General features: G+C 39.6%; 3 protein-coding genes across 8 annotated transcripts; 1 reads left to right on the forward strand and 2 right to left on the reverse strand.

Moving 5' to 3' along the window:
- Positions 1-3,077: 3,077 nt before the first annotated feature.
- On the reverse strand, positions 3,078-148,277 carry SLC41A2 (solute carrier family 41 member 2). 6 transcript variants are annotated; one of them, XM_019961224.2, is made up of 13 exons: positions 148,033-148,172; positions 129,797-129,866; positions 122,290-122,364; positions 118,324-119,048; positions 88,487-88,594; positions 68,619-68,690; positions 63,388-63,532; positions 60,628-60,774; positions 46,368-46,515; positions 43,799-43,878; positions 32,623-32,754; positions 31,090-31,238; positions 3,078-6,271 (listed from the first exon to the last, which is right to left on the reverse strand). In XM_019961224.2, exons 4-13 carry the CDS (start codon positions 118,876-118,878, stop codon positions 6,086-6,088), a joined length of 1,722 nt encoding a protein of 573 aa, XP_019816783.1. In that variant the 5' UTR covers positions 118,879-119,048; positions 122,290-122,364; positions 129,797-129,866; positions 148,033-148,172; the 3' UTR covers positions 3,078-6,085. The 6 variants fall into 6 exon arrangements, with proteins under 6 accessions (XP_019816783.1, XP_019816782.1, XP_019816781.1 ...); XM_019961223.2 differs by lacking the exon at positions 122,290-122,364 and adding an exon at positions 126,433-126,645; XM_019961222.2 differs by lacking the exons at positions 122,290-122,364; positions 148,033-148,172 and adding an exon at positions 148,179-148,277.
- Positions 148,278-171,922: 23,645 nt separating this feature from the next.
- NOPCHAP1 (NOP protein chaperone 1) lies at positions 171,923-181,542 on the forward strand. Its single transcript, XM_019961229.2, has 4 exons — positions 171,923-172,304; positions 174,412-174,498; positions 176,969-177,105; positions 179,797-181,542. The coding sequence occupies exons 1-4, from the start codon at positions 172,190-172,192 to the stop codon at positions 180,034-180,036; spliced, it is 579 nt and encodes a 192-aa protein (XP_019816788.2). The 5' UTR covers positions 171,923-172,189; the 3' UTR covers positions 180,037-181,542.
- A 7,342-nt stretch (positions 181,543-188,884) lies between these two features.
- Positions 188,885-247,292, reverse strand: ALDH1L2 (aldehyde dehydrogenase 1 family member L2). The gene is made up of 23 exons (XM_019961230.2): positions 247,137-247,292; positions 233,309-233,453; positions 231,876-232,110; positions 229,727-229,892; positions 225,238-225,339; positions 224,947-225,036; positions 222,435-222,569; positions 220,888-221,013; positions 220,026-220,117; positions 217,241-217,388; positions 212,666-212,785; positions 211,922-212,049; positions 210,018-210,168; positions 206,351-206,421; positions 206,164-206,269; positions 202,063-202,150; positions 201,439-201,532; positions 200,179-200,278; positions 199,474-199,572; positions 197,116-197,281; positions 195,149-195,254; positions 192,241-192,440; positions 188,885-189,389 (listed from the first exon to the last, which is right to left on the reverse strand). Exons 1-23 carry the CDS (start codon positions 247,182-247,184, stop codon positions 189,334-189,336), a joined length of 2,772 nt encoding a protein of 923 aa, XP_019816789.2. The 5' UTR covers positions 247,185-247,292; the 3' UTR covers positions 188,885-189,333.
- Positions 247,293-273,040: the final 25,748 nt, after the last annotated feature.

Here is a 273,040-nt window from a genome sequence, read left to right on the forward strand (position 1 = left end):
CTGTGCTGCTGTGCTTAGTCACTCAGTCGAGTCTGACTCTTTGCAACCCCAGGGACTGCAGCCCTCCAGGCTCCTCTGTCCATGGGGATTCTCCAGGCAAGAACACTGGCATGTGTTAACAATTCTGATACCCCAACACATGTGTATTGGAACTGAACAATTAATACATAGCAGATGGTGAGCCAGGCTTCTCATTGTTGGAATTTATGGATAAGCAAGAGGAAGAGGCTAGAATAATCCTTGCAATAACAGAGTTGGAGACATCAGTATGAGCTCATGTTTAATATATAGATGGCTACATATAGAAATATTTACATGTATATGTAGATGCATAGGTTAGCATGCACACGTTTCCTTGCTCTCTTAGCTGAGAGGGCCTGGAAGCAACCACTTCCGAGTACCCAGTAGCAATGAATACATCTAGTGCCCAGAGAGTGGTTTCTAATACTATTTTCCAATAAAAGGAATGAGGGCTCCTTGGAGAAATTGCTAATTCTAAGACTGGGCAGGAAATGAACAAGATGAGCCTTAAAAGTTCTAGTCATCAGGAGAAAAAAATTGTAATTAAATGTGGGTACAGATAGTAACTAGACTTATTGGGGTGATCATTTTTGTAATATATACATATATGGAATTATTGTGCTGTATAACAACCAGAAACTAATAGAATGTCATGTTAAATATATCTCAATAAAAGTTTAAAATTTAGATTAAAAAATAAAATAGGCAATTTCTCCAATATTTGCTAAGCTCATATCTCATAGAAAATTTATATATGAAGAACTACTACTCAAAAGACAGCCCCATGATTTGAAGATGTTTGTGCTATAGTACTCTTAGGAAACATGATGTAGCTTTGGGACTAGGAAGACATTCTAACATCTCTTATGACACACAAAATCAATGTGTTTATTCCATCACAGCAAAATGCTTCTTTGCTAAGACCAAGATGAAATAATATGATGTTTCTTCTATGCCCACCTTCTGGCAAGTCTTTATCATAAATGGGTGTTGAATTTTGTCAAAAGCTTTTCCTCCATCTATTGAGATGATGATGATTTCTATTCTTCAGTTTGTTAATGTGGCATATCACATTGATTTGCAGGTATTGAAGCATCCTTTCATCCCTGGGATGAATCCCTCTTGCTCATTGTGTGTGATCCTTTTAATGTATTGTTAGATTCAGTCTGCTCTATTTCATTGAAGATTTTTTGCGTCTATGTTCATCAGTGATACTGGCCTATTTTTTTTTTTTTTGGTGGTATCTTTGTCTGATTTTGTTATCAGGGTGATGGTGGCCTCATTCATTGAGTTTGGGAGTGTTCCTTCCTCTGCAATTTTTTGGAGACGATAGGTATTTCAGAAGTTTCAGAAGGACAGGTGTTAACTTTTCTCTAAATGTTTTAGAGAAGCCGTCAAGTCCTAGACTTTTGTTTGTTGGTAGTTTTCAATTTCAGTTCTTCTGATTGATCTGTTCATATTTTCTATTTCTTCCTGGTTCAGTCTTGAGCAATTGTATCTTTCTAAGTAAGTATTTGTCTATTTCTTCTAGGTTGTCCATTTTATTGGCATATAGTTGCTTGTAATAGTCTCTCAGGATCCTTTGTATTTCTGTGGTATCCATGGTAACTTCTCCTTATTCATTTTTATTGAGTCCTTTCCTTTTTTTTCTTGACGAGTCTCTGCCTAAGGGTTTATCAATCTTGTTTGAACCAGCTTTTAGTTTCATTGATCATTTTCATTATTTTCTTCATCTCTATTTATTCTGCTCTGATCTTTATGATTTCCTTCTTTCTACGAACTTTCGATTTTGTTTGTTCTTCTTTCTTTACTTTGCTTTGTGTTTGGTGAGGTGGTTTACCTGAGATTTTTCTTGTATCCTGAGGTAAGACTGTATTGCTATAAACTTTCCTCTTAGAGCTGCTTTTGCTACATCCAATAGGTTTTGGATTGTGATGTTTTAATTTTCATTTGTCTGTAGGCATTTTTAAAATTTCTTTAGGAATAAGAGGTACAGATGTCATTTGAAACAATCAGATGAGGTCACCTAGGGATAAAAAATAGAGAAATGGTAATAAAAACTGAGTTGCAGGGCATTCCAACGCTTAGAGGTTAAGAGGTGGAGGAACTACCAGCAAGATGAAGACGAGGCTTCCAGCAATGCAGAAAGGAAAGCAAAAGCAGATTTTTTTTTTTTTAGTAAGTGAAGAAAGTATTTCAAGGAAGGAGGAGACTCTGTCAAATACCTTTAGAAACTAAGATGAGGATAAGGAAATCAACTCTGAATATTCCCTGGAAGGACTGATGGTGAAGCTGAAGCTCCGATAATTTGGCCACCTGATATGAAGAACCAACTCATTGGAAAAGACCTTGATGCTGGGAAAGATCGAAGGCAACAGGAGAAGGGGGTGGCAGAGGATGAGATGGTTAGATAGCATTACCAACTCAATGGACGTTGAGTTTCAGCAAGCTCTGGGAGATAGTGAAGGACAGGGGAGCCTGATGATAGGGTCAGTCCACAGGGTCACAAAGAGTCAGACACGACTTAACGACTGAACAACAAGATGAGGATTCTTACTGAGAACTAAGCACTAAATTTGCAACATGGAGATCATTGGTGACCTCAACAGGTATACTTTCAGTAGAGTGGTAGGGACAAAAGCCTGATCTCTCAAAGAGTGAAGTGGTTAGAGAAATAGAGGAGGCTGCTGGACCGCTGAGGGTTAGCTTGATGTCCGAGGTTATGAATTTACAGATTTGTCGTGTGTTCTTCATGACCATGCTCAGCTGTTCAAGTGTAGGCAAAGCATCGGCAGAGAGCTGTATTTAACCAGAGCTGTCCAACAGGAATGAAGGAGATAGTTGAGGATATACAAATTGATGGGCCAAGAAATGTAAACTGAATAGTGAAAACAGTACTTAAGAGTGAAAAAGTGGTAAAGCAGTAAAGTGGAGGTCTACGTATGGTCAGAGCCCAATTTATTATGCTCATAAACAACATATATACATTCTCTTCTGGGTGAGTTCCACAAGGCTTAATGTTCATCTAGTTTATCAAGAAGTAAGTACAACAAGGCTGGGTAAATATCTTAAATTTTATTATTTGAGTTTACAACAATTCAAAGATGGCAGATGCCCATTATAAATGGGTATGCTATACAAGAGCTGTATTAAAAGGCAAGGAAACCCAATTACTGAAAGACCCCTAAAAACGTACTTCATTTGGCTACATCATTGATAGTCTATGCCATAGAATTTTCAGTGTCTCCCAGAAGATACATTACTAACAGTTTCTATTTTATTAGGTTGTAAGAAACTTTATTTCTTAAAGAATAAAAAGCAATTGGTGGGCAAAAATAAAGTCTTTGAAAAGATTATCCATGTTTAAATAAAGTGCCTGATAAATTAGTGAGGGGAGGAAGTTCAGAAAGCAAACTTACGTGGTGTAAAAATAAACTTTGTTGATTTGCTTTACATACAACTGATAATAAATGCATTTTGTGGGCAGGCAAAGTTATCTTATTCATTCTATACTTATGTAAAGGCTTTCAAAAAACAGTAAAAAAAATTTTTAAAGAATTTAAATCTGTTTTATAAATTAATTCAGCTAATTGGTGACTGATTTTTCCAAGTCTTTATTTTTTTCCCCGTTACATGTCTTTTAGACATTTTGTTGCTGTAACAAAGATTGGGTAGCAAAAAAGAAAGAGGACAGAACTCAAATCAGTCATTCTAGTTATTTATTAGCATCTATGGAAAATCGGCTAGATTTGTGAAGGCAATTAAATATTCTATGAAATAAGGCATTGTTCTTTCTTCTAAAGTTTTCATTTATCTTTGATTTCCTTGGTCTTAGGAACATGAATAATTTTAGAGTTAGCTATATTTACCAGTAAGACACATTAAATGAAGATTTCCCTGTCTGAAGTTGGAAAGACGTAGCAATACTCTATTCTACTTTAGAAGATCTTGTTTCTGTGGTTGATTTCCTCATAGTTGACAAGTTGTATACACTTGGTACATTTGGAGGGTCACAGAAAAAGAACTGGCTTAGGAGATTGATGATCTAGACTAGATCACAATTTGGGGCCCTTTGTAGCTGTGCAACATTAAAAATGCAACTTGGCTGATTTTCGTTTCCTTCTGCTGTAAAATAGAGATAGGAATATCTATCTGACCTATTTCACATGTACTGTTGTGAAAACTAAATAACATGATGTATTTGAATGTGCTTTGGAATATGTAATGAACTAAAGTTGTTGGTAAATACTTTAAAAATGTGATTTGCTGTGCATTTTATAGGTAAAAAAATGAAAACAGAAATCGTTGGGAAGTATAAATGCTTATGAATTATACAGCCCAAATATAAATAATTTACAAGTGCTTTACAACAAAATCAAAGAAATTATTTACGGACTTTTTAAATAAAAAATTTTGCAGAATGTTCACTACATGATATTATAACTCTCCAAAGGAGAAATCCTATAATTAGTTCAGTTCTCTGCCTTACAATTTCATTATAAGGCAGAAGAATGGAATAATTAATGTTTTAAAATAAGCAAAATATATAGCTCTAAACCACAGTCCCTTTATTTTAAAGAGCTTAATAGGAACACTTCCCTCAATATATATACAAACAACCTACTGTTTATATAATGTTAACACTAACTCACAATTTAAACCATGATGATCAAAGTCAGTGTGCATTTCTTCTTCCCTCTATCAGTTAGATTATTAAATATCTGACAATCTTGAGAGATTCCACTGTATTTTTCAAAATGTATGTAATATAAAAAATGCTTACCTATTGAATAACTAAGATGTTGGTCAAGTGTTTGGAATACAGATCAGAGTTTTAGAAAAATATTTGAGAAACACAGCAGTGTACCTGATAGTGTTCCATGCAGACGTGAGCCTGTGCAGAGACGATGTGCACAGGCAGGAGCAGCACTGAAGCAACCCACCAACTCCTCCCTTAAAATGGTAAGCCTGCAAGTTTCAACAGACCTCTTAAGAAGAACAAATGAACCGTTTGCTCATTCTAAATCTGATGATATCTTGATTATATTAAATGGTACCTTTTTAAAAAAATTATGAAGGAAGTATTTATTATAATGTAGCTAACAAATACTATATTCTGGGCAAGAGGAAAATTTTTACACCACATGACAAAAGCTTGTCAATAAAATGTGCTAAAAGAATAACTACAGAATGCTAATATCCCACTATGATCTTTTCTATCAACAAGCCAAGATTCAGCACTCCATCAACAGTTTCTGTCTCTCTCTTTCACACAGTGCACACACACACACACTTTCTCACACCCTCTTGATCTACAAATGCAGCGCAGGTCATCTCATTTTGGACTAGTAAGTCTTCTGAAAAAGATCAACCTTCTTTCAATAAATCAATCATCAAAAATGACCCATTGCTTTCACTAAAGGCAGTTCTGTGTTTAAAGGGTAGCCTGCAGAATACTTGCAGGGTTGAAATAAAATTAGCATTGGCACAGAGAAATTCATACAAGCAGATAAAAGTGAGTTTATCTCATACTCAGTAGAACATATTGAGGTCAGGTTAGGAGCAAACAAATTGGTAAATGGATCCTCAGCTGGCAGAGAGGTGGGCATAATTAAAACAAGCTTGCTTGGGCCCCTTTCATTTTAAAGTCTGCTTTGCAGAACAAACACATCTGTGAGACAAGAAAGATGAAACCAGAACTCTTGGCATTATAAGTTAAACAGTAAGACAGTACATTTTTGCTATGTCTGTGGTTCTAAAATTATTCATTGTAAACATCTTATATTCCTTTCTAGTTAATCAATTTCAGAGCTTGAGCTTGTGTCTATGTCTATGTCAAATTATCATTTATTCTATGAAAAGCAGCACAAATACTGTTCATTCTCATTTCAACACAAATTCCTTAAAAAAAAAAAAAGTGTTAAGGCCATTTAATGGAATCAGGGCCAACTGAAGATTACCCTGGCAGAAGTCAAACTACCGAATTAAAAATTGTGAAAGAGAGTCATAAGTGGTTATTTTGTATTTTCCTTCTTGGTTACTTGAGAGTAGCTTGTAGGATTTATTAGTCTCCAACATCTCCATCTCGATCTCCAATAAGCCAGAGAAAATGAAAACTTAAGGCCAACAAGGCTGTCCCAAGCAGATCACCCAGCGCCGTCAGATAGGGGATGGAGAAGCTATCCGGGTCCTTTCCTTTCCTCCAGAAATGATGCACCATCCAGTCAGCGATCCACAGCAAGGTAAACACCTAAAAAAGAACATCAAAGATTATTCCTGTCGCCTGGACAGTCCCAGGCCAGTAAATACGGCCATTAGCCTAGGTCACGGCTCTCTGAAAGAAACAATATGTGTCTAGGAGAGAGAGTTAATTGACAAGGTTTTCTTTTCACCAGGAAAAAATACTATATGTCTCTGCAATCAGTGAAGTTTTTCGGGCTTCCCTGGTGGTTCAGTGGTAAAGAATCTGCCTACCAATGCAAGAGACATGAGTTCAATCCCTGGTCCAGGAAGATCCCACATGCTGCAGGGCAAATAAGCCTAGGCACCACAACTATTGAGCCTGTTCTAGAGCCCAGGAGCCACAAATAGTGAGCCCAGCAGCTGCGACTACTGAAGCCCACACACCTAGAGCCTGTGCTCTGCAACAAGAAAAGCCACTAATATGAGAAGCCCGTGCACTGCAACTAGAGAAAACCCCATGCACAAGGAGACCCAGAACAGCCAAAAAAACAAATGAATAAATTTGAGCTTTTCTTCAACTTGTCACATGTATCTTCTCATTTTCTCTAGCCTCCCGCAAACTACCATGAGCCTTAACTTTAGCAGTACTGTACATTTTGCCAAACCACTATCGTTTCAACTCACTGCATCACTGCTGTAAAGGTCAAAAATTGGAAATAACCTAAAATGTTTAATGCCTCAAGAATGGCTAAATTAATACTTAGGTCATACAACCGAAGGGCTTCCCAGGTGGCACTAGTGGTAAAGAACCTGCCTGCCAATGCAGGGGACTTAAGAAAGTGGGTTTGATCCCTGGGTCAGGAAGATCTCCTGGAGGAGGGAATGGCAACCCACTCCGGTATTCTTGCCTGGAGAATCGCATGGACAGAGGGGCCTGGCGGGCTATAGTCCATAGGGTTGGAAAGAGTCGGACATGACTGAAGCAACTTAGCATGCATGCACAGTTAACAGTGGGATTCCTTCAGACCTTCATTTTGTTCCAAGGGACAGGCAGAAGTCTAACTCCCCAGAGAGGAGGTTAGATGTTCAGAATTGGAGGGCTGCCCTGAAATGGCCAATCACCCATGCCCCAATCCTCCAATAGTAAAGTGCCCAGTCAACCACCCTCTCCCGCCGCCAAGCTACTTAGCCTCTCCATGCCTCAGTTGCCTTTCTGTAAAATACAGAAAACAATCCCTCTCTCACAGAGATGATAACATGAGCATTAAATAAGGCAGAGCACTTAGAACAGTGCTGGACACACAGAAAGAACATAACAACTGTTCGCTATGATTTAAAAGAAACGAGGTCACAGATGACGGAGAAGGCAATGGCAACCCATTCTAGTACTCTTGCCTGGAAAATCCCATGGATGCAGGAGCCTGGTAGGCTGCAGTCCTTGGGGTCGTGAAGAGTTGGACACGACTGAGCAACTTCACTTTCACTTTTCACTTTCATGCATTGGAGAAGGAAATGGCAACCCACTCCAGTGTTCTTGCCTAGAGAATCCCAGGGATAGGGGAGCCTGGTGGGCTGCCGTCTATGGGGTCGTACAGAGTCGGACACGACTGAGGTGACTTAGCAGCTTAGCAGCAGCAGGTCATATATGACGGAGAAGGCAATGGCAACCCACTCCAGTACTCTTGCCTGGAAAATCCCATGGACGGAGGAGCCTGGTGGGCTACAGTCCATGGGGTCGTGAAGAGTTGGACACAACTGAGCGACTTCACTTTCACTTTTCACTTTCATGCACTGGAGAAGGGAATGGCAACCCACTCCAGTGTTCTTCCTGGAGAATCCCAGTGACGGCGGAGCCTAGTGGGCTGCCGTCTATGGGGTCGCACAGAGTCAGACACGACTGAAGTGACTTAGCAGCAGCAGCAGCAGCAGGTCATATATGAAGAAACAAGAATCTGACTTTTCAACAACTGCAGTAGGAAAAAAGCTAGTGATACCTTCAAAATCCTGAGAGAATATTTCTGACTGTAAACCTGAACCCAATTTATCGACCAAGGGTTGAGGGTAAACTAGAGGTATCGTAAGACATGCTGGCACTCAGGAAAATTCTCCCCTGTTCTCTTTGGAACTTTCTTGAAAATGTGTTGATGCAAAATGAGGGAGAGAACCAAGAAAGAGAAAGACCCGAGGGGCTTCCCTGGAGGTCCAGTGGCTGAGACTCCATGCTCTCAGGGCAGGGGGCCTGGGCTTGGTACCTCGTCAGGGAACCAGATGTCACATGCCACACTAAAGATCCTGTATGCTGCGAATAAGACCTGGAGCAGCCAAATAAGTAAATATATATATTTTTTAATAGAGAGAAAAACCTGAGAGCCAAATAATAGCAGTGCCAACCTAAGAGAGAGTGAGGGAAAGCTCCAGAGAGAGACAGACACAGTAGGCTGGGAACAGAGTCCAGACAGAGCTTAAGGTTTGGAGGCCTCTGGAAGTGAAGTCTCCAGGAAAAAGGCAAGCTGGTAAATTATCTGATATAACAGAGTTTTGGGGAAGGGACTAATTATAGGTGGAACATTTGGGAAAAAATTAAAGGTAGGTATACAGAAAGCTGAGGAGGGCATGGCAACCTACTCTAGTATTCTTGCCTGGAGAATCCCTTGGACAGAGGAGCCTGGTGGGCTGTGGTCCACAGGGTTGCACAGTTGTACATGACTGAAGCAACCGAGCAAACACGCACACAGAAAGCTATGAAAGTGAAAAAACAGGGCAATTATCTCCAGAAAAAATTAAAGAGAGATAAAAAGAAAGGAAATTTATTGTAATACACAATGTGGCTTTGTGATCAATGATATTTACAGCCATAGAATATAAATAGCATTTATTATATAAAAATAAAAATTGGGCATTACTGCATTAGGAGGTTGAAAGTTGGGGAAATAAAGCATGGAGTTAGAGAGCTAATTCCTCACTACCATAAGTGCGGGTCCATAAATACTTTTTTAAATTGATAGAGCAAAATTAGCAATGCAAGTACAATACAGAGATAAATAACAGAAGAAACAGCTACATGAGCTCTGGAGGACAATCAGTATTGAGCACTTTATCCCCCTTAACACATAAAATATCTTTTGTTAATATACATAAAATATCCTGTTTCAATAGGTAATGCATGCATGGGCTATGAAGCAAATTTAATGTAACTGGTCTTAAGACAGTAAATAGAATAAAATGAATATAATGAAATAGAATAGAAAGTATCAGCATGTAAAAAAAAAGTACTAGCATGTACAGCACACAGTAAGGATATTTCATAAAACTTTAATTTCAGTTATGAAATTATATGTTTAAAAAACATATAAATATGTGTGTGTGCATGCTCAGTCGCTTCAGTCATGTCCAACTCACTGCGACACCATGGACCATAGCCCTTCAGGCTCCTCTGCCCACGGGATTCTCCAGGCAAGAATACTGGAGTGGGTTGCCATACCCTCCTCCAGGATAAATATGTGTGCATTTATTGAAATACAAACATATTTCTTACTGAGGTCAAAAACATTTGAAAGCTACTGATCTAATACGTACCCCTTGCTGTTACATTCCAGGGGTCTAATATGTAACTCCCCAGAAGGGGAAAACCACATCTTCTTTCTATTTGATCTCTAAGCGTTTGCTTGTACATGATAAGCCTGAAACCAATGGCTGGTGTTGAAGAAGCTCTACCACTGAGTAACTGTGTTGCTATCAACAAGTGAAAAAGCCTCTAAGTATTAGTTTCCTCTCTCTAAAACGAGACTCCCAGGCTAGTTGCAGAAATTAAGTGAGATGTAAAGGGTTAAGCAAATGTTTGGTACATAATGAGCACTCAATAAATATTAATGCCATCATCATTGATCGTGAATTGTTACACTGTCTCAGAATTTACCACCTTTATTTAAAAGGTAATTTGGCATAGAAGCACGACTTCTCACCTTTCTAAGCCTTAGTTTGGACTCCTTTAAAATGAGTGAATTGATGTCTCCATGGTCTGTTTTAGTTCTAAAGTACAAAGGTAAGAAATCTGTGGTCATAAACCACATACTGATCACTCTCCTTACCTTAGCATTTCTTCCTCCGCCTCTCCCACATTCTTAGTCTCATAATTTAAGTTCTTTTCCCATGCAATTTCTTTTTTTTTCAATGCATAAGTTTTTTGATATTTATTTATTGGTTTGTTCGTTAACAAATATTTACTGAGCATCTACTATGGGTCAGGTACTACATACAAATAAACAAATATTCTTGCCCTTTCACAGCTAACATTGCAGTGGGAAGAAACAAATAAAAAAATTTAAAATACAAATAAATAACATAGTATATTAAAAGATGATAGATACCATGGGAAAAATAGAGCACAGTAACGGAGATGGCAATGGAGAGAAGGAATGAAATTTTAAAATTTCTGTATTTTAACTAAAAGTTATTACAAATGAAGCTGAAGTCTCTGTTTAAAAAAGAAAAAAAGTATTGTTTCACATTAAGTTACTTTCTCTGAGAACGTACTCTCTACCATGCCTAATTTTATTAATGCTCTGCTGAAGCTGGAGACAAATTTCCTTCTAAAGCAAATAAATAATTAATAATTAAGGTAAATAAAAATCAATACCACATAATTGAATACCTAAAGGAACTATTATTAAATAATGGTAACAGTGCTCCATAAAGTTTCTTTTAAAAGGTATTGTGATGACTTAAAGTTCAAGCAGGTTTAAATTTATTGTTTTTGGCAAGTTAACAAAGGATATCAGTGTTTCTTAGAAGAAATGTGTATAAATGAATCGTTAAAATCACGGTAAGCATCAGATACTTCTTAATGCAACATGTTTTATTTTCAAACTAAATGATAAGGAATGTATGCTTTTTTACTGGGAAAACACATCAAAAACCTAACCAAGCGTTGACTGTATTTTTACATGGTCTGTTTGTTTTTATGAAATGTGCATAACTTCTTTGGGTAAATATACCTCCTGAAAAGGCAAATCTGTAGCTCCAGCTAGTTATGCATGTTCTAGGTGTATTATTTGGAATCTAAATAAATATCTAAAGCACAAGACTATATATTTGCTTTGGACAATTGATTTCCTTGGCCAGTTTCTTTTCTGAGCTAGAATCAACATTCTCATCCATGAGCATCCCCTCAATGCCCCATTGCCAGTAACAGCCTTGTGTAAAATGTGAAGAAAGATGATTTCTTTGGGAGAGGAATGCTTAGAAATATTATATAAATAAACACAAGGAACAGCAAATTAGTATATTTCTTCCTAAGCCTTAACTTACAAAGGCAGAATTCATTTTCCCTATAAAAGTGTGCTTCCTTAATCCAGTTCCAGACTGGAAATGCTACTCATTAAAATATAATATTTTAATGTCTGCTAAGATTAATTTAGGATTATTAGTCAACAGGAATTCAATCTACTCCTGATATACAGATAAAAGCATCTTTTCTTTGGCCTAAATTATTTTTGTGAGATGGGAGGTGAGGGAAGGCAGGAAATGAAGGAAACTTATTTTAAGAAGGAGGGCATAATTGTCACCAAACTTCTCAAGAAGTCCATAGCACAAAAATGGTTAAGATCTTCTTAGAATGGAAGGACCTTTCTTCTATCCAAAAGAAACCCTTAGAATGTGTTCAGGAGACAAGTTAACAATATTCACAGCCTTGATTTTTAATAGCAAAAAATTACAATCTAAGGCTTCCCAGGTGGCTCAGTGGTAAAGAATCTGCTTGCTAATGCAAGAGGCACGGGTTTGATCCAACTAAAATAAGTGAATAATAGGTACACATATGAATGAATCTCAAATACAATGCTGAGCAAAAGAAGAAAATCATTTAGCACAAATTCACTATGATTCTATTTTTTACAAGTTTCAAAACCATGTAAAACTAAAAACATGTATTTTTAGGTTTTCAAATAAATGCATTAAATCATAGGGAAGAGCAAACACTCATTAGCTATGCAATTCTGAATGAAGAGTTTGCTTTGAAGAGGAGGAAGGAACACAGAGGTAGCTTTAAAAGGTGTAGGTACTAGGTTACTGGTAGTTCCTAATTCTTAAGCTGACTAGTAAGTGTCCTGCTGGTCACTGTATTATTATTTTTTATATCATGTGCATGTCATTGTTGTTTATCTATTCAATAATTAATACACAGTTGAACTTTTTTTTTAAAATACAGTAATTTTTGCTGAAGCATCAGGCTTCCCTGGTGGCTCAGATGGTAAAGAATTCGCCTGCAATGCAGAGACCTGGGCTCGATCCATGGCAACCCACTCCAGTATTCTTGTCTGGAGAATCCCCATGAACAGAGGAGCTGGGTGGGCTACATGGGATCCATGGGGTTGCAAAGAGTCGGACATGACTGAGTGACTAAACACAGCACACAGCACATTAACCCTAGCCCAGTGAGTCTTGCCACTGGTCATGTGACCATGTTATTCTGTTCCAATCATGCAAAGACCAGTGATAGCCAAGGTCACTTAATATTATGAAATGATAACCTGAAAATCCAGCAGAAATTCGAACTAAATAAGATGTTTCTTAGTTTAATAATAATAATAATAAAAGATAGAAATAAAACATACAAACTGCTAGAGGAAATTAACAGTTATTGACTGCCTACTACATGCTTCCTCCTGAGAAACCTGTATGCAGGTCAAGAAGCAACAGTCAGAACCCGACATGGAACAATGGATGGGTTCCAAATTGGGAAAAGAGTACGTCAAGGCTGTATATTGTCACTCTGCTTATTTAACTTCTATGCAGAGTACATCATGTGAAATGCCGGGCTGGATGAGTTGCAAGCCGGAATCAAGATTGCCGGGAAAAACATCAACAGCCTCAGATATGCAGACAATAGCACCATTGTAATGGGAGAAAGCAGAGAGACACTAAAGAGCCTCTTGATGAGGGTAAGAGAGGTGAGTGACAAAGTTGGCTTAAAACTCAACATTCAAAAATCTAAGATCATGGCATCCAGTTCCATCACTTCATGGCAAATAGATGAGTAAACAATGGAAACTGACAGAATTTATTTTCCTGGCCTCCAAAATCACTGTAGATGGTGACTACAGCCACAAAATTAAGACGCTTCCTCCTTGGGAGAAAAGCAATAACAAACCTAGACAGTATATTAAAAAGCAGAGACATCACTTTGCCAACAAAGGTCTGTATAGTCAAAGCTCTGTTTTTTCTAGTAGTCAGGTATGGATGTAACAGTTGGACCATAAAGAAGTCTAAATGCTGAAGAATTGATACTTTTGAACTGTGGTGCTAGAGAAGATTCTTTGAGAGTCCCTTGGACAGCAAGGAGATCCAACCAGTCCATCCTAAAGGAAATCAACCTAGAATATTCATTGGAAGGACTGACACTGAAGCTCTAATACTTTGGCCACCTGATGCAAAAAGCTGACTCATTGGAAAAGATGCTGATGTCAGGAATAATTGAAGGCAGGAAGAGAAGGGGACGGCAGAGGATGAGATGGTTGGATGGCATCATCGACTCAATGGACATGAACTTCAGCAAACTCCGGGAGATGGTGAGGGAGAAGGAAGCCTGGCATGCTGCAGTCCATGGGGTCGCAGACTCAGACACAACTCAGCGACTAAACTGAACTGAACTACATGCTAAATAAAATTATTTTAAAAGTGCTAATATCCATAGAATATTAGGAAAATATGCAATCAGCAGAGATTAAGTCCTGAACACCTCAAGTGTTCCTTCCTCACCCTCTGCCTGTAGCCTGAAGATGGCTCTGCTTCTATACCTTCCCTTTTCAAATAGGAAGACTTTGTTGCCCACAGAAACATTTCAGTGGAAAAAAGAATATTCAATCACTTAAAACTATTAATATTTACTGAATGCCTTTCTAATACATTACTCAAGTCTGGGAAATAATTTTTTAAAATAGCACACCAAAATATTTATGGTGGTGATCTAAGAGTATGGGGATTTTGGACTGTCAGACTCCCCGAGTCCAAACTATACGACAAAGACACAGTAATCAAAACATTATGGCACTGGCACAAAAACAGACATATAGATCAATGAAACAGGACAGAGAGCCCAGAAACAAACCTATGTACCCATGCTCACTTAATCTACAGCACAGAAGGCAAGAATATACAATGGAAACAAGACAGTCTTTCCAATAAAGTGGTGCTGTGAAAAGTGGACAGCTACATGTAAAAGAATGAACAGTCTGCAGCACCATACACAAAGACAAACTGAAAATGGATTTAAGACCTAAATATAAGACCAAATATAAATCTCCTAGAGGAAAACACAGGCAGAACACTCTTTGATATGAATTGCAGCAATATTTTTTGTATCTGTCTCCTACAGTAATGGAAATAAAAACAAAAATATACAAATGGGACCTAATTAAATGTTTTTGCACAGCAAAGGAAATGATAAACAAAATGAAAAGACAACCCATGGAATGGAAGAAAATACTTGCAAATGATGCAACTGACAAGGGGGTAATCTCCACAATATACAAACAGCTTATACACCTCAAAAAAAAAAAAAAAAATGGACAAAAGATCTAAATAGACATTTCTCCAAAGAGGACATACAGATGACCAAGAAACACCTGAAAGATGCACAACACTGCTAATTATTAGAGAAATGCAAATCAAAACTACAATGAGGTTTCACCTTATACCAGTCAGAATGGTCATCATCAACAAATATAGAAACAATAAATGCTGGAGAGGATCTGTGAAAAGGAAACCCTCCCACACTGTTGGTGGGAATGTAAACTGGTATAACCACAATGGAGAACAGTATGGAGACTCCTTAAAAACAAAAAAATAGAGCTACTATATGACCTTGCAACCCCATTCCTGGACATGTATCTGTAGAAAAGCATAACTGAACAGATTACATGCACCCCAATATTCACATCAGCACTATTTACAATAGCCAAGACATGAGAGCAACCTAAATGTCCACTGACAGATGAACAGATAAAGAAGATGTAGTACCTATAAACGATGGAATACTACTCAGCCATAAAAATAATGAAATAATGCCATTTGCAGCAACATGGATACAACTAGAGATTATCATACTAAGTGAAGTAAGTCAGAGAAAGACAAATATATCACTTATATGTGGAATCAAAAAGATGATACAAATGAACTTATTTACAAAACAGAAACAGACTCACAGAATTAGAAAACAAACATCATACCAAAGGGGAAGAGGGGGGAGGGGATAAATTAGGAGGTTGGGATTAACATATACACACTGCTATATATAAAAAAGATAACAAACAAGGACCTACTGTATACCACAGCAAACTCAACTCAGTACTCTAATAACCTATATGAGAAAAGAATCTGAAAAAGAATAGATATATGTATAACTGAATCACTTTGCTGTACACCAGAAACTAACATAATATTGTAAATCAACTATACTCCAATGTAAAATAAAATTTAAAAATCCATTAAAAGCAATAAAGTTTAGCATTCTATTTAAGTGGTTAAGCTATTTCCAAAAAACCTAGTTATAACACTTAAGCAGTCAATTACAGAATATTTTATTTGTATTTGTTAAACATTTAATACTTCTTTTAAAAAAGCATCATCTTCAAATAATTTTATGTATATATTTCACCACTCCAACGGATTTATTCTCTCTTTTAGATGAGGAATCTTGTCAAGTATTTGCCTTATTACCCAAATAAAGTACACTCAATACATCCTGAATCCAATTTAACAAATATTTATCTATCTCTAACACAGAAAACACTGTGATGAGCTTTCTGGAGCAGCAGGAGAAGAATAAGACATGGTTATTGCTTTCAGTGAGATCAGACTCTAAATGAAGAAACATAACTGAAATGCCAAAAATAATCCAAGAATAATATAAAGCTGAATATTCATTTGATAAATATTTACTGTACCAGGCAGGGACGGGATGCTGAGTCTATGATGATGAATAATACATAATCTCTGAATGAGCCTGAACTAGCAACATACTCTTCTGTTCTCGGGGGGGAAAAATGGAATAGACCTTTACACAGAGCTGGAAAGTAACACTATAGGGAACCTCAACTGAAGTTCTCCAGAGCACTTCCCGAAGCAGATGATTCACAGAGGCTGATTATTAACTCAAGATTCTCAGAGCAAAGAGATGAGCAGACAGAGTATACAGCTTCCAACCAAGTCCAGCAAAGTAACAGCTATTGTTACAGATAAAAGAACGGTGTTGGACTTTCTTTTGGCCAAGCAGATTGATGGCTGACACTTCATACTATACCCAAATTAATGTTACAGGTGAAATCAAACAATCTGTATCTGAGCTAAAAGAAAAGGTGGTCTGGAGACCAAGGAAATCACTGGGACGTGTTTTCTTGGTCAGGTCTGAAACATCTCAGGTTGCGGTAGTGAAATACATTCTAGTTCCTTCTTGTTGTGTAGTTGCTAAGTCAAGTCTGACTCTTTTGTGACCCCATGGATTATAACCCGCCAGGCTCTTCTGTCCATGGAGTTTTCCAGGCAAGAATACTGGAGCAGCTTGCCATTTCCTTCTCCAGGGGATCTTTCCAACTTACAGGACCTTTCCGAAATATGGGACCGAACCCGTATCTCCTGCGTCTCTGCACTGGCAGGTGGATTCTTTACCACTGATTCACCAGGGAAGTTCCTTCTAATTAGTCTTGTTTATCTCATATATAATGTTTATTATCCAGTGTCTGAAATGGTTCAACCTAGCCACCATCCCATCAGATGTTTCAATAAATAATTCAAAGACCCCTCCTCCCATACTGACAGAGTCAAATTGAAAATCAGATATGCTACTTTCAGGAAGAATTGACAACAAAAGTGAAGTTCTGGATAATCCTTAATGATACCCTGCAGCTTTGACTGAGTGAGGAACAAAGTGGAGACTGAGAAAGCACAAAGTTCCCACACTCCCAGGAAAAGACTGTTCGTTGGCTATGGTAACAAGAAGCCACCAGAACTGGTTTCATGTTCATTCAATCAATAAACAACTTGCCTTATTGAAAGCATTTAGAAGGAAGTCAATCAATGATAGTCCTTGCTCCTGAAGTAGGCAATTAGGAATACATTGGGTCCAATAAATACACCTCTGAGGACCAACTAACAATAGTAGTCACACCCAAGTATCCAGACCTTGACAGAGGACATCCGTCTACTCAAGCTTCTGGACATCTGCCCATCCCTGGACTCCATGCATCCCTGAAACCCTAAAAAAGACCAGTAGTTGCTCTGCTTGCAGAGGTTTTGCCTCCTCCCAGCTTAGCTTCTTCACAATGATAAGCAATAAAATCAATTTTGTCTTTTTACTTCAAATACTGAATGACAGTCTCATCATTTTTTGAATTCCTTTAAACACCCCTTCTAAAAAATGCAAAAATCTTTACTTTCTGCTTTTACATATTTCCCTACATGGTACAAAAATCACAAGTTTCATTAGCTTTGTTATGCAGAACTAACACAGACACTTCTTTTTAAGATAAAAAACAAGAAGAGTGCTAAACATCTATTTTTTTAAATAGGAAAAAAATTTTAATGATTGAATCACTCAGGTCAATATTGTCTGGCTGAATATCCTAGGGTCACAACCAACCAAGATTTTATTCTCACAAATTTCTTGAAAGATAGTTTTTATGCTTTTCAAGTCAGTGCTTTCACATAGCTGTGTTATAAGATTTTTTTTTTAAGCAGATGTTGTGAAAATTCCTCTAAGTCATGTCTGCAATTGCAGCAGAACTCAGAGCACAGGAGTAATATCCTTAACCAGAACACTAGAAAAAGAAGGCTCAGCTTCTCTGGTCCTAACAGCGTCAGGCTTGACAGGATGGAAAAGAGCTCTCTTTCTGAATGTCTTGCTCCACGGGGCTCTGGCATGCCATGCCTCTGATGAGGCAGGCCGTTGTTTCACCTTCTTTGTTTACTGGCCTGGAGCCCAATTATACCTCTCCAGAGAATGAATCATAAATATGGATTTACGAAAGTGTCTCAATTTTAAGATTCTGTAATCTAAGCTGTGAAGAAAGCTGAGTGCCGAAGAATTGATGCTTTTGAACTGTGGTGTTGGAGAAGACTCTTGAGACTTCCTTGGACTGCAAGGAGATCCAACCAGTCCATTCTAAAGGAGATCAGCCCTGGGTGTTCTTTGGAAGGAATGATGCTAAAGCTGAAACTCCAGTACTTTGCCACCTCACGCGAAGACTTGACTCATTGGAAAAGATTCTGATGCTTAGGGATTGGGGGCAGGAGGAAAAGGGGACGACAGAGGGTGAGATGGCTGGATGGCATCACCGACTCGATGGACATGAGTTTGAGTGAACTCCGGGAGATGGTGATGGACAGGGAGGCCTGGCGTATTGCGATTCATGGGGTCACAAAGAGTAGGACATGACTGAGCGACTGAACTGAACTGAACCTGAGCTATAATAGCATAATATAGTATTGTATCACAAAAAAGGTAATCCCAGGACTAAAGTCCCAGGTTTGATCCCTGGGTCAGGAAGATCCCCTGGAGTAGGCAATGGTAACCCACTCCAATATTCTTGCCTGGAAAATTCCACAGAGAGAGGAGCCTAGAGGGATACAGTTCATGGGGTTGGTCACAAAGAGTCAGACACTACTGAGTGACTGAGCACACAGGGCTAAAAAGGAATCTCAAAAAATACTTGTTTCAACTTCCTTCTTTCACTATATTAATCAACTCCTAAAGTTAAACTAGATTTTTACAACTAGAAAAAAAAACTCCATGGAACTATAGGTCTCCCTTTATACTTCCTTTATCATTCTCTTCACAGTTTCCACTCAACCCAAGCTGATAGACAGAAACCCACAAACAGACAGGGGCAGAAGAGTCATACAGAAAGAATTCAGGGATCCTTACTTCCCAGTCGGAACTTGGTGGATTTAAATCCTGATAAAGGAGGAAAAATGTGCGTGAAATCAGACAATCTGTTAAAATCTCTTCATTGCTTAGCTCTTTCCTTTGAGATGACATCTGGGAATAGGATTTCACTTAATGTCATAATTAAAGGCTTCCCTGATAGCTCAGTTGGTAAAGAATCCACCTGCAATGCAGGAGACCCTGGTATGATTCCTGGGTCAGGAAGATCCCCTGGAGAAGGGATAGGCTACCCACTCCAGTATTCTTGGGCTTCCCTTGTGGCTCAGCCAATAAAGAATCCACCTGCAATGCAGGAGATCTGGGTTTGATCCCGGGGTTGGGAAAAATCCCATGGAAAAGGGAAAGGCTTCCCATTCCAGTATTCTGGCCTAGAGAATTCCAAGGACTATACACTACATGGGGTTGCAGAGAGTCGGACACAACTGAGCGACTTTCACTTTCATAATTAAAAAAAGACATAACTGCACCATATAATAGGGGCCTACTATGTGCCAGGTATTTAAACATTATAACTACTGTGAAAAGAAGAAACATTACCCTCATTTTACAGGCAAGAACAATAAGACTCCCCCAAGGAATTACTTAAGTAACTTGCTCAAGGCTAAGTCAATTAACTTGCTCAGCTATTTAGAGTCCCTTGGACTGCAAGGAGATCCAACCAGTCCATCCTAAAGCAGATCAGTCCTGGGTGTTCATTAGAAGGACTGATATTGAAGCTGAAACTGCAATACTTTGGCCACCTGATGTGAAGAGTTTGAAAGACCCTCATTTGAAAAGACTCTGATGCTGGGAAAGATTGAGGCAGGAGGAGAAGGGGATGACAGAGGATGAGATGGTTGGATGGCATCACCAACTCAGTGGACATGAGTTTGGGTGGACTCTGGGAATTGGTGATGGACAGGGAGGCCTGGCATGCTGCGGTTCATGAGGCCGCAAAGAGTCGGACACGACTGAGCCACTGAACTGAACTGACTGGGTGGTCTTGGGATTTCAATTATGGCCACATTGTCACCATATGGCTACATTGTCCTTACTTAGAAGAATCAGTGCAAGGAATGAGTTGGGTATTAGAATCATGAAAGAGATTCAGCACTAGATTCCACCAAGTTCGGATCTTCTCATTGATAACCTGATACTTACTGTCCCAGTAGTCTACAGCCATAAGAGATGATGATATTATAAAAATAAGACACTACTGGGGACAGGGAAGGGTAGAGGTCTATCCTTAGCCTCTTTTTACAGATGAGAAAACAGATGAGAAATTACCTTGATCAACCTAATACAGGCAATGAGTGGGGAAACCAAAGCTCAAGCCCTTCCACATTATATGATGCTGCATCTGAGGAATGTATGAGATCTCTCAAGTTTGTTGGGAATGGGAAAAATGTTGAAAATCTTCATTCTGTAGAACAAACTGAACTCTTAAGTCTGGACTTCAAGACCCTTTTATGATCTTATCAAAGTCTGAAATTGTCAACCTTATTTTCTATTAATTCCCATCCATAAACTCTTTGCTCCAGAAACATTCTTACTTTTTCTGTAAATTTTCTTACTATTTCTGACAACTATTACTATCACCTAATCCTGAGTTTTCTCATTTATTCAGTGAAGGACAGGGAAGCCTAGCAAACTGCAGTCCATGCAGTTGCAAAGAGTTGGATACAATTTAGCGACTGAAAATAACAACTCCCTTTTGCTGAAATGGCATTTTCTGTGGATTGCAAGAAACAAAATTTTATCCATTATAAAACTTCCCTGGAACTTCCATAGCAGTCCAGCGGTTAACACTTGGAGTTTCCAACACAGGGGTTATGGGTTTGGTCTCTGGTTGGGGAACTAAGACCACATATGACTCATGGCGTGGCAAAAAAAAAAAAAGAATTAAAAATAAAATAAAGGTTCCCTCCCCATCTAGAAAAATAACCTCCCAGTACTGAAATTCCATAGCACTGAGTCCTTCTCTTGGGATATATTTATGTCCTGGCCTGGATTCCTACTTAACTTCAGTAGGCACAGATCCTAAGTAAACTCTGTGGAATGAATGCCCTTTAGAGGCAGAGCACCAGACTGGAAGAAGTATGAAGAGCTAACAAAACCAGAGAGAAGAGGCAGCTGTAAATCTTCAAAAACTGCATCCTAAAAACTACGGCCCTCACTAACAGCAAAACAGTGTCAAACGTATTCTTGTAAAATACAGCGGTTAGCAGTGTTCACTGGATCCAGACTCCATCTTGCTGTGTGGACTTGGACCAGTCGCTCAAATTCTCCACATCAACTGCCTCATCTGTAAACGGAAACTAGTTACAACTTACCTCACTGGGTTGTGGTGAGTATTCAGTGAGCTCATGTACCTGAAGTGCCTCATAGAGTGCATGGCTCAGAATATATGTTATATAAGTATTTGCTATTACCATTTTGTAAACATATATATATATATATATATATATATATATATAAAGTAGCTAGAGCACCAAACCTCATGAAGGGAATTGTCAGAGAAGGAAAATTTTCAGAATGAACAACTTAGGTGATAAGGAGATACGCGGGCTTATATACAAGAGAATCGGTACTCTTTTCCTCTCCAAAGTCACAGATCAGGAGGAGATAAAGCTGAACAGTGTAAAATAACAAGTCACACCGTGGCAGAAATAGGTAAATACAGACTTTTAGGTAAAATACAGAGATATTAGAATACAGAATGCACCTGGGAACCTGAAGGAGGTTGTTTTAGGCTGAACAAATGCAAAAACAGATACTTTCTAACATAAAAACAGACTAATTCAAAATTAGCTATTTGGACTTAGAACACAATTTTTTTTAGGAAAATAAAACTTTATGTGTTGCCTGGGTTCTCTGGCTAACCCATAAAAGCCAACTGAACTTAATATTACCTTAGCAGCAATTATGGACGTTAATATCAAATACTGTCTTAGTTGCCAGAGAATTTTAATATTAGCATATACATTACTAACTATGTACAACAGTGCTTTGTAACAAACCATCTTTATTGGAGGAGTGGGAATTCACAAAATCAACTACTGGAAATGCAAGAAGGGATCTGAGTGATCACTGCAGCCACTCTACTTCTGGTTTGCCCAGGACAGTCAGGGATTATGCTTGTCTCTCTAATCATAATTTGGATTGGAAATGGCAACCTGCTCCAGCATTCTTGCCTGGAAAATTCTATGGACAGAGGAGCCTGGTGGGCTACAATCCACAGGGCTGCAAAGAGTCGGACACGACTGAACGCGCGCTAATCCTACCAAGCACTGTATACTATTAGCTTAGTCCTCCTTACTATCCTTTGAGGGAGGGAAAAAAATAAGGCCAGAGATGTTATGGAACTTGACTAAAGTCACGAAATAAGCAGCAGAGCAGAAGTTCAGACTCTGCTCTGACAATGAAGAGCTCTGTGATGTTTCTATAATGTTCTGCACATTGATCTTATCTTCCCTTTTCTTCCTCTGTCCTTTGTATGTGACATAGTGACATATGTGGTGATTTACAAGGTTTATAAATACTTTCCTTCTGTGAAAACATTTATTCATTTATCTTTGTAGTTAAAAATAATGACAATGAATCATGTGAATGTGACTTCAGAACTAAGACACTGCCAATTAAGATGTTGTTTCTGTTAGGATGTCCATGGACCATATTTCTGCCCCAAGCATGTTTTACTAGATGAAAAATGGAAGATGTTTACTCTTAATCTGCATTTGTGCTGTGACCACGTTCATGTTACCAACACAGATCTCAAAACAAATGAACTATTATTTATGAAACAGAAACACTTCTTAGGAAATTCATTATTCAATATTCAGATTATTAAATTTATTATGAGAGTCATTCATTTGCTCATGTAAGTTGGGCTTGGGCTTTGTTGAGAATATTTTTTCTTGAAAACATGAACATGTTTCTAGAAAACATGAACATCCTTGGAAATGTAAGATGGTGCAATTGGCATGTAAGTATAAAATGGCTTTCCTGGTGGAAATCTGCCGTCAATGTGGGAGACCCAGGTTTGATCCCTGGGTTGGGAAGACTCCCTGGAGAAGGGAATGGCTACCCACTCCAGTATTCTTGCCTGGAGGATTACATTGACAAAGGAGCCTGGCAGACCACGGTCCATGGGGTCACAAAGAGTTGGACACTACTGCGTGGCTTTCACTTTTACTTTTCACTTTCATAAAATGAAAAGACAAAACGAAATACTGCCTACTGAAAAGGCAGCAATAAAAACTAAAGAGACTTCTGCTTTCAAATTATATTAATAAGAAGTATATGGGACTTCCCTGGTGGTCCAGTGGCTAACACTCTGTGCTCCCAATGCAGGGTGGGACCTGGGTTTGATCCCTGGTCAGGGAACTAGATCCCAAATGCTGCAACTAAGACCTGGTGCAGCCAAATAAATAAATATTTTTAAAGAAACAAGTGTAAGTACTACTGTTTTGCTAAGGGAAGTTTCAAACTTACTGATATTAATTCAAGCTTCTCATCAGATATAGTGTATACTCTGATCTTCCCTTTTAAACCACCCCACCACCCCAAACCTACTAAAGCACTTTTAAAGAATGAAATCACGCATGAGTGTAAAGTTTGATTCTGAAGGTACATGGGAAGATGCTTATAACTTACTATTATAAGGAGGTTAAGTCCTCAGCTCCTCTCTAATTATTTCATGCATTTAAATCTCATTTCCCGCAGCTAAGAGAAGCCTGTGCAGGGCAGGGACAACATCTTCTATTTCTTTTGTACAGTGACTAGCACCATGCTTGGAAGATTATGAGCATTATACAGTGGGTAAAATCCTGATATTTATATTTTCACCTTTACGAGTTGAGAATTCATCATTCCACCACTGAAGGGAAACATTTTGCCTCTCCCACATTAAAGAACAGACACAGTCAGGTTTTCCACAAATGTTCACAAGAATTTCCCATGGTATTTGGTACTGCTAGGAGTTTAGAAACGTTCTTAGCAAACTAATTTTGAATATGAAACAATCAGTGCCTAAAAGAGGGAATTAAAACTTTTCATTTAGAAATGGTTTTGCTTCATTCTTTCTGAATTATATTAACAAACACTTTGTTGGAATTTAATAGGCCTCTCGGGCTAGAAAAGTCTCATTTTTCTTTCCCACTGAACTATTTTATAGCAGAACAAATATTAATATACTCCATATGGGCCTATCTTTTTGCCTTTTGTAGGTTATGTCATCCAAAGTTTAAGCTTTTATCTCTTCACAGACAAAGGAAGCATATTTAGGATTTCAAACACTAAAGTGAACTAGTAGAGGTTTTAAATTAAATAGGGAAATGAGCTGCAATGAATGCTGTTCTTTCTTTGATGAAGAGATCATCAGTCTGCTTATTTGTTTGATAGTTATCTTTGTACCTTCTTGGGTTTATTATGCTGTCCAGGTACTACATCCTTGAAAAGGACTGCAGGGAATGAGGCAAATAAGTGAATTAGAAAACCCTGAGGAGGTATCAAAATTCCCTTTTGCACATCTTAGAAGGAAGGCCAACAAGGTCTGTCATAGCTTGGAATACTGTATTATGCCTTTGATTTAACAAATTAACAGGTTCTGAGCAGTCAATGGATCATTTGAATAAATAAGATGTGAAGGCAGAGGAAATGACTGCTTGGTGAGAAAGAATTCAATCATCTCTAAGTCTGCAGAAGAAAGTATATACTCTGGTTCTACGAAATCAAAGTTGTGGGTTCCATGAGCTAATTCGATGCAGATAAAAATTCTCGTTTAAAGCCAGCAACTGTACTCTTAGCCATCGCCAGCAGTCTCATAAATGCTGACTGATGGCATAAAAGGTAGAATGGGTGATCAGCATGGTCAGCTTGGTGCTGATCCATTCTTAATGTTGAGAAAACAAAAAAACCCTCAAAATGCATTGTTGCTGGTGGTGAACTAAACTGAATGCCTTCAGCACATTACTCCAGCCTTGACATATTCCAATTACTCTGGCTGCTCCTGGGCTCTGGGCAGGAACAAGAGTAAGAGCACAATCCATCATACCTACTGACTCTATGCGGACTAAACACCACATCACAAAAGCCATTAGGGTCCTTCTAATTTCAAGACACAGGATAAATACCTAAACAAGGAAATTTGTGACAAGTATGTAGATTTTTAAATTTAAAAAACAGTTTCAAAAAATGGACAATGTGCACCTGGGGCAAAAAAAGACACGAACTCAATCATTCTAAGTCCCAAACAATTTCAAGTTTACTTTTTACTTTAAGAAATAATCAGCTATAGAACCAAAATTACTAAGGCAATATGCTCTGAAAAACCTTAAGTTTAAAAACTCCTTACTGGACTTCCTGGTGATCCAGTGGCTAAGAATCCATCAGGAGACACAGGTTCGATCCCTAGTCTAGGAAGATCCCATATGCTGAGTGGCAACTAAGCCCATGAACCTTAAGTACTAAAGCCTCAGCGCCCTAGAGCTTGTGCTCTGCAACAAGAGAAGCCACCGCGATGAGACCACGCACCACAACTAGGGAAAGACTGCATGCAGTAATGAAGGCCCAGCACAGCCAAAAACAAGTAAATAAATAACATTTTAAAACTCCTTACTATGTAAAAATTCAAACATATACAAAAGTAGAATACAAACTGTCCCCACATCACTCTCATGTCCTATTCCCTCAGTTGCATCCATTTTCAACAATCATTTCCAATTCTGCTTTATCTGAAGTCAACCTTGCACATTCCCTTAAAGTGAAAGTGCACTATATTTCATCTCTAAGCATTTAAGTTATTTCATCTCTAAACATTTCAGTAAATCCTTACAATTCTAACTGAGTGCCAACAGAATTTGTGGTATTTTGTGTTTTATTTTTCATTGCCTTTTATTTTAAATACTTAGGTCAGCGAAAGAGGAAATTTGGAGCAAGGAGAAAATTTAGATTTCTCAGTTTTTCTGGAATTTCTGGTACCTAAATACAGTTGTAAACTTTTCTCTTCCCGAAGAGGGAAACAGAGCTAGCAAGATATAGTCATTTAGTTTAACAAACATTAATTGAGCACTTGAGATGGGGCAAGGTGCCAGAGACAAAAAAAAAAAGAGTAAAACAAAGACCCTTTCTGTAGAATGGGTGAGACAGACACACGAACAGACAATGTCAATATAATGTGGAAAAGCTAGGGTAATGGTATTCACAGGGTACCATGGGAACAGAGAATAAAGGCACTTAGACCAAATTAGGTATTCAAGAAAGACTTCCAGGAAGATGACATCTGAGTAAGTGCAAAAATACTGCAAAGAACTGTCACTATGTCATTATAATAAGTTCGATATCAAGTTTCTTTCAAGTGGATTTACTTCATTTTGTTGGGTGAGGAATTAGGTGGTGGGGGGAAGTTTCCTTAAAGAATACTAGTCTGAGAAGAGAGTGAAATATCAAGAATTGAATTGAGAGAGTAACAGGGACATATATACACTACCATGCGCAAAACAAGTAGCTAGTGGGAAACTGTTCGAGCACAGGGAGCTCAGCCGGGTGCTGTGATGACCTGGAGGGGTGGGGTGGCGCTGAGGATATATGTTATAGCTCGTTCACTTTGTTGTACAGCAGAAATTAACACAACACTGTAAAGCAATTATACCCCCCCAAAACAAAACAAAACCATTCTATCATGTCTTGAGAGAATACCAAAAGGCTTGGTCTCTACCCTCAAGGAGGTAGGAATCTATATAGAGAAAAATTAAGCCTGCATTAGAAAATTTTACTATGGAATAGGTAATCAAAATACAGATTTTAGTGATGGGAAGACAGGTACAGACTGAAATATTTAAGTAAGAGCTGGGACTTCAACCAAGATTTTGAATGTAAGTTTCAGTTCAGTTCAGTTCAGTCGCTCAGTCGTGTCTGACTCTTTGCGACCCCATGAATCGCTTAAACCTAGATCAAAAAAGGAAGCCAGCTGAGTAAAGAATATTAAAATATATGTCTTAAGTGGTAAAGAATTCTTCATCTTTAAAAAGTTTTTATTTATTCTTCCATATTTGGATTAAGTGAAGTAGGCAGGGAAAGGTCAAGATTTTTAATCTAAACCTCAAGCCTCCACAGAGATATGTGAACGTGTGTGCTCATGTATGTGTTAGATATGTTAGTGCTGGAGCATGAAGATTTGAATTGAGAATTTACAAGCAGATTCTAAACTATTCCATTGGAATAATACAATGTCAGGTACAAAAACAAAGATCTTCTCTGGAAGGTATCTAATTCTTGGGGAGGAATAAAAACACAAACTCATAAAAATGAAAGTTGTAAAAGACACAGAAAATTCAATCAATATTACAAGATTAAAAAAAATTTCAATTGTCACTCAGAGATTAATGATTCACCATTTATAATTCTATGTTTAATAACCGTAACAATAACAACAGCATCAGTCAACATTCATATAGCATGTACTATGAAGCCAAGTAATTAAATCATTTAATCCTCCAAAGTGCCTATGAGGCAGGTACTACTACAGATCTTCCTTACCTTATGATAAGGTTATATCCAAAAAAGCCATGGTAAGTTGAAAACACTGTAAATGCATTTAATACAACTATCCTACTGAACATCATAGCTTAGCCTAGCCTGCCTTAAATGTGCTCAGAACACTAACATTATTCTACAGCTGGGCAAAATCATCTAACACAAAGCCTATTTTACACTAAAGTACTGAATAGCTGATATAATTCATTCACTACTGTACTGAAAGCGAAAAACAGAATGGTTGTCTGGGTACAGAATGGTCTTAAGTGGATCGGTTTATTGGTTGGTTGCCCTCATGATCGTACAGCCGACTGGGAACTGTGGCTCGCTGTCACTGCCCGCGTCTTAAGACAGGATTATACTGAGTATCACTAGCCTGGGAAATGATCAAAATTCAAACACTGAAGTATGGTTTCCACTGAATGCATTATTGCTTTTGCACATCATAAAGTTGAAAAATCATTTAAGGTGGACTATCTATATCCCTCCCACTTTACAGAGGAGGTTTGAGGACACAGTGAGATTAGTAATTACTCTTTCCTTAACTCTAGTTTTTCAAACTTTATTCATCAGAATTTGGGCTTTCCAGATGGTTCAGTGGTAAAAAACCCATCCGCCAATCCCGGAGGTAGGGGGTCGATCCCTGGGTCAGGAAAATCCCCAGGAGAAGGAAATGGCAACCCACTCAAGTATTCAAGCCTGGAGAATTTCATGGACAGAGGAGCCTGGAGGGCCCCAGTCCCTGGGGTCACAGAGTCGGACATGACTGAGCATGTACCCACAATCAGAATTTACATCAGAGGCTAACAAAAGACATATAGGTGTACTGTGAGAATAAGGTTGAAATCTAATATTTGTATAAATTCAGATAAATGTCTTATATCCTTCATCAACTTAAGTGAAATGGTGCATGACACTATCTTGGCAAAGAACCATAAAGATAAATGTCAAATCCATCCATGAGGTAAAGAGGTAAAGTTACAAATAGGAACTTACTCTAAAAATGGTGTGTTTAATAGACCAAAGAATGGTCTCTTAAACATTTCCCATCAGATTGAGGAAAGCATCTTTTTCATAATACTTACATACATGGAAAAAATAAATTACAATAAATGACCATAGCATATACAGCAATAAAGATAGCCAGTAGTAAAAAACGCATTTGAAATAACTTCTGTCTCTACTGAACAGTAGAAAAATATTACCCCCCAGATAGGATTAGTTGCTTTTTTTTCCAACCTCTGACAGCAAATTATGCATAGCTATTTCCAGCCTTTATTTATATTACGTGACATTATAATACAGTTGTTTGTTCAGTAGTCTTCTCTTCAGGCTGTGAGTCTTTGAGTATAGGGCCTGAATTTATGCATTCTGGGATTTAAAGCCCATACCTTCATCTAGTATCATGAATAGAATGAACGCTTACTGAAGGAATAAATGAATGAATGATTTGACAGGTGACATCTAATAAAATCTCGAGCACTATAAATCATTATAGAAAAGTTAAAACATCAATAAGGTCACAAGGGTTTTGTTACTTTATGAGTAGATTCTTGTCTCCCTTGTTGAGCATTTAAGGCCTTTTTACATTGGCCCTAATCTATCCTTTTAATCTTTTCTCATCTTCTCTTCTTTTAGTTAGATCCACTGTATGAATTACTTTCATTTTCTGGCTTGAGTTCTGTGCTCTATCATCTCTATACTTTTACTCAGTAATCTCCAAAAGTTTTAGCTTATGCAGTCCTTCAGTATAAATAAGTACACTTTACTTAACACTGTGATAATATGCTTATTGTAAAGCAATCATAAAAACAGAAGAAATATTTTAAACAAATGAGGTTAAATACATAAACAGAAGTTTTAATCTTTCCTTTAATAAAGGAAAGATTTATGTTTATTATCTTTAATAAACATACATACATAAACAGAAGTTTTAATCTTTCCTTTGTGTAAACAATGCATTGTTTTGCATGTACTTCACTTTTAAAATCAATGATTTATATCAGAAAAACAAATCCCATAGAATACTTGTGAGAATAAAATGAGTCTCTACATGTAAAGCACTTAGAACACCACTGGTCATATAGGTAACGTAGTAGATGTCAGTTAATTTGGTTAACATTATTACTGTCAGTGCAGTTTCTTTTGACTGAAAAATTAATAATTCCACATACTTATCCTCCAGTCCCACTCCTACAAACCCCTTGAAGGCCAAAGTCATATGATATTTTTTCAAAGAATTGTTTGAATGCATCTCTTAAGTTAGGATTTCTCAAAGTAGGAGGTACTAAATCCTACAGAGCTTAGCAAGAAGTCACGGCTAAAAAGCCAAAATAAAGATGGAACAGTTGGAAAAAATTAAGGATGGGTTTCTAGAAAATGAGGCAAATGAAAAAAGAAGTGATTATTAACCCTAAGAAAAATAACATACACAAAAAAGAAACACAGTACATTATCTGGCTCTGTAGTAAATAACGCTTGTGTGTGTTAGTCGCTTGGTCATGTCCGACTCTTTGCAACCCCATGGACTGTAGCTAGCCAGGCTCCTCTATCCATGGGGACTCTCCAGGCAAGAACACTGGAGATCACGATAGGGTTGCCATGCCTTTCTCCAGGGGATCTTCCCAACTCAGTAATCTCCCAGGTCTTCTGCACTGCAGGCAGATTCTTTACCATCTGAGCCACCAAGGAAGCCCAAACGATGTTTAGATAGACCCAATGACAGAAACACTGACTACTAATTTAACCCCAAACTGTGATATAACCATATGGGAAAGATACAGCATTATGCCAGCCCTCAAATCCTCAACTTTTGTTAGCAAAAGTCTAAAGGGAATTAAACATGAACTAGAAACTTAGGTATATTACTTTAAAACTCATAGATAAATACCAGAAGAAATTTAAAAACAACAAGGAAAAGGAAAAGATTTTCTTTCTAGAAACTTCTAGAAAGATAAAAGTAGTTTTGTACCACGAGATCAGCAGTGAGAATGGCATCTGTTCTTCTTTTCAGTAGTAACAGAAGTTAAAAAGCAAGGAAGCTTTCTCCTTGCTTTCAAAATTTTAAAAGAAAAATTAAAAGAAACAGAATTTTATATCCAGTCAACCTATTCAAAGCATTTTACAACATGCAAAGACTCAAAATTTTTTCTCCTATGCAGTACTCTTCCTCAGGAATTTATCTGCCAAGACACATTCATAGTAAAGAAGAGAATAAAAAAAAAAGAGGAGAGAGGGAGGACACAGAATCCAGAAAATAGGAAATCCAATAGGTCTATTGATCAAATCATATTAAAAGTTATTGGTTTTAAGATCAATATGAAGGCATTCAGCTGAGTTTTAAAATGTTAAAATATTTCTTGTGCTTTTAGACTTAGTTATACGTTAACATTAATCTGAACATAAAAGAAATTACAAGAGGTTTTCTCTCTTACCTGTAACACAGCAGCAAATAAGTATACTACTACAAAGATCACAGTTAAAGAAGTGTGACCACTTTTCATCAAATGAATAGTGTAGAGGAAAATTAAATGTCCAGGTATCACTAAAAGCAGTAGAACTTGAGCAGACTTATTATTTACTCCTGTAATATAAAATATAAAAGTTGTTAAAACAAAATCATGTATTGGTGAATAATAGATCATAGTTATTAAAATTTGAGAATTACTTCTAGTTATTACTACTATAGTGCACAGAATCACATAAAATTCAATTGCTAAAAATAAATTTTAACTATTTATAATTTGCTTAATTTTTAGAAATTTTCCCTATATGTTATATATTAATTAAATGAAAGGTGGTTGATGAAAGCTTGCTGTGAAGAACACTGATCAAACTATAACATTATAAAAACAGAGGGAAGACAAAAGAAAAAATATGAAGTTCTTAAAGTACTGGAACATATTTTTTTCCTACATCATTTAATTCCTTATTATTGATCATTTTAATAACTAAATGATACCTAATCATCTTCTAATAGAGGTTTTTTGGTCATTAGATGTTTTAATTTTATTTTTCCTTTAGAAGTCTTTCACTGCTATTAAAAGACTGGGTATTTCTGAACCTCATTCAAAAGTTACACTTATTACAATACATTTATTTTCATCAGAAAAAAAAAGTTTTCAAGAATTGTGAGGTTTAAAATTGCGGTTTAGAGGCTTCCCTGGTGGTCCAGTGGTTAAGACTGGGCTTCCACGGCAGGGACACAGGTTTGATCCCTGGTTGCATAAGTTCTGCATGCCCGCCACACAGTGCAGTCAAAAATAAAATAAAATGGTGGTTTAGTTTTTTGGATATCATATGCCTGGTACATAACAATGTCCTTGTAACTGAGGTTATCCCCTCTCATTCTGCTTGTTGGGGATCAAATGCCTACATTTAGAAAGGTCAAAAGATTAATGTACGAAAGAGTGTGTGCTATGTGGTTAGCTGCTCAGTTGTGTCCGACTTTTTGCAACCTGAAGGACTGTAGCCCGCCAGGCATCTCTGTCCACGGGGATTGTCCAGGCAACAGTACTGGAGTGGGTTGCCATGCCCTTCTCCAGGGGATCTTCCCAACCCAGGCTTGAACCCAGGTCTCCTGCATTGCAGGCAGATTCTTTATCAGCTGAGCCACTGGGGAAGCCCATGAAAGAGTATGCTTCCCTAAATCACCTAACAATGTTTTCTTATATGCACAAGGTTCTTCTTTCCTAACTTATAAACAAGATATCCAAGAGAAAGATAAAAAAGAAAAACTATACAAAGTTCTTTAACAATTGCAAAACTGATCCACAGTCTTTCGTTGTTGCTGTTCACTGAGATTTAGTGAACAAAATCTACTCTATTTAAAATCTATCTGGCTCTCAGAAACAGAAAATTGGGCAACATTCATAAACAAAATATGTATTCAACAAATGTTGCCTGCCTGTACTCACAGAGAGGAAGAGTTCCAGGAATAAAATATGCAAAAATCCACAAGCACCTACCTGGACCAAAAAAAGTTCTAAAAGGGTGGTAACAACCTTTGGGTTCATCAGGCAGTTCTCCTGGAATGCTGTGTAAATGAAGGTAGGTAGAAATCCGACTGGCCTGAATGGCCACCAAATTACCACCAATACCTGAAACAGAAGAAAAAACAAATAAGATAGCTTCGCATTTTCAATAATGTGCACAAATTCAACTGAATTTATGTCTCTATGTCACCCTCTGGGCCAATAAAACAGAACAAAGAGTTCTTCTGAAGTGTTGATTTATTTGATGTTGATGTAGATATTCCAAAGGCATAAAATTCCTGCTATGAAAGACTCATTCATTGTTTTTTCAAATCTAACTCACTGTTTGGTCTGAAAGCAGAGTAAGTAATTTTTAAAAATTATTATCACAATCAAGATATAAAACTAGGTAACAATATGTTTCACATTTATCATCTTAATACACTTATTCAAGTAGATAAGGCTTGATACATGTCTTCTCAGATTTTGTTGGGGTCCTTTAATGGACTGGGACCTGGTGGTCCGGAGTCGACGATAAGAAAGTGAAAGAGAGAAAGAGGCTGATATTCCCTGGTTTATGCAGAGAACCAATAAAGCCCTTGACACAGGGCTTGCATCGCTCATGAAGGCACAGGGAGCCCTCTCGAGGGGATGAAGGCACAGGGCGCCTTCTTGAGGGGGTCTTGGAAGCCCAGACAGGAGAGTGAGCATGACGGGTTTCTACGCTCCAGAGAATTAGCCGGGGGAAGAGAGAGAGAGAGAAACAAAAAAGACATGGGGACCTAAGCTCTGATGGAGCAAAGGTACTTTAATGATCTTTCTGTGAGTATATTTGGCTGTTGTACAAGAAATTTCTTTCAACAATAATAAAGATCAGAAAACCAAATGTACAGCAACCGTTACCAAGGGAACAAGGGATTAATAATGGTCACAAGGTCAGGAGACAATCCATATCTCAAGAAAGAGGATCAAGACTAAGCAGTTTTGTCATAAGGAGAATGTTTACTGAGGGAGACCCAAGCCTGTCTCATACAGTGACCTCAGTCCTGGGAACAGCTTGCTGCTCCACTTGATAAGGAGCAGAGGATTTATGAGAAACAGCACGTAGGAATCCTCCTGTTAAACATTCCTTGACAAGATTACTAAAGAAATTGGTATAAGACAGTAAAAAAAAATACTCAAGAAAGTGATCTTTTAACCTAGATTATCCTCTCATGTACTCTGAGGAAGAGGAGTTAAGGCCAAGAAGCAAAATTAATTCCAAAGGGTGGTAAATACCCCCAGGGTGAATTAGGACACCCAAACTCTTTCTACTTTGACAGATTATGAGAGAAGGAGATAGTAGCCATAAAAAGAAGTAGGAAGAAAAAACAACTGAAAATTTCAAATTGTTGAATGCTGAGCATGAGCTAAAATAATCATTAAGAATATCTGTGAGCCCTGGACACAAGGGGAGTCTACACCCGCTGTCAACTGTTTCTGCAAGCATGCTGTGAGTGCTTGTGAGATAGACTCAGGCAGGACAGAACACTTGAGAGAGCCAACTTTGGTGGCACACAGCAAGGAATCATATCCAGGACTTCCCTGGTGGTCCAGTGGTTAAGAATCTGCCTGCCAATGCAGGGAGAACAGGTTCCACTCCTGGTCTGAGAAGATCCCACATGTCACAGAGCAACTAAAGCCTGTGAGTCACAACTACAGAGCCCTCGTGCTCTAGAGCCCATGCTCTACAAGAGAAGCCACTGCAACTGGAAGCCTGCACACTGCAATTAGAGAGTAGCTTCCGCTCACCACAACTAGAGAAAGCCTGCACCCAGCAACGAACACCCAGCATAGCCAAAAATTAAATGCATAAATAAATAAGTTTTTAAAAAAGAGAAAGAAACTGCATCCATTTCTGACTCCCTCTCTCATATGAGGGCTTCCCTGGTGGCTCAGATGGTAAAGAATCTGCCTGCGATGCAGGGGACCTGGGTTGGCAAGATCCCCTGGAGAAGGAAATGGCAACCCACCCCAATATTCTTGCCTGAATCCCCATGGACAGAGGAGCCTCGCAGGCTGTAGTCCATAGGGTCGCGGAGAGTTGGACAACAACAACAATAAAATTGGGATCATCTAAACTGAGTCCAGCCAGCTGATTCTAAATATAAAAGTTTTCACTATAAAAAATAAAAGCCTGTGAATGAATGGAGTAAGCAAATGTCTGCAATCTCTCATCATTCTTAAAACTGTTCTGCTCAAGAGGGAGAATAAAGGAATGTTTTCTGTAGAAACTGAACAAGAGAGACTCAGGCCTCAAGGATACCAGACACTATGTGGTACTGATGGAAAATAAGGATGAACTGGAAATCTGCATAATTAACAGTGGGATTCCTTCAGACCTTCATTTTGTTCCACGGGGCAGGCAGGAGTCTAACATCCCAGAGCGGAAGTTCGATGTTCCAAACTTGGAGGGCTCCCCATGATATGGCCAACCAACCCCACCCCAATCTTCCAATAGTAAAGTGCCCAGTCAACCACCCTCTCCCACCTTCAAGCTACTTAGCTTCTCAAAGCCTCAGCTGCCTTCCTGTAAAACAGAGAAAACAATCCCTGTCTCATAGAGATGATGACATGAGCAAGTTTGTGTTTAAACTTGGCGACTTTACCACTCTTTTCTCATCAACTGATAGACCACACTGATAAAAAATCAGAACTATGAAGAAGTTTTTTAACAATATTATCAATCAACTTGATCTAAAGGACATTTATAGGACACATCACCCAACAATAGCAGAATACATAATTTTTACAAGTATACACATGGGAACATTCACACAGATGGACCACACTGTGAGCCATAAAAGTTTCAATAAATTTGAAATAATTGCAACATATAAAGTATGTTTTCTGGCCACAAGGGAAAAGATAGATATCTGAGAATTCCCCCAAATGCTGGAAAGTAAACAATACCCTTCCAAATAACCCACAAATCAAAGAAAAAAAATCACATAGGAAATTTTAAAATATTCTGGATTTAATGAAAATGAAAACACAACATATTGAGATTTGTGGGAGGTACCTAGAGTAGTACTTATAAATTCACAGCATTAAATCTTACATTAGAAGAGAAGAGTACTAGTCTATATAAAATAACTAATAAGAAACTGCTGTATAGCACAGGGAATTCTGCTCAGTACTCTCTAATGGCCTATTTGGGAAAAGACTCTAGAATGTTAAAAAAAAAAAGAGTGGATGTATGTGTAACTGATTCACTTTGCTGTACACCTGAAACTAACACAACATTGTAAATCAACTATACTCCAATAAGACATTTTTAAAAACTCACATAATGAGACTAGCATAACTCTGCATTCAAAATCCAACAATGACAATATAAAAAAGGAAAATTATAAGCCAATCTTGTGAATCAAAATAAATGTAAAAAGATATCAATCTGCTGACAAACCAAATCCAGCAAAATGTGTAAAATACATCACCAAAAATCAGATTTATCTTAGAAATATAAGGCTGACTTAATAATTGAAAATAATACATATAGCACATTAACAAATAAATGAAGGAAAAAGATGATTATATTATATGAATAAACAGAAAAGTTGATAAAATTCAGCATTTTATTATTTATTATTAAAAACGCTTAGCAAACCAGGAATTGAGGGGGACTTCTTTAAACTGATACCACATACACTCACCCCCACACACACATCCACACACATGAAATGTGTCATATACAAAAGAGGTACTGCAGATCAATAAAGACTGATATATATTTTTCAATAAATAGTGTTTTTTAATTGCATATTTTTAATTCAAAAATTAATATTAAATGGAAGTCTTATAATTACTCTATCGTAAAAGCTCTAAGTAAAACAGTTCATTTTAACTCAGGTAAACGGTTTTCATGGCAGCCACAGCATTACACTTCATATATGTTGTTCTCCTGTCATGTAACATCCAACAGGTAAGGTACCAAGAGCTCAGAACAGTTACTAATTGTTTGCTCTTTACATTCTGTAACATAAATAGCCACTATCTCAATCAAGCTACAGGCATCATGATAACAGAGGGAATTTGTCTTACTGCTAGCTGTACATAGCAGACACTGATCTAATTTGTTGGATAGCTATTTCATATTTTAAAATATAATTTTAATTAATTTATTTATTATAATTGGAGACTAATTACTTTTCAATATTGTGGTGGTTTTTGCCATACATTGACATGAATCAGCCACAGGTGTATAAGATAGTTATTAAACAACAAAAAAATACCAGTGGGGGTGTAATGGAATTGTGAATTAGTAAAGATTCCCTGGTGCTTCAGACGGTAAAGTGTCTGCCCGCGATGCGGGAGACCCGGGTTTGATCCCTGGGTTGGGAAGATCCCCTGGAGAAGGAAATGGCAACCCACTCCAGTACTCTTGCCTAGAAAATTCCATGGATGGAGGAGCCTAGTGGGCTACAGTCTATGCGGTCCAAAGAGTCGGACACGACTGAGAAACTTGACTTCAAAGGTGAAGTGGCCAGTCTTAGATGAAAGAGTCCACTCTTCTTCTGGGATACAAGTAGAAAAGGTTAAGAGTAGAAGTTAAGGTTAAGACGTTAAGAAGAGGGGTAAAAGAAGAGGAAGGAGAAGGAAGCTGGGAGGTACGGGCCTAAAGCCTCTGTCTTCTCTGCACAGCTGCCCTACAGCAAACATTAAAGGAACTTCTGGCAGGTGGAAAACAAAGCTAGATGGAAATCTCAATCTACAGAAAGTAAAGAAGAGTGCTGAAAATGTTAAATATATCAGATCAGATCAGTCGCTCAGTCGTGTCTGACTCTTTGCGACTCCATGAATCGCAGCACGCCAGGCCTCCCTGTCCATCACCAACTCCTGGAGTTCACCCAGACTCACGTCCATCGAGTCAGTGATGCCATCCAGCCATCTCATCCTCTGTCGTCCCCTTGTCCTCTTGCCCCCAATCCCTCCCAGCATCAGAGTCTTTTCCAATGAGTCAACTCTTTGCATGAGGTGGCCAAAGTACTGGAGTTTCAGCTTTAGCATCATTCCTTCCAAAGAAATCCCAGGGCTGATCTCCTTCAGAATGGACTGGTTGGATCTCCTTGCAGTCCAAGGGACTCTCAAGAGTCTTCTCTAACACCACAGTTCAAAAGCATCAATTCTTCGGCACTCAGCCTTCTTCACAGTCCAACTCTCATATCCATACATGACCACTGGAATAACCATAGCCTTGACTAGATGAACCTTTGTTGGCAAAGTAATGTCTCTGCTTTTGAATATGCTATCCAGGTTGGTCATAACTTTCCTTCCAAGGAGTAAGCGTCTTTTAATTTCATGGCTGCAGTCACCATCTGCAGTGATTTTGGAGCCCAGAAAAATAAAGTCTGACACTGTTTCCACTCTTTCCCCATCTATTTCCCATGAAGTGATGGGACTGGATGCCATGATCTTCGTTTTCTGAATGTTGAGTTTTAAGCCAACTTTTTCACTCTCCACTTTCACTTTCATCAAGAGGCTTTTGAGTTCCTCTTCACTTTCTGCCATAAGGGTGGTGTCATCTGCGTATCTGAGGTTATTGGTATTTCTCCTGGCAATCTTGATTCCAGCTTGTGCTTCTTCCAGTCCAGCATTTCTCATGATGTACTCTGTATATAAGTTAAATAAACAGGGTGACAATATACAGCCTTGACGTACTCCTTTTCCTATTTGGAACCAGTCTGTTGTTCCATGTCCAGTTCTAACTGTTGCTTCCTGACCTGCATACAAATTTCTCAAGAGGCAGGTCAGGTGGTCTGGTATTCCCATCTCTTTCAGAATTTTCCACAGTTTATTGTGATCTCACACAGTCAAAGGCTTTGGCATAGTCGATAAAACAGAAATAGATGTTTTTCTGGAACTCTCTTGCTTTTTCCATGATCCAGCGGATGTTGGCAATTTGATCTCTGGTTCCTCTGCCTTTTCTAAAACCAGCTTGAACATCAGGAAGTTCACGGTTCACATATTGCTGAAGCCTGGCTTGGAGAATTTTGAGCATTACTTTACCAGCGTGTGAGATGAGTACAATTGTGCAGTAGTTTGAGCATTCTTTGGCATTGCCTTTCTTTGGGATTGGAATGAAAACTGACCTTTTCCAGTCCTGTGGCTACTGCTGAGTTTTCCAAATTTGCTGGCATACTGAGTGCAGCACTTTCACAGCATCGTCTTTCAGGATTTGAAATAGCTCAACTGGAATTCTATCACCTCCACTAGCTTTGTTCATAGTGATGCTTTCTAAGGCCCACTTGACTTCACATTCCAGGATGTCTGGCTCTAGGTCAGTGATCACACCATCGTGATTATTTTGGTCGTGAAGATCTTTTTTGTACAGTTCTTCTGTGTATTCTTGCCATCTCTTCTTACTATCTTCTGCTTCTGTTAGGTCCATACCATTTCTGTCCTTTATCGAGCCCATCTTTGCATGAAATGTTCCTTTGGTATCTCTGATTTTCTTGAAGAGATCTCTAGTCTTTCCCATTCTGTTGTTTTCCTCTATTTCTTTGCATTGATGGCTGAAGAAGGCTTTCTTATGTCTTCTTACTATTCTTTGGAACTCTGCATTCAGATGTTTATATCTTTCCTTTTCTCCTTTGCTTTTCGCTTCTCTTCTTTTCACAGATATTTGTAAGGCCTCTCCAGACAGCCATTTTGCTTTTTTGCATTTCTTTTCTATGGGGATGGTCTTGATCCCTGTCTCCTGTACAATGTCACGAACCTCATTCCATAGTTCATCAGGCACTCTATCTATCAGATCTAAGCCCTTAAATCTATTTCTCACTTCCACTGTATAATCATAAGGGATTTGATTTAGGTCATACCTGAATGGTCTAGTGGTTTTCCCTACTTTCTTCAATTTAAGTCTGAATTTGGCAATAAGGAGTTCATGGTCTGAGCCACAGTCAGCTCCTGGTTTTGTTTTTGCTGACTGTATAGAGCTTCTCCATCTTTGGCTGCAAAGAATATAATCAATCTGATTTCAGTGTTGACCATCTGGTGATGTCCATGTATAGAGTCTTCTCTTGTGTTGTTGGAAGAGGGTGTTTGTTATGACCAGTACATTTTCTTGGCAAAACTCTATTAGTCTTTGCCCTGCTTCATTCTGTATTCCAAGGACAAATTTGCCTGTTACTCCAGGTGTTTCTTGACTTCCTACTTTTGCATTCCAGTCCCCTATAATGAAAAGGACATCTTTTTTGGGTGTTAGTTCTAAAAGGTCTTATAGGTCTTCATAGAACCATTCAACTTCAGCTTCTTCAGTGTTACTGGTTGGGGCATAGACTTGGATTACTGTGATATTGAATGGTTTGCCTTGGAAGTGAACAGAGATCATTCTGTCATTTTTGAGATTGCATCCAAGTACTGCATTTCAGACTCTTTTGTTGACCATGATGGCTACTCCATTTCTTCTGAGGGATTCCTGCCCACAATAGTAGATATAATGGTCATCTGAGTTAAATTCATCCATTCCAGTCCATTTCAGTTCGCTGATTCCTAAAATGTTGACATTCACTCTTGCCATCTCTTGTTTGACCACTTCCAATTTGCCTTGATTCATGGACCTGACATTCCAGGTTCCTATGCAATATTGCTCTTTACAGCATTGGACCTTGCTTCTATCACCAGTCACATCCACAGCTGGGTATTCTTTTTGCTTTGGCTCCATCCCTTCATTCTTTCTGGAGTTATTTCTCCTCTGATCTCCAGTAGCATATTGGGCACCTATTGACCTGGGGAGTTTCTCTTTCAGTATCCTATCATTTTGCCTTTTCATACTGTTCATGGGGTTCTCAAGGCAAGAATACTGAAGTGGTTTGCCATTCCCTTCTCCAGTGGACCACATCCTGTCAGATCTCTCTACCATGACCCGCCCATCTTGGGTTGCCCCACGGGCATAGCTTAGTTTTATTGAGTTAGACAAGGCTGTGGTCCTAGTGTGATTAGATTGACTAGTTTTCTGTGAGTATGGTTTCAGTGTGTCTGCCCTCTGATGCCCTCTTGCAACACCTACCGTCTTACTTGGGTTTCTCTTACCTTGGTCTTGGTTAAATATATAGGGAAATATAAAAAGATATCAACCCCTCAGTTTTAATCTTTTAAAAAAATAACTGTGGAAAGCAAAAATGTTACAGGGTTTATAACAAAGTAGAATGTATGACAAAAAGAGCTCATAAGAAAGAGTGAAATTGCAAAAGGATAAGACATAAGGTTCTTATACATAAAGGATAAGAGATAAGGTTTTTATCCTTTATGTAAAGTAGTATATTGCTGTTTGAAAGAGACTGTGATAAAGATATAATAAGCCCTAGATTAGTAGTTCTCAAAGTATGGTCTGGAAAGAAGGTTAGAAGGAAGGTTAGATTCAGAAATTCTAACTCCTGGACAACATATGTACCAGAAGGGGAGGTTCACATCATATATTAGCATGGAAAAAACTTTATGAAATTCTGTGGAAAAGAAATATTTTTAACCCAATGTTTTCCAAACTTAGCTGACCACAGAACTCACTTTTCAAATTATACTTATTAACATGTCGAGAACTATTGTTACAGGAAATATATTTTAGAAAACGTTACTGGTTCTGAGAGTTGTTAATAAAATTTAAAAGATACCCTAGATATGACTCCTTATCTTTATTTGAGGATTAAATAGTATGCATAGAAGACCTAAAAGTCATTTGCCACATAGTAGGGGCTTACTAAATAGCAAATGATGATGATGATAATGATATGATAAAGACTATGACAAAACAGGGATCTTTTAAATAGTACATGCCTTAGCACATTTTAAATGAAATTCAATTCTCAGAAGTTCCACTTTCTCTGAGGAATGTGGAATGACTCTTCTCTATCAATGGTTTTAATGAACAGCATTTAACACTAGAAAGAGTTTACAGTGATACCCAACTAAGAGGTTTACTTACTGAGATAAAGAAAAAGATTTACCACCATGCCAGACCATACACAGACTTCCAAAGACAGCACTTCAGCAAACTGTTTCTTATGGAAGGTGAAATCACAGAGAAACTAAAATCTTACTACTAAAGGGGTTGTAATTTAAGTTAAATTTCTCATTAAAATGCTGGGCAGCATGGTTCTAGCTGGGCAACACAGTTCTAACAGTCATTGTTGGATAATATTTATCCTAGTAAACTCATCAAATAATAGTCATTGAAAAGGATTTGAACAGGGGGAAAGAAAGTAGTAGCTATTCGAGGCAGTGAAAATTACATCTCAGTACGGCCACAATACAAGAATCAAATCATGATGAAGGATATAGTTGTATGCATATAGGGAGTCTTAATAGCTAGGGAGAAAAATTCTAATTTGATTGGACAGGCAGGAGAAAATCACTGTTAAATCCCATTATCTTAAAACTAATGTAATAAAAACAATGCTTAAGGTAGACCAGTCTTCTAGTGACATTCAATTTGTATTGAATAGGGAGTGAGTCAAGAAGGCTACTTTATTACTTGACTGATGGCTGGACTGAGATATTAGTGGACTAAAGTGGTAAGACATACTTGTTATATAAATAAATAAACAAATAAATTATGTTAATGTACAAATAGACAAGTTTTGGTCATTATCTATTCAAAGAGGATGAAGAACCAGGTAGAATCAAATAGTTTTGTGATTTTACGGGCAGGGAGAATGTTGGTATCAGGAAAATTGGAAGGGGCATCTCTGTTGCTGCTGCTGCTAAGTGGCTTCAGTCGTGTCCGACTCTGTGCGACCCCAGAGACGGCAGCCCACCAGGCTCCCCCGTCCCTGGGATTCTCCAAGCAAGAACACTGGAGTGGGTTGCCATTTCCTTCTCCAATGCATGAAAGTGAAAACGCTCCTCCATCCATGGGATTTTCTAGGCAAGAGTACTGGAGTGGGGTGCCATTGCTTTCTTTGCAATTTATTCATTTACTGAAAAATTAAAATGTTAAGTAAAAATTTTAGATATGGGGACTTCTCTAGTGGCTGAGCAGTTAAGAATCCATCTTGCAATTCAGGGGACATGGGTTCCATCCCTGGTTGGGGAACTAAGATTCCACATGATTCAGAGCAACTAAGAACCCACACAACTAGAGAACTGGTGTGTGGCAATGGAGACCTCATGTGCCACAACTAAGGCTGGATACAGGAAAATAAATAATTTTTTAAAAAAATTTTAGATATAAAATTATATTTTAGAGAATTTGCCTCTGTAGAACATACTTTCTTATCTATAAATATATAAAGTGATTTATAGTAAATGTTATATCCTCTGATATAGTTTCCTCCAGGAAGAATTATTTTAAATTATATTGGCTTAGGTTATCATGAAATCTAGTTTAATGACAGCCAGCCCTAAAGCCAGTGGGACTGGATTAAAATTATCTTTTTAAAATGGTATTTTAAATGGAATTTATTAAAAAATCCCTGTGAATTTAACTATTATAATTCCCATTTTATAGATAAGAAAAAACATAAAGCAGATCTGAAAAGGATCAGCAGAGGAATGATAGATTTTAATGGGCTGAATTGACTTCAGCAATGCTTAAATCTAGCTAAATCTAATTTAGCCACAAAGATTGACGAGGGCAGCAACAAAACAATGTAAGACAGCATATAAGATAAGCCCAAAGTAAATAATAATAGACTACGGAAATATCCTATGTGGCTCAGATGGTAAAGAATCTGCCTGCAGTGCAGGAGACCCAGGTTCAATCCCTGGATCGGGAGATCCCCTGGAAAAGGGAGTGGCTACCGGCTCCAATATTCTTGGCTAGAGAATTCCATAGACAGAGGAGCTACAGTCCATGGGGTCACAGAGTCAAACATAAGTGAGTGACTAACACTTTTTTTTTTCATTCTGCACAGTAACTTTAAAAATCAAGTATGTTTGACTCTTAAATTAATATCTAGAGATAAGATTAAGTAAGAGTTTTTTTCAAAAACACGTTCTGTATACTGAGAACATGGAATGTAATTTCTACCACAAGCAAAAACCTGGTACTGAAAACAAAATAGATACAACATTTATTTATTTACTAAATGGATAGAAATAAAATGAAAGAGAGACCTCTGAATTCAAAGACTCCTGTTCATACCTAAGAATACCAAGAGATACCACATCGTTATGAAACAGTAATTCTTACCATTAATAACTGGTGTGTAAACAACAATCCCAACCAAGTTTGGATCAGATACAGTTGTGTCCAGAATAAGGCCCCCAATGCTGAAAGATATAAAATCATGTAATTTAGGGAAGAGGAAAGGACATGGACTAATTTTAAATTGTTTTTTTATATATAAACACTTCTAGTTTTAAAAATAAATATTTAGCTATTTTAAAAATTGAATAAAAAGAAAAGATATTAACAGTAAAAATCAATGTCAAAAGTAAAATGTTGATAATAAAACATGGCATAAGATGTAGCCCCACATTTCAGGGCTCTCCTTCTGGTCTGTGTATTTACATATGCTATTTGTAAAAAGAAAAAAAAAAAACATACTTTCAGTGCACTAAAATGTCTGGAAGAGCATATAAGAAATTACTAACAATGTCTATCCCTAGGGCTGAGACTGACAGGAGACTCATGGTTACTTAATATCCTTCTGTGCTTATTCGTTTTTTTTTAAAAATCATGTGCATTTTATTATCTTTATAATTTAAAAAATTTTTAAAGAGTATTTTTTTACATTTGAAGTAAGCAAGCCACTAAGGGATGACTTTTATTCTGTTCACATTAGATATAGTACATGACAGCATCTTATCATTGCTAAGTTAAAGTAATGAGTTGTAGCCAGAGGAGGAGCTGACCTGGAGAACAGAGGTCCAGAAAAGTAACATACTTTTTTCTTTTTATATAGTGGCAAGACATACTATCAATATCTCAATGGAGCTTGGAGATTTTTGTTGTTGTTTCCAAGACCATTATCAATTGGTTAACTTCAGTCTGTTGGTCTACCTAGTATTATATAAAACAGTGTTGGTCCCAGTATTTCATGGGATCCTGTTGTTTAAATCCACATTACAGAAAAATGAACCATATGTTGTCACGGAACAGGGTTGATGGTCAAAGTATCAGATCCAATGTACTTACCACCACCAGATAATACTAGGAAATTATTTTTAAAAATTCATTATTAGATCTTTATTATTTTAGTTCTTGAATAATTCAAAGGCTTAATATGCTTATTCTTCTAGGAGTTCCCATAAAACAGTATACTATAAAGTCTAAAAATAGTTATCCTTAGAAATATTTTACTATTTTATGCCCTAATTTAAAAAAATACATATTTCCTAGAATAAAGTAGTTAAGTGTCAAAGAATAAATCTCCCTGCCAAAACACATAGATAATGCTGTGCAGAAAAAAGGAACACTTGCTAAAATACATTTTTAAATAGTTGTATTACCCAGGCAATAAAACTTATAGAAAAGATAGAAAATACAAACAAAAAGAATAAAATAAAAATCAACCATAGTTACATCATTCAGAGTTATACTGTTACCATGTTGATATACAGACTTCGAAACATTTTTAAACATGTATTTTTTAAAAAATAAAAACTCAAATTGTAAAAGTGCTTCTGCTGCTACTGCTAGGTCACTTCAGTCGTGTCCGACTCTGTGCGACTCCGTAGACGGCAGCCTACCAGGCTCCCCCGTCCCTGGGATTCTCCAGGCAAGAACACTGGAGTGGGTTGCCATTTCCCTCTCCAATGCATGAAAGTGAAAAGTGAAAGTGCAGTCACTCAGTCGTGTCCGACTCTTCGCAACCCCATGACTGCAGCCTACCAGGCTCCTCCGTCCATGGGATTTTCCAGGCAAGAGTGCTTCACTTTTATTAAATTGTATTTTTATCAAACAAACATATATGCATCATTTAAAAGGTGAAAGTACCACAAAGCATATAACATAGTCCCTAGCCCTAACCCCACGTCCTGCTCTCCACTAGCAATTCTTTTTAACTTCTTTAACTGTTTCTTCTGACATTTACTCCTCTATTTCTAAACAGTATGTTTATACTGCTATTCCTTGATTTTTCATTTCAGACATTTACCTAATGACGTCCAACAATGGGATGAGCATTTAGTCTCTCTTTCTCTTCTCTCCCCGCTGAAGTCCCTTCATAATTCCCTTCCTTGCCCTCTCCTGCCAATCTGGTGATAGCATTCCAACTTTTGGTGAAATATTTAGGTTTCACTTTATTAAAACAGTGAAATCAGTATTCACAATTATTCTCCTTCTCTTTTTGTTATTAAAAATTCCACTGTGATGAATATTCTTACAATTAAATCATTTGCATATATCCATAAGTATATCTTTTAAGTCCTGTCAGAGTCCTAGAAGTGGAGTAATCCAACAGTATGTACATTTCTAAGGTTTTCTGATATTTACTTGAGCAACTTAGTGTTCAAAATAAGCAATGTCCTTGTCAGGTTAAAACTCACACAAAGATAAAAACACCACTGGATTTTAATCATCAGTCTCGTTAGGATTTGGTTGGGGAAAGGTATGAAACTGCTAGCACATGAGGTTCTATGCATATACTGATTTCAGTAATCCTTGTCACTTATATCTCAATCACCTGGGATAATAAAGAGCTGGCTACACAAAATGACAGACCTGAGAAATAAAAATAGGCAATTGGTTTGCTTTAATATATACACAGGTATATGCATATATAATAACCCACAAACACACACACTTTAATACTAACCTACTTATAACCATAGCAGTTATGACAGGCTCCCAGCCTGAGTGGAGAACTGTCCTTGTGGCTGGATGTTTGGCAGCTATTATAATCCAGATAGGAGTTAGAGCCAAGAAAACGACACCAACTAACGGAGGAATGTAGTAGTATGTCTCTAAAATTAGAAAAGACAACATTTCAATCTCTCTTCTAACCATGTAGCACATGTAAATATTAAAAGTTTGCCAGAAGATATATTATCAAACATACTCATGCTATATATATACTTTATATAAATTTCAATCAAACTGAAAACTATAGATAAGGTAAAAATGTTACATAATGTAACTGAAAACTAATATACTAATTCAACATTTATTGAAATAGTTACATGACCTAGAAGTGAACAAGAAGAAGAAAAACAACAGTTAAAAGACTTACTTGGCTCCTACCATTTACCAAGTACTGTGCTAAAAGCTCTGTGCTCATTATCTCACTTAATTTGTCCTTAAACGTATGAGGTAGAAACTCATTCCTACCTTATAAAGAAATGAGGCTTAGGAGTTTAAGAGTACATGCGTGTGTGTGTGCTCAGTTGCTTAGTCATGTCCAACTCTTTTCAACTCCCTGGACTGTAGCCCACCAGGCTCCTCAGTCCATGGAATTTCCCAGGCAAGAATACTGGCATGGGTTACCAGTCCCTTCTCCAGGGGATCTTCCTGACCCAGGGATTGAACCCTCATCTCCTGTATCTCCTGTACTGGCAGGTGGATTCTTAACCAATAAGCCACCTGGGAAGCCCCAAGAAATAGCAAAAATTGGGAGAAAAGGACATCTGTTTGACACCAAAGTTAGCGCTCTAATCGCCAAACTATACAGACCAACAGGATATTGTTTTTACCCATCAGCAACTTACAGCATATGCATTCCATAGAACACTGGCCAATCAATTGATAACAGATATCCTCCCCATCCTGAATAGTGTTACAAGCTCCAAAATAAAAATGAAATACTAGGTCTAATAAAGATAAATGCATTTCTTCACTGCAAAATTCCTCAGAACCTTCATTATGTCAAGACAGAATATAGTATACTATATTAACCACAGTTTGACCAGACTTCCTCATTTCATATCTGGATGTTACAACTTAACTTTGACAAGAAATTTAACTTCTATACACTTCTATTTCCTTATCTATAAAATGGCAAAATTTATAACTATTTCATGAGGTTATTATAAGTCTTAAGAGAATTAACTCACGTAATTGAACTACAATAGTGCCCTGGCACATAGCTAACATTTACTGAACACTTACTACCATCATAATCATCACTGCCATTAACATACTTTTATTTGTGACATACTTAGGTAACAGACTACCATGATTTTTTTAATACCTCTCGTGGTAGCCTGTCTTACTTGATCACAATTATCCTCTCCTCATTCTTGTTATGCTTTCCTAGAGAGTTCAGCAAAGCTTACTGACTTTGGCTTGGCTTGGCTTGCTTCGTATATGCTATCTCTGAGCAAAATCTAAAACGTGTTTTCAGAAATCACTGTAAGATTTACATATATATAGATAGATAATAAGCTGCTTTCAGGACACTGATGACTATTATTACAGTTCTGTGATCCCTGAGACAGGGGAAAGAAATGAGATAAGCCCTACAATAGCCTGAAGCACTGTACTGTGAAGTAGTGAACTGTCGCTCAGTTATGTCTGACTCTTTTGCGACCCCATGGACTGTCGCCTGCCAGGCTCCTCTGTCCACGGGATTTTCCAGGCAAGAATACCGGAGTGGGTTGTCATTTCCTTCTCCAAGGAATCTTCCTGACCCAGAGATTGAACCTACATCTCCTGCATTGCAGGTGGATTCTGTACTGTTGAGCCACTTTCTAACTAAAGACACATTTCAGACCACAGCTCAGAAAGAGAGAATTCTCTAGCAGAGTGGGTCTAAAGCAGCAGGAATTCACAGGGCAGAACACAGGAGAAGAGGAAGCTACTGGAGAAAGAGCTTGCAAACTGAACACCAAGCCATGCACGCATAGGGCGAACTCCACAAGGCTAGACTAAGAATAACGGGAGAGCTGTAAACTGAAAAATTCCCGAGTTTAAAAAGGGGTAGAAGTCATTTGAGATCTAACCCCTAGAGAAGAGAGCCTATTTGAACCCTGAAAACATTTAGTGAAGACCAGAGAAGGTCACTTCTTAGCAGTAGCACTAGTAGCACTAAAGAGTGAAGTCGCTCAGTCGTGTCCAGCTCTTTGCGACCCCATGGACTGTAGCCTACCAGGCTCCTCCGTCCATGGGATTTTCCAGGCAAGAGTACTGGAGTGCGCTGCAACTTCCTTCTCCAGGGGATCTTCCCAACCCAGGGATCAAACCTAGGTCTCCCGCACTGCAGGCAGACGCTTTACCTTCTGAGCCACCAGGGAAGCCCATTTGTTTATTTTTGTTTTTATTTCATTACACAATAGTGTAACGGCTATTATAAATCTATTCCAATGAAGCTTAAAGCCAAGCCTTGTAAGGCTCAAACTAATCCACAAATAGTTGCCTATAAGAACAAAGTCCATTAAAACTATAAGATGCTGATGAAAGAAATTGAAGGCAACATAGAACAGATGAAAAGATACACTGTGTTCTTGGACTGGAAGAACCAATATTGTTAAAAGGACCATACTACCCAAGGCAATCTATAGATTCAAAGTAATCCCTATCAAATTACCAATAGCATTTTCCACAAAACTAGAACAAAAAAATTTTATTTGTATGGAAACACAAAAGACCTCGAATAGCCAAAGCAATCCTGATAGCAGAACAAAGCTGAAAGAATCACACTCCCAGACTTCAGACTATACCACAATGTTACAGTAATCAAAAAAGTATGTTACTGGCACAAAAACAGACATATAGATCAATAGAACAGAATAGAAAGCCCAGAAATAAGCTCACGCATTTATGGCCAATTAATTTACAAGAAAGGAGGCAAGAATAAATAATGGAGAACAGTCTCTCCAATAAAGTGGTGCTTGGAAAACTGGACAGCTACATGTAAAAGAATGAAATTAGAACATTCTCTAACATCAGGCACAAAAACAAACTCAAAATGAATAAAGACCTAAATGGAAGACTGGATACTATAAAACTCCTAGAAGAAAACAGGCAGAACACTCTTTGACATATATTGCAGCAATATTTTTTTGGATCTGTCTCCCAGAGTAATGAAATAAAAACAAAAATAAACAAATGGGCCCTATTATAAACTTAAAAGCTTTTACACAACAAAGGAAATCATAAAGAAAATGAAAAGACAATCTTCAGAATGGAAGAAAATATTTGAAACTGATGCAACTGACAAGGGATTAATTTCTAAAATATACAAACAGCTCATACAGCTTAATATCCAAAACACACACAATGTAATCAAAAAATGGACAAAAGACCTAATAGACATTTCTTCAAAGAGATGACATACAGATGCTGCTGCTGCTGCTACTGCTAAGTCACTTCAGTAGTGTCTGACTCTGTGCGACCCCATGGACCGCAGCCCAACAGGCTCCTCTGTCCATGGGATTCTCCAGGCAAGAGTGCTGGAGTGGGTTGCCATTGCCTTCTCTGACATACATATGACCACATACTAATTATTAGAGAAATGCAAATCAAAACTGCAATGAGGTATCACCTCATACCAATCAGAATGGCCATTATCAAAAAAAATTATAAACAATTAATGCTGGAGAGAATGTGGAGAAAAAGGAACTTTTCTACACTGGTGGTAATGTTAAATTGGTATGGCCACTATGCAGAACTGTATGGTGTTTCCTTAAAAAAACTAGAAATAGAACTACCATATGATCCTGCAATTCCACACCTAGACATATACCCAGAGAAAATTCTAATTAAAAAAGATACATGCAACCCAGTGTTCACAGCAGCACTATTTATAACAGACAAGACATGGAAGCAACCTAAATGTCCATCAACAGATGAATGGATAAAGAAGATGTGATACATATATACAATGGACTATTGTATGGACTCAGCCATAAAAAGAATGAAATGATGTCATTTGCAGCAACATGGATGGATGTAGAGATTATCATATTAAGTTGAGATACAGAAAGACAAATGTCACATGATTTCACTTATATGTGGAATCCAAAGAAATGACACAAATGAACTTATTTACAGAAACAGACTGACACACATATGAAACAAACATGTTTACCAAAGAGAGGGGACGGGGGATACAGGAGAGAGATAAATTAGGAGCTTGATATCAATATACACACACTGCTGCTGCTGCTACTGCTGCTAAGTTGCTTCGGTTGTGTCCGACTCTGTGCAGCCCCGTGAACAGCAGCCCACTAGGCTCCTCTGTCCACGGGATTCTCTAGGCAAGAATACTGGAGTGGGTTGCCATTTCCTTCTCCCATACACATACTGCTGTGCATAAAACAGGAAAACAACAAAGACCTACTATATAGCACAGGGAACTATATTCAGCATCTTGTAATAACCTCTAATGGAGAAGAATCTGAAAAAGAACATCTGTATACATATATATGTATAACTGAATCACTTTGCTGTACACTTGAAACTAACATAACATTGTAAATTAACTACAGTTTTTATTAAAGCAAAAAAAAAAAGAACAAAGTCTAATACTTGGTAGGAAAAAGTCAAGCACTTAACATTACATTAATAATGTCTAACATCCAACCAAAGATTATTTTTAAGAGTTTGAAATTATATTTGGTTACATTTACAAACTTAGTCAAATACCCTGAGATATTCTACTTAGGCATTTCATTTATCTCACACAGGATTCCTAGTACTTAAAGTAATCTTGCTAAATCGAACAAATGTATAAATATGCTGAGTCTTATGTTTCCATAAATATTCATACAATGTATATAAACTTGGTAAGATTTCTATTTGACAATTATAAGGATAAATTAATAACATAATTATAAATTTTAAAATGGAATCAAAAGACTGACATGTTACTGTAATGGCTTAAGAAACAAGTATATTTAAAAATAAGTACTGCTTTGTTTGGAGAAGGAAATGGCAACCCACTCCAGTGTTCTTGCTTGGAGAATCCCAGGGACGGGGGAGCCTGGTGGGCTGCCGTCTATGGGGTCACACAGAATCGGACACGACTGAAGTGACTTAGCAGCAGCAGCAACTGCTTTGTTAGCATAAAATCATTCATACCATAATTTTGATTCTCAAATATTTTTAAACTGAGTTCTAAATCTCCTTAGGGTTAAAAGTTTGCCTACCCATTCTTGAAACAGTTGCATCATCTCAAGACATTTTTGGTAATATCATTCTAGCTGATAAAGCTTTTATTATTATCAGAGATTTTAGCTAAGACATTCCTGGATTTTTCTCAAGGATTCTAATACTTATTTTGTATAGTAGAGACTTCATAACTTAAAGACAGAGCTGATCTCATGGTCAAGGCAATGGCACCCCACTCCAGTACTCTTGCCTGGAAAATCCCATGGATGGAGGAGCCTGGTAGGCTGTAGTCCATGGGGTCGCTAAGAGTTGGACATGACTGAGTGACTTCCCTTTCACTTTTCACTTTCATTGGAGAAGGAAATGGCAACCCACTCCAGTGTTGTTGCCTGGAGAATCCCAGGGATGGGGGAGCCTGGTGGGCTTCCGTCAATGGGGTCGCACAGAGTCGGACACGACTGAAGCGACCTAGCAGCAGCAGCAGCCCTTTTCTGGCATTCTTCAACTGTTATTCATACACTTATCTTGGATTAAATCTTATATTTTATCATCTTCTTAAGATATTTAAAGATCTCCTCACCTATGATTAAGTGTTTGAATTAGAAATTCACTTTTTTCCAATCAGGTAGGAACAATTACTATAAATATTAAAGTAAAGCCCAAACAAATTTTATACCCATGGTTTTAGCTGGATTTGCCATCACATCTTCAAAATAATTATGCTAACAAAATTCATTAAATATTAAATATTTTCTTCCACTTGAAAGGATATGACTAATGCTACATATAGAGCAATTTTCTCCATAGTTTTTTAAAAGATGAAAACCTTTATTGGATGCATTCCCAGTTCTCCTTGCTAAGCCATTAGAAGAGATAAATAACATTCTAATTAAGAAGCATTGTTACTTCCTAAAACAACTAAGGTTGCCAACAATCTCTTTATAGACTTAAACAGAAAACTAAAAGCATTAAAACCCACTAACTACAAATGAAAAGAACTATCCTGCTAGGTCAGATCATCTTTGTATTTCATTTTCAGGTCAAGAGAGGAGCACCATGCCAGGCTTTCAATTTATTCTCAATAACAGATCTCTGGAAGGACATCTGAAGTTGAAAAAAACACTCACCATCCTAACTCCAGAATCACTGCCCTGAATTTTCAAAGAGGGGAAAGAATTTTTCAGGAAAGAAATAAAAAATGAGTGAGCAGTTTCTCAAAAAGTTAAAGACCTATCATATGACCTAGAACTTCCACTCCTAGGTATATACCAATAGAACAGCAAACATATGTTCACACAAAAATGTGTACAACAATGTTCAAAGTAGCATTATGCATAATAGCCAAAAAGTGGATGCAGCCCAGATGTTCATCTAATGGTAAATGGATAAACAAAATGTGATATATCCATACAATGGAGTATTATTCAGCCATATTACTAGTCCATATAATGAAATGTTATCTAGTACTACTTGGTATTCAGTACTGCTTCATGATAAAGCATGAACCTTAGAAACATACTAACAGAAGGAAATAGAATATAAAAGGTCACATATTGTATGATTCCATTTTTTGAAATGTCTAGAATAGGCAAATCCATAGAGACTGAAACTATATTAGTGGTTGCCAGTGCTGGGGACGGGTGGGGTGGAATAGGAAGTGACTGCTAAAGGTATTTTTTGGGGGAGGGTGATGAAAATGTTCCAGAATGAGATAATAGGTTTCATAATCTTATAAATATGACAAAAACTACTGAATTGTATACTTTTAAAGATGAATTGTATGATATGATTGAATTATATCTCAAGTTTTTAAAATTCCAACAATGAAAAAAAAAAGCAGGTGAAGGCTATATTCTTTAAAAATGTCAATGTTATAAAAGACAAAGAACATACACATAGTCATAGAGGAAGATGGACAGAATAAAAGATAAAGTAACATAGCTAAAGTAGTCCAAATTGCTATAATTCCACTTAACTGTCACACATAACTGCCATCTTTTTTTTTCTGGCCATGTCACAGGACATGTGGAATCTTAGTTCCCCAACCAGGGATCAAACCCGTGCCCCTACAGTGGAAGCTCAGAGTCTCAACCATTGCACTACCAAGGAAGCCCCAAAATTGCCATGTTTTTTATTCACAGCTTTACTGTTTCTAGAGATTAGCATGTGGATGTCTTTGAGGACAATCATTATTCAGCCTACCATACTACCCATTTATGATATACCCAGAAATCAAGGCAAAATATTATTTTTGAGCAGGATCATTTAGATGTATTTGATTTTGAAAGCTAGACACTTTTAGATTTTGATATTAATGCAGAAGTTCCTGTTTGGCTCTTAATCAGTTTCTCTTGCTGCTTGTGTCATTAGTGAAGTCTCTAAGTCGTGTCTGACTCTTTGCGACCCCATAGACTGTAGCCTACCAGGCTCCTCTGTCCATGGGATTTTCCAGGCAATAGTACTGGAGAGGATTGCCATTTCCTTCTCCAGGGGATCTTCCGAACCCAGGGCTCGAACCTGGGTCTCCCGCATTGTAGACAGATGCTTTACCGTCTCAGCCACCAGTAATTCTTTAATATTATGACATTTGTAAAACACCAAATAAATCTGGATGTCATAATATTAAAGAATTATATTTAGAATAAGGCAAAGGGGGCTCTGCAGATGTGACTAAATCAAGCATTTTGAAATAGGGAGCCCTAATGTAATCACAGGTGTCCTTTAAGGCAGGAAGTAGAGAGGAATTTGACTACAGAAGACACAATGTGACCACAGAAGTAGAGATCAGTAACATGGCTGCAAGCCAAGGAATGTTAGTAGCTACCAGAAGATGGAATATTTCCCTTTGAAACTTTCAGAAGGAACAAGCCCTGCTGATGCCTTGATTTTAGCCCTGAAAAACAAGTATCTTGAACTTTGGCCACCAGAGCAGTAAGAAAATTAATTTCTATTGTTTTAAGCCACAGGTTGTGGTAATGTGTTACAGCAACAATGGAACTGAACACGGGCCTATAGAAAAAATGTGAAATTTTAAGCCTAAAAAGTATTTGTATACATTAATACTGATCCCATGATAAACTACAGAAAGGTAATGATTAACATAGCTAAAGTAGTCCAAATTGCTATAATTCCATTTAACTGTCACACATAACTGCCATCTTTTTTTTTTTTTTTTTTTTCTGGCCATGTCACATGACATGTGGGATCTTAGTTCCCCAACCAGGGATCAAACCTGTGCCCCCTACAGTGGAAGTTCAGAGTCTCAACCATTGCACCACCAAGGAACCCCTAAAATTGCCATCTTTTTTATTCACAGCTTTCATGTTTTATTAGATTGTTGGTAGTGTTTGCTGGGAGAAATATCAATAACCTCAGATATGCAGATGACACCACCCTTATGGCAGAAAGTGTAGAAGAACTAAAGAGCCTCTTGATGAAAGTGAAAGAGGAGAGTGAAAAAGTTGGCTTAAAACTCAACATTCAGAAAACTAAGATCATGGCATCTGGTCCCATCACTTTATGGCAAATAGATGGGGAAACAGTGGAAACAGTGACAGACTTTATTTTCTTGGGCTCCAAAATCACTGCAGATGGTGACTGCAGCCATGAAATTAAAAGACACTTACTCCTTGGAAGAAAAGTTAAGATCAACCTAGACAGCAATTTAAAAAGCAGAAACTTGCCAACAAAGGTCCGTCTAGTCAAAGCTATGGTTCTTCCAGCAGTCATGTATGGATGTGAGAGTTGGATTATAAGGAAAGCTGAGCACTGAAGAATTGATGCTTTTGAACTGTGGTGTTGGAGAAGACTTTTGAGAGTCCCTTGGACTGCAAGGAGATCCAACCATTCAATCCTAAAGGAAATCAGTCCTGAATATTCATTGGAAGGACTGATGCTGAAGCTGAAACTCCAATACATTGGCCACCTGATGCGAAGAATTGACTCATTTGAAAAGACCCTGATGCTGGGAAAGATTGAAGGCAGGAGGAGAAGGGGACAACAGAGGATGAGATGGTTGGATGGCATTACCGACTCAATGGACATGAGTTTGGGTAAACTCTGGGAGTTGGTGATGGACAGGGATACCTGGCGTGCTGCAGTCCATGGGGTCGCAAAGAGTTGGACACGACTGAGTGACTGAACTGAACTGGTGGTGTTTTGCAACTATTATTACATAGTTTCATTAATGAAATGAAGTTAAATTTACTCAGTCATGTCTGACTCTGCAACCCCATGGACAATACAGTCCATGGAATTCTCCAGGCCAAAATACCGAGTGGGTAACCTTTCCCTTCTCCAGGGGATCTTTCCAACCCAGGGATCGAACCCAGGTCTCTTGCATTACAGGCGGATTCTTTACCAGCAGAGCCACAAGGGAAGCCCAGTTTCATTAACAGCACTCCTTATTTTCACCCTAAATCCTTCCTAAATATGTAGCTGCTATGAGTGACATTTTTATATGTTAGCTGTTTGTGTGTGAATAACAAATAAATGGGCATGGAAAGTTGGAAATAATTTTTAAAATGCCCTTTATAATAGTCATCAGAATTTTCTCACTAAACGGCCCTTATAGGAGTCACTCTAAACTGGGGATGTTCAGGACTAAAGAACTCTGTATAAGAGTGACATGCACAATGATATTAGATTCTACTCACACCACATCAAGGCAGTGATACTCTAGAATGTTTTGTAAATACATTACAGGTGGCCTCCCCATTAGTCTCCACAGGACCCAAGTAACAACCTGAGGCTATTACTGTTCTTAGAGCTTATTTCTTCTTAAGCCATCTTTCTAAAGTTAAAATGAGCCAACATTTTGCTGCTCAGATCTTGCCTGAAAAGAGAAAAGCTGATAATTTTTCCAATCAGTATACACATTGTGCATACAAGAATTATATAACCACATAGTTTGGAGAAGGAAATGGCAACCCACTCCAGTGTTCTTGCCTGGAGAATCCCAGGGATGGGTGAGCCTGCTGGGCTGCCGTCTCTGGGGTCACACAGAGTCGGACACGACTGAAGTGACTTAGCAGCAGTAGCAGAAAAAAAGAGTGTTTAAAATCCTTTAAAAATTATGCAGTCAAGAAAAAGAAAAGGCAACAATCATTGTGAACAGCTATTTCTGTTACTGGCCCAACTTTAGACGCTTTTAATAGCTTTTTAAAGGATGAAGTGACTTAGCACACAATAGCTTTTAAAGACTGCTACATATTTTTATACACACTAAAAAGTATTAGCTTCTCAATCATGTCCGACTCTGTGACCCCATGGATTATAGCCTGCCAGGCTCCTCTGTCCATGGGATTCTCCAGGCAAGAATACTGCAGTGGTTTGCCATCCCCTTCTCCAGGGGATCTTTCCAACCCAGGGATCAAACCCATGTCTCTTACATCTCCTGCACTGGCAGACAGGTTCTTTACACTAAGTGCCACCTGGGAAGCCCCTGATATATACACTACCAGGTGTAAAATAGATAGCTAGTGGGAAGCTGCTGTATAGCAGAGGGAGCTCAGCTCAGTGCTCTCTGATGACCTAGAGGAATGGGATGGGGGCTCAAGAGGGACAGGATATACGTTTGTTAGTTGCTCAGTCATGTCCGACTCTTTGCGACCCCATGGAGTGTAGCCCACCAGACTCCTCTGTCCATAGAATTCTCCAGGCAAAATACTTGTATACATAGCCATTCTCTTCTCTAGGAGATCTTCCCAACCCAGGGATTGAACCCATGTCTCCTGCATTGCGGGCAGATTCTTTCCCCTCTGAGTTAAGAGGGAAGACCTGCTATATATACATACAGACACATATAGCTGATCCACTTTGTTGTACAGCACAAACTAACACAACTTTGTAAAGCAATTATATCCCAATAAAAAAGGTTACTATGTTTAAACATTACTGTATGAATAAATAAATGCCTTTATATTTTCTCTGCAAGTCAAATCTAAGCATATCATAATCTAGAGCTTAGATTACACTGTACTTTCTGCTAAGGCAGTATACCCTTCCAATAACTTCCGTATACTATGTCTTCTCTAAAAGGATCATTTTTTTTTTCATTACAATCTATTATGTTATTGGGTAGGTACTGTGGCAAAGTCATTCAGAGGGATATCTGTCCTCCGTTTTCCATATATAACACCACTTCCTTAATAATTTCTACACACATTAACTGGATAGCTTTCAAAAAGAATAAAGCATGTGATGAAGTGCTATTTATTTAACACTCATTATGTATACAATATATGGGGTCTACAAAACAAATACATAAAATAAAGACAGTTTTGTCCTTCCTTTATACCTTTATAAGGGAAGACACATTTACTTTAAAAGCTATAATGACTGGCCAAGTGTAAAGAATGTCTTAAGAGAAATGTCAATAACATGCTATAGGAATTCAGGGGAGAAAAGTTTACCTAAGATTAGGGAAATCTATTAATTTAGTACTGCAAAATGACGATTCTGATTGACCTTCAGGGAGAGGAGGGGGATAACATAAGAAAGAAACGACAAAAAACACCAGCATGTATGAGAATCAGTAAATGTTGGAGTTTGGCTGGAATATAAGAAAGGGAGGGGCGGCTGGGAGCTTGAGAAGGTTAAGTCTCCAAGAGGCCTGAACACCAGGCTTAAACTCCAACTCTGTTCACTAAGCAATGGAGGCTTCCCCAGGGCTGTGACAAAATAAACTCAGGAAGAGTAAACAAAGCTTAGTTTCTTTTGTCTTGTTTGTTTTGGAGGACTGGATAGGCGGGAAGGGGGGAAATTTCATATTTACTTCAGGCATCAGAAATCAGCACATTTTATTGGGAGCGAAAGAAAGGTAGCGCATTGAATGACTGTGGAGTGAGTCTTCGTACACATGCCAAAGCCCACAGACCACCAGGGGAGCTAGTCAAAGTCATTTCCGAATATCCAAAACTCTTAAGTGGGGAGTCAAGTGAGACTTCTCGGTGTTCGGTTCTTTCATAGCCACACAATTCACGGCCTCTATTTACAACCAAAGCCTATGGTTGCCATGAAACCCTCTTTTTATCTCTAAAGACTGCTAAGTGTTTCCAATATATAATAGTTCAGGAATTAAACCTTTGTTTCCTAGAGGTAGGCATCCCACTCGGCAACATGAGGGGATCTTGGAATTTTTTAAAATTAATTTATTTTAATTGGATGCTAATCACTTTACAATATTGTGGTGGTTTTTGCCATACACTGACATGAATCAGCCACGGGTGTACATGTGTCCCCACTGTCTGTGCCCATTTCTAACCTCTGTTCAGAACACCCTCAGTACTAGGATTCCAACTGCTGGTGCTACGAGGCCCCCTAGTGCTCATAATGCAAACAGTGACTTCAGAAACACCTTCAAATTAACCGGAATCAATCAGCAGCCCATTAAAACCATATCATTTTAAGGAATCAAAATGATACTGACGAAGCATAAAAGATTCTGTTTTAATGAATTCATCTTGAATAATGATGCGTCAACTTTCAGAACACAGGCCTAGAAAAGTCTAAGCAATATTTGATAATAAAACTATTTTTCAAAATTATGATCTATACTATTATCATTATATTTCACTTTTTATTTCCTGACTTAAACACTATTGTATCATCTATAACACTCAAGATACTAAAATTTTTAGAGAATAACACACTTTTATTAAGTATTTTGTAAGGAGAGTTTACCACTTGTATAATTTTTAGAAATAAATTTAAAAAGTGAGATTTTCCTCATATGAAATATCATAATATTTAGTCTGTCTCATTATAATAACTGTCACAGTTATAGTAACATTCTTCAATGGCTTTAACTGGGGAGACACCCTGGTATTTAGCAGGCAGCTGAGAAATGTGTTACAAATTACTTCACAGTAATTTGAATACTCAAGGGTACAAATACTATACCTTTATCTGTTATGGGAACAAGATCTTATATTTGGGTCCTTGATCATTTATTGTCTTCTACCTTACAACACGTAGACACATCTTATCTTCCAAAAGAGAATTTTCCTTGAATATATACATCGTCTTAATGAGTACTGCTTTTTATATCACTCATTATATAATGTAAGGTAATTTTATATACTAAATGAAGCTTCTCTTGATATCCCCAAAGGTAGCAGAAAATCACTGCCTTGGTTAGGTTAAAGCTCTTTCTTTAGTTCAAAAACATTTATCTGAGATTCTGACTTCTTCAAACCAAATGTACTTTTAGACTTATTCTAAAGTATACCATAAATCTGTCTAGAATCCATGAAAATATATGAGGATATGTGAATATATGTTTGCTTCTGGTTTGGCTGATAAACTACCTTTCTCTCTTTTTGTATTACTGTGGTTTTATATTTTCTTTAAATTTTTTTAAAAATTTGGCATCTAAAAAAATGAAACTACAATCAACTTTTAGGACTAAATGTATGTTCACAAATCATATACATTTACATTGACAATAGTTCCGGAGTATAAATTTGCATTAAAACAATTCATTAGATTCTATAAATACCCAATAACTATTATCAGGAATTGCATATATAACTTCAAATACCCACAACACTCAGGCTAATTTTCATGGTGATTTTTCAGCTGCTATTATTAATTGCCACACTGGTTTCTGATATGGGGGAAAATCACTAAATTTCAAGCACAACCTTATGCTCTGAGACAACAGTGCAACATGTTTCAGAATCCTGTGGGTTGATGCCTCAGCGCTACACATTCAGAGGAGAGAATTCAAAGACTATGATAGACTTGCATTCAACCTTCACATAACCTCTATGACCCTCAGTTTTCTCATCTGAAATCAGAGATGATATTCCTTATCTTTTAGAGTGTTAAGATTCTTTATGAAGGAAGAAGTATGTGATAACCTCAACATATAGTAAGTGTACAGCAAGTAGCAGTGATTGTTCTAATCAGCCTCAACCACAGTTCCAACACAGATGAAGGCCACTGTGAGTCATGATATTGCTGCAACAATATTTATTTAAAGAGACTCTGAATAACGCATTATATTTAATTTCAGGTCAACTTACCAAGACAGGAGTACAAACCCTGACTTATCCAAGCTAATATGGCAAGAGTTATAAGGTCACCAAAACTAGCAGCAATGGGTGTAGCAACATTATCAGGGTTTATACCAGTCTTCTTTGAGCCAACGATAACCCCAACCATTATTATTCCTAGGGGAAAAAAAAAGTTAATTACTTTTTGTGCTATGGTTTAAAGAAAATCCATTCCCCTAAACACTGAAGTACACACACTAGACAAACAGCGCATCAGTTCCCGTTAGGCTGCTTAGATAAGCTGACTAAAGCAAACAAAACATTTTACTTGAATGTTTTGGTAAAGTGTCTTTCAACAAATTCCAAGTAGGGATCACAAAAGATGTGAGAAGTTCAGTGTTGCATTTAGAGACCTGAAAGGCTACTGTAAAATAACATTAAAGTTTCCAATTTAGTAACATGCATGTCTTGGATGTAATGTATTCATGTGTACAAAGCCAAAGATTTTATTTTAACCCTCAAATAAAGTATGAAAATGTCAAAGAAAGGTGAGTTATATTTACACATATAGCAACTGAGAAGGAGGCCAACAAAACCAGATTTGTTTACACAGAGGTAGCCAGAAATGCTTGCCCCATTTTTTATTAAAAAGTGTTGAAGTATTAGGAAGAGAAGAGTAATTAAATTTTGAACACTGGAGGTCAGAATACAAGAAGCAGTGTTTGTACAGGATATTCTTAAACCCCAAAGTTTCTGTCTATAAACCTACAACAACAGAAGATGAAAATGTGACTGGGTTCTTGTACATTTAAATCCTCATATTCTCGAATATAGAAATGGGAGAAAAATGGTAACATCATATCTACACCATACTGGACAGATTTTCTCATGCCAACATTTTAAGAGGATGCAGTACAGAGAAAATTTAAGATTAGTTAATTTACATGCTAAGCATAAATTAAATCCTTGCTTAAGGTCACACAGCTTGTAACAGTGTTTTTCCTACTACCCATAAGGCCGAAATTATTAAAAGTATAAATTTTGTCTTGGTTCAATGCCTCACATCTTATATTCTGGAGGCTTTTTCAATCTATGGACCTACCTTTCCCATAATATCATTGTAAATAGGAAAAAAAAAACATAGCAGGAAAACATTTAAATGTATATTACAATAATTATTCAAGATGTAATCATATAATTTTTTTTTCAAAATTAGTACATTTAAAAATCAATGTGGAAAGTTCTCCTATGACAGAATGCTATTTAACTTTTCAGCTGAAAACAAGTTATTTTGCCATCATGGACCAGTGAAAAGAGTTGGGAGTCAAGAAACAGGTTTTAAATCTGATTTTTATGTTCATAAGCTTATGAAATTATATAAGCCTACTTACCTAAGTCAGTTTTCTCACCTACAAAAGGTGGTTCAATACCATCTGCTCTACATATATAAAGGTCAAGTTACTAAAAAATTGGAATATACATTATTCAAAATAAAGGTGTAGACATATATTTTTTAAATCTGAATTTTAAAGTTTTAAAAATCCCAGGCAATACAGATACTTGTTAGTCTGAAATTTTTCAAACAATTCTTTCTAAATGAAACTAGAGAGAAAACAGAAGCAATTGAGTCTAAAGTAATAGTGTTAATGCTTTAACACTTTTTCTTACTGGAAATCAATTTTCCAATAGCATAACTTCACTCTGCTTTACCCGTGTTAACATCAGTCAATTCCAGTAATTCTATATAAAGACAAGATACTACCCTTGGTATAATTTGAGTACTAAAACAAAATGCTTGAAAATATTTTTGTAGTCAGGTCTTAATTTTAATAAGAGCTTCTAAATTATTAGAAAAGAAAGAAAGTGAAGTCGCTCAGTTGTGTCTGACTCTTTCCAACCCCATGGACTGTAGCCTGCCAGGCTCCTCCACCCACAGTATTTTCTAGGCAAGAATACTGCAGAGGGTTGCCATTTCCTTCTCCAGGGGAATCTTCCCAACCCAGGGATCGAACCCGGGTCTCCTGCATTGCAGGCAGACTCTTTACAGTCTGAGCCACCAAATTATCAGAATCTAGCCCCAAAAGTTACCTTCATTGTATGAGATCACCTGATATGAGAGTATTCCATTTTTAACCTTGCTGGTGATATAAAATGAGAAGATGGCAATTATAAATAAAAATTAACAAGTCTTTATGATTATGATTCCATAATCTAGTTCTCTAGTGTGAAGTTCATATAAATAAATCAATATAAAAATGGTGTCCCAACTAAAAAACCTTCTGGCTATTTAACATTCTATAGCCAACAATATGCTATGTTAAGCATATGGTTATACTTCTACTGCCACAGACAGTAAAGGAATTTTTTCTGAAATCTGAAACTTCAAAAAATTTTAACAGAGGGACAGCTTTTGAAATCTAGAATTCCTGGAATACTTGTTACTCAAATGACAAGCTAGCAAATCTTCTGCATGATTTCCAGAAAGGAGCGTCTCAATTAATTTAACTTACAGAGACAAATAAAATCTCTAGGCTATTTTCCTGGTCTTGTTTGGGAGCTGTACCAGGGGACCTAAAGCCTGGACACAACCTTATGAAGCTTGCTCTGTATGCTAAGGTTTACATGTGATACATATAAATATATCTGAAATAAGCTATTTGAAAAGTTGTAGATAACTTTTCTCTGTTTTTTTAAAATAATGAAAAAATATCAGTTAAGTAAAAATAGCTAACATGGAAAATGAATAATTAGAAAGTAGAGATTGCAGAGTAGACACTGAAATTTACTTACCCTGCAGGAGCGATGCAATGAAGGCAGTTGCTACACTGCTAGAGCACAGAAGTATGGAATGATCAAGATAGTATTTTCCCTCTGGAATCCAGCCCAATATAATTGCTGCCACAGCTGCTAGGAAGCCAACTACTGTTGCTTGAACCTTAAAAAAATATTTAATAAAACCCAACTGAATTATTCATTGAGAAAACACATTTTTTTAATTTGATGATGTCGATAGGCATATAAGGAGTCAAAAGAAAGTATTATATATGGTAACTGAGCTGCCTTACCTTTTGAAGAAGGTACTACATTTTAGTTTTACTATTCCCTAAGCTAGTGGGTTCTCAAAATGCCCTGATCTGGTAGCAGTAGGTATGGAATGGGGTTTAGGAATGTATTTTTAACAAGCATCTTAAGTGACTTTGGTGGTGAAATCCATAGATCATCTAAGAAAATACCAACCTTAAGACTGAAAAGTACCCAATCCACGTAGCTTAAGTCTGACTCTTGAGGCAGTATTGGCAGGAGACTGAATTCTATAATCAAATGATAAGGGTTTCATTCCTAGCTATACACTTAATCTGTGGTAAGTTATTCAACAAGCATTAATTTAGGGTCTACTATATACAGGTGCTCTGCCTGGTGTTAGGCTACAGCAGTGGTCAAAACAAATTTATTCCCTGCTCTCATAGAGCTCCTGGTCAATGGGAGAGGCAGACATTAAAAAATAACCTCACAAACAGCTATTAAAAACTTCAGCTCCGAATCTGAAAAATGGTAATATTGAACATGGAAGGGTTATTTTGTATTTAAATGAATTACATGAATATATAAAGTACTTTCCACAGTGAAAGTGGAAAGCACAAAGCAACCCTCAAAAAAAAAAAAAAAAAAGCAACTAAAAAAAGTCACACTGTGAACTCTTAGAATCACATTAGACGAATGCTAGAACCAAAAGAAACCCTAAAGGCACCTCTAGTTCACTTATTCTTTTTGTGTTTGTGTCATGGACTCCTTTGACAATCTGGTGAAAGTTTTATAGATTCTTCTCTTCATGAAAACACCATGCAGTCAAAATTTTGAGCAGAATTTCTGTGTGCTCAGAGACTCTCTGAAGCTAATCCATGTACTGAAATCAGGGCTCCAGATGAAAAACCCAAGTATTCTGATTTTGTCATAGAGTAAATTAATGGAAAAGCCAGGCTAGCAAGTTCAGATAGTCTGGATTCTAGCCCCAGATCTTTCATTGCAGCAGATTTAGTGCTGAGCTGCAAGCATCACTATGCTAGTACCAGTTGTTAAGATACTTCAGCATTCTGATCCTGGTTCAGTTCAGTTCAGTTGCTCAGTCATATTCGACTCTTTGTGACCCCATGAACTGCAGCACAGCAGGCCTCCCCGTCCATCTCCAACTCCCAGAGTCCACCCAAACCCATGTCCATTGAGTCAGTGATGCCATCCAATCATCTTATCCTCTGTCGTCCCCTTCTCCTGCCCTCAATCTTTCCCAGCATTAGGGTCTTTTCAAATGAGTCAGTTCTTCCCATCAGGTGGCCAAAGTATTGGAGTTTCAGCTCCAACATCAGTCCATCCAATGAACACTCAGGACTGATCTGCTTTAGGATGGACTGGCTGGATCTCCGTGCAGTCAAAGGGACTCTCAAGAGTCTTCTCCAACACCACAGTTCAAAAGCATCAATTCTTTGGCGCTCAGCTTTCTTTTTAGTCCAACCCTCACATCTATACATGACTACTGAAAAAACCATAGCCTTGACTAGACAGACCTTTGTGGACAAAGTAATGTCTGATCCTGGTTCAGTTCAGTTCAGTTCAGTTCAGTTGCTCAGTCGTGTCCGACTCTTTGCGACCCCATGAATCACAGCACGCCAGGCCTCCCTGTCCATCACCAACTCCTGGAGTTCACTCAGATTCACGTCCATCGAGTCAGTGATGCCATCCAGCCATCTCATTCTCTGTTGTCCCCTTCTCTTCCTGCCCCCAATCCCTCCCAGCATCAGAGTCTTCTCCAATGAGTCAACTCTTCTCATGAGGTGGCCAAAGTACTGGAGTTTCAGCTTTAGCTGAAACTAAAGTTTCATTCCTTCCAAAGAAATCCCAGGGCTGATCTCCTTCAGAATGGACTGGTTGGATCTCCTTGCAGTCCAAGGGACTCTCAAGAGTCTTCTCTAACACCACAGTTCAAAAGCATCAATTCTTCGGCACTCAGCCTTCTTCACAGTCCAACTCTCACATCCATACATGACCACAGGAAAAACCATAGCCTTGACTAGACGGACCTTTGTTGGCAAAGTAATGTCTCTGCTTTTGAATATGCTATCTAGGTTGGTCATAACTTTCCTTCCAAGGAGTAAGCGTCTTTTAATTTCATGGCTGCAGTCACCATCTGCAGTGATTTTGGAGCCCAGAAAAATAAAGTCTGACACTGTTTCCACTCTTTCCCCATCTATTTCCCATGAAGTGATGGGACCGGATGCCATGATCTTGGTTTTCTGAATGTTGAGCTTTACGCCAACTTTTTCACTCTCCACTTTCACTTTCATCAAGAGGCTTTTTAGTTCCTCTTCACTTTCTGCCATAAGGGTGGTGTCATCTGCATATCTGAGGTTATTGATATTTCTCCTGGCAATCTTGATTCCAGCTTGTGTTTCTTCCAGTCCAGCGTTTTTCATGATGTATTCTGCATATAAGTTAAATAACCAGGGTGACAATATGCAGCCTTGACATAATCCTTTTCCTATTTGGAACCAGTCTGTTGTTCCATGTCCAGTTCTAACTGTTGCTTCCTGACCTGCATTCCTGATCCTGGTTAGTAAATAATATATGTAAAAGTGATAAAATTAATAATTTAAATTCTAATATTGTGACTCCAAGGTTTTTCTTAGAAATAAAATGCAGAGTTTTTGTTTCTTAGAAATGAAATACAGAACTAGGGAGCCTATGGAAGACATTGTAACACACACACAGCTGAAATAAAGAAGTCCTAGTGTATAAACCTGCAAAGGAAAGACCCAATTGTACCCAAGAGAAGAGCAAACTCCAGGTTAAGGAGGAGCTGTAGAGGTTAACAGGAGGCATGGGCCTAAATAGACGTGAACACAGGATACATCTATCCTGGCGAGGGAATGACTCTTCAATGAGATTGGGAACTCTGGGGTTCCCCCCCCAAAAATAAATAAATACCTACTTATTTGACAATTTATGGACAGGTTGAGATGGCCACTGTGTACAACTGTGAAGAAATTCTGTGATGGTCATCTGCTTGGGATCCCATTTAATAGTCAGAAGAACACGCACGCCAGCTAATGCCAGCACGAGGTGCCTCTGTCCTTCTCATCCCTCCCCACCCATCCCGTCCACAGCCAGCCTCAAGTCAGAGGAGCTCTGCCAGCTCCCCCTACTCCCCCAGCCAGCCGTCTACTCCCTCACAAGCTGGAGCAGATAAAGCTTCAGAGACGGCACCACTGTCACCCCCACCTGACCTTATTTTCTTCTCCCCTCTACTTTTGTCTACAGGTAACTAGACTCCAACCAGTTGCTGCCTCACTGGCTTATACCAGCTGGGTCCTGATGAGCCCGTGTGGGGTTCCCCGTTTCTCATGCATCCTTGGTGGAGTGAGACACAGACGCAGACTTCAGGCTGTGGCACCTATTATGATAGGATCAGTGAAACTGCAGCCATCTCTAGCTCTCATCCTGACCAACAGTTATGGAAAGAGAGGATGGCAAGGGAAGGGCGGAGACTAAGAGTGAAAGGAAAAGTTAAAAGCGAGATGGGGACTTCCCTGGTGGTCCAGTGGTTAAGAATCCGCCTGCCAATGCAGGGGACAGGGGCTCCATCCCTGGTCTGGGAAGATCCCACATGCTGACGAGCGACTAAGCCCATGAATCACGACTACTGACGTCTGCACACCTAGAGCCTGTGCTCTGCAACAAGAGAAGCCACTGCAATGCAAAGCCCGCGTTCCGCAACTAGAGAGGAGCCCCCACTTGCTGTAAATAAAGAAAGCCCACACAGCAATGAGGACCCAGCACAGCCATAAATAAATAAAAATCTTTTAAAAAGGATGAGCGCTTCTTAAGAAAATAAAACAAAAGCAGAGGTGGAAAATTATTAGAATAATTTATAGTCTAACTCATATTACTCAGTAAGAGTTTACGGTATTTAAAGAATAAAATAGGATATATTTTCAATTTTTCATTTATTAGTTTATAAGTAGCCTACTGGTTGTTGGATATACTGCTTATTACTCCAGCATAGATTCCTACAGTTTCAAGCTGAAAAGGATCTTGGGTATCCCTAGTGCAACACTATGGAAATGAAGAGGAAAATGAAACATAGAAGAAAGGCTAAATTAACAAACATTATATAGCTGGTGATTGCTAGAGCTGAGACTAGATTTCAAATTTTCTTGTTTCTAAGCCTGTGATCTTAGAAACACAGATACCTTTTAAAAGCCTATATCCCAAAATTGCCTTTCTTTCTTTGTCTTTGAACATAACATGAAATTTCTTTTCTGCAACCACGTTCTCAACATTACGTCTGAGTTGACCTAACATTAAAATTAGTTGAGCCAGACTTCTCCAATGGTCTAGTGGTTAAAACTCTGTACTTCCAATGCAGGGGGCACAGGTTTGATCCCTAGCAGGGGAACTAAGAACCCACATGCTGCACAGCGCAGCCAAATTAAAAAAAAAAATTTTTTTTTAATTAGTGAGCACTTCATAAACTCAGATTTGCTAAAGAGGTGCTGGGAGCTGCAGTCTTGTGTCTTGGGGATAGCAGCAGGTAGTGGGAGAGGAAGAGAGATTCCCCTGAGATTAGAAAGACCTGTGGATGATCTATATATAATTGACAATTTAATGTGCTCATTTGTATTAACACTGATAATATTAACAAATTAAGGAAAATTCAGCTTACACATCCTATCATATAAAAATGAGCGAAGTTTAATTAGAAGATTTACTTTTAAAAAGTCAAAGAAAAATAGCATCTAAGCAATGAAGTGCTACATATTTATTTGTACACATATTAACTCAAATTCTGGCTCTATTACATATGGGAGAAAATATTTTTTATATTTACTCTATACTTTGTATGTTATACATTTTCCATATTTAGAAAAATGTGATGTTTCTAGAAAAAGAAAACTTTCAGAAGTTATCCATTTATTCTATCATTTGTTCATAAATATATGTGTGTGTATACCCATATACATATCACTTACCTGTTTTAAAGCCAAGTTGCCAATTATTAGGTTCCACTTTTCAATGGGTGAATCCATCTTCCCAATGTTTACCTGTTAAAATGAATATTTTCATGTATCACTGAGTAAGCTATATGCCCTCTATTCTGCTTAAATAGCATATTAAGTATTAAAGCCAAAAACAATCCTTTAGTATATTTGATGAGCTTATACTGCATATTAACTATAATTCTAAATTCACTACAAGTCTTGCATCTCATATTTAGCTTGCCTGAGATGTTTAGAAAAAAAATTTTTTTAACTTAATTACTAGCTCAAAAGAACCAGTGGACTAGTTAGTATTGTCCACCTGCCCTCCGTTATTTTACAACTAACATCAAGCATCATCCTAATATGTTAAATTTTGTCTACTGAGACCCAACATAAATAATTACATAATTTTGAGATGCTAGCATTTAATTCCACATCATAAAACTTATGCACTGACCGAAAAACCAGATGTAAATAAATAATTCATATTACATAATTTATATCTGAGTCATAACTAAGTCAAAATTATCAATAAAAAATTTATATTGTTCACATATGAATGTTGATAATGTATCTCACTATTAAAATGTATATATCTGTTGGCTAAATGGAAGAATATTCTTCAAAAATTAATATTTTATTCACACATTCAACTGCTCTGTAAGCTAAATCATACTTTTCAACAACTTAGGATTCAAAAAACATATATCCAAACCTGATAATTTTTCTAATGCAGTCATTTGGAAAGCAATAAGCAATCATTACTAAAATTCACTGAGCCAAGTTTCAATTATTCATTATATGGTTGGTTATTGAAGACAGATGAATGGGTAAAGTAACAGATACATAAGGGTAATTATTTATGGGTAGTTAACCATGGACAAACCATAGGTTAGCTCACTGGTTTCAAACCAACAGGTTAAGTGCCACATCAACATTCCCTGTTTCAATCTGGAAAACAGATTCTGTTCTCTAACTTCACTCTTGACTGTTGTCTCACAGTATCAAGCAAATGCACATATTAAGATTTTTCAGTGTTTTAGAATAATTATTCTTGCTCTCTTTACTTGTATTATTTGCTTCCTAAGCCCAGAAGTCTGAATTATTCATAAAACTTGTGTTTGTAGCTCTGAGTCTCTGCTCTAGTGAATAAAGTATAAGTGAAGTGAAAGTGAAGTCGCTCCGTCATGTCCGACTCTTTGCGACCCCATGGACTGTAGCCCACCAGATTCCTCTGTCCATGGGATTTTCCAGGCAAGAGTACTGGAGTGGGTTGCCATTGCCTTCTCCTTTATAAAGTATAAGCCATGTTTAAAGAGTGGCTTATACTTTAAACACTAAACCTATGTTTAAACACTAAACCTAGCTCAGGTTTAGTGTTTAAGAAACAGGTATAAGGGAAACTCATGTTATTTGTAATAACTTTTAGAAAGATGTCTACAGGCATAGGAATCAATCTAAAATGATTCCATGAAAAAGTACAAGATGTCAAGACTTCAGAACCCCTTGATGATCAATGGAGACACATTCATTACAGTCTAGGAAAACAAAATAAGTAAACAAATAAGAAAAACTGGTTTGAGAAGCTTCATTTGTATTCTTTGCTTCCCCTCAATGGGTCTTACAGATACTAACAAGAGTATTAGAGTAATCAATGTTAACAAAAAACTTGTAAGGAAAGTCTAGCTATTACTTTCTACAAGGTAAATTTTAAAAGGAGTTAAGAAATATTTAGATGGTTATTTAAAATGGGAGAAATAAAATGGATATTTATGTGATGAAAACAAGATTTGATATTATTACACTGTGCTGTGCTGTGCTCAGTCCCTTCAGTCATATATGACTCTTGGTGATCCTATGGATTGTAGCCCACCAGGCTCCTCTGTCCATGGGACTTTTCAGGCCAGAATACTGGAGTGGATGGCCATGCTCTGCTCCAGGGGATCTTCCCAACCCAGGGATCGAACCCACATCTTCCTGCATCTCCTGCATTGCAGGTAGATTCTTTACTGCTGAGCCACTGGAGAAGCCCCTTATTATACTACCCTCAGGTTAAATGGGCCAAAAGGGACCCCTCCTTCTAATATTAAAAGCCAAACAAGTCTTTTCTATACCCCAGTTTTAAAATATATATATTTAAGGGGCTAGAAAAATTTACCCTGAGATATATGACTAGCAATTATTTGCGGCAACAGTTAGGCCAAAGAGCGTGACCTCCTTGGCTTAACCCCACTCTGGGGATTCCAGAACTCTTAAGTAGGTAAAATGGACAAGAAACAAAAGAAAAACTTTTAAACTCCTCCTCTAAGATCAAAGATTGTTGACTGGATCCCAGTGAAAACTAAAGTTAAGGGTGGACTTCCCAGGTGGCGATAGTGATATAATCCACTTGCCAATACAGTAAGAGACTTGATCCTTGGGATGGGAAGATACTCTGGAGTAGGAAATGGCACCCCACTCCAGTATTCTTCCATACACAGAGGAGCCTGGTGGGCTACAGTCCATGTAGCTGCTAAGACATGACTGAGCAACTGAGCACAGGAAAAGATCGGGAGGTGAGAGTTCTCACACTGGTCAGAATGGCCATCACTAAAAAGTCAACCAATAACAAATGCTGGAGAGGGTGTGGAGAAAAGGGAACCCTCTTACACTGTTGGTAAGAATGTAAGTTGGTACAGTCACTATGGAGAATAGGATGGAGGTACCTCAAAAAACTAAATATGATTACCATATGATCTAGCAATCCCATTCCTGAGCATATATCCAGGAAAAATTATAATTTGAAAAGATACATGCACCATTATGTTTATAGCAGCACTATTTACAATAGCCAAGACAGGAAAACAATCTAAATATATGTCTATTGACAGTTGAATGGATAAAGAAGATCTAACCGAACACTACTTAGCCATGAAAAAGAATGAACTAATGCCATCTGCAGCAACATGGATGCAACTAGAGATTATCCTACTAAGTGAAGTAAGTCAGACAGAGATAGATAAATACTATAATATCACTTATATGTTGAATCTAAAATATAATAGAAATGAACATATCTACGAAACAGAGACTCATAGACCTAGAAAACAGACTTGCAGTTGCCAAGGGGAAAGGAGTACAGGGTGGGGGATGGATTTGGAGATTGGAACTAATAGGTACAAACTATTCCATACAGAATGGATAAACAACAAGAGAACTATATTCTATATCCTATAATAAGCCATAATGGAAAAGAATATGAATAAACAATGAGAAAAATTATGATTCTATTTATATGAAATTCTAAAAAAGTAACTGAAAGAGCAGAGATTACTTGAGGTCAGAGGGATTACCTGGCAGCTGAATTAACAGCAAAAGCGCATCAGGGTGAGAAAAATGTTCTGTACCTTGTTGATGGTGATAGATACACATTTAATATATTTGTCAAACTCATCAAATTATACAGTTAATATGTACATATATTATTAAATGTAAACTATACTTCAATGAATTTAACTTTTATAAAGATAATTTCATACAACAGGAATTGCTTTTATGCTCTTCAATAACATTTATATTCCCACTACCTGGTTTGGTCAAGTATTAAAACTTTTACCATATGTAGTATACGAATATATCACACATATGTTTAACAAAAAAGATCTTAATGACTCAGATAACCACGATGGTGTGATCACTCACCTAGAGTCAGACATCCTAGAACGTGAAGTCAAGTGGGCATTAGGAAGCATCACTATGAGCAAAGCTACTGGAGGTGATGGAATTCCAGCTGAGTTATTTCAAATCCTAAAAGATGATGCTGTGAAAGTGTTGCGCTCAATATACCAGCAAATTTGGAAAACTCAGCAGTGGCCACAGGACTGGAAAAGGTCAGCTTTCATTCCAATCCCAAAGAAAGGCAATGCCAAAGAATGTTCAAACCACACAACTGCACTCATTTCACGCGCTAGCAAAGTAATGCTCAAAATTCTCCAAGCCAGGATTCAATAGTAGGTGAACCAAGAACTGCCAGATATTCAAGCTGGATTTAGAAAAGGCACAGGAACCAGAGCTCAAATTGCCAACATCTGTTGGATCATGGAAATAGCAAGAGAATTCCAGAAAAATAGTGACTTCTGCCTCATTGACTACACTAAAGCCTTTGACCATGTGGAGCACAAACTGTGGAAAACTGTGGAAAATTCTTAGAGGCAGGAATACCAGACCATCTCACCTGCCTCCTGAGAAACCTGCATTCAGGTCAAGAAGGAACAATTAGAAATTGACATGAAACAATGGACTGCTTCCAAACTGGGAAAGGAGTATATCAAGGCTGTATATTGTCACCCTGCTTAATTAACTTATATGGAGAATACATTATGCGGAATGCCAGGCTGGATGAAGCACAAGCTGGAACCAAGATTGCTGGGAGAAATATCAATAACCTCAGATATGCTGAAGACCCCATCCTAATGGCAGAAAGCAAAGAGGAACTAAAGAGCCTCTTGATGAAGGTGAAAGAGGAGAGTGAAAAAGCTGGTTTGAAACTCAACATTCCAAAAAACAAAGATCATGGCATCTGGTCTCATCATTCCATGGCAAATAGATGGGGAAAAAATGAAAACAGTGACAGATTTTATTTCTTGGGCTCCAAAATCACTGCAGATGGTGACTGCAGCCATGAAATTAAAAGACGCTTGCTCCTTGGAAGAAAAGCTATGACAAACCTAGACAGCATATTAAAAAGCAGGGATATTACTTTGCCAAGAAAGGTCTGTCTAGTCAAAGCTATGGTTTTCCCAGTAGTCATGTATGGATGTGAGTTGCATCACAAAGAAGGCTGAGCACCAAAGAATTGATGCTTCTGAACTGTGGTGTTAGAGAAGACTCTTGAGAATCCTGTGGACTGTAAGATCAAACCAGTCAATCCTAAAGGAAATCAACTTTGAATATTCATTGGAAGGACTGATGCTGAAGCTGAAACTCCAATACTTTGGCCACCTGATGCAAAGAACTGACTCACTGGAAAAGACCCTGATGCTGGGAAGGATTGAAGGCGGGAGGAGAAGGGGATGACAGAGGACGAGATGGATGGATGGCCTCATCGACTTAAGGGACATGAGTTTGAGCAAGCTCTGGGAGATGGTGAAGGACAGTGAAGCCTGGCATGCTTCAGTTCACGGGGTCGCAAAGAGTCAGACATGACTGAGCAACTGAACAACAACGACAACAACAATGTTCAACATCATTATACAGTCAGATATCCAAGACTCAATTTATGATGTCTTCAACCTTTTCCTCTTATTTTTTCCGATTGAATAATTTCTACTGATTTATCTTCAAGTTCATGAATTCTTTCTTCTGCTCTCACCAATCTGATACATTCACTCATTAAGACACATTTGTTTAATTCTTTGAACATTTTTTCCTTTACTTCTTTGAACACATTTATATTAGCTGCTTTGGAAGATTTTGTTAAACTCGACATCTGGGCCCACTTTGAGTCACTTCCTGTTGACTGAATATGAATCACACTTTTGGGTTTGGTTTCTTTCCACTAGTGATTTCAGTCAAAAACTAGACATTATAATAATGTGTTATAATAACTCTGGATAATGTTACGTTCTGCTGAGGATAACTGGATTTTCCTTCTAATAGGCAGTTAATTGGTCTAGACTCAAACTGCAAACCACTGTCTCTCCCACAAGGTGCAGCAGTTCATATCTCTGCTTGGTTCTTCCAGCTACCAAATACTGCTTTTCAGCTCAGCTTTTGGGGAGGATCTCTCCTCACCTATGTAGTTTAATGGTCAGCCAAAGATTTGGACAGAATTAATGCTCAGATTTTGGGGCTTATCCTCTTTGCAGTTCTCTTGCTGCTGGGATTTCCCCATAAATTTCTACCTGCTCTGTCAGCTTCAAGCTCTGTTATCTGATAATTCATGCCACCAAAACTTCAATTTTCTGCCACTATGGGTATGCATAATAACAGAAGGCACTTAGTCAAAAAATGCAAAAACTCAAATTTTGCCAGTGTATTTGTCTTTCAAGTATAGGATGCTTCACATTTTTGCCTACTTTTGTTCTTTTTTTTCTTTTGCCAGACTCCTTGAACTTTGTCACCTCAAGTTGGGAAGACTATGGGTTTTCTACCACATGAGACTGGGGAATTCCATCAAGAAAAAGAAGCCACAGATTTTGCCATTCTTACCCACTGCAGTTATGGTCTCTTAAGGGAGATACCAAGGGAACATTTCATGCAAAGATGGGCTCAATAAATGACAGAAATGGTAGGGACCTAACAGAAGCAGAAGATATTAAGAAGAGGTGGCAAGAATACACAGAATGTACAAAAAAGATCTTCATGACCCAGATAATCACAAAGGTGTGATCACTCACACTTACCTAGAGCCAGACATCCTGGAATGTGAAGTCAAGTGGGCCTTAGGAAGCATCACTACGAACAAAGCTAGTGGAAGTGATGAAATTCCAGTTGAGCTATTTCAAATTCTAAAAGATGATGCTGTGAAAGTGCTGCACTCAATATGTCAGCAAATTTGGAAAACTCAGCAGTGGCCACAGGACTGGAAAAGGTCAGTTTTCATTCCAATACCAAAGAAAGGCAATGCCAAAGAATGCTCAAACTACTGCACAACTGCACTCATCTCACATGCTAGTAAAGTAATGCTCAAAGTTCTCCAAGCCAGGCTTCAGCAATATGTGAACCATGAACTTCCAGATGTTCAAGCTAGTTTTAGAAAAGGCAGAGGAATCAGAGATCAAATTGCCAACATCCGCTGGATCATTGAAAGAGCAAGAGAGTTCCAGAAAAACATCTATTTCTGCTTTATTGACTATGCCAAAGCCTTTGACTGTGTGGATCACAATAAACTGTGGAAAATTCTAAAAGAGATCAGAATACCAGACCACCCAACCTGCCTCTTGAGAAACCTGTGTGCAGGTCAGGAAGCAACAGTTAGAACTGGATATGGAACAACAGATTGGTTCCAAATAGGAAAAGGAGTACATCAAGGCTGCATATTGTCATCCTGCTTATTTAACTTATATGCAGAGTACATCATGAGAAGCTCTGGGCTGGAGGAAGCACAAGCTAGAATCAAAATTGCCAGGAGAAATATCAATAACCTCAGATATGCAGATGACACCATCCTTATGGCAGAAAGTAAAGAACTAAAGAGCCTCTTAATGAAAGTGAAAGAAGAGAGTGAAAAAGTCAGCTTAAAGCTCAACATTTAGAAAATGAAGATCACGGCATCCAGTCCCATCACTTCATGGCAAATAGATGGGGAAACAGTGGAATGGTGGCTGACTTTATTTTTATGGGCTCCAAAATCACTGCAGATGGTGACTGCAGCCATGAAATTAAAAGACGGTTGCTCCTTGGAAGGAAAGTTATGACCAACCTAGACAGCATATTAAAAAGCAGAGACATTACTTTGCTAACAAAGGTCCGTCTAGTCAAGGCTATGGTTTTTCCAGTAGTCATGTATGGATGTGAGAGTTGGACTATAAAGAAAGCTGAGTGCCGAAGAATTGATGCTTTTGAACTGTGGTGTTGGAGAAGACTCTTGAGAGTCCCTTGGACTGCAAGGAGATCCAACCAGTCCTGGGTGTTCATTGGAGGGACTGATGTTGAAGCTGAAACTCCGATACTTTGGCCATCTGATGCAGAGAGCTGACTCATTTGAAAAGACCCTGATGCCGGGAAAGATTGAGGGCAGGAGGAGAAGAGGACGGCAGAGGATAAGATCATTGGATGGCATCACCGACACAATGGACATGGGTTTGGGTGGACTCCAGGAGTTGGTGTTGGACAGGGAGGCCTGGAGTGCTGTGGTTCATGAGGTTGCAAAGAGTCGGACACGACTGAGCGACTGAACTGAAGGGTAAATTCTAGTTTCTAGTTGGTTTTGTAGGCTTTCAGTAATCTACAAATAATCTATTATCCTTGATTTTATAACTGTTATTCTCTGAGAAGGTTCACAACTGAATTGGGAACACTATTACAATGTTACATGCTTGAAATATTTGATAATAAAACTTAATATGCTAAAATACACACACACCCTAATATCTTTCTGAATTGTCAGGGGTGAAGCATATGCTTATAATCCTGATTGTGATGATGGTTTCACAGGTACATACTATGTATTGAAACTCATCAAACTGAAGACTGAATTTGTCTGGTTTCTTGTAGATTGATTATACCTCAAAAAAGCTATAAAGAAGAGGAGAGAGCTTAAAAATCTAGTTGATTAAAACAGTTCTTGATTAAACTTAAGCAGTTCCACTCCACAAAATTATGACTATGGGTTAGTAGTTATAACTTAAGAAACATATCTTAAAATTAAGATTAATAATAGGAATTTGCACTCTTAATTGTATCTAACAGTGAGGGTATGACAATAACACATAAAATTTAGAATTATGCCAAATTTAGGAAAAAATACTGAGACTGTAACAGTACCTACATTATGTCAGAGTTATTAATGTCATTATTGGGGACTTTCTTTTTTTAATTTAGAAGTTTTACAGTTTGAATGGAAAGTCTAATGTAAAATTATTATGGAAAGAGATTTTTTCCAACTTCATATGCCTCCACTGGAATGTAAGCTCAAAGAAGGCAGGAACATTTTCCAGTTTGCTTATTACAGATTCCCTAGCACACGGACCACCATTTGGCATATAGTAAAGGCTCAAAAATATTTTTTCAATTAATGAATTTAAAAGGTAGAATTTTTCAACATAACTTCAGAGAACCAAGGTTTGAGGCAACAAAAATAGCAATTTGCTCCCAGAAAATAGTTTTAAAAGCTTAAAAAAAAAAAAAAATCCTACTATCATTGCTGCTGCTAAGTCACTTCAGTCGTATCTGACTCTGTGCAACCCCAGAGACAGCAGCCCCGTCCCTGGGATTCTCCAGGCAAAAACACTGGAGTGGGTTGCCATTGCCTTCTCCAATGCATGAAAGTGAAAAGTAAAAGTGAAGTCGCTCAGTCGTGTCCAACTCCTAGCGACCCCATGGACTGCAGCCCACCAGGCTCCTCCGTCCATGGGATTTGCCAGGCAAGAGTACTGCAGTGGGTTGCCATTGCCTTCTCCGCCTACTATCATTAGGACAGTGAATATCATTCCTGACTCTTCAGCATTCAGAAGCAGAAAATTTTAGACCTCAGATAACAGAACTTAAACTCAGCAATTTATAGAACCACTGTATTTGGTTTATTTTTCAATTATAGACTACTGCTATATATTTATAAGAATATCTACTCTAACATATATCTACTGTTGAAAAGATAAAAATCTAGGAAAAATTTTTCTAGTTAATTATTATACCTTTAGAGATAAATTTTGACTAAAGTAAAGAGGGTGAGATAAAGTCAATTTGGATTCACTGTTATGAAATCTCCCTTGTTGAAACAGGAAATCTATTTTATTGGAATATCTTTTTTATCTGTGAACATTGAATCTTTAGCTTTATAAAACAACAAATTTTATATACAACTGACCTTTGACAGATGGGGTGAGCAGGCTGTATCTGATATCTTGTGTTTTAAATTCTCTATCTTTATAGGCCTTTCTTAAAATCCTATAAGTTCATTTAACCTATTTCTATTGTAGACAATCATAAAAATGAGAAAAGACTATTTCATGGGGCAAAAGATTAAAGTAATCATGGACTAGCCTTCTACAGTTATAATGATTTTTACTCCTACTTTCACAAATGAAAATAAATAGATCATCGAAAAATTAGAAAATGTATAGAAGAATTATACTTTGACCATAGATGGAAGAGGTGACTTTCAAATAGTGCTTGTTTAAAGTTAAAAAAAATTATATTCGTCCAACCTTCTTCCTGGAACCAGGGAGTACAGTCAGCAGTCTGCTACAGCATCCCAATTATAAACAGGCAACCAAATTAAGGTGGTGGCAGGTCGGGCATAAGAGAAAATGATGAGGATTTCATAGGTGGAACTGACAGACTAGTCAATAACTAGATAGAGGGAGGGTAAGTGATTGTAACGAAAATAAACTGACAAGGCAGACAGAAAGCTGTCTTACTTGTTAGAGTAAGAGAAGATGATGAGTTTAGCCTTGAAACTACACTGCAGTGAGTGGTGCAGATAGTTGAAAATTTCAGCTGGGGAGTCAGCAGAGACTGGAGATGCAAATCTGAGAATCAGTAATGTGTTAGCGGTGGTGGACTACAATTATTGATGGAGAACATGGAAGACAAGGTACTGAAACTTCAAGAAAATCTCACATGCAGAGAACAAGCAAAGAAGAAGTAAGAAGCGGTGAAAGAGGTGAGAGGGTAGAACAGTGTGGGGTCTCAAAGTCAAGAGTAATAAAAATTTCAGGTAGGCTGTTTCAGAACAGTCAGTGAAGAGTCTCTAGAAGGTGAGGCTTTGGGGGTTTTGTTGTTAAGAAGTGATTAACTTAGAATTGCTTTAACAGCAAATAGGGCTTCCCTGGTGGCTCAGATGGTAAAACAATCCGCCTGCAATGCAGGAGACCCAGGTTTGATCCCTGGGTTGGGAAGATCCCCTGGAGAAGGCGGTGGTAACCCACTCCAGTATTCTTGCCTGAGGAATTCCATGGACAGAGGAGCCTGGTGGGCTATAGTCCATGGGGTCACAAAGAGTCAGACACAACTGAGGAACTAACACACACACACAGAGCTTTGGAGCTGGACTACAAGTTGATAAAGATTCTCCAGTACTCTACCAGAATGGCAGTATTCTACCTGGAAAACCTGAAGTCAGATTCTCTAAGCAATTAAAATATCACAAGCAGATGAATATCTTCTAGTCATGTCAGCCATGTCATCTAAGCTTGATGCCACAAGTGACTACTTTTCCCTCTTCTAACTTGGCTATTCTTACCCCTCTCAAATTTAGAGAATATTTCAAGTCTTTAATTTAGCTAATCCATCAGCCAATTCTGTCAACTCCCCCTAGAAAATGAGTTTTGGACTCCAACTATGTCTCACTACATCCTCTGCTTGCACCCACCCTGATCCAAGCCAACCTCATTTTAGTCTACAGTATTATTGCAATGGACTCTCAACTTGTCTCCCTGCTTTAATTCTTGGCTTCCTACTGCTCTGTTGCAACACAACAGTCAAAATAATCTGTTAAAAATACCTGTCAGATCACACCACTCAACTGCTCAAAATCTTCCAAAGGCTTCCCATTCACACAATAGCCAAAGTCCCCACAGTGACCCACCAGGTGGTCTCGCATCCTGTGATTTCCCCCTTCTCTCACTTGGTCCCAACCCTATCGGCCTCCACGCCATTCATTTAACAGGGTGGTTCTCAAACTCCGATGTGTATCAGAATCATCTGGAAAGACTGTTCAAATACAGATGGTAAGCCACACCCCAGAATTTCTGACTCAGTAGCTTTGGAGTGGGGCTGAGAACTTGCTATTCTAACAAGATGCTAACACTAATGTTCTGAAGACCGCATTTTGAGAACTACTGATCCAACAGTGGCCCTGTCTCGGGCCCTGGGACATGTCATCTTACCTCTAATAGCCTCAAAAATAAAACTAAACAAATTAGTAGATGGAAAAGTAGTAATTCATGACATCAAGCTTTAATAACATGGTTTATTCATCTCTTTATGCTATTTTAATTGCTTAGAGAACTGAATAATTTCTTTAGTTTATGACTCAGATATCTTATAATCAGTGACACAATTCTTGACCTGTGGAAGACAGCAACTCCACCCTAATCTTCCCAATGAAAGGCCCAGCTAAATGACCCTGCAGTAACGACCTTGTGCTGAGCTTCTATTCAGCTTTGGAGTTCTCCTGTCTTAAATATGAACAGAAAAATAAATATAACTAGACATATGATAAAACATTCTAATATAAAATATAGTCACAACAAATAAAGTTCAAATAAAAAGACGAAATTCAGCTTTAATGGTAATGGGTGTATGTGTGCTAAGTCGCTTCACTTAGTCGTGTCCGACTCTTTGTGACACCATGGGCTGCAGCCTGCCAGGCTCCTCTGTCCATGGGACTCTCCAGGCAAGAATACTGGAGTGGGTTGCCATGCCCTCCTTCAGGGGATCTTCCTCACCCAGGCATCAAACCCACGTCTCTTATGTCTCGTACATTGGCAGGTGGGTTCTTTACCACTAGCACCACCTGGGAAGCCCCTTAATGGTAATACATGATCAAATTAAACAATTTAACTTGCAGCATATTCTTTTTTAATCAGATTCCCTACAGCATGGCCTATTTTAAAGTGGATTGGTATGTTTAATCTATTATTTGAATCTAAACAAATGCTGGGTAATGCTCAATAATGTCACTTTTAGAAATATATTTTTTGTGGTAAGTTAGTCAAAATTTCAATTTTCCTGGCAAACTTATCAAGCTGCTTAAATGTTTGTATGCCTAACTATATTCATCAGAACGAAGTTCATTTTCTAGCAAAATGAAAGTAAAACCATCTTTTAACTCTCATTCTAATAACTTTCTTTTCCCTTAAATGTTGACACTCTTGTTTTTCAAGAACTCTTCTTTATTCACATCTCCTGCCAAAAACCCTTTTGGAATGAGTTCTATCTAGGTAACCTACCAGCTCTTAAGACAGTTACAAGTGTGGATCACTGGGAAAAGATGGAAGATTAAACACATGTAATTTCACTAACTCGGAAAACTACATAACTAGTAAAACTACATAAACATACTGTTGTTTTTTAAGACAAAAGTTCAAGATATAGTAGCTTTTAAACACATGCCACACATTCCAGTTGGATGCCAAATGTTAAAAAACAATATTCAGCTGACAGCAATGTCACCATTACACGATGAACTTCTGGAATATTAGAACAAATGTGAAATTTAATGAAATTTTAAAAATCTTATTGCTGCTGTTGTTGTTTAGTCACTCAGCTGTGTCCTACTCTTTTGCACCCCATGGACTGTAGCCCATCAGACTCCTCTGTCCATGGGATTTTCCAGGCAAGAATACTGGAGTGGGTTGCCATTTCCTTCTCCAGAGGATCTTCCCAGCCCAGAGACTGAACCTGTGTCTCTTACACTGCAGGCAGATTCTTTACCACTGAGCCACCAACTGGGGAGCCCAAAAATCTTATTTTATTTCTAAATTTTTTAGAAATAATTTCTTAGCACTGAGGGCTGCTAGACTGATCTTGTGGCCATTATACTTCATAGCTGTAATACTATGCAGATGCCCACTTTCAAATGAAGTCATTAGAGAATCAAGATTGTTTTTGGCTAGTTTTGCCAGTCTAGATACTGCTGAGAATGATGGTGTTATCAAATTATTAGGCTTTCTCTCCTAAACAGGAAAAGAAATATAATTGATAAAGGACTTCTATACTCTTTAATTTCCAGGTTTGATGTTTTGGTTAATAGTAATGATGCATTTTCATTGAAATAATTCCATAAACTGAAATTTTGTATATTGCTTCATGATGATGCTTTCTAAATATTTTCAGAGTCAAAGGAATGTTGCCTTAACACATTTTTAAATTTTAATATTTTACACATACTTACTGCTTCACATGATCACTTGAGAAAAATCTGCGTTTAAATTTTGGATCTTTTCAAAGTGTAACAATGGAGTGATGTGTCTGGCTTCCAAGACATCAAAAAAGTAATGAAATTTCATTGGTATCTCAGCTTTTATTGAATTCATGACACTTTTAGTCCCTTCTCAAGAGCAGGATAGTAGGATAGAGATCATGTAAGAATAATTTGTATACTCAAGGTGCATCCATTTGGGTACTTAAGATGTTTCCAATAAAAGAACTGCTTTTCTGTAAGCAATCACTGATTATTAGTAAGTCCTGAGACTGTTGCCTTCAGTGTGTACTAGTAAGGCTATTTTATCCAAGCAATCCTTCTTAATATATAACTTTCCCCCCTTGTTTTTATATCTTACTGAAGTACATCACAAGGCAGCTTTGAAATCCCTTCTATGTCATGTAATTTTCCTTAGGCCAGAAGTTTTGAATCTGTAAGAGGGACTCCAGCTTTGAGAACCATAGCTTAGAAGGCCCCACTTTGGTCCTCCATTAGCCGTGCCCCTTTCAACAGGGTGAAGAGTGCATGGGACCCAAGCAGTGTGCCCACTCAACACCTGTGCCTCATCCCATTCTAAGCCACACTTCAGATACCTAGGACAGTAGAAGTCCATGACCAAACGGCCTTGAGTCCAATTCCAGGGCCTCTTCCTGAAGCCAATCCTCCTGAAGACAGGCCATGCCACCTCTGGTGCATGCCTAAACCCAGGAGTGCTCAGAGGCTGGCTGGCTGTTGAGGGTGTAGATGGATGTGAGGTCTGAGGGATGTGTGAGGTCTCCCACAGTGCAGACCATAGAGCCAAGGGTGGGGAATGAAGTGGGGCAGGGCTCAGACCAGGAACTGGCTCCTTCCACAACACTGTGTTCCAAAACAGAACCCAAGGAGTCCAAGAAGTATAAATTTGATGCTGGACTTTCAGATTGTCAGAGGAAACATTTGTAAAGGTGGAAAGATGGAGTTTTTTTTAATGTGTAAGCTTGTTGTATAATTTTAAACTAAGTGCACATATGGCTACATGGGCCTCTGTTTTTATTCCTGCCCCAGGCTCAACTGTGAAAGTCAATCTGTACAGAATGCCTTTAAACATCTGATACTATTACACTGACATCATTATACTGATCAGATACAATAGTAAACTGGAATGGTCTTTTCCCAGATTTTGATATGCCTGACTCACTTTTATCATTCAGGTTCCTTGGTAGCTCAGCTGGTAAAGAATCCACCTGCAATGCAGGAGACCCCAGTTCGATTCCTGGGTCGGGAAGATCCCTGGAGAAGGGATTGACTACCCACTCCAGTATTCTTGGGCTTCCCTGGTGGCTCAACTGGTAAAGAATCCACCCACAATGTGTGAGACCTGTATTTGATCCTGGGGTGGGAAGATCCCCACCCAGTGGGGAAGACTACCCACATCAGTATTCTGGCCTGGAGAATTCCATGGACTGTATAGTCCATTGGGTCACAAAGAGTCAGACACGACCGAGAGACTTTCACTTTCCATTTTCCAGCTTACACACCACCTGAGAGAATTTGTCCCTAACCACCTAATATAAAACAGCTCTTGTGAATCACCCTTCATCACATTACCCTGTTTTATGTTCTTTAATGCCTCTACCAATATCTGAAATTATTTATGTAAATTCTACCATAGCAGAGACCATGCCTGCCTTGTTATTCATCTGCAAACTCATGGATTCTTATCTAGTGCTATGAGTTATAATTTGGAAATATCATTATTTATTTTGTTGCTCAAATTGTCCCAGATCTGGTTTGTACATTACCCTTTCATCATTACCTATCATTCTTTGTTTGTTTCTTCTAGCATTTCTTTACTTTATGGCACAAGATGTTTCAGGGTCATTCTGAACTTTTATGTTCAAATCTAAGGAACTCCAGCTTCTATTATTCTCCAGTTCTTTTACTACTCAATAATGTAAAATTAAAGACTAGACTAAAGTGAATTTACAAAGTAATTCTATGTGGTTTGGTTCCAACTGATACCTCTGTATATTAACTTCAACTAACTACAGAGATAAGCCACAGGGTTATATTTACAAATAATATTTTTTAATATAAAAAGTTAAGTTTTAAAACATACATACCCCAGATATAGTATAGTGGTACTAAGACCAAGACCATAGGAGAGCATTTTTACAATGTAGAGGAGGAGATCATTCAGTTCAGTTAAGTTCAGTTGCTCAGTCGTGTCCGACTCTTTGCGACCCCATGAATGGCAGCACACCAGGCCTCCCTGTCCATCACCAACTCCCGGAGTCCACCCAAACCCATGTCCATCGAGTTGGTGATGCCATCCAACCATCTCATCCTCTGTCGTCCCTTCTCCTCCTGCCCTCAATCTTTGCCAGCATCAGGGTCTTTTCAAATGAGTCAGCTCTTCCCATCAGGTGGCCAAAGTATTGGAGTTTCAGCTTCAACATCATTCCTTCCAATGAACACCCAGGACTGATCTGCTTTAGGATGGACTACTGATCTCCTTGCAGTCCAAGGGACTCTCAAGAGTCTTCTCCAACACCACAGTTCAACAGCATCAATTCTTTGGCACTCAGCTTTCTTTTTAGTCCAACTCTCACATCCATACATGACTACTGGAAAAACCATAGCCTTGACTAGACGCCAGTACTTTGGCCACCTCATGTGAAGAGTTGACTCATTGGAAAAGACTCTGATGCTGGGAGGGATTGGGGGCAAGAGGAGAAGGGGACGACAGAGGATGAGATGGCTGGATGGCATCACTGACTCGATGGACGTGAGTCTCAGTGAACTCTGGGAGTTGGTGATGGACAGGGAGGCCTGGTGTGCTGCGATTCATGGGGTCGCAAAGAGTCAGACACGACTGAGCAACTGATCTGATCTGATCTGACTAGATGGACCTTTGTTGGCAAAGTAATGTCTCTGCTTTTTAATATGCTGTCTAGGTTGGTCATAACTTTCCTTCCAAGGAGTAAGCATCTTTTAATTTCATGGCTGCAATCACCATCTGCAGTGATTTTTGGAGCCCATAAAAATAAAGTCAGCCATTGTTTCCACTGTTTCCCCATCTATTTGCCATGAAGTGATGGGACCAGATGCCATGATCTTAGTTTTCTGAATGTTGAACTTTAAGCCAACTTTTTCACTCTCCTCTTTCGCTTTCATCAAGAGGCTCTTTAGTTCTTCTTCACTTTCTGCCATAAGGGTGGTGTCATCTGCATATCTGAGGTTATTGATATTTCTCCCAGCAATCTTGATTCCAGCTTGTGTTTCCTCCAGCCCAGAGCGTCTCATGATGTACTCTGCATATAAGTTAAATAAGCAGGGTGACAATATGCAGCCTTGACATACTCCTTTTCCTATTTGGAACCAGTCTGTTGTTCCATGTCCAGTTCTAACTGTTGCTTCCTGACCTGAATACAGGTTTCTCAAGAGGCAGGTCAGGTGGTCTGGTATTCCCATCTCTTTTAGAATTTTCCACAGTTTATTGTGATCCACACAGTCAAAGGCTTTGGCATAGTCAATAAAGCTGAAATAGATGTTTTTCTGGTGTGGCTGAGAAGAGCTACCCCAGGCCCGAGGCCAGGGGCAGCGGCTGACAGGAGCTACCCCAGGCCTAAGGTAAGGAGCAGCAGCTGAGCTTTGCTGGAGCAGCCGTTAAGAGATACCCCACATCCAAGGTAAGAGAAACCCAAGTAAGATGGTAGGCACTGAGAGAGGGCATCAGAGGGCAGACACACTGAAACCACAATCACAGACAACAGGCCAATCTGATCACACGGACCACAGTCTTGTCTAACTCAATGAAACTAAGCCATGCCATGTGGAGCCACTCAAGACGGACGAGTCATGGTGGAGAGGTCTGACAAAATGTGGTCCACTGGAGAAGGAGATTATTAGGGTTTTGCTATTGTGTTTATTTACTGGTTTTATAAACTCAGACACAGTTATCCTGTACAAGTAAAAGGAAAAGTTCTGGAATATGACTTATTTCACCACATACTACCTCTGTGTCTTCAGGAAAGTTACTCAATTGTTCAAAGCCTCAGTTCCTCCTCTGTAAAACAGGAATAGTGTTTATCTCATAGGGTTTGTTATAAGACATCCTAAAGCAGTTAGCACAGTGCTGGCACATTATGCGTACGTGTTAAGTCCCTTTAGTCATGCCGACTCTTTCCAACTCTATAAGCCTGCCAGGCTCCTCAGTCCATGGGGTTCTCTAGGCAAGAATATTGGACTGGGTTGCCACTTTCTTCTCCAGGGGATCTTTCCGACCCAGGGATCGAACTCATATCTCCTGTCTCCTGCACTGTCAGGTGGGTTCTTTATCACTAGTGCCACCTGGGAAACCCGGCACATTATGAGAACTCACTAATACTCAGCACTTCATTATTGCCTGGATGGAGTATGGCTATATGACCTTTTATATACAAGCAAACGGCTTAGAAGTTTCCATTGGGTATATGTAGCAGTTCTTGAAAAAGCAAATAATAATGTTAATAAAACATTACTTAATGCATTTCCTTTCCAAGCATCTGTTTCACTCAAGAAAACTTAGGGACCTCAGAGCTGCCTGGAGAAAAATGAGGAGAGGGGAGAAGGAGGAAAAGGGGGCTTCTAGCTAAACACAGTTGTTCAGCTTCCACATCTTCATTACCCTTAGATACACAAATGTTTTTTCCTAGTTCACAGACAGATTCATAGGCTGCATCTTCTTTAAAGGAAAAAACAAACCTCATATACTAACAGCACTGCAATCAGTAATGACAGCTTAGTTAATTTGGGGCTAACATTCAATGTGGTGCTGGAAAAGACTCTTGAGAGTCCCTTGGACTGCATGGAGATCAAACCAGTCAATCCTAAAGGAAATCAACCCTGAATATTCACTGGAAGGACTGATGCTGAAGCTGAAGCTCCAATACTTTGGCCACCTGATGCAAAGAGCCAACTCATTAGAAAAGACCCTGATGCTACGGAAAGACTGAAGGCAAAGGAGAAGAGGGTGGCAGAGGATGAGATGGTTAGACAGCATCACCAACTCAATGGACATGTATTTTAGCAAACTCCATGATACAGGGGAGGACAGAGGAGCCCGGGGTGCTACAGTCTACAGGGTCACAAAGAGTTAGACATGACTTAGCAACTGAACAACAACAGTAACGTTCAATGGGCTGATGGTTCACTGAAGTGAGCCTCACTAGCTACATGGACTAATGATAATTTGGTTCCACGATGGTGGAACCCCCAAAGAATATTATAGTAAGAAAACAAAATCCTTTTTGTCTACTAAAAAAAAAAAACTCAGAACCCTGCTAGTGGCAGTATTTTTAAAAGTGTTTAATGTTTCTGGATGACTGTTTTCTAGTATGTGGCTAAAGCCATAAGAGTATGCTTTTTTCCTCCCCTGAACAATAATTTCATCTTAGAATTTGCCCAAAAGAAATTAGAGTATATAACTGTATATACAAGAATAGTCATAACAGTAAACATTAAAAAGACCCTACATATTCAATAACAGATTAAATCCCAGTAGAGCTATACAACAGAAAAACACACAGCCAATAAAAATGGCATAGGTCCACATTTCTTGATATGGAAAGATGATCATGATGTCTCTTCAAATGGATATCAAAGATTATAAATGAGAATATGTATGATTCCTGTTTTTTTTTTTTAAGAATATAGTGTGTGTGTGTGTGTGTATCACATTATGCCAAACCTATGTGTAAGTAGAGTTATCCAAGTATAGAAGGATCTATAACAAAATAGTAATAGAGATTGTGTCTAGGTAAAGAATTGAGGGTAGTTTTAAATTTTCTTCTTTATACGTTTTCCCTTTCCTTCAGTTTTTACAATAAGCATGTATTACTTTTACAATCACAGAAAATCTAAATGCCAATCAACCAACCATCAAACCATAAAGAATCTCAGTGTCTGACTTGTCCATGTCTTAAGCACTGATGATGACTGCCAGAATCCCCTGAAGTGAAAGGAGGCAAGAATGTTACTTCTTCTCAGGGTAAAGGAGGGTCTGTAATTCCCAAATCAGACAGCCCAGGGAACTTTCAGGACATGATAACAGGCATAACTACTTAGCATAGCCCTGAGGTTCAGAAACTTATCAGTAGAGAGAGGAGAAAATTTTTTTTCCTCATAAAAGTTCTCCTCAATAGAGAGGAACAGCATATGTGATATATATACACACAAAGAGACACAGACACACACACACACATATATATCCGTGTGTGTGTGCACATGTGTAGAAAATATACATACTTAGAGGTAGGAATGAACTTACTGCAGTGGATAATCTGGATGCCAGTGTCATTTCCAAGTTCCCTTTGAGACCAAGAAGTGCAGGAACTAAAATGAAAACTTCTGTTACTTTTTTGAACACCTCCCAGTGCTGCAAGGAAAAAAAAAATAATTTTCAACACGCTTTAAAAACACTTTAGAATAAAGATTTCCAAAATTTTCAGCTTTTTTCCCCCAATGTTGCATCTACGTTTTAAGTAACTACATAGGTCATTTAATCATTGAACATTCAGCTTAACCCATTCCCATAGATAGGGGAAAAGTGGAAACAGTGACAGATTTTGCTTTCTTGGGTTCCAAAATCACTACAAATGGTGACTGCAGCCATGAAATAAAAAGATGCTTGCTCCTTGGAAGAAAAGCTATGACAAACCTAGATGGCATATTAAAAAGCAGATATTACTTTGCTGACAAAAGGTCTGTATAGTCAAAACTATGGTTTTTCCAGTAGTTATGTATGGATGTGAGAGTTGGATCATAAAGAGGGCTGAGTGCCAAAGAACTGATGCTTTCAAACTGTGGTACTAGAGAAGACTCTTGAGAGTCCCTTGGACTGCAAGGAGATCCAGCCAGTCAATCCTAAGGGAAGTCAATCCTGAATATTCACTGGAAGGACTGATGCTAAAGCTGACGCTACAATAGTTTGGCCACCTGATGCAAAGAGCAGACTCACTGGAAAAGACCCTGATGCTGGGAAAGATTAAGGGCAAGAAAAGAAGAGGGCGATAGAGGACGAGATGGCTGGATGGCATCATAGACTCAGGACATGAGTTTGAGCAAACACCAGGATGTAGGGAAGGACAGGGAAGCTTGGCATGCTGCAGTCCATGGGGTTGCAAACAGTTAAACACGACTTAGCGACTGAACAACAACTTCCAGAGTTCTGAAGCCTTGAGTTACTTTAGAAGACTCAGTTACAGTTGGGAATAATAGTTGATAAAGTCATTGTATCTCATAGTATATCTAGCTTGTTACACAATCTTTTTTTTTTTTGGCTGCCCTAGGTCTTCGTTGTGGCACACAGACTTTCTCTAACTCTGGTATATGAGCTTAATTGCCCAGCATCATGTGGGATGTTAGTTCCTGCATCAGGGATTGAATTCCACATTTCTGTAAAGCAGATTCTTAACCATTGGACCACCAAGTTAAGTCCAACTCTGTTACTCTTAAAGTCTACTTTATCTCTTAATGATGCCAAGTCAGTGTAACTAGTGATTAGGAGCACAGATTCAAGAACCAGATAAACTGTATTTGAATCTTGGTTCCAACACTGATTATAACCAACCTACAGAAAAATTACAGTAATATTATTAGCTAGCTTCACAAATGAAGAAATAGAGATTCAGATAAAGTGATTTTCCCAAGACCAAAAGATGGGACCTAAAATTGACCCCAGAAGTTCTGAGTTGTCCCACGTTCTCCCTCCCCACTTTAGGATGTGAGGCAAGAGGCTGTAAAGCACAGGATCATAAAGAGCACGAAACTGGAAATCAAGGCATGGATCTGTCACAAACTGGCTGTCTAATCTTTGATGAGTTATGTACTTTTCTGATTTCAACTTCTTCAACCATGAAATGAAGATACTATCTGTCCTGTTGAGCCTATGGAGAAATATCATAATAATGAAAACAAGAGATATTAGAGCACTTTATAAACTGGAAATGCCATACAAATAACTAACACAAAATGCTACTTCACAAGTGCTATTAAGAGGTGATTGTCCCAGTATGAGACTTTAGTAACTAAGAATCTTAATTTATGCCAAAACATATCAAGAATACAGTCCTGTCACTAATACCAATACAGTTGAGAAAAGACTTAAATCTATCAGATAAGTGAAAGGAAATTTTAATTTGTCTCCAAAGTTTCCCTAGAGGCTGTTCCAAATAGATGTTGAACTAGGGACTAAAGAGAGTTCAGGAAATATTTGTCAGACCAGTCTCTGGTAAAAACCTGGTTCAAAGGATTCACAAGTGAATCCATCCAGGGATTCAATTAAGGATGGAGCTAAAAGAGGCACTGGAGGTCCAGAAACCTCTCAGATTCCTTAACCTATGAAAGAAACTACCAAACAATTTTGCCTGTGTTTTATGTTGGGTAAGAACTCTGCTGTCCTAATGGGATATGCATCCTTCCGAGATGACGGTGATGATGACAACGAACAAGAACAGACAATAATAATAATAAATACGAACAGCAGTCAACATTCACTGATTGCTGGTTATGTGCCAGTCACTGTTCTAGCCTTCATCATTTAATTTTCACAACAAACTTATGAGATAGCATTTTTATCAGATTAGACATAATTCAGGAATATGTTTTACCTAGGTCATAATTTTAAGACACCTATCTATACAATGATTTTAAATTTCTCTATGAGTCACATGCACTCCATCTGTGGATCTGTTGGGATGCAGTCCATTGGGTTCCTAACATCCTTTCCGAGTGTAATTAAAATCAAATGCTCCTGTGAGAATTCCTATGAAAACACTTACACTTTAGCATTGATATAACAATAAGAACTTTCGCATACTGCTTTCCTACCTTGTGCCCAACAGATCCTGCGTTCTTCTCTCTATAGCCTGCACACATGTGCTTATTGAAGTTCTCAAACTTTCTCAGCTCACAGCACCCGAAGCATCTCAGAAATGTTTTCATGGCTTCCTTTGGTCAAAAGAAATACCTAACAGTCCTGCCAAGCAGCTAGGTCCAAACAATTTAATAGGTATTTATTCCCTAACAATTCTTTAGCCTTCTAAAGAAATAACACAAACACTGGAAGGAAAATATTGTATTTTTATGTCCTCTAACAACATTAATTTCTAATGGGATGTGTGTATCTCTTGGGTACTGCATAACTTCTCAAACCTTGTAACCGGAAACCACTGCCTTCATTTCTTGTTCCATGTTGACTTTTGTGTGACACCTGCTTTTTTTTCCCAGCACTGTTGAAAATCTAGCTTTGCAGAGGTATGTCATCAAGAGAAATGCAGTATGATCTAATGCTGAATGCTAAACCACCTCGAGCCAGTGGTCTGTAGTGATGTCCAAGAGATGTCACCGTGTTTCCCTCAAAAATTTAATATACACCACAGCGCCTCTAAGGTCCAGCCACACAGATTGGGAAATATGAGAATAGTGAGGAACACTATGGTACAGTAGCCAAAGGGAGGGATTCTGCAATCAGATTATCTGGGTTGGAATTCTGATACTAATTCCCAGGCAGGAAGGCCAGCAGTCTCCTAACAGAGGAAATAGGCTGCAAGTGTCAGACATTTTTTCTCTCTCTCTTTAGCGGCAAGAGGAAACAAACTACTAGTGTTATATTTTTTCCCCTTCTCTATAAAAATTTAAAAAGAGGTTTCTTTTAAAATTCTGTGTTGCCATGACAACACCTGGTTTCACCTGAACTTAGTTAATGATTTCAGTCACTCAGTCGTGTCCGACTCTTTGCAACCCCATGGACTGTAGCACGCCAGGCCGCCCTGTCCATCACCCACTCCTGGAGCCTCCTCAAACTCATCTCCACTGAGTCGGTGATGCCATCCAACCATCTCATCCTCTGTCGTCCCCTTCTTCTCCTGCCTTCAGTCTTTTCCAGCATCAGGGTCTTTTCCAATGAGTCAGTTCTTCACATCAGGTGGCCTAAGTATTGGAGTTTCAGCTTCAGCATCAGTCCTTCCAATGAATATTCAGGACTGATTTCCTTTAGGATGGACTGGCTGGATCTCCTTTCAGTCCAAGGGACTCTCAAGAGGCTTCTCCAACACCACAGTTCAAAAGCATCAATTCTTTGGTGCTCAGCTTTCTTTTTAGTCCAACTCTCACATCCATACATGACTACTGGAAAAACCATAGCTTTGACTAGATGGACCTTTGTCGGCAAAGTAATGTCTCTGCTTTTAAATAAGCTGTCTAGGTTGGTCATAACTTTTCTTCCAAGGAGTAAACATCTTTTAATTTCATGGCTGGTCACCATCTGCAGTGATTTTGGAGCCCAAGAAAATAAAGTCTCTCACTGTTTCCACTGTTTCCCCATCTATTTGCCATGAACTGATGGGACCAGATGCCATGATCTTCATTTTTTAAATGTTGAGTTTGAAGCCAGCTTTTCCACTTTCTTTCACTTTCATCAGGAGGCTCTTTAGTTCTTCTTCTTCACTTTCTGCCATAAGGGTGGTGTCATTTGCATATTTGAAGTTATTGATATTTGTCCTGGCAATCTTGATTCCAGCTTGTGCTTCATCTAGCCTGGCATTTTGCATGATGCATTGCAGAAGGAAATGGCAACCCACTCCAGTGTTCTTGCCTGGAGAATCCCAGGGATGGGGGAGCCTGGTGGGCTGCCGTCTATGGGGTCACACAGAGTTGGACACAACTGAAGCAACTTAGCAGCAGCAGCAGCTCTGCATAGAAGTTAAATAAGTAGGGTGACAATATACAGCCTTGACATACTCCTATCCCAGTTTGGAACCAGTCCATTGTTTCATGTCCAGTTCTAACTGTTGCTTCCTGACCTGCATACAGAATTCTCAAGAGGCAGGTCAGGTGGTCTGCTATTCCCATTTCTGTAAGAATTTTCCACAGTTTGTTGTGATCAATACAGTCAAAGGCTTGGCCACAGTCAATGAAGCAGAAATAGATGTTTTTCTGGAACTCTCTTGCTTTTTCGATGATCCAACAGATGTTGGCAATTTGGTCTTTGGTTCCTCTGCCTTTTCTAAATCCAGCTTGAACATCTGGAAGTTCCCAGTTCATGTACTGTTGAAGCCTGGCTTGGAGAATTTTGAGCATTACTTTACTAGCATGTGAGATGAGAGCAATTGTGGGGTAGTTTGAGCATTCTTTGTATTGCCCACCTGAACTGAACTTTTCTCAAACCTTGAGTTAACCAATGCATTTTTCTTTTTTTTTAAATTTATTTATTTTTATTTATTATTATTATTTTACTTTACAATATTGTATTGGTTTTGCCATAAATCAACATGAATCTGCCACGGGTATACACGTGTTCCCCGTCCTGAACCCCCCTCCCACCTCCCTCCCCATACCATCCCTCTGGGTCATCCCAGTGCACCAGCCCCAAGCATCCTGTATCCTGCATTGAACCTGGACTGGCAATTCATTTTTTTTTTTTTTATCTTTTCTTTTTCTTTTTTAAATTTTATTTTATTTTTAAACTTTACAATATTGTATTAGTTTTGCCAAATACCGAAATGAATCCACCACAGGTATACCTGTGTTCCCCGTCCTGAACCCCCCTCCCACCTCCCTCCCCATACCCTCCCTCTGGGTCATCCCAGTGCACCAGCCCCAAGCATCCAGTATTGTGCATCGAACCTGGACTGGCGACTCGTTTCATACATGATATTATACATGTTTCAATGCCATTCTCCCAAATCTCCCCACCCTCTCCCTCTCCCACCCAATGCATTTTTCCTATGGAAATGTTAGTCTTAAGCTATGTTAATGAACTATGTATTTACCCTAGACTCTGTCTTCAAGTGGGTTCTGCCTAAGACTCAGAACTGACTTGACAAGCCAGTATATTTCACTCATGCAAATATTCTCTTAAACTATGTTAATGAGACTGTATTTGCTTGGAAACCTGCCTTTCTTGTCATGTCAATCATTTTATGGCCTGAGACAACTCACTTTGTGCCAATTTTATCTCAAAATGCATGTTGTGGGTAAGGGGCCTGGTGCCAGTCTCTGAGTTTTGAGACATTTCCTTTCCTCTAATTAGCAGACTGCCCACTCCAGTATTCTTGCCTGGTCCCATGGATGGAGGAGCCTGGTAGGCTGCAGTCCATGGGGTTGCAAAGAGTCGGACACAACTGAGCAACTTCACTTTCTCTTTTCACTTTCATGCATTGGAGAAGGAAATGGCAACCCACTCCAGTATTCTTGCCTGGAGAATCGCAGGGACGGGGGAGCCTGGTGGGCTGCCGTCTATGGGGTCACACAGAGACAGACACGACTGAAATGACTTAGCGGCAGCAGTAGTAGCTATATAACATCCAGCTAAAGACTAGCAGGGGGGGCACTCTTTCTGCTCTCTTCTGATATCTATGTCAGAAGCTTTCTATATCTCTTTTATACTTTATACTTTAATAAAACTTTATTACACAAAAGCTCTGAGCGATCAAGCCTTGTCACTGGTCCCAAATTGAATTCTTCTCATCTGGAGGCCAAGAATCCTGGTGTCCTTAGTGGCTCAGCAACAACCTTTCACTATTTTTACTGTATGCCTTGAGTATGCTATGTAAAACTATGCTTTACTTTCTCCACCTAAAATAGAGTCATAACTGTACCTACCTCATACGATTGTGTTCAGGACCATTTCTGTACATTGTAATAAATAACAATATTGAGACTTTATTAGTTCTAACACCGAAACATATTATCAGTAAATCTTCCTGTAAGGAGGAAGTAATGAAAAAAAATATCCAGACATGGAATGCTGATACAGCTAGTGACCCTGTTAGGGGAAGCACACTGACTGAAACCGCCCACCCTGGCCAGGCACCATAGTAACCATTTGCATGAGTTGTTTTCTGACAGGAGGTCTTGGTAAGGAATACGGAACTAATAAGCCACCACCAACTGAAGAGTTCAGGAAAGGTCAAAAGGAGACACCACATGTCCGACAACCTTCCAGAATCCTTCTCTCTGGCATCCATCTTGGCCAAACAAGGCGTGCACCACCAGGAAGGACTCCTGAGTCAGATGATTGGCTAAAGACAACCAGGAAACTAATGCCATCACCATAAAACCTGAGATGCAAGCCATGTGACACAGCTGTTCTCTTGGGTTCCCTGACCCTACTGCTCTCCACCCAAGTGCCCTTTCCCAGTAAACTCTCTTGCTTTGTCAGCACATATGTCTCCTCGGACAATTTGTTTCCGAGTTAGACAAGAGCCCAGGTTTGGGCCTTGGAAGGGGTCCCCCTTCCTGCAACACCCCCAGTAAATTTCACCTACTTACAAATTTTGCCATGATACAGACATGTCCTCCGAGGCAAATTATTATGCAGTGCAAGCTTCCACAAGACTCTGCCCTACAGAAATCGGTTTTTAATCTTACCTAATTTTGGACACCTGTCAATAACCAGAATCTTGGGCAAGAACCCACTTCTCAAATGTAATGTTGGATTGCTTACAAATGTACTACATTTGAAACCTATCCATTAGTGCCCCAAAGGACAAACAAATATGAAACTTAAGAAAAAAACAAATAACATAAGCTGCTCCTGCTGCTGGGGAATACATAAATAGAGTCTTAAAAATAAACAGAAAAGGTTAAAAAATATCTGATTGGTAAAACATGCTTATGTAATTTTAAAACATATAACAGAGAAGAATTGTTTCTCATTTTAACTTAGTTTTAAAAAGTTAAACCCATTCACTTTTAAACATATGACTCAATGACCAACCTCATTCATAATTATAAAATGCAAATTAAAAGATGATCAACTTTCTTCTGTGAGACTGGTACAGGTCAAAAAGTTGGATAAAGTTTGAGAGTTTGGAATGGACATGTATGCACTGCTATATTTAAAATGGATAACCAACAAGGACCTACTGTATAGCACATGAAACTCTGCTCAATGTTATGTGTCAGCCTGGATGACAGGGGAGTCTGGGGGAGAACGGATACATGTACATGTAAGTCCCTCAGCTGTCCACCTGAAACTATTAAAACACTGTTAATCAGCTCTATTCCAATACAAAATAAAAAGTTTTAAAAAATAAAAATTTAAATTTTTAACAACTTGAATAATACTCTGTTGGTAAGAGTATTAATATAAGGAAACAGGCACTCTATTATACTTTTGGTGAGAACATAAATGTAAAGGTTTAACTTTGCGGGGCGGCGGGGGGGCCTGGAATTCAGCAATATGTATCAAATGTAAAATGCACATAATTGTCGACTAAAAACTCTACTTCAAGGAAAGTTACCTTACAAATAAACTTGAACATGAGTTCAAACACGTACATATAATGAGTCAACTTCATCATTGTTCAGAATCACAAAAGATCTGAGGCACTTTAAATCTCCTTCATTAGGTAACTTGGTAGAAAAACAATGATACATCTTTGCATAGCTGGAGAAGAATCTGGTAAATCTGTGTGTATCTATAAGGAAGCTCCAATATAAATTAAGAAGAGCAAGGTAAAGGGCAGCATTATAGGATGTTTTTTGCTTCTGTTTTTTAGTGAATACACACACATATTAACATGTATGTATGCATCTTCATGCATTTAACTTCAGTTGAAGGCGACAAAAAAAATTATACCACTAAATTCTAAAGAAGAGAATAGGGCAAGGGCATGCAGAAGATTCTTTTCTCCATTACATATTCTTTCATACAGCTTAGATATGCTCAACCAGATACACGTTTTTCATTAAACTTTTTGAAATAATTATAGATTCACATGCAATTATAAAAAGTAATACAGAGAGATTCCCATGTACCCTGTATCAAATTTACCCCAATGCTAACATCTCTCAAAACTCTAGGACAATCTCACAACCAGGATAATGACATTGATAGTCAAAATACAGCACATTTCTATCACCACAAGGTTTCCCTATTGCCCTTTTATAGCCATGTCCACTTTTCTTCACTTCCAATCCCTTCTTAGTCCCTGGCAAACACTAATCAGCTCTTTATGTCTATAAAATGTCAACTCAAGAATTTTTATAAATGAATGTAGTATGTATAACCTTTTGAGATTTGCTTTTTCCGCTCAGCATAATTCTCTGGAGATTCATCTAGATTGCTGCATGTGTCAATAGCTCATTCCTTTTTGTTGCTGAGCAGTATTCCAGCATACAGATTCACCAAAGTTTAACCATTCAGTTATTGAAGGACATCTGGCGTGTATCCAGTTCTTGGCTATTATAAGTAAAGCAGCTGTAAACATTCACATACAGGAGCTGTATAAGCATAAGTCCTCATTCTCTGCAATAAATGCCCAGGAATGCAATATCTAGGTTGCAAGACAGTTAATACCTAGGTTTTGTTTTGTTTTTAAAGAAACTATTGAAGTGTTTTCCAGAGTGACTGTATCATTTTAAATTCCCACCAGCAATATATGAATGACGCCACTTCTCTGCATTCTCAATGGCACTTGATACTACTACTGTTGTTTATTATAACCATGCTGATAGATACATAGTGATAGCTCATTGTGGTTTTCATGTGTATTCTCTAATGGCGAAAGATACTGAATATCTTTTCAAGCTTATTTACAATCCCTACACATTCTTCAGCAAAATGCCTTTATGGTTTTTTGCCAGTTTTCCAACTGGGCTGTTTTTGTTTTTATTGTTGAGTTTTTGAGAGTTCTTTATTCTAGTCTTTTGTCAGATGTGTGGTTTGCAAATATTTTCTTCCACTTGGTAGCCTGTGTTTTCCTCCCTTTAATGAAGTCACTCACAGAACAAAAATTGTATTTGATGAAGTCCAGTTTATCCATTTTTCCTTTTGTGGATCATCCTCTTGGTGTCAAGTCTAGGCATGTTCACCCCTCCACCGATACCACAGTCTTGATTACTGTGGTCATCTTAATAAACTTGGAATCAAGGAGACAGATCCTTTCCACTTTATTCTTATTTTCAAAAAAGAAAATTCTACATTCTGTCCCTTTGTGTGTACATTTTAGAATATTATTTATTCTATAAAGAAATCTTATGGAGATTTTAAAAGTTCTGTTATACACTACATCAATTTGGGGAGAACTGACATCTTTACTATGTCAAATCTTCTAAGCCATGAATACAAGTCTCTCCATTTATTTAGATGTTCCTTGATTCTTTCATTGGTGTTTTATAGCTTTCAGCATATAAGTCCTGTACACGTTTTGTAAGATTTACATCCAGGTATTTATTTTTTGAGTAAATGTTATTGTCATCAACCACAAACTGGAACTTGCCATGGGTAATTGCCATCTACAAGGATTAAATCAGGTGTTGCTGCAGCCGTTGACCTCCAACACCCCCTGAAGGACTTCAGGGTGGAGAGCAGAAATGAGGTACTCTGTGCTCCAGGAAAACTGGCAGGACAGGTCTTCAGATAGTCAGATATTCTCAGGAGCTGATTTTATGAGCCCAATTCTTCTATCTCCTCATATCTAGAAAAACACTAAAATCCTTCATGGTGATGACTGTTTCTCATGACTAGCAGAAGCTTCACGAGACCAGCAGAAACTTCCTACAAAAAAATATATGCTTGATTGCATGTGCACCCCTTTTACCAAAATCACATATATACTGTCCTTTCCCCCTGCTTCTCTGGAGCAGTCTCTCAAAACTTAACTCACAACTCTCACATTGTGCATTTTTTTTCAGTTGACAGTTATTTTTTAATTTCAACATACTCATTGCTAGAATCTGAATTTCTTTTTTTGTACATATCGGGTATCCATGGCCTTGCTGAGCTCATTTATCAGTTCTCAGAGTTTTTGTTTTGATTTTGGTAGATTCCTTGAGATTTTCTAAGTAGACCATGATGTCATCTGCAAATAGGAAGTTTTATTTCCTCCTTTCCAACCTGTATGTCTTTTATTTCCTTTTCTTAAACTATTGCATTATGCTGAATAAAGGTAATGAGTGTGGACATCCTTGCTTTGAACCTGTTCTTAGGAGAAAAGCAATCAGTATTTCACCATTAAGTACAAGGTTGATGAAGTTCTACTCTGTTCCTATTTGTTTTTGTTTTTTTTTTTTTAATCATGAATGCATGTTGGATTTTGTCAACTGCTTTTTCTGTATCAGTTGATAACAGTCATGTGATTTTCTTCTTTAGCCCGTTTATATGGTGAATTACAGTGATTTTCAAATTGTGAACAAGACTTTCATCCCTGGAATAAACTTCATTTTCCATGGTGTATAATTCATAATATGTTGCTAAATTCTATCTGCCAATGTTTTGTTAAGGATTTTTTTGTCTACATTTATGGCAACCCACTCCAGTGTTCTTGCCTGGAGAATCCCAGGGACGGTGGAGCCTGGTTGGCTGCCGTCTATGGGGTCACACAGGGTAGGACACGACTGAAGCGACTTAGCAGCAGCAGCAGTAGCAGGATAACTATTGGTCTGTGGGTTTGGGGAGACGGGGTTGGGTTTGCTTGTTTGTGTTTTGCATTGTCTTTGGTTTGGTATCTAGGTAATACTAGCTTCTTGAAGTGAATTGGTAAGTGTTCCTTCCTTATCAATTTTCCAGAAAAGCTTGTGTAGAATTAGTGTTGATTCTGCTTTAAATATTTGGTAGAATTTTTGGGTGAAACTATCTGTGTCTGAAGATTTCTTTTTGGGGAGTTTCTAAAAGTATGAATTCAAATTCCTTAGTGAATAAGAGCTATTCAAAATACCCACTTCATTTTGGGTGAAATGTGGTAACTGCGTTTATAGTTTAAGTTGTAAAATTTATGTGTGCAGAGTCATTTATAGCATTTCTTTATTATCCTTTTGATGTCTGCAGAATCTGTAGTGAAATCCCCTATGTTGTTCTGATACTGGTAATGTCTTCTCTCTTTTTTTTCATTGTCAGTCTGCTACAAATTGTCAGTTTTATTGATCTTTTCAAAGAATCAAATGCTTGTTTCACTGATTTTTTTTCTATTATCTTCCTGCTTTCAATGTCATTGAGTTTTGCTTTTATATTTATTATTTCCTTTCTTCTGCTTGTTTTTGGTATATTCTATTCATTTTTTCTAAGTCTGAGATGGGAGCTTAGATGATGGATTTGAGATTTTTTTCATTCTGAGGTATGCATTCAGGTCTACAAATTTCTATCTCTGGACCACTGCACCTGTGACTCACAAATTTTGATACTGTACTTTCATTTTCACCCAGTTCAATGTTTTGTTTTGTTTTTTATTTTTCTTGAGACTTCCTCTTTAACCAACGGGTTCTCTGAAAATATGCTGTTTCATCTCTGAAGATTCTGCTGTTACTGCTTTCAAGTTTGATTACACTGTGGTCGAAGAACATACTCTGATTTCAATATTTTGAATTTGTTGGGGTTTCTGTGATGGCTCAGGATATGGACTATCTCTAAATATGATCAGTAAGAGCTTGAGCAGAATGGCATTCTGCTGTTTTTTGGGTGGAGTGTTCTGTAAACGTCAGTTAGATCTTGTTGATTGGTGCTGTTGTCAGATTCTTCTACGTCCCTACTCATCTACTGTCTAGTTGTTCTATCAGTTACCGAGAGAAGAGTGTTGAAGTCTCCAACTGTAACTGCGGATTTTTCTATTTCTCTTTCCAGGTCTCTCGGGGCCCTCTCATTATCAGCGGACAAGATGAAATTCCCAGCACTCTACTTGCCCTTCTCTGATACCATCTTGGCTAAAGTACTACAGCACCTCATTTCAGCCTCCTTCACCCCACCCCGGCCCCCAGCTTTACTGAAGTCTAACTGACAAACAGAACTGTAATATATTAAAGGGTAAAGCAGGATGACTTAAAATACATACACATTACGAAAGCAATTCCACCAAAAAGTTAACTAATATATTCATCACCTCACAGTTACTTTTTCTTTTTTCAGTGTGAATGCTTAAGACCTATTCTCTTAGCAAATATTGAGTATGCAATTCAGTGTTATCAACTACAGTCAACATGCTGTACAGTAGATCCTCAGAACACACTTAGCTTATAAGCGAAAGTCTGTACCCTTCTACCAACTTCTCCCTGTTTCCTTCACCCCCTCAGGCCCTGGCAATTACTGCTCTACTCTCAGTTTTTATGACTTTGACTTTTCTTTGATAAGAGATACCATGCATTATTTGTCTTTCTCTATTTTATTTTACTTAGCAGAATGCCCTCCAGGCGCCCCACTGGGGCTCTGCTGAGGTGGCTGTGGGTGGGGCCACAGTTTTCTCTGTAGTGTTTGGCTAGAGTAGAGCAGTTATTGTCTAAAACTTTTCTGTCTTGTTAGGGCGTTCCTTTCCTAGTCCTGCAGCTACAAAGACCAGACTTAGGTGGGTTTGGCTTTGTCTGAGGTTGTTTGCATATCTCTGCTGCCGGCTTTTTTAGCTCCAAATCTGGGATAAATGTGGGCTTCCCTGGTGGCTCAGACAGTAAAGAATCTGCCCGCAATGCAGGTGACTCAGGTTTGATTCCTGGGTTGGGAAGCTCCCCTTGAGAAGGGAATGGCTACCCACTTCAGTATTCTTGCCTGGAGAATTCCATGGAGAGAGGAGCCTGGAGGGCTACCATCCGTGGGGTCACAAAAAGTCAAACATGACTTGAGCAACTAACACTTTCACTTTCTGGGATATATGAAGCAAAAGAAAACCTCAGGAACTCATTAATGTTTTGCTCCTTGAGCCCTAAGGGGCCTTGCCAGCCTCCTTCTTTCTTTCAGAGTCTTCTTATGTGTGTTTTATATAAAGTTTCTGGGGTTTGGGGGGTACTTAATGGGAGGAAAAGTGAAAGTATATTTACTGCAGCTTCCCAGAAGTAGAATTACATTTATTATTTTTGAAGTAAAAACCAGAAACATTACATCAGCGTGTTAGTGCCTTCCTCAGGTCACGGTTATGTTAAAAGAGGAATTTTATCTTTAATACAAACTCTTAAAACTACAGCTATACCTTGTAAGGAGGGACAAACGTGATGTCCCTAGCTTTGCGAAACGAGAAACTGATGACAAAAAATTAATCTAACACTGATACTGTCCTCTTACCTTCTCTTTGCACTTTTCAAAACACACTGGTATTTAACCCACAAAACTTCAACACACTATCCCTTTCCTCTCTGATCTCTCTACTTTATACATCAGAAAAACAGTGTTACTCAGAATTCCAGGGTCAGTGCATCATTCTATCTGAATTCTGAAACATACACAAACTGCATTAGCAGCATAGTAATTAAGGAATACTTGAGAGTCATACTATGGTTGATTTCAAAAGAAGATTTTTCAGCATTCCAATAATACCGTCTTCATAAAATACAAAAGATCTTGGGGTTTTGTAGCCATCAGCTTCCAATAATATTCTAAGTATAAATTTACCTAGGAACTCCTGGAAAGTCCAAAGGTATTAGCTCAGTTTACTTGTATTTCTTTTAGATGGATGGGTGGCTATCACTAATCCTACGTGATAGATTAAGTCTATAGACAATCTGAGATACATATATAGCATGTTATGCAGGGAACATGATTTAGCCACATACAGGGCTCTGTCATTTACTAGCTGTATTTTCATATATTCTTGGGTAAATCACTTACAACTCTGTTCATTTTTAGTAAGGGAAGAAAAAACAAGGAGCTTGGATCAGGTGATTTCTAAGGATTTCCAAATCTGACATTCTATGACTTAAAACTCTTAAATTTGATTATCAAAATTCAGGGATCTTTATAACTGAGGTAGAGTTTAATTTTATTTCATTCATTATATTATCAAGGAATCACCGAACATCTGCTCTGTGTAAGGCATTAGGCTGGTTTTTTGGTCTGGGCCCTACTTAAATGGGACCAAAAACTATGTGGCCTAACTATTCTACCCGACCCCATTTACTAGCAAGAAAGGAACCTGGATTACTTTAGATGATTAGTTCTCAAACTTTTACCCATAAGACTCTTTGCGACCCCATCGACTGTATAGTCCATGGGATCCTCTAGGCCAGAATACTGGAGTGGGTAGCCTTTCCCTTCTCCAGGGGATCTTCCCAACCCAGGGATCGAAACCAGGTCTCCCGCATTGAAGACGGATTCTTCTCCAGCTGAGCCACAAGGGAAGCCCGTCAAGACACCAGGAATGCTTATATAGATTGCTGGGCCCCACCCTGAGGGTTTCTGATTCAGAGGAACTGGAATGGAGCTTGAGAATCTGTGTATCTAACAAGCTCCTGGATGCGCTAGTTCAAGGAGCACATATGGAGAACCATTGATTCAGATAAAGTCCCATATGTCGGGGGTCTCTGCTGTAAAGCTGGTGCTCTTGCCTCTTCACACTCTTTCATCTCCATTTTCCTTGCAACAATATTCATTCCCTCTCTACTGAGAAGCAGTTACATTCCTTTTTTTGTGTGTAGTTCTGATAAAATTACTGATCCAAATGCCCCTCTGTTCCAGGGATAAAAATGTAAATTTAAATGGGCTAATCATCACCCACTGATCCTGGGGGTAAGCATGTGACCAAAGACAAGCCAACTACTGAGCTCTGCCCTAGAATTTGCCAACTTACAGAAGGCCGGCTCATTCTTTCCTTCTGTAAAACAAACTAAAAGGACATGACCTCACAACTGTCAGCAGCCACATAACAGGAGTGAATGAGGGCCACAAACAAAAGTTGAAGTGAAAGACAGAGAGAAGGTAATCACGAATTTAATCATAAATGTAAGCCCCAGATCTACTTATATCTGCGGTAGATACATATATATCTGGACAGACTCACTGGAAAAGACCCTGATGCTGGGCAAGATTAAAGGCAGGAGGAGAAGGGGACGACAGAGGATGAGATGGTAGGATGGCATCACCGACTCAATGGACATGAGTTTGAGCAAGCTCCAGGAGTTGGTGATGGACAGGGAAGCAGGGTGTGCTACAGTCCATGGGATCACCAAGAGTCAGACATGACTGAGCAACTGAACTGAACTGAACTGATCCAAAAATTAGCTATGTTCCCTATAAATAAGGAGATGGTGTAGTTGAAAGCATGAGTTTTAGAGTAACAAACTTGGGTTTAATCCATCCACTTACCACTTGCGTGACCTTAGGCAAATCTCTAAGCTTCATAAAAGAAGAATAACATCACCTACCTCAGAGTCTTTCTTATAAGCATCAAATGAGATAACTCATGCAGAGTCCTGACAGGGAAAATTCATTCAAAGAATGATACTTGTTAGTATTACACCACTCATGCAACGTTTATTTCCCAGGTAGTATAACTGGTGCTTTATATGTTCTTTTACTAATCTGGGACCAAAAATGAATATAAAGGATGTTCAAGGCATAAGCACAAAGAGGTGTTTAGACTGGCACGAAAGCTTACTCCTTTGGAAAATCTTGAATATGTAGAAGCAGACATTCTCTACTCCTACAGGTCTTTTTGTTACCTCTACAGAATTCCTACACCACTCATGTTTTACCTCTATAGGTACATGAACATACCTGCAACACGTAGAAAATAATTTTTTTACAATTGTATCACTTAGAATAGTATTGTGCTGTGTGATTAGTCACTTAGTCATGTCCAGCTCTTTGTGATGCCATGGACTGTAGCCCACCAGGGTCCTCTGTCCATGGAATTCTCCAGGCAAGAATACTGGCCTAGGTTGCCATTTCCTCCTCCAGGGGCTCTTCCCCACCCAGGGATCAAATCTGTGTCTCCTCTGTCTCCTGCATTAGCAGGCCAATTCTTTATCCACTGAGCCATCCAGGAAGCCCTTACAATAGCATTAACAAGTATCAAATAACTAGAAATGAACCTAACTAAAAATGTAAAAGACTTTTGTTCAGAAATTGTAAAACATCAGTGAGGGGAATTAAAGATGACCTAAACAAATGGAGGACTATTATTCCACATACATGGAACAACAGAGTCAGTTCTCCCCCTAATTATCTCTGAATCACAACTGCAACAACTTTTTTTTGAAAACTGACATGTTTTTACACTTAAGCATACATGGAAATGCAAAGGGAAAGAATAACCAAAGCACTCTCCTGGAAGACTAAGGAGAGAAAATTCTCTACTAGATAGCAAGACTTATAGAGTAAATGATGACAGTGTGGCTTTCATGACAAGAGACATAAATACACCGAAGGAACAGAATTGAGAGCCCAGAAGTAGCCCTACTCACAAATGGGCATTTGACTTACAACAATTATTTTAGTTATACGATAGTGAGAACACAAATGAAAATCCATGTGGAAAGGAAAAAATAGAACCCCTACCTCACACTCTATACAGAATGGATTCCAGGGAGGGAAAGGTCAAAGTGTAAAAGACAAAACAAGGACACTTCAAGGAAGTATTATCCGAGAATATCTTAATTCACAGGGTGTAGAAAGATTTCTTAAACAGCAGACAAAAAGCACAGACCATAGAAAAGCAGGGAAAAGAGGACTGTATAAAAATTAAGAACTTCTGCTCATCAAAATATACCACTGAGAGAGTAAAAAGGCAAGCCACGATGAGGGGGTGGGGGCAGAAATATTTGTATCACATATAACTAAAGGGCTTGGGGCTTCCCTGGTGGCTAGACAGTAAAGAATCTGCCTGCAGTGTAGGAGATCTGGGTTTGATCCCTGGGTTGGAAAGATCCCCTGGAGAAGGGGATGGCTACCCACTCCAGTATTCTTGCCTGCAGAATCCCCAGGGACAGAGGAGCTACAGTCCATGAAGTCAAAAAGAGTCAGACAGACATGACTGAGAACTAACACTTCCACTTTTTACTTTCACTAAAGGGCTTACATCTATAATATAAAAATAACTCCTATAAATCAATTAAAAAAAAGACAACTATATACAAAAATGGGCAAAGAAAATGCAGCAATGATATACAAATGATCAGCAAACATCGTCATAGGAAAATCCCACTTAAAACCTCAATGAGATACCACCCCACATATGCCAGAATTTCTAAAATTAAAATGACTGCTAGGGCATCCCTGATGGCTCAGTGGTAAAGAATCCACCTGACAATGAAGGAGACGTGGGTTCAATCACTGATCTGGGAAGATGCCACATGCCGCAGAGCAACAAAGCCTGTGCATCACAACTGCTGAGCCTGTGCTCTAGAGCCCGTTGAGCCGCAGCTACTGACCCACGTGCTGCAGCTACTGAAGCCTGGGCGCCTAGAGCCTGTGCACTACAAGAGAAGCCACTGCAATGAGAAGCCCACATACCACAACTAGAGAGGAGCCCCTACTCACTGCAACTAGAGCAAAAGCCAGCCCAGCAGCAAAGACCAAGAACAGCCAAAATTAAATAAATAAGTAAACTAAAATCATTTTGGGCTTCCCTTGTAGCTCAGTTGGTAAAGAATCTGCCTGCAATGCAGGAGACCTGAGTTCAATTCCTGGGTCGGGAAGATCCTGTGGAGCAGGAAATGACAACCCACTCTAGTATTCTTGCCTGGAGAATCTCATGGAGAGAGGAGCCCGGCAGGCTACAGTCCATGGCATTGCAAGAGTCGAACACAACTTAGAGACTATACCACAAAATCATTTTAAAAAAAGACTGCTGATACCTTGTATAAATTAATAATATAAGACAGTGGAACTGCTCATATATGGCTACATTTGTCTATAAATTGGTACAACCACTTTCGAAAACCATTTGACAAACATTACATTTAAATACTTGCATATTCTAAGACCTAGAGATTCCATTTCTACCTATATATACCCAAGAGAAATGCATGCATATGTACACCAAGAGCCTGGAAACACCATTCAGCCCAAAGTCCATCAACAGTAGAATGCACTGAAGAAAAGAGCAGAATGGATAAATTGTGATGTATTTATACACTGGATTACAACACAGCAACAAAAATAAATGATCCACAGTTTTCTAAAATTTTACATAATGTTGACCAAAAAAAAAAAAACCCCAAACATGAAGGTATACTCCATACTTCCATCGCATAAATTTTAAAAAGAATTAAGTAAACCCAAGCAATGGTGTTTAATAATACACAATTATAAAGACAAAAAAGTACTGAGAAATATCAGGTTATTGATTATCTTCAGTGATGGAGGAAAAAGAAAAGGTTTTGGAAGGGAGCACCAATGAAAACTAATGAAATACAGGTAAGATTCTATTTGTTGACCCAAGTGACCGTTATATGGTTATTTGTGTCATGAAAGTTCACTGAGCTATATATTTCTGTTTCTTACACTCTATATATTTTAAACTTCACAATCTAATAAGTTTTTAAAACCTCATCAAATTAAATCTTTCAAAACATTTATATTATACCTTCATGGTTTTTAACACCAAAGTTTAACACTATAAAGTTCTTAGGGTTAGCAGTGTTAAAGTTCATACAATCATAAAAGCAAGGGCTTCCATGGTGGCTCAGTGGTGAAGAGTCCGCCTGCCAATGCAGGAGACATGGGTTTGATTTCCGATCCGGGAAGATCCCACCTGCTGTGGAGCAACTAAGCCTGTGCACCACAACTACTGAGCACGTGCTCTGGACAACCCAGGACCCGAAACTATTGAAGCCCTTGCACCCCGGAGTCCATGCTCTGCGAAAAGAGAAGCTACTGCATTGAGAAGCCGGTGCACTGCAACTAGAGAAGAGCCCCTGCTCTCTGCAACTACAGAAAAACCCACATGCAGCAATGAAGACCCAGCACAAGCCAAAAAGAAACAAATAAGGAAAAAATTTTTATAAATCATAAAAGCAACTTTTCCCAATTACACACATGCTCTTCTCTCAAATATCAAGAAATCAATGAGCATACACCAGGGGAAGGGACATAATAAGTTATGTAACTATTCTACCTAACAATCTATATACACTAACATATTTTTCCTACAGATGTTATCATACTGCTGCTACTGCTGCTAAGTCACTTCAGTTGTGTCTGACTCTGTGCGACCCCATAGATGGCAGCCCACCGGGCTCCCCTGTCCCTGTAGCTAACTGTTGAGTGTTTCTTCAGAATAACTGTCATCAAAAAGTCAGAAAAAAAAAGTCAACCCAAAACATTATATTCATTTTAGCAGTTATGATGCTATGGTAGTAACTTAAAACAATCATATTTCAAGTGGACAGATGATAGGTTTGGTCCCCCTTTAGTATTACTGTCTATTCAAAAATTCAATAAACTTAACAGTTTTCTTCATATCTTTTTTCCACCTGATGGTATAAAAATTATGTTTCTATTTAGATAAAATGTACGTTTTCCATTTAGATAAAAATGTTATGTGTTTAAAAGTGTCTTAGAGTCATAAACGACCTGAGATTTACTTTAGAGAGCAAACAGTGAAAGAGAAAGGCACATTAGGATAAGGTATCTAACACATTCCTAGACACAATCTTCTCCTGACTAATTGATAGCAACAGAATGCTACCTTTTTACAATGTACTATGTTAGAAAGATAATTATATAACAGGTAACTTTGTAACTTTATATAATACTACATTAAGAACTCCTACAAGTAGATACGTAATGTACCCATTTTAAAATGGATAAAAGAAAGAATGAGATGGCAGAGAAGCAGGTGGACGTGGAGTACATCTCTCTCCACAGATACATCAGGAACACATCTTCAGACATAGAAGTTCATGCAGAACACCAGCTGAGAGCAGTCAGGAGGAAAAGAACATATAGAAGCACGCAAAACTCGGTAGGACGAAGGAACTAGGGGGAAAACAGGAGTGTTAGAAGGACTGGACCTGCCCTCAGCGGGTGGGGGAACTGAAGCAGGGGTCCGATCCCCACATCCGGGCAATTGTCTGAGTCAGAGAAACATTTAAGGCTGTGAGTGAAACAGCTGATCTGTGGCAGCCGAAATGGAATCAGACAGTCCTTGCCGCAGCCATACATACCCCGGACAGGGATGTAGATTCCCTGGAAGGGGCAATGGCTGGGAGCTGGAGTTGATGGATTGTGGAGCAATTCCAGGGTGAGGGCTACTGTTGACTGTGGAGAGACGGATCGAGGGGATGTGAGGGAGGAGACTGTAGTGGGAAATGCCTGTGGAGGAAAGCCAAGCAGCCATGGAAGCAAGGCAATACTGCTGAGTCATGCTAGGGGATGGAGCCCTAACCGCAGCCTCTCTCTCCCCACATGCCAGCATCAGCAGCTGAACAATAGAGAGGCTGGCCCATCAAACACCTGCTGATGCACTGAACTACAGAAGAGGGTCCTGTCTAGGGTGCCCCTTTAAGTGCCTGACGCGCTGATTTACAGAGTAGGACTGTAGCCATAGCAGGGCCCTTTATGTGCCTGATGAACCGAACAACAGAAAAGGACCCCAGGCAAGGGAGCCCTCTAAGTGCCTGAACGGGCGGAGCTACGGACAAAGACTGGCCAAAGAGGCCTTCCGATCACCAGCTAGAGAGGCTCAGAAAAAGACTCTGATAGGGCCATAACTCTTGTGGCTGAGGCAGTCTGTGTCCCTGTACACTTGGCGCCACCAGGGTCCCTGCAAGCCAAGAAGCCATGCCACCTTCACGCTCAACTCACTGGGGCTGAGCTGCCACAGGCAAAAAAAGTATTGCATCTGTGCACGCAAGGTCACTTTGGTAGTGTTCGATTCTGCGACCCTGTAGACTGTGGCCTGCCAGGCTTCTCTGTCAGAGAGGGCGGTTCTCCAGGCAAGAATACTGGAGCATATTGGCCAATACTGGCTGCCATACCCTTCTAGAGCACTATATTTCCTGCTGCCCTAGCCGCCAACTCCCCTGAGTATCTGGTGCTGCCAGAACCCCTGCAACCCAAGCAGCTGCACCAGCTCCACACCTGGCCCTCAGAGGGGCAAACCCAAGTCTTCCAGGGTAGCCTCAGGAGCAAACCCCAGGGGACGACCCACATGCAGAGGTGGAAATAAAACCACCTCAGTTTCAATTTCAATAAAATTGAAACACAGGGGCAGTGTGACTAAGGAAGAAGACCCCAAACCTTCTACCAGCTGTACAAGCTACAGATTAAATCCACACAATCAACTAGGCAGACTCTGTGTCTATGGAATATATAAAAGGTCATTAAGTGCTCCCACAAAAGAAAACGCACTAATTCTGATAGCTGTGGATATTGGAGGCAAGAACACAGAGTAGGACCAGAATAGAATCTGAGCTGCCCCCACAACAGGTCCAGAAATCAGCACAGTGTTGGAGGGCATCCTAGGGAGGTGAGGTGGACTGTGACTCCCAGAGAGGGAAAGGACTCGGACAGCAGTGACTCGAGAAAAACATCTATTAAATTCTTATGTTTTGACTTGTTCTTTAGATTCTTTTGGATTTTTTTTCTTTTTTTTTCCTTTATCCTCCCTCTGTTGTAACTGTTGATTTTATTGGCACTATGAATCTAATTAAGCTTTTGAGCTTTTTTTTTCTTTTTTGTTTTTCTCAGTCACATTTTTTTATTGTTGTTATAAACTTCTGCCTGTACATTGGGCTTTTGCACTTCTGGGGAGTTTTCCTTTTTTTTCTTTTCTCGTTTTATTTTTAATTTTTAAACCTATTATTATTTTTCTACATTTATTCCTTTGTTTGCTTTTCCTGCTGTTCTTTTCCCCTTTAATCTTTAATGTATATAAATCTTCTTTATCTACCTCTATTTAACTTTACATATCTATTCTTTCTTTCTTTTCTTTCTTTCCTTTCCTCTCAACATAATTGTTAGTTTTATTTTCACTGCTTTATTCCCCAATTGGCATCTTGCTTTAGTTTTGTTTTCCAGTTTCTGCTTTAGTTAGTTCTATTCTGGTAGACATAATTTTTGGTTTCCTTTGTTTGCTGGGTCAATTTATTGTATTTTATTTTTGTTGGACTGTGTTTGATTTTGTTTATGGGTGTATACGTATATATATATATTCAGTCACACTTTTTATTGCTGTTATAAACCTCTGCCTTTACGTTGGGCTTTTGAGATATCTGAAGTTTTCCTTTTTTCTTTTTCTTCCAGTATTTTTTTCTTTCTCTTTTTTATAATTTTAATTTTTTTAAACCTATTATATTTTTTCTACATTTATTCCTTTGTTTGCCTTCCCTACTGTTCTTTTCCCCTTGCAGTTCATCTTTAATGTATATAAATTTTTTTCATCTACCTCTATTTAACTTTGCATATCTATTCTTTCTTTCTTTTCTTTCTTTCCTTTCCTCTCAACATATTTGTTAGTTTTGCTTTCATTGCTTTAGTTTTGTTTTCTACTTGTGCTTTTGTTAGTTTTATTCTTAACTGGTAAATATAATTTTTGATTTTGTTTGTTTGCTGGGTCAATCTATTGTACTTTATTTTTGTTGGACTGTTTTGAATTTGCTCATGGGTGTATATGTATATGTTTATATTCCATTATTTTAGTTGTTATTTGCCTGATTTTGTAACTGCCATTTGTCTGGGGTTCATCTTTGGTTTCATGGTTTTGGATATTTGTTTTAATCTCACTTAATGCCATAACAAACCACTTGTGGAATCTTCATTCCTGATCAGAGATCAAGCTCTGAGCCATTAGAGTGGGAGCACTGACTCCAAGACCCTAGACTACCAAAGAACTAACCCTAGGGAGTATCAAATAGTGAGAACACACAAAGGAAACCACTTGAATACAAGACCTGGCATCACCCAACCACCAGTAGCACCCTGTGCAGGATGCCTCATCTCACGGACAGGATTACCACCTGACTCAGCCTTGCCCATCAGAGGAAAAACAAACAAAAAACTCAGCACAAATCTCAACCTATACAAAGCTAACACAAATGACTGGACCAAACTTAGGAGGGCAGAAACCAAAAGGAAGAAAGAATTCAACCTTGAAGCCTGGGAATAGGAGACCTCAAACACAATAAGTTTAAAAAAAAAATAATGAAAAGGCAAAGAAATACCAAATAAATGAAGGAACAAACTAGAAACACAGAAGCAAATCAATGAAGAGGAAATAGGCAAACTACCTGAAAAAGAATGTGTTATAATGATAGTAAAGATGATCAGAAATCTTGAAAACAAAATGGAGAAAATGTGCAAGAATCAATTAACAAAGACCTAGAAGAATTAAGGAATAAACATGTAGAGACAACACAATTGCTGAAATTAAAACTACTCTAAAAGGAATCAACAGCAGAATATCTGAAGCAGAAGAACGAATCACTGAGCTGGAAGGTAAAATGGCGGAAGTAACTTCTGAAGAGCAGAATAAAGTAAAAAGAATGAAAAGAACTGCGGATAGTCTCAGAGACCTCTGGGACAATATCAAACACACCAACATTTGAATTATAGGGGTCCCAGAAGAAGAAGAGAAAAAGAAAGGGTATGAGAAAATTTTTGAAGAGATTATAGTTGAAATTTTCCCTAACATGGAAAAGGAAATAGTCAATCAAGTCCAAGAGGCACAGAGTCCCATACAGGATAAACCCAAGGAGAAACATGCCAAGACACATACTAATCAAACTAACAAAGACTAAACACAAAGAAAGAATATTAAAAGCAGCAAAGGAAAAACAACAAGTAACATACAAGGGAAACCCCATATGCTTAACAGCTGATCTTTCAGCACAAACTCTGCAGGCCCGAAGGGAATGGCAGTATATATTTAAAGTACTGAAAGGGAAAAATCTACAACCAAGATTACTGTGCCTGGCAAGAATCTCATTCAAAATTGATGGAGAAATAAAAAGCTTTTCAGATAAGCAAAAGTTAAGAGAATTCAGTACCACCAAACCAGCTTTACAACAAATGTTAAAGGGACTTATACAATCAAGAAATACAAGAAAAGAGAAAGGAACTACAAAATCAACCCCAAACAATTAAGAAAATGACAATAGGAACATATATATCAATAATTACTTAGAATGTAAATGGATTAAATGCTCCAACCAAAAGACACAGACAGGCTGAATGAATACAAAAAAAAGACCCATGTATATGCTGTCTACAAGAAACCCACTTCAGACCTAAAGACACACATAGACTGAAAGTGAGAGGATGGAAAAATATATTCCACACAAAAGGGAAGCAAAAGAAAGCTGGAGTAGCAATCCTCATATTAGACAAAACAGACCTTAAAATAAAGTAGATTATAAGAGATAAGGAAGGACACCACATAATGATCAAGGGATCAATCCAAGAGGAAGACATAGCTGTAAATATCTATGCACCCAACATAGAAGCACCTCAATACATAAGACAAACACTAACAGACATAAAAGGAGAAACTGACAGTAACACAATAATAGTAGGAGACTTTAACACCCCACTCACAACACTGGACAGGTCATCAAAACAGAAAATTAATAAGGAAACACAAGTCTTAAATGATACATTAGATGAGATGATCTCATTGATATCTTCAGGACATTCCATCCAAATACAGAAGAATACACCTTCTTCTCAAGTGCACATGGAACATTCTCCAGGATAGACCACATCTTGGGTCACAAATCAAATCTCAGTAAATTTAATAAAACTGAAATCATATCAAGCATCTTCTCTGGCCACAATGCTATGAGACTAGATATTAATTACAAGGAAAAAACTGTAAGAAACACAAATACATGGAGATTAAACAATATATTTCTAAATAACCAAAAGGTTACTGAAGAAATCAAATCGGAAATAAAAAGATTTCTAGAAACAAATGACAATGAAAACATGACAACTCAAAACCTATGGGATGCAGCAAAAGCAGTTCTAAGCAGGAAGTTTATAGCAATACAATTCTACCTCAAGAAACAAGAAAAACATCGAATAAACAACCTAACTTTATACCCAAAATAACTGGAAAAAGAAGAACAAAAAACCCCAACATTAGTAGAAGGAAAAAAATCATAAAGATCTGAGCAGAAATAAATGAAAAAGAAATAAAAGAAACAATAGTAAAGATTAATAAAACTAAAAGCTGGTTCTTTGAGAAGATAAACAAAATTGACAAACCTTTAGCCAGACTCATCAAGGAAAAGAAGAGAGAAGACTCAAATCATCAAAATCAGAAATGAAAAAGGAGAGGTTACAACAGACAATGCAGAAATACAAAGGATTATAAGAGACTATTATGAACAACTATATGGCAATAAAATGGATAACCTGGAAGAAATGGACAGATTCTTAGAAAAGTTCAATTTTCCAAGATTGGACCAGGAAGAAATAGAAATTATGAACAACCCAATTACAAGCACTGAAATTGAGGCTGTGATCAAACATCTGCCAAAAAACAAAAGCCCAGGACCAGATAGCTTCACAGGAGAATTCTATCAAACATTTAGAGAACAGCTAATGCCTATCCCTTTAAAACTCTTTCAAAAAACTGCAGAGGAAGAACACTCCCAAACTCATTCTACGAGGCCACCATCACCCTGATACCAAAACCAGACAAAGACAACACACAAAAAAAGAAAACTACAGGCCAATATCACTGATGAACATAGATGCAAAAATTCTCAACAAAATTTTAGCAAACAGAATTCAGCAACACATCAAAAAGCTTACACACCATGATCAAGTTGGGCTTATTCCAGGAATGCAAGGATTCTTCAATATACGCAAATCAATCAATGTGATACACCATATTAACAAATTGAAAGATAAAAACCATATGATAATCTCAATAAATGCAGAAAAAGCCTTTGACAAAATTCAGCACCCATTTATGATTAAAACTCTTCAAAAAATGGGCATAGAAGGAACCTATCTCAACACAGTAAAGGCCATATAAAGATAAGCCTACAGCAAACATTATTCTCAATGATGAAAAACTGAAAGCATTCCCCCTAAAATCAGAAACAAGACAAGGGTGTCCACTTTCACCACTATTATTCAACATGGTTCTGGAAGTCCTAGCCACAGCAATAAGAGAAGAAAAAGAAATAAAAGGAATCCAGGCTGGAAAAGAAGAAGTAAAGCTCTCACTGTTTGCAGATGACATGATACTGTACATAGAAAATCCTAAAGATAGTATCAGAAAATTACTAGAGCTAATCAGTGAATTTAGCAGAGTTGCAGGATACAAAATCAATACACAGAAATCACTTGCATTTCTATATACTAACAATGAAAAAACAGAAAGAGAAATTAAGGAATCAATCCCATTCACCATTGCAACAAAAAAAATTAAATATCTAGGAATAAACTTACCTAAGGAAACAAAAGAACTGTACACAGAAAATTATAAGACACTGATGAAAGAAATCAAAGATGACATAAACAGATGGAGAGATATTCCATGTTCCTGGGTAGGAAGAATCAATATTGTGAAAATGACTACACTACCAAATGCAATCTACAGAATGTGATCCCTATCAAATTACCAATGGCATTTTTCACAGAACTAGAACAAAAAATTTCACAATTCATATGAAAACACAAAAGACCCCAAATAGCCAAAGCAGTCTTGAGTAAGAAGAATGAAGCTGGAGGAATCAAGCTTCCTGACTTCAGATTATACTACAAAGCTACAGTCATCAAGACAGAATGGTACTGGCACAAAAACAGAAATATAGACCAATGGAACAAGATAGAAAGCCCAGAAGTAAACCCATGCACCTATGGGTACCTTATTTTTGACAAAGGAGGCAAGAATATACAATGGGGCAAAGACAGCCTCTTCAATAAATGGTGCTTGGAAAACTGGGCAGCTACAAGTAAAAGAATGAAATGAGAACACTTCCTAACACCATACCATACACAAAGATGAACTCAAAATGGACTAAAGACCTAAATGTAAGACCAGAAACTACAACACTCTTAGAGGAAAACATAGGCAGAACACTCGATGACATAAATCAAAGCAAGATCCTCTATGACCCACCTCCTCGAGTAACGCAAATAAAAACAAAAGTAAACAAGTGGGACCTGATTAAACTTAAAAAGCTTTTTCACAGCAAAGGAAACTATAAGCAAGGTGAAAAGACAACTCTTAGAATGGGAGAAAATAATAGCAGATGAAACAACTGATAAAGGATTAATTTCCAAAATACACAAGCAGCTCATACAACTCAATGCCAGAAAAACAAACAATCCAATCAAAAAATTGGAAAAAGACCTAAACAGACATTTCTCCAAAGAAGACATACAGAAGGCTAACAGACGCATGAAAAGATAATCAACATCACTCATTAGAGAAATGCAAATCAAAACCACAATGAGATCACCTCACACGGGTCAGAATGGCCATCATCAAAAAGTCTACAAGCAATAAATGCTGGAGAGGATGTGGAGAAAAGGGAATGCTCTTGCACTGTTGGTGGGAATGTAAATTGATACAGCCACTATGGAAGACGGTATGGAGATTTCTTAAAAAACTAGGAATAAAACCACCATATGACCCAGCAATCCCACTCCTAGGCATATACCCTGAGGAAACCAAACCTGAAAAAGACACATGTATCCTACTGATCACTGCGGCACTATTTACAATAGCCAGAACATGGAAGCAACCTAGATGTCCATCGACAGATGAATGGATAAAGAAGTTGTGGTACATATACACAATGGAATATTATTTGGCCATAAAAAGGAACGCATTTGAGTCAGTTCTGATGAGGTGAATGAACCTAGAACCTATTATACAGAGTGAAGTGAGTCAGAAAAAGAAAGATAAATATTGTATTCTAACGCACATATACAGAATCTAGAAAAATGAAGAATTTATTTACAAGGTGGCAATGGAGAAACCGACATAGAGAAAAGACTTATGGACGTGGGGAGAGAGGAGGAAAGGGTGAGATGTATGGAAAGAGTAATATGGAAACTTACATTACCATATGTAAAATAGATAGCCAATGGGAATTTGCGGTATGGCTCAGGAAACTCAAACAGGGGCTCTGTATCAACCTAGAGGGGTGGGATGGGGAGGGAGATGGGAGGCAGGTTCAAAAGGAAGGGGATATATGTATACCTATGGCTGATTCATGTTGAGGTTTGTCAGAAGACAACAAAACTCTGCAAAACAATTATCCTTCAATAAAATATAAATTAAAAAGAAAAAAAACACCTTAAAAATGGATAAGATACAAAAAAGTAATTCATATAAGCAACATTCACAGAAAAGGTAAGAATGGCCAATAAACATATCAAAAGAGGCTAAAACATTAATAGTAATTAATGTTAATTAAAATAGGGTAACATTTTCCTATCAACTGGCAAAAATGAAAAAGATCAAGAACATCAAATGTTGATAAGGGTATGGAAAAATAAAAGTATTTACATATTTCTAGAAGGACTACAAATTGGTACAATGAAAGGCAATTTGACAATACCTATAAAATTTTAAACACACACACCTGCTCTAATACCCAATAATCCCATTTTTAAAATCTGTCTTATGAAAAAATTAGTATGAGTGTATAAAAATAAATTTGTAAGGATGTTTGTTATAGCACCAGCATAGGAGAATGAATAAGTAAATTTTGGTATATATATACATACAATGAAAATATCAAGCACTCTTTTAAAAATGCTAAATATCCTTTTTACTAATTTAGAAACATGTCCAAGATATATCAATAAGCAGTGACAATAAACTGAGAAAAATACACACAGAATTTAATTTTTATTAAAAAAAAAAAAAACCTCTGCACATATGCTTGTATATAGCACAGAAAAATCACCTGCAAGTATATACAGCAAACTCTTAACAATGGTAACCTCCAGAGGGGAAGAGAGTTTTGATTTGGAGATGAAGAACAGGACTCCTTATCATTAATACTCTGCATTGTTCGAGTTCATTTTAATGGACATATATTATTTTTTATTTTTAAAACAGGGACAGTGTGGGGAGGGAGGAGGGAGGAGGGTTCAGGATGGGGAACACATGTATACCTGTGGTGGATTCATTTTGATATTTGGCAAAACTAATACAATTTTGTAAAGTTTAAAAAAAAAATAACAACAACAAAAAAAAACAGGGACATATTTAAATATATTGAGTTATTCATTTAGCTGATTTACCCTATTTGGGATTACTTTATATTTAATATTTTATGATGAATTATTTTATGGTCAGAATCAGACAATTCTCTTAGAATATCGGAAAACAAACAAAAGATACCTAGAAAGAGCAGATCCTCCACCAGTCTGCATCAGTTCATTTTAACTAAGGGATAAATTTAAACTAAATATAATGTCTGAGATTAGTACCTGACACGAAGCACTTTAAACAACAAAGTCAGTGAAGTTAAACAAAGATGAGAACCTACCTGGACGATATCCAAAACCATGCCAGCTGAGACTGTTCCAAAGCCAGCTAACAAAAACGGCACAAGTATTTGCAGTGCCATGACACCACTGGATTCCTTTGGTAACTTCTGGCCTGTCTCTACAATGACATCTTCATCAGCATCACTAGACGCATCATCATCTTGTAACATGGCTGTAGTTTCTGAAGCCTCCCTTCCATCACAGTAATTGTAGTTGGCATAGTCATCATACTTTTGGCTACAGCTTGATGGCGCGTGCCCACTGTTGCCATGAAAAGACTGCTCCGAGAAATTGTGATATTCCATGTGCTGTTCGGATCTATTACTGAAAGTCTGTGCTGCAGGTGATAACCCATCTTGCCAAATGCTATTTCCTTTTTTGTGCCTGTCTTCCTGGTTTTTCTGGTATATTACTGGAACCATACTCAGCAGTAAGTTTAAAAACTTATCAGACTGAATTGTATTTAAACTTAAAGTCCAGTCCACAAAACCTCCTCCACTGCTTCGACCACCACTTGATTTATTAATAATAGATCTTCCTTTACTATTAGTCATATTGTCATTGCAAAAGACCCTGTTTGCCTTAGATCTCAAGCTTCGTGAACCAGAGCAGATGAATCAGAACCACACAAATGCTGGTGTAAATTAAGATGTTGACTTCATTGTGCAGAAAACAGCACTTCCACTAATAGAAGATGTTTAGAAGCTCCACACAGGGACTGGATCTGGAAAAATAAAATAATTTTTAAAAGTCAGAATAACTCTCTTAATACCTCATAGTTACAGATATAAAAAACACATGTTCTTAAATGAACCCTGAGGTACTGACATTATATTCTGTGGGCTTAACACATAACTGGTTTATGCCATGCAACCGCTTTGGATGCAGAAATGTAGCATACAGCTTTTTTTGGTGGCCTATTTTGGTTAAAAGTATTTATTTTTGCATACTTTATGTAATTAATACCCATATAATGCCTTCAAAGTGAAAGTTGTTCAGTCATGTCTGACTCTTTGTGACTCCATGATTGGAATTCTCCAGGCCAGAATACTGGAGTGAGTACCCTTTTCCATTCTCCAGGAGATGTCCCCAACCCAGGGATCGAACCCAGGTCTCCCACATTGCAGGAGGATTCTTTACCAGCTGAGCCACAAGGGAAGCCCAAGAATAGGAAGGGGTAGCCTATCCCTTCTCCAGTGAAGCTTCCCAACCCAGGAATTGATCTAAGGTCTCCTGCATTGCAGGCAGATTCTTTACCAACTGAACTATCAGGGAAGCCCTTCAAATGTCTTCAATGTCTCTGCAATTCTACAAAAGAAAAATTTATTAAAGTAATGGCTTCCATTACTTATACTGATGTCTCAGAATTAAATTGCTACCACCCTTTACATATATCAGCACAACAAGGTAAAGTTAATGACATTATATTTTAAATATATTAAATAATATCTATTACTTTATCTCCAACTTAATACAGTATACATCTTGCTATTAAAATATGAAGAAACAATGATAATGTTTGCCATGAAATTACTTGATAAATATCCTAAATAGTGTACATGGTATTTATTTCACATGTAAAAGTATGTTGATGTTATATCTGTAGTTCCAACAACAATAAAAAATCATTATAGTTGATTTAGGGATATAATAATGTTACCTAAGAAACAACAAATGAAAAGGGATTACAAAATCACTTAATCCTATTTTGCAAGTCAACCAAAAGAAAGCTTTTAATGCCCTTCTCAAAGTTAGCTCTGACCTTCAACCTCAGAGTAGGCTCCTGATTGGCTAGTCAGTGATGAGATTCTCTCTCTGCAGATGTTAAACTAGAGACACATAATGTAAGCTTTCAATCCTAAAGGAAATCAGTCCTGAATATTCATTGGAAGGACTGATGCTGAAGCTGAAACTTCAATACTTTGGCCACCTGATGCAAAAATCTGACTCATTGGAAAAGACCCTGATGCTGAGAAAGACTGAAGGTGGGAGGAGAAGGGGATTATAGAGGATGAGATGGTTGGATGGCATCAGCGACTTGATGGACATGAGTTTGAGCAAGCTCCGGGAGCTGGTGATGGACAGTGAAGCCTGGCGTGCTGCAGTCCATGGGGTCATGACTCATGGGGTCAAGAGTCGGATGCTGTTGGACAACTGAACTAAAGTATAAGCTAGTTTGAGAGTGACAGACACTGAAGTTGTGAGGTCATATATCACCTGCCCAGGTAGAGAGTCTCTTTGGACAGCTGCCACCAAGGTACAGAGGTTTTCAAAGTTATTAGAGTGGGCCTAAGGCTGCAGGTGTTTCTCAGAACACCCAGCCCTATCTTACACTTCCAAGAGCATTCAAGATCAACTAATTAGCCCTGATTTCATAAGGGACAGATAGCCCCACTGCCTAACTGGAGACTGTTCACCAACCAAACTAGACTAAGAACTGTTGCTGCTATACTGCTGCTTTTAATGAAAACTATTCTATTCTTCAATATTTGTTTTCAACTTCTTAGAATGGCAATCTCCTCTCCTTGGATAGGAAGATCAATGGCAAGAAATGGCAAAGGGAAAAAAGAGAAGGGGCTATGTCAGGGGAAAGTGGATACTAGGGCCTGGGTTCATCTACTTCATCATTCACTCACTTGCTTTCTCTTGTGATTACAGACGGGTCTGGCAATTCCTGCGAGGGAAAAGTCTCAACATGTAGATTCTAGGACTCTAGACCTACTGGCTGAGAATATGTTTGAGGCATAGAAATCTTTTTTTTTTTTTTTTTACACTCCCCAAGTGATTACAGTACAGACATTCTGTGAACTTGCAGAGAACCCAATGAGATGAAGTACTAGTTGCCATTTTTGCCACTGGCAGGTGGATCAGTATACAAACTCAGTGTTTAAAGAAAATCAAATGAACAGAAACAATGTCCAGAATGAAGCAAAGAAGAAAGCAAGCAATCCAGAGAGGAGAACAGAATGGCTCCTTGAGGCCCTTCCATGTAAGAAGAGGCTCAGCTGTATGTCTGAAACTTAGGAGACTGCCAGCAGCCTTACATGAGTCAGACTGAGTGGGTTTCTGTTCCTTAAATCAATTTGCCTCCTTTTAAACAGTGAGCACTTCACTGCCCCAAAGAGATCTCTAATCAAACAAAAAACAGAACAAACTTTTAAGACAGTATATTCCACTAAAGGGCCAGTGATGGACATAGGCAATTTCTTCTTCCTCTTGAAGCAGAATTATAAAGTAATCAAACTAGAAATGCAGAGAAATGTAGATGACAGTATGTATATTACCATTCAGTCAGCATTCACCTCAAAATGCATGGTCAGGAAACTTGACCAACTAACCCTAAATAGAAAAATGGAGGTAAGAAAAAAGGGGGAGGGAGGAATTTTCCAGAAAGTTATCTCTCTTAGAATACCTGCAGGGCATGGCTAAGCATAGAGTCTACACTGAGTTGGCCAGCAGGATCCAGATGCATCCAGCTCACACACTTTTGCCCCTGGTATTCTTTCTCCAGGGAAGCTATGAAGAAAGTGAGATGGCGACACAGATATTCAACCGGGCCCAGTGGGCACAGACCAGGCAGAACTTAGGGGTAAATTTAAAGCAATGCCTCCTGGAAAAAGGAAGCCACAGGTGTGGAGTCTCGTGCTGGATTTCAACCCCTCTCCCTCTCCTCAGCAAGCATCTCATGCACTGCAGAAACTACACAACTTTACACACACACTGGGCAGCTGAGTGAAACAGTAAACCACACTCAAAGGGCACAAAAAACACGTGCTTTTGTTGTTGTTTCCTCAGCATCTTTTCCCAATTTTTCAGCTTATAGTAGCTCCATTTCCCATGTGAAATCACACTTGCCTCGTCTATGAGGCTCCGGTGTGCCCAGTAATCAAACTTCCCTGACCTCCAGACCACATAATGACAACTGCCTGGGGCAGGCCTGAGTCCTACCCTGGAATTTCACATACCTGTTGCCTTACTATTTCCTGAATGGCTGACAGATGCCAACAAAAGAGGCACTACTCCTTCTTCAGTGATTTTACCTTGTGGTGGAGAGGAAAAACAATTAGGTGAGCCAATAAGTAAAGGAGATAATTTGTGATAAAGGTAATGAAGGAAACAGTTGATAGAGCAGAGAGTCAATGACGTACAGGGCCACTTCAGAGGGGGAGGCCTCTGGAAGAGTGTTTTCTCAGGACCTCCCTGGTGGTCCGGTGGCTAAAACTCTGCACTCTCAATGCAGGGGCCTGGGTTCAATCCCTCGTCAGGGAACTAGATCCCACATGCTGCAACCAAAGATCCCGCATGCCGAAACTAAGACCCAGTGCAGCCAAATGAATAAATTAATTCTTTTTAAAAAGAGTGTTTTCTCACTTCCTTTTTGAATGGGAAAATTCTGAGGTTTGTCACTATATTTTTATCCTCCAAAAACTCCCTCCACCACCACCACCACCATTTACACTTGGAGGAAAGCTCATCCATCCACAGAAACAGAGAATCACAGCTAGGAGATGTTGAGAGGGTTCTGATAACACTACATGATTAGGATATCTCATTTATTTAAAGCCCATTCCATCCCGGTTCTCCCCAATTTTATAGGCCACTAAATCTCCATTGCTTAAGCTAGGCTAAGTGGTCCTTGTGTCCTAACATCTGTTTGTAAAACAATGCAATTTGGAAGTACTAAGAATTATCTTGCTACAAGTGTATACCATAGACCACATAGCACAATCTTGCACTGAGGAAAATGTGCTCATTTTTATTTATCCTTCATTTTACCCAGCTAATGAGTGATCAGTTAGTCTAATGCTTGCATACTGACAAGGTCTATAAAGATCTATTATCTCCCTTAAAGATTTCTTGAATTTTCTTCCTTTAAAGAACTCACTTAGAAACTCGTTGAATAATGACTACAATCAAATTACTTTGAAGTTGATTTTAAATGGGTAATGTACACATATGGCACTAAATAAAAATCAGTTGGGTTGCTCTATATTGCTCTTCATCCATAAATGAGTAAAAATTACTAAAAAGTTTAAAAATAAGTAAATAGGATTGGGCAAAATTTCTCTAGTTTTACGTGCTATAAGTGAAAGAATATCAGTGGAGATACTTATGGGTCACAGGTTCAATCACTGGGTTGGAAAGATCCCCTGGAGTAGGAAATGGCAAACCACTCCAGGATTCTTGCCCAAAAAACCCTATGAACAAAGGAGCCTATGGGACTGTAGCCCCCCAGTCCCCCATCACTCTTTGTGATGGAATCTCAAAGAGTCGGACACGACTGAGCAACTGAGCACAGGACACAGCAGCAGCAGCATCACCTGGATGGTTACGAGAAACGCAGGATCTCAGTTCCCAAGCATAACCCAACCTACTGAATCACAACCTTGCTTATAGTATTAATACCATCTCCATGTGCTTTGCTTCCCTGGTAGTTCAGTCGGTAAAGAATCTGACAACAATTTGGAAGACCTGGGTTCAATTCCTGGGTTGGGAAGACCCCTTGGAGAAGGGCATGGCAGCCCACTCACTCCAGTATTCTTGCCTGGAGAATGCCGTGGACAGAGGAGCCTGGCAGGCTACAGTCCATGGGTTCTCAAACAGCAGGACACGACTGAACGACTAAAATACAAACCATGTGCTGTATGTAAACATGGAAGTTTAAGAAGCACCTCCCTGAACATCCAAGAGAATTTGATTTATACACATTAGACTAAAAATTAGATGTTGTCACACTTTCAGATGTGACCAAAGACCTAAGTACTGGTAACACATACACCACCACTAGTGGGAGTGGAAACTGCACAACCACTTTGGAAAACAACGTGGTCTGATCTACTAAAACTGAAGACATGTACGTGCCACATACCAACAATTCCACACCTAAGTCCATACCCTGAAGCAACTCTTGCTTTGTACACAGAAGACACATAAAAAAATATCCTTAGCAACATTTTCACATTAGCAAAAAAAAGAAAAGAAAAAACTAGAATTAACACAGTAAAAGATAAATCGTGGGATATTCACACAATGGAATCTATGAAGGAGGGGATTATAAGCAAGCACAAATTTCAAGAGAATGCTTACATTTGTGAAAGTAGTACAAAAACCACCCAGGGAGCTCCAAAGGTAGTGGTTATATTTTTAAGGCTGGGTAGTAGATACCTAAATGTTTATTATTGTTCTTTAGTTCAGTTCAGTCACTCAGTTGTATCTGAATCTTTGTGACCCCATGGACTGCAGCACGCCAGGCTTCCCTGTTCATTACCAACTCCCGGAGCTTGCTCAAACTCATGTCCATTGAGTCGCTGATGCTATCCAACCATCTCATCCTCTATCGATCCCTTCTCCTGCCTTCAATCTTTCCCAGCATCAGGGTCTTTTCCAATAAGGCAGTTTTTCGCATCAGGTAGCCAAAGTACTGGAGTTTCAGCTTCAGCATCAGTCCTTCCAATGAATATTCAGGACTGATTTCCGTTAGGATTGACTGGTTTGATCTCCCTGCCGTCCAAGGGACTCTTAAGAGTCTTCTCCAACACCACAGTTCAAAAGCATCAATTCTTCAGCGCTCAGCTTTCTTTATAGTCCAACTCTCACATCCATACCTGACTACTATATGGATGTAGTACATAGCTACATGCAAAAAACCATAGCTTTGATGAGACAGATCTTTGTTGGCAAGTAATATCTCTACTTTTTAATATGCTGTCTAGGTTGGTCATAGCTTTTCTTCCAAGAAGCAAGCGTTTAATTTCATGGCTACAGTCACCATCTGCAGTGATTTTGAAGCCACATAAAATAAAGTCTCTCACTGTTTCCACTGTTCCCCCATCTATTTGCCATGAAGTGATGGGACTGGATGCCATGATCTTAGTTTTCTGAATGTTGAGTTTTAAGCCAACTTTTTCACTCTCCTCTTTCACTTTCATCAAGAGGTTCTTTAGTTCATCTTCGCTTTCTGCCATAAGGGTAATGTCATCTGCATATCTGAGGTTATTGATATTTCTCCCAGCAATCTTGATTCCAGCTTGTGCTTCACCCAGCCTGGCACTTCTCATGATGTACTCTGCATATAAGTTAAATAAGCAGGGTGACAATATACAGCCTTGAATCCTCCTTTCCCGATTTGGAACCAGTCTGTTGTTCCATGTCCAGTTCTAACTGTTGCTTCTTGACCTGCATAAAGGTTTCTTATCTCTTTAAGAATTTTCCACAGTTTGTTGTGATCCACACAGTCAAAGGCTTTGGCATAGTCAGTAAAGCAGATGTTTTTCTGGAACTCTCTTGCTTTTTCGATGATCCAATAGATGTTGGCAATTTGATCTCTGGTTCCTCTGACTTTTCTAAAACCAGCTTGAACATCAGGAAGTTCACAGTTCACGTACTGTTGAAGCCTGGCTTGGAGAATTTTGACGATTACTTTGCTAATGTGTGAGATGGGTGCAATAGTGCAGTAGTTTGAACATTCTTTGGCATTGCCCTTCTTGGGATTGGAATGAAAACTGATCTTTTCCAGTACTGTGGCCTCTGGTGAGTTTTCCAAATTTGCTGGCATATTGAGTGCAGCACTTTCACAGCATCATCTTTTAGGATTTGAAATAGCTCCACTGGAATTCCATCACCTGCACTAGCTTTGTTCGTAGTGTTGCTTCCTAAGGCCCACTTGACTTCACATTCCAGGATGTCTGGCTCTAGGTGGGTGATCACACCATCGTGATTATCTGGATTGTGAAGATCTTTTTTGTATAGTTCTTCTGTGTATTCTTGCCACCTCTTCTTAATATCTTCTGTTTCTGTTAGGTCCACACCATTTCTGTCCTTTACTGTGCCCATCTTTGCATGAAATGTTCCCTTGGTATCTCTAATTTTCTTGAAGCGGTCTCTAGTCTTTCCCATTCTATTGTTTTCCTCTATTTCTTTGCATTGATCACCGAGGAAGGCTTTCTTATCTCTCCTTGCTATTCTTTGGAACTCTGCATTCAAATTTAACATTTTGATTATTTGGCATGTGTGCTTCGGTCTGAATGATTCTGTGACAGGTTTTATTACTCCCCATTATTGCTTCAGTCCTGTAAGAGGACTGTCATCTCTGCCTGTTGCCAAATTACCTGCAGGGAGTATGTGAAGATTACACTGCCTCATCTCTACTGACATCAAGTCTGGGCAGACGATTCAGGAAGCAACAACATCTACAAACAGAAGCAGTTCAACTCTGCCATCTTTTCCCTCCGTCATGGGAACGACATGTCCAAGGTTCAGACTGGGTCCTGGGACAAAGATAACACCCAGAGCTGCAGGTACTGAAGCTCATCTGCAGCAACCTATGGGCAACATGTAGGAGGAGAGAAAGAAAGCTTTGCTGCTGAAAGCCACCGAGGGTTCAGGATTGTTTACTACCACAGCAAGATTTAATGAAAACTAAACTCAAAAGCAGGCATCTTAAAAAAGAATCTGACCCAAATATTCCCATCTATTTTAGTTTAATAGAGTCTCTCTGATATACTGAGCATGTAAGGATTCCATCTATGGTTAAAGAGCTTTAAAAGAGTGTTTTCCAAATATTTAGATCTCGTTAACCACATTTCCCCTCAAATTTTATCAAGTTAACAATGATTTTTCCTTTAAAATATAAGTGCACATTTTAACACCAAACAAGTAGAAAGGACAGACTCTTAGACTAAAAGCCTTTCCATCGAATACATTTAGATTTATTAAGAACTCACTCCTTGCTTTCTGTGGAAGCTCTGTCATGGGCCAACATTAATCAGAGAGTTGTGTTAGGGAACCACTGACTTAAAGGAAAACAAACTAATATCAGACAGTCCTGACTAATTCAACTGCAGTTACAAAAATAATAATAATGTTAAAATCGCTTGTTTTTAAAAGTTAAGAAAAAGAATTGTATGTGTGCTGATTTACTAAATCAGTATCTTGGAGAAAATCTGCCCATTGTGCTGGAGGAGGCAATCTGTTCCTTTGTAAAGGTTAAATAATACACTTGAAAAATTCATCAGAGCAGCTGAGTTAGCAGACTTATGTCACGCCTCATTACTAAGAAAGGCAATAAATGTAAGTTTAATACTTTATCTTCCCATTAGAACAAAAAGATGAAAGGAGACAAAAATCTCAAAACTTGTCACAGCACTGTCACACACATATACTCACACCAAATGACCTAGAAGTCAAGGCAGATTATGGTTATTATGTATTCTTAGTTTTGCCACTCTCCAAGTGTGCATTCTGCTTTTCACTTCCTCTGAATATATGTATTCTGCATCTCTGTTTGTTAGAAGATGCAGATAGTCACCAAACAGGATGTATTATGTGGTCAGTTAAGTTAGATTTCAGAGACGTCATGCCAGACAAAATGAGACCTTAGCTGATGTTGTACAACTTATTTTCTTATTTAAAAAAAATTTTTGGCACACTTTTTTCAACGATACCCAGTAAGTACTGACTTGTTTCACTGGATAGCAGGTTCACAAAGAAGGATTATATCTATTTATAATAATTTGCTTTTTTGTAGCACCCAAACAGCAGGCTGCCTTCATGGCTGATCTGTTTTCTTTCACTATTTCCATTTAAAGAATAAAACCTATGTAAACATAAATCCTCATTGATTTCAATGATTACTATTTCCATTTAAGCAAAAACTATTTTTAAAACTCTCAATAGTCTTTTTGATACCCAGTTTGGTCACCTGAATTCCTTAGCTTCTCCATTTCTTATCCCCAAACTCCATTTTCCTGAAGAATTGACCATCAAATCACTTTTCTCAACACGTATCCCAGACAGCTCTTAAACAATCCCCTCTTTGGTTTTCTCATGTTCACTCTGATGCCAGCTTTCTGCTGTCCTACCATAAGCTCACTGTCAAACCCTTCTTCCTGGAGAACACATCAGAACCCACAAGGTCACCCTAGTCCCAAGCATGGCTATCACAGCCTTGACTACTAAATCATACTGAAGAGCTCTATTCCTCATTTGAGCTAGTCCAACAGCTACTACTAAAATCAAATCTCATTAAAAAAAAATTTTTTTTTTTTTTTGGCAGTGCTATCAGCATGCAGGATCTTGTTTCTGTACTAGGGATCGAATCCAGGCCCCCTGCATTAGGGGTGTGGAGTTTTAACCACTGGACTGCCAGGAAAGGCCCATCATTTCTCATTTTAAACCCTTTGATTTCACTATTCTCATCCACAGGGGTCCTAATTGTTTCAAACTAATTTTTTCTACTCAATTTCCTAAGTCAGCTAAATTATTATCTCTTATTCTTCTTTAAGCTTTCTCTATTCAACCAAATTTCTTTTATTCAGTTGTCCCTATACTTTCTACTAACTGTTTCTAATGTTCTGGAACTTTGGCCTCATTCAAAAGGTCACCATAAAAATTGACCACCTCAGAGAAATCTACCTAAATTAATGTAGAGTTCAGGGTACAGACAGAAAAAAAAAAAAAAAAAAAACACAGTCAAAATTAAATGTCCAAAACAGTGAGCAATCTTCCTATCATGTACAGTTTTAAAAGAATTTTTTAAAAATAAAAGGTATCCGTTTGGTTTCCCATTGCCAATTCCTACAGGGCAAAGAGAACATCTTCTTTTTCTGATGATACTTGCTATATCACTTGACCCTCAAAAGTTAAAAATAAATATGGCAATGAAAAAGAAATCTCCAGAACTCCAAATGTACCAATATTACTGCTGCTTGGCAGAGGTATATATAATTCATAGTATCCAGTTGGTTTTTCCAGTAGTCACGTATGGATGTGAGAGTTGGATAATAAAAGAAGGCTGAGCACCAAAGAATCAATGCTTTCAAATTGTGGTGTTGGAGAAAATTACTGAGATTCCCTTAGACAGCAAGGAGATCAAACCAGTCAGTCCTAAAGGAAATCAACCCTGAATATTCACTGGAAGGACTGATGCTGAAGCTGAAGCTTCAATACTTTGTCCACCTGATACAAAGAACTGACTCACTGGAAAAGACCCAGATGCTGGGAAAGACTGAAGGCAAGAGGAGAAGGGGATGACAGAGGATGAAATGTTTAGATGGCATCACTGACTCAGTGGACCGAGTTTGAGCAAACTCTGGGAGACAGTGAAGGACACTGAAGCCTGGCATGCTCCAGTCTATGGGGCTGCAAAATGTCAGGCACAACCTATGGAGGGAACCACACGACTAGGAAAAAAACAAATGTACGGATCTGTATTTTGCCCATTTTCTGCAGTTTACCAAGGAAAAGGAACAACCCCAAGGCAACGATTCTAAACAACAAAGGTGCATCTAGTCAGTAACTATCCCATAAACTCCATGTGGTGTAAGTCTCGAACTGGTCCAAACAATAGCAATCCACACTATACTATCTTATCTCACGATTTCTATCAATGTTCAGGGCATTTAAAGTACTTGGAAATTGAAATATAAAGCACGCTACCTCACAAATACTGTCCTCCCTGATGAAAAGGCTCACCTCTAAAGTAGGATGAAGTATCTCTCCCCAACTCCTTTTTTGTTTTGGCTCAAATGCACAGAGTTAGCTCCTGAAAAAAAAAAAAAAAAGAGTTTTTTAATTTAAACTGGAAACTGTCTACTAAAAGTGAATTCAAGCATTCACACAGGTTTCATTTATGTAATAGGTAGTGATGTCAAACTTTATTGATCTGGCGGTCCTGAGAGTCTCTAACAAACACAAAAGCTTGAGAAATCATGGGAATGATTCAGCTCCTGCTATCCAAAAGCTAGCCGATTCCATAAAACAATCAGTCATTCTAAGGCTAGCCACAGATAGAAAAAAGTAACAAAGTTTCTACAGGCCTAAAAGACAGCTAACCATTTGTAAAGAATTTGAGTCCAGAGAAACAACCAGTGGGTATAATAAATCCTCTGTATAATAAATGCTCAATACACTTCAAATAATTTTTCAAAGAAAACCAGACCCAGACAAGTGATTTTGTTTTCAGAATCACAACCCTCAATCCCACTTTAAAAAAAAAAAAAAGTCACTTTTAAAAGAATGCTTTATTTGGAAGAAGGATACATCAAAGACAAGCCAATGAATCAACTAAAACAAAATCCACAGTGGAACCATTTCTGCTTATTGAGAAAATGTTGACAGAATAAATAGAGTGTGCATCCAAAGAACAAAGTGTATTGCATAAACAAAACAGTCTATTCAATCAACTGCCAACAGTTAGATTATATTTAGCCCTACCAAACCAACTGAAAAGTGAAAAACAAATCATTTTACTAGATATTTTGGTTAGATTAATAACAATACATAAATATTTTTATAATATGGTAACTGCAGCCATGAAATTAAAAGACACTTGCTCTTTGGAAGAAAAGCTATGACAAACCTAGACAGTGTTTTAAAAAGCAGAAACATCACTTTACCAACAAATATCCATATAGTCAAAGCTATGGTTTTTCCATTAGTCATGTATCAACTTGAGAGCTGGACCATAAACAAGGCTGAGCGCCAAAGAATTGATGCTTCCAAACTGTGGTGCTGGAAAAGACTCTTGAGAGTCCCTTGGACAGCAAGGAGATCAAACCAGTCAATCCTAAAGGAAATCAATCCTGAATATTCATTGGAAGAACTGATGCTGAAGCTGAAGCTCTAATTTGAAGCCAACTCAATGGAAAAGACCCTGATCCTGGGAAAGATTGAGGGGAGGACAAGAAGGGGGCAGCAGAGGATGAGATGGTTGGATGGCATCACTGACTCAATGGACAAGAGTTTGAGCAAACTCTGAGAGTTAGTGAAGGACAGGGAAGCCTGGCATGCTGTAGTCCAGGGGGGGTCTCAAGAGTCAGACTTAACAACAATACAGGTAGTAGGCAATAATCAGAAATATCAGTACTACTGTTTGAAATAATTCAGTTAATGGTCAAATAACAAAGAAGTTAAAGCACAGAAATCTGTTTTGAAGTACAGAAACTGCTTTTAAGCAACAAAAAAAGTATATTTCTCCCACTTTAAAACATTTCTTACATGTATCTTATTTTTAAAAAAACTACCAATTAATGATGCTCTTGCAATTAACTTGCAATTGACATTCATTAATTTCCTGCACACTATTGCTAAGAACAGGCTTCCAAGGTAGCTCAGTGGTAAAGAATCCACCTGCCAAAGCAGGCAATGCAGGTTCAGTCCCTGGGTAGGAAGATCAACTACAGTAAGAAATGACAACTCGCTCCAGTATTCTTGCTTGGAATATTCCATGGACAGAGGAGCATGGTAGGCTACAGTTCATGGGGTCGCAGAGTTGGACATGACTGAGTAACTGAGCACACATTGCTAAGAGCGTCACCTTATCAATCATCCCTAGAGAAAATCATATAAAACTTTACTTAAAAATTATACTACAGAAAGCCTTGCTACTGAAAACTGGAATTTTTCTTTTTCTTTAATAAAGATTGAGCCACCCTTTAGACTTCGCTGGTGGTCCAGTGGTTAGGACTCCCAGCTCCCACTCCAGGGCACCCAGGTTCAATCCTTGGTCTCCTGGTTGAAGAACTGGGATCCCACAAGCCACATGGCCAAAAAACAAAACAAAACAAAGACTGAGCCACCCTTTTACTTTACTTCAGCAACAGGAAACTTAATAGCCACATCTGAAACTCGAATTTATGATCAATTTATTCACCTTAATACTTTGGCCACCTCATGAGAAGAGTCGACTCACTGGAAAAGACCCTGATGCTGGGAGGGACTGGGGGCAGGGGGAGAAGGGGACGACAGAGGATGAGATGGCTGGATGGCATCACCGACTCAATGGACATGAGTTTGAGTGAACTCCGGGAGTTGGTGATGGACAGGGAGGCCTGGTGTGCTGCGATTCATGGGGTCGCAAAGAGTTGGACACGACTGAGCGACTGAACTGAACTGAACTGAATGTTACATTCTTAGTTTTATTTTCTCTTGTACTGGCTTCATCACTTTTTTTAAAAAACAGTACTTCTTGTAGCTGTTTTTATAAAGTGACTCAACACCTTTGTGTAAAAGGTAGTGTACATGAGAATAAAACATAAATAACACATTTCCTTACTGGTTTTCTCTGGCATTTATAAATCTGAAATACTTCAATATAGATACTAGGTAACATAATAGGATAAGATGAACTCCAGCATTTCAAATGAGGAGAAATTATTATTCAGAACTCTCTAGAGTATACTTCCATATTTTAGTCTTAATACATCCTTATACTCTTAAAAGAATTCAGTTTGAAAAATCTGAACACACTTCTTCAGACAACTTAAAAGATATACTTTATTCTTTTGCATAATTAAACTGAAAGCTGAATATAAAATCTTCCAGAATTGTAAAGTACAGAAAAGATAATCATGTGTCAAAGCAAAAATCTTCTAAGAAAAGGCAAAGGGAAACATGATATGCCATGGGTAAGGTTAACATTTTTCTTTCTTTGAAGACCAAGAGTGCCCCATCATTTTCACGGTGATTCCATTCCCAGTATTTACTCAGAGCACTTCTGGTCCTCCAGGGACCCTGGTTCCTCCCCCCGTCACAGAGGTGAAGTGGCACACTACATCCAGATGAGCAGGCCACAGTACATTACTCTACCTTCCACTAGGTGATGGAACAGGACAGCCCCCACATCGAGCCGGGTCCTCCTCAGGTGGGGTCTAGCATCACCTTCCCTCCCTGGGACACCTTCAAAATGGCATCATCCAGGGAGATGAGCCAATCTTCCATGTTCCCAAACCGGACTTTTGCTCAATATTGCTCCCTGGTACACGGTGCTGTGAAGTCCACTCAAGCACACAAACTCACGGCAAGAGACTCTTTGCAGAAACGGTGAACCACAGGTACATGGTGTTACACTAGCCAACTATTTTGGCATCAACCTCAAAGAATGATCTAACTCTTTCAGTATCTTTACTCTCTGAAACCATGTCTCTACCCTTTGGTCAGGGCTGCATACTTTCTTGTTCAAATACCACTTTAAAAAAAAAAAAAAAAAGGAGCCCAAAGGCTTTAAGTCCAACTTGGAGTTCAAACTAAAACTATCCTCAGGTAGTTAAAATAACCTGACTACCTTTCTTTATCAGCTTATTTGAAATGGTGTTTCTGATGTCCACTGGCACAGAGTTCTCTTTCACTACTCTGTTTTTCACAGAATACGTGTTAAATTCCAAAAAAAAAAAAAGGGGGGGGGTAGGGGAGAAGCCCAAAGGACAAACAAGAATTGTTTATTTTAGAAACCCACCATCCAGAGATAATCACTGATGATATAATAGTATATATGATAAATTTGCTGTATTTTTCTATATATATATGTTTAAATCAAAAATACATTCATATTATACACACTGTTGGCATCCTGCTTTTGCATTTTGTAAAATATCAAAAGACTTTCTTATCAGTATTCTACAAAGTTATTTTTAACAGCTACTTATATTTTCCTCACCTATATGCAGGTCAGGAGGCAACAGTTAGAAATGGACATGGAACAACAGACTGGTTCCAAACAGGAAAAGGAGTACGTCAAGGCTGTATACTGTCACCCTGCTTATTTAACTTATATGCAGAGTACATCATGAGAAACGCTGGGCTGGAAGAAGCTCAAGCTGGAATCAAGACTGCCAGGAGAAATATCAATAACCTCAGATATGCAGATGACACCACCCTTATGGCAGAAAGTGAAGAAGAACTAAAGAGCCTCTTGATGAAAGTGAAAGAGGAGAGTGAAAAAGTTGGCTTAAAGCTCAACATTCAGAAAATGAAGATCATGGCATCTGGTCCCATCACTTCATGGGAAATAGACGGGAAAACAGTGTAAACAGTGTCAGACTTTATTTTTCTGGGCTCCAAAATCACTGCAGATGGTGACTGCAGCCATGAAATTAAAAGTCGTTTACTCCTTGAAAGGAAAGTTATGATCAACCTAGATAGCATATTGAAAAGCAGACATTACTTTGCCAACAAAGGTCCGTCTAGTCAAGGCTATGGTTTTTCCAGTGGTCATGTATGGATGCGAGAGTTGGACTGTGAAGAAAGCTGAGCGCTGAAGAATTGATGCTTTTGAACTGTGGTGTTGGAGAAGACTCTTGAGAGTCCCTTGGACTGCAAGGAGATCCAACCAGTCCATTCTAAAGGAGATCAGCCCTGGGTGTTCTTTGGAAGGAATGATGCTAAAGCTGAAACTCCAGTACTTTGGCCACCTCATGTGAACAGTTGACTCACTGGAAAAGACTCTGATGCTGGGAGGGATTGGGGGCAGGAGGAGAAGGGGACAACAGAGGATGAGATGGCTAGATGGCATCACCGACTCGATGGACATGCTGCTGCTGCTGCGTCACTTCAGTTGTCTCCGACTCTGTGCGACCCCATAGATGGCAACCCAGCAGTCTCCCCCATCCCTGGGATTCTCCAGGCAAGAACACTGGAGTGGGTTGCCATTTCCTTCTCCAATGCATGAAAGTGAAAATGGAAAGTGAAGTCGCTCAGTCATGTCTGACCCTCAGCGACCCCATGGACTGCAGCCTTCCAGTCTCCTCCATCCATGGGATTTTCCAGGCAAGAGTACTGGAGTGGGGTGCCATTGCCTTCTACTCCATGGACATGAGTTTGAGTGAACTCCGGAAGTTGGTGATGGACAGGGAGGCCTGGCGTGCTGCGATCCATGGGATCGCAAAGAGTCGGACACGACTGAGCGACTGAACTGAACTGAACTGAACTATATTTTCCTCTTTCTAAAACTCTCAGGGGCTCTAAAATTTATTTTTCCTACTTTATCCCCCTCCACGGTTTCCCAACAGGAACACGACTAAAAGGCAATAGTCTTCATTCATTAACACACCCTAAACAACTTCCAGAAAACGAACATTCTGCTGTATTCATAGAAGTGATTTCATTTATATTTTATATTGTTAGATGATCGTGGATACAATACTGGATCTACCCCACCAAGCTCCAAGGCAGGGCCAGGGTGCCACCAAGTCCATGGTGTGTCTCTCCCATGATCCATCACATATAATTCAAAATGGACTTTCCCCTCAATAATTCAAAATGATAATAACTCCAAACAAATTAAGAGTCATAACAAGCTGTGACTTTTCCTAGAAAGACCATCTCGTTGTTTCTTTAAAGACTACAAAATAGTAACAGATGGCCAACAGGCAACAACATATTAGAGAGATGCAGATCAAAACCACAATGAAGTATCATTTCAAACTGGTCAGAATGGCCACCATCAAAGAGTCTAAAAATAATAAATGTTGAAGAGGGTGTGCAGAAAAGCGAAGCCTCCTACAGTGTTTTGTTGTTGTTGTTGTTGTTATTGTTTTGTGGGAATGTAAATTGGTGCAGTCACTATGGAAAATACTATGGAGGTTCCTTAAAAAGAACTAAAAATAGAGTTACCATATGATCTAGCAGTCTCACTCCTGGGCATAATATCCAGAAAATATGAAAATTCTAACTCACCTCAGTGTTCATAGCAGTACTATTTACAATAGCCAAGACACGGAAGCAACCTAAATGTTCATGGACAGATTAATGGATATTATTCAATGATGAATGTAATAAAAAGAAAGGATGCCATTTGCAGGAACACGGATGGACCTAGAGATTATACTGAGTGAAGTCAGTCAGAGAAAAACAAACATATGTATGACTATACGTGGAATCTTAAAAAATAATACAAGTGAATCTATAAACAAAGCAGAAGCAGACTCACAATCATAGAAAACAAGCACATGGTTACCAAAGGGGAAGGGAGGGAGGGGAAGTGATAAATTAGAAGTATGAGGTTAACAGATACAAACCACTATACATAAAACAGATAAGCCACAAGGACCTACTATTTAGCACAGGAAACTATATTCAATATCTTGTAATAACCTATAATGGAAAATAATTGAGATATATATACACATATAAAAAATGACAAAACATGATTTAAATGTTTTTGTGTTTTTGGTGCCCCTCACTAATGCTCAACCACATGCTTGTGTGTGTGCTTAGTCGCTCAGTCGTGTCCAACTCTTTGCGACCCCGTGTACTGCAGCCCGCCAGGCTCCTCTGTCCATGGGGATTCTCCAGGCAAGAATACCAGAGTGGGTTGCCATGTTCTTCTCCAGGGGATCTTCCTGACCCAGGAATCAAACCCAGGTCTCCGGCACTGCAGGCACATTCTTCACCATCTGAGTCACCAGGGAAGCAAGACTGTCTATTAAGCACTGCCCCCAGAGACTGAGGAAAGAATAGGCTTTTTTCCAAGGAACAATATGAGTTTAAACTCAGATGATAAAATCTATGCATAATCAAAATCTCAGACTTGAATACACAGATTTCAGTCTAACACATTTTGAAAGGGACAATATTAACTGCTTGTTCAAAGTTGTATTATTCACGTGGAATCACTGGCAAATGCTTTATGCCATGTTTGAAACTATACAAAGCTTCCTGAGATATTTGGCATGCTTTCATTAGATGAATAAACTGATAACATGATTTGCATTGGGTGGTTTTATGGGGAAATTTCAAGTGACTTATTCAGCAAATCTTCACACTTCAGTTAAGAGAGATGATTTGCTTGCAAAAAATTAAATGTGAAGAAGTGTCAACACACTAAGGATACTGACAGTAGTTAAGAGGTTGGCCTCCGAAGTCAAACTTTGTTGTTGTTGTTTAGTCAGTAAGTGGTGTCTCTTTTTTGACCCCCTGGACTGTAGCCCACTAGGCTTCTCTGTCCATGGGATTTCCCAGGCAAGAATACTGAAGTGGGTTGCCATTTCTTCCTCCAGGGCATCTTCTCAACCCAGGCTGGCACTGAACCCGCATGTCCTGCATTGCAGGAGGATTTTTTACAACTGACCCACCAGGGAAACCCTGGTTTTGGTTAAATTCTGACTTTCACTAGCTATGGGACTTATGCCTCTATTCCTCAGCTTCTTCAAGGTAAAAATATCTCCTTCACATGTTACTGTGAAGATTAAGTACTTTACTACATGTAATATGCATAGAAAAGTGTATTGAGTCTTCAATAAATATTAGCTAGTTATCATCATCATTACTCAGAGTATCATTATTACTCTACACTTTTTATAAAGGGTTCATAACCTAACTTTCTACCTCTTTCTCCCCATAATTAGGAATATACCAGTTATACATTGCTACATTAAACCCCTGCCTTATAATTTTCAGATCAACTGTTTTGTTTCAACTTTCTCTAAAAAGTCAACTGAAGTTTTTAATATTTACATTTTGTACACTGTCCTCATCCTACTTTTTATTAAACTGCCAGCATGCTATAAAATATTATATAATGACTAGTATATACAGAGACCAGATGGTACATATTATAGATACTGAACAACACAGGTCTTCAGGAAACCACAATCTCCTAAAAGAAAAAAAGAAAATGAAACCTGGAATAGGAAGTAGCTCTAATCCTGTTGTTAAATTTAAATATCACATCTAATGTATGTTTTTACTTCTAAAAAGATATCTAAGTAACATTTTTATAATTTACAAATAAAACAAACAACCTTAAACCATCACTGTAAGGTTCATTCTAGATTAGAGGACTAAGCCTGCTCAACCAGAGCAAGAAATACTCCAAAGAATCCGTCATGAGTTTGCCTGGGGTTATTCTGAAACCCACAATCCAGAAATAACAGACAAGAATTTTCTGACTTTTCTTTTTCCAAGAGTACTAGAATGTCACCATAAAAATTCTTTGTTTGTTACGTAAAAGATAGAGGAAACACATAAAGTGAAGCAAGGAGGCCAGGCTTTGGACTCTGGTTGCTGCTGCTGCTGCTGCTAAGTCGCTTCAGTCGTGTCCGTCTCTGTGTGACCCCATAGACGGCAGCCTGCCAGGCTCCGCCATCCCTGGGATTCTCCAGGCAAGAACACTGGAGTGGGTTGCCATTTCCTTCTCCAATGCATGAAAGTGAAACGGCAAAGTGAAGTTGCTCAGTTGTGTCCGACTCTTCGCGACCCCATGGACTGCAGCCTACCAGGCTCCTCCATCCATGGGATTTTCTAGGCAAGAGTACTGGAGTGGGGTGCCATTACCTTCTCCATTGGACTCTGGTACTACCTGTTAATTTTGCTTTCTTGATCATAGATATGACAGTCTGCTTAAAATCCCAGGAGAATACACTGGCTAACAATGAAAAAGATTTTTCTCCACTAAATGTTGGCCTTATTACCTTCCTATACTATTTATTTATACCTTACCAGGAATATGAATAGCTTATCAAAAAGCCACTCTTGAACTAAAAAAAAAAACCAAAAAGACACTTCTTCAAAGAACTAGTCAGGGACTTCCCTGGCAGTTCAGTGGTTAGAACTTCATGCTTTCAGTGCAAGGGGCGCAGGTTCAATCCCTGGTCTGGGACCTAAGATCCTGAAAGACGTATGGCATGGCCAGAAAAAAAAAAAAGAACTAGAGTCTAATCCATACGTCCTACAAAATATTTCAAAACTTAAACCCAAAAGAAAGGAGAACACTCACTCATTCTTTAGAACAGGGGTCCCCAACCTCTGGGATCTAATACCTGATAATCTGAGTGTAGCTGATATAGTTAATAATAGAAATAAAGTACACAATAAATGTAATGCACTTGAATCATCCCCAAACCACCCCCACCCCATCCCCGATCTGTGGAAAAACTGTCTTCCACAAAACTGGTCCCTGGAGCCAAAAAGGCTGGGGACCTTCTGCTAAGACAACAAAACCACTGAAAGCAAAAAGAAGAGACTTCGTTGGTATGTACTTGTGTAATCTTTTCTGAAAACCTAGGAGATAGACATGTTCATACACCACAGCTCAGGAAACTGAGTCTCAGAGAGGTTAAGTAATATGCCCAAGTTATAAAGTAAAATAAAGAGTCTGGAAAATCCCAGGGACCGGGGAGCCTGGTGGGCTGCCGTCTATGGGGTCACACAGAGTCGGACCCGACTGAAGCGACTTAGCAGCAGCAGCAGGCTTCCCTGCCGGCTCAGTGCTAAAGACTCTACCTGCCAATGCAGGAGACATGGGTTCAATCCCTGATTCGGGAAGATTCCACATTCTGAGAAGCAATTAAGCCCACGGGCGGCAACTACTGAGCCTGTGCTCTGGAGCCCGCATGACGCAACTACTGAACCCTGTGCACCGAGAGCCTCTGCTCTGCAACAAGGGAGTATCCTCGGCTCTCTGCAACTAGAGAAAGCCTGCGCAGCAATGAAGCCCCAGCACAGCCAAAAATAAACAAATACATAAATATTTTTAAAACAAATAAAGGCACAGGACTCAAATTCACAACTTTCGAACCAGCTAACGATAAAGAAGAAATGACAGGCATCCCCCGTACAGCAGTGGGAGTGGTCAGAGATGAGGAATACAGAACCAAGGCCTGCTAGCGCTTCCTCCCAAGTCCACTCATGCCCAGCACTGGATGGATTAACTGGATTCAAGCTCTCTTTGAACACAATTGATGGCTCAGGAATGGAAACAGCTTCTTCCCATGTCTCACTCCCTAATTCACAAGTAAATTATCTTGTCTTACTCAATAAACAAGCAGTTACTGAAGACCCAGAAATGTAATCATACCATAAATTGACCATTTTTTAAGTGCCACACTCCAGTATTCTTGCCTGGAGAAATCCATGGACAGAGGAACCTGATTAGCTACAGTCCATAGGGTCGCAAAGGGTCAGACACTTAAAAGTGCTATATAAGATAGTGTAAAAGAGGATATTTATATCTTTAATATCTGCCCCTCAAATGCACTTGGTTTACAGTAATTGCACTTACTTATATGAAGTTCAGTTGCCTTTTACTAGTCTGTGAACTCTTGATACAAAATTCTATATATTCCCCACTTGTTGTTTAGTCGCTAAATCGTGTCTGACTCTTCTGCAACATCATGGACTGTAGCCTGCCAGGCTCTACTGTCCATGGGATTTTTCAGGCAAGAATACTGGAGTGGGTGGCCATTTCCTCCTCCAAGGTATCTTCCCCAATCAGCCTGTGTTGCCTGCATTGGCAGGCAGATTCTTTACCACTGAGCCACCAGAAAGCCCCATTCAGTATTACGTAGGTGGCGTCCACTAAAAATGTTAAAAGGAGCAAAAGAAACGATGATGAGTTGAACCTTAAATAACAAGTAAGAGTTAGAGAGATGGGAAAAAAGAGGGGAAAGTGCATTCTTACAAGGTGGCTGGTAACCAGGCAGACATCCTGGGGAAATGAACAGGCAGGTCAGAGCAGAAGATCCACATCATCAAGCAGCAAAAACGGTAAAACGAAGACGTGGAATTCCTTTCCGGGGGTTAGGATTTCGTTTTCTGAATTAGGCTGATTTGTTTTTAAACATTTATTTTAATGCAGGAGAATTCTGTGTTTAAATTAAACCTGATGTGAAACCCCACTATATTGATAGAAAACAGGTACTCTGTAGCCCCACTCAGTCCCCACCTTATCTGACTTGAGAAGACTCCAAAGACCCTCCTTGGACCACAATCTGAAAAACCCTGAGTTAGAAAAATGTCTGGAAGCACAGATGCCAAAGGGCTCAGAGCACTGACCTCTGGGTTGGCCTAGGCTGGGGAACATAGTACGGAGGGACTTGAAGTAATATTTTCACTTTTTAAATCTCACATTTTTTATATTATTTGAACTGTTGTTTATATTGAGCACTTTTTACTTTCTAGACTTTAAAAATAAATAAGACACCATCGCTCTAAAAAAAGCATTTTTTAATGGTTCAATTTCTTCAAGTGGATTGCTACATTTTAATGAATTACTTACTTATAATTGCAGGATACTTTTTAAACTAAATTACATCGCAATGAAAATGAACATCTCTGTGCATAAGACTTTCCCATATTTAGAATGATTTGCTTAGGACAAATTTATACAAGTTAATGGTTTCCATCTAAGTTCTATAATACATGGCTTAAAATAAGACTCTCTAGAACATAAAAAAAATATAAAATTCAGTGAGTATTTTTAAATGCCATTCTACAGTAGCAAGATTTTGATTCCAGCATTCATGATTAAGATACATAAAATCTAATCTATCAAACTAATCAGCAAAGTTTCCACAACTCGAAAAACGTATTAAAGAGAAATCTGAAACAGAACTTGAAAGCGCTCTACCTTTCATGAATTTTTCATAACTTCTCTTGCCACTTATCAAAACCATACACTGAAAGAATCTCTCTTCACAGTTGGGTTTCACAATCTAATTCTGTGAAGTCACAGTCCTGTGACAGTACAATCATTCTCTGGCAACAAACTAACATCATTAAATTCTTATTTGGAAGTTCTATGGAGTATAAGGATGTTCTATTTTTACTTCTAAGATCAAAATCTATTTTGTGTTGCCTCTCCATTAAGCTCCTATGATTGATACATCTTGACCGAATTTACTCTCGTTTCCAGCCATCTTTATAAAACTACCTTTTGGTGAGGGCTCAGAGAATGCCTGTCTCTGTTCAAACAAAATATAAAGGGTTGCTAGATTGCCTCTGCCTGTGAACAATCGGTTAATGCTCTATACTCCTTGGAAGGTGAAACCCCAAAGTCAGGAAGTGTGTTGTTTTTTTTCTTATCTCAATTACTGTTGTAATATAGCATAAGAGTACTTTTTACTAAATTATCTTTTAAATAAGTGAATGGGGTTCCATCACTAAGGTTTCTAACTGGGCAAAAAGAATTTCTAAATACCCCCTTTTCTTTTTTCCAAAAGCAAGGATTGCTAGACATCAAGGTCATTCGTAGTAATATGTAAAAGTTCTAAAAGCAAGGATGGCTAGAAAAATCCAGGTCATTTCTACTACTATGTGACAGTTCTAATTTTAAGCGTATTCAGACTCTATCAGCAAAGATTTGCTTAGTCCCTGCCGGGCACAGGGCGCTATGCTTCTGTGTGAACAAGACAGAAGAAGATCTGCTCTCATGGGCCTCTCTCTCTTGGTGCAAAGATATGTTTGTAAACCACAAATCTTTATGAAATGAGAAGTTCCAATATCAAAAACAGAAATATGCTTTAGAAGAAAGAGACTGGAACCAGATTTTGGAATACCTGTCAAGGCCAAGGAAGGTGGCATTTATGTTTGAATAAAGGAAACCTAGGTATTCAAAGGGATCCTTAGAAAATATTAATCTATGCAGGTGCTAAAACTTTTGGGTGACTTCTCATTTCTTATAAGAGAAATCCATAATCTTTAAAAGAAAGTCTTGAAAAGGGTAACTAAATCTTGCATCATCATCCCCACCTACCCAAGATCTTGGGTTGTGGTCACACTGCACTTCTGTTTCCTCTGTTGTAGGGATTTTCAAACTTTTATACACTGTCATTTACTAAAGTATCAATATATGACACATTTATTTTTTATTTTATTTCTTTTTAAAAACATGCAGGTCACAACCACTAAACTGATTTTATAATCTCTTGGTCAGTGCTTAAGTACTGCAGTTTGAAAAACAGTACTTTAGCATATACCACACTCTCTCTCGAGCTTCCCAGGTAGTACTAGTGGTAAAGAACCCACCTGCCAATGCAGGAAATGCAGGAGACACGGGTTTGATCCCTGGGCCCTGAAGATCCCCTGGAGGAGGGCATGGCAACCCACTCCAGTATTCTTGCCTGGAGAATCCCATGGACAGAGTAGCCTGCTGGGGTTTTATAGTCCATGGGGTCGCAAAGAGTCAGACACAACTGAAGCAACTTAGCACACATGCACACTCTCTCTCTCACTTCTAGGCCTTTCCATGCATTCTTTCTGTCTGTAACATTCTTGCTCATCCTGTTTCCTTTTCTCTGGCTACTTCCTATTCTACTTTGTGACCTGAGCTCATAAACATCACTTCCCTGACCCTCTTGGATTAGTTATCTGTCTTCTGTGTTCCTAATACTCCATGCTTTCTAATGTTCATTAAGCTTTACTGTAATTGTACATAGCCTGTCTTTCTAAGTGGCAACCCACTCCAGTACTCTTGCCTGGAAAATCCCATGGATGGAGAACTCCGGTAGGTTACAGTCCATGGGGTTGCAAAGAGTCGGACAAGACTGAGCAACGTCACTTTCACTTTGTCTTTCTAAGATGTAAATCCCATGAGCATCAGGACCCATTCTTGTTCATTGCCGAATCCTGAGAGCCACACCCAGTGCCTGCTACAGATTAGGCCCTCAATCAATGTTTGAGGAGTAAAACAAGTGAGGAAATGGACTTGAATAATCTATATGTTAATATTTAACCACATGATGAAATGAGCACCCACTTAAAAACTGTTAAAAAGTTTAGCTAGTTCCAAGGAAAATATATGCTCAGTTCCAACTGTATAAATGGTGATTAGGCTCCTAAGCTAGCCTGCAAAATACTATTACCCCCCCACACACTTAACTGATAAGAGGACAGCTGCTTATTTCCCTCTCTGCCAGGACAACAGAACTTTCACTCCTCTAAGTAGGAGAAAACAGGATTAAAGGGACACTTTGCTTTCTCCCTATTTTATCAGTTAGTTCCTTCTAGAGCAAAGTGGACTTCCCTGGTGGCTCAAACGGTAAAGAGTACGCCTACAATGCAGTAGACCCAAGTTCGATCCCTGGGTCAGGAAGATCCTCTGGAGAAGGAAATGGCAACCCATTCCAGTACTCTTGCCTTGAAAATCCCATGGACAGAGGGGCGTGGTAGGCTACAGTCCATGAGGTCACCAAGAGTCAGACATGACTGAGCAACTTCACTTCACTCCTTAGAGCAAAGTGACTTAGCTAATGGCTGAGATGAGATTAGACAGCTAGTGGGAAGCTGCGGTATAGCACATGGAGCTCAGATCTGTGATAACCTAGAGGGTTGGGATGGGGATCGGGGAGGAAGATTCAAGAGGGAGGTGATATATGTATTCGTATAGCTGATTCACTTTGTTGTACGGCAGAAACTAATACAACATTGTAAAGCAATTATACTCCAATAAAAAAAATAATAAATGAGAAAAAAATGAATAAAGGTCAATATTCCAGACAGGCCCCACCCCTGAGCTCTCACTGGTTCTTGAATCTGTCTGTCTTCAAGAAGAGAAAGTTTTCCTTTCCCTTCCAAATCCTATGAGGAAATCTTTCTGAGACAGGGCTTTCTGTACCTGCAGGAGAGACCTGCAGTTTTTTAGGTGCTAGACAATAATCCGGGCAGATAAAGCAAGAAGGAACACAGTAAATATGAATCTAAGCTAAACTCTCCAAACCAGCTTTACCAGAAATGAAAATTAAACTGTATTTTTATAGTACTATAATTCTCACCTGGCTTCATGAATCTGACCTCAATCTGCAAAATCGGGAGACAGAAGAGATGTAATCAGGAATAGTAACAACAGTCATCCTAGTCTGATTCCTGGGTCCCAGGAGAACAGCAACATACAGGAGCAACGTGGGACGAAAGGGAAGGGAATGGCATGAAAGCTAAGGTTTCTTCCACTTCTCCTTTCGAATTTTTCTTGGGCAAAAATGACTAAACAAGTTGAATCTATCTTTGAATACTACAACCTTCCGTTCCAAATTTTCATTCTTGCTTCTCTTTTCTCTTCTTCCAAATCCCCTTATGCTGCCCGAAGATCTTCATTTTCAACACCCACACTTCTAGAAACAAGCAAATTTTTCTGAAACCTCCAAAATGTTCCTTTGAGCCCATACCACTAACCTCTCCTCTCCCTCCTCACACCAAAACTCCCACTTTCTCAGTGCAGCTGATTAGCAGGAAAGCAATCTGACTAAATCCATTCACATTAAGATAAAATAACTGACAGTCCTAGCTTTTAAACCCTCCTAGAAATACATCTGGGCTTCCCTGGGGGCTTAGCAGTAAAGAATCTGCCTCCAATGACTCAATCCCTGGGTCAGGAAGATTTCCTGGAGAAGGGAAGGACAACCCACTCCAGTATTCTTGCCTGGGAAATCCCATGGACGCAGGAGCCTGGCAGGCTACAGTCCATCGTGTCACAAGAGTTGAACATGACTTAGTGACTAAACCACCACCACCAGAGATACATATATGTTTTATTTTATACACACATACATTTTTAAGCTATAGACATCTAACCACAGTAATTTCAGAGAAAAGATGAGGGGTGCCTAAATTTGCCCTAAAGGAGTCAGGTCTGCTCTGACCAGCTTTCCCAAAGATCATGTCCCCAAAGCTGTTCCCACATTTTCCCCAACTTTCAGTCCTTGCTGCTGCTGCTGCTAAGTCACTTCAGTCATGTCCGATTCTGTGTGACCCCATAGACAGCAGCCCACTAGGCTCCCCCGTCCCTGGGATTCTCCAGGCAAGAACACTGGAGTGGGTTGCCATTTCCTTCTTCATTTCAGTCCTTAAGTGACACTAAAAACCCAAGAGGACAGAGAAAGCCAACTTGAGAAAGCATCTATAGCTACAGGATACTTATTCATTGATTGGGCAAGTCAATGACAATCAACATTAGATTGGATAGGTTATACTTTAAGTATATTTGATAATCATTCCATTAGGTAAAACAAAAACATTCACTCAGGTTATATATTGCAATTATTGCCTCATTCTACTAATGAGGTCAATGAGGCATAACGGGGTTAAATAACATTCCCATTGTTTAAAGTTCAGTAGTTGAAGAACAGGATGGATGGCTCTTCACACACTTTGAATAGGTTGTTGATACATTAATTCCACTTGAAAATCTTTAATTTTATTTTCCATAACATTTCTGAAATTTGATAGTATACTTTAGAACAGTCATATTAGAGTAAAAGAAAAATGACTTGAATTCCTGGGAGGCAAAATCATGTCTTTTTCAGGCGTTTTTGTAAGAAAGACCTAAGCCTGAGATTGAATTTGTGTGCACTCAGAAAAAAAAACACAAAAATAGGCCAAGTAGCGTTCATTCAGCTCCAAGTGGTTTCTTAACTTCAGCGCCATGAAAAATACTTATTTGCCACCCAAATAAGAATAGAGCTATAATAAAGATTACACAAACTGAGGATAATAAGATCTTTCACTTTGCCTGAGAGATATGTGAAATTTTAATTGAGGAATTAGTTTGTTATGAGTTTGTTTGTTATGAGTTTGCTTAGCTAGCCACCAAAATAAATTACTTGAAATTAAAGTGATAACAGGAACTTTTCAAACCGAGCATAGAATGTATGAAAATGCTAACTGGGTGTGGTCTCCCTTGCCTTTGGTCATGAACACACTTTTTGTGACTTTTCTCAAAATTCCAGAAAGGGTAAAGGGTCAGTAAGATTCCCAAGAAATGACAGGTTATTCAGAAAGACTGAAACAGCATTTATTCACCTCCCCCAAGTACAAGCATTGTGTTGCTTAGTATGGAGTTGTTTGGTTTTTCAGGCAGTGCTAGCCCCCTAAACCTAGAATTTTTAACATATAATTCAACAATAAAAAGACAAATAACCCAATTGAGATACGGGCAAAAGATATGAACAGACATTTCTCCAAAGCAGATATGTAAGTGGCCAATAAGCAAATGAAAAGACGCACGACATATTTAGCCATAAAAAACGCAAATTAACACTACTTTATTCCCACTAGAATGTCTATAATAAAAACTAGTAAATAGTCAATAACAAGTAGTGAGAACGTGGAGGAATTGGAACCCTCATACACTGTTTGATGAGAGTGTAAAATGGTGTGGCTACTCTGGAAAAGTTTGACGGTTTCTTAAAAGTTAAATATATAGACCCAAAACAATGGAAGTCATATGTCCACCTAGAAACTTGTGCACAAATGTTCACAGCAGCGTTATTTACAATGACCAAAAACTAGAAACATCCTTAATGTCCATTAACTGAAAACCAGTAAACTGTGATAATGTGGTACACTCATACACCGGACTATTATCCAGCCATAAACAAGAGTTAAGCACCGATGAATTCCACACGTGGATAAACCTTGAAAACATTATGCTATGTGAAGGAAGCCAGACACTAAAAGCCACATAAAGTACGATTCCATTTATATGAAATTTCCACAACAGTCAAATCCTTAGAGACAGAAAGATTAGTGGTTGCCAGGAGGTGGGATAAGAGGGAATGAGGAGTGACTGATAATGGTACAGGGTTTCATTCTGGGGTGATGAAAATATTCTGTACAGTGGTGATAGTTGCAAAACCTGGTGAAAACACTAAAGACCGTGCTTGAAAAGGATGGATTTTATGGTGTGTGAAGTATATCTCAATTTTTTTTAATTGTTCATTTACGGAAAGAAATTACATACACATGTAAAGTACCTACAAGTGTATTACATACATATACGTAATCTCTAAAAATCAACGTTTGGGTTTTTTTTTTTTTTAATTGAGCTATATTTCACATATATAAAGAGAGAAATGAAAGAACACGGTGACACGGAGCAACTGTGAGCCCTGAAGCCGTGGATCTGGGGTGTGCCCCAGTCCGCCTCGCAGCGTCCCCATCCTGCTCGCCTTCACCCATCACTCAGCCCCCACCCGCCGTCTGGTCCAGTGTCAGGGCCGGGGACTACCCACCGCGGCTGCCCGGCTCCGCGGCGGGCGCCCAGGGCCGGCCAGCCCTCCCGCTGAAGGTGGGGCAGCCGCGGCGGGCCGGGCTCGGGCGCTGTCTGCGGGCCCGGAGGGGATACGGAGCTTCGGGCCGGCCCCGCCGCTCCCCCTGCCCCGGCCTCCCCGCGTCCTGGCCGCGAGTCTCAAGCCCGTCGCCGCCGCACCTCCCTCCAGTACCTGGGATGCGCCCGAACCCGGCGCCGCGGCCAAAGCCGAGACTTTCCCTCCATATCACCTGCCCGGGAGCGCGGTGCAAGGAGAGGGACCTCGCCTCCTCAGACGCGACCAAGGAACCGGCACCAGGGCACGGAAGGGGAATTCACCTAGTCCCCCGGGCGGCGGCTGAGGCAGCTGCCCAGCGCCCGCGGCTCCTCTCGCGCGCCTCCTCGCGCCGTCCCGGCACGGAGCTGACAGCCCCGGAGCCGGCGCTCGCGGCCCGCTGGCTCCCGGCCGCCCACCCCGCCCCCGCGCGGCCGCCCCGCGCACGCGCAGCGGCGTCTGAGCCCGAGGGGAAGCGAGAACCTGGTGATGTGGCCGCGGGGGTGGCGACCTGCAGCGCCAGCGCCACCCAGTCCTAGACCCTTGGCTGCACCCTGACCGACGCGCTCCGGGAACCCGATCGAGCAGAGCAAAAGGGGAATCTTCATGGGAGCCTACTCAGTAGAGAAGGGCTGTGGCCTTCCTTGTTCGCCAGCCCACTCCATCCCCGTAGCCCTACTGCTCCCACCGCCCCACATCCACATCTCTGGCTGCTCCTTGGTCCTAACGCTCAAATTTATGACTCATGACTTCTGTTCTCAAGCTGGGAGCCTCCTGGTTGGCTGGCTTCGTGTTTTCTTCTCTCGCGGAGACTTGGATTTAAACTGCGCAGAATGGTCCAAGTTTGATCCTAGGCAGGAAAGAAGGGGATTGGCCCCCAAATGGGATAAGATTAGGGCAGGTCCCAGCAGTGGGAGAGTGGTGTTCAAAGCAAAGTGCATGGACCCAGGGGAGGTGGCTGGAATGCCAGACTTTTCAAACTTGCTCATGCTTGTTTTTAAATCTATGTAAAAAAGTAAGCTAGAGTTTGCAACGTAAAGCCAAGAATTCATTTACATTATTTAACAACTATCTTTTGAGCATCTTTTGCAGGTAATGGGTGAAGCCCTGGAGGTATTCCAGTGACCAGAACAAAGGTTTCTGTCCTCAGGCTCTGCTAAAAGAGAGACTGCCCTTTTAAAAATTACCCAGCACATGACACTTCCTCAAGTCAAAGCTTCCACCAAATCTTAAGTCACTCCAATGATTTAGTAGCAGATTTTCGGGTGCTAAGAGAGATCAGAGAGTATATTTACCCACTTTTTTTTTTCTTGAGGCGTGCTCTTTTTTTTGTTTTTTTAGTTGCAGCATGCAAATTCTTAGCTGCAGTATGTAGGATCTAGTTTATGGACCATGGACCAAACCTGGGTCTCCTGCATTGGGAGTGTGCAATCAGCCACTGGACCACCAGGGAAGTCTCTGCCATGAGAGTTTTGACCTTCACCTTCAGGATGAAGGGTACTTCTGTATCAGTTTTGGTCATCTGAGGTAATGCTTTTTATAATGGCCCATGCAAGTTTAAGGACAGGGAAGCCTGGGGTGCTGCAGTCCATGGGGTCGCAAAGAGTTGGATACGACTGAGTGACTGAACTGAACTGAACACGCAAGTGTTCTTCACCCCTAAACATTGGTTAGGAATGAAAGTATAATTGCAAGGAAGTGGAAAAACAGTGTTTCCACTGCATTTTCAAATGATTTTTGTTCTAAAGGTTTTGAATTGCATATCACCCCGAGGTAATTAACTCCTCTTGAAAGCTTTTGTCATTGTTGTTGTTGAAAGCTTGCTAGAAGTAAAAGTTCCAAAAAGATACATACCTCCTCTGGGTCCTGTAGTCTCAAGATTTCTACACAAACCATACATAGGATACACCACCCTCTGCCGGTTTAGAAAATCCTACCAACGTTTTTTTTCCTGAGAGCTAATGGTTTCCATTGCCCTGAATTTTACTAGCCAGCATGTAGCAACTTTCTCCTCATGCAGTGCCTCTCATTCTATATGCCACAACATGGAGTGTGTGTGTGTGTATATATATATATACACACACACATATATATACATTTAGTTATTTTAAGCTTCAAATTGGAATCCAAATTTAAATCTCAACCCTGAAAATAGCTCAAGGTGGAAGCTGGTGAAGGGATACCCCCTTCTGAAAAGTTAGATCCCAATGTGTGCAGGCAACAGCATCATATTATAACTTCATTTTCTACCTGACAGCTGGCAACTCTAAATATGAAGCAAGTGACTTAGAATTGAGGATATGTAGTAATCACGGTTGTGATGATTGCTAGAGAGAGGCCTGGGAGTTATGAAAGTGTGTAACAAAGAGACCTGTCTGTTCTAGAGGCTAAGAAAGAGCCCTTTGAAGAAGTGACATTTAATCTGAGCCTTGAAGAATAAGGAGTAGGAGGCCTGGCAACAAAAGGAAGGGGATGGGGTGGGGAGTGGAGTTTGGAAACTGCAGGTTTGAAGGCCCTTTGGTAGGAAGGGGTTCCACCTGTGGAGGCCTTGAGAAGGGACCACTGTGGCTGGAGTGAGATGGCTAATACTGCAGGAGAGGACAGCAGGAGCCTTGAGTGCTACGACGAGGACTTTATTTATTCCAAAAGACAAAAGGAAGCCACTGAAGAGCTGGAAATGGTCCATTTGGACGTGATCAAATTTGTATTCATGGAAGACATTTCTGGCTGCAGCAGGGAGCACAAATAAGAAAGGAGCCACGGAGGAGGCGTGAAGACCAGGTTGTAGGCAATGGGAACTAGGAGGCAGTGAATCAAACAAATAAGTGAGGGTTAGAACTGCAAAGGCTTGATTTTTGACTGTGTGTGAAAGGTGAAGGAGAGAAAAGGATCCAAAAATCACTCCCCATTTTCTGGCTTGAGCTTATACTTTTCCCAGAGAGGGGTAACCTGAAGGAGGAAGTCTAAAGGAGATCATTTTGAGTTACTTTGGCTATGATGGGTTTGCTGACTCTATGAGATATCCAAGTGAAGATGCTAAGAATATATTTGGAGAATAAATCTGGAACTCAGAGATCTGGACTGGAGATAAACTCAAAGCTAAACTTTAAGATAACATGAAATATAAATACAGTAATTTGAAATGCTTTCTTGATGAAAAATAAACAATTTGTATATAAAAAAAAGAACATGAAATATGATTTGTAAGAATTTAACCTCTAAACTGTAGAGAAAATGAGAGAAGCAAACGGAACCTAAATTGACTGTGAGACACTTCACAGAGGTTATTTTAATCCTTACCCCCTATGAAGGATTATAGTTATAATCCCGTTTTTCATATGAGGAAACTAAGGGTTAAATCCTCACTCAAAATTACTTAAAATCCCAATTAAATAAGAATCTCTGCGGGTAGCTTTGATGATCACTGAGGTTCAAGAACTATCCTGTGGACTGTTTGAAAGTGGTCCTGCAGGGACTTCCCTGGTGGTCTAGAACCTAAGTCTCTGCATCCCCAGTGAGGGAGCCCAGGTTTCAATCTCTGATCAGGGAACTTGATCCCACGTTGCTCAACTAAGAGGTCCCGCATGCTGCAACCAAGACCTGGAAAAGCCGAATAAATAAATATTTTTTTAAAGTGGTCCTGCAAACCATATAAAATACTCATAAAGAAAAAGGATTAGAGAAAACCATGACTCAGAAGACATGCAGCCCATGCAGTACATGTTTCGAGGCATATGTTCCAGTTTCTTCGTCCCCATCCCCTGTTATCAACACCCTTCTTGGGAATTTCTAGAACATTCACTTGTTCATTCAGCAAGTATTTATAGTGGACCTAGTAGTGTTAGTTGCCCAGTTGTGTCTGACTCTGTGCGACCCCATGGGCTGTAGCCTGCCAGGTTCCTCTGTCCATGGGATTCTCCCAGCAAGAATAGTGGAATGGGCTGCCATTTCCTTCTCCAGGGATATTTACACTATCATGTGTAAAATGGATAACTAGTGGGAACCTGCTGTATAGCACAGGGAACTCAGCTCAGTGCTCTTTGGTGACCTAAAGGAGTGGGAAGTGGGTGCGGAGTGGGAGGAAGGTGAAAGGTTGTTGTTGAATCACGCGAAGACACTGGGATTCTTGGCCCCCTGGAGGAGAAGAATTCAATCTGGGGCCAGAGACGAGGCTTGATCGCTCAGAGCTTTTGTGTAATAAAGTTTTATTAAAGTATAAAGGAGACAGAGAAAGCTTCTGACATAGACATCAGAAGGGGGCAGAAAGAGTACCCACTTGCTAGTGTTAACAATGAAGTTATATACTCTCCAATGAATCCAAAGAATGTCTGGAGGTTGTAAAGACCTCATCAGACCTACTCCCATAATTTACATTTTAAGATAACAGAAGGTTTAATCCAGAGATTGTCCTTAGGCAAGATACATTATTGTTATATAATCCTAAGGAATGTGAAGAAATAAAAAAAGTTTGTCCTTTCTTCCTCCTTGAGAATTCCAGACCCCTCTCTCCTTGGGGACCCCTAGACTCCTTATCAACCTGCCTAGGAAATGACTCTCTCAAAGGTCCAAAAGGGAAGGCATATTTGTATATATAGTTGATTAACTTTGTTGTACGGCAGAAACTAACACATCATTATAAAGCAACTATATCCCCAATTTTAAAAAAATGTTTTAATCAGTTCAGTTTAGTCACTCAGTCATGTCCGACTCTTTGTGATCCTATGGACTCTAGCATGCCAGGCTTCCCTGTCTATCACTAACTCCTGGAACTAAAGTTTTAATTAAAAAAAAAAGAGCCATGTCCTGTGTGACTGGAGTGACCTGATCAAGGGGACAGTGGTCACAGATGTGGTCAGGACAGTGGGTTAGAGGCAGGTCATGGGATCATAGGTCACAGTAAAGTCTTTGGCTTTCACTCTGGGTGACACAGGAGCCACCAAAAGTATCTGAGCAGAGAAGTGGTTTAGGGAACAATGGTGTCACCATGGAGAACTGAGTGAGGGGAAGGAGGGCAAAAGCAGGAGGACCAGCAAGGAGGCTTTCACAATAACTCAGGTGAGAACGCTGAGGGGACAGGCCAGGCTGGTTGCAGAGAAAGTGGTGAGAAGGGCCTGGACTCTGAATATGTCTGACAGTGGAGCTGAGAGATAGGATTTGCTAATAGATTAAATGAGGAATATTCTAGAAAAGGGGGCTTCCCAGGTGGCACTAGTGGTAAAGAACTCTCCTGCCAATGCAGGAGACATGAGAGAGTGGGTTTGATCCCTGGGTTGGGAGGATCCCCTAGAGAAGGGCATGGCAACCTACTCTAGTATTCTTACCTGGAGAATCCCCATGGAGAGAGGAGCCTGGCGGGTCCATGGTGTTGCAAAGAGTCGGGACACGACTGAAGCGACTTAGCATGCACGCATGCAGGAGAAAAAGAGAAGTGTTCAGGAGGCCTCCAACGTTTTGGTGTCAATTGATGGAAGAATGGAACTACCATTTGCTGAAAGGGGAAAGACTGCAAGAAGAAATTCAGGAGACTGGTGTGAGGTCACCTGGTGAGGGCTCACGGTTCTAAATGCCCATCTAGGTGAACTCATCCAGTCTTCATGACAACTCTGTACAGTAAATACTATTGTTATTACCATTCTGTGGATGAGGAACTGAGCCCTGAGTGTGCCTCAGATGCCACAGCTGTAAAATGCAAAGACGACTCCTGAGTTTACCACTGCACTGTCTGTAAGGGAAGACAGACCACTCAATAGACAACTATAGCAATATCTGGAGCTGTGGGAGAGGGAGTCTGAGGGGCTGCAGTTGTACAGAGCGACAGCATCTCCCAAAGTTTCCGGGGAGGGAAGACAGGCAGAAGTCAGAGAAGCCTTACAAGAAGTGATGGTGGGCTGAAGTGTAAAGGATCAGTGGCTAAACTAAAAGGCATTTTAAGAGGTAAGATAGGATAGGAAGGAGAGAGTCTTCCAGGCAGAGGGAACTACTTGTGCAAAAAGGAGGGGGGATGGGGATTTTAAGGAACTAAAGAATTTCAGAGTGGTGCTTCTGCCTCTTTTAGAGCAACTTGTTGATTGATCCCTATAGAGAATTTTCCTCCACCAAGTCACGGTAATGGTTCAAGGGTTCCCTTTCCTGCTGTCTTAGACTGTATCGCTGAGAAAGCAGAGGTCAGCTGTCTTTGATCACTTATCAGGGCCCTGCTGTTCCTCAACTGTGCTCACCGGTTCCTGCCTCCCAGCTTCAGGGCTTGCTGTTCTCATTAACTAGGACACTCCATTCTCCCAGAAGCCTTCCCAGGTCTGTACCCACCAGGTGAACTCAGTCTTCCCTCTTGGTTTCCATGACAGCCAGTGAAGGGCATGATCATAGTACTTAAAAATACCACGTTGTAATGTGTAATTATCTGTCCATCTTTCCTTTTTTCGTTTTTTGAATCACCCACAGGTGCTTGTTTTAATTACAGACCTCCTGAATCCAAACTTTCCTGGAGAAAGGCCTTGGAATCTTTTTACTAGCACCTACGTGATTTTTTAAAAACTTTTTTGACTGCACCTCACAGCATGTGAGATCTTAATCCTCCAACCAGGGATCGAACCAGTGCCTCCTGCACTGGAAGGCAGAGTTTTAACCACAAGACCGCCAGGGAAGTCCCCTATCTGTCCATCTTTCTACTAGGCTGTCAGCGGGGCCTTGTATCTCAGATTAGCACACCATTTTTAGCCTTAAACAGATACTCAATAATTTTTACCCTGAAATGAATGAATAAATACATTTTAATTGAACTTCCTTTGCATTTAGTGATGCTGCTACTGGCATTTTGATTTTCTGTTCTAGTTCCACTCCCAGCAGAATTATGAATAGATTTTAAAATGTAATTATGTATAGCATTGTTCTTGCTCCTTGACCCTGACATTTTGGATGTTGTTGGGAGACAGGCTTTCTCTAACACTGGGATGCTGGTGGCTATTTTTCCAGCCTTTTCCAGCTTCTAGAGGTGGACCACATTCCTTGGCTTGTGGCCCCCCTTCTCTGTCTTCAAAGACAGCAGTGTACACAGCATTTCTGACCCTCTCATCATCACAACTCTGATTCTTTTTTTCTGTCTCCCTCTTCCACTTTTAAAGGCTCTTTTGAATACATTGGGCCTACCAGACAATCCAGAATAATCTCTCTATTTTAAAGTTAGTTGATTAGCAACCTTAATTCCCTTTTACCATGTAATGTATGATGAATAAATATATTGAGAATAATGAAAGTCAGATTTCCAGTGGTTCTCTGCTAAACTGGTTCTCTGTGGGAGGAGGGGGGAAGGGGAATAAGAAAATATGATTTGCAGCATTTGCCAATCGCAATGATATAAATGGTCCCATGACTGATTTTCAGGCAACGATCAGCTCAAAAAATTACAAATAGCTAGTAATCAGCTTTCGTGAGCTGGTTCATACTGGTTCCAGCACACTGTGGCAAGCTTCTCATTCTTGAAGTTTTTAAATATAGATAAATATTATCTATAGGTAAAAATCATAGGTAAAGTCTACCAAACATTTAAAGAAGAGTTAACACCTATGCTTCTCAAACTATTCCAAAGAGAAAGGAATGTTTCTAAACTCATTCCATGTATCACCACCCTGACACAAAACCAACAGAGACCACAAAAAAAAAAAAAGAAAGAGAAAATTACAGGCTAATATCCCTGGTGAACATAGAAGAAAATTTCTTCAACAACATATTATCAAAGAAAAATCAACAGTGAAATGATCATTCATCAAGATGGACTTTATTGCAGGAATGCAAGATGGTTCAATATCCACAAGTCAATCAATGTCATACATCACATAAACAAACTAAAGAACAAAAACCATATAGTTATCTTGTTGAATGCATAAAAAGCTTTTGAAAAAAATATATATATAGATAAATATAGAAATAAATATAGATATATTGTAGATAAGGATATGTATGTGTGTGTTTCCTTGCCCTCTACAATGGAAAAGCCTAAGAGCTAGGGCACATCAGTAGCAATTAGCTACTGTGTGTTCATGCTCACTCACTCAGTTGTATCCAACTCTTTGTGACCCCATTGACTGTAAATTGCCAGGCTCCTCTGTCCATGGGATTTTTCAGGCAGGAATACTGGAGTGGGTTACCATTTCCTCCTCCAGGGGATCTTCCCAATCCAGGGGTTGAACCTGCATCTGCTGCATTAGCAGGCAAATTCTTTACCAAGGAGCCACAATTAGCACACCTAGCTAACTAACACATTCAGATCTTACTTTCCAAATACCACTCTCACCATTAAAAGGAACCTTGGAGAAAAGGTTAATTCCAGGGCTGGGGACAGGAAAGTACAAAATGAGCCTGCAACAACTTGTACCAGAAATTAATGAAGTGTGCAAAAAAAGACGAGGATACATGAAAAGGAGAGATTTGCAAATAGAAAGAGCTCCCTCTGGGACAATTTTGTATCAAGATAAATTATAATAGTAATGGCTTAAGCCCTTTAAATAGAATAAAAATCCATGAGTTAAACAGACATAAATAAGTGAACAAATAAGTAAATGGAAGGACAGAAAGCTTTCTCACAATAGAACACCAACTCATACATAGAAAGTCCGCCTGCAATGCAGGAGATTCCTAAGTCGATTCCCCAGTTCGATTCCTAGCTCGGGAAGATCTGCTGCAGAAGGGATAGGCTATCCACTACAGTCTTCTTGGGCTTCCCTTGTGGCTCAGCTGCCCACAATGCAGGAGACCTGGGTTCGATCCCTGGGTTGGGAAGATCCCCTGGAGAAGGGAAAGGCTACCCACTCCAGTATTCTGGCCTGGAGAATTCCATGGACTATATAGTCCATGGGGTTGCAAAGAGTCAGACACGATTGAGAGACTTTCACTTTCACATAGAAAATCATCAGTAGATGAAAAATTGAGTGAAATTTTAATGAGACAATATGTTTACATCTCTCCCCACAAATACTTGTTAATTGAAAAGAAATAACTAGTAATTTGACAGAGCAGAAATTTCACAAATACCACCTTAACCGAGTGATCAAAGTTAATATCACCAGTAGTGAGACAAATCTACGTCATGAACATACATGATGGACTGAAAGGACCTAATATCAGCTCTGTGATTAATTTGCCAGAATATATGATTTGAGTCTAACCACAAGGAAACAGGAGAGAGACCCAAATTGAGGGATATTCTACGAAATCTCATCTATCCTCTTTAAAAATGTCAGTTATAAATGGCAAACGATGACTGATGACTGAAAAACTATTTATCACAGATTGATAAAAAGGCTTGAATGCAGTGCATGACCTTGTGTTTGATACTGGCCTGGCCAAAAAAAAAAAAAAGTCATAAAGGACAGTACTAAGACAAAGTCTGAATACAAATAGTGGGTTCCATAGTGGAAATAAATTCATGGTAAACTGTCTGATTTTGTTTATTGTACTATGGTTATGTAAGAAAATATCCTTATCTTATACTTAGGATTTATACACTAAAATACAGACTAGGAAGTTTACAATTTGCTCTCAAGTTATTCAAAGAAAGGATTGTGTTGTATGGTGTGGGGAGAGAGAGAGAGAAATATGACAAAGGGTGGCTCAGTGGCTCAGTGGTAAACAATCTACCTGACAATGCAGGAGACATGGGTTCAATCTCTGGTCTGGAAAAATCCCATGTGCCATGGTAAGCCCGTGAGCCACAACTATGGAGCCCATGGTCTAGAGCCAGTGGCCCACAACTACTGAGCCTGTGAGCGTCAACTATCGAGGCCTATGCAGAAGCCTCTGTGCTTCACAAGAGAAGGCACCACAGTGAGCAGCCCAGGCACTGCCGCTGGGGAGCAGCCCCTGTTCTCTACAACTAGAGAAAGACTGCAGCGTGGAAGATCCAGCACAGTCAAAAACAAACTAATAAATAAACAAATGGGGCAAAATAGATCCATGTTTCAATCTGGGTAAAAGGTTTACGGGGCTTATACTGTTGTGGCAACTTGTCTTCTTTTAAATCAGAAGTTATATCCCCCAAAAATGTGACCAAAAAATTGAGAGGGGGAAGTGTGTGTGTTTACTCGCTCAGTCATATCCGACTCTTTGCGACCCCATGGACCTTAGTCCGTCAGGCTCCTCTCTCCATGGAATTCTCCAGGCAAGAATACTGGAGTGGGTTGCCAGAGATGGGGGAAGAGGGACATAAAAAGTTATTTTGGTAACATTCCACCAGTGCAGAGGGAAAAGTCATACAAAAATATGATGGTTGTATCTGCTCCTGCTCTCTGTACCACTTCTCTGTTGATACCGTCTGTATTCTTGGCTAAAACAAAACAAAACAGGAGCTTCTAACCAGTGTGTAGGTGGTCTGTTTGGGCAGCTTCAAAGACAGCTTTTGTGAAAATGAAAGGATTCATTTTAAAATCATAGAGATCTCTCTGTCCTGCATAGCAATTTGGGAGCCCTGTCATAGTTTGTAATCAGAGTGTCTAATCTTGCAAAATATTCTTTTTTTCTTTCCTAAGTCAATTTCTATTTTTAAAAATTTTTAAATATTTATTTTTAATTCATTGATGATTACTTTACAATCTTGGTTTGATTTCTGTCGTATATCAATATCAGTTAACCATAGGTATACATATGTCCCCTCCCTCTTGAATATCCTTCCCATCTCCTGCCCATTCCCACCTATCTAGGTTATTACAGAGCCCCAGTTTTGAGTTCTCTGAGTCATATAGTAAATTCCCATTGACTGTCTACTTACATATGTTAGTGTATATGCTTCCAGGCTCTCTTCATTTATCTCACCCTCTCCATTTTCTCCCCTACCCTTGCCCATAAGTCTGCTCTCTATATCTGTCTCTCCACTGCTGCTCTTCGAACAGACTCATCAGTACCATCCTTCTAGATCCCATATATATGCATCAATATACAATATTGTTTTTCTCTTTCTGACTTATTTCACTCTGCATAATAGGCTCTAGGTCCATCCATCTCATTAGAACTGACTCAAATGTGTCAATTCTTGCAAAATATTCTTAACGTAAGATAAATGAAAGAGGTGGTATGTAGGACCAGAAAAAAAGGAACAGTAAAACCATACACAATTTATGATTTTTTTTAATAAAAAGGTATTTCCTTCCAGTCCTCTCTTGGGATTTAACTCATGGGTATTATCGCTTCTTGTTCATTAATATTTAGCAGAATTTAACACAGATCTCATTTGTTCCTTTTGATGAAGAAATGATGCCTTGCACTATATACAAAATTCAACTCTTAAAAAAATAACTTAAAGATTTCAGCACAAGAGGCAGAGAATCAAGGTTTAAGCCAGTTTAGCTTCAGGATGAAAAATAAAATCTTGTTCTGCATGCCTCCCTACTTCCTCCACTGGGTGAACATTTTATGTTGCTAGAAAATAAAGCATTTCTTTGACACAAATGTTTGATTTGATCCCTAGTGTTAAATAGATGAATTGAGAGGCTAATGAAAATCAATTATTTGCAATCTAATTACACCATAATTTTTAGCATTTAAGTATCCGTATCTCTAGAGATAAAATAGTTTTGATTTACAAAACTGGGTAATTAAGCATATAGGCCTATAGGCCTGAGAGCCAGGTAATAGCAACTTGAAAAGTTAGCAATATAAACGATCAGTTTGGTTAGTCTGCTGAAGATAAAAAAATGAGTAAAATTTACCCCTGAGGAGAAAACCTCAAAACAATCCCAAATATTATTGACTGCAGTTGAGATGTGAATGCTTCCCTAGTTTCCTTTGTACTCTCTCCCTATCACAGCAGCGCTGCCTTCTGGGTGATATTGACCTATCCACCCACAGCTGGAGGGGTAGGCCCTGATTGGCCTAAACCAATTAGGATTGTCCTAATTGTCTCAGCTAGTTCAATAGCAGGCCTTGGCCCAAGTTGGTTAGTTTTACATTTAATTTCTGGAGAGCGCTCTTTTTTTCTTTTTTTGCCATACCACACAGCACATGGAATCTCAGTTCCTTTGACCAGGGATCAAACGCACATCTCCTGCATTGGAAGGGCAGTCTTAATCATTGGACCACCAGGGAAGTCCCTGGATAACAATCTTAATTCCAATTTCTTGGGAAAGTTTTATGGTAACACCTAATCACCAACCAGGACCTGCCTCCCTTCTCCCATCATCAGAGCTTGCCCATGATCATAACTATATACAGTAGAAGTGACAAATGGATTCAAGGGATTAGATCTGATAGACAGAGTGCCTGAAAAACTATGGACAGAAGTTTGTGACATTGTACAGGAGGCAGTGATCAAGACCATCCCCAAGAAAAAGAAATGCAAAAAGGCAAAATGGTGTCTGAGGAGGCCTTACAAATAGGAGAGAAATGAAGAGAAGTGAAAAGCAAAGGAGAAAAGGAAAGATATATCCATCTGAATGCAGAGTTCCAGAGAATAGCAAGGAGAGATAAGAAAGCCTTCCTCAGTGATCAATGCAAAGAAATAGAGGAAAACAATAGAATGGGAAAGACTAGAGATCTCTTCAAGAAAATTAGAGCTACCAAGGGAACATTTCATGGAAAGATGGGCACATTAAAGGACAGAAATGGTATGGACCTAACAGAAGCAGAAGATATTAAGATGAGGTGGCAAGAATACACAGAAGAACTATACAGAAGAGATCTTCACAATCCAGATAATCACAATGGTGTGATCACTCACCTAGAGCCAGACATCCTGAAATGCAAAGTCAAGTGGTCATTAGGAAGCATCATCACAAACAAAGCTAGTGGAGGTGATGGAATTCCAGTTGAGCTATTTCAAATCCTGAAAGATGATGCTGTGAAAGTGCTACACTCAACATGCCAGCAAATTTGGAAAACTCAGCAGTGGCCACAGGACTAGAAAAGGTCAGTTTTCATTCCATTGCCATTTTAATAAAGGCAATGCCAAAAAATGTTCAAACTATCGCACAATTGTACTCATCTCACACGTTAGCAAAGTAATGGTCAAAATTCTCCAAGCCAGGCTTCAACAGTACATGAACTGTGAACTTCCAGATGTTCAAGGTGGATTTAGAAAAGGCAGAGGAACCAGAGATCAAATTGCCAACATCCACTGGATCATCGAAAAAGCAAGAAAGTTCCAGAAAAACATCTATTTCTGCTTTATTGACTATGCCAAAGCCTTTGACTGTGTGGATCACAATAAATTGTGGAAAATTCTGAAAGAGATGGGGATACCAGACCACCTGACCTGCCTCCTGGGAAATCTGTATGCAGATCAAGACGTAACAGTTAGAATTGAACATGGAACAACAGACTGGTTCCAAATCAGGAAAGGAGGACATCAAGGCTGTATATTGTCACCCAGTTTATTTAACTTATGTTCAGAGTACATCATGTGAAATGCCAGGCTGGATGAAGCACAAGCTGAAATCAAGATTGCCAGGAAAAATGTCAATAACCTCAGATATGAAGGTTATTGACCTTCATATAACCTCTGGTTATATAACCTCTGGTTCCAAATCAGGAAGGGAGGACATCAAGGCTGTATATTGTCACCCTGATTATTTAACTTATGTTCAGAGTACATCATGTGAAATGCCAGGCTGGGTGAAGCACAAGCTGAAATCAAGATTTCCAGGAAAAATATCAATAACCTCAGATATGAAGGTTGCTGCTAAGTCACTTCAGTCATGTCTGACTCTGTGCGACCCCATAGACGGCAGCCTACCAGGCTCCCCAGTCCCTGGGATTCTCCAGGCAAGAACACTGGAGTGGGTTGCCATTTTATTGACCTTCATATAACCTCTGCCACCCTTATGGCAGACAGCAAAGAAGAACTAAGGAACCTCTTGATGAAAGTGAAAGAGGAGAGTGAAAAAGTTGGCTTCAAACTCAACATTCAAAAAATGAAGATCATGGCATCTGGTCCCATCACTTCATGGCAAATAGACAGGAAAACAATGGAAACAGTAACAGACTTTATTTTATGTGGCTCCAAAATCACTGCAGATGGTGACTGTAGCCATGAAATAAAAAGACACTTTCTCCTTGGAAGAAAAGCTATGACCAATCTAAACAGCATATTAAAAAGCAGAGACAATACTTGCCAACAAAGGTCTGTCTAGTCAAGGCTATGGTTTTTCCAGTGGTCATGTATGGATGTGAGAGTTGGACCATAAATAAAGCTGAGCACCAAAGAATTGATGCTTTTGAACTGTGGTGTTGGAGAAGACTCTAGAAAGTCCCTTGGACTGCAAGGAAATCAAACCAGACAATCCTAAAGGAAATCAGTGCCGAATATTCATTGGAAGGACTAATGCTGAAGCTGAAACTCCAATACTTTGGCCAGTTGATGTGAAGAACTGACTCATTTGAGAAGACCCTGATGCTGGGAAAAGTTGAGGACAGGAACAGAGGATGAGATGGTTGGATGGCATCACTGACTCGATGGACACAAGTTTGAGTAAGCTCCGGGAGTTGGTGATAGACAGGGAAGCCAGGCGTGCTGCAGTCCCTGGGGTCGCAATGAGTCGGACATGACTGAGACGCTGAACTAAACTGATGATCATAACTGTAAGTTATAATATATGCAGGTCAACCAACAAGCTTCTTATATGCCTTTTAAGTATCTTAACGTTTAAAACAGTTTATCTTCCTTTTCTATGATTTTCATTTTGAATAAAACAGAAATTTATCCTGTAGAATTTCCCATATTCTAGATTTGATTGGTTGATTTCTTGAGTGGTTTCACTAATCCCTGTTTCTCGTTTTTCCTATAAAATGGTAGTTTGTACTAGGGGCTTGATTTAGAAATGTCATTGTTTTACAAAATGTATTAGGTGGCACTGTGCGCTTCTTAACACATTAAAGTCAGAACCACACAAACTTGGGTTGGCCATAGTTTTAGTGATATCAGAATGGTTGGCAGAGTCAGATTTAGTTCATTTGAGCTAGTGGGAATTTCTGGAGTTAATTCCAGATTCCTTTTGACATGACCCCAATAGTATTTGAGAGCCTCCTTGCTTTCTGGTTCCCCCAGTGTCCCAGGTTTATATTTCCTGACCCAGACATGAAATCAGCCATGTGTCTAAGAAGCTCTGTTCCTTTTCTTAATAGTGGGGAAAGTTGTTTAGTGGGCACCACCTGGGCTCAGGAATACTTGTAACAAAGGGTTGTTACTGTTTCTAGACCTGCCAGTGGGCCAAGCTAGGGAATAAGTAGTTTTTCAGAAAAAGAAAAGGAAATCATGAATTTATACAGATATTGCCAATTTAAATTTAAGATTATAGAAGAGCTTTACCTCTTATCTCTTACACAAAAAATCTGAGCCGCAATTCGTGTTTATATAACTTTTTTGCTTTATCTAAGAATGTTTAAGAATCTAACAGTATTTAAAAATCTAAGAATCTGAGCAAACTCCAGGAGGTAGTTTACGGACAGGGAAGCCTGGAGTGTTGCAGTCTATGGGGTTGCAGAGTCAGACACAACTTAGCAACTAAACAATTACAACAAGAATATTTATATAAGCACTTTCAAAATAATCATATCAATGCTGCTGCTGCTGCTAAGTCGCTTCAGTCGTGTCTGACCCTGTGCGACCCCATAGACAGCAGCCCACCAGGCTCCCCGTCCCTGGGATTCTCCAGGCAAGAACACTGGAGTGGGTTGCCATTTCCTTCTCCAATGCATGAAAGTGAAAAGTGAAAGGGAAGTCGCTCAGTCGTGTCCGACTCCCAGTGACCCCATGGACTGCAGCCTACCATATCAATAGGAGTACTAAAAATTAAGATGATAGAATGCAAATTTTAAGATTTGTTGAGGGTGTGTGGCTATTGTCTTTCTCTTTAAGATATATCTTATTAAGGATGTACTGTCCAAATATTAAGTTTTAGAGTTATCTAAAATAAATCTTTTCTGTGTTGTGCCACAAACTTGATATACAGTTAAATTCAATTACTTCTGTCCATTTTAAGTTTTGGGAAGAGGGTTCTTTCTTTTTGTATTTAATTTTTTAAAGTATAGGTTATTTACAGGATTCCAAAATCAAAATGGTTAAACAGAACACATTCAGAAAAGTCTAACACCCTTCCTTGTTCCTTCCTTTCCCTTCTGTTAATGTTATGAAATGAAGTAACATTTTTATATGAAATGAATAATAACTTTTATTTATTTTTGGCTTATCCTCCATTGCTTCTTTTTGAAAATATACATGCATATGTATCTGTGTGTGTATATAAACATATATAGGTATTTTCCTCATTTTATTAAACAAATTTGCTTTATTTGCTTATAAATATATCCAGAAGATCCTCCATAGCAGGATATACATATTTACCTCATCTTTTTACCATGCATAGTATTTCATTTTGTGTTTATTGAAATAGACCCCCATTGATGGACATCTAGGTTATTTTCATTTTTACCATTACAAATAGTGCCACAGTGCCTACGTTATCTTAAATTTTTTCCCAGAATATTGATAGGAATTTCTGGGTATAAAGGTAAATGCATATATGTAACTTACTGGATAATGTCAATTCCTTTCCATAACAACTCTATTATTTTTCATTCCCAACTTTAATGTACGACACTGCCTGCTTCCCCACTACTTTGCCAATGGGTATGTTTTAATTTTTCATTCTTGCCATTCTGATAGATGAGAAGTAGCTCCCCAATGTCTTTTTCTTTTATGTGTGTGTGTTTTTAATATGAGTGTGTTTCAGCATTTTTTTAAAAATATGAGTGTGTTTGAGCAACTTTTGTATTTCTGTTTCTGTGAATTGTTGGTTCACTTTTCTAACCTTTTTTTCTGTGGAGTTATTGGTCTTTTTCTTCTCAGTTTTTAGAAGCTTTTAATGTTATGGGTATTAACTCTGTGAGATAAGTTGGAAGTCTTATTTTCAGATGTGTCATTTGTCTTCTTACATCACTTATGCTGATTTTTCTTCTGTAAAAATTATTTTTGAATTTTTATATAGTCAAATTCATGAATCTTTTCTCTTATTGATTCTAGATTTTGAATGATAGTTAAGAAAGTTTTCCCCATCCATTTCAGTTATAAAGAAAACATTCTATCGCCCTCTCTTTTCCTAGCTCTCTTTTATTACTTTTAAAGTTTCATTTTTTAAGTTTGACTCTCTAATACATTTGGAATTTGTCTGGATGCATAGTGTGTGGAATGGACCCAAATTTACCTTTTTTCCTTTTTTCTCAAATGGCTATTCTTTTGTTCTAATACCATGTTTGTTTTGTTTTTGGCCATACCACATTACCTGTGGGATCTTAATTCCCCACCCAGGGACCAAACCCAGGACCCCTGCATTTAAAGCATGGAGTCTTAACCACTGGACCACCAGGGCAGTCCCCTAGTAAGAGGCACTTATTTAAAAGTGCCTCTCCTCCTTACTGATTTGAGATGCTGCCTTTATCTACACTAAAATTCCCAAAGCATGGGGATCTACTCCTGAATTGTATTTTTTGTCCTCTGTTTAGTTTGTGCATCAGGACTGTTTTTAATTATTAGGCAGACTCTACAGTACGTTTTACTAATAGAGGAAACACCTCCCTCTCATTGTAGCTCCTCTTTTTCAGTCTCCTTGCTGCTACTGTCATTTTGTATGAACTCTTTCATCATTCAAAGGGAAAAGATTACCTGATGGCATTTTTATTAGGATTATGGAAATTTCATGGTGGACTTTAGGAGACTGACAGTATTTTTGATATTGAGTCTTTCTATCCAAGGCAATGGATATATCTGTTACATATTTCCTTTTATTCAAATCTATTCTTTATCTTTCAAGAATATTTTATGGTTTTCTTTATATACTTTTTGAAGATTTCTTGTTAAGCTTATGCCTAGGTGTTTTAGTTTATCTTATAAATGGGTTTTCCCTTCCACTATATTTTCAAACTGGGTGGCGTTTCTCTGCATTTATTTCCTACTATTTTACAAGATTCTCATTTGTAGCAGTTTTTCTGATTCTTTCCCCACTCCTATTCTCAGATATACTATTGTAACATTTGTATATAGAAATAGTCTTACCTCACACTTTCCAAGTCTTATGTTTCTGTTTCCTCTTGTGTAAATGTTTTGGCTAATATTGCCAATTCAATGCTTAGGTAATAGCAAAGACTGAACATCCTTGCATTTCCTCTAGAGGCTTTAGGAAGAAAGCCTCGCATTTACCCATTAAGTAAAATGCTGATTTGGGGGCAGAAGTATATATGATTTTATTATGCATAATGGGTATCAGTTTTCATCTTACTGAATGCTCATCTGTAGATACGATTATATGATTTTTCTTTGTAACTGTTAAACCGATATATTAATGACAATACTACTATTAATATACTAAAGACTATACTAATCCCTCTTAGAATAAGCACCTCTTGTATGGCATCTAGTTTTTAATGTACTCTTGGATTCTCTTGCTAGTATTTAATTTGTTTCATCTTAAAGAGATGGGAAAACCAGACCACCCTATCTGCCTCCTGAGAAACCTATGTGCAGGTCAAGAAGCAATAGTTAGAACTGAACATGGAACAATGGACTGGTTCCAAACTGGGAAAGGAGTACATCAAGGCTGTAAATTGTCACCTTGCTTATTTAACTTACATGCAGAGTACATCATGTGAAATGCCAGGCTGGATGAGGCACAAGTTGGAATCAAGTTTGCTGGGAAAAATATCAATAACCTCAGATATGCAGATGACACTACCCTCATGGCAGAAAGTGAAGAAGAACTAAAGAGCCTCTTGATGAAAGTAAAAGAGGAGAGTGGAAAAGCTGGCTTCAAACTCAACATTCAAAAAATGAAGATCATAGCATCCAGTCCCATCACTTCATGGCAAATAGATAGGGAAACAATGGAAACAGTGAGAGACTTATTTGGGGGGGCTCCAAAATCACTGTAGATGGTGACAGCAGCCATGAAATAAAAAGACACTTGCTCCTTGGAAGAAAAGCTATGACAAACCTAGACAGTGTATTAAAAAGCAGAGACATTACTTTGCCAAGAAAGTTCCATCTAGTCAAAGCTTATGGTTTTTCCAATAGTCATGTATGGATGTGAGAGTAGGACCATAAAGAAGGCTGAGCACTGAAGAATTGATGCTTTTAAACTGTGGTGTTGGAGATGACTCTTGAGAGTCCTGTGGACTGAAAGGAGATCCAACCAGTCAATCCTAAAGGGAAACAATCCTGAATATTCATTGGAAGGACTGATGCTGAAGCTCCAATACTTTGGCCACCTGATGCTAAGAGCCGACTCATTAGAAAAGACCCTGGATGCTGGGAAAGATTGAGGACAGGAGCAGAGGATGACAGAGGATGAGATAGTTGGATGGCATCACCAACTAAATGGACATGAGTTTGAGCAAGCTCCAGGAGATGGTGAAGGACACAGAAGCCTGGCATGCTGCTCCATGGGGTCGCAAAGAGTTGGACACAATTGAGTGACTGAACAACAACAAATCTCTCGCATCAATATTCATAATTAAGACTGGTCTTGTCGTAAAGGTTGTCAGTGCCTCACCCACATCCCATTGGCACTTACTATTTATATACACTTCTGCCCAATTTTCTTTTTTCAAAAAATTGTTTTAATTAATTAATTTAATTTAATTTAATTTTTAGCTGCACTGGGTCTTTATTGCTAGCATGGGCTTTCTCATTGTTGCCATGAGCAGGGGCTACTCTCCAGTTGCCAAGCATGGGTTTCTCATTGCAGTGGCATCTCTTGTTGCAGAGCATGGGCTAGAGCTCATGGACTCAGTAGTTGCAGCAGGTGGGCTTCAGAGTTGTAGCCCAAGGGCTTAATTGTCCTGAGGTATGTGGAATATACCTCAGAGCAGGGATCGAATCTGTGTGCCCTGCTTTGGCAGGAGGCTTCTTAACCACTGGATCACCAGGAAAGCCCCTGCCCAATTTTCAATGACCAGCATTTGTAACTCTCTGCCTGAAGATTTTTTCTTGCCACTGGAGCCCACTTAACTAGAAAGCAAAGAACAGGCTGGAAATGCTGGGCAACTTGTACCACGTAGGAGCAGCCCTCAACCAATAACTGACATGAGCTAGTAGACAAATACCTAGGCTCACTGAGGGTAACTGAGAATTCCCCAGCAGTATTAAGTTCCAGTTGCCCTTAGCCACAATTTGCTTGATAGTAACACATTATTGTTAATTCTCAGGTGGCGCTAGTGGTCAAAGAATCCGCCTGCCAATACAAGAGACTTCAGAGAAGCAGATTTGATTCCCTGGGTTGGGAAGATACCCTTACCCTGCAGTAAATTCTTGCCTGGGAAATTCCGTGGACAGAGGAGCATGGACAGTCCATGGGGCCACAAAGAGTCGGACACAACTGAGCACATAACACAATACTGGTTCCTTTCCTTCTTTGTTTCTCTTCCCCCTTCTGGCTTCAAAGCTACTTGCACTTGAACCTCATCTCTAGGCTGGCTTCTAGGGAAACCAATTAAGCCAGTTCTATGATTTTCTTTTTTGTACAGTCTTTCTGAAGTTTGGGTATCAATGCTATATTCATTTCTTAGAACTTGGGAATTTTACTTTTATTTCCCATGCTCTGAAATAGTTTAAGTAGCATTAGGTTTATCTGATCTTTGAAAGTTTGATAGAAATCCCCTTGTAAAACCAACTGAGCATGGTGTTTTTATGTGAGAGCTCTGACAACCCTCTCTGTGACATCTATAAAAATTGCTCTATTTAGACTTGCTATTGAATTCTGGGGAAATTTTGTAAATTATATATTTCTGGAACATTAACCATTTCAAATGGTTTCATTTAGGCTTTCAATTTCCTTTGCATAGAGTTGTGCAAAGTAGCGTTTATACGTTTTTATATATTTCCTTTGATTTTATGGTTATTGTTTCATTACCTTTTATTTCATATATTTATACCTTCAAACCTTCCTTCACCCCTGTATTTTGACTCACATTAAGCTAGTGGTTAGTTTTTTAAGGGTAAAGGTTCATTTCATTATTTCCTTTTAATGCAAGGATTGATTTGCAGTGTGTTTTTACATTTTTAGGTGGAAGAGACTTTTTTAAAAGTCATTATTTGCTAGTTATATAGAATTGTGATCACAGAAGGCCACTTATATCATTTATACTTTTGGAATGTATTGAAATTTTGTGGACTATAATACAGTAATTTTGTGAATTTTTCATGTGACTTAGAAGAAGGTTTAATCTCTGTTATCAGGATTCAGTGTTTACATTTATTATATCTGTGTGTGTGTGCTCAATTGAATCTAACTCTTTGTAACGCCATGGACCGTAGCCTACCAAGCTCATCTGTATGTGGAATTTTCCAGGCCAGAATACTGGAGCAGCTTGGCATTTTCTACTTCAGGGTATCTTCCTGACCCAGGGATCAAACCTGTGTCTCTTGCGTCTCCTGAATTGGTAAGGTGGATTTTTTACCTCTACTTTATTTATAATTTTGTTTAGGTCTTCTGTAACCACATAATTTTTTGTTCAATTAGATATAGTCTGTTCTGAAACAGTGTTAAAATTTCCAATTATTAGAGTTTTTGCTTAATTTTCTTTGCATTCCTTTTTAGTTTCTGTTTTATGATACTTGTTGCTATTTTATTAGGCACGTGGATATTAATGATAGTTTCCTCTTTGCAGATTCTAGTATTTAGCATTATATTTATATTTAGCATTATAAAGTATCTTTTTGTTTCCTTTTAGGGGAAAGAGCCTGAATTCTTTTCTTTCTATCTTATTAATTTTTATATTTATGAATATTTTTATTTTGTTCTAATAACTGTACTCAATATCATTCAGTCCCCTTTTATTTTGATATTGTCTTACTATGAACAACATTGTAACTTACAATTAACCTCCTCTTTCTCTTCTCTCCATTACCCCCAACATCTAACTTAAAATACTATCCTTTTATTCCAAGTTTTTAAAAAGTCAGATTTCCTCTTACTATATAGTCTCTGCTTCTCCCCCTTTTTTGTTTTATATCCGCACTATCAAAACCTATAAAAATTAAAGACTATTCTTTCAACCTTATTCTCACTGTTTTCCCACAATTCTACTGTAAAATGCTCACTACCAAAACTTAAGTTGCATTTCTCCAATTATTTTCTGAATCATATTTTCTAGGAAATTCCTCAAGGAGGGTTTGGGAGCAATATTTCCTGAGTTCTTGTATGTTCATAATGGTCTATGTCTATTATCATATATCTGATAAGAAAATATAAATAATTCCTACAATTCAACACCAACAAAGCTACCTGAACTAAAACAGGCAGTGGATGTGAATACACATTTCTGCAAAGTAGATACACAAATGGCCAATGAACACATGAAAACATGCTCAACATCACTAATTGTTAGAGAAATGCAAATCTAAACTACAGTGAGTTATCACCTCACACCAACTAGAAAGAAAGAAAGAAAAAAAGTGAAGTCTCTCAGTTGTGTCCAACTCTTTGCGACCCCATGGACTGTAGCCTACTAGCTCCTCTGTCCCTGGGATTTTCCAGGCAAGAATACTGGAGTGGGTTGCCATTTCCTTCTCCAGGGGATCTTCCCAGTCCAGGGATCGAACCCAGGTCTCCCACATTGCAGGCAGATGCTTTACCATCTGAGCCACCAGAGAAGAACTCAACTAGGATGGATGGCCACTATTAAAAAAAAAAAGAAAGAAAAAGCAAATAAACATTGACGAAGATGTGGAGAAATTGGAGCCCTTATGCCCTAGTGGTAGGAATAAGATAGTGCAATCACTATGGAAACACACTGAAGGGTCTTAAAAAGTTAAAAATAGAATTACCATATAGTCAGTAATCACACTTCTGGGTATAATATATCCAAACAAATTGAAAGCAGGGACTTCCCTGGTGGTCCAGTGGCTAAGATTCCATGCTTCCAGTGCAGGGGGCCCATGTTTGATCCCTAGTCAGCGAAGTAGATCCCATACACTGCAATGAAGATGGAAGATCCTGCATGCCACAACTAGGACCTGGCACAGCCAAATAGATAAATATTAAACAAAAAGGAATTAAAAGCAGTACCTGGAAGATATATTTGCATATCTATGTTCACTGCCTCATTGTTCAGGGTACCCAGGAGGAAGCAACCCAAACACCTGCCAAGGGATGAAATGCATAAAGAAAGTGTGGTATATGCATGGAATGGAATACTATTCGGTCTTTAAAAAGACGCTGCTGCTGCTGCTGCTGCTGCTGCTGCTGCTGCTAACTCTCTTCAGTCGTGTCCGACTCTGTGCAACCCCATAGACGGCAGCCCACTAGGATGCCCCGTCCCTGGGATTCTCCAGGCAAGAACACTGGAATGGGTTGCCATGTCCTTCTCTAGAGCATGAAAGTGAAAAGTGAAAGTGAAGTCGCTCAGTCGTGTCCGACCCTCAGCAACCCCATGGACTGCAGCCCACCAGGCTCCTCCGTCCACGGGATTTTCCAAGCAATAGTACTGGAGTGGGTTGCCATCGCCTTCTCCGTTAAAAAGATGGGAATCCTATTACTTGCTACAACATGGATAAACTTTGAGAATACTATACTAAGTGAAATTTGCCAGTCAAGAAAAGACAAATTTTGTATGATTTCGCTTATATGAGATATCTGAAGTAGTTAAACTCACAGAAACAGAAATTAGAATGGTGGAGGCAGGATGCAATGGTGTGGGAGGGGTGGGGGTGGGGCGTTGCTCAATGAATATAGAGTTTCGGTTTTGCAAAAATTCTACGGATCTGTTACATAACAATGTAAATAGTTAACACTTCTGAACTATACCCAGAAAAATAGGATTATGTGTGTTTTTTTTAAGATTTCTTTTTGATGTGGATCATTTTTAAAGTCTTTATTGAAATTGTTTTAATATTGCTTCTATTTTATATTTTTATTTTCGTGGCTGGGAGGCATGTGGGATCTTAGCTCCCAGACCGGGAATCCAACCTATACCCCCTGAACTGAAAGTCCTAGTCTTAACCACTGGACCGTCAAAGTGTGTTCTATGTCACAGAGGTTTGAAGAGGAGGGCAGCCCCCATGGTGCGCTCTTCACTTTTAAATCCAGCCTTGCTAGCTCTTTCATCGAATCACAGGATCTCTAGAGCCTCCACCTACCTTTTCTCCGGATAGGAATGGCCTCCTCACTCCGCTAGGTGCCGCCCTCTCCGCGGGCCTCCCTCGCCCTGCCCCTAGCCCCGCTCCTACGAGTTTCCTCCAATCGCAGTCCTGGCCCCGCCTCCTACCCCAGCCTTTTTCCTGCATCCGGGCTTGGAGAGGCCGCTGTGAAGACCAGCGAGCAGCATGGAGGTTTCCGGCGAATCCCACTCCGGCCCAAGCTGTTCGTCGTCCTCGCGGGATGGCTCCGGGGTTTCGGTCTCCAAGGAGTTGCTGATGGCGGGGAGCGGCGGCCGCGGAGGTGACGAATGGGTGGGCGGCAGCGGCGTGGGGCGCGCACGTGCAGCTCGGGGCGGCGCTGCTGGAGCTGCGGGTCAGGGGCTACCTGCCTAGCTAGCGAGGGACCCGGACATCACCCCGGCTGCGGGGTTGGGGGACTGGCCGGCCTAGGTATGGGCATCCGGCCTCGAGCCCGAAGGTGGTTTGTGTTTTCATGTTTTAGGCACAGTGCTGAGTGCCCAGTGCTGAGCGCCGCAGCACGACCTTCCCCCGCACCCCTCCCCCTCCCAAGGGGACGACCTTAGAATCAGGTCTGGGTTCCAGCAGTTGGCTAGTAAGGGGAGCAGGTGAGTATTATGGATTGGGTACCCTCTCTCTGCAGATGCTCACAGAGCCATCCTTAGTGCGCTCCCTTAGTGCGCTGCTCTGGTAGAGGGAGACGCGTCCAGGAAACCCTCATAGGTTTTTAGACATCATAATAGAGAGCTAAAAAAAACTAGGGTTCGAATCCCAACCCCACGAGTAATTAGCTGTCGAACTTTTTTTGGAGGGGGGCGGTGTTTGAAGAGAATAAAGTTCATTCGAGTGGTAGACGCTGTTAGAACAGATGGCTGGCTCAAGGAAGAGCAGAACCAGCTGTGGAACTTTTTTGTGGCTCGGTGTCCGACGCTTTGCGACCCCATGGACTGCAGCACTCCAGGCTTCCCTGTCCTTCACTATCTCCCAGAGTTTCCTGAAACTCATGTCCGTTGAGTCGATGATGCCATCCAACCATCTCATCCTCTGTCGCCCTCTTCTCCTCTTGCCCTCAATCTTTCTCAGCATCAGAGTCTTTTCCAGTGAGTCGGGCTCTTCACATCAGGTGGCCAAAATATTGGAGCTTCAACTTCAGCGTCAGTGCTTCCAATGAGTATTTCAGTGTTGATTTCCTTTAGGATTGACTGGTTTGATCTCCTTGCAGTCCAAGGGACTCTCAAGAGTCTTCAGCACCATAGTAGGAGAGTTGTTTACATCCCCAAAGCTTCAGTTTTTACATTTGGAAAATGGAAGTAGTAGAACCTATAGTGTTTTTTTTTGTTTTTTTTTTTCTGAGAAGAAGAATGAGTGTAATGTCTTGGACATATCCTCATTAAATATTAACTTGAAAAAAGATTCTTTGAGAATCCAGAGCATCCGATAATAGCTGAAGCTTCTTAGTGCCTACTCTGCCCCAGGAATTAATTCGCTAAATTTAATCCTCACAACTTCCCTGTGTGGAGTTGGTTCTGTTAGGGCAGTTGTACAGATGAGGAAACTGAGACCTGGTGTATCACACAGATAAGTAACTTGTTGGAGATCATGTGGCTGGAAAGTGGCAAAATTGGCATTTGAATCCAATCGGTGTGGCCCCAGAGTCCATGCTCTTTTCACTAATCCAATTATTAGGTATAAGCTATTGATAGTAGCTAGGAGTGTGGAGCTGCTGCTTTGAGGGTGAACAGGATTTTTATGCCAGAGTGAAGAGATTTTCCAGGTGTGGGAACCGGGGTGCATAAAGCCTTGGGTTTTGAAAGTAAGTCCTGTTCTCTGTGCTCTGATGGGCTGGAGAGTTGGGTTGATTTGAGGAGCTGTGAAAAGGCTAAAGGGGTTCTCTTTAAAGGGCTGTTTTGTCTACATCAGACATCTTGACTGAAAGGGAACTTACCAGGAAGAGATGTTTTATAAATGAAGAAATTAATACTCAAAAAGTGTAGGTGATTTGCCCAATATAATGTAGCTGATAAACCATTTCTGGCTTTACTTAACCCTTATGTATTCTGTACTGCTTCCTGCATTCTGTCATTGCTGACCTACATTTGTTGCTGGTAGATTTCTGGCCCAGAAAGGTGCAGTTTAGTGGGCATTTACTACCTGGCATTGGTGAGGCAGAGATGTAAGAGACAGGTTTAAAGGGGGGAGATCTGCAGAAAGAACTAAAATGTTGTCATGGAACTTGGAATGTTCCTTCTTTTTTTTTTTTTTGTTTAATGTGTTAGAAAGTGAGGAAGGAACAGTCAAGACTTGAGGGTGGAGGGTGGTCTTGCAAAGTTTGCTCTTGGGCTCCTATTTCTTTGTGCTGTAATAAAGGAAGTGTGTGTGTGTGTTTGCAGGTATATGGGACAGGTTGCTCATCAACTCCGAGCCTAATTCCAGAAAGAATTCTACTCTTCAAACAGTTCGGATAGAGAGGAGTCCCTGTAAGTACCCTTCCCTCTCTTCTCTTTCTCTCTGTCTCTCAAGAACCCTCTGTGATATGAAATTCTGCCTAATTAATCACTTATTTGTTGGGACAGTGTCTGCTTTTGTTGTCAGAGAGTCCATTCTAGCAAGTCTTACTTGGAAATTACATCATGAATTCAGTGCACAGGGATAAAATTTCTTGTATTATTCCCCTGCTTTTAGAGGGTGGGGCTTAAACCAGGCAGGAGACTCGGGTTTGATTCCTGGGTTGAGAAGATCCCCTGGAGACGGGAGTGGCAACCAACTCCAGTATTCTTGCCTGGAGAATCTCATGGACAGAAGAGCCTGGCAGGCTACAGTCCTTGGGGTCACAAAGAGTCAAACACGACTGAGTGTGACTAACACTTAAGAGGGTAACCTTGCCCAGAAAAACTTGTGGGATGGATTTTTGGAAATCAAAATCAATTATTGTTAAACTCCATGGGGAATGTTTCCAGAGGTTACTGGCTCCTAAATTTCACACACGGATGTGGGAAAACACCACCAGATTTGATTAAATTGGACACAGTTACTTAAATGGTAAATGTTACTCATAACAGGGCCAGTTCTTTTTATTAATTACTCTGTGATATTGGTGTATCACATACTCTAAATATATGTGAGTCAGACTTTGTTCAGATAGCATCATGTAACACTTAGCATTTGTGTGATTCCCTTTTAATGTTTAAAAGAAAATAAAGAATTAGTAAAAATGGTGTAAATGATACATGAGGTTATCATGTCTGTAAACTACAAAATCGTGAGTAGTCGAGGGGAAGTTAACCATAATATGCACTAAATGTACAACAGCTGAAATGATTGCATGGTGGGTCCCCATTCAAATATAAGTTTTTGTGTAGACATAGGTTTATATTTTTGGAGGGTACATATCTCTGAGTGGAATTTTAAGAATTTTTATTTTTTAGTATTTTGGCCGTGCCACCCATCATGTAGGATCTTAGTTCCCCAACTAGGGGTGGAACTGTCACCTCCCTGCATTGGAAGCATGGTGTTTCAGCCACTGGACCCCAAGGGAAGTCCCCAGAGTGTATTTTTTAATAGAGAAAAGATTGCCAAATTCTTTTCCAAGTTGGGTATACCATCTGGAATCCTAGCAGTCCTGTTTCACAATTCAAGGCCATTTCTTGATCCTCACCTCCATTTTCTTCTTCCATGCTCTGAACATTTTAGTCCACTGTTACATGGCTGTGTCAGTGACTTAAGTTCTGAGAGCTCATAATGTGCATGGTTATATGCTGGGCCTCTTGAGAGCTAACTCAGTAAATGACATATCCCTGTTCTTTGTCTCCCCTGTGCTTAGCACTCAGAGATGAGTAAACTGAGGTTTTGATTGGTTAAATTAAATGTATTAGATTCCTGTGGTTGCACATGAATGAAACCCAGCTCCAGTTGCCTTTAGCCAACTGATGTTGGCTCATTTTTTGGGGAAAAATACCCCCAGTGATTTCAGGTACATCTGCATCATCCAGGTGCTCAGCGTCACCTGGGATCTGCCACTCTATATCTCTTAGTTCTACTTTCCTAGGTGACTTTATCTAGAACCAGTTCTTCCCTGATGATGGGTGGTAGCTGGGCCGGTTTATCAGCAGCTCTAGGTTTACATTCAGCAACTCACCTAGTCATTGACTCTGGAAGAATGGACATCTTTCTCAACAGTCCAAAACAGAGTCCCAGGGTGATCTCTAATTGGCTTGCCAGATCACGGTGTCATGAGACCGAATCCCAATGGCCAAGGTTGTGGAATACATAGGCAGGAACTGGGTAGGGGCAGGAGTGACTAAGAGTGACAGAGCTTAAGAAAGTCATCATTATCAGAAGAAAGGGAAACAGATGTGGGCCTCATCAACATCCATTGCTTCATTAACCTGCCCAGGTAACTCAGGTAGTAAGACGTGGAACTGGGGTTCTCTGAAGAGCCTCAGCAGTCTGACCCCAAAGCCTCGGAGTCTCATGCATTTAACTATTAAGTCCAACTGCCTACTTAATCAGTTTACTGTCTGTTGAATGCCATTCTTCTAGGAATTTTCAGTTCTGGGCATATATGAAAACCAGAAAACATTGAGAAATAATTGCTGAATTGTACAGTCATACTGTTTTTCATGGACAGAGGAATTCCCCAGACAAGAATACTGGCGTGGGTAACCATTCCCTTCTCCAGGAGATCTTCCTGACCCAGGGATCGAACCCGGGTCTCCTGCATTGCAGGCAGATTCTTTACTTACTGTCTGAGCCACCAGGGAAGCCCACCATTTTAAGAATTCAGAAGAGAATGAAAAGTTTTAAAATAGAAGGAATTTGAATGCTTTTTTATTGAACTGTTGTTATTATTCCTGTCAGATTGAGAAGTGTTTTTATAGAAATTCTGAATTTTAAAAGTTTGGCCAAAGACTAACATAAATATTGATAAATGATATTTTCGCTCCTTAGTATTGGACCAAGTACGGACCTTTCTCCCACAGATGGCTCAGGCAAACGAAAAGCTAAGAAAAGAAATGGCAGCTGCACCACCTGGTCATTTCAATATTGAAAATACTGATGAGACTCTTGGACAAGTTATTCAAATGGTAACTATGCCTTGTTTTCATTTCATAGTATAAAATAAACAATATGTTTCATCACCTGAAAAAGAAAGAGAACTTTTAAATTTTAATTCCAAGTGTTATTTTCCTTTTTGCAAAGTCAGCTCATGTTTCCAGTGCTGCACAGGTGCTCAGTCATTTGATGATTAAATGACCGAGTTATTTAATCCTAATAACCTCATAAGTCAGCAAGCTTCCCTGGGTGAAGTCTAGGAATTTAGTCGTTCAGAATCATAGAAAGGCTTTTTCCACTCCAATAACACATGTGTTATCTAGAAGCATTTATATACTAAGTGTCCTGAGTTTTTAAAAATTTTCCCATTCAAGGCCCAAAAGAAGTAATCAGAGTCTGATTCATTGAGAATGCAAAAATAAACAATGTGTATAACAGAAAAACTGCTTATATAACTCAGGTGTGAAAATTGTCTTTCACTTTGCTGCTGCTGCTGCTAAGTCGCTTCAGTTGTGTCCCACTCTTTGTGACCCCATAGACGGCAGCCCGCCAGGCTCCCCTGTCCCTGGGATTCTCCAGGCAAGAACACTGGAGTGGGTTGCCATTTCCTTCTCCAACGCATGAAAGTGAAAAGTGAAAGGGAAGTCGCTCAGTCGTGTCCGACTCCTAGTGACCCATGGACTGCAGCCTGCCAGGCTCTTCCATCCATGGGATTTGCCAGGCAAGAGTACTGGAGTGGAGTGCCATTGCCTTCTCCAGTCTCTCACTTTGGGCTCCTCTTATTTCTGCACTGAAATCCCCTTTATAACACTCATGTCTGGACAGATCTGACACCATTTTTAATAATCATATACCTGATCCATCAGCAGATATGGCAGCTCTGCATCTAGAGTACATCTCGAATCAAGCCACTCCTGCTCGGCACCCAGGACCCTCACTCTAGGTGATGACAGTCTCTCCTCTGGATTATCCCAGGAAGTTCCCAGCCAGGCTTTCTGCTTCCACATTTTTCCCCCCAAAGCTTGTTCTTGACACATTGTATGTGGCTCCCAGTTTGGGAACCAGGGGGCTTCCCATCACATTTCTAATTAATTCAGAGTCCTTCATGGGCCAGTGTGATCCTGCCTCCATCTCTCCATTGACCTTCTCTCCCACCAAGGACCCTCACTGATTGTACTCCAGCCTCCGTCTCCTTGGCTCTGGGCCTTTTCCCTCTTTGTAAAATCCCATCCCCAAATTCCTCCATCTTTCATCACTTGTCACCTCAATGGTTTTCTTCTTTTTTTCTTCTTTAACTTTTCACTGCCCTACACTGTGCTTTCTGAGTAATTGTTTATTGCCTTTAAAAAAATACATTTATTTATTTGGCTGTACCAGCTCTTAGGCTTTTAGTTACAGCACGTGGGATTTAGTTCCCCAACCAGGGATCAAATTTGGGCCCTCTGCATTGGGAGCGTGGGCCCACTGGACCACCGGAAAACCTGTTTCTTAACTAAAACAGAGGTCAGCAGCCATTATTTGTAGGGGGCCAGATAGTGAATAACGTTAGGCTTTGTGGACCATGCTGTCTCCGGTATGACTGTCTATTTCTGCCATTTCCATGTGAATACAGCTGTGTGTGTGTGTGCGCTCGGTAAGTCGCTTCAGTTGTGTCCAACTCTTTGCGACCCCATGGACTATAGCCTGCCAGGCTCCTCTGTCCATGGGATTCTCCAGGCAAGAATACTAAAGTGGGTTGCCATGCCCTCCTCCAGGGGATCTTCCCGACCGAGGAATTGAACCCACATCTCTTATGTCCACCTGCATTGGCAGGCAGGTTCTTTACCACCAGCGCCACCTGTGAAGCCCCAAAGACAGCTGTAGATGATACGTAATGAGTAGGCACGTTTTATATACTTTTTATGGAATCCAAAATTTGAATTTCATACAATTTTTGCATTTCATGAAATACTATTCTTTTGTTGTTTTGTTTTTTTCCTACCACTCAAAATGTAAAAGCATTCTTAGTTCATGAGCTGCATGAAAACAGGCAGGGGGCTGGGTTTGCCCTGCAGGCCATGGTTTGCCACCTCCTGCTCAAAAACAGAAGTTCCACCAAGGCAAGGATTTTGTTGTTGTCGTTGTTGAGATTCTAATGTGGTGCCCGGTTAATGTTGGTATTTGTTAATATTTGTTGAGTGAGTTTTGTTGGGTAGATTCAGCTATATAGAATTCAGCTGTGAGGAACATTTTAGACTTGTAATAAAAGTAAATCCTTAGGCCAGACTCTGGCAACTGAAAGAATAATGCTGCTGCTGCTGCTGCTAAGTCGCTTCAGTCGTGTCCGACTCTGTGTGACCCCATAGACGTCTGGCAGCCCACCAGGCTCCCCCGTCCCTGGGATTCTCCAGGCAAGAACACTGGAGTGGGTTGCCATTTCCTTCTCCAGTGCATGAAAGTGAAAAGTGAAAGTGAAGTCGCTCAGTCGTGTCCGACTCCTAGTGACCCATGGACTGCAGCCTGCCAGGCTCTTCCATCCATGGGATTTTCCAGGCAAGAGTACTGGAGTGGGGTGCCATTGCCATCTCTGGAAAGAATAATAGTATTGTATTAAAAACATTTCCTGTCTTCTGTGCTTCAGTATTTGTGCTAAGTGTTGGTCATTCCCAAAGTTGTTTTTATAACTTTTTAGGGAACTGCCCCAAAATAAATCTCCCACATGGTGTGTATTTTTTTTCTTTCAGGACGTGGCCTTGTTTGAGATGAATCAGTCTCATTCGAAAGAAGAGGACAGTTCGGAAGAGAATTCACAAGACAGTTCAGAGGAAAGTTCAGAATCTGAGGATGAAGACGACAGCACCTCTTCGGAAGGTGAAGTCACCATAGATAATATTAAGCTTCCTCATTCAGAAGACGGAAAAGGCAAGATAGAGGTTCTGGACAGTCCTGCTAGTGAAAACAAAGAAAAACAGGGAAATAAGTGATCTAAGAAACAGGTGATAGATGCCTGCTAATTAAATGGCAACCCACTCCAGTATTCTTGCCTGGAGAATCCCATGGACGGAGGAGCCTGGTAGGCTAGTCCACGGGGTCGCAATGAGTCGGACATGACTGAGCGACTTCATTTCACTTGACTTCAATTCTATGGAAAAGAGTGTGACTCACTAGTTGTTTTGCATTTCAGATACCTATGGTGCTTTTTTGCAATATTGAATATACTTTGTTTCTTGGAGAAACAGAAGCTGGCTTTTAAAGAGCTGGAAGGGATAGCATTTGGGGATCCTCTAAGAGCACACTGTATTTGATTTCATGCTAAAGAGATTACGTTTAGAAAGCTTAATTTTATGTATGGTAATGAGTGAGATTGTTGGCATCCTTCTTCATAGCATAGACTTCAGAAATCTCAAACTTATTTTAAGGTAAAAATACATATCACCTGTTTGTTTTTACTTTAAATTGTCCACTTGGATAAAACAACCTAGGTTGGTTTTTATTTTTTAAGTTTTTATAAAGTCAGACTTATTTATTACCATCAAAATGGGGTCAATGAGGTAGAAATCTTTTAAAGAAGTTTTTTACAAAGAAAATAATTACTTACATTTAGCCACCCTCAGACATATCTACTTTCATTAAAAAAAAAAAAAATTCCTTTCCAATTTGAGCGGGAAAACTGGTGTTCTGGTTTAATCACTGGTTTAAACTGGATTAAATTGGTTTAATCACTGTCGATGACTCTGTAGCCCCTTATTACATACTAATATGTAGAATTTTTATATTTCTCCCTTGCCATGGCTGTCTCATATAATACAACCAGGTGTGCTATAAAATTAAAGAAGTCATCTAAGTTCAGTTCTCTGAATTGTATGTAGAATTTACTTTTTTGGTTTTTTTTTTCTTTTTCTCATAAAGCAATGTTTTTGTTTGTTTCAACTATTAAAATTATTCCTCACAGTTGCCCAGTTTTGAAATCTGTTCATTGTAGAGAATAGGGACACCCCAAGAAAAATAGGGCACAGTACATAAAAAGATAGTAATTGGTTTTCCCTTTCAAAAGACAAAATGATCCTACTTTGGGGTCTCCTTTCTGCCTTATTCTTGACCTTATTAAACTTGTTTGGGTTCTTATTTGCCATGGAACTGGCTTTGCTCAGGATGTAAACTAGAGAATTTAGAGGAGTGTCTCCAAGTGCATTGAGCTGATGGGACTTTGTTCCCTAATGTTTTAGGGTTTTTTTTTTAACTGTTTTTTTTCTTACTCCTCACCTTATCCTTGTGAATACTCTGAAGATTATTCTCAAGGTTCTTTCTGGTATTTCCCATTGGAAATTGGAACCCAGGCTGTGCCTTAAAAGTATGCAGAGTGAACAGATCTGGAAACCAGATTTCTCAGCTAGAAAAGATACTATGTTGTACCTGGTAGCACCAAACACAGCTGTGATGAATTATTGGTGTAAATGTGTATTTAAATAAATTAACAAATATTTAAATAATGTCTTCTACCAGCTAATATTTATGCCACATTGTGGGAAGAATTGCATTTGTCTGGTTCACTCCTTAGCATGGTGCATGGTATACAGTAGGCACTGAATGATGTAGATAAATGAATCAACAGGTATATGGGGATGTACAGGGCATTTTAAGCCATGGTATCCATGGGGATATGAAGGTGTAAGTTCACCAGAAATGCATACCTAAGTAGTAGACTGGTCAGTGAAAGAGACTAGTCAGTGTACAATTACATACTAGTATGTAGAATTTTAATATTTCTCCCCTTCTTTGGCTATCTCATATAATACAACTAAGTGTTCTATACAGTTAAAGAAGTCACCTAAATTCAGTTCTCTGGACATTCTTATGACATTGGAGGAAAAAAAGAAATCTAATATGTGATAGGGTTGTCCTTTTCAGTTCAGTTCAGTCGCTCAGTCGTGTCCGACTCCTTGCGACCCCATGAATCGCAGCACGCCAGGCCTCCCTGTCCATCACCAAATCCCGGAGTTCACCCAAACCCATGTCCATCGAGTCGGTGATGCCATCCAGCCATCTCATCCTCTTTCGTCACCCTTCTCCTCCTGCCCCCAATCCCTCCCAGCATCAGAGTCTTTTCCAATGAGTCAACTCTTCGCATCAGGTGGCCAAAGTATTGGAGTTTCAGCTTCAACATCAGTCCTTCCAATGAACACCCAGGAGTGTTTTCCTTTAGGATGGACTGGTTGGATCTCCTTGAATTCCAAGGGACTCTCAAGAGTCTTCTCCAACACCACAGTTCAAAAGCATCAATTCTTCAGTGCTCAGTTTTCTTCACCGTCCAACTCTCACATCCATACATGACCACCGGAAAAACCATAGCCTTGACTAGACAGGACCTCTGTTGGCAAAGTAATGTCTCTGCTTTTGAATATGCTGTCTAGGTTGGTCATAACTTTCCTCCCAATAGTTAAGTGTAAATTGGATCCATTATTTAATACACAGTGTCAGGGATGGCTGTTTTTAAACAAAGAATCTAGGCTCATACCATGTACTAAAGTCAAGGGACAAATTGGGAAAAATATTTGCAATAAAAGGCAAAGAATGAGTGTTATTAGTATAAAATGGGCTCTTACAAATTAGAAAAAAAAAAAAAAAGTAATACTCTGAGTAGTGAGATGTGAGCAGATAATTCACAGGGAAAAAATGCTCAGTCCCATTTTTCAAAGAAATGCAAATAAAACCAAGGTTATACTTTTTTACCTGTTGAAGTGGCAGGTGAAACAACAGCTAGTACTTAACTAGTACTTAACCTTTTTGTGTGCCTGCCACTATTCTGAGTGTTTTGTGAGTTACCACCACTCTCACACATAGAAAAATTTATCGAGTTACACATTTAACATCTGTGTACTTTATGTATGTTATACCTTAATGAAAAAGCTGTTTTGTTTGTACGCAGCTTGCTCTACAGTCTCTTGGAAACTGAGTCACCGTCATGCTTTGGTTGGTCTGACCCTGTGCATTCTTTGCCTGATTCTTAGGTGTAAGGTGACGGCTGCCATTTGAACAGTCTTGTTCCTGCTAAGGCTGCTCAAATGTTCTCTTTAGCCTTGTGTATTATCTTTTTATGGCTCTTTGACAGTCTTAAACTGGGTAATTAGGTTTAATGGTCTTGGAAGCAAAAATATTCTTAATGAATCTCCTCTATCCTCATAATATTTTGTGCATCAAATGTGGTATTTATTAAAAAAAAAAAAACCAAAAAACTGCTTTGCCAAGTAGCTTGTATTCCTGTGCCCGAGTCCACGGCTGTGGCAGAAAAGACAAAGAGATTGAGTCTTTCGCTTGTATTTCCCTCAGTGCCTGGCATGGTGCCTTTCACTCGGAATGTACAATAAATGTTCATGAAAAAAAAACTTTTTTTTTCCTCTTGACACCAATAAAGTAATATATATTAAACATCAGTGGTCACCAGTCCTGAAGAAAGACAGGTTTACTACTGTTTTTTGTCTAACTGATTAGTAGACTTTTCCCCAGAGTTTAATGTTGGCATCTTTGTGGGTGACTCCCCACCGTATGGGCTTCCCTGGTGGCTCAGACAGTAAAGAATCTGTCTGCAGTGCAGGAGACCCGGGTTCGATCCCTGGGTCGGAAAGATCCCCTGGAGAAAGGAATGGCAACCCACGCCAGTATTCTTGCCTGGAGAATTCCATGGGCAGAGGAACCTGGCAGGCTACCGTCCATGGAGTCACAAAGAGTTGGATACGACTGAGTGAGTGACACTTCGACTTTCTCCACCATTTGTTCATGGAAAATCCTGGCAGTGATTGTTTTGGGCGATGGGTATGTGACAACCCTCAGAAAGTGGCACAAGCCAAGTCTTGTTAGTAAACTTTCTGGAAAGAAAAGGATTTCTTATTCCGAAGAAGGCACATGAAAAAATGGCTCCTTCTTTGGAACCATGGGTATTTTGTGGTTGGATATGGCTCTTGCCACTCTGACCTAGTGGGCATACCTGGAGCCACAGTCAGCACGCCAAGGAGAGCACAGAGAAGCAAGGAACATCACTGAATTACTGCATCAAATAACTTGACAAAGCTATCACTGGATTTCTAGTTTTGTGACACTGAATTTCTTTTTTATTTAAAAAAAAAAAAAAGGCCACTACCTTATGAGATACTCTTATACTTACTTCACAGATTTAAAGAAAAAAGTGGCAGGGAGACACTAAGCAAAAATTTTAAAGCCTCCCAATAGGTAAGTGGTGGAGAGACTTCCCTGGTGATCCAATGGCTGACTGTCCTTCCAGTGCAGGGCGCCCGGGTTCAATCCCTGGTCCAGGAATTAGATTGCACATTCCGCAACTAAGACCCCATGCAACTTACGTGGTGGAGCCACATTTTCAATTCAGTCAGCCTCACGCTGCCATTATGGGTCTGCCAGTCACAAAGCCACAAGCGTAGGCTCCGAAGCAGGCTCGATCCCAGCCCAGCCACTTACCTTAGTTTTTCCATTTGTAAGATGGGAATAATAGTATGTCCCTTATGTGGTTTTAGTATTAATAAGAAATGAATGACTTAATACCTATCACGTGCTTAGAACAGTGTTTGGTAAGTGTGAGGTGTTATGCTATAAGAAAAACACAGTGGTGGCAAAAATGTGGAGAAACTGTTGGCAAGATTGCTATATCCTTTTAATCAGAGATTACACCTCTAGGAATTTATTCTAATTAAGTAAATACAGTTTTGTTCACAAACTTCTATATAAGATTGATTGCGGGGACCTCCCTGGTGTCCAGTGGTTAAGAATCTGCCTTGCAGTACAGGGGACTGGGGTTCAGTCCCTGGTCAGGGGACTAAGATTCCACATGCCTCGGAGCAGCTAAGCCCGTGTGCTGCACCTACTGAGCCCACACACTGCAACTAGAGAGTCCGCGTGCTGAGACAAAACATCCTGCGTGTCGGGTCAACTAAGACCCAGTGCAGCCAAATTAATATTTTTTGGGGAAAAAAAAAGATTGTAGTGTTTAAAACAGTCAAAAAGCAAATATAAATGTCCAACAATAAGAGAACAGGTTGAATTAAAGCCAGTGAACATATGTAGAGGGATTTATTGACATAGAAAGATGGTTACATGTTTTTAATTGAAAAAAGCAGATAAAGTTATGGACAGTATATACTAGTTCTAAAAAAAAGTATATTCATAGAAAAAAATCTGGAACAATTTCAGATATCATCTGGTTATTTGTGGAGGGTGGTTGAATCTTACCTTCTCATTTTATTATTTTTACAAAATAAGGTGTGACTTAATCATTAAAAGTCCACTTAGGTATTATTTGCATGATAGTAATAATCATAATAATTCATCCTTTCAATCATGTTCATGTCTGATAACCTACTTCTAGACCAGGTTCCCTTGAGAGCTTCTGTTTTCTTAAAAAGGCAGGTATAGGGAAACCAATTTGTTTCCTTGCCCTGTCTCTTTTTTTTTTTTTTCTTGCCCTGTCTCTTGATGTTTCCACAAAAGCTCTCACAGTTCATGTTCCACTCAGTTTAGCTTTGAGTTTGACAAATATTTAACACATGCCTACTATTCATTATCCAGGGTCTGATTTGGTTATGGGCAACAACGGGATCTTAGCTTGGTTAAAAGACTTTCAGCTTCATTGCTTGAGTACCTGCTCTGCCACTGAATAGCTGTTTGATCTGGGCAGGTTACTTAACCTCCTTCATTTGAAAACAAATATTGATTGAACTCCTCCTATGTGTTAGACACTGGAGATAGAGCATTGAACAAAAGCCCCTGTTCACAAAGCTTCAGTTCTAATGGGAAGAGATGGATGATTAATAACCATGTAGTGATAAGTGCTGCAAAAACAATGCAGGAGAAGGCAAATGACAAAATGAGAGGACAAATGTGGTGTGGATGTGGGAATCTTATTGCTATTTTAGGAGGAGTGATCAGCGAATGGACCTCCACTGAGATGATGTTTGAGCAGAGACCTGGAGATGAGGCAGCCTGTTGGGAGGTGGCGTGTGGGCAAGTTTCAAAAAGAGACAGTGGTGTACTGGCTGTAGCCCACACTTGTTCTAATCACACATATCTCTTCCCAATTCTGTGTTCAGTGAAGTTTGTACCTTGAAAGCAGCCAGTATGAGAGCATTTATACACAGAAATCAGAAAATGCTACAAGTCAGAATTTTGTTTTTGTTTTTTTTCCCCAGAGAGCCACTTGTTAAATATTTACCAGCACACTGCTGGGAAGAAGGAGCAGTAAGTGCAAAGGCCCTGCACTTAGGAGTTAGGAGTGTGCTTGATCAGTTTGAGGAACATCAAGGCAGCCAGGGTGGCTAAACAGAATGAGAGGGTAGATGGTAGGAGATGAGGTTAGAGGTAGCCAGGAACAAAGTTGATAGGACTTTGCAGGCATGGTAAATGGTAGACTTTATTGTAAGCGAAATGGGGGCCATTAGGAGGTTTTGTGCGGAGGAGTGACACGTTTCTGACTTAGGGTTTGAACCACACAGGGAGGGATCAGGAAGGCCAGTCAGGAAGCGCAATAACCTCTTGGTGGGGTGGAGCCAGTAAAAAGAGCGCCTCGATTTATTCATCTTTTCAGATGTGAAGTTTAAGTAAGTTGGCTTAGCATAGTGACTAGCATACAGCAGCCCCTACATAAGTGATAGCTGTTATTATTGACAGATGCCAATCCTGGGAGTGGGGAAGGGGTTCTCATATCTAATTAGGAAGACCAATCATTCCAGCACCACGCGGTAAGAACTGTGTTCCAGACAAAGTATAGAGGAGAGATACTTAAAACCAAGTTGGGCACAAGAAAGGTCAGGAAGGGTGTTTGAACAAAAGGGCAGCACTGGGAAATGGAAGGAAAATAGAACGTTTAAAAGTGTCCACACCTCCTCAACTCCCCAGTTAAGGGAACAAATCACAGCTTTATCCTTTAGCAAAATAATCAGTGATGTGAAGAAATGGTGATAAATTACTCTGTATGTTAATTAAATTATCTAGCAGGCTGTGTATCATCATATTCTCATTCAAATTCACTTGTCATTTTATAAATCCCATGTAGCCTTTGACTCTGGTCAGCAATTGGATATAAAAACTCAAGCCACTAAGAACTTCAAAACTCACTATGGAAAAATGAGTTCTTAATCTAGAGCTCAAGCATGGGTTTTAGGAGGTCTGTGAATTTCTTGAAGATATTTGCAGAATTAGGTGTGCAGGTGTGAGTTTTGGACAGGGGGATCCATAGCTTTTATCAGATTCTCAAAAGAGGTTTATGACCCCCCCCCAAAAGATTAAAAGCACTGCTACTGAGATTAATATTAGAAGGTAAAAGTCAGTCTAAAAGAAATGGGCATGTTTTTGTTTGCCATTTCATCTATCAGTAAAATATTCAGTGATATAAAATAAAGTGATATTTTAAATCACATGAAATCAGTAAAAAAAAACTGCATTTAAAATGTGGTTCCTTTATAATAAGAACTTTGTCATTTTATTCAAATATGAACTATCAATTTGGACCCTGTTGGGTCCAAATTTAGAATTTTACCTGTGCCAGCTTGCTTACAGGCAAAATTTGCTCTATTGATCATGCCAGGATCATACCTAATATTCTTCCTTTTGAAAGTTTTCTGTCCCTGATTTTGTTATTGTTGTTTATTGATTAACAGTTCCCGGCACTCTTCTTGGTTAAACTGCTGAGTTCCAAAGTAGTTAAGTAATCCCTAAGGGCTTCTTCAAAGCCAGAGAGATAGGAATGTTTACTGAAATTTTACTTTAAAAAGAGAATGAATGGAAATTAATTGCTCTGACAAACTTCTAGAGACTCTTCAAGTCAGGATCTCACCTTCTGCTAGTCACACCTGGACTACTTACGCACCTATTTTTGTCTGACATCAGGCAATTATGAAGTGCTTCATGAGTTGTAATAATTCCTCTTTCTTGAGCACAGAGAATGATCTAGACACCTTGTTGAGTGCATTATGTATATAATCCCATTGAATCCTTACGACACCTAATGAGATAGGAACTTTATCCCTATTTTATAGATTCCACCTTTCAGCTTATATTGATATATTAGGTAACCAATCTGCCCTTTATTGAGTATTTACCATGAACAAAGCCCAGTGCAAGGTGCTTTACTAAGATTATTGCATTGAATCCTCACCTCATCATAAGGTTCCTGAGGGAGGCATTACTGTCCCCATTTTACATACAAGGAAACTGAGGCTTGGAGAAATTGCATCGGTTTCCCCAAGTCACATAGATAGTAAGATGGTATGATATGAACCAAGATCAGCCTCCAAAAACTACTTACTTAATAATATATCATACTGTAAAATTCACTTTAAAAGCTGTTGACAAGAATTTCAACTATTTGGGGTCAAAGATCATGTCATTAAACTTTGTGTACTCCTCAGGACATAATATAGCACCTCGTACTTAGTAGGTACTCAAGAACTGTTTATGAGCTGGTCACTTATCACAGTGGGTTGAAAAATAGAACATCAAGGGCATAATGATGTATCTTATTTCCGAAAGAAAATAAAAAAACTTCCTTCGCTTTCCTTGGGGGATATACTGTTTCTTGAGAGCAAAATAATAGGGGAAGAAAGATTGCGGCAAATGGAGAAGGTGGTATTGACATGTATGTGCTACCATGTGTGAAACAGACAGCTGGTGAGAAGCTGGTATATAGCACGGAAGCCCAGCTTGTGCCCTCTGATGACCCAGATGGGTGGGATGAGGGAAAGGGAGGGAGGCTCAAGAGGGAGGTGATACACGTATAATTATGGCTGATTTGCCTTGTTCTGTGGCAGAAACCAATACTATATTGTACAGCAATTATCCTCCAATTAAAAAATATATTTAAAAGATTACAGAAAATCTTTTTAATAACCCCCACATGCCTGGTTCATAGGTTAAAACCTTACCTATTATACAAGGGTTCCCAACTTTCTGTACTATAACTGCATCATATTGATGTTTGCAAAACGAACAACCTTGATTAGGATTAGTCTTGGTGGGGGAAAAAAAGCAGCTCAATATTTTAGAAATACGTGTGGTATACAACATAGTCAAAACCCAACATCATTTGAAGGTATAAAAGGGGTATTAGAAAACACTCAGGCACAGGTGTAAATGCTTAGACATGTGGCCCCACCCTCCTCATGGTCCCTGTGCATGTTTTTCGGCTGGCGGCTGGCACCTCTGTCCTCGGCATAGCCAGGCTTCTTCACTGGGAGAGCTGAAGAGTGGTGGGCCCGCGAGGAGTTCCTGAGGATGGCACTGCTCTAGTACTCCAACGTCACAGTCTTGGTTTTGAGGTATTCGTTTAGAGCTTCCTCACCTAGGAAAGAGAAAAGCAGTTGATGGACTGTGTTCACAGGTGGACGTGATGGCGCCAGGTGTAGTGTATCTCACTGAGCAAGAGAGTGGGGCTGAGACAGTGCTTCTCAAACATTCGATTTCATGTGAATCACCTGATCTTATGACACTGTAGAGTCTGATTGGATTAAATCCAGCAGAGGCCCCAAGGTTATAAGTGAAAGTTGCTCAGTCGTGTCTGACTCTCCAACCCCATGAACCATAGCCCACCAGGCTCCTCTGTCCCTGGGGATTCTCCAGGCAAGACTACTGGAGTGGGTTGCCATGCCATCCTCCAGGGGATCTTCTCAGCCCAGGAATAAAACCTGCATCTCCTGCATTGCAGGCAGATGCATTGCCGTCTGAGCCACCAAGGAATCCCTATATGCTTCTAACCATTCCCCAAATGGTGATGCTCATGGTCTACACTTTGAGGATAAGGGTTTAGACCAGCTACCAGGCCTTCTAAGGACCACACTGTTGACTTATCAACCTCTACCCAAAACCCTTCTTTATGTCCTGGCTTGATGATAAATCTTCATCTCTCTTCCTCGCCATTTAAGCTGAACAAAAGTGATCAGGATACTGTCCTTCCAATTACATTAAATGTAATTATATTAAATGCAGTTAAATGCATTAAATCCAATTACAATAAATGCAGAATAGAGTGAAGTTTGAGATCATTTTGTTTCATTTTGTTAGAGAAAAGAGAAATGTATTTTTCCTGACTTACATAGTATGTTAAAGACACAGAAGGCATGCATGCGTGCATGTAGTTACTATAGTCGTGTCTGACTCCTAGCAACCCTATGGACTGAAGCCCTCCAGGCTCCTCTGTCCATGGGATTCTCCAGGCAAGAATACTGGAGTGGGTTGCCTTGCCCTCCTCCAGGGGATCTTCCTGACCCAGGGATTGAACCTGGGCCACTTGTGTCTCCTGCATTGTAGGCGGTTTCTTTACCCACTGAGGCACCTGGGAAATCCACAGAAGGCATATCCAGGCAAAAAATAGGTCTGCCATTTTGTTTCTGTGCCGTTCCTGTTTTGAGCTTCCGCAATCATCGATTTCTACAGCAGTTAAGGGGCATGAATACCATGAGTGAAACTAATGAGTATATGATTCTGGAGTTAAGTTTAAACTCAGTGTTCTTACTGTTAAATTAGAATCACCTTAGGGAGCTTTTAAAATTCCTGATCCCAGGTCACACCTCAGACCAGTTAAATCAGCATCTTTGCATTTTTTTTTTTTTTAAAGCTCCCAGGTGATTCTAATCCAGTGTGCAGCTGGGAACCATTGAGCTGAGGGAGTTTCAAATTCAGAGAGGAAGAAACTGTTAAGACAAAGTTTACTGTGTTATAATAAAACAGACAAATCGATCATTCTCTATCCAAAGACAAATGGAACACTATTGCCTTCCTGATAATGCTAACACTATTGCTTCCTGATAATAATTTCCCTAAGAAAATCTCCCCCTGTAGTTTAGATCCAGGGATGAAAGCCAGATTGAAGACATGAAAAGAAAAAAAAGAATTAAACTTCAACTCAATGGAATTTAAAACGGGAGTCACTCTTATTGTTGCAAATAAATTGTCAAATGTCATCAGGAAAGAGAAGATGTAAAAATACCCCAAATTAACAAGCATACTGTAATTTTGGTAAATCACAAACATTTCAACTTTTGAAACAACATGCCAGACTGTGAGGGGTGAGGACATGGGCTACACAGCTGGAAGACCTCGCTTTGCAGTCTTTTTGTCCATGGCTGGCTGGCTGACTTTGGGCAAGTTACCCAGTCTCTCTAAGGGCCATTTTCCTCATCTGTAAAATAAAGATAATAATAGCATCTGGGTTCCCATGGCTGGGACTTCCCTGGTGGCTCAGTGGTAAAGAATCCGCCTGCCAATGCAGGAGATTCGGGTTCGATCCCTTGATCAGAAAGATCCCTTGGAGAACAAAATGGCAACCCACTCCAGTATCCTTGCCTGGGAAATCCCATGGGCAAAGGAGCCTGGCATGCTACAGTCCATGGGGTCGAAAGGAGTTGGACACAATTTAGCAACTGGATAGCAATGCTCCCGTGGCTATTGTGAGGGCTGCTCATATGCTCTTATAGGCCTGGTATGTATTTAGTTTTCAAAATAAGCTATTACTGGAAATGTGATAATGTTGCTGCCCACTGTAAATTACGTTTTGGGGCTTTCTGCAAACTCTACATCTGAGCTCCCAGAGGCCCAGAAAACTCTGCCAGTTTCAATGTTGACTCTGAAAGACTGCCAAGTGGTTCAGAGACAGCATACATTCTTGGAGCTAGCTGGTTGTTGCCTTCTACCCATTTTCCTTTCTTGGTTCCACTTGGTCCCATGACACCTAAACCAAGTTCATGCTGAATGTCAGGTTAAAAGAAACAACCAAACATATTTTAGCTAAATTGTCAGTGTTTTCTTTTCGATAGGAATCTTCTTTTTTAAAAGGAAGCCCTTTTCCATACAATTTGTGTTCTTTTCTATATGTATGTTATGTTCAATAAAATGTTTAACCATTGATATGTGGCAGCCTGGGATGGGAGGGGAGTTTGGGGAGAATGGATATGTGGATATGTGTGGCTGAGTCCCTTTGCCGTCCACGTGAAATTATCAATATTGTTAATCAGCATACTCCAAATAAAATAAAAAGTTTTTAAAAAATGTTTAACATTGAAAGAAAAATCAATGCCCTTGAAACCCCAGATCAACTACCACGTGGGAAATGCCCTTTAAAGCAATATACAAGTGTTGGACAAAGCACGAAGCGGGCTTTTTATGATGTGCAGTAGAAAGGTAAGGCATATTCATACCTAAGTCTTTTCCAAACCCAGACTGCTTAAATCCACCGAAAGGAGCAGCCACATCCGTCTTGTTGTAGGTGTTAATAAAAACAGTTCCTGCTTCTAGTTTTTCACTCACATACATGGCTTTATTTATGTCTCTTGTAAAAACTCCTGAGGCCAAGCCGTATTCTGTATTATTTGCTCGCTGCAACACTCCATCGACGTCCCTATAAGATGTTTATAGGAAGACATAAAACCTCATTAAACGTAAAAGCAAAACACTTTCATTTTATGTTCTAATATTTTTCCCCTCTGTGTTAGAAACAGGAAAACGTTACTGCCAGTGTGCTTACATTTTTATAAATGAAATATTCCAGGCTTACACCAAAAGAAACGCCCAATGAGATATTACAACCCTAGTATTGTATTTTTTCACATATATCATGTGACACCCTTTAAAATCTGAGCTGAAGTCATCTTTTTAATCGTCTTCATTGGTTTTCCTTCATGACTACCCCATTTGTCTTTCCCCTCAGTTCCATATATAGATATTATATATTCTCAGAGCACCCTCTCAGTCCCTCCATCTATTCAGATTTTACATGCACAGTTCAAGGGCTCATTCCATGCCTCACCCTGAAGCCTTCTCAGATCCCATCAGTGCTACTGCTTAGGCGGTAGAGTGGAGTGGCCCAGTGAGAAGGCTCAGCAGCCAGACTGCCTGGGTGACCTTTGGGCAAATGACCCCATCTCCCCCAGCTTTTCTGTATTCTTGTGAAAAAATGAAAATAGTAATAATAGCACCTCCTGTCTGTTGTCATAAGGATTAAATGAGCCAATAGTGTCTGGAACAAAGGAAATGCTCAGTGAAAGTCAGCTATAATTGGGTAGCCCACGTTCCTCCAACTCAGTCACCTTCCAACTAGACAGGAAGTTCCCAAGGAGAAAGAGAACATTTCATTTTTCTTTATACTAGGATGTGGCAACATCAAATGTGAACTCAATTAATAGGCTAATCCCATAAAAGGGTAGTAAAATCATTCCTTCAGTGGGTCTGGTGACTTCCCTGCCTTCTGTCTCAGTATGTGTGCGTGGCCAAGTCAGTGCAGACATGAACCCACTCGTGTCTCCACTTGTTCCAGTTCCCATGTGCCTGCCATACAGTATCTCATTTTTATGAGTGTCATCCTAATGTTAAAAAAAAAAACAAAAAACATGAAATTTCTACAACATGGCCAGTAAATGCAAGCCAAGATTTCATCTGGGGATCTGGCAAGGAAATGGGATTTCTGTTCCAAAGCTGGAAGAAAAATTAGTTGTGCTGAATTCTTTGAAGAGACAACAAAGGCTTGAATGTGGTGCCTCCCCTAGGGATTTTCAAAGGTAATCTTGTCTCTATCCAATTTTCAACTTTCATGAGAAATGTGGAATCTCATTTGGAGTGGACTAGACTCTGCTAAAACTCTCACACTTGATGCACTGCACTTGATCGCACTGAAGATATTCATAGATTGGACTAAGGCTGAAAGATGGCTGGATGCCAGTGCCCACTGAGGACTGCTGAGATCACACAGCTTCATAGTACACCTTGTCCACTTTTAGAATAATAACAATGATTGCAACTGCACCAGCAGCAAACACATTTAAATCTTCAGTCGCTCAGTCGTGTCTGGCTCTTTGCGACCCCATGGACTGCAGCACGCCAGGCTTCCCTGTCCATCACCAACAATGACCCCAAAACATAGATACTATTAATAACTAGCCCAACTTCACAAATAGATAAACTTTACAAATAGAGAAACTTAATAGAGGAATTACGCTAGTAACCCAAGCCCACAGGGGTGGTCAGTGCAGACTCCACCCACTGCATTTCCCACCTACACCCTCTTGGGTTAACTGCCTGTCTCTTTGTCTGTCTCCCCTATTAGATGGTGACCTCCTTGAGGATAGGATCTGTGATTTATGTAGGCTTACATTCTCTAAACCTGGCTTCTAATATCTGCATGGTTAACACGACTATCATATAGGGGAATTTATAATTAGGAAAAGAGGTTAAAAGAGCATCTTTCAATCAGTATGTCAAAATGTTACTACAATTTAGTGTCCCCAAAGTTCTCTTACAATCTATCAAAGACCAAGAAGCCCTTCTGAACTGGGTATTCTGTTTTTTACCACCTTCTCATTGGTTAAAGAAAAACTAAAGCCATAATTCTAAAGAACTGTGTGCAGTATACCAGAGAGTCTATTATATTAAATATTATGATGGGAACTCAGTTACCATATGGACTTCTTTGATATGCTAAACACTTTGGGAAGTTTCAGGGACCCTGACAAACCAGTACGTCATTTACGGTTGTTTATAAGGTGACTGTGGGCTTTCTACAAAGAGTTGAGTTTTAGGTTTTTGGGGGCATGATCCCCTGTGGAGAAAACACTCCACTCTTTCTTTGGGAAAATCAGATTTCATAGATGATGCCTTCTCTAAAAATGTAAATGCAAAAACCACTTCTGTTAGTCTCAGTTACTGGCCTTATTCCAGAGATGTTTCAAATGCCAACTGTACAAAAATTAAAACTAGCAAATACCATATGATGTCAGCCATTAATTTAAGCTAAGGAGCAAAAATTTATTTCAACTTACATTGTAAGTTAGCATTCTCTTCTAATTATTTGTCGATTATTATTATGGTAGAAATTGTATCGGAGAAGGCAATGGCACCCCGCTATGGTGTTCTTGCCTGGAGAATCCCAGGGACGGGGGAGCCTGGTGGGCTGCCGTCTATGGGGTCGCACAGAGTCGGACACGACTGAAGTGACTTAGCAGCAGCAGCAGAAATTGTATGTTCTTTAACTGTATGCTCTGTATATAGCACAGTGGTAGGGAAAAAAAAAACCTGTATCTAGTCAACCCAGTTAAATTATGCCTAGGAACATACCCATTTTGGAATTTAGAAATGACCATAATAGGCCCAAAGGATTCCTCTTTGGCAAGATACATGTGGTCTTCCACATCTGTGAAGACAGTAGGTTCCATAAAAAAGCCTATTTGAAAACCAGAAGAAAATAACATCAATTATAGTGTAATTTTCAATTAGTAGTTCTCTCATTTAATTACATTACAACTTTTATTTCTTCCCTTCTGGGTCAGTAAAACCAAGAAGACTTTCATTTTCCTATTTGGTGTTAACAATCCTAGGTTCTTATACTTTTAATGTCCTTATTACAAAAATTTCAAACATATGTAAAAGTAGAGAAAATAGTATAATGAATAGTAAAATAAATCTTTATGTATATATTTTGCTAGATTTGATTCATTTTTTCCTTGCTGATATAGTTTAAAGCAAATTCCAGAGACATAGATTTGTACTAGAATACTTGGAGTATAAATTGTAATGTACATTATCATACCTAACAAAATTAACGCTAATCCCTTATTCATAGTTTTTTTCAATTTAACTTCTAATTTTTAAATTGAGATATAATTGACACATAACATTAATTTCAGATGTACAACATAATGATTTGATATTTGTATTCAATTTCTGATTTCTAGAAAATATCTCTTTGTAGTTGATTTGTTTGATTCAGGGATTCAAATAAGTTACACTTTGCATTTGGTTGTTAGATAGCTTTAATCTGGAACATTTCCTCCCTTATGCCCACCCCTTAATTTTCATGGCACTGACTTGTTAAACCGGTGAATTCACAGTGGGAAAGAATCTGCTTGCTAATGCAAGAGATTCAAGAGACACAGGTTCGATCCCTGGGGTGGGAAGATTCCCCTGGAGTAGGAAATCGTAACCCACTCTGATATTCTTGCCTGAAAAATCCCATGGACAGAGGAGCCTGGTAGGCTACAATCCATAGGGTTGCAAAGAGTCGGACATGACTGAAGTGACTTAGCACACATGCATGACTTTGTTAAACAAACTGATTCAGCTGTCCGGCAGAATATCTTAGGCATTTCAGATTTGTCATTGCTTCTTTGGGATGATATTTGATTTGTTTCCCTATCCCCTGTGCTTCTTTAAATAGAAAATATGACATAAAGGCATGGTTAGATTCATGGTTAAATGTTTTTGGCAAGAATACTTCATCGGTGATGGTGTGTTACACACTGGATCCCATAGAAGACATATCATATCCAGTCGTACGGCTGGTACTCAGTCTATCACAGTAAGACAGGAGGTTTTACACCTGTTGTTTGTTCATTTTTCTCTCCTTTTGGGTATCATGACATGGAGTCATTCACATACTTCTGTAACAAGTACTGGGTTCAGTTCAGTTCAGTCTCTCAGTCATGCCCGACTCTTTGCAACCCCGTGGCCTGCAGCACACCAGGCTTCCCTGTCCTTCACCAACTCACAGAACTTGCTCAAACTCATGTCCATCGAGTTAGTGATGCCATCCAACCATTTCATCCTCTGTCATCCCCTTCTCCTCCTGTCTTTAACCTTTCCCAGCATCAGGGTCTTTTCTAATGAGTCAGTTCTTCATTAACAGTTACACAACAGGAATGAATCCTTCCCAGGCTAAACTGGCTAAGATTAAGCCTCACATTGCCAGGAATGAAAACCGCCAGTTCCTGAAACACACTTATCCATTACGCTTGTTTACTGCACAGCTAAGGGCCTGTCACATCATTTTATTTGATTTTCACAGCCTCGTAAAGCAGGATGTGCACATTTCATCGCATTTTACAACTAGGGCTCAACAAAACTATTGTTGAAGGTGTCACAGCTTAAAAGTGGCCAAGCAGGATCTAGAACGTATTTCTTCTGATCATAACATAAATGCCACTGTTTACTTCTGAGGCAAGATGGTGCTATAATGAAGCCTGTTACCAATTATTCCAACTTAAGAAGCCAGGCCCCCAGCATCCCTCCCCTGGAGGTGATCATACCTGGCCTTTGGACTTGTCTTCCTCCATACACCAGGGTGGCCCCCTCTTTCACTCCAGCTTCACAGTACTGCAGAAGCTTTTCCAGATGGGCCTTGTGATTTTGGGGCCCATGATCAGTAGATCTGTCAAGTGGATCACCAATTTTCATCTTTTTAATTTCTTCCACCTGTATATCACCCAGTTTGTAAAACACAATTGACTGTTAGTAATGGATACCCTTCACCAAGCTTCTGCTGGGTGATGGGTGTTGTACTGAGCTCTTCCCAGATGGTCCTCACTTAGTCTTCATGGTAGCATTGGAGGTAGATATTTATTTCCATCTTACATATGAGGAAACTGAGGATCAGAGGGGCTAAGTGACTAGCCCAAGGGCACACGACCACTAAATACTGTAGAGTTTTCTTGATGTGAAAGCCCAAGCTTTTAACCACTGAGTTTTAAACAGAACACAAGCCACATGCATTGTATTAAAATTATCTTGAATGTTAATCCATTAAAATAGCAAACCTGATGTTCTGGAATTTTTGTCAATACAGCATACTCTTCATGGCAAAGTAATTTCTAAAATGGCCACATTGTTGTCTTTTCCTCTCCCTAAATGTGGCCGACTGCCCTCGTGAAAATCTCACGGTATAGCCACACTGGAGGACATACTAGAATGTTCTGATGAAAAACCATCTTTACATGGAACATTCATCACTCACACATGCTCCTTGGTTATCTTTTTTTTTTAACTTTTTATTTTGGAGTATAGCCAATTAACAATGTCGTGATAGTTCCAGCCAATTAACAATGCTGTGATAGTTTCAGGTAGACAGCAAAGAGACTCAGTCACACATATACAAGTATCTATCTATTCTTTCCCAAACTCCCCTCCCACTCAGGCTGCCACATAACATTGAGCAGAGTTCTCCGTGCTATACAGCAGGACCTTGTTATCCATTTTAAATACAGCAGTATGTACATGTCCATCCCAAACTCCCTAACTATCCTGTCCCCCCATCCTTCCTGCCCCAAAGCATAAGTTTGTTCTCCAAATCTGTGAGCCTGTTTGTTTTGTAAATAGGTTCATTTTGTATCATTTCCTTTTAGATTCCAATATAAGGGGAGTCACACAATATTTCTCCTTTTCTGTCTGACTTACTTCACTCAGAATGACAATCTCTAGGGCTCCTTAGTTATCTTAATCTGTTTCTGAATTTCTTGTTGTTAAGACCAATTCTAATAAGGAGAAAGAATGGGAGTTACCATAACCCCACAGGGCCATGAATTTTGAATTTAGGTCTGGCTAAAATCCCTCAGTAAGTGCTCAAAAAATAGCCATTGAATAAAGAAATTAATCCTGTTCCTATGTGTGCAAAACATATTGTTGATGGACTGATAGCAGCAAATCTGTGACATTTCTGGTCTTAGCATTTGAAATTTCAACAAGTTGTAGTTGTGAAAGCCCATGATGTGTCATGCTGTGCCCTGTATTTTACTAAGGCAGAAACGTGAATTTGCGGGGTGCTCATGAGCTGGACACTGCCCGCCGTCTGCCCTTCTGTATGGCTTCCTTGTTTCCTACTCTCATGAGGAAAGATGCCTTTGCTTCTTGGGGGTGGAATTGGGGAATTGGCTCTGAAGGCAAAGAAAAGCTGGGTGCTGGTTTTTCAACTAGAAACAAATTTGTGATTACTACAACCATAATGATGATACACTGCAGTATGTTCAGAGTTCATTTTTACCACAGAATTCATCTTAATAGTTCTATAAATGCTTCTAGTCTCATATTTACGGAATCGTGTCCAACATCAGGGGGTATGTAGGTATGTATCTATCTTAGTGGAGGAAATATATATGCTGTCATTTTACTGTAAATTCAGGGTTTGTAAGAATCTAGTGGTATACCTCTCATAGGCAATTTAGGGATTTATAATAACCTAGGGGTATATATCCCATAAATATCAAGGATCTAATATACTATAAATACAGAGCAAGATAAAGGTAATAATAGCTCTTCAGTATACTTTATCAGGTTTTTTAATATAGACCTATAACTTTTTACTATGAAAAGTTATAATTATATATAAAAGTAGCCAAATAATATAATGAAACTCCACATACCCATCAGTCAGCTTCAACAACTGCCAAGCCATGGTCAATTTATTCCCTGACTTACTTCCTCCCCTTCTGCATTATTTTGGAGCAAAATCCAGATATCATAATCTAATCTGTAAATATGTCACAAAGTACTTCTAAAAAATAAGGATTGTGTTGTTTTTTAAAAATATACTATCATCACTAATAATCCCAGAAGTACTTTGAAAGTAAAGACAATTTCTATCCAACTCACAGAGCGAATCTGAAGATGCTTACCATTCTTGTCACAAATTCATCGTGGATGGATTCTTCCACAAACAGCCGACCAGCTGCAATACAGTTTTCTCCTTTGTTGAAAAATACTGCCCCCATGCCCTTTGGCAGCAAAAGACAAAATACTTTGTGATTTGGGAAGTCAAGGTTGTCATAAAATTGCACACACTAAGAATTGTCTTATCATAAAATAGCAGGCAATACAGAGAAATCAGAAAAAAAACACAAGCCCTTGGTCTAGTTAGTGATGCTTAGAGATTCTTGGTTTTGATATTTTTAGAAATTTTATTTCTCCTTTCCCCTTTTCTATCCATGAGTACTTTACAAGAGATGTACCTATCAAGGATGACATACCGATAAAAAGATTTTGTGTTATAAGAAAATGTAGACTATACATTTAAATGTAATATTTGCATGCCAAATTTTGCTTTTAGAATCTCTACATCGGTTTATATAAATCATGAATGTTTATAAACCTCTTCATCTGTTTGTAAAAAGCTGGCCTCCAAGTTTTAAAAACACATTTAATTATAATGACATTATTTTTTAAATTAAGTGCCCTGAGCAATCCCAAATCGAAGCATAAAGAGAATGGTTTCTGTTTATGGTCAGATAAAACCAGACCTCATTTTAAGGCACCTGATGAACAAGAAGCTGAAATGTGTTTCAGAAGTAGCACCTATTTCACTGGACTTGATCTCCTCTTACCATTCGCACAGCCTTGTCAAGTTCACAGTCACTGAATATTATAAGTGGGGATTTTCCACCAAGTTCAAGGGAAACTTTCTTCAAGTTGCTTATAGCACAGCTGGAGAAAAATAAATGGAATATGAGCATTTACTCTCTCAGTTTCTTTCTCTTATTTCTTGGACACAATTACTACTTAGGATGTAAAATATAATTGAGCCTCAGAAATATTAAGAAACTTATTCAAAGACAAAACATGCATGGTAGAATGGTGATGACAGCTGAAGCTGGGTGATGAGCACGTACATGGAGGTTCATTACACTATTCTGTGAGCTTTGTGACTGTTAGAAATCTTCTGTAAGAACTGCGTCTTTTAAAAATTCTGTGGTCAAATAATTAGAGATTCTCATGGGTGAATACATTCTTTGGGTGTAAGAATTTTGATTACATAAAGGCCTGGCAAAGAACTTAACATTTAACTAGATTACTGGCACACTGGAGGAAAATATCCATTTTTAGAAGTTATTAAAATTCTGTTTATTACTTCCTATATGCAAAAAATTTGTTATTTAAAGCATTTAAAATACATTTAGAAATTCAGAAAGAAGGAAAAAAAATCACAAAATTCCATTCCATGGCTCAGTGATGACTATTTTCTTTTTTTAACCATTTTGATATACTTGTTTCTGGTCTGTTTCCAAACACGGCCTTTGCCTTAGTTAACATAGTTAGGATTACCCAATATGTACAATTTTATACCTTATTTTTCTTTCCATTTACCATTTAATAACAGTCTAGAGTTATTAAAAATTCTCCCTGACCGCACAGTATTCCATTATGTTAACAAACTTTAACCACTGCCTTATTTTAGACATTTGGATGGTTTGCATTTTTTTGAACTAATGTTACTGTTTCTCAGGAATGCATTTTATAAATAATCCAGATTTGTCTTTTATATGTCTTTTCAGTTTCTTACTTAGGCTTCCAAAACCAATTTGGGCCACAGTTTTAGTATCAAAAATTTTTTGTGCCAGATTGTTAAAGCTACCAGAAGCCTGCAGGCTTTCAATACATCTCTGGTTTTACTGACTTTGGGTTTTACACTTTAGAAAGTATTTTACTGTATTCAAACATTTCAGTACCCTGCTGTGATAGGATTTCTCTTCTACATTCGATGTGATTTTTCTCCTTCCAAAAGCACCTTATTTAAAAAAGTAAACACAAAGCCGAAGACCTGGTTTAACAGGATCCTTAGCAAATCAGCACACTAAAGCCAATACCTCTTCATGATTTGTTTGCCAATCAGAGTGGAACCAGTGAAACCAAGTTTGCGGATATCAGGGTGCTCTGAAAGGTGCTGTCCCACTACACCACCTGTGCGATTAATGGAATAAAACACAAATTAAAACTTTATCAAGGTCTTAGGGTAGAGGTGTCTTTGAATTCACTGAAGCAGTTTTCCAAGCTCTCATTTAAATCTTAGTTTTACATTTTCTATAATAATAACAGCGTGACAAAAATCTGAATAATGTCTTCCATGCAATTGTCAGTACCCCAAAGATGGGTTATGTCTCAATTTTTTTAATCTTCTAAAGTAATTTTAAAAAACGGAAATGGGACACCATAGGGTAGTTTTATGATGTTGTACAACTTCCACCCTCCCACCCAATTCACCTGCCACTGTATTTCCACTTTAAGATATTAGCACATGTTTCTATTGCACTGTTGCTAAACTGTATTTAGTTTTAATATTTTGGATTGGACAGAATGTTCATTCAGGTTTTTCCATAGGATGGCATGGAAAAGCCCGAATGAACTTTTTGACCAATCCAACAGCTATGTCAGGACAAGACTCCAGTGGGAAAACTGTTCATTAGTTACAGCAAAGTAGGTTCTTGGCTTACCTGAGCCTGGAATGATGTTGATTACCCCCTTCGGAAAGCCTGCTTTAACAGAGAGCTCAGCAAACTTCAAAGCAGTCAAGGGCGTGACCTGAGCAGAAGTAGACAGAAATTGCCTTCTTCAGACTCTGTCCTGTCCTGTGGACCAATACCCAGCTATCCTTTTATGGCCACACTAGTGTTGTTGTTTTTTACTAGAGTTTATTTTTTCTCTTACTTTTACGTAATTTCTGACTTATAGCAAAGTTGCAAAAAACAGTACAAAGAATTCCTATGTATCTGTCACCCACATTCTTCAAATGTTAATATTTTACTGTTTGCTTTATCCTCTTCCTCTCTCTCTGTGTTTTTGAACTGTTTAAGGAGTATGATATAATCTCAACATCCACAATATATTTTACTTATTTGCTTAGTCTTAAAATATACAGAAAATATTTTGAAAATTACTAAGCCTATGAAAAAGAAGCCTACTAACTTCAATGTTATTTACAGTGTTTTTGCCTCCAGTCTGAGGCCATATAGTCCAAATGTCAATCAAAAGTTTCTTGGGTTAGTCCTTCCTCATTGCTTTTAGCGTGATGCTGTTATTAATTTGAAATTTGGCTTAATTGATTTTTTTTGTATTCAATGTTGGCCTCAGCTATGTTGATTATATTTTTTTCTTTATTTGTTCATTTGTTGTTTTGTAGAGTATGGGAAACATGCTTCCAAAAGTGAGGATTATACAACAGTACATTCAAAGACGTGTTCTCCTGAGAACCCCTTCCCCCATCCTTCCTAGGTCATCCTCCCAAGTTAATCAACCTCATTAGTCTCATTATCCTTACCATGTTTCTTTTTGCTCAGTGAACACATAATATTTTCCCTTTCTTTTTACCAAAAAGAGTGGTATAGTTATGGATCTCATCTTAAAGATCTATTTCAGCAATGCATATCTCAGAAGCAAAATGAGAGTAATGTGTTTACACTGAAAAACCAATGCTGATTAAGTCTTAAATTAGTATTCTGTTAGCTTGGTCTCAAAAAATGGAATGGACGAAAATTGAGTTGTGAATAGAAAAATAGTAGAGCTTCTATTTCTATATTTTAACAGAAAAAGACAGGAAATAAATCAAACATAGCTAACAGTTAATATGGGGCTGGATAACGGTACTCTCACTCTGTCTGAATGAAGGTCAGAGGATCACTGATCACAGGTAAGTGTGGTGTCCTAGGAAAGAACAGGAGCTCACAAGGCCAAGGGACAGACTGTGGCTTCCTCACTTGCCCACTATGCTTTCAGGATATTGCCATGTGTTGGAGTTTACAGGCCTGCTTGCATATTCATAGACTATATTGTTGTTTTAGCTAATAAAATGGTCAAGAGACTGAAAAGGAATCTATATAGAAACTGCATAATAAACAGTAATATTAATAGGACAAACACAAGCAACAACAACAAAAAAACAGGGTTCACATTTTTCCTCCTTCTAGTAACAGGTCCATGGCAATAAACATTATGACGTTTAAAAAAATGTCAACCTAGTTATACTTGAGGAGAAATTTTTCAAATGCTCAAATATTTAAAATTGGCAAGAAGATATTTCAAATAGTGGCTTTATATCTACTATAGTTAAAGAAAATTCTCAGTATGAAATCATCATGATTAGAAAGACTTTTAAAAACTATCCTGAATTAGTAATTTCCATGGGACAGAAATTTCATGTCTTTGTCACTGATAATATGCCTGACAATTAGTGTGCACTCGATACATGTTTGTAATTTTTGAATATTCCGTGTAGTCACTGGAGTTTTCCAATGCTTAGCACTCTCTTTGGATACCACCATCTAGTGGTTCTCAACTCTGGCTGTACCTTAGAAACTAATGTGAAGAAGTTAAGTAATACCAAGGTCTGGCCTCTGACCCAGACCAGTTAAATCAGAATCTCTGCCAGTGGGGCCAAGGTATTAGTATTTTTAAAAGAGAATTCTAAAATTTAGAATTTTAAATTCTAGAGAGAATTTAAAAGACAATTCTAATGTGCAGCCAGGATTGAGCACTGCTGGGCTAAGTTATCTGCCTCCTCTCTTCATTTTACTAGTTTTTTGCTGTTTAATGAGTGCTGCTGCTTGGGAGAAACAGCACTCATACAGGATGCTGGTGAATTACTCAATCCTTGTGAAAGAATGAGCCAATATCTATCACACAAAACATGGATCTATTAACTAAGTGATTCTGCTATTAGGAACATATCTTACAAAGATAGTTGCATATGTGCATGAAGCTGTATATTTTTTTCAATTAAAAAAATTTTTTTTTGCTGTGCTGCATATGGGATCTTAGTTCCCTGACCAGGGATCAAACCCACGTGCCTTACACTGGAAGCTCGGAGTCTTAGTCACTGGACTGCCAGGGAAGTCCTATGATGCTACATTTAAAAGGTTATTAATTGTAACACAGTTTATAACAGCAAAAAGGCGGGAAAATCTCAATATCCATTAATTAGGTATAGGTTAAATAAAATACTGTTTATTTTTTACACTGGGCTTACCTAGTGGCTCACATGGTAAAGAATCTGCCTCCAATGAAGGAGACCAGGGTTCTATCCCTGGGTTGGGAAAATCCCTTGGAGAAGGAAATGGCAACCCACTCCAGTATTCTTGCCTGAAGAATTCCATGGATAGAGGAGCCTGGCAGACTATAGTCCATGGGGTCGAAAAGACTCGGACACAACTGAGTGACTAACACATTTTTTACACTGGAAACTTTTTTTTTTTTTAAGTTTTTTCCCTTTTTGGTAAGTATGTAGAGAGTGCTTCTATTTTACTTCATTTTATTTTTATATTGTATTGTATTGTGCTAAGAACACTTAACATGACCTCTACCCTCTTAATAATTTGTTTAGTGTACAATACAACATTAGGGTTGTTCAACTGCTAAGTCATGTCTGACTCTTTGTGACCCCATGGACTTCCCAGCATGCCAGGTTTCCCTGTTCTCCACCATTTCCTGGAGTTTGTGCAAATTCATGTCCAGTAATATGATGTATAGCAGACCTCTAGAACTTACTCATCTTACATAATTGAAATTTTATGCCTCTTGATTAGCAATTTCTCATTAACCCTTCTCCTCCTGTGTGGTTTTCAGTTGGTTAAAAAATATTTTTAAAATTACCTAATTATTTAATTTAAAAAATATGCTTGTATACACAGAGAATATATCTGGAATACCTCAGAAACTAATAAATAACAAAAACACTGGTTGCCTCAGGGAGGTAAACTTGTTAGCCAGGAGAATGAGAGGGAGACTTTTCATCATCTATCTCTTTATATTTTTTTAATTTAAAAAATTTTGAATGTATATCTTTTTTTTAATGAGGAAAACAAGATGGCTGTGGTCACATGACTATATAGTTGCTCCAAATGAAAAAAAAATTTTTAATCCTAAAAGAAGAAATAAAAAAATAATAGGTAACAAACTGTAGACTCTTCTTGAATAGAGACCAAGCTTTCCCCACCAACTTGGGTACCTCAGAATGTCCACTCCTGTGCACTGTCTGGAGGAAATGCTTAGCCAGGTGTTAAGTTTGCTACGTTTTTTTTTTTCTTGAAAAGCTACTCTAGCATTGAAAAGATGTTTTTGAGAACTCTATCATTTATTTTTAAACTAACTTCCTGTTTTACACATACATATATATTTCAAACAGCTACAATTATGTACATTATTTGCATGCTTTTCCCACATCTTATTGTAAATAACTTTACAATATTTTTGACAATTAAAATTTGAATGCCTGCATAAAACTTCTTTTGCTATTTCATAACTACTCTAAATAACTCCCTCAGTTCGGGGCATGTGGCATTTTGCAAGCACTGAACTGGTTTGTAGAAATTCAGGGGATTTCACTGACATACACTATGCTGCTTCCATTCTCATGGATGTTCTAAAGTCTGGAATCCCCATTTTGGGTAGCTATTAAAAATGAATATTTACTAATATGAAAAGATGCCCAGGATATATGAAAAGATGGTGTAATATATGATCCCATTTTTTTCAAGAAATAATATTTGTCAACGTACGTCTGTGGGAGGGGTAGATGCCACACCTGGTCTCGCGTGTCTTACCTGCGCCGGCTTGAGCACTAAGGTGTTGCCTGCTGCCAGACACGCGGCACTCTTCCATGCCAGCATCATCAGCGGGTAATTCCAGGGGATGATAATGGCACAGACTCTGCAAGAGGAGAAAGAGACAGCCTCAGTCCCCTCAAACTAACTTAACACACGCCACTCAGAGGCACTCTCCTTGTCTTACCCAAGTGGCTCCTTCTTGGTAAAGGTCAGATTGCGGTTTGGACGGGCCTGGTTGATGGGAATTGTAGAACCCTAAAGAATAAAAAAGGTTGATACTACTTTACTAATTTCATTTTTTTTTTCTTTGCCATGCAGCATGTGGGATCTCAGTTCCCCAACCAGGGATCAAACTTGCACCCACTGCACTGGAAGCATGGAGTTTTAACCACTAGACTGCCAGGGAAGTTCCTACTTTATTAATTTAAATGAGTAAATTTAATCTCAATGAATCCATTTTCTATCTGCCTCTCTTACTTTCTCTTAGCTGATATTAAAAAAAGCAGTGTTCACATGGAACTCTATTCAATGTTATGTGTCAGCCTGGATAGGAGGGGAATTTGGGGGAGAATGGATACCTGTACATGGCTGAGTCCTTTAGCTGTTCACCTGAAACTACCACAACATTGGTAATCAGCTATATCCCAATACAAAATCAACAGTTTGAGAAAAGAAGCAGTGTTCAATTTATAAGAAACATAGCCACACCTAAAAAGGAACTGCTATGCCCTTCTCAAAAGAACTAAGACACAGGAGAAAAAAAACACATAATTCTAATTTGATCATCTCCATTCCCAATTTCTGGGCATGGCAGAGAATGTTAATTGCCTGCCCAATATCTATTCTCCCCTCTGTTCTTAGTAACAGAAACCCTTGGTTAATAATGGGGATGGCAATGTGCCAGGTAAAGTACTATGTTCCCCAGTTTCCATAGCAAATGGTGATGATTAATGGAAGATATAAGTACAATGCACTGGAAGGGGAACACTCTTTAAAGTAGGCTGACTCAGCTAAAACAAGTGCTGTTTTACCTATTCCCTCACTTCTTCATTCTTCCTTCCAGAATGTTGCTAAAAAGGCTGGTGCTGCAGTGGCTATCATGACACCAAGAGGCAGCCGTGACGGTAGCAGTCACATGGTACTAAGGATGGCCTGGCAAAGAGAGAGAAGGAATCTTCCTGTCTCAGACTAGTCTTGATTGCCTGCTCTTGGACTCCTTGAAAGTGAGATAAAAAGACTCTTTGGTTGGGTTTTCTATTATATGCAGCTAAATTTGATCCCAACTGATTTTTGGCAGTAATCTTTAACTGAAACTATCCATCTGTTTTGCCACATAAAATATTATTGCTGTTACTAATACAAGTGTATAATCTCTCATCTGAAACCCTAGGGTCAGGTGTGCTTTGGGATTCAGAATTTGACTTTAGAAACATAATATAATGCATAAACAACACCTTATATAATGTTATAATATCTATAACCCCCATTAATGTTTGGGGTTGCCTCCCATAATCAAGCATATTAGTATTTATCCAGGGCTTTCCTGGTAGCTCAGCTAGTAAAGAATCCACCTGCAATGCAGGAGACCCTGGTTTGATTCCTTGGTCAGGAAGATCCTCTGGAGAAGGAATAGGCTACCCACTCCAGTCATCTTGGGCTTCTCTGGTGATTCAGATGGTAAAGAATCTACCTACAATGCAGGAGACCTAGGTTCGATCCTTGGATTGGGAAGATCCCCTGGAGAAGGGAAAGGCAACCCACTGAACACTTATTCAGTGAACTATGAGTATTCACTCTAAAGCTGGAGTCAAGATTGCCGGGAGAAATACCAATAACCTCAGGTATGCAGATGACACCACCCTTATGGCAGAAAGTGAAGAGGAACTAAAAAGCCTCTTGATGAAAGTGAAAGTGGAGAATGAAGAAGTTGGCTTAAAGCTCAACATTCAGAAAACGAAGATCATGGCATACGGTCCCATCACTTCATGGGAAATAGATGGGGAAACAATGGAAACAGTGTCAGACTTTATTTTTTTGGGCTCCAAAATCACTGCAGATGGTGACTGCAGCCATGAAATTAAAAGACGCTTACTCTTTGGAAGGAAAGTTATGACCAACATAGATAGCATATTCAAAAGCAGAGACATTACTTTGCCAACAAAGGTCCATCTAGTCAAGGCTATGGTTTTTCCTGTGGTCATGTATGGATGTGAGAGTTGGACTGTGAAGAAGGCTGAGCACCGAAGAATTGATGCTTTTGAACTGTGGTGTTGGAGAAGACTCTTGAGAGTCCCTTGGATCGCAAGGAGATCCAACCAGTCCATTCTGAAAGAGATCAGCCCTGGGATTTCTTTGGAAGGAATGATGCTGAAGCTGAAACTCCAGTACTTTGGCCACCTCATGCAAAGAGTTGACTCATTGGAAAAGACTCTGATGCTGGGAGGGATTAGGGGCAGGAGGAGAAGGGGACAACAGAGGATGAGATGGCTGGATGGCATCACTGACTCGATGGACGTGAGTCTGAGTGAACTCCGGGAGTTGATGATGGACAGGGAGGCCTGGCGTGCTGCGATTCATGGGGTCGCGAAGAGTCGGACACAACTGAGAGACTGAACTGAACTGAACTGAACTGAAGATGAATAAAACTTATAGACTCATGTTGGTTTGGGTAAGATTTTGGCACCAAATGAGTTTGAGTCAATCAAACAAATCAATTTTCAGGTTTCAGAACTATTTGGATTTCATAATTGAGAATAAAGGATGGACTTAAATTGCTCTTACTAAATACTTATGACTTTGTAGCTGAACAATAATAAAAACTACACTTATGTGCAAGACCTACTATAGTACAGACTTTAATTCTGTATATATAAACACTTGTAGTATATAAACACTCATTTCTAATTCTCATAACATAGTTTGCAAGGTATGGATTATCATGACCATTTTACAGATGAGGAAAGTAAGGCTGAGAGAGGTAAATAACAACAACTGCTAGTAAGTGGCAAGGATGAGGCCTGGAACCAGGTGGTCTCTCTGATTCTATAAAAATGATGGTACAGCAATGTGACCAGAAAAAACTTTCCCAGTATCCTTAGCAGATAGAGACAGCCAATGGGAGATACAAACACAAAGTGTAGGGAGGATGGGAATGTTTCTTAAAGTCCTTTTACCTTTCTCCCTCTTTCCCACTTACTCCTGGCTTTTAGGAATGTGGCTGTGATGGCTGGTGCTTCAGTGGTTACCATGAGACCAGAAGTGGCATGCATTCTGCTGTTTGCTGCAAGCCCTATTTCTCTTCTATATCTCAATACCAAAGCCAAGTGTAGTTGCCATTTATCATCACACATGTGCTATTTATTTTCTTGTAAGAAGAAGGAAATTGACATTTTTATCAAATTTATGTTTTTAAGAAATTTTTCTTATAACCAGTCTGCATAGCCCAACTATGTTAGCTCTCTGACCTCCTTAGGTATTTGAGTCTTCAATTCCTCCATTATATCAAGCTTCTGTCTATATGCCAACAAGACTATTAGATGCTCTCAAGAGATATTATAGTACAAAACAAAGAACAATATTAGATTTCAAGCTCAGAAAAATCTTGAGTTCAAATCCTAGCTCTACTTACTATGTGACCATAGGTAAGTCATTCATTGTCCTCAAGCCTCAGTTTCTTCACCTGTAATAAGAGTTGACAACTATCTACCTACCTCAGATAACTGTTATGAGGATCAGATGAGAAAACCTACGGAAGTGGTGACTCTGACAAGGGGTCTTTATAAACTAACAAACATTCGTCCATTTTCCTCTAGGAATGATCTCCACGGAAACAAACAACATTTTGCACTTACCTGAATTTTGTCACACCAGCCAGCAAAGTATCTGAATGTTTGCACAGACATTCCAATGTGAGTCTTCAGAGCCAAGGTGTAGACAGCCCCTGAATCGAGGGCTTCGATGGTTGCCAGTTCTTCTTGTTTCTCTTCCATTAGGTCTGCAAGTCTGTTGGCCAGTGAAAGAAATCCATTCAACAGATATTGAGTCTCTACTGTGTAAAAGGCGTCCTCCTAAGGGCTGAGAATTCACACAAATGGACCAGGTCCCCATCCTCATGGAGAACGTGGTCTCATAGGGAAGACAGGCATTGAACTAATAATTGCATGAACAATTTAAGAGTTATCATGAAGAGGCAGAGGGTGTTGGAAGTCTGTATCATTCGCATTATAGACGCATAAGAAGTAAGAGTGATGGAGTCACAGTCAGCCAAGGAGATCAGTGACAGAACACAGTGGGAACGTGGATAGTTCCTGAATACACTGGGAGATGTTAGAGGGCGACCCACACCCCTGGAGAACCCACGAACACCTGAGGATTTCTGGTTGGTGTAGAAATATTTCCAACACTGGCTGAAAAGGACAAGACAGAAATACATGGAATGAACTATAAACACCACAACAGGCTTCTGTTTGTCTGGTTTCTGTGGAAAGATACCTAGAAACTGACTAATGACTATGAAATAGTCAAAATTCATCTTTTGTGTCTACCTCTTCCATTTGTTTTCCTTCCTTCTTTCCTTTCATGGTTCTGACCCGTTTCTTTCAGACCATTCCAGGTCAGGCTTAGAACCTTCCTCCCTAATATTTCTTCCAGATCCTGCTCTAGGAGATCTTTTGAGCAAGATCAGCTATTTGTCATTTAGTAAGCAGAAAACTGAATCTGGGATTGAATCTAATTACGCTTGGCATACTCAGCTACCAATTTATAACACCCTTTCTAAGCCTTCATGTTTTTCCTCCTTGTTTCTACTCCTCACACATCAAGTAGATTTAAAATTTCTCTGTGGAAACAGCAGGGTGCTGGATGTTCTCCATGTGCTGCTTGTAATCCAGTCTCCGCCCTGCTCTGTGACCCCTGGAGGATGACTTTTACAGATTACATCACAGGCTTCTGGGTTCTCTCACTGGACTTGGCTAATGACAGGCCAGTGGGAGGCAGCCCCAGGAGACTGCCAAACTGGAGGATAAAGTGGTCTGGGGATGGCTGACTGGTAGGCTGTGGATGGGCAGCGGTAGCTGCTGTGTCCTTCCACTGAAACCCACGGGTGTGGTCTCCTCCTGCAGCCACAGATCTTGCCAGATTCTAGTAACAGCCCCTTCCTCTGTCCCATTAGGCCTTGCAGTAAGAGCAGTTTCCCTGTTTTACCCCTCCAGCCTGAGTGCTTCATTATCCTTGATAATGAATTCCCTTGACCTTGCTTACATCTTTACAAATAAGTAGTCCTTTACTAAACTGCTCATACAGGGATGATGACTGAAACAAGCTGGATTCCCTTGACCTTGCTTACATCTTTACAAATAAGTAGTCCTTTACTAAACTGCTCATACAGGGATGATGACTGAAACAAGCAAAAATACAAAAATCAGGAACTCCCATATATGGGAGTTTATATGATGGAAGTAACAAAAGATATACTATCTAATAGGTGCATAATAGAAAGTCTTGAAAAATTTTTTTAAATCTTGGCAATGTTAGTATCCAAAGGCCACAGACTTGTGCTCTTTTTTTTTTTTTTTAATTTTTATTTATTTGGCTGCACCAGGTCTTAGCTGCAGCATACAGGATCTTCAGTTGTAGCATGTGGGATCTAGTTCCCTGACCAGGGATCAAACCTGGGCCCTCTGCATTGGGAGCGTGAAATCTTAGCCACTGGACCACCAGGGAAGTCCTCAGACTCGTACTCTTAAAAAAATCATACCGATACATCAATCTTCCTCTGTCTCGTGCATTCATTCTTCCCCATTCACCGTTTTCAAAAGCATCTTTTGCTGCTGCTACTGCTTTATCAACATCCACCAAAGACGCATAGGATACTTTGCATATCGTCTATTTCAAGGTAAGAAAACATAGGTTATAGACTATTTTTATAGAGAGATATACAACTTTTTCTTGAGATTAATATTATGCCATAAAATTCAAAGAGTTTTGATGATGGAAAATCAATACTTACAGTAAACTTCTGGTAATATAGTAAAGAAAAAGAAACCATTTTAACACGAAAATTGTGAGCCTAAAATTCAGTACTTCTCATTCACACTACACTATGAGAAGACACATGTAGGAAACTGTACCTATTTCTTCTCCCGCCTAAGGAACGCTGAATTTCTCACCATGAGCTTGCAAATTCTGAGATTTTTCTCACATATACAGCTCCATGTGGAATTGTACTTCTGTATGTATATAGGTATAGTGACCCATCTAAATTCATCATAAATATTCATTCTTAAAAGTAAGTTACAGTAGATAACAGCAGCCAGAACCAGAGCTGAATAGTTTAAAAGAATACATGAAGTACATTTATATTAAGTGCTCAGACAGAGTAACAGAATAATAGAGAGACAGAGTAATAGAATAAGTAATTCTTAAGACTGTTTTATAATGGTGTATAAATGAAAAAAAATCCATGATCAGTGGTTACTGCACACACTAAATCACAACTCACAGATCCATCTGTTGGGTTGATAGTATCATAAGTCTGTCCATCTTCAGCATCTGTGAACTGTCCATTTATGAAACACTGATATGGCATTTTTACTGTCATGTCATTGATCTCCTTTGAAACCTAAGAGAGAGAGTTACATTAATAAAATCAACAGATTTCTATATTTATGCAAAAAAGAAGCTTATTCACTAATGCAGACAGAAAAGTTGTCAGTGGGACTCCAGTGCTTACTGTTCAGAAGAGACAAGCAGATGTAATAGTTAGGCCTTATGATGCTTAGAGTGGCCATTGAGACAGGAGGTCAGCTTCTGTGACGACCAAAGTGGTCTGAGTCGGGCATTGTAAAGATCTGTCTCTTCCTCGTTGAGATGAAAGATGACTCAGAAGATCTCCAGATAATGGAAACACCGCCATCTAGTGCCACCACTTGTGGAGTTCAGCCATTGCTGTCACGCAAATTTTTGAAATTGCCCATCAACACTCTTTACTTTCATACTGGTGACATTTTAAGTTTTCTTTCCAGTCTCCTTCCCCATTTTCAGTCTCCCCCTCTTACATATGTGCTGCTTAAATTGTAGTCTGTACTATTAGCTGGCAAGTGAATTTATATTCGTCCATTAACCTCTATAAATCTCGGTTTGTTTCAACAATAAAATGATAATATACCTGCCTCATACAATCATTAAGAGACATAATTAAAATAATATATGTGAAAGAGAACTATTGGCATAAAATCTCACTTCAATTAAAGGTATTAAAGAGAAAATTTAATGATTTAAGAAATTATTTTATATAGAGAAATTGAGGATGCTTAGAAAAGAAACAAAAAAATAGCAAACGTGTAGTTTGCTGCTCATCATCACTAATTATTAGAGAAATGCAAATCCAAACTACAGTGAGGTACCACCTCACACTGGTCAGAATGGCCATCATTAAAAAGTCTACAAATAACAAATGTTGGAGAGGGTGTGGAGAAAAGGGAACCCTCCTACATTGTTGGTGGGAAGTAAATTGGTATAGCCACTACAGGAAATGGTATGCTGCTGCTGCTGCTAAGTCGCTTCAGTCGTGTCTGACTCTGTGCGATCCCATAGACGGTAGCCCATCAGGCTCCCCTGTCCCTGGGATTCTCAAGGCAAGAACTCTGGAGTGGGTTGCCATTTCTTTCTCCAATGCATAAGAGTGAAAAGTGAAAGTGAAGTCGCTCAGTCGTGTCCGACTCTCAGCGACACCATGGACTGTAGCCCACCAGGCTCCTCCATCCACGGGATTTTCCAGACAAGAGTACTGGAGTCGGGTGCTGGAGGTTCCTTAAAAAACTAAAAGTAGTATTGTTAGGGGAAGCACACTGATTGAAACCACCCACCCTGGCCAGGCACCATAGTAACAATTTGCATGAGTTGTTTTATGACAGGTGGTCTCAGTAAGGAACACAGAACTAATAAGCCTCCACCAACCGGAAGAGTTCAGGAAAGGTCAAAAGGAGACACCACATGTCCAACCACCTCCTAGACTCCTTCTCTCTGGCATCCATCTTGGCTGAACAAGGCGTGCACCACCAGGAAGGACTCTAAGTCAGATGATTGGCTAAAGACAACCTGGAAACTAATCCCATCACCATAAAACCTGAGACTGCAAGCCATGTGGCAGAGCAGTTCTCCTGGGTTCCCTTACCCTACTGCCCTCCATCTGGGCACCCTTTCCCAATAAAATCTCTTGCTTTGTCAGCACATGTGTCTCCTCGGACAATTCATTTCCAGTGTTAGACAAGAGCCCAGTTTCGGGCCCTGGAAGGTGTCCCCTTCCTGCAACAGTATCATATCATCCAGCAATCCTAGTCCTAGGCATATATCCAGACAAAACTCTAATTATGAAAAGATAACATACACTACAGTGTTCACAGCAGCACAATTTACAATAGCCAAGACAAGGAAACAACCTAAATGTCCATCAATGTATGAAGATGTGAGATATATATATATATATTTATATAATATTTTACTATACAAAAAATATATATATATATAAAACCTACAAAGGAATACTACTTAACCATAAAAAGCAATGAGCAATAACTGAAATTTTAAAAGTCATTAGAGGGGTTCAACAGGAGAGTCAAGCAGGCAGAAGAAAGAAATAGAAAACCAAACAATGGGTCAATGGAGACATCCAGTGTGAAAATAGGAAAGAAAAATAATTTTAAAAATGAATATAGCCTTAGAAGCCTGCAGGACACTATCATATGTACTAACATGTGCATAAAGAGAGTCTCAGAATGAGGGGAGAGGGATGAAGGGGTAGAATGAATATTTGAAGAAATAATGGCAGAAAATATCCCAAATTTTATTTAAAAAAACTAATCTGCACATCCAAGAAGCTCAATAAACTTCAAGTAGACAAATCTCAAAGAGATCCATCCTAAACACATCATGATAAAATGGTCAAAAGACAAAGACAAAAAGGGAATCTTGAAAGCAGCAAGGGAGAAGAAGCAACTCATCACGTGAAAGTGATCCTCAATAAAATTAACAGATGACTTATCCTCGGAAACACAGAGGCCAGAAAGCAATAAGATTATATATTAAAAGTGCTGAAAGAAAGAGAATGTCAACCAAAAATTCCATATACAGCAAGAATATCCTTCAAGAACAAAGGACAAATTAAGTCATTCTCAAACGAACAAAAACTAAGATACTTCATTGCTAGCACATTGCCTTTCGAAAAAGACTAAAAGGTGTCATTGACAGAATGAAAGAACACAAGACAGTGACTTAAATCTACCTGAAAAGATAAAGAAAACCAACAAAGGTAAACATAAGTCAATATAAATGTAATTTTTATTTTAAACTCCTTTCTCCTCCTATCTGATTTAAAAGAAAACTGCATAAAGCGATAATTATAAGACTATGTTGATGGGCTTATACTGTATAAAGAGGTATTTGTATGACAATAATGGCACAGGTAAGTGGGTAGGGAGCAGAGCTATACTACAACAGATTTTTTCTACACTATTAGTATTAAACTGGTATTAATCTGGGCAAGAATGTTTTAAGAAAAACGTCTCTAGGAATCCTCAGCCACTAAGGAAATAACTAAAAGTATATAGCAAAATAAACAATGAGATTAAAAGGGCATACTAGACAATATCCATTTAACAAAAAAGAGCAGTAAGGAGGAAGAGAGGAGAGAAAGAGGCATAAATCAAGACTTATAGAAGCACAAGTGGCCAAAGCACAAACAGATTAATCAAACTTAATCACATTTTAAAACTTGTGTGTGTTAAAGGATACTATCAAAAAAGTGAAAAGAAAACCCACAGAATGGGAGAAAATATTTACAAATAATGTATCTGATTAGGGGCTACTATTTAAAATATACTAAGGTCATTTACAACTAAAAAATTAAGAAGATAAATATCCCAATTAAAAAAACAGGTGAAGGGTTTGAGGGACTTCCCTGGTGGTCCAGTGGTTAGGACTAGGCATTCTCACGGCCAGGGGCTTGGGTTCCATCCCTGGTTGAGAAACTAAGACCCCACAAGCCCCCTGGTACAGCCAAACAACAAAGGAGTTGAGCAGATATTTCTCCAAAGAATATATACAAATGGCCAATAAGCACATGAAAAGATGTGTGTCACTAGTCATTAGGAAAATGTAAAGCAAAACCGCAGTGAGATACTGCTTCACACCCACTAGGACAGCTGAAATAGAAAAAATCAGACAACAGCATATGCTGGCGAGAACACGAGAAATCAGAAGCTTCCTACATGGCTAGTGGCAATGTAACATGGTGTAGGCACTTGGGAAAGCAGACTGGTCGTTCCTAAAAAGTTAAACACAAGAGCTCCCATATGACTCACCAATTCCACTTCCAGATATTTACCCAAGAGAATTGAGAACATATGTTCACACAAAAACTTATATTGGCCAAAAAGTCCATTCAGGTTTTTCTGTTACATCTTACCAAAAACACAAATGAACTTTTTGGCCAACCCTACGTGACTTTTCATAGCAGTGTAATTTATAATAGCCAAAAAGCAGAAACAACTCAAATGTACGCCAACCAAGGAAAGGATAAATAAAACATAGTTATCCACATGATGGACTATTGCTTGGCCAGGAAAAGGGATAAAGTGATAATCTACTCTAGAATGTAGATGAATCTAGATGAACCTTGAACACATTAGCTGAGTGAAAGAATATCGCCTAATTCCACATGTATGAAATGTCTCAAATAGGCAAATCCATAGAGACAGAAAGTAAATTGGTGGTTTCCTGGTGCCAGGGCCGAGGAGAGGAGAGCATGAATGCCAGTGGATATGGAGTTTCTTTAGGGGAGGTAAAAAAAAAAAAAGTCCCATAATCAGATCGTGGTCATGGTTGCACAACTCAGTGAATATACTCAAAAACAATGAATTATACATTTTTAAAAAGGTGAAATGTGTGGTATCTGAATTAAAATCTCAAAACTGTCATTTTAAGAAAGTTGTAAATGTAAGAGCATGAAAGGCACAGCATTCTTCTATAGCATGAAGGTCTTAACCATGTAGCTTTTCAACACCACGGACAGGCTTACATAATCCACCACCAGCTCTGCTTCCTGATCCTCTCCTCTCAGTTTCCTCACGACCTTTTGGATGAAGTCTTCAAATTTGGTGGCCATATAAACATCCTCATTCTGTAACTGAAGCCCCCCACACTTCTGTCTTATCTCTTCAACCAGTCTGAAAAGAAAAACCAGCTCACATTACTTACATTTTTTTTAAAGAGTTTCGAGGACTGTATGATTACATTTAGGTTGCTTTGAAGTAGGACGTATGTCACATACTTATTTATAGTCCATGAGATCGTCTATATTAGTAAGAGAAATTAATGAGATTGAGAGGAAAAAAATGTTAAAGCTTTCTCAAAAGACAGTGGCAATTTTTTTTAATACAAGAAACTGAAGCAAAGATATTTTCATTACTTTCGAGAGAAGAGTTAGACACCACTCTTCGCTGAGCGACTAAGCACAGCACACAGCAGGTGATAAAGGGCACATAAAATCAGTTTCTATCCTTTCAAAAGTACTCAAGGAATAAGGAATAAAGAAAAGTTCTGAACTGTGATAATTATGAGAGACCAAAGTCACATCATAGACTGTTTTCTCTGGATCCGGTGTAAGAATAAAACAAACATTTGTTTGTATTACATGGCTAAGTGAAAGTTTTAGTTGCTCAGTTGTGTTCAACTCTTTGGGACCCCATGGACTGTAGCCTGCCAGGCTCCTCCATCCATGGAATTACCCAGGCAAGAATACTGGAAGGGGTAGCCATACCCTTCTTCAGGGGATCTTCCCAACCCAGGGATCGAACCCTCATCTCCTATACTGCAGGCGGATTCTTTACCCTCTGAGCCACCAGGAAAGCCCACATGGCTAAGGTGGGTACTAAACAGAACCTTCCCAAGCAGTGTAGTTAGCAAAGAATCTGCCTGCCAGTGCAGGAGATGCAGGAGACGTGGGTTTGTCCCTGGGTCAGGAAGATCCCCTGGAATACAAAATGGCAACCCACTCCAGTGTTCTTGCCTGGAAAATTCCATGGACAGAGGAGCCTGGTGGGCTACTGTCTATGGGGCCACAAAAAGTTGGACCACAACTGAGTGTGTACACACACACACACGTATATAAGATAGATAACTAATAAGAAGAACCTACTGTATAGCACAAGGAACTCTACCCAATGCTCTGTAGTGACCTATATGAGTATAAAATCTAAACAAGAGTGAACATATGTGCATGTGTGAAATGAAAATATCTCCTGCCATTTCAATAAACAAAAAATGTCATGCTGCTGCTAAGTCGCTTCAGTCATGTCCAACTCTGTGAGACCCCATAGATGGCAGCCCACCAGGCTCCCCCGTCCCTAGGGTTCTCCAGGTAAGAACACTGGACTGGGTTGCTATTTCCTTCTCCAATGCAGAAAGTGAAAAGTGAAAGTGAAGTTGCTCAGTTGTGTCCGACTCTTAGCGACCCCATGGACTGCAGCGTACCAGGCTCTTCCGTCCATGGGATTTTTCAGGCAAGAGTACTGGAAAGGGGTGCCATTGCCTTCTCCTAAAAAATGTCATAGCTATCAGTGATTTCTGGCCTCCAAATGTGAATAAGGGCTCCCAAAACTGAGATCCAGCAGATGCTGCCACCCCCATGGGGATTGTTGAGGAGCTGGGGGGTGCAAGAAGCAAGGTGAACAGGGAAACAGGATTGTGCCCAGGTAGCTGAGCTGCATGTGAAAGGAATGAATTCAGCAAGCCCAGAGGCGTGCATCTCCCCATACACAGAATGCCAAATTCCTTAGCTCGGATACCTGATTTTTGACGTTCAGATGGCCTGCTCCCCTTGTTGCATACTTGTATATAGCCAGACTTCCCCTCCTGCCTCCTTGGAGCAGTTTTCTCAGAGCTACTGAGATGCTGTCTCCTGGGCTCAGAGTCCTAAACATTCCCACGAAATAAAATAACTCTCTACTTTCAGGTTGCGACTGTATTTTTTAGTCAACAATGTGTAACTGATTCACTTTGCTATATAGCAGAAAATAACAGCACTGAAAGTTAACTATACTCCAATAAAAATTATTTTAAAAAATACATGAATGAATACATGAACAGAATATTCATCAAGAACACTTGCTTTGTCAACATGAAGACTTTTACCTTGTTTATTTAGTAAAAAGCCATACGGTGGCCCTCAAAGGAAAAGCACCTCTACAAGACTCTCCACTATTAGGATCCTGGTCTGCTCTTCATGCCATAGAGGGTGGCTTTCTAGTCCTCTAGCCCTTTCTACCTATTGCAAACTTCTGCAGAGAAATTCTGACTATAGAGTGACTACCCTTACTCTTGCAAGAAGTCTGATAATCCTCATTCTAGATATACCATACTGGGTAACTTGGGGAGTTAGGAAAAAAGATTTGGGGTAAGCATAATCAATGTTAGATATCCTTTTAGATGCAATTATATAGGAAAATTCCAATTAACATTCTCCACTCAGAGCTTCCCAATTCCAATTGAAGGAGAATCGGAAATATGAGAAATTTGAAGAAATGTGAAATATGAAGACATATTTTTAAGTGAAATAAACAATTAGTAGGGTGGTTTTCTAGGTGTAGTCAATATGAAAACACTCATAGTTAGCAACAAAGAAAAGAGAACAAATACATGTATTTGACCATGGAAACAAGCAAAGAAAGATGAAGGAAAGAGAAATATAATAGATGGGTATGATAGAGTGATGAGATCTAGTACAAAGGATTTAGATTCGATTTTCAAGGTCAAAGTGAAAATCCCTGGTGCAGGGGTGTGAGTCACTAAGGTGGTGGTTTTACCTGGCAACATCCATTGAGCTTGCTCCAGATTTAAAGAAGTCTGTTGAATCTTCAATAGCAGGGACATTGCTCAAAATTCCAGCCCAGATGACCTACACGACACGAGGGAAACTTTATGAGGGAGCTGCCATGTAGAACACTGGCAGAGACCAGCTAGCTTCTCACGAAACCTACTTCTTTACATGTCTCAGCATCTCTTCAATTAGAGAGGGCCGTTTGACCAACTTCTAGCCAGTGAATATGAATGTAAGTGACCTGTGCTGTCAATCTTGCTTCTCTAGTGGCTCAGTGGTTAAAAAGATCCACCTGCCAATGCAGGAGATGTGGGTTCAATCTCTGGATTGGGAAGATCCCCTGGAGAAGGAAATGGCAACCCGCTCCAGCATTCTTGCCTGGGAAATCCCATGGACACAGGAGCCTGGTGGGCTACAGTCCACGGGGTTGCAAAAGAGTCAGGCGTGACTTAGCGACTAAACAACAATAACACTGTCAATCGTGGCCCATGCAAAACCTTTGTCACACAATTTTCTGTGCTCTTTTGCTCTTCCTGGCTGTCTGGGATGGAGATAACACCCAGCAGGTCCTTGAAGATAGCAGAGTCTGGGTTCTTGCTTGACTCCACCCCTAACCCTCATATTCCCACTTTACCCCCATGCAAACCTAGAACTGCCTTGGATTACTTATATGAATGAGAAATAAATGTGCATATAAATTTTGGCATTGATTTCCTTTTGCAGCTAATACAAAAAAAGAGGAAATAAAAGTTTCATCCCACCTCCTTTGAGGATTAATGGTACGAGTTACAAAAATGGTTACAAGAATTGTTCCAAGACAAGGAACTTTAAAAACTTCACGTGTTCACCTTGATGGTCTCCGCCACCTTCACCTCTTCGGCTGTGAGTTCCACCATTGACATCTCACCCGATGAAAAGTACTGAGAGGCAGGAATCATTTTTCCATCTTCAAACTGCAGATTTCTCACCATCAGCTGTAAAATAAAGACAAAACAAGCAGAAGAATTGAGAATTAGGACAATTCAAAAGTGAGATTGGTGTCAGAAAGAGTCTTATGTGAGTATGCTGCTAAGTCGCTTCACTTGTGTCCGACTCTGTGCGACCCCATAGACAGCAGCCCACCAGGCTCTGCCGTCCCTGGGATTCTCCAGGCAAGAACACTGGAGTGGGTTGCCATTTCCTTCTCCATTGCGTGAAAGTGAAAAGTGAAAGTGAATTCATTCAGTTGTGACCGACTCGTAGTGACTCCATGGACTGTAGCCCACCAGGCTCCTCCATCCATGGGATTTTCTAGGCAAGAGTACTGGAGTGGCTTGCCATTGCCTTCTCTGTATGTGAGTATAAGGACCAGCTTATTTGGCAAATAGGAAAATATGGATTAAAAGCACTACCTACTATGTGTAAAAGGGCTGAAATGGTATTTCAGTTATGGCTGCAGAGAGGAGAAAGTTAAGTCCAGGGGTAGATATATCTCAAAATGGATGATAAACACCCCTAAAATTGACACTTGCATACAGGAATTGGGTCTAAAGCTGACAATGAGAACCACTGCTACTAATAGCACTATTACTGTCTCTACTACCATCTTCTGAACTCTTAGTCTGCAGCACGCACAGTGCTAAGTACGTATATGCTGAGTATCTTATTCAGTCTCCTAAATCCTGACAGATGCAGAGAATGGGGATAATGTCCTTATTTTCCCCATTTTACTGATAAGCAAATGAAGGCTCAGTGAGGTTTAGTAATTTGCCCAGTGCTTCACAGCAAGTAACAGAGCTGAGGTTACAACCCAGGACTAGCTGGACTCTGAGGCCTACCATCTTACTAACTGATGTATCCTGTGAGCCAGGAGAAGGTATCTGTGAGCTGCAAATTCCCTTTTGTTTTGCTCACTGGGCACCTGCCCAAGAGCCCACCGAGGGCTAGAGTTCATGCTCCCAAGTGCAGGCAGTGCAGATGGGCATGTCCCTATTGGCAAAGGGAGGACCATCTAAGGAGGCTCACACCACCTGATCCTCCCAGACCAGACCACGCTCTCCGTTCTGTAGACGGAGAAACGGAGCCTCCAAGGGAGAGGCATCCTGCTCACACCAGTGAGTGATAGAGCAGGGATTCACAGCCTGGCTCCTGACCAAACGCTAAGCTCTTTCTACTGTATCACGGAGCAGGCCGTGCAGGTCCTGTGGGTCCATCCTGAGATGCCTGGTTCTCAATCAAGGCACATAAAGCCAGCTCATCCCCAGAGAGAAATGGGCCACAGACATCTTAAACCTCCTATATCCCACTGCACAGCCAGACTGTCCTGGGAGTCTACCCTGCCAGACTCCCTCAAGAGCTTGGGTAATTGAAGGAAACCACCAAAGTGATTTTATAGGTAACCCTATCGAACACTCACTGCTTTTCCATCGTTACCAAAAAGAACAAGTCCATTTTTGGTAACAAGACCAGGCTTCTCAGCACCTTTAATTTCCAGTGGTTCTCCAGGAGGGACGGAGCTATTCAGCAATGACGAGCCATAGAAAGTGACCACCTAGTAAAGAGACCAAACCCAAGTTGTGAAAGGAGGAAATGAAGGCTGTTTATAAGGGTGTATGAAAGCAGCATGCCCTGCAAAAAAAAAAAAAAACAGCTGACATTCTCATTTATGCCAAAATGAGGGACCTCCCACTGCCAGTGTAAGAGACTATATCAAGCACCTATCGGAATGACACAAAGCAAGAGACAGTCTGTGAGGGTATGACTGAAGAGTTGAAAAACACCCACATCCAGGGGATGCAAGTATACATGTATCATTTATTTGCATTGACACACAAGTGAATGACATGAAAGCCCTCACAGACTTTGCAGCCTGAAGGTAGAGTTTTTGTGGGAAGTGGAGGTATTGATGTGGGCTCAGGGAGGCAGGTGCAGAGTAGTAAACAGACTATTGCATTGCAGTGGAATGTGTGATGGAGGTGCAGGAAGCTTTGTGGGTAAGCTCATGGAAACAAGACCGGATCCAGGCTGGAACTAAGAGAACTGGATATTAATTGACTTGTTATTGTTATTATAATAATTACTATAATTCTATGCTTGCGTGTGTGCTCAGTCACTCAGTCGTGTCTGACTCTCTGTGACCTCATGGACTGTAGCCTGCCAGGCTCCTTTGTCCATGGGATTTCCCAGGCAAGAATACAGGAGCCAACCCAAGGATTGAACCTGTGTCTCTTACATCTTCTACATTGGTAGGCAGATTCTTATATAATTCCATATATAATTCTTATATAATTCTCTTATAATTCCATGGTCATTAGCTACCATTTATTGACAACTCTATTATTTAATATTTATTGAATATTTATTCTATGTCAGGGACTAAGTTCTTAGATGAATTAACATGTATTAACTCATTGCATCTTTACAACAACCCCAAACCAATGAGGGAGGCACTATTATTAGTCTCATTCTGCAACAAGGAAACCAAGGTACTCAATGGTTAAGTAGCCTGCCCATGGTTATACAGCAAATAGAGGCAATGCCAGAATTTTACTGGAAACATTCTGGCTTCAGATCCCACACTTTTGGTGTGTCTGTGAGTATAACTGCTTTGAAAAACAAGGCATTATCAATTGTGATAAAACATATTCATATGCTATATGATGTCACTGTAGTCAAAGATGTATATCCAGTATTCCTCATGTAATCAAGAGTACATTTGTATAAGGATGTCCATGACAAAATGTTTTATTGAAGTACAATATGTACTTGTAGCTTACTTTACACATAATAATTTGTACCTCTCAATTCCCTACTCCTGTCTTGCTCCTCCCCTCTTCCCTCTCCCCACTGGTAACCACTAGTTTGTTCTCTATATTTGGAGTCTGTTTATTTCTTATTATATTCACTACTTTGTTGTATTTTTTAGATTCCATATATAAGTGATATCATATGGCATTTGTCTTTCTCTGATTTATTTCACTTAGCATAGTACCCTCCAATTCCTTACTCTTAACCATGGCACTGGACTTCCACCTTTGGTTCTTCACTGATCCATATAGTTTTATTGATATCTAATATGCACTGAGGACCCAGCTGAAGGGCTGAGACTATCAAGACAACAGCATGATGCCCTTGCCCTTGAGGGGCTCCCAGTCTATGGTGGGTAGAGGGATAGATACATAAAGAAATGCTTACAATAGACAATATGCTGAGTCAGAGCTAGGCAGGGCATTACTGGAAAGGAGAAAACGGATACCCAGTCCTGCCAGGCTGGGAGTATGAGGTCAGGAGACTTCCTAGAGGAGGCGAAGCTGGAGAAGCTGAGTTGAGTGGAGTTTCCCCAGGTATCAGAAGGCTTTTCCTGCCCCTGCCCACCACCCCTGCAGCATCTCTTCCCCATCCTCTCACTCCCAGTCCTCACATCTGAGGCCCCAGCTTCTCTGAACTCTACTGCAAGTTCCTGTCTGGGTAACATGCTCTCCTACCTCTGGTCTTTAACTCTGTGTCTCATTCTCTACTTGTTGACCTCTTCTTGAAGTGCAAGCCAAACAACTTTTCTAGGAAGCCTTTCCTAAGATACCTGAGCCTGGACCTCAGTTACAGCGTTTGTCTTACTGTCTTGTGAGTGCTTATTCATTTCCCTGCTTTCTCCATAAAACTGCAGTCTCCCTGAGAGCAGAGGCTGTGCCTAGTGTCTGCCTCACATCAAATGCTCCATATGTGTGGAGTAAAAAATGGACCACATGACCATGTGTACCTAGGCTCTTTTAGCTGGCCAGTGTACCTAAACTCCTTTAGTTGGTCATGTGTACCTAGAACACAAACTCTCCTCACAAGCAAAGGAAGAACCAGGGGACGCCTAGACTCATGAGTAATGCCTCTTACAAAGGTCACATGCCGAAAGAAAACATTGGGCCCCTAGAACATACCTGTCCATTTATCTCTGCCCAGGCTCCAGGGACTTTATCATGACCTCGGATCCAGTTATGTAAAGCTTCAGCAGACTGATTCCAAGAGATCTAGGAATGTGCAAAGCACAGGTTGAACTTCTCAAGTCTCAAAGGCAGTAGAAACATTTCTCTTCATCAGTGGCAGACATGGGTAGGGATAGGGCAGGGGGCTTGGAGATTTTCCTTTCATTGAGGAAATGGTACACTGAGAACTGCTCGAAGGTGGGGGACAGTGAATTCTGAGATGCGTAACTGAGTTGATATAAATACCTTAGCATTTTCCTTTTTCTGGATACCTTCATATGTTGCTCCTTCTTCTGACTGGGGAATGCGAGGAGCTTTACCATCAGCTATGAGTTGGACAGCTTCCACCTAAAGCCAAACATGTTACCGGTGTTAGAGTCCAGTGGTCAACAATGACATGGTCTGTTTAACTGAAGTTTCTGTTTAACAGAATTACTACATATAAATCTGTCCAGAGAGTCAGACTTTGATAAAATAACTACCATTTCTTTGAATCCATAATTGTACCAGGCAGTGTGTTAGGTGGGGCTTCCCAGGTGAGAGAGTCAATTCCTAGGCAGGTTGATAAGAAGTCCGGGGTTCCCCAAGGACAGAGGGGTCTGGGGTTCTCAAGGAGGAGCTAGGGGTCTGGAATTGTTAGCCCCAATCTGTAAGAGAGAAAGAAGCAACAAGCAGACCATCTCTCTACTGAAGGCATCCCTCCCTGATCTACATGGGGGTGTAGACAGACTTTACACCAAAGCTTCCCTTCCTTGGTCGGACTTAGTCTGTTCCTTACTGATGCAGGCGCTGTACTCGTCCCTCCCAGTTCTACCACCGAGGCAGGGCAGAGATGCACCAGGGGTAGACCTGATGACATCCTAGACTGATGTCCAGTTCCTCACCATTAAAACCTTGCTTGCCTCTGATGCCACCTGAGGTGCAATCAGTAACCTTCCAGAATGCTTCCCAAGCTAAGACTGCTGGGGGAAACATTCGGCACAACCCTGAGTATATTCCTGACCACAATAAGACCAGTATGAACATAAAACTGAGATGTTTCTTCCAAGCATCACCACACCGGAATAAGCAATAGCAAAAGAGATGGTGAAGGGCTGGCCAGTGAGGAAAAATTGATTTTTGTCCTCGAGTTATTAGGGCCAGTCCTTCCATTTCATTCCCACAGATTCCACAGAAAGAATATCTAAGGAGTTGGGACAAAAGCCACTGGAAAGCCTCCTCTGGCCCATTAAGAGCTAGCATTACCAACGGAAGAAACCCATTGCACTTCCAATCTGAGTAACCTTTAACCTCAGAGATGCTCCATCTAGCTTCTGAACTTTTGACTCCTAGCAAGGCTAGGCGCTTCCTGACTACCAATCCAAGTTGGGGTCCTAAGTAACAGTACACAGTAACAGCATAGATCACAAGTCCCTTGAAAGTCTGTGATCTGACAGATAGGTTAGTAGTTCTAATTCCCAAGGACTTATGAAATGGTCAAAGAAACTGGAAAGTTTGACTGAGAAAGGAGAGTTCAGTCCACACTCTTTGCCCATTTCTGGTCGGTCCCTGAAGGATACGTTGGGTGCTTCTTGGCATTGGCAGGTCGGTATAAACCCCCGATAGGTTTCTGCCATAAGCCATATGAGGTCACGGCAGAACCTCAGAGCAGGGCTCCTCCTCACTTGTTTTGCTCAAGGAGTGTATTCATTCACACAAGCATACTGTAGAGTTAGTAAAGTACAGCAGAAAACGTGTTTGCTAGGAGAACAAAGAACTAGAGCTCCAAGCATCCTTACCTTGTCCTGAAGAATCCCGGACGAACCCCAAGATGAAAGGTTGTTACTGAACCATGAAAGACGCCGGGATTCTTGGCCTCCGGGGGAGCAGAATTCAATCCGGGGCCAGAGACGAGGCTTGATCGCTCAGAGCTTTTGTGTAATAAAGTTTTATTAAAGTATAAAAGAGATAGAGAAAGCTTCTAACATAGACATCAGAAGGCAGCAGAAAGAGTGCCCTCTCGCTAGTGTTAGCAATGGAGTTACATACTTTCTAGTTAGTTATTACAGTGAATCAGGAGAATATCTGGAGGTTGTAAAGACATTACTAGGCCCACTCCCATAATTTACATTTTAAGATAACAGGATTAACCAGAAGGTTTTTTCCAGAAACTGTCCTCAAGCAGGATATATTACTGTTATATAATCCTAAGGAATGTAGAGGGGAAAAAAAGTTTGTCCTTTCCTCCTTGAGAATTCCAGACCCCTCTCTCCCTGGGGACCCCCAGACTTCTTATCAACCTGCCTAGGAATTGACTGTCTCACAGGCGGCGCTAGTAGTAAAGAATCTGCCTGCTTGCCAATGCAAGAGGCATAAGAGACTCAGGTTCAATCTCCAGGTAGGGAAGATCTCCTGGAATAGGAAATGGCAACCCACTCCAGTATATTTGCCTGGCAAATCCCATGGACAGAGGAGTCTGGTGGGCTGCAGTCCAAAGGGTCGCAAAGAATTGTACACAACTGAAGCGACTTAACACACACACACACACACACACATGGGTTAGCTTCTTTATGTAAAATATCCTTTGGTGGCTCAGAGAGTAAAGAATCTGCCTGCAATGCAGGATACCTGGGTTTGATCCTAGAAGAAGGAAATGGCAGTCTACTCCGTATTCTTGTCTGGAGAATTCCATGTACAGAAAAGCCTGGTCAGCTACAATCCATGGGGTCACAAAGAGTCGGACATGACTGAGTGACTAACTAACATCACACAAGTCCTACAAGGTGGATATTATCAGTCTTGTTTTACATAGGAGGTTGCAAAAAGCCTCAAGCAACTAGCTTGAGAAAAAGCAACTAGCTCAAGATCACAGAGAAGGCACTGGCGACCCACTCCAGTACTCTTGCCTGGGAAATCCCATGGATGGAGGAGCCTGGTAGGCTGCAGTCCATGTGGTCGCTAAGAATTGGACATGACTGAGCAACTTCACTTTCACTTTTCACTTTCATGAACTGGAGAAGGAAATGGTAACCCACTCCAGTGTTCTTGCCTGGAGAATCCCAGGGACGGGGGAGCCTGGGGCTGCCATCTATGGGGTCACACAGAGTCGGACATGACTGAAACGACTTAGCAGCAGCAGCAGCAAGATCACAGAGATAGCTGGTAGGTGTCAGAGAAAGGTCTGTATCCAGATCTATCTACTGTCAATATCCAGCCTGCACTTTTAAACATGACTCCTTTATTTAAACACATATCAATCTTCTCTTGCTTTTTCAATGGAAATTTTAGGAAGATAATTGTAAAATAAGTCATTGCAGGTTATTTCTGCTCATCATGATGATTCTAGAAAATAATACATTGTTATGTTTAAGGAATTCACCTTGCTTTATAGTTTAGGACACCTGGAATAAAAAAAAAATTAAAGTCTGTCCATGAGTCTGATTGCCTTTGGGATGTGTCCTGTGTCCCCTTCTGTGCACCATTTATTTTTACCTTGAGTTGAGAGCCTGTGTCCTTCACTGGGAAACCTATGTGAGCTCATGTTCTCAGTTTTCTCTCTAAATACTCACAGCTAAGTACTCCAACCTCTTCAAGAGCATGTGGAGGGAGCCACCTGGGACAGGTTCAAGCTAAGCTCATTCATTCCACCCATTTCTGGCTATAATCCAGGTTTGCACAAATGCTACTGAACACACAGAATACTACTTTGATTATAATGATCATTTTGAGCACCTACTGTGTACCAGATGCTTTACACAAATGTCATTTAATTTTCACAACAACAACCTTGTAAGTCAGGCAGTAGTGTCCACATTTTATAGATGAGGAAACCAAGGCTAAACAGGCTAAATGACTTCCCTCTTTAAACAAATGGTAGAACAAGAACTACTCTCTTAATCATTGTGTCAGTCACTCAGTCGTGTCCAACTCTTTGTGACCCCATGGATTGTAGCCAGCCAGGCTCCTCTGTCCATGGGATCCTGCAGGCAAGAATATTGGAGTGGGTTGCCATTTCCTTCTCCAGGGGATCTTCCCAACCCAGGGATCAAACCCAGGTCTCCTGCCTTGCAGGTAGATGTCTTACCGTCTGAGCTACTAGGGAAGCACCCCCCCCCCCTTAATCATTAAATGATAACAAACAAAATACTGCTCTCCTCTCTCCTAAATCAATGGCTGCTGTTTTATATTATCTTATTGTCCACCTCTGTGCTGTACTTTTACCATATCAAACACTAGAAGATATTAAATAATACTGAAATTATCTTTCAATGTTTTTACAGGTTAATATATCACTTTTTTATGATGTGCATGTTTTGAGTTTTTAATTCAGAGCATACCTGAACAAATAAAGCAGTGTCAAATTTTGCCTTATCACATAGACTGATTTTAAATGTTTTTGAAGGAAGTCCAAATTACATAGCAAAATTTCTTCACATTCTGCTACTTCTTAACAATTAGTCATTATAAACAGGATGGAGATCCAAACAGGTGGTAAAATAAATGAAGTTTGATGACTACCTTATCCAGTTGATCACTATCCTCAGAAGAATAAGTCAGCTTCACAGAATAAGAAATTCTGAAGTTCAGGTTTCCTCCCTCAATATACCATCCTATTAGTAAATATAATAAAATCTAATTTTGTTTTTCAGACTTATTTTTAGTAAAAAGTCATAGGAGCAAATTCTCAATAAAAGAGAAACATTGCCAAAACTTTAAAGGTTTACTAGATTCTCCTTGATGGCATAATTGTACTGACCATGGCCTTGATTCCTTCTGGAAAAAGAAATCGATTATAAAGCGCATCTACTGTATCATTGGGCTCCACATCACACGACCTCTGGAGAAGGATGGGTCCTGTGTCTAAACCGTCATCAGCCCAGAAAACAGAAAACCCAGCTTTCTTATCTCCCATGATCAGAGTCCTGTGAAAAGAGTTGCAACGTAACACATTGGTTAACTGTATCATAAGGTGAATTAGTAACATGAAAGTACAATGTGGTCACAGTGGAAAATAGACAGTGAATGAAGCTACTGTGAAAATTAGAGCAGGGCCAGACGATATCAGCATTCAAAAAAATACAACTTAATGGCTCTGTGATTTTATACATCCCCATCTCTGTAATCTTTCTTATTAACACACAGTAATGAAAAGGCATCAGAGACTATCAGTACTATGTCTCACTGACTCCCAGGTGTTGGCTTTCTATTGCAACATCAAGTAATTTTGCCCACCAGGGCCCAATTCCCACATTGCACCTGACCCTGTATTAGGCAGAATAAGATCATGAAAGCTAAAACAGAGGATAGTCATTGCAGTGTTGAAAGGAGAATGATGTTTAATTTAGGTTGTATAATTCAGGTATAGGCATCACTTAGAGCTGGAATTAGATTGTCTATAAATAAATAATAGTAAAAGAGAGTGGATTAATTCAACTACTTGTATTACGTGTTCTATAAATTTAGCCTAAGAGGAAATACTGACCCTACAGACCTTACGGCTTCCCAGGTGGTGCTAGTGGTAAAGAACCTGCCTGCAGGTGCAGGAGACATGAGAGACTCGGGCTCAATCCCTGGGTCTGGAAGATTCCCTGGAGAGAGTCATGGCAACCCACTCTAGTATTCTTGCCTGGAGAATCTCATGGACAGAGGAGCCTGGAGGGCTACAATCCATAGCGTCACAAAGAATCAGACACGGCTGAAGCAACTTTGTATGGACACACACAGGCCTTATAATATATACAATAAACCAGATAGATGGGAATACATATATAAAAGCATATCAGAGAGCAGGCTAATATAGACAGAGTATGAAGTGATAGGTCAGCCATACTCTTCACTGAGATCATTGTTACCTCTCTGAGCTACTAGCCAAGAAGACCAACTCAATCAACTGACCAATCAATCAACTACTCATTGCAGAAATCTTGAGGAACTAATTGGCACTGTGTTATCAAGAGCCTTGAAAATATTCATATACTTTGAGTCAATGATTCTGCACATGGAAGCAATGTGAAATGAGAAAAAAATACATGTTTAAATACAAAGATATTCACTAAAGTACTATTTACAAGAGCCAAAAAGAAATCAATTCATGTAATCAGTCTTGAAGCATTGGGTTGGGCAAAAAGTTCACATGAGTTTTTCCATAGTATGTTATAGAAAAATCTGAATGACATTTTTGGTCAGCCCAATATAATTAAATGTTTTTCACCACATTTAAACCAAGGGTAGATTTTCTGCCTATATGATAACTTGACCCTGAGAGAGAGCTGGGGGTTATGCAGGTAAAGGAGAGATGGTAGAGAAGATGAGAAAGGCCCACCTTGACCCACAGGATAGTGTACCTATGATACTGGGCAGGAGCAGGCAGTGTTCTTGAACCTGGGCCTTATGGCAGTAAAAACGTTAGACCATAGTCCTTTCTCCCCTCAAGAAACTTAACCTTGAATGGGGGAAGATAGACCATGAGAAAGATAACTTCAGGTAATTCAGCATTTCCTGAAATGTACCTGAGATACTCTATGCAAAAAAAGTTCTATGGCCAAATAAATTGAGGAACACTTTGTACTCACATTCCTCCTTGGAGATTAGGATGCTCACATGAAAGCACATATTAAATTCTCTAAGTTCTGAGAAACAGAAATCCAGCATAAACCAGACTCGTCTGAACACAGGACCTTTGCTTGCTAAATACCTAGTTACATCCAGTGGAGCCAATAGGCCATAGAAGATTCTTGGGAATGCTGTTCTGGCTTATGCAGTACCTCAAGATCTCAGGGAGTTCATGCAATCAGGATCTCACAATTGTTCAAGCATACCTAGTTCCTTAATCTTCTAGGTTAAAAACAGAAAGATTACAGGCAACAGAAATGGGCCCATCTTGGTTATTTAAAGAAAAATCTCACCAGTTGATAGCAGAAGCTCCTCTGTGCCTGGGAAGGATAGACGGGTGATAAATGATGGAACCATGCTTGGGGCCATCAATTACATCCATGGGGATGAATTGTGTGCAGAAAGGAAGCACATTGAGCTCAGCACCCACGGATCTGTAGGCCTCTGCCACCTCCTTTATGGTCTTGCCCTTGACTCTCCATCTAGGGAACTTGAACACAGGGGTCCCATTTTTCTCTGCAGCCAATGCTGAGCATGAAAGAGAAGATTATTTTCATCAAAAAAGTTTGGGCCATAATTTTGTATTACTATGAGTTCACACATTGTAATTTCATGAAACATCTATAAATAAAACATGATGAAGAACAATTTAGATTCTGACCATCTCATGGCCCAAGGTAGCTGCTTTAAGCCCCACTGTATAAGTTTAAGGTGTACAGCATAATGATTTGACTGACATACATCATGAAAATGATTATCAGAGTAAGCTCAGTAAACATTCTTCATCTGATATACATACAAAATAAAGGAAGTAGAAAAGATTTTTTATTATGATGATAATGCTTTGGATTTACCCTCTTAACAACTTTCATATGTAACATACAGCAGTATTCATTATATTTATCAGGTTGTACATTATATCCCTACTCCTTACTTATCTTATAATTGGGAGTTTTTACTTTCTGACTGCCTTTATCCAATTCTCCCAGTAACAGGAACTAGAATAAACACCATAGCTGCTTCTTTCAAGAAAATAAACTTAGAGTTATCATAGATATTATTTCCCAACCAATATATTGCATCATACCAGTGATTTATAAAGATTCAAGTCACAAGCCAAGGTTTCTAGATGCTAGTTCTTATTCTCTACCTGTAGACTGTTTCTACTGGGTTGACCAAAAAGCTCATTTGGGTTTTCTGTACCATCTTACCAAAAAAATGAACCAACTCTTTGGTTAACCTAATACCTGTTTCTTGCCCTTTTTTTCAACATAGCTAAAGTGAGCAAATCAGAATCACACTGTAGGTTTGCTTTGAGGATGGCTATTTTCTTTACCTACTGTTAAGAGTCAAGCAGCCATCGCTATAATTTGTCTGAGATAAATGTGTTCTTTATAAGTCCACATCAATTGCTATCATTGGATGTGGGCTTCCCTGCATTCATATTGGCACCTCTGCATCAGACATTATTCTACATGTCTTATAGAACCTTTGGAAAGTCAAAAGCGTAACTCAGGAAAAACATATGCTTGGAAATTCCTCTGATGGACCTGATGATTACCACATTGGTAAGTGGAGAAACTCAGTACAACGGGGGCCTGCATCTTTGTCTTGAGGCCCACAAGAGAAGGGAGAATGTTTGAGTCTGTATCCACCATACAAATGGACTTGGCCTGAGAAGGCCAAGTGCAGAGTCCATGATCCAGTTGCTCCAAGATACACTCACCAAGTGGGTCAGCTTTTCCATCTTTGTCTGGAACTGTGAACACTCCCACGACTCGGTGGCCTTCTTTGCAGAGATGACTATAGACCTCCTGTCCAAAGAGGCTCTGACCAATAAGTGCTACTTTCAACTTGTTTTTGAAACAAACCTGTGAAACAATTCAGTAGTGACAGATATTAGTATGGATGGGTTTCCCTGGTGGCTCCATGGTAAAGAATCCGCCTGCAGTGCAGGAGACACAGGTCTGATCCCTAGGTGGAAAAGATCCTCTGGAGAAGGAAATGGCAACCTACTCCAGTATCCTTGCTTGGGAAATCCCATGGACAGAGGAGCCTGGCAGGTTACAGTCCATGGGGTCACAAAAAAGTCAGACACGCTTTAGCGACTAAACAACAACATTAGTATGGATAGAAGATACACGGATAATAAATAATCTTTTCTCAATAATACCAGATAGTAAGGACTACAAAAGGCTTAAAGGTTTACAAAGTAAAATATTTATTGACATACACTGAACTCAGACTACATGCTACATACTGCAAGTAATTTCACACCTAAGTATTCCTCATTTTCCCTTTGTTTTCACTCACATGATTATTCATTATAATCATTGAGATTGCATATATTTTTACAAGGTATTTCAACTCCTTGATAAAATGAAACCAGATGTTAACAAATAAGCCCAAGTTTCACAGTTAAAAAGAGTGTAATTCTCAGCAAGATCTACCTCAATAAAACAATGGTTTTATGCCCCACAATTTAGAAATAAGAGCTGATTCATCTCTCACCTCCAAAAAAAAGCCAAGAATCAACATCTAGTAAAATATAGAGGCCAAAGCCTAGTGCCACCCACCCCTTATTAGTTGTGTGACCTCAAGTAAGTGACTTCTATTTGCCTTTTTTTCTCATCTATAAAATGCAGATAACACCAACTCACACAATTCTGATTGAAGTAGATGACAATATCTATTAGGCTTAAAGCAGTGTCTGACACACAGCACTGTGTAAGTAAAAGCTTTAATAATGTTTTAAAGGTTTTGCCACATAGTAGACAATTCTATGTTTTTTCACATAGTCTAGAATTCCAAAATTCTTGGTAAGTAATAGTAATCTAAACTCATTTGGTTTCAAGATCTGGATTGATCTAATAAAATGTTTTTCTATAGTCTTTGAAGGTGTCTTATAAATTAACACAAAATCATTTGGCTTCAAACTTGACTGAACTGACAATACTATTTATAGTCTTTAATATAGTATGCTTTGCTGCAGAGAAAATCAATCATGTGCTTAGTTACAGATACTAACCCAGACCCTGCTATAAAGTGCACGTAAGTTTCTACGTACCATACAAACTCTATTAAATGTGAATAACTCTGAACCCCAAACACATTTGGCCCCACAGGTTTTAGAGAAGAAATTGAGGTCTGCCCATTATTTCATTCATTTAATCTTCACAACTATCCTGTTTTCTTACCCCTCATTTTGTATCATTCTATGAATGAAGAAACCAAGGCTTAGAAAAATCTAGTTTATCACCAAGGTCATACTGGCAAAACAAGGCAAAGGTGGGACTTGAATCCAGGGCTGTCAGACTCCAAAGCCCACATAGGTACTTAAAATGAGCCAGCACTGCCCATCTCTTCCAACTTATTTTTTTCAAATTAAAAAAAGAAATTGGAGTATAATTGCTTTACAATGTTGTGTTAGTCTGCCTTCTTTTTAGAACACTACAGTGATGCACAAAAATACACTGATGGCCAATAAATATAAACATCATATAGATAAGAATGGCACTAACAGAGTTAAAGTTTTTAAGGACTGTCTTTAAGCAATTATACCTTTTGTAAATTCTCCCAAGAGGAAGTCTTTTCACAAAGCTTAAGGTAACGTGTTGACGTGACGATTGTTAAGATGGTGAAGAGAGTCACCAGGTGAAGCAGGCTGGATGCAGGATTGTGCATGTAGGGATGGTAATCAGAGAGTCATGACCTCCTATGTGAATCCTGTTTTGGCAAAGAACCAACCCCGGCTCCCCAGAGTTCTTTTCATCTTTCATTCCACCACATTAGAATTCAGCTCCACAGGATTTGGACATAGAACATTTTTCCTTCAGTTTGAATAGGATTCATTAATGTTCCAGAAAGTCATTCTAAATTAGCAAAGCCTCACTGTTAAACTCTGACTATAAGAAACTTAAATTTCCCTTATTTCCTATTTTATTTATTTATTGGTTTAAATTTTTTTAATTAAAAAAATTTTTTTAACTTTTTATTTTATATTGGAATATAGCCAATTAACAGAGTTGTGATAGTTTCAGGTGGACAGAAAAGGGACTCAGCCATACATATACATCTATCCATTCTCCCCCAAACTCCCCTCCCATCCGAGTTGCCACACTGAGTGGAGATCGCTGTGCTACACAGTAGGATTTCGTTGGTTATTCATTTAAACTATAGCAATATGTATATGTAGGTTCCAAACTCCCTAACTATCATGTCTTCCCTTCATTCTTCCCTCCTGGCAACCATAAGTCATTGTCTGTTTCTGTTTTGTAAATAATTTGTATCATTTCTTTTTAGATTCTGTAGAAATATCATATGACATCCCTTATATAGGAATTCACTTTACTAAGGGCATAAATGACATCCCTTTTTAGGCATGAACTTAAAAGCATGCAGGTTCACACCTTCCCTGTGAGCTCATAATTAATCAATTAGGGTTTGGGTTTAAAAATTCCTTTCAAGGGCCAGCCAAAGTTTCTATCCCCAAAGAGCCTAAAGCTTCAACATCTAACAGATTCTTACAAACAGACAGATTTACTCTGTAAGAACAGCTCAATTTGCCTACAGATAACACGTAACTATTCATTTCCTCTCATTCAAAAACTCAAAATGTTTGGTAAATACTCTATTTTCAGATCCTATAATTAATGCTGTTGCTTGATACAGAACCAATGCGCTTGCTAGCCTAGAAAATTTGGCTTTTACCTCACACCATTACCAATGCCAAATATTTTAAGACTTCCTAAATATTAGTCGTAAAACAATCAAGGGCCATGAGGATGAGCTGACTCAAATGTAGTGTGCCCCCAGCTGTCATCTCATTATTGGGATTTCAATTCCTAAATCAACAGTCCCCCAGAAAGTGTTTAAAGAAACCATGTCAGTATCTCTGGAAATTCTACATTCACTGAAACACTTTCTGAGCTTAGTGGTAAAACTGAAACTATAAAGGCAAGTTTCTAACAGAAAATTTCAGAGTTAATGATTTTAAGTGTTTATCGTGAGTTAGTATAATTCTAAAGAACTGTACTGGGATGTTTTACTTTAGTCTTATTTCTCCAAGTATGATCTGAGGACTGACGGTCCGTGTTGGCAGAATCAGCTGGAAGGAAATGTTAAAAATGTGGTTTCCTGGGTCCCACCCCTGATTTACTGAGTCAGACCCTCAGGAAGTTGGCATTAACTCAAAAGCATATGAGGAAGTTTGGACCCTGTCTCTGCACCATATTAGCCCAGGAAGCTGCATTTTAACAAGCTCTCCATTGACTGACAGGCATATGCAAATCAGCAAATCTCTGGTGTTTAGAGTGTGTGTCCATCCCTCCAAAATGTGTCTGCCCTGGGGAGTCTGGGTCAGAAAGAAGTGGTGAAGTAATAGCAAACATTTTAATGAAACCCTGGGGTGTGTCAGGTATTTAATATATGTTATCTCATTTTGATTGCCCAATGACTCTCAGAGACAGCCATTAATAAGTTGTTTTACAGATGAAGTGGAGAAGGGGATGGCAACCCACTCCAGTATTCTTGCCTGGAGAATCTCATGGGCAGAGGAGCCTGGCAGGCAACAGTCACCAAGAGTCAGACATGACTGAAGCAACGTAGCACAGATGAAGAAATTAAAATAGAGAGATTAAGATACAGCCTGGAGTCCAATCATTACTAAGTGGTAGCTCTGAGATTCTAACCCAGTTATCACGTCAGTGCCATCATTCTTCTATAACACCAGCTGCTGGGTATCACTTAAAATCTGAATAATAATAGTAACTTATCCTATAACTTACTATTATTATTGTCATAAGGATTTAGTGGGATAAAGCCTGTAATGTGGCAATGCGTGGTGTGTGGCAATAGTAAATGCTCAAAAAATGAAAACTATACAGAAGAACTATACAAAAAAAGATCTTCATGACTCAGATAACCATGATGGTGTGATCACTCACCTAGAGCCAGACATCCTGGAATGTGAAGTCAAGTGGGCCCTAGGAAGCATCACTACAAACAAAGCTAGTGGAGGTGATGGAATTCCAGTTGAGCTATTTCAAATCTTTGAAGATGATGCTGTGAAAGTGCTGCACTCAGTATGCCAGCAAATTTGGAAAACTCAGCAGTGGCCACAGGATTGGAAAAGGTCAGTTTTCATTCTGATCCCAAAGAAAGGCAATGCCAAAGAATGCTCAAACTACTGCACAATTGTGCTCATCTCACACACTAGCAAAGTAATGCTCAAAATTCTCCAAGCCATTTCAACAGTACGTGAACTGTGAACTTCCAGATGTTCAAGCTGGATTTAGAAAAGGCAGAGGAACCAGAGATCAAATTGCCAACATCTGTTGAATCATTGAAAAAGCAAGAGAGTTCCAGAAAAACCATCTACTTCTGCTTTATTGATTACACCAAAGCCTTTGACTGTGTGGATCATAATAAACTGTGGAAAATTCTGAAAGAGATGGGAATACCGGACCACCTGATCTGCCTCCTGAGAAATCTGTATGCAGGTCAAGAAGCAAGTTAGAACTGGACATGGAACAACAGACTGGTTCCAAATAGGAAAAGGAGTACGTCAAGGCTGTATATTGTCACCCTGCTTATTTAACTTAAATGCAGAGTACATCATGTGAAATGCCAGGCTGGATGAAACACAAGCTGGAATCAAGATTGCTGGGAGAAATATCAATAACCTCAGATATGCAGATGATACCACCTTTATGGCAGAAAGTGAACAGGAACTAAAGAGCCTCTTGATGAAAGTGAAAGAGGAGAATGAAAAAGCTGGCTTCAAACTCAACATTCAAAAAATGAAGATCATGGCATCCAGTCCCATCACTTCATGAGAAATAGATGGGGAAACAACGGAAACAGTGAGAGACTTTATTTTTGGGGGCTCCAAAATCACTGCAGATGGTGACTGTAGCCATTAAATCAAAAGACGATTGCTCCTTTGAAGAAAGCTATGACCAACCTAGACAGCATATTAAAAAGCAGAGACATTACTTTGCCGACAAAGGTCTGTCTAATCAAAGCTATGGTTTTTCCAGTAGTCATGTATGGATGTGAGAGTTGGACTATAAAAAAAGCTGAGCACCAAAGAATTAATGCTTTTGAACTGTGGTGTTGGAGAAGACCCTTGAGAGTTCCTTGGCCTGCAAGGAGATCAAACCAGTCCATCCTAAAGGAAATCAATCCTGAATATTCATTGGAAGGACTGATGCTGAAGCTGAAACTCCAATACTTTGGCCACCTGATGTGAAGAACTGTCTCCTTGGAAAAGATCCTGATGCTGGGAATGACTGAAGGCAGGAGGAGAATGGGACAACAGAGGATCAGATGGTTGGATGGCATCACCAATTCGATGGACATGAGTTTGAGTAAACTCCGGAAGTTGGTGATGGACAGGGCGTGCTGCAGTCCATGGGGTCGCAAAGAGTCAGACATGACTGAGCGACTGAACTGAACTGAACTGAACTGAAATGTCAGCTAGTATTCTTATTATACTACAAGTAATACCCAGGTAAATAAAAACGATGATAATGAACCTTTCCTATGGGAGTGTACCATGAGGCAGGCACTCTATTGAACCCCTTTCACTAATTAAAAAAATGTATCAAATCCTTATCATACATCATTAAGACTCACTGTGATCCATTTTACAAATGAGAAAACAGGACTCAGGGAAGTTAAGTAACCTGGCCACAGATAATAATAATAATCATCTCAGATCAGATCAATCACTCAGTCATGTCTGACTCTTTGCGACCCCATGAATCGCAGCACACCAGGCCTCCCTGTCTATCATCAACTCCCGGAGTTCACCCAGACTCATGTCCATCGAGTCAGTGATGCCATCCAGCCATCTCATCCTCTGTCGTCCCCTTCTCCTCCTGCCCCTAATCCCTCCCAGCATCAGAGTCTTTTCCAATGAGTCAACTCTCCGCATAAGGTGGCCAAAGTACTGGAGTTTCAGCTTTAGCATCATTCCTTCAAAAGAAATCCCAGGGCTGATCTCCTTCAGAATGGACTGGTTGGATCTCCTTGCAGTCCAAGGGACTCTCAAGAGTCTTCTCCAACACCACAGTTCAAAAGCATCAATTCTTGGGCGCTCAGCCTTCTTCACAGTCTAACTCTCACATCCATACATGACCACAGGAAAAACCATAGCCTTGACTAGACGAACCTTTGTTGGCATAGTAATGTGTCTGCTTTTGAATATGCTATCTAGGTTGGTCATAACTTTCCTTCCAATTTCATGGCTGCAGTCACCATCTGCAGTGATTTTGGAACCCAAAAAAATAAAGTCTGACACTGTTTCCACTGTTTCTCCATCTATTTCCCATGAAGTGATGGGACCGGATGCCATGATCTTCATTTTCTGGATGTTCAGCTTTAAGCCAACTTTTTCACTCTCCACTTTCACCTTCATCAAGAGGCTTTTTAGTTCCTCTTCACTTTCTGCCATAAGGGTGGTGTCATCTGCATATCTGAGATTATTGATATTTCTCCCGGCAATCTTGACTCCAGCTTGTGTTTCTTCCAGTCCAGTGTTTCTCATGATATACTCTGCATATAAGTTAAATAAGCAGGGTGACAATATACAGCCTTGACATACTCCTTTTCCTATTTGGAACCAGTCTGTTGTTCCATGTCCAATAATAATAAGGAGTAAAGGCAGGATTCAAACTCAGATCTATTTCACTTCAGCAGATGTACTTCTATTGCTTTCCTGTGTTGATGGTCTTCCTCCTCCCATCTTTTCTTTTTTTTTTTAAAGAAAAATTTGGCAATAGTTTGACAGGTCAGTTATGGGATACAGTTTCATCAGACTTTCTAATGGATTACCATGGTGGTCCTGACATGGGAGACAGTTATCATTTGTTAAAGGGTGAAGGCTGGTGACCAGAGGACATTCTTTGAGATACTCTCAGTGCTTGTTTTGTTTGTTTGTCATAGTCAGAATTTATTAGGATTTGCAGAAGCATGAGAGGATGTACCACAAAAGTTTGACTTTACAACGAGGAAGTATGGTATCAATGTACAGTGTTGTCAGCAAAACTGGGATACAGAGCAGAGGTTCACATTTTTTAAAGCTGATGGATGACATCTACTCTTAAAATAAAATCCTTAAAATAAAAATGGGGAGTCCAGCAGAATCTGTTACATCTGAATCGGTGATGCCATCCAACCATCTCATCCTCTGTCTTCTCCTTCTCCTCCTGCCCTCAATCTTTCCCAGCACCAGGGTCTTTTCCAAAGAGTCAGCTCTTGGCATCAAATGGCCAAAGTATTAGAGCTTCAGCAACAGTCCTTCCAATAAATATTCAGGGTTGATTTCTTTTTGGATTGACTGAATTAATCTTACTGTGCAAAGGACTCTCAAGAACCTTCTCAAGCACCATAAATCAAAATCATCAACTTTTGGGCACTCAGCCTTCTTCATTATCCAACTCTCACATCTGTACAGGACTATTGCGTGGTGAAGTGAAGTGAAAGTCGCTCAGTCATGTCTGACTCTTTGTGACCCCATGGACTGTACAGTCCGTGGAATTCTCCAGGCCAGAATACTGGAGTGGGTGGCCTTTCCCTTCTCCAGGTGGATCTTCCCAACCTAGAGATAGAACCCAGGTCTCCCACATTGCAGGCGGATTTTTTACCAGCTGACCCACCAGGGAAGCCCAAGAATACCGGAGTGGGTAGCCTATCCCTTCTCCAGGGGATCTTCCTGACCCAGGAATTGAATCAGGGTCTCCTGCATTGCAGGAGGATTCTGTAACAACTGAACTATCAGGGAAGCTCCCTGTTGCATGGTAGGGGCTGCAAATCAGTGACCTGACAAGAGGATTATATTTGGCCCACAGAACATTAGTAAAAGAACTATGATAAGATTTTTGGGAGGTTTTGCATTAGCAGGCTGAATTTCTGACTTCTCTTTAAAAATCAGGAGGCTTGTCAACCATGATCAACATTTCCAAGTGGCAATGGTCAGCTGGAGCTGACCAGGGGATGCTGTCCTTCAACTCTGAATGTGGTTTACTCAGTCCAGCCCAAATGCCTCATTCGTCTTACCTGTGTGGCCTCTGTGGGCATTTTTGTTTGGGATTCCTACGCTAAAGGCAACCAGAAGAGTCCCTGTCCTAGTTTGGTTGAATGCCTATTCGTATTTTATTCCCCATTTGTATTTCCATTTTGTTATTATTCTTTACCTAAAGGCAAGTTTAATCATTTGTCCTAGTAATCTATGAACTCCTTGAAAGCAGGGACTATTTATCTCTTCTTTTTTTTCCTTCTTTTTTGGCTATGAGACTCTGAAAAAGTTTTTTAACTTCTCTGCATCTCAGTTTCCTGTTTTGTAAAATGAGCATATTAATATTACTTACCTCACTGAGATGTTATGAAGACTAAATGAGTATATGCAAAGCATTTGTAACAGTACCTGTTGCATATAAAGTCCTAGACCAATGGTATTTATTATTATTTCTTCAGGATTTAGACAGTACATAATATATATAAGTGCTCAGTACATAATATATAATTTAATGTGGTTTGAAGTTGAATTTGAGGGTCCTAAATTAAACTAGACACCAAAGCAGAGGGTCATGCAATAAAGAAACAAGTCAAGGACCTAGTTGCTAGAACTAGGATGTAAAGTCAGTACTTGGTTCTAAGAAGCAGGGAAGGGTCCTCTTGAAATGGATCATAAAGTAACCCCAAGTCCTGAACCCAGAGCACCAGTCATGCTTGTCTCAGACACTGGCAGAGGAGCTAAGTAACAGGTTGCCAAATAAATATAATGCCTAAGTAGCCCCCGTCATTGGGAGAAATTAAGAAGCAGTCAGCCAGGCAAGATACTGGAGGTGGACAATAATAGCTCATTGACAAGGGTTTTATTGCTAGATACAGTGAGAGTTGGACTGTGAAGAAAGCTGAGTGCTGAAGAATTGGTGCTTTTGAACTGTGGTGTTGGAGAAGACTCTTGAGAGTCCCTTGGACTGCAAGGAGATCCAACCAGTCCCTCCTAAAGGAGATCAGTCCTGGGTGTTCTTTGGAAGGACTGATGCTAAAGCTGAAACTCCAATACTTTGGCCACCTCATGCGAATAGTTGGCTCATTGGAAAAGACTCTGATGCTGGGAGGGATTGGGGGCAGGAGGAGAAGGGGACAACAGAGGATGAGATGGCTGGATGGCATCACCGACTCGATGGACGTGAGTTTGGGTAAACTCTGGGAGTTGGTGATGGACAGGGAGGCCTGGCGTGCTGCGATTCATGGGGTCCCAAAGAGTCAGACACGACTGAGCGACTGAACTGATAGTTGCACTATTTAAAAAGATCCAGCCATATCATTAAGCTGAGATCATTAAATAACTGTAAGGCCATTTCTTTAAGACAGAGAATTAATTATGCCAGGAAGTGTTTTAAGTAAATTTTCTCCTTGGATTTTATTAAATTCTGAGAGATTTTTTTTTTTTCATTCTTCCTTGATTCTGGTTTAATACAAACTCAAAAGTCCTGTGTGATTTTAAAAAGTTTTTTAAGATGAAGGTACAATGTATAAAAAAGATCTTCATGACTCAGATAATCACGATGGTGTGATCACTGACCTAGAGCCAGACATCCTGGAATGTGATGTCAAGTGGGCCTTAGAAAGCATCACTACAGTGGAGGTGATGGAATTCCAGTTGAGCTATTTCAAATCCTGAAAGATGATGCTGTGAAAGTGCTGCACTCAATATGCCAGCAAATTTGGAAAACTCAGCAGTGGCCACAGGACCGGAAAAGGTCAGTTTTCATTCTCATCCCAAAGAAAGGCAATGCCAAAGAATGCTCAAACTACCGCACAATTGTGCTCATCTCACACGCTAGCAAAGTAATGCTCAAAATTCTCCAAGCCAGGCTTCAGCAATATGTGAACCATGAACTTCCTGATGTTCAAGCTGGTTTTAGAAAAGGCAGAGGAACCAGAGATCAAATTGCCAACATCTGCTGGATCATGGAAAAAGCAAGAGAGTTCCAGAAAAACATCTGTTTCTGCTTTATTGACTATGCCGAAGCCTTTGACTGTGTGGATCACAATAAACTGTGGAAAATTCTTCAAGAGATGGGAATACCAGACCACCTGACCCTGCCTCTTGAGAAATCTGTATGCAGGTCAGGAAGCAACAGTTAGAACTGGACATGGAACAACAGACTGGTTCCAAATAGGAAAAGGAGTACGTCAAGGCTGTATATTGTCACCCTGCTTATTTAACTTATATGCAGAGTACATCATGAGAAACGCTGGACTGGAAGAAACACAAGCTGGAATCAAGATTGCCAGGAGAAATATCAATAATCTCAGATATGCAGATGACACCACCCTTATGGCAGAATGTGAAGAGGAACTAAAAAGCCTCTTGATGAAAGTGAAAGTGCAGAGTGAAAAAGTTGGCTTAAAGCTCAACATTCAGAAAACGAAGATCGTGGCATCCGGTCCCATCACTTCATGGGAAAGAGATGGGGAAACAGTGGAAACAGTGTCAGACTTTATTTTTTTGGGCTCAAAATCACCACAGATGGTGACTGCAGCCATGAAATTAAAAAACACTTACTCCTTGGAAGGAAAGTTATGACCAACCTAGATAGCATATTCAAAAGCAGAGACATTACTTTGCCAACAAAGGTTCATCTAGTCAAGACAATGGTTTTTCCTGTGGTCATGTATGGATGTGAGAGTTGGACTGTGAAGAAGGCTGAGTGCTGAAGAATTGATGCTTTTGAACTGTGGTATTGGAGAAGACTCTTGAGAGTCCCTTGGACTGCAAGGAGAGCCAACCAGTCCATTCTAAAGGAGATCAGCCCTAGGATTTCTTTGGAAGGAATGATGCTAAAGCTGAAACTCCAGTACTTTGGCCACCTCATGCGAAGAGTTGACTCACTGGAAAAGACTCTGATGCTGGGAGGGATTGAGGGCAAGAAGAGAAGGGGACGACAGAGGATGAGATGGCTGGATGGCATCACTGACTCGATGGAGGTGAGTCTGGGTGAACTCTGGGAGTTGGTGGTGGACAGGGAGGCCTGGTGTGCTGCGATTCATGGGGTCGCAGAGTCGGACATGACTGAGTGACTGAACTGAACTGAACTGACAATGTATATACAATAAAACACCATTTTCAGAGTAAAATTCTGTGAGTTTGGACAATCATACAGTCATGTAACTCCTGCTACAATCAAGATATAAAACAATTCTATCATCTCGCCAAATTCCATTCTGTCCCTCTACAGTCCCTCCCTCCCCCTAACTCCAACCCCTGATAATCACTGGTCTTTTTTTCTATCACTATAGTTCACTCTCTCCAAAGTGTCAGATGAATGTGGCATGATATGTGCTCAGTTGCTCATTCGTGTCCAACTCTGTGTAACACCACGGACTCTAGCCTGCTAGGCTCCTCTGTCCATGGGATTTTCCAGGCAAGAATATTGCAGTGGGTGGCCTGAGGGGATCTTCCTGATCCAGGGATTGAACCCATGTCTCCTGTACTGGCAGAGGGATTCTTTACCACTGAACCACCTGAGGACCCATATAAATATGAAACACTTTGGGTTTATCTTCTTACATTTAGCATACATATTTGAGCTTCATCCCTATTGTTTTTATCAATAGTTCATTACATTTTTTTTTTCTGAGTAAGAGTCTACCATATGGATAGATATACCACAGTTTGCTTATCTTGACACCAACTGAAAGACATTTAAATAGATAATTATGAAGAAAGCCTCTGTAAACATCCAGGACAGGACCGGGAAGCCTGGAGTGCCGCAGTCCATGGGGTCGAAGGGAGTCTGACATGACTGAGTGACTGAACAACAACAACAACAAGCATCCATAAATAGATATTCCAATGAACATAAGATTTCATTTCTTTAGGGTAAATACCTCTGAGGGCAATTGCTGGGTCATGTCATAGGTGTATGTTTACCTTTATAAAAAAAAGGTCAGTTGTCCAAAGTGACTGTACCATTTTGCACTCCTATCAGCCGTGTTTGATTTAAAACAATTCTTATAGAATACAGTCTAAAGGATGGATCTCCATCTTCTACAGAGTAAAACACCCCAAATGCAACACCTAATATTCCATGTTCTCCTTTTGGCCACTGAAGAACTTGCCTTCTCCCCAGCCATATGGCACAGCTCTCCCACATGTATTCCTGGAGACAGACTCAGGCACCTGACCTCGGACCATGCCTGGTGCTTGCCCACTTGGGTGTTTTTGTTTATGCCATTTGCTACCTGGGATGTTCATCTTTTATTACTGAAAGCTTATATAATCCCACTATTGACATCTTTTCATCCTTCAAGAATCCTGTCTGCTTCCAAAAAAGACAATTAAAGATGTTGACAGAGGAGGCCAATGAAACAGGCAAACACAAGCCCCTTGCTCTCTGTACCATTCAACACAGATTCCCATGTGCCACGTAGCAAGAGAGAGCTAAGGAGGAGTCCAGAGCACTGCAAAGGAAAAACAGCAAAGTCTTTGCCACAACAGGTCTCTTTCCCCTTATTACAAAAATAACTAGAACTGGCAGCATGGGATAAAGTGAATTCTCATTACTTGTGGCTGTCTGGGAGACCAAAGCTTTCCCATTTATGCAACTTTTGGCCAGTTCTGGATGCGACTCAAGACCTCTCTGCTCCAAGTTTTTTTTTTTTTTTTTTTAATATCTGGATAGGTACACATGCACACATGACTCTAGCAGAGAAGAGGAATCAAAATGCCAACTCTTTTATAACACAGCAAACATGCACTTCCTATAAAAGAGATGAGGTACATGGGATGGATCTGTTTTCTTCCCTTAACAGCTCGGACTCTGCCTAGATGCATAGATGCATCTCTTCCCCAGGCCCCCTGAAGTGCTGAAGTCAGCCCCACATGCAACGTGTCCGCCTTCATTTCATCGCTGGAGAAGCTGATGCAATTCCAAGGCGCCGGGCCGGGCCAGGCCAGGGCTCTGTTCTTGCATCATTGTTTACCAGTATTCCAGGGTGGCTGCTTCTGCAGCGCCTGGTAATCGTAGAAAGCTTGCCATCTGCAGCTCCGGAATAATGAGCTGGCAGTCACCGGCTGGGACTGCCATTGTGTGAATGGGCACTGCATGCCCATCGGGAGCGCTGACACCTGTCGGGCTGCGGAGGAGGACCCGGTCGACTTGATGCCACTCTCCTCCAAGAGGTGGACTCGGTCCTGGACCTCCGCTCCATCTCGTAACCAGGCAGGGGTCTCAGCATTGAAATGAAAGCTGAAAGGAAGCCGATTCTGTGCCCCTGGTCGATTGACTGTTTCCACCCTGTCAATCCCAGACAGACATCCTCAGCCCCTCCCGCTAGAGGACAAAGGCTCGTTCGACAAGCCCATTCGGGACCCTCCTACGACCTTTACCTCCACTCTACCAGTTTAAAACAAACAAACAAACGTTGTCTTGCAAAGTAAACAGCTGCCCACCCTAGCCCCGCCGCCCGGCCCACCCCGAATCTGGAAAGCAGCCCCCGGGTGAGAGCCGGGACGCTCGCCCGGGCGAACTCACCCGGCCGGTGGAGAAGCGCCTGAGCGCCTGGCCGCCCCGCCACAACATGCTGGAAAGGAGCGCTCGCGCGGGCAGCCCGGGAGCAACTCAGCCCAGACTCGGCCTGCAGCCTCCGGGTCCCCGGCGAGTCCCGGGACCCCCGTTACGACCCCGCCCCCTCGCCTGGCCGGGCTCCCGCGGCCAATCCCGTGCGACGGGGCGGGGCGTGCGCTGATCTCCCGGAGCTGCCCTGGTGTCCAGCCAGAGGGACGGCTTCTGGCGGCTGCCTCTGTTCCACCCTCACTAGTTGAGGGATCTTCTACCAGTTACTCACACTTCTGAGGTATATAAGGATCTGCCTTAAAGGTCAATCTGACACCCCAACTCATGTCCTTAACACAGTCCTGAAAAGACAACGTGGAGCCACGGAAGTAAGGGGTGGGGGCACCTTCGCAACGTAAGGGTCCCGATTCCTACCTCGTAGTCTAATAAGAACATTTAATGAGATTGTGTATAAAGCACCTGACAAAGGGCCTGGCACAGAGATGATCCCTGATAGACGACAGACAGATAGATGGGTCCTTTCCCCTCACCTCCCTGAAGAAATGCTCAAGGCAGGCTTTAGTTGAACACCTGTATCAAACACAACTCCTTAGCCTGGCATTCAAGGCATCTGTAGTTTGGCATTTACTCTTATTTCTTGCAATTCCTTTGCACCTGTAATTCAGTCTGAATGTAGTACTTGTCTATGATTTCTTGGACAATACCTCCCAGGAAAATTTGCCGCCTGACCAAATTCCTTCTCTGCTTAAAGGTATACCTCAAATGTTGCCTCCTGGAGAAAACAAATGTTTTCCAGATTATTTTTCCTCCCCCACCTCCTGACATCCCCAAAGTAATCTTTCACTCCTCTGAACTGGGAAAGATTTTTCCCTATGCATGTCTTCAGTTCAATTCAGTCGCTCAGTCGTGTCCGACTCTTTGCCACCCCATGAACTGCAACATCCCAGGCCTCCCTGTCCATCACCACTCCCGGAGTTTACCCAAACTCATGTCCATTGAGTCAGCGATGCCATCCAACCATCTCATCCTCTGTCGTCCCCTTCCCCTCCTGCCCTCAATCTTCCCCAGCATTAGGGTCTTTTCCGGTGAGTCAGCTCTTCACATCAGGTGGCCAAAACAAAGTATTGGAGTTTCAGCTTCAGTTGATGTTGAAGGTTCAGCTTAAACATCAGTCCTTCCAATGAACACTCAGGACTGATCTCCTTTAGAATGGACTGGCTGGATCTCCTTGCAGTCCAAGGGACTCTCAAGAGTCTTCTCCAACACCACAGTTCAAAAGCATCAATTCTTCGGCGCTCAGCTTTCTTTGTAGTCCAACTCTCACATCCATACAACTCAAAGGTCCATTGACTAGACGGACATTTGTTAGCAAAGTAATGTCTCTGCTTTTTAATATGCTGTCTAGGTTGGTCATAACTTTCCTTCCAAGGAGTAAGCATCTTTTAATTTCATGGCTGCAATCACCATCTGCAATGATTTTGGAGCCCCAAAAAATAAAGTCTGACACCGTTTTCCTATCTATTTCCCATGAAGTGATGGGACTGGATGTCATGATCTTCGTTTTCTGAATGTTGAGCTTTAAGCCAACTTTTTCACTCTCCTCTTTCACTTTCATCAAGAGGCTCTTTAGTTCTTCACTTTCTGCCTTAAGGGTGGTGTCATCTGCATATCTGAGGTTATTGATATTTCTCCTGGAAATCTTGATTCCAGCTTGTGCTTCATCCAGCCCAACGTTTCTCATGATATGAGTTAAATAAGCAGGGTGACAATATACAGCCTTGATGTACTCCTTTACCTATTTGGAACCAGTCTGTTGTTCCATGTCCAGTTCTAACTGTTGCTTCCTGACCTGCATACAGATTTCTCCAGGCAGGTCAGGTGTTCTGGTATTCCAATCTCTTGAAGAATTTCCCACAGTTTATTGTGATCCACACAGTCAAAGGCTTTGGCATAGTCAATAAAGCAGATGTTTTTCTGGAGTTCTCTTGCTTTTTCAATGATCCAGCAGATGTTCTCAGTTTGATTTCTTGTTCCTCTGCCTTTTCTAAAACCAGCTTGAACAGCTGGAAGTTCACGGTTCATGTACTGCTGAAGCCTGGTTTGGAGAATTTTGAGCATTACTTTTCTAGCGTGTGAGATGAGTGCAATTGTGTGGTAGTTTGAGCATTCTTTGGCATTCCTTTCTTTGGGATTGGAATGAAAACTGACCTTTTCCAGTCCTATGGCCACTGCTGAGTTTTCCAAATTTGCTGGCATATTGAGTGCAGCACTTTCACAGCATCATCTTTCAGGATTTGAAATAGCTCAACTGGAATTCCATCACCTCCACTAGCTTTCTTCATAGTGATGCTTCCTAAGGCCCACTTGACTTCATATTCCAGGATGTCTGGCTCTAGGTGAGTGATCACACCATCGTGATTATCGGGGTCATGAAGCTCTTTTTTGTACAGTTCTTCTGTGTGTTCTTGCCACCTTTTCTTAATATCTTCTGCTTCTGTTAGGTCCATAACATTTCTGTCCTTTAATGTGCCCATCTTTGCATGAAATCTTCCCTTGGTATCTCTAATTTTCTTGAAGATATCTCTAGTTTTTCCCATTCTATTGTTTTCCTCTATTTCTTTGCTTTGATCACTGAGGAAGGCTTTCTTATCTCTCCTTGCTATTCTTTGGAACTCTGCATAATCTTTCCCTTTCTCTTTTGCTTTTCTCTTCTCTTCTTTTCACAGCTATTTGTAAGGTCTCCTCAGACAGGCATTTTGCTTTTTTGCATTTCTTTTTCTTGGGGATGGTCTTGATTCTTGTCACGAACCTCCGTCCATAGTTCATCAGGCACTCTATCTTTCAGATCTAGTCCCTTAAATCTATTTCTCACTTCCACTGTATAACCATAAGGGATTTGATTTAGGTCATCTTAGGATGCCTCAGCATATTTGGAAAACTCAGCAGTGGCCACAGGACTGGAAAAGGTCAGTTTTCATTCTCATCCCAAAGAAAGGCAATGCCAAAGAATGCTCAAACTACCGCACAATTGCACTCATCTCACACGTTAGTAAAGTAAGGCTCAAAATTCTCCAAGCCAGGCTTCAGCAATACATGAACCGTGAACTTCCTGATGTTCAAGCTGGTTTTAGAAAAGGCAGAGGAACCAGAGATCAAATTACCAACATCTGCTGGATCATGGAAAAAGCAAGAGAGTTCCAGAAAAACATCTATTTCTGCTTTATTGCTATGCGGAAGCCTTTGACTGTGTGGATCACAATATATTGTGGAAAATTCTTCAAGAGATGGGAATACCAGACCACCTGACCCTGCCTCTTGAGAAATCTGTATGCAGGTCAGGAAGCAACAGTTAGAACTGGACATAGAACAACAGAGTGGTTCCAAATAGGAAAAGGAGTATGTCAAGGCTGCATATTTTCACCCTGCTTATTTAACTTATATACAGAGTACATCATGAGAAATGCTAGACTGGAAGAAGCACAAGCTGGAATCAAGATTGCCGGGAGAAATATCAATAACCTCAGATATGCAGATGACACCACCCTTAAGGCAGAATGTGAAGAGGAACTAAAAAGCCTCTTGATGAAAGTGAAAGTGCAGAGTGAAAAAGTTGGCTTAAAGCTCAACATTCAGAAAACGAAGATCATGGCATCCGGTCCCATCACTTCATGGGAAAGAGATGGGGAAACAGTGGAAACAGTGTCAGACTTTATTTTTTGGGGGCTCCAAAATCACCACAGATGGTGACTGAGGCCATGAAATTAAAAGACGCTTACTCCTTGGAAGGAAAGTTATGACCAACCTAGATAGCATATTCAAAAGCAGAGACATTACTTTGCCAACAAAGGTCTGTCCAGTCAAGGCTATGGTTTTTCCTGTGGTCATGTATGGATGTGAGAGTTGGACTGTGAAGAAGGCTGAGCGCCAAAGAATTGATGCTTTTGAACTGTGGTGTTGGAGAAGACTCTTGAGAGTCCCTTGGACACCAAGGAGATCCAACCAGTCCATTCTGAAGGAGATCAGCCCTAGGATTTCTTTGGAAGTAAGGATGCTAAAGCTGAAACTCCAGTACTTTGGCCGTCTCATGCGAAGAGTTGACTCACTGGAAAAGACTCTGATGCTGGGAGGGGTTGGGGGCAGGAGGAGAAGGGGATGACAGAGGATGAGATGGCTGGATGGCATCACTGACTCGATGGACGTGAGTCTGGGTGAACTCTGGGAGTTGGTGATGGACAGGGAAGCCTGGCGTGCTGTGATTCATGGGGTCGCAAAGAGTTGGACACGACTGAGCGACTGAACTGAACTGAGGATGCCTCAGTCAGTTACTGGTATTTATGTACCTTTCATCTTCTCTCCTGGAAGCTCTTTGAAGGCTGAATCCATGCCTTATTTATCAGGATTTACAGTACTTAGCACTAAGCAGAGCTCAGAAAATACTTGTTGAAAGAGAGAACAAATCAATGAATGCATGTGTTTAAGAAGGTAAGAAGGAAAGAAAAATAACTTAAAAATTATTGAAGTGTAGTTTATGTACAATGTAATGTTAATTTCATATGTATGGCAAAACCACTCAGTTATACAGATATGTATACATGTATACTAGAAAAGAACCATTCTTAAAGCCTGGAGAATTGCAACAAACATCCAGGGTTTTGGTTTAGATACTCTCTGTCCCTTGACAATTTAACCCATTTCCCTGACTGCATTTTGTGACTCCTTGCTTCTCTTAAACTTCCAAATATTGATATTCATTTTGAATTATTCTGAACCAGGGAGGATAAGCAAGGAGTGTGGTTTTTCCTGAGTGAAGATTCCATAGTTATATACTTCAGTTCCCAACTTTGGAAAATGAGTTTATGTTTACACAGATATAATAAAACATACATGATGCCTAAAAATTTCTCTATAAAAGCCAGAAATGTAGTTCTTTTTATAATTGGAAGTTAACTCCAGTACTTTGGCCACCTCATGTGAAGAGTTGACTCATTGGAAATGACTCTGATGCTGGGAGGGATTGGGGGCAGGAGGAGAAGGGGACGACAGAGGATGAGATGGCTGGATGGCATCACTGACTCGATGGACGTGAGTCTGAGTGAACTCCGGGAGCTGGTGATGGACAGGGATGCCTGGCGTGCTGTGATTCACGGGGTCGCAAAGAGTCGGACACAACTGAACGCCTGGAATGAACTGAACTGAACTGAAGCCAAATGCAACTAGAGAGGTTAACAAACAAACAAAAACTAAAAACACCCGCTAATCTAGACTTTCTGCATGCGTGCCCAGTTGCTCAGTCGTGTCTGACTCTTTGCGACCCCATGGACTGTAGCCCACCAAGCTCCTCTGTCCATGGGATGTTCCAGGCAAGAATACTGGAGTGAGTTACCATTTCCTTCTCCAGGGGAACCCCAACCAAAGGATCGAACCCTATTGCTGGCAAAAATGGAGATGAAATAAAGCAAACTTTAAAATAAAAAACTTGAGAGACTTTGTTATCAGTAGACATACAAAAAGGAATATTAGAGTGTCCTTCAAGTAAGAGAAAAATTACTGACTTGGAAGCCCAGACTGACAAAAAGGCAAATACGTGAGGGAATTTAAGTAAACACTGACCATATGAACAAAACCAATAATAAAGTCTTGGAGATATATGTATATATCAACAAGATATATACATGAAAATATAAAAGCAATAATAAAAAATTGTTGGATAAGTTGGGAAGGCTGGGAGGAATGGAATAGTCTTCAGGCAGAAAGAAAATTAATACTAGATGGAAGCTCAGAAATGGAGTGAAGAGCACTAGAGAGGGTAAATATGAGGACAAATTTAAATGAGTATTATATAGAATGATTCTAATAATGGTGGTCTCATATAATCTCTATTGTGTTACTTTCTTGTGTCTTTTTCTTTTCAGATTTTGTAAAACAGAAGTTTAAGAACACAGATTAGAAGATATCACACATTTCAAAGAAATGTGAAAGACTTGTGCCTCTATAGCCGAACTTGATTTCCCTTAAACTTGTTTCATTTTTAAAAGTAGAATTTTTTTCTTGGGCAATATTTCCCCATTCCTGTCTAACTTTGTGTGACACTGATGTTTACTCAAGAGAGCCCATGGTCCTAGTGTTTTTCACTTCTCTAGTATTAGAATATCTTTTTGTTTTTGTTGAAGATGCAAACGAAGTATGTACACGCATAACCTGTTGAATTCACTTTTGTGCCATTTTTGTGAATATAGTAATTGGTACAACCTTTTGCAAATGTCAGAACTGATTTTACACATCAGGTGATAGAAGATGTGCCAAATGGAAACCCAAGAGATTCCACACAAAGCTCTGTGTGTAGAGCTGTGTATAGGAAGAGTGGTTTATGGTCTTGGGCTTCTAGAATATCACACTGAAATCTTTACTCAGTTTGCCATCAGTAAGTGTCTACTTCTGTGACTGGCATCTGACTTTCAGGGGCTTTGTTCAATTATGATATGTTGCCCAGCAATCTATTTAATGTTAAATTGTAGGTAGCACATTCACTGATAATTTTATGAAACTGCAAGTCATATAATCTATAAATTTTTTAAGCATTTAAAATTTTTACTTTCACAGTCAACTTCAGGATTTTAGAATAAAATTCTGTGAGTTTTCACTCTCCTTTTATTTGACTGTTTTTTTGACTCAAACTGATGTGCAGTCATTTTTACTGTTTGGAAACATAGCCGTCTGTGTTTATTCTTAATTTGTGCTGCTGAATACTCTATGTTATTCATTTTTAGAATGGTGTTTTGACTATAAATTCTCATTTTAATTAACCCACTCTTGAAAACAGGTATTATTAGTAATGTTTGATTATTATTCAAGTGAAATTAATTTCATGATAAAAGAAATACTTGAGAGCACCAACCCAGGGATCTACAACAGGAAGAACTGGAGTAGAGGTCAAAAGGCAAAAAGTAGAGGTCAAAAGGCAGAGAAACCAGCAGATTTCAGCAATTTCATGGGGGTAGAGAGAACAACTGGAGTTTGAGCAGCCAGAATGTGAGGAGCCAAGATCTCAGCAGTAAGGGAGATACAGAAATGCACTTAGCTCTTGACACTTGTTTTCAGTTTCAGATATTTGCTGATTCTTCAGATACATGGATTAGAGGCTATACAACTAAGGAGAAAATTTCTAAAATGCAAAACAGTGTTTTCAATACCCGGAAACTGGAGTTGAACATCTGCTTAGAAGGAGGGAGTCTAGGAAACATCTCATCCCTCTCAACTGATACTCATGAAAGACATCTCCCTAGAAAGAGTGCAATCTAGAGGTGGAGCTATCAGGGGAAACACTGACTGAAACTGCCCATCCTGGCCAGGCACATAGTAACCATTTGCATGAGTTAGTTTAGGATAGGAGGTCCTGGTAAGGAACACAGAACTAACAAGTCATCACCAACCAGAAGAATTCAGGAAATGTGAGAAGGAGATGCCACATATCCTGCCAACCTCCCAGAATCCACCTCGCTGGAATCCATCTTGGTTGAGCAATGCATGCATTCAGGAAGGACCCTGAGTCAGAATGATTGGCCAGAGACAACCCGAAAGCTAATCCCATCACCATAAAACTTGAGATTGCAAGCCACAAGGCACAGCAGTTCTCCTGGATTCCTTTACCCTGTTCTCTGCCCAGGTGCCCCTTCCTAATAAAGTCTCTTGATTTGTCAGCATGTTTTTCTCCTCAGACAATTCCTTTCTGAGTGTTAGGAGCCCACTCTCGGACCCCGGAAGGGGTCCCTGTTCCTGCAGCAGAGCAACTCATAGCCCGATTCACATGAGCTCAGCCCTCACTGTAATGAACTAATCTGCCCTACTTTAGCTGCCTGCCAGAAAAGAAGGTCAATGTTTTCTGTAGAAAGATAACATTATCCAAAACCTTTGCAATTGTTCATTTGTTCTCCCACATTCAATCAAAAAATGCCAGGGACATCAAGAAAAATGGCCCAAAGAAGCAAACAGTATCATATGAGAACTGCTTAGGGTAGAAATGACCACTGCTGCTGCTGCTAAGTCACTTCAGTCGTGTCCAACTCTGTGCGACCCCATAGACGGCAACCCACTTTGCTCCCCCATCCCTGGGATTCTCCAGGCAAGAACACTGGAGTGGGTTGCCATTTCCTTCTCCAATGCGTGAAAGTGAAAAGTGAAAGTGAAGTCACTCAGTCGTTCCCGACCCTCAACGACCCCATGGACTGCGGCCTTCCAGGCTCCTCCATCCATGGGATTTTCCAGGCAAGAGTACTGGAGTGGGATGCCATTGACCAGTCATCTCTGTGCAATAAATAAATAATATACTGCTTTATCATGTCCGCCCCTACCAAACTGTGTCCCATTTAAGTGCAAGTGTTCAATAAATAATGTCTGAGCACCTACTGTGTTCTAGGTACTGTGGTAGAAGCTGGGCATGGAGAGATGAGAAGACAGATGATTCACTTCCCTCATGCTGCTTATAGTCCAGCAGACGATGGCAAATAAGCAAAGTGTGATCAGTGCTATAAAAGATGAAAACAGGGTTTCATGGAAACATGAAGCAGGAAGATCTAACTCAGGTCTAGTGAGTATGCTGATCACCTTGCACCCCAGGATTCAGCATAATTCTTTTTTTTTAATTTTTATTCATTTATTTTATTTTTGGCTGCACTGGGTCTTCCTTGCTGTGAGCAGAATTTCTTAAATTGCAGTGAGCACAGGCTACTCTGTAGTTGCGGTGCTGAGGCTTCCACTGCAGTGGCTTCTCTTGTTGCAGAGCATGAGCTCTAGGCATGCAGGTTTCAGTAGCTGCAGCAGACAAACTCAGTCATTGCGGCTTGCAGTCTCTAGAGCGAGGGCTCAGTTGTTGTAGTGGACAGGTTTAGTTGCTTCAAGGCATGTGGAATCTAATTCTTGACACATGGAATACATATTCATGGAACACAGAAGTAAGTGAATGTGGTGACTGGATAGAGGGTGAGGAACAGAGAGAAAGGAGTGACTGGCTCAGTTTCACATCATAAGGGAGGATTTTCACAGAAGATTTAACACTCTTCCCACTTTGACCTCCCACTCTAAAAGATAAGTTTTGAAGTGAAAGAGTTTTCCTAAAGGTGGAAAGAGAACCAGTGGTACAAGAAACAGCAAGTGAAAGTTATGAAGGACAGAAAGAACTCTGGGCAAGATCAGAAAACACTTTCTTAAGGCTAGATGAGATAACGACTGTTAAACTTTTATTTAGAGGCAAAAATGTATTCTTTAAAGGAAATATTATGAAGAACCCCAATATATTCAAAAATAAATGGCAGGGGTATGGGTTCACTTCATTTCTGAGTGAAGGAGAGCCCTCAATCTCCTGCTGTGACCTCCAAGGCACTTCTAAAAGAGACTTCGTTAAGCTCATTTTGTAAGCCAGTGGGCTACAGAGTGTTCATGGGGGTCAGGGGGAGTAGGCAAAGCCAGGAAGGCCGCGTGGGGTCTTGTAGGGCTTGTATACCATGCTAAGTAGGTGATGAAAAGGGCTAAATCTTTTTCATACAGTCAGTATTGAATATTGTAAAATGTCAAAATGTATAAAGAGCAAAAACATCAAATCACCAATCCTGTAATTCAACATTTGGGTCTTTTTCCTCACTGAAGCACAGTTAAGCAGTGCAGGGGGTGGGGGGCAATTCCACTGCACTTTAAGAAAATGCTTTTGTTTGCAGCATGGAAGGTGGTAGGTGACTCCAGAGGCTGTTTAGGAAGAACTGCAATAGGTCAAAAAAGTCATCTCTGTTACAGTGGGAAGAAAAAGAAGGAACTGATTTGAAAGACATCATTACAATCAACTAAACCCTGTGACTGATGGATGGATGAGAATAAGAGATAGAAGGTATATCTACAGTGTGCTTCTGTAGGAAATGAACCCACTTACTAAAACATGGATTGCATACAGAATGAGAAGCAGGTTTTGGAATGGAAGATCATGAGTTCACTAGTGAATGAGTTAAATTTGATAAGATGCCTATGGTTCCTGTGGAGCTGTCTAGTTGGATACAGAAAAATCATGAGGGATACACCTAAAACCATTGTGAATCTCAAATTTTGGTGACAGGGAAATCTTTTTTTCAGATTCCTGGGATTCTCCAAACCATATTCCTGCCAAGAGAATTTCTTGTGTAAATCATTATCCTTCAAAATGATCACCATTCAACTTCCCAGTTCAGTTCAGTTCAGTCGCTAGGTTGTGTTCGACTCTTTGCAACCTCATGAATTGCAGCACACCAGGCCTCCCTGTCCATCACCAACTCCCGGAGTTCACTCAAACTCACGTCCATCGAGTCGGTGATGCCATCCAGCCATCTCATCCTCTGTCGTCCCCTTCTCCTCCTGCCTCCAGTCCCTCCCAGCATCAGAGTTTTTTCCAATGAGTCAACTCTCCACATGAGGTGGCCAAAGTACTGGAGTTTCAGCTTTAGCATCCTTCCTTCCGAAGAACACCCAGGACTGATCTCCTTTTAGAATGGACTGGTTGGATCTCCTTGCAGTCCAAGGGACTCTCAAGAGTCTTCTCCAACACCACAGCTCAAAAGCATCAATTCTTTGGCATTCAGCCTTCTTCACAGTCCAACTCTCACATCCATACATGACTACTGGAAAAACCATAGCCTTGACTAGACGGACCTTTGTTGGCAAAGTAATGTCTCTGCTTTTGAATATGCTATCTAGGTGGGTCATAACTTTCCTTCCAAGGACTAAGCGTCTTTTAATTTCATGGCTGCAATCACCATCTGCAGTGATTTCGGAGCCCCCCAAAATAAAGTCTGACACTGTTTCCACTGTTTCCCCATCTATTTCCCATGAAGTGATGGGACCAGATGCCATGATCTTCGTTTTCTGAATGTTGAGCTTTAAGCCAACTTTTTCACTCTGCACTTTCACTTTCATCAAGAGGCTTTTGAGTTCCTCTTCACTTTCTGCCATAAGGGTGGTGTCATCTGCATATCTGAGGTTATTGATATTTCTCCTGGCAATCTTGATACCAGCTTGTGCTTCTTCCAGCCCAGAGTTTCTCACCCCCCACCAATTTAATCTCTCTTTTGACAATCATCTTTATTAGAGAAAACAATTCATTGTACAATTTCCTTTGAGCTGCTGCTGCTGCTGCTAAGTCGCTTCAGTCGTGTCCAACTCTGTGTGACTCCATAGATGGTAGCCCACCAGGCTCTGCCGTCCCTGGGATTCTCCAGGCAAGAACACTGGAGTAGGTTGCCATTTCCTTCTCCAACACATGAAAGTGAAAAGTGAAAGTGAAGTCGCTCAGTCGTGTCCGACTCTTAATGATTGGGGCTTCCCAGATGGCACAGTGGTAAAGAATCCACCTGCTCTTTATCTCTCTTAGGCTAGATTTGACATTATATTGATATGAGACCAAAGTTGCCAAGGACTAGTATATGCAACTTAAAGAAGGTAGCAAAAACTGTTCAAGAGATGGAAAAGAAATGGCGAAAAGTCAAGACCTGACATCACAAGGGCCCCAGTCCCACCACTGTGTTCAGATCAGATCAGATCAGTCGCTCAGTCATGTCCGACTCTTTGTGACCCCATGAATCCCAGCATGCCAGGCATCCCTGTCCATCACCAACTCCCAGAGTTCACTCAGACTCACGTCCATCGAGTCGGTGATGCCATCCAGCCATCTCATCCTCTGTCGTCCCCTTCTCCTCCTGCCCCCAATCCCTCCCAGCATCAGAGTCTTTTCCAATGAGTCAACTCTTCACATGAGGTGGCCAAAGTACTGGAGTTTCAGCTGTAGCACCATTCCTTCCAAAGAATTCCCAGGGCTGATCTCCTTCAGAACGGACTGGTTGGCTCTCCTTGCAGTCCAAGGGACTCTCAAGAGTCTTCTCCAACACCACAGTTCAAAAGCATCAATTCTTTGGCACTCAGCCTTCTTCACAGTCCAACTCTCACATCCATACATGACCACAGGAAAAACCATGGCCTTGACTAGATGAACCTTTGTTGGCAAATTAATGTCTCTGCTTTTGAATATGCTATCTAGGTTGGTCATAACTTTCCTTCCAAGGAGTAAGCGTCTTTTAATTTCATGGCTTCAGTCACGATCTGTAGTGATTTTGGAGCCCAGAAAAATAAAGTCTGACATAGTTTCCACTGTTTCCCCATCTCTTTCCCATAAAGTGATGGGACCGGATGCCATGATCTTCGTTTTCCGAATGTTGAGCTTGAAGCCAACTTTTTCACTCTCCACTTTCACTTTCATCAAGAGGCTTTTTAGTTCCTCTTCACTTTCTGCCATAAGAGTGGTATCATCTGCATATCTGAGGTTATTGATATTTCTCCTGGCAATCTTGATTCCAGCTTGTGTTTCTAACACCAAAATCAAATTGATTATATTCTTTGCAGCCAAAGATGGAGAAGCTCTATACAGTCAGCAAAAACAAGACCAGGAGCTGACTGTGGCTCAGACCATCAACTCCTTATTGACAAATTCAGACTGAAATTGAAGAAAGTAGGGAAAACCACTAGACCATTCAGGTATGACCTAAATCAAATCCCTTATGATTATACAGTGGAAGTGAGAAATAGATTTAAGGGCCTAGATCTGATAGATACAGTGCCTGATGAACTATGGAATGAGGTTCATGACATTGTACAGGAGACAGGGATCAAGACCATTCCCATATAAAAGAAATGCAAAAAAGCAAAATGGCTGTCTGGGGAGCCTTACAAATAGCTGTGAAAAGAAGAGAAGCGAAAAGCAAAGGAGAAAAGGAAAGATATAAACATCTGAACGCAGAGTTCCAAAGAATAGCAAGAAGAGATAAGAAAGCCTTCTTCAGTGATCAATGCAAAGAAATAGAGGAAAACAACGGAATGGGAAAGACTAGGGATCTCTTCAAGAAAATCAGATATACCAAAGGAACATTTCATGCAAAGATGAGCTTGATAAAGGACAGAAATAGTATGAACCTAACAGAAGCAAAAGATATTAAGAAGAGATGGCAAGAATACACAGAAGAACTGTACAAAAAAGATCTTCACGACCCAGATAATCACGATGGTGTGATCACTGACCTAGAGCCAGACATCCTGGAATGTGAAGTCAAGTGGGCCTTAGAAAGCATCACTATGAACAAAGCTAGTGGAGGTGATGGGATTCCAGTTGAGCTATTCCAAATCCTGAAAGACGATGCTGTGAAAGTGTTGCACTCAATATGCCAGCAAATTTGGAAAACTCAGCAGTGGCCACAGGACTGGAAAAGGTCAGTTTTCATTCCAATCCCAAAGAAATCAATGCCAAAGAATGCTCAAACTATTGCACAATTGCACTCATCTCACACGCTAGTAAAGTCATGCTCAAAATTTTCCAAGCCAGGCTTCAGCAATATGTGAACCATGAACTTCCTGATGTTCAAGCTGGTTTTAGAGAAGGCAGAGGAACCAGAGATCAAATTGCCAACATCTGCTGGATCATGGAAAAAGCAAGAGAGTTCCAGAAAAACATCTCTTTCTGCTTTATTGACTATGCCAAAGCCTTTGACTGTGTGGATCACAATAAACTGTGGAAAATTCTGAAAGTGATGGGAATACCAGACCACCTGATCTGCCTCTTGAGAAATTTGTATGCAGGTCAGGAAGCAACAGTTAGAACTGGACATGGAAAAACAGACTGGTTACAAATAGGAAAAGGAGTTCGTCAAGACTATATATTTCACCCTGTTTATTTAACCACTATGTTAACATAAAGTAAAAATTGACTTTGTTTTTGGTGTACACTTGTGTAAGTTTTAACATATGTGTGGATTTTGTATAAGGAACACCACAGCCAGAATACAGAACAGTTGCATTCCTGCCATACACAAAACACTCCCCCATACACAAAAACATCCTTCTCCTATCCCTTTGTAGTCATGTCTACCAACCACCCTGAACACTGATAACCACTGATACATTGTGTCCTTGTAGTTTTATCTTTTCAAGAATGTCAAATAAATGGACTCATGTAGTATGTATTAATAAGTTCTTAGAGAGACTTCCCTGGTGGTCCAGTGGTTAAGAGTCCACCTTCCAATACAGGGGATGTGATCTTGCCTAGAGAATCCCAGCGATGGCGGAGCCTGGTGGGCTGGCGTCTATGGGGTCACACAGAGTCCGACACGACTGAAGCGACTTAGCAGCAGCAGGGCTTGATCCTTGGTCAGGGAACTAATATCCCACATGCTGTGAGGTAACTAAGCCTGCATGCCACAATTAGAGAGCCCATGTGCTGCAACTGTACAGCTCATGCTCTGGAGCTTGGGTGCCACAACTAGAGAGAAGCCCACAATGCAGTGAAGATCCCATGCTGCAAATAAAACCTGACGTGGTCAAAAATAAATAAATATTTTAAAAAGGTATTAGACTGGTTGTCTTCATTCAGCATAATGCCCTTGAGATTCATGCTAATATTTAGAAATCTTCCAGGGATTTTGAGGTTCTTCTGTTATTGATTTTAATGTAATTCCACTGTGGTCAGAGAATGTCACTGTAACATTTCAATCCATTTAAATGTATTGAGGGTTGTTTTATGGCCTGTCTTGCTGGATATTCTTTGTATACTTGGGAAAAAAATGTCTGTTTATCTGTTTGGTGATAAAATGTTTTATAAATACCAATTAAGACAAGTTAGTTGAGAGTATCATTCAAATATATATTCTGTCTGTGCTTAGTCACTCAGTTATGTCCAACTCTTTGTGACCCCATGGACTGTTGCCTGCTAGATTCCTCTGTCCATGAGGATTCTCCAGGCAAGGATACTGGAGTAAGTTGCCATGCCTTCCTCCAGGGGATCTTCTGAACCCAGGAATAGAACCCAGGTCTCCCACATTGCAGGTGGATTCTTTACTGTCTGAGCCACCAGGGAAGCCCATATTCTGTCTGCTTTATACCAAATACCAAGAGAGGTATTAAAATTTCCAACTATAATTATAATTTTATCTATATCTTCTAATTCTGTCAGATTTTAACCAATTATAACTATCATTGTTGTGAAAAAAAGTAAATTCACTGGTATTCTGGATTCTGTTATGGTCTTCAGAAAATTATTAGGGTTTTGATTTTTAAAGTAGTAAATTTGCTTGGATTCAAACTCTGTAGCATGTAGTGGCTTATATTTCTTCTTAAGTCTTCACTTAAAGATTTGGCCAGTGTTTTTTCTCAGATGATGGGGTTCACCTTCTTTGCTGTTCCCCTGATGATCTGTTTTCCTTTCTAAATGTCAAGCTGCTCTGCCAGCCCAGTCTCTGTTCTCTGCTGTCTTAAACCCACAAGGCTTAGCTCTTGCTACCTGAGGTGCACATGTATTGGGGCATATATGCTGTCAGAGGACAGCAAACACATCTCTGACCCAGTATTGTTGTTTCTCAAGGGCTCCTGAACAGCTCTTTCAGCAGGGCCTGGGCAGGTAGTTCAGAGGTCAGCCAGGGATTTTTAATTTCACCCCTTCTGTGGGACCTTTGTTTCAGGATTCCCTCCCAAGTTTCCAGGTTCTCTTCCAATAAACCTGAACTTAGTTTGCTACCACCTTGAGCCAGTAAGACTGCAGTCTGTCACTCCCAGATTTGAAGGGGTGAGAACACTGTCAGCTAAGAAGTCACAGACTCATAATTATTACCAGCTGCTCAGGAAATTCTCCTATGGTTTCTGCCTAAATTTATTATCTTTCAGGTTTTTCAAAAGTTATCTTTATTTTGTCTACTTTTTTTGTTATTAGCAGCAAGCAGCAACCCACTTGCTTTAGGCTGCCTCCAGTACCTCTTGAGGACACAGAAGTATCTTTGTGAATTACTTTAATATGTTAATTATAAGATTTTTCTAATAGTTATATTTTTGGTTTTTTAATTAGGATATGATTGTTTTATGACACTGTGTTAGTTTTTGCTGTAAATTAGGTTATTTCAACCCACTTTGTAGACTAAAACTCACATGGGTTTCCCTTGTGGCTCAGCTGGTAAAGAATCTGCCTGCAATGTGGGAGACCTGGGTTTGATCCCTGGGTTGGAAAGATCCCCTGGAGAAGGGAAAGGCTACCCACTCCTGTATTCTGGCCTAGAGAATTCCATGGGCTGTATAGTCCATGGGGTTGCAAAGAGTCAGACAGGACTGAGCAACTTTCACTTTCATATATATGTATATATACTATATATATATAGAGAGAGAGAGTTCATTTTGATCTTTTGGAATTAAAACAAGGGTTGGCAAGCTTTTTCTTTTTTTTTTTTTTCTCCAATTTTATTTTAGGCAAGCTTTTTCTTAAAGGGCCAGATAGTAGAGATATTTTGGGCTTGTGAGCCTAAAATGGTCACTGTTGCAACCACTCAACTCTGCCCATTGTATTATGAAGCAATCATGGACAAAATGTAAATAAATGGGCATGATTGTGTTCTAAAAAACTTTAGTTACAAAAACAGATGGTGGATCTGCTTACTCTGTTGATCCCTAAGTTAAAATATCTTAATAATTTATCTTACCAGACAACCGGGCTCTTTGAAAGGGTTTAGTCAATATGATGTATCGAACAGAGAAGATCCTGATTAAATATTGGTGGAAGAAATGAACAATTTTAAAAGCCACTTTAGAGGTGGTCCTAAGATGGTGGAGGAATAAGATGGGGAGACCACTTTCTCCCCAAAAAATTCATCAAAAAAAACATTTAAATGCTGAGTACATTCCACAAAACAACTTCTGAATGCCGGCAGAGGACATCAGGCACCCAGAAAAGCAGCCCATTGTCTTCGAAAGGAGGTAGGAAAAAATATAAAAGACAAAAAGAGAGACAAAAGAGGTAGGGACGGAGCTCCGTCCCAGGAAGGGAGTCTTAAAAAGAGAGAAGTTTACAAACACCAGGAAACACTCTCACTGCCGAGTCTGTGGAGAGCCTTGGAACCACAGAGGGCAACATAACTGGGAGGAAAAATAAATAAATAATGAAAACTCACAGATTACGTGCCCAACGGTAAGTCCCTCAGTGGAGAAGCAGCGCAGACGCCTGCACCCGCCACTAGCAAGTGGGGGCTGGGCAGGGAGGCGCAGGCTGCATTGCTTAGAGTAAGGACCAGGCCTGAATGCCCCGAGGGCAATTTGAGGGAACTAGCTTGGGCTAGCAAACCAGACTGTGGGATAGCTACCACGCGAAAAGCCCTAACCTAAGACACCGCCAGGCCCGCTCACAGAATAAAGTACTAAACAGATAGCCTGCTGCAGACCATCCCCCTCCGGTGACAGGCAGCCAGAGCCGGAAGTGGGCAATCTCAGCCCCAGAGAGGCATTATCTACCAAACTGCAAGCAGGCTTCTTTGCTAACTAAGACTTCTTGGGGTTCTGGACATCAACATCCGCCTGAGAAGGCACGTCGGTTGTACACCCAGAAAACCGAGCGGCAGGGATGGGGGAGGTGATAAGTTGCTACCGCGCTCGCCAAACACCTCATCACCTGAGCTGCTCGGACTTGGGAAGGGCACAAAACATGGGCCCAACCAAGTCTGTGCCTCTGAGGACTACCCGAGTGCCTGAACCTGAGCGGCCTAGACCTGGGAGGTGCATGCAGCCCAGGGTCGGCCTCAGAAAGTTCCCCGCGGAGCAACCTAGAGCCTGAGCAGTGTGGGCAGGGAGGGCACATGCGCCAGAAGTGGGGGCAGGCCCAGTGTGGCTGAGACACTGCGAGCACACGCCAGTGTTGTTTGCAGGGTCCCTCCCTCCCCACAGCGCGACTGAACAAGTGAGCCTAAAAAAAGTGTCCACCAGCGGCCGCCTTGTGTTAGGGCGGAAATCACACTGAAGAGACCGGCAAACAGAAGAAGCTAAAACAGAGGGAACTGCCTTGGAAGTGACAGGTGCAATAGATTAAAACCCTGTTGTTAGTACCGACTACATAGGAAGGGGCCTATAGATCTTGAGAAATATAAGCCAGACCAAGGAACTATCTGAAAATGAACTGACCCCACACTGCCCACAAAAACACCAGAGAAAGTCCTAGATATATTTTTACTATCATTTTTTTAATTAAAAAAATTTAAGTCCTCTAGTACTCCTTTAATTTTCATTTTTATAACCTACTATTACTTTGCAAAAAAAAAAAAGAGAGAGAGACCCTATTTTTTAAAGCAAACTTCATATATATATATTTTTAAAATAATTTTTGTGACTTTTTTTTTTCTTTTCTTTAATATTGTGGTTTTGAAAATCCAACCTCTACTCTAGATTTTTTTTGAATTTATTTTATTCAATTTTTTAACTTTACAATATTGTATTGGTTTTGCCATATATCAACATGAATCCACTACAGGTATACACATGTTCCACATCCTGAACCTCCTCCCGCTTCCCTCCCCATACCATCCCTCTAGATTTTTAATCTTTGCTTTTTGGTATTTGTTATCAATTTTGTGCCTTTAAGAACCCAATCTTCAGTACCCATTTTTACCTGGGAGCGAGATTACTGGCTTGACTGCTCTCTCCCTCTTTGGACTCTCCTTTTTCTCCACCAGATCACCTCTATCTCCTCCCTCCCCCTTCTCTTCTGTACCCAACTCTGTGAATCTCTTTGTGTGTTCCAGACAGTGGAGAACACTTAGAGAACTGATTACTGGCTGGATCTGTCTCTCTCCTTTTGATTCCCCCCTTTATCCTCCTGGCCACCTCTGTCTCCTTCCTTCCTCTTCTCTTCTCTGTATAACTCCGTGAACATCTCTGAGCTATCCAGACTGTGGAGGCCATAAGGAAGTGATTACTGGCTAGCTTGCTTTCTCCTCTTTTGATTCCCCCTCATCTCATCCACCTATCTCCCTCCTCCTTCTCTTCTCCATGTAACTCTGTGAATCTCTCTGGGTGTCCCTCACTGTGGAGAAACTTTTCATCTTTAACCTAGATGTTTTATCAATGGTGCTGTATAGATGGAGAAGTTTTGAGGCTACTGTAAAAGTAAGACTGAAAACCAGAAGCAGGAGGCTTAAGTCCAAATCCTGAGAACCCAGAGAACTCCTGACTCCAGGGAACATTAATTGACAGGAGCTCATCAAACGCCTCCATGCCTACACTGACACCAAGCACCACCCAAGGGCCAACAAGTTCCAGAGCAAGACATACCACGCAAATTTTTCAGCAACACAGGAACACAGACCTGAGCTTCAATATACAGGCTGCCCAAAGTCACTCCAAACCCAATGACATCTCATAACTCATTACTGGACACTTCATTGCACTGCAGAGAGAGGAAATCCAGGTCCACCCACCAGAACACAGACACAAGCTTCCCTAAACAGGAAACCTTGTCAAACCACCCGTACAACCCCACCCACAGCGAGGAAACTCCACAATAAAAAGAACTCCTCAAACTGCCAGAATACAGAAAGGCCACCTCAAACACAGCAATATAAACAGGATGAAGAGACAGAGGAATACCCAGCAGGTAAAGGAACAGGATAAATGCCAACCAAACCAAACAAAAGAGGAAGAGATACGGAATCTACCTGATAAAGAATTCTGAACAATGATAGTGAAAATGATCCAAAATCTTGAAATCAAAATGGAATCACATATAAATAGCCTGGAGACAAGGATTGAGAAGATGCAAGAAAGGTTTAACAAGGACTTAGAGGAAATAAAAAAGAGTCAATATGTAAAGAATAATGCAATAAATGAGATCAAAAACAAACTGGAGGGAACAAATAGTAGAATATAGTAGAGGCAGAAGATAGAATTAGTGAAGTAGAAGATAGAATGGTAGAAATAAATGAATCAGAGAGGAAAAAAGAAAAATGAATTAAAAGAAATGAGGACAATCTCAGAGACCTCCAGGACAATATTAAACACCCTAACATTCGAACCATAGGCATCCAGAAGAAGACAAAAAGAAAGACCATGAGAAAATACTTGAGGAGATAATAGTTGAAAATAGTTGAAATCAACAAAGCCAAAAGCTGGTTCTTTGAAAGGATAAATAAAATTGACAAACCATTAGCCACACTCATCAAGAAACAAAGCGAGAAAAATCAAATCAATAAAATTAGAAATGAAAATGGAGGGATCACAACAGACAACACAGAAATACAAAGGATCATAAGAGACTACCATCAGCAATTATATGCCAATAAAATGGACAACTTGGAAGAAATGGACAAATTTTTAGAAAAGTACAGCTTTCCATAACTGAACCAGGAAGAAATAGAAAATCTTAACAGACCCATCACAAGCACAGAAATTGAAACTGTAATCAGAAACTTCCAGCCAACAAAAGCCAAGGTCCAGATGGCTTCACAGCTGAATTCTACCACAAATTTAGAGAAAAGCTAACACCTATCCTACTCAAATTCTATCAGAAAATTGCAGAGGAAGGTAAACTTCCAAACTCATACTATAAGGCCACCATCCCCCTAATACCAAAACCTGACAAAGATGCCACAAAAAAAGAAAACTACAGGCCAATATCACTGATGAACATAGATGCAAAAATCCTTAACAAAATTCTAGCAATCAGAATCCAACAACACATTAAAAAGATCATACACCATGACCAAGTGGGCTTTATTCCAGGGATGCAAGGATTCTTCAGTATCTGCAAATCAATCAATGTAATACACCACATTAACAAATTGAAAAATAAAAGCCATATGAGTATCTCAATAGATGCAGAGAAAGCCTTTGACAAAATTCAACATCCATTTATGATAAAAACTCTCCAGAAAGCAGGAATAGAAGGAACATACCTCAACATAATAAAAGCTATATATGACAAAGCCATAGCAAACATTATCCTCAATGGTGAAAAATTGAAAGCATTTCCCCTAAAGTCAGGAACAAGACAAGGGTGCCCACTTTCACCACTACTATTCAACATAGTTTTGGAGGTTTTGGCCACAGCAATCAGAGCAGAAAAAGAAATAAAAGGTATCCAAATTGGAAAAAAAGAAGTAAAACTCTCACTGTTTGCAGATGACATGATCCTCTACATAGAAAACCCTAAAGACTCCACCAGAAAATTACTAATCAATGAATATAGTAAAGTTGCAGGGTATAAAATCAACACACAGAAATCCCTTGCATTCCTGTACACTAATAATGAGAAAAGAGAAAGAGAAATCAAGGAAACAAGTCCATTCACCATTGCAACGAAAAGAATAAAATACTTAGGAATATATCTACCTAAAGAAACAAAGGACCTATATATAGAAAACTATAAAACACTGGTGAAAGAAATCAAAGAGGACACTAGTAGATGGAGAAATATACCATGTTCATGGATTGGAAGAATCAATATAGTGAAAATGAGTATACTACCCAAAGCAATCTATAGATTCAATGCAATCCCTATCAAGCTACCAACGGTATTCTTCACAGAGCTAGAACAAATAATTTCACAATTTGTATGGAAATACAAAAAACCTCGAATAGCCAAAGCAATCTTTAGAAAGAAGACTGGAACTGGAGGAATCAACCTGCCTGACTTCAGGCTCTACTACAAAGCCACAGTCATCAAGACAGTATGGTACTGGCACAAAGACAGAAATATAGATCAATGGAACAAAATAGAAAGCCCAGAGATAAATCCACACACCTATGGACACCTTATTTTTGACAAAGGAGGCAAGAATATACAATGGAGAAAAGACAATCTCTTTAACAAGTGGTGCTGGGAAAACTGGTCAACCACTTGTAAAAGAATGAAACTAGAACACTTTCTAACACCATACACAAAAATAAACTCAAAATGGATTAAAGATCTAAATGTAAGACCAGAAACTTTATAAAGCTCCTAGAGGAGAACATAGGCAAAACACTCTCTGACATAAATCACAGCAGGATCCTCTATGACCCACCTCCCAGAATATTGGAAATAAAAGCAAAAATAAACAAATGGTACCTAATTAAACTTAAAAGCTTCTGCACAAAAAAGGAAACTATAAGCATCGTGAAAAGACAGCCTTCAGAATGGGAGAAAATAATAGCAAATGAAGCAACAGACAAACAACTAATCTCAAAAATATACAAGCAACTCCTGTAGCTAAATTCCAGAAAAATAAATGACCCAATCAAAAAATGGGCCAAAGGACTAAATAGACATTTCTCCAAAGAAGACATACAGATGGCTAACAAACACATGAAAAGATGCTCAACATCACTCATTATCAGAGAAAAGCAAATCAAACAACAACAAAGTACCATTTCACGCCAGTCAGAATGGCTGCGATCCAAAAGTCTACAAGCAATAAATGCTGGAGAGGGTGTGGAGAAAAGAGAACCCTCTTACACTGTTGGTGGGAATGCAAACTAGTATAGCGCTATGGAGAACAGTGTGGAGATTCCTTAAAAAACTGGAAATAGAACTGCCATACGACCCAGCAATCCCACTGCTGGGCATACACACCGAGGAAACCAGAATTGAAAGAGACACGTGTACCCCAATGTTCATCGCAGCACTGTTTATAATAGCCAGGACATGGAAGCAACCTAGATGTCCATCAGCAGATGAATGGATAAGAAAGCTATGGCACATATATACAATGGAGTATTATTTAGCCAATAAAAAGAATACATTTGAATCTGTTCTAATGAGGTGGATGAATCTGGAGCCTATTATACAGAGTGAAGTAAGCCAGAAAGAAAAACACCAATACAGTATACTAATGCATATATATGGAATTTAGAAAGATGGTAACAATAACCCTGTATGGGAGATAGCAAAAAAGACAGAGATGTATAGAATGGTTTTTTGGACTCTGGGAGAGGGAGAGGGTGGAATGATTTGGGAGAATGGCATTGAAACATATATCATATACGAAACGAATCGCCAGTCCAGGTTCGATGCATGATACAGGATGCTTGGGGCTGGTGCACTGGGATGACCCAGAAGGATGGTACGAGGAGGGAGGTGGGAGGGGGGTTCAGGATGGGGAACAAGTGTATACCTGTGGTGGATTCATGTTGACATATGGCAAAACCAATACAATATTGTAAAGTAATTAGCCTCCAATTAAAATAAATAAATTTATATTAAAAAAGCAAAAAATAAAAACAGCAAATAAATAAGTAAATAAAGGCTCTTTATTATTTTTGATACTTACAAATTCTTTAACCAACAGTGCCACCTACTGACAAACTAAGAGTAAATAATTTTCTTGTAAAATGAATATTATGGGTGTGTGCTCAGTTGCTAAATCAAGTTCAATTATTTGCAACCCATGGGCTGTAGCCTGCCAGGCTCCTTTGTCCTTGGGATTTCTCAGGTAAGAATACTGGAGTGGTTTGCAATTTCCTTCTTCAGGGGATCTTCCCAACCCAGGGATCGAACTCGTGTCTCCTGCATCATTAGCAAGTAGGTTCTTTATCACTGAGGCACCAGGGAAGTCCTCAAAAAATGAATATTATAGAGAAATTGAAATATATATATATTATTTATTCTTTCAACAAATATATCCTTGGAAGGAAAGTTATGACCAACCTAGATAGCATATTCAAAAGCAGAGACATTAATTTGCCAACAAAGCTTCGTCTAGTCAAGGCTATGGTTTTTCCTGTGGTCATGTATGGATGTGAGAGTTGGACTGTGAAGAAGGCTGAGCGCCGAAGAATTGATGCTTTTGAACTGTGGTGTTGGAAAAGACTCTTGAGAGTCCCTTGGACTGCAAGGAGATCCAACCAGTCCATTCTGAAGGAGATCAGCCCTGGGATTTCTTTGGAAGGAAGGATGCTAAAGCTGAAACTCCAGTACTTTGGCCACCTCATGCAAAGAGTTGACTCATTGGAAAAGACTCTGATGCTGGGAGGGATTGGGGGCAGGAGGAGAAGGGGACGACAGAGGATGAGATGGCTGGATGGCATCACTGGCTCGATAGACGTGAGTCTCAGTGAACTCCCTGAGTTGGTGATGGACAGGGAGGCCTGGTGTGCTGTGATTCATGGGGTTGCAAAGATCCGGACACGACTGAGCAACTGAACTGATCTGATCTGATGTATATGTGTGTGTGTATATATATATATATATATATACACACAATCTGTGTACCAAGCACTGTACTTGGCATTAAACTGTATCAAAGATACATGGCATGGATGTTTAGAATCTAGTGGGAGGGATAGAGATTTAGCAAGTAACCCTCTAGATATATGATTAAAAATTTTGGTAAGAGTTACAAAGGAAAGAAACATAGTGAATTTCATACAATAGGAGTATATATCTGTGCTTGTGTCATCGAGGATGTCCTTACTAAAAAAGAGATATTTAATCAGAGATCTGAAAGATAACTGGAATTGAGCCAGTTGATGAGGGAGTAGAACTTTTCAGGCAAAAAGAGGACACAGTACACGTGCAAGCCTTCATGTGGAAAAAGAGCTTGGTTTTTTGGAGGAAGTGAACCACCAATGCGGCTGGATCGTAAGGAGTGAAAAGAAAAGAGGCTGAAGATGATGCTAGTGAGGCAGACAGGATTTTGCTATAGATGCTGTGTTTTATTGTAAGCACAACTGGAAGCCACCGACAGTTTTTTTTAAAAAACAAAGGAATAGAATACTGATTATATTTTAAAAATCAAACTCTGACTAAGTCAAGAATTAGAGTGGGGGAAAGAATGGCAACAGGGAAGTAAGCAACTATATTATTAAAAGCGAAAATAGAAACACCTTCAAGGCTTCTGGCTATGATTGCCTAGCTTCTGTCAGAACAATTCTCTTGCTGACAACAACTAGAAGAGCTGGTAAAATACATTTTAAAATCTTTTTGGGAGGAGAATGTTTAATTGTAGTAAAAAGCACATAATATGAAATTTACCTTCTTACATGTACATTTTAGCAGTGTTAACCATATTCACATTGTTGTGTAATTTAGACGTGACTAAATTACATTTAGTCATGACTCTAGCATTTTTTTTCACCTTGCAAAGCTGAACCTCTATAATCCACAGCACAATTCCCCATTTCCCCTCCCCTCAATCCCTGGCAACCACCATTCTACTTTTCCACAATTCTGGCTACTTTAGATACCTTATGTAAGTGGAACAGAATATTTGTCCTTTGTTATTGGCTAATTTTACTCAGTACAATGTCTTCAAGGCTCATCCAGTATTACAGCAGGTGGCAAAATTTCCTTCTTTTTAAAAATTGAATAGTATTCCATTGTATGTGTATACTACAGTTTCTTTATCCATTTATCTGTAGATAGGCATTTGAGCCACGTCTTCTCTTGACTATTGTGAATAATGTACACAGAACACAGGTGTGCTAATGTCTCTTCAAAACCTTGCTTTCGAGATGGATAAAGAAGTTCTAAAAACTATGATCTTTCTAGTAGTCATGTATGGATGTGAGAGTTGGATCATAAAAAAGCTGAGTGCTGAAGAATTGTTGTGTTTGAACTGCAGTGTTGGAGAGGACTCTTGGGAGTCCTTTGGACTGCAAGGAGGTCAAAGCAGTCAATCCTGAAGGAAATCAACCCTGGATATTTACTGGGAGGACTGTTGCTGAAGCTGAAGCTCCAATACTTTGGCCACCTGATTTGAAGAGCTGACTCATCAGAAAAGACCCTGATGCTGGGAAAGATTGAGATCAGAAAGAGATGGTTGGATGGCATCACCGACTCAATGGACATGGGTTTAAGCAGGCTCTGGGAGATGGTGAAGGACAGGGAAGCCTGGTATGCTTCAGTCCATGCGGTCGCAAAGAGTTGGATATGACTGAGTGACTGAACAACAACAACAAAAGAAAGAAGTTGTGGTATAGATACACAATGGAATATTACTCAGCCATAAAAAGGAACACGGTTGAATCAGTTCTAATGAGGCGGATGAAACTCGAGTCTATTATACAGAGTGAAGTAAGTCAGAAAGACA

Source organism: Bos indicus, chromosome 5, assembly GCF_029378745.1.
Source record: "Bos indicus isolate NIAB-ARS_2022 breed Sahiwal x Tharparkar chromosome 5, NIAB-ARS_B.indTharparkar_mat_pri_1.0, whole genome shotgun sequence".
Taxonomy (NCBI): Eukaryota; Metazoa; Chordata; class Mammalia; order Artiodactyla; family Bovidae; genus Bos; species Bos indicus.

Coding starts and splice junctions, on each gene's coding strand:
- SLC41A2 (XM_019961222.2), bottom strand. CDS start 118,878: ATGACTAATAGTAAAGGAAGATCTATTATTAATAAATCAAGTGGTGGT. Junction 60,775..63,387: donor CATTGCATCGCTCCTGCAGG/GTAAGTAAATTT, acceptor TTTTTCCCCTAG/GAATAATAATGGTTGGGGTT. Junction 46,516..60,627: donor GGGTTTGTACTCCTGTCTTG/GTAAGTTGACCT, acceptor TTCTAATTTTAG/AGACATACTACTACATTCCT.
- ALDH1L2 (XM_019961230.2), bottom strand. CDS start 247,184: ATGTTGTGGCGGGGCGGCCAGGCGCTCAGGCGCTTCTCCACCGGCCGG. Junction 225,037..225,237: donor AGAAAAAGGAAAATGCTAAG/GTATTTATATCA, acceptor GCACATTCCTAG/ATCTCTTGGAATCAGTCTGC. Junction 212,786..217,240: donor CAGAGCTGGTGGTGGATTAT/GTAAGCCTGTCC, acceptor TCTCTCTCTTAG/GTTTCAAAGGAGATCAATGA.
- NOPCHAP1 (XM_019961229.2), top strand. CDS start 172,190: ATGGAGGTTTCCGGCGAATCCCACTCCGGCCCAAGCTGTTCGTCGTCC. Junction 172,305..174,411: donor GGGGAGCGGCGGCCGCGGAG/GTGACGAATGGG, acceptor GTGTGTTTGCAG/GTATATGGGACAGGTTGCTC. Junction 177,106..179,796: donor TTGGACAAGTTATTCAAATG/GTAACTATGCCT, acceptor TTTTTCTTTCAG/GACGTGGCCTTGTTTGAGAT.